We start from the raw sequence: 217,223 nt of genomic DNA, 5'->3' as shown, positions 1-217,223 counted from the left end.
TGTGTTTTTCTTTTTGGTGCTGGAGATTGACCCCAGGGCCTTGCACATGCTAGGCATGTATACTTCACTGAGCTATATCTCCAGCCCATTTTTTGACAGTTTTGAGGAGTACTGGTAAGTCATTTTGTAGACTATCCCTCTATTGGTCTTGTCTGATGTTTTTCTCTTAATTAGAATGGGGCTATGTGTTTTGGAGAGGAAGATCACAGAGGTGAATTACCCTTCACATCCATCATATCAGGCGTATGTATATACTATCAGCGTGACTTACGCTGTTGATAATTATCCTTAATCTTTGGCTGAAGTTGTGTTTGTCAGTGTGAATACTGTATAGAGTTACTCTTTTTTTTCCCATTTCATGTTATAGCTGCTCCTTGACTTATGATGGAATTATGTCCTGATAAATCTATGTATCATAAGTTGAAAATGTGCTAAGTCGGAAATGCATTGGATACACCTAATTTTCTAAACACCTTTGCTTAGCTGCATAGGTCTGGGTTGTTTCCCCCTAGATCTTGTGGTTGACTGGCACTGTGGCTTGCTTTACTGCTGGCATCATACAATTAGTCTGGCAAAAGATAAAAATTGAAAGTACAGTTTCTACTGAATGCCGCAACATTGGAAAGTTGAAAACTTGTAAGACAAACCATCAAAATTGAGGACTATTACCATATGCAGCCTCACACTCCAAGGGGTGGGAATTATGCTTCACTTCCTTGAAGGTGGAATGCTCTGTATAAACTGTTTGGAGCCTGGAGCTGGGTGCTGGTGACTCACATCTGAAATCCTACCTACTCAGGAGACGGAGATCAGGAGGATCACAGTTCAAAGCCAGCCCAGGCAAATAGTTTGAGAGCCCCTATCTCGAAAAACCTATCACATAAAAGGGCTGGTGGAGTGGCTTAAGTGGTAAGACTGCCTGCCTAGCAAGCAGGAGGTCTTGAGTTCAAACTTCATTGCTGCCCCCTACCAAAAAAAAATTGACATTTTCCTGCAAGGGAAGTAAAATTAAAAAAAAAAAATGTTTATCTACAGTTGGTTCAATCTTCTATTGTGGAACCTGAAACCAAGAAATCTTGGTTCTTCTTGTTGAAGAATGGCATTAAAAACCATGATTTGTCTTTTCACTATTTAGTTTTTGGAGTTATGTTCTCTAGATACTTGTCCTTTGTGGATATGTGGTTTGCAAACACTTTATACTCTTAGCAGGGTCTTTCACTGAGCAGAAGTATGTAATTTTGGTGAAATCCAGTTTATCATTTTTAACTTCAAGGATGGGTTTTTGGTGTTAAGTCTCTATGAATTTTATTGCTTCTCTGTAGTTCCTAAAGATTTTCTCCTACAAGATTTTGTTTTTCCATTTGTGCAATCCAGCAACCCTAGCCAAAAGGAAACCCCCAAGGCTAGAGAAAACCCTCCTTGCTGCACAGCCTAAAGTTATCAATTGCTCTCAAAACAAACTCAGTTTTCTTTGCAGACAGAGAAACCATCAAGTATAAGTTACTTTCCTCAAAGTAAAAAATATTTAAGAGTCATTATTCATGTTGGGGGCAGGAACAATAAAGGTGTGGCTATAAAATAATAAAAATGCATTTTCATGAATGGTTCATGAGTTCATAAAAATCACTAATTTTGGACTGGAAGAGAACATCACACTAGATGTCTCTAAGTTCTCTTCTAGCATTTTTATATACGAAGGTAGTAAGATGCCTTTGAAATTATAGCTTAAGTCTTCTGTTTCCTGATTGCCACACAGCTGCAGCCCATATATTATTGATTAAAATGTAGATTTGTGGACTTCCAACTAAATTATTCTAATTAATCCAAATGTCTGAATATTTGATCTGAAAATCTGCATTTTGAAGGACCTTGTTAGCAGACCCTCATTCATTAGAGTTTGAGAATCATGTCACAGCCTGAAGCCGTGGTCTTAAATTATTTTATCATCAGACTATCAGAGACAGTTGGGTATTTTCTCAGCTTTGGGTGTCTAGGTGTTAACCAGGGTTGGAGGATTTCTGTCTCCAAAAATTATGTGTCCTCATATCACCAACTGTATTAATAGGCACTCAATACATATTTAAGAATTAAATGAGATATGGCTTATTCTGGAAAGAAATGGGAATTAAAATTGATCCCTAACATTTATTCCAACTTTGGATATAAAGTCTCTTGCTTTTGCTCTTTAGGGAACTTACTGGCCACTAGTATTATCTTTTGCTCTAGACCATGGCATGGAGCCTGCAAACTAACACTAGTGACCAATTTAACCTTTCACTATTTTTTAAGTTAAGTTTTATTTGGGACACTGCCATACTCAATATTGTCTCTGGCTGCTTTAGTGCTGTAATAGGACAATTGACTAGTTGTGACAAAGACCTTGTTGGCACATAGAACCTAAAATATTTATCTGGTCTTTATAGAAAAAAGCTTGCTGTCTCCTGCACTAGTATATTCACGTTTTACCTTTTAAGTGTTTTCTGGTAAAAACTACATAATAGTCTGTAAAATTGATCTTTTAAGTTTTAAGAGCTACCATATTTTATTTGCTGGAAACTATGGACCTACTTGGCCTTTGAGGGAACTAAAATTTGCAGTGTTTTAGGCAATGTTTCTAAAAGCATAGATACCAAACTATCTGCATCTAAATCATATGGGTGCTTATTTAGAAATGTAGATTCTTCAAAACAATAAAGAAAAGAGACTCTTGGATCCTGTCAAAGACCTACTAAGAGAGAATTTCTGGAAGTGTGTCTGGATATTTGATTACTTCTCTTTCTGTAACTACCAATGTATGCAATACCTGCCTACACTGTTAATATCATTCACTAAGGTAGAGTTATTTGTTTGCCTGTTTTTCCTCCTGTTAGGACTGTGAACTCCTTCCAGGTAGGTATTGTGTTAATGACTTGTACATTGTAAGCTTAGAGTGGACACATTTAATTGCTGTAGTTCTTTATTCTTTTTCTTGGTGGTACTGGGGTTTGAACTCAAGCCTTCACATTTGCTAGGCAGGTGCTCTACCACTTGAGCCACTTCTTCAGCCCTGTTATGCATTGGGTATTTTCAAGAGAAGTTCTTATGAACTATTTGACTGGGCCAGCTTTGAACCATGATCCTCCTGATCTCAGTTGTGAGGATTATGGGCGTGAGCCACCAGCACCCAGCTGCTGTAGTTCTTAAGGGTGGTCCCCAGACACTGGAGGTCTTAAGAGACTCTTTCAGAGGTAACTGCTAGAACTGTTTTCATAATCATACTAAGATATAATTTGCCTTTTTTGCTGTGTTGACATTTACCTGTTGCTATAAAAACAAACAATAAAATTTATTTGGCTCATGGTTTTGGAGGCTGAGAAATCCAAGAACATGGCACTGGCATCTGGTGAGGGCCTGCAGGCTGCAACATAAGATGGTGTAAGGGTGAGAGTGTGCATGTGTCTGTGCATGGGAGAGGAAACTGGAGAGAGGGCCTAGTTTTGCAGTAATAGCCCTAATCCATTCATGAGGTTGCCCCATGGCCTACTCACCTCATATAGGTCCTTTCTTAATACTGTTATAATGGCAATCAAATTTCAATATGAGATTTGGAGGGCACATTCAAACCATAGCAGTGAGTGAAACTGCTGTGGCTTCAGAAAGTTATAAAAACAAACTGCTATCAGTCATTGTGTTCTTCACTGCTATGCATTCATAATACCAGTCTCAACTAAAATACCCTTCTAAATAATAACCTTTAACTCTTAATTTCACAGCTTTTTCATATCTTGGGTGAAAAAATGGTTAGTATGTATAAAACAAAACAGTTCTGCAGAAAATTCTGTTGCATCATAAATATGATGGGAGTCTTGAGGAAGAAGCACCTTAATGATTATTTGGATTGGAAGCTGAACTAGGTGTCATTTCTTTCATGCAACATAAGTTTTCATTGTAGAAATGACATTATAGTTATTTGGATTTTGGTATTTAGCAGAACTTTTTCTGAAAACGGTGAGGAGCTGGAGTGGCTCAAGTGGTAGAGTGCCTGCCTTACATGTGTGAAGCCTTAAGTTCCAATCCCAGGACTGCCAAAAAAAAAAAAAGAGCTTGTCACTTCTAGTTGTTTAACTAAGAGTATTTGTGACCAGTGATAAAATATGACCTTACAAGAAAAAGAATTTTGAGAAATTTTATCTGCTAAATAAACTTAACAGTTTCTGAATACTTAAAAGACTTTTTTGTGTGTGTGTGGTATTGGAGTTTGAATTCAGGGCCTCATGATTGTTAGGCAGGTGGTCTACCATTTGAGCCACATCCCCAAGCCCTTTTTGATTCACTTATTTTTCAGGTAGGGTTAGCATTTTTTGCACGTGGCAGTCTCAGACCAAGATCTTCTCACCAAAGCCTCCCTCCTACCTGAGATCACAGGTGTGTACCACCACACCTGGTGTATAGATTGAGATGGGGTTTCGCTAACTTTTTGCCTGGATTGGCCTCAAACCACCATCTTCCCTATCTCTTCTGCCTCCAGAACACTGGGATTACAAGTGTGAGCCACAATGCCTTCTCACAGACTTTTTAAAAAGTTATTTTGGAAATAGCTGTTTTTCATTAAAATGTTCTTTTAAAGATGCACTAATATTTAAATTTGTTAGCTTTAATTCCTAGAACAGTAAGCTGTGATAAATATAACCTACATAAACAATATTATTTAAGGTCCTCAATAACTAAAGGGTAAAGGGACCAGGTGTGGTTATGCACGTCTGTGATCCCAGCACTCAGGAGGCTGGAGCAGAGGCTTGAGAGTTTGAGGTCAGCCTGGGCTACATATCTCTGTATGTTTGAGACCTTGTTTCAAAACAAGCAAAACGGCTAGCAGAGTGGTTCAAGTGGTAGAATGCCTGCCTAGCATGCAGGAGGCCCTGTTCAAACCCCCCTACTGCAAAAGATAAACACCCCAAAAACCTTGAAAATATCAGTAAACTTGAGGATATTTTGTGTGCGGCTATTAATCTAAAGCAGATTAACGTGTTATAATAAATTCCTGTTTCAGTGTACTTTTTCCCAGTTTTTGAAGAAATAAAAATTTCCCCGGTCTAGCTAGGAAATAGTCAAGTGTTTTATTTAATAACCAAAGGAATTGAGGTCCTCCCCAAAACAGACCCTAGGGAGACCTCGGCAGGCCAAGCACTACTCGGCCTGCAGATTGGAAAATTAGTTCAAACTTTTGACCTCAGTTACATCATCTTGTTTGGAAAAACCTGCCATCTGCAGCCTCCTTTGCAGCTTTTGACACCTGTCAAGTTCACCTCTGAATCTTGTAGCGATGCCTTTTTGGCACCCTCTACATCCTAATAAACGCAGGGAAGATGAGCCAAAGCTCCTTGCAAATGCCAACGACCCAGATGCGGTGGTCTGGATCCAGGCGACCAGGCTCGCGCCCTTTGTGTCCCTCGGCTCCCCCTATCCCCGACCCATTAGTAGGGCGAGCCAGAGCACGCCGGTAAGTGAGGACGGTGGCCTGGAACATCGGGAACCTTCCTCTCCCCGGAGCAACAACGAAGTCCCCTTGACTTTCTGCTAAGCACATCCGGCCTCTGACCCTGACGCCTCCAGCGCGCTCGCAGCTGAAGACTGGCCGCCCCTCCCCCGCGAGCACCCGCGCGCCCCGGCGCCTGCCCGCAGCAGGAGCCACGTCTCGCGCGATCCCCGCACCTCTCGCGACACTTCCCGCCGGCTTCCCGGGGTCCTCCTCGTCCCACTCGCCCCACCCGCGGCTGCCGCGCCGTGCTGGCGGCCACCTCAGTTTGGCTGTGGTATCCTGGTCCGCTACTCGCCCGCTGGGAGCGCGGCGGAGCCCGGGGCGCAGGGCGAGCCCGGCGGGTCCGCAGGCTCCGCCCTGCCCTGTCCGGGCCCTGAGAAAAGGCCGACGCGGCGGGGACAGCTGAGCGTGAGCGGCGGCGGGGAGGGCAGGTGAGTCCACGTCCGCGCGCGCGGTCGCAGGGCCCGGCGGCTGTGGGCGGAGGTGCTAAGGAATGGCGGTTCCAGGGCAGAAGACGATGCGTGGCTCGAGGCTAGGACCGGCTGCCAGCTGGAGGGAGGCGGTGACCTCGGTCCCCAGGACGCGATCAGGGCCCCCTCTGGCAGCCTACACCCCAAGGCACCTGGAAATCGTCTGTTTCCACGGGTGGCTCTGCTTCTCCGTGCCGGGGCGGGAGGCAAGCCTTGGAGCTGGGCGGCGGAGGCCTGGGTCTGGGGTAAGGGGCTGGCCGAGGTGGCCCAGGCACAGAATAAAAGGAGAGCGGAAAATGGGGCCCGCAGCCGGGAGAGCACCCGGTCGCATTCTCCCCACCTGGCTGCCGGGCGAACTTCTAACGTCCGCCGGCCTCTGCCGGGCGCTGCCAGGGCTCAGCGGGGCGGCACGCATCCGTCCGTCTGTCTGACGAAGGAGGCTGTTGAGGTCGCTTGTTACTTTCCACCCGAGACCTGGACGCCGGGAGTGCGCGCGCGCGCACGGTGGCCCCAGGCAGGGTGTCGTATTTTGAGTTTGTGCCAGAGTCCCTAATTAAGCACACTTTAAGAACCGATCAAAACGATTGCTTCGTAAGGGGTATAATACTTGTATTTCCTGTGTTTTAAGATTCCAGTAGTATGGAAGTGTGTAATGATAAGGGGCCTGGAGCCTAAAGCCTCGGTTTTATTAGGGCAAGGCGTACTGACTTGTTGGAGAAAAATATTGCCTGTGGTACCTGGTTTAGATTGAAAATGGGGCTAAAATATTTTGCAATGAAATGACCACTTCTCGTAATTCTGGGTTTCTCTTATAGCTATTGCCATGTAGTTTTCTAAGAAAGAATTGGGAGCACAGTGCAAAATGGTCTATGCATGGATTTTGTTTAATATCCCCCACCCCCAAATAATTTGTTGTTTTTATTTTATATCGCCCGCTTAGATTTTTTTTTTAAGAAGTGGCTTCTTAAAATGACCAGGTAGTTTTTTTTTTTTTTCTTTTGTGTGTGTGTATGTGTACCTGCACATTTGTGAAGAATTAGTGTTAATACAGGAAAATAATTTTCCTGATAGTTTTGTCTTTTAGAGAGCGAAATGTCATCAGTGGAATCACACCAGGAGCAGTTGTCTCAGTCAGATCCATCCCCATCACCAAACTCATGTAGTTCCTTTGAGTTAATAGACATGGATGCTGGCGGTTTGTATGAACCAGTTTCTCCACACTGGTTTTATTGTAAGATAATAGATTCTAAGGAGACATGGATTCCTTTCAACTCTGAGGATTCCCAGCAACTGGAAGAGGCATATGACTCTGGTAGGATGAAAATTATGACTTGTAACAAAGACTTCCATCTCTCAAACTATAATGCAATATAGCCCTTACACTTAGTGCTTTTCTTTTCTTCTTCTTTTTTTTTTTTTTTAAATGTTTGCAGTACTGGGGGTTGAACTCAAGGCCTTGCACTTGCCAGGCAGACGCTGTACCACTCGAGCCATGCTTTCTTCATGTTTTTGCTTTTAGGGTTTTTCTTGCGGTAGTGGGGTTTGAACTCAGGGCCTCATGCTTGTGAGGCAGGAGCTCTACCACTTGAGCCACACCATGCCCTTTTCTATGTTGAGTATGTTTGAGATAGGATCTCATGAACTGTTTCCCCAGGGTGGCTTTGAACCTCTATCTTCCTGATCTCTGCCTCCTGAGTAGCTAGGATTACAGGTGTGAGTCAACAGGGTCTGGCTGCTTTTACTTATTTTTTGAATAGAGTCTCCCGTTTATGCCTGGACTGGCCTGGGACTTTCATCCTCCCAATCTCTGCTTCTCAAGTAGCTAGGATTACAGGTGTCAGCCACAGTTAAAGTAATTTTTGTAGCATTTTATATAGAAATTCTACATTGGTATTCAGCTAATTTATAATATTCGAGAGTTTAGTGTATATCTAGAAAAGTATTGTAATTTCTGCTTAGTTGTCTATATATACTTTATTATGTATATTTATTATCTATATATATAGATATATAAATTTGGTAATACTGGAGTTTGAACTCAGGGCTTCATGCTTGTTAGGCAGGTACACTCTACTGCTTGAGCCATGCCTCCAGCCCTCTGGTAATGTTTTTTATATTCTAACTTCTGTTTAACTTTTTTGTTTGTAAAGCTTATATGTAGGTTGGTGTCATATTGCAGAAGAATGAACTCATTTTACTTGCTTTTTTCTTTTATGAAACAAAAAGGGAGCTAGTAGTTAGACTGTATCATCGTAATTTTCATTAATTTATCTTTTGGTCCTTTAAACAAAAACTTCAAAAAAATCTTTCTTTTTGAAAGGGGCATGACTGTCTTTCCTTAGAAAAAGAAAAACTAGGTAGTTTTATAATTAAGTTCCTTTTTTTTTTAGTGTTTAGCCAAGTAGAAACTATTCATGTGTTTCATATTATTATTTAGAGTGTAACTTACAATTTATTGGGACATTTATTGTGAAAGATGTACTTTCCCCTTCCCCTTTGCAATTCTTGACAGGAAAAGACTGTAATGGGAGAGTTGTCCCCACGGATGGGGGAAGATATGATGTTCATTTGGGGGAGAGGATGCGGTATGCTGTATACTGGGATGAACTTGCATCGGAAGTGAGACGATGTACCTGGTTTTACAAGGGAGACAAAGACAATAAATATGTTCCCTACTCGGAGAGCTTCAGCCAAGTGTTAGAGGTATTCCTTTAGTCCTTTTTTACTCATCATTTTCTTCAGGTTTTTTTCCTCCTACTTAATAATCTCTTACTTTTCTGACATATTTTGTGAAATTTCCAGAAAAAGTTTGGTTCCATGTACATCATATTTTATAGTATTTTTATTTATTTATTTTTTGTCAGTTCTGGGATTTGAACTCAGGGCCTCACAGTTGCTAGGCTCTACCATTTGAGGCACTCCGCCAACCCAATATAAGCTTTCTTATTGTAAGTTTCCAGATAAAGTAGTCTTAATTTTAGATTTGAAAATATTATGGAAATTGTATTTGTCTTTTGAATTTAATAATTTTTCCTAATGGCAGTCACTGTTAATATACAAACTATGACCACAGGATTGATCTTCTTGATTTTCTTCTTTTTTTTCCAGCACTGGGGTTTGAAGTCAGGGCCTCATGCTTGCTAGGCAAGTGCTTTATCATTTAGCCAATTCACCAGCACCCCCTTACTCTTTTTTTTTTGGCAGTACTGGGGTTTGAATTCAAGACCTTGCACTTGCTAAACAGGCACTGTACCACTTGAGCCATGGAAAATGAGTCCTGCTGAAACTATTCCAGGAATTGGGAGAGGGGATAAAGGAGAATGAGGGAGGGGTAATTCAGCTATGATAAATTGTGACATTTATAAAAGTTCTTACCATATACCCCCAGTACAACAATAATAAAAAATAATAAAATTTTTAAAAAGGGAACTAAAAAAAATAAATTGGAATAATAGAGCATTAATATTATTGTTAGAACTATGTAAAAAGGCGAATAGCAATTATCTAGGTGGTGGAATTAGGAGTCCTCTTTTCCTTTGTCATGCTGTTACCTGTTGTAATTTTATTTTTATGTGTGTATGTATATATATATATTCCTTTTTTTTTTTTTTTTAATCTCTTAGCAGTACTCAGGACCTTAAGCTTGCTAAGTAGGCACTCTGCTACTTGAGCCATGCCTCCAGCCCTTTTTGCTTTAGCTGTTTTGGGGATAGTGTCTCAATTTTTGCCCAGGTCAGCCTAGACCATGAGCTCTCTATTTGTGCTTTCCCGTATAGGTGGAGGGCAGGCATATACCATCACATCCCAGATATTGGTTGAGACAGGGTCTCAAAAGCTTTTTGCCTGTGCTGGCCTTGAACTGTGATTTTCCCAATCTCCATCTCCTGAGTTGCTAGGATTATAGGCATGAGCCACTGGCGGCCTTATTTACTTATCTTTTGGGATAGGACTGGCTACATAGCCCAGGATGGCCTGGATCCCCCTGCCTCGGCCTCCTGAGAGCTGGGGTTACAGGTGTGTGCCATTATACCCTGCTTTTGTCATCTTAAAAGAATTTTAATGGGCTGGGGATGTAGCTCAGTGGTAGAGGACAAATAAATTTGATAAATTAGAGAATAGTAATCTTTTTTTCCTCCCGATACTGGGGTTTGAACTCAGTGCTTTGTGCTTGCTAGACAGATGCTCTACCATTTGAGTCATATTCTTATTGGAACTCAGTAATCTAGTACTCATGTATAAGTCCAGTTTTAATAGAAAAGCTGTTAGAGAGGTCTAATGAAATGTGTTTTCTTTTAAGGAAACTTATATGCTTGCTGTAACTCTGGATGAATGGAAAAAGAAACTGGAGTCTCCCAACAGAGAAATTATTATATTACACAATCCAAAGGTAAGGTCCATTGAAGCATTTCACTGATACTGAGATTAAAGGTGAATTGCTTTAACTAAGAATTTACTTGACCTCCTTTTCCTATAGGATATGTGCGATAACATTTGGCAGGTCTTGTATTGAATTTATCATTATAACTGCTACCATTATTTATTCCCCTCAGCTTATATGATTGAACTATCCTAGGGAAAATTATGACACCATAGATTAAGAAAATCATCAACACATTACAAGTAGGCGTATTGTTGAAAGATATGTTAGCCATATGTATTTTTAGGGTTCTCATTTCAAGCTTTAGGGATTGCATATCAAAATTCCACTTGAGATTTGAGCATATGTATTGAAGATATGATCCTACCCTTCAGAATATAAGGGGATGACTATAATGTAGAATGTATTCTCTGATCTTTTCCACTTAAGCTCATGGTGCATTACCAGCCAGTTGCAGGGTCTGATGAATGGGGTTCAACACCCACTGAGCAAGGTCGACCAAGAACAGTGAAGCGAGGTGCTGAGAACATCTCTGTTGACATTCATTGTGGTAATGTTAATCATTTTTCCCTTTTCTTCTGATACACTTATTTGTTTATTAAATTGTGGTCTGTTTTTTTGTGGATTTGGATTGTTTCAAGGCTTAAAAATGATCTTTAATTGTACAGGTTTATTCTGAGTTAAGATTAACATCATTTCATCTACTAAGATTTTTTTTGTTTGAAATTCCAGCTATTTGGGAAGTGGAAATAGGAGGATCACAGTTCAAGGTCAGCCCAGGAAAAAGTTAGTGAGAGTCTCTGTCTCAAAGAACAAGCCAGAGGGCTGAGTATGGTGGTCCACAACTGTAATTCCAGTTACTCAGGAGGCAGAGATCTGGAGGACTGAAATTTGAGACCAGCCCAAGCAAAAAGTTAATGAGACCCCCATTTCAGCCAATAAACTGGGCACGGTAGCATGTGACTTTTTTCTCCAGCTAAATGGGAGGCATAGGTAAGCAGGATTATAGTTCAAGGCTAGCTCCAGGCAAAAATGGGAGGACCCTATCAGAAAAATAGCTAAAGCAAAAGTTTTATTCTTCTGTTGACTAGAAATTTATTCTGGCAATCACTGTCCCTGAAGATTTTCTATTTTTCAGAAGGAACTTGATGGCTATCCATTGCTGACTAGTCTCACTTATGGTTGGTTTTAAGCATGTTTAACTGTACTGTAAAATTCCTTTCATCTTGTAGAAGAGATGATTTGTCTCTTAGACAAAGTTTGAATTACTATAATTAATTAGCTAGTTAATTTATTTATTTTCAGTTAGGGTCTCATGCTTTTACCTGACCTGTTCTCAAACCGTGACCCTCTTCTCTGCCTCTTTATTAGCTGGGATTGCAGGGGTGTACCACCCTGCCTGGTCAATTTATTGTAATTTAAAAATATGTGTTAAAGGCCAGGCATGGTGGTGCACTCCTATAATTCCATCAGGAAGGAAGATTACGAGTTCCAGGCCAGGCTGGGCTACTTAATGAGTTCAAGGTCAGTCAGTCTGGGTACATAATGAAACTGGTCTCTCAAAAAATAATAAAAAAATTAAAATTCCAGGCTTTAAAAACATGCCAGACATTATTGGTATAATTGATAGAAATGGAGCAATTAGGTGAAAATATTCTATCAATGTTAAATGCCCTGGATTTGATAACTGTATTGTGGTTGTATAAGAAGGTGTTCTTAGGAAATGCACATGCTAAAGGTTAAATTGATAGGGTGAATAAAAAAGGAGTGTGTGTGCAGCCTGACTTCCAGTGGTTCAGAAAAATAAATGTGTGTGGACACACACAGAAACAGAGAAAATACTAAAGTAAATGTAATTGTTTAAAATTGAATCTGTAAGGAGTACATGGGAGTTTTTGTACTACTTTTTCTAGTGATCTGTAAGTTTGCAGTTATTTCAAAATAAAAAGTTGTAAATTTTTTCACACACTTATTTGGAGATAAATTAGAAAGTAAAGTCAGTGTAATCTTACTAAATAGTTAATGTGGGACTACTTTGTGTCTTTCAATTATCCATTGGTATTTTAACTTATTTCTCTCTTGTTTATTGTGAGTGCTTGCTTTTAGAATACTTGAGTATATAGGATAATTTTTCTTTTTACTTCTCTTTATAGGAGAACCTTTACAAATAGATCACTTGGTTTTTGTAGTTCATGGAATTGGACCGGCTTGTGATCTCCGCTTTCGAAGCATTGTACAGTGTGGTAGGTTTGCAAAGCATGTAAGATTAGATCATTTAAGGAAAATACTGGTGAGTGCTCTTGTGAGCTGGGATGAAGCACTGTGTTTGGTCTGTTGTCATAGCTACCTAAGAAGATTTGGAGAGCTAAAGACAAGTGACAAGGCAGTAAAGCTTCCCAGCTTAGACCTAAAGTACTAGTAAATTCCTGAGGCTAATAGTTTATACTCTTAAGCAGTAATTCCTGAGTGAACAAGCTCTTAATCCCTATAAAATTGTTTTATGATGTAATGTCCTATTTCTAACTATTCTAAATCTAAAGAGAACTATAAAGATGATAAGATTCAACTGAATAACAGGAACTTCAATGATTTTTGTAGTTCATACTGTGGTAAGTCTCTTGATAGTATAATTGGAAGATGTAAGTCATTAGTATAACTTGAGTTTTAGAGACAGTATGTTTTAAACTAGATAGTTCTGGAGTTATGGAGTTTTATTCTGAGGCTAAGCATAAACTAGAATTGTAGACTGCAAGGTTAAGATCAGTGTGATATCAATTTGAACAGCAGTGTACTTTTTTTTAATTGAAAATACTGGGTAGTGCTTGCTTATAAAATACAGAAAGTTAGGATAGAAATCTGACGGCAAGATTGGTTGATACATAGTTGTGATTTTTTTAAAAAATTGAAACAGTTTCCATGACACAGAAGTTTTGAAGTTAGCTTTTCTTTTAATGAATTTTTTTATGTGGTCTTAATTTTTCCTGAATACTTACTTTACTATTTTTGACTTGTTAATTTGTGTTCTGAGCAAATTGCATGCTGGTTCTGTATATTAATTGCATCACTGTTGATACATAAGTTAATTTTCTTTTCCAGTGAATGATTTTCGAAGTGTTTCCTTAAACTTGCTACAGACACATTTTAAGAAAGCCCAAGAAAATCAACAGATTGGAAGGGTAGAATTTCTTCCAGTCAACTGGCACAGTCCTTTGCATTCTACAGGTGTAGATGTGTGAGTAATACCTTATGCCCTTGAGTTGTTATCTGTGCTTATCTTTTCTGGTCATCTGGATGCTTAAGGACATTTCTGCTATAGCTGTATATTTAAAAATTTCTGGAGATATGCTATGAAATTCTGGTCAGTCCTTTGTTTTAATATCCCTGGGTAGAATTGCATGGTGTATGTCCAGTATGCTTTACTGGTTCTCCGGAATTTCCTGTTTTGTTTTGTTTTGAGACTCAGCTTCACTGTGAAGCCTATGCTGGTTGGGAACTCACTATGTAGCCTAGGCTGGCTTTGATCCTGAGATCTTCCTGCCTAGCCTTCCAAGTTCTGGGATTGTAGGCGTGTACTATGGCTAGCTTCTAGTACTTGCTATTTCATCTTTATTTATTTAGCATTAAAGTCAAGCATTCTTTCTTCCTGTAGTATATAAACATTTCCAACTTCGGATATCAAAAGCTAACCACGCTCCAAGATGTACAAAGTATTTTGTTGCTCCTTTTGTAATTGTGTTTAAATAATATTTGTCTAAATTTAGGAAAAAGGGAAGAAATCTCCCAAGTTAAATTATTAATATTTATAATTTAGGTATAATTGGTACTGTGGAATTTGGTTTAGGCTATGTTAGCATGGTCTTTCTTAAGAGGATCACTGCTTGAGGCCAACCCAGGCAAAAAGTTCTCAAGACCCCCATCTCACCCAATTTAAGAAAAATAAAAGACAGTGTCATGTGTTTATCATCCAGCTGTGTGGGAAGCATAAGTAGGAGGATCACAGTCTAGGCCTGCCAGAGCATAAAAAAGATACCCTGTTTGAAATAATAAAATCCAAAAAGGACTGGAGGATGTGACTTAACTGTTTCAGCACCTGACTGACAAGCAGAAGGCCCTGAGTTCAAACGGCAGTACTGCCCAGAACAAAGTTCCACATTGAGGGAGGTCTTCATCATCCAGGGACAAAAAAAACCTGATGCTGGTGGGCTTTGAATATGGCTCAGTGGTAGAGTGCAAGGCCCTGGGGTTCAATCCCTAGTATTGCAAAACAAAACAAAAAGCAAAAAACACAACACCCCAGAACTCACTTAATGCTCAGAATTCTAAGAAAAGCCTCTTGCATCTTTTGCTTGGTCTTTTCTTTTTTTAATGTTTTTTTTTGTATTCCTTCAGCCCTTTTTGCTTTAGGTTGTTTTTTAGATAGGGTCTCACATTTTTGCCCAGGGCTCGCCTGGACTGTGATCCTCCTACTTACAGTCTTCTGCATTGCTGAGGCTACAGTTGTGTACCACCATGCCCTGCTTACTTGTTGAGATTTGGTCTTGCTGACTTATTGCACGGGCTGGCCTTGAACTGGATCCTTCACCTCTCCACCTCTGATGTACCTTATGTAGTCTAAACTTCCCTGAAACTAATATGTAGCCTAAACTAGCATGGAACTCACTATCTTCCTGCCTCAGCTTCCCAACTGCTGGGATTACAGGTGTGTACTACTCCACCCCACTTAAAGAAACTATTGAGAATTTTGTGGAGAAAAGTAGTATATATGAAGAATCTTGATGTACCAAGTCTTTGCCTCCAGCAGTACAAATGGGGTTTGCTCCATTTGTATCTTTATACCTCTGTCAACTCCTCTTTCTGCCATTGAATCAAATCTTAGATACCCTGTCACTTCATCCGTAAATGTTTCGGTTTGTATATCTTAAATAACTTTAAAAAATATATGACCATAATACCATTATCAGACCTAAAAATATTCTTAGTATCAGAAATACCAGTAAGTGTTCAAATTTTCATTGTTTAATAAATATGGTTTTTACATACATATACGTATATTTTACCTTGAGTCTGGCACCTTAGTCCACTTGGTCTCCTGACACTTTATATGTATATTTTAAACTAGGACCCAAATTAAATCCATACATGACAGTTAAATCATATGTCTGTCTTAATCTTTCCTCTTCATCTTTATCCATTTTTATCTTGCAGTTTATATTTGAAGAAACTGAGTTGTCTTGTGTGGTTTCTTATACTCTGAAATTTACCATTCACCTCTCTTTTTTCTTTTTTGGCAGTACTGGAGTTTGAACTCAGGCAAGGCCTTGTGCTTGCTAGGCAGGTGCTCTACCACTCAAACCGTGCCTCCAGTTTTGTCCTTTTTTCTATAACTGATGGTTGGCTTTGGTATCATTAAATGTTTGCATCTAAGCCTGGAGACTAAGCTAGATAATAACTTAGAGGTGGCTATGGAATGTATGTAGATTTCCTGCTTAAAATACCTTTTCTTTTTTCAGAGATCTGCAGCGGATAACCCTGCCCAGCATCAACCGCCTCAGACACTTCACCAACGACACTATTCTGGATGTCTTCTTCTACAACAGCCCCACCTACTGTCAGACTATTGTGGACACAGTAGCTTCTGAAATGAACAGAATATACACACTTTTTCTGCAGAGGAACCCTAATTTCAAAGGCGGTGTATCTATTGCTGGTCATAGTTTAGGTAACAAATTCTCTGTAAGCACAGAGGACTATCACATTTTAAGGACACTTATTTTTGAAGCACAGTCTCTTTTATCAATTTCAGATTCAGAGACCTAGACGTGGTCTATGGTGAAGAATTTGGAAGGGGTTGGAAGGGTGGTGGTAAATTGGAAAGATTCTCTGATCTGTGGATTTGCCTACATGGGTAATTGGCTTATGACTTTTGTTTTTTGCATAAAAGACAGCAATTTAGTGCTAATGCTTAGAAATTGTTCCTTCTTTCTTCTATTTTACTTACAGGTTCGCTTATATTGTTTGATATCCTAACAAATCAGAAAGATTCTTTGGAGGGTATTGACAATGAAAAGGTAATTTAGATGTTCAAACAGGTTCCCTTGTAGTAGTCCACAGACTTTAGACTTATTTTTTTGGCTTTAGTTGAGTTTAGTCTCATACCATAATGTTAATTTTACATTGATTTTAACAGACTCTTGTCAATCTTGAGTGACAGAAACAAGACAGTAATTTGTTTCTATAAATAATTGCTATGTTATTCCCCTCTATAAATATGCACTATTAATGTATTAATAGAATTGTAGAATCTTTGAGCTAATTGAAGCTTGCATGTAAGGAAATGAAGAATGAATTGGATAATTTATAGAAATTGTTTTTTGTCAGTACTGGGGTTGAACTCTGTTTCATGCTTACTAGTCAGGCACTGTACCACTTGAGCCACACCTCCAGCCCAGAAATTCTGTCTGAAAGCCAAGGAACCTTGGTGTTTAAACATACCTTTTTTTTTTAGGGGAGAGGGGCTTGAGGTACTGGGGTTTGAACTTGGGCTTCCGTTTGCTAGGCATGTGCTCTACTACTTGAGCCATCCAGCCTTAAGCATATCTTTAGTAAAACAAAGTCCTGTGAACATGCATTACCAATAGTATTGATTTAGTACTTACCATTTATTATCTTGTTTTTTTTTCCTTTTATGTAAGTGTCCTGTTTCTCTTTTTGTACCATGAGTTCTTTCAGGACAAGGACTTTGTCTTAGATTGTTTTATTTCTTAAGCTCAGTAAAGCTTGTTAGTAATGATGGAGTATATTTTGACAGTCATTTGCTCATTCATTTAAAAGTATATTTTCAAGGATCTGGAGGTGTGGCCCCAGTGGTAGAGTACTTACCTAGCAAGTGCAAGGTCCTGAGTTCAGTCCCTAGTAACACACACTTGTTCACACACGCACACAATAAATGAATGTATTTTCAGCTGATCTTGCAAAAATTTGGCGGTCAGTCTTCATTTGCATTTTGTGTAAGTTAAAATTGATTTAAAGTGAATATACATTACTGTAGGAATTTTATATAACATTTAAATAGCAAAATTGGAAATTAAATGAATTTTGAGAATATGAGCTTTATGATTTAATTTTTAGTGTTCACTAAATACCGTTATGGATCAAGGAGACACACCAACACTAGAGGAAGATTTGAAGAAACTTCACCTCTCTGAATACTTTAATATCTTTGAGAAGGAGAAAGTAGATAAGGAAGCTCTGGTAAAAAAACCAATCTTTTAAAACTTTAGGACAAACTGTTTTCTATATTCTTATTTATCTTCCTCATGTTTATTAATGAGCATGCCCTTTAGAAACTGGTTAATCATAAATACTTAATCATTAATAATGTTTTTTAGTCATTGTTTATTTGCTTTTTACTATATAAATTAATTTTTGCTTTGTGGAGTTCCAGCTTCAGATGAGCCACATTGATAGTCACATATCAGTGGAACAAAAACAAGCATAGCTTAGAGAACACATGAGGGAAAGAACATTCCAGTTCTTATTTTCTGTTATATTTTCAAGAGCTCTTTTGTTGCTATTTGATCATTTGATTTTTTTCCCCATTTTTCTTGCACTTTTTTCTAGTTTGTGATACATACATTCATTTAATAGATATTTAGCAAGTGTTTATTTACTGTGATCGGGCATACTATATCAAGTATTGGAAATGGAATGGTAATAAGATATGGTTCCTGACCTCAAAGTGTTTATACTTTAGTGGGGAAGATACATAATCCACACATAATTAATTACAATTATAAGAAGTAATAAGGAGAGGGACACAGTGATATAAGAATGATGAATTAACCAAATTTTGAGAGGATAAGGGAGGGCTTCCCTAGTCAGGTGAGTGGCACTTAAGTTGAAATCCTGATTGTTGACCTCTTTTGTGTTATACTTCTGTTGTTTGCTGTATGTTTTCACCACTGTGTCCATCAGTAGACTGTAATCTTTCTCAGATTGTGACATCTAAGCAAGCATGAAAATCAAGGAAGGTTTTTCTGTCATGAAGTCATTAAATACCAACTTTTCTAGTTTTTTTTTCCTTTTTAACAGTGCAGTGTTATCTATATAACTAACATTGACACTAGAATTGACACTTTCTGTTCTTCTTTAGATTGTTCTATGAACAGAACAGTCTCTTCTCAAATTTAAGGACTAGGGAGCCAGAGCAGTTATACAGCAAAAAAACGAGTGCCTCAGTCATATTCTTCTCAGGAAACAGGATATTTAATTGATTTTATTTTGCCTGCAAATAAAAGATGCTTGATTTTCTATAACTAGGCTTTATGTACAGACAGAGATCTTCAGGAAATGGGAATTCCCTTAGGACCAAGAAAGAAGTTACTAAACTATTTCGGGACCAGGAAACATTCAGTGGTATGTGCCTGATACCGGCGGTGAGACTAAGCAATTCTTTGACAGCCATGGAGTGCCCTTGAGCTTTGTGACATGTGTATTCTGGGGAGCTAACAGTTTTCTGTTTTGTTTTTTTCTTTTGAGTTGGGGGGATCTCCCCATGTTGCCCAGCCTGGCCTCAAACTCCTGGGGCTCAAGTGATCCTCCTATCTCAGCCTCCCAGGTAGCTGGAACTATAGGTGCGCGACACCACTCCTGACTAGCTAAGCAGTTTTGATCATTGATCTTTGGCTCTTTGAGAATTAAACACATTTTCTTTATCCGTATCCTTAAAAATGTGATTAGCTTCAAAAGTCTTGCATCGCCAGGACTACTACTACCCTTCAGTTTTTTTCATTTTTGTAGCAGCTTTGTTAAGATGTAAAGTATACAGTTCAGTTGTTTTGGTAGCTTTTATAAAGTTTATAATCACTTATCACTGTCTAATTTTTTTTTTTCAGTACTAGAGTTTGAACTCAGGGCCTCCACCTTGAGGCACACCATCAGCCTTTTTTGTATTGAGTTTTTTCTAGATAGGGTCTCACAAACTATTTCCCAGGGTTGGCTTCAGACTGCAATCCTCCTGATCTCTGCCTCCTGAGTAGTTAGGATTATAGGCGTGAGCCACCAGTGCCTGGCCATCACTGTCTAATTTCAGAATAGTATTGTTTTCTCTTGTGATGGGTAGCTAAAGTTTCAACTGGTACCCAAATGGCTGTGTACAACTTCTGAGCACATAGGGATTTTAACTTATAATGTAAGCCACCTAGTGTTTTTAATAGATTTATCTTGTTTTCTTAGGGACTCTTTCTAAAATTATTGGCTGTCATTTTGAAACTTTCATGAGCATCCTTTCAAACAAGTAGAAACCTGTGTAATCCTTTGACTGTTTTACTATATAGTAGCTCTATATAGTATTATTTTATTTATTATTTATAAAAAATAAAACTTTTTTATTCTTTAGGGTATTAATAGACCAACTATACCATCAGCTTCAGAGGTGAACAGTCCCAAAGAATCTGAATTCTGCAGTACTAGAAATGTTACTAAAAATGATGATTGTTTAGATGTTGGCATCGGGCAGGTAACAGTATTTTCTTTGGTCAGTTTTTCTTGCTGCCATTGGCATGGCAGGAACAGATGTAACTTTTGTTATTAGTGAAAGATGCTTTTATTTCCTTCTTCCAGGTGTCTATAAGATACCCCCGTCTCAACTATAAACCAGAAATATTCTTTGCCTTTGGATCTCCCATTGGAATGTTTCTTACAGTTCGAGGACTGAAAAGAATTGATCCTAATTACAAATTCCCAACATGCAAAGGTTTCTTCAATATTTATCATCCTGTAAGCATTGTATTGCTGCTGTGCTTTTACCTGAATATTAGGGCTTATTGGTAAAAAGCATATCATTTTGTGTTGTGCTGATTTATGATTTTCTGTATCATTTTCTAGTAATGAGACCATCTGTTGATAGTATTGGTCTAGAAGTGATGGGCAGAGTAATCATACCTTTTTGTAAATGAGCTTATAATTATTTTTGCCCAAGATATACAGTTCCTCAGACTGTCTTTCTTTAGCAAGGATAAACACAGCTATTAATATTTCTTATGTAGTTTGATCCTGTGGCCTATAGGATTGAACCAATGGTGGTTCCAGATGTAGAATTTGAGCCAATGTTGATCCCACATCATAAAGGCAGGAAGCGGATGCACTTAGGTAAGTCTGTATATAGAACTTGTTAATAATTCCAGACCTGGTGAGTACAAACTAAATAGACTTCATATTCTGTTTTGCTATGGTGTACCCTAAACTCTGTGTAAACCATTTAATATTCTTTATTCATATGTTTCAGAACTGAGAGAAGGCTTGACCAGGATGAGTATGGACCTTAAGAACAATTTACTAGGTTCACTTCGAATGGCCTGGAAATCTTTCACCAGAGGTCCATACCCTGCTTTACAAGCTTCAGAAACAGCAGAAGAAACTGAAGTAGAACCTGAGTCAAGTTCAGAGAAGTCCAGTGGTCAGTAGACACTGCACACATTGATTACTTGCATCAGGCCAAATAAGAGGGACTCCATGATAAGGAGATCCTGTTTTCCCAGGGCTTGCTTTCCTTTCCCCTTCAGTTGTGTGGGAAATAAATACTATGAGTGCTCATTGACCTTCAACTCTGCTAATCTCTTCTGTCACATTAATTGCCCCAAATTATGAAAAAACATTGTATGTGAGAGAAATGTCAAGAGAAGTCATATTAGGCTCAAAAATGTTCCACACTTTGGAACTACAGAAGTCATGTGAAGAGCCCACTCTGTGAAATACCTTGCCTTTACAGGATGAATGTCTGTATTTGTGGGTCAGCTTTATTTTCTTGGCTGGGGAGTAGCTAGGATATTCTCTAATCAGTTTCATTCTTTAATTTTAAATTTTCTAAAGATCTCTATCCCTGCTTGCATTTAGTTTGTAAACTTCAGGCAAGTGACTCAGCAATTGATTGTACAGGTAATGAGATGTGTTGAACAAAAGAAAAGAAAGAGATTGGGCAATATTAGTATGACTTAAAGAGTATAAGGAAATTGAGAGGAAGAAAATGGAACAGAGCTCTCTGAATAGAGCTGATTATAAGGTAAACTTGGAGTCTGATGGGAAGTAACAGGACAGGCCTCTTAGGCTCTTTTGATGGCTCTTCTATATGCAGATGTTAACACAGAAGAGACTCCTGTGATAATTAAAGAAGAAGTCCCTCCCATCAATGTGGGCATGCTTAATGGAGGCCAGCGCATTGACTATGTGCTACAGGAGAAACCCATTGAAAGTTTTAATGAATACTTATTTGCTTTGCAAAGCCATTTATGCTACTGGTAAGTGTTTTTTGTTTTTTATTTTTTTGCAGTTCTGGGGATTAAATCCAGGGCCTAGGGGCAAGTGGTCTACTACTGAGCCACACCAAGCCCTATTGTTTCTTCCTCTTTTTTATCCTTTTTGAGACAGGGTCTCTATATGTTGTACAGGCTGGCCTTGACCTTGTTGTCCTCTTGCCTTAGTCTCCCAAGTGCTGGGATTACAGACATATTCCACTATGTCCAGCTTGTTCTGTTTTTTGTTTGTTTGTTTATTTAGGTGTTCACCGATACTAACAGATGTAAAAAAAAGAGGATAGGGTGGGATTGGAATGATTCTCACTTAGACAATTACAAAACAGTATTGTCATGCCATTTTAAAGAAATCTGGTTTAAACCTGTTATTTTATTATGCAGTTGCATAGACCATGAGGTTAATGATGCCAGCAACCATTAGTTTATTTAGCCTGGTCTTAAAATTGTGTTTTCTGGCCATTGGAGTAATGAAGTGGCACAAATAAGTTATTATTGCTGAGTGTATTTTAGGAAATCCATTTGATACTGGGCATGGTGTTTTCACTTTTGTAATCCCAGCACTAGGGAGGGTGAAGCAGGAGGATTGTGAGTTTGAGGCTAGCCTAGGCTATGTAGGAGACCCTTGTCTCAAAAAAAAAAAAAAAAAAAGAAAGAAAAGAAAAAAATTCATCTGAAAGCACTTATAATAGCTGAATCAGAATTATTATATATAATTATCTGATGGATTATTGAACAGATTAATAGTGGATTGCAAGTTCGAGGCTAGTCTGGGCTACATAGTAAGTTCAAAGTCAGCCATAATTTGTATAACCAGTCCTTTACTGATAGATGTTTAGATTTGTATATTTTTCCTCTTTATATTCCTTATTCATGTCATTTCATCTATTGATGAATCTGTCTTGAAGTATGCATACATAGAGCCATTGGCACACCTTAGTCATACTTGGTATATGTTGCCAAGCAGAGGTTGTCACTTTTTACATTCCCAGCATGGATGTATGAGAACATTTCTTCATGACTTTTGTCTAACAGTTTCATCAACTGTAAATATAAACTACATAGATTTAAAGTGTATAAATTTGATGAATTTTGACATGTTTTAGGAAACATGTCAAATCATAACCATAATCAAATTAATGATCATATTAATTACTCAAAAGTTTCCTCATGCTCCTTTGTAATTCCCACACCAGCCCCAATCTTTAGTGATCCCCTGATCTTCTGTCACTGTGGACCAGTTTGCATTATTTGGAATCATATAATATTTACCTTCTTTTTTTTTTTGGTGTGGGGTATGATCTGATCTCTTTTACCCAGCATAGTTATCTTGAGATTCATCTATGTTGTTTACGTCAGTAGTTAATTTTTCTTAAGTAGTAGTCTGTTGGATGGATTCACCACAGTCTTTACCACAGTTGATCTCTTCATCTGTTGTTTTTTTGAGACAGTTTTGCTTTGCAGCTCAGGCTGGCTGCAAACTCATGATCCTCCTGCCTCAGCCTCTCGAGTGCTTGTGATTCCAGGTGTGCACCAGCACACTTAGCTTCAATATCCTTGATGTACTTGATGTTCAGTATCTTAGCTGTTCTAAATGGGTTGTGACACACACACACACACACACACACACACACACACACTCTCTCTCTCTCTCTCTCTCTCTCTCTCTCTGGACTGTTTGTCTGTGACCCAGAGACTTGGTCACTGTGGCTTTATAAACCTTGAACTCAGGTAGCATGAGTCTTTTACCTTTGTTGGTTTTTTTTTTTTTTCAATTATTTTGGCTTTTGCAGGTCCATGCATTTCCATGCATGATTTATTTAGTTTTTAGTGATATTGGGGTTGAACTTGGCTTTTCGTGCTTGTTAGGTAGGCACCCTACCTCTTGATCCACTCTGGCAGCCCTCTATGTATATTTTAGAATGGTAATTTCTACAAAGGACTCTCCTAGGACTTTGATTGTTATTGCTTATTAATAGGTCAGTTCTCTATAGATCTTTTTTTTAATCTAAAAGAGAACTGACATTTTTATAATACGTAGTATTGTGATCCATGAACAAACACCTTTTATTTAGAGCATCTGTAATTTCCATCAGTAATGTTCTATAGTTTTCACTCTACATGCCATGCACACTAGAATTTCTAATTGTATGAAGAAGGTTGATTCTTGACATATTTAAGAGCCATTTTAATTTCCTTTTTGGGAGTTACCTAGATCTTTTTACTTCCCATATATTGAAGCGTTGGCTTTTTTTTTTTTTTTTTTAATTGAGTAGTCTTCAATGTGAGTTGTAAATACCTTTTCCCCAGTTTGTATTTTGACATTGCCTAGATTTGCTTTTCAGTTTTTGGAATTTGTGTCATACTTAGATCATTTAAAAAAAAAATTTTATCACTGTTTGTTTTAATTTTTAGTTGTACTTCCACAGGTAAATCTTTGATTTACCTCAAATTTATCTTAATACAGATGTATATCCACTTGTTTCACCATTACCAATAGAGTCTACCGTTATTACATTACATTCCTATACATAATTGGGACTACTTCTGACCTACCTACTCATTTATCATTTTGTTGTGCAATTTTAACATCTGGTAGAGCTAATTCCTCCTTGTTGGTATAGGAGTTTCTTAAGCTAGGATTTTTGTTTGGCATTTGTGGGGAAATGAACTTAGTTTATAAATATAATAAAATTCTATTTATACTTTTGATTATGTATGTATATATGTAATCTTTCCATCCATAGAGACATCCATAGATCTTATTAGATTCTCAAAGGGATGCCTATTTCAAAAAATGCACCACGGACATAGAGAACAGTTTGAGCCTTATATCCACAGGGTGGTCTTTCATGAATGTTATATTTTGTAATCAAATTTCTTTATGAACTGTGAATACAAGTAATTGCTTATACATACATGGAATAATACCTGGATGATGCATGAAAAATTAACATTGGTTGTGAGAAGATGGGAGCTGGTGGTTGAGAAACTAGGGAGGTAGAATTCATTATTTTGTTTGTACTCTTTTATATATTTTGAATCATATGATTGTATTACCTTTTCAGAAAAGTGAATAAAATTTTAAAAATGAAGGCAATCAACTGGATGGCTCTTCAGTAGTAGTATCTGAAGAATGAACTTTGTTCATTTATTAGTTTTTTGGATTTTTTTTTTTTCTTTGTAGTGCTGGGGCTTGAACATAGGGATGCTAAGCAAGTGCTTTACTACTGAGCTACACTCCCAAACCCTAAGCTTTTCATATTTTCAGGCATAATACTAGAATTCTTTGTCATATCACCTTCCAAATCATTGCCAGTTAGGCCACCTCTGACTCATATTTTTGGAGTAGTAAAAAATGAGTGCAAGGTGTGGATTAAATGAAATAATATAGGCAAAGTGTATAGCACAAATGTTCCATCTTTTTTCAGTATATTTTTCTCTTTACAGGGAGTCTGAAGATACGGTATTGCTGGTCCTCAAAGAGATCTATCAAACCCAGGGTATTTTTCTTGATCAGCCCTTGCAATAAAAGTGCCCCATCTGTGGCTGCTTAATGTAAGTTTTAAATGTCATGTATGTAGTATAGTACTTACTACGTGTTAGCATGTTACAAGGAACTATGGGCTTCAAGCTTTTTATAAAATACACCTTTCTGTTGCCTGTCACCAGGATCTAGACTAGTCCTCGTTTTTGTAGACCGTGGTTAAAATTCATGGAGAAATGCTCAGTAGCCACTTAGAGATTGGGTTATCTCAGTTGTGGCTGGGATTTTGTTCAATGACATCCGTCATTATTTAGGATTTAAACTTAGAATCCTAATAGTTATAACCTAATTACAGACAGCACATCCTGAGATTTAAAATACTGTTTTCAGCTATGAAACTAGGAAGTCTGTACATTAGACTTTGGCATTCCCTATTGGTTGTACCTGCATGATGACCTCTTCTCCCACTCTCTCCCTTAGACGGACATTGAGGGTGCCTTCCCCCAAGAATTTTGCCGCAATTTTCTTCTCTTCAACTGCATCATTTCTGCATGTTGCCTGCCACTTACTCACCATTGGGTCTTTGGAAGATATTTCTTTTTAGGAGTGGATAAACAAAGGAAAGACCCTATTAACCTTTTACCACCAGCTTTGTATAAACCTTGCTGTTCTTTCTTTATAGCTGGGGCAGTTTGCATTTTTAATTCTTTGATGATAGTATACAGATGCCACTTTCTTTTTACATGAGGTAGAATAGTCTTACTTTCAGCTTGATTTGTTTAGAGTAGATCAGAAAAAATTTTAAGGAAATTACTGCTTATTTTTAGAAAATGTTCCAGTTTGGGAACAGATTCTTGAGCTTTAGAAGGCATTTGAGGATATACTATCTTTGTGTTCTAAAGGCTAAGTCAAATCTCAGTAGATAGGAGAGAGGCAGTTGGGTGTGTGTTTGTTTAAGCCTGTGTTTCTTATGTGTATGTATGGCGACTGGACTGTAACTTACTAATAAGAATAACGGTTTTCACTGTGTAGCGCAGACTGACCTTGAACTCTTGATCCCCTGCTTTAGCCTTCCTAGGGCTGGATTTACGAGCATGCACTACCATGAAGAGCGTTACTTACTGTACTGTAATACCACTGTGTACTTCAGTAGACAGCTCAGTTCACAGTAGGTTCGTCCTTACGAAGCAAAGATGTTATGTATTTTACACCATTCTCAAAATTGGGGAACTGAAGGTGAGGTCTGATGTAGTTATTTGATAACACTTCTATTCTTGTGTTGAAGGTGAAGTTATAGAAGCTGGTGAACCTGAAATTACATGGCCTTTACCAACGGCTAAAGTTATCAGTGAGATCTTTTTTTTAGTGGTGCTTTTGTGATGAAGCAACTTAAGTCATCAGCCACTTCCACTTGGGTGAAACTGGTAGTGTGATATCCTCTTTAAAAACATTTAGTGAACATCATTGCCTTTTAGTTGCCACAGTTGAAAAGCTTATTTAAAAGGTTCTTGGTATAGGCAGTGTTGGTTGAGCACATAGGTTTGGCTTGGGGGATATACTTGTATTCTGGAAAAAAAACAAAACAAAACAAAAAAAAACACCTGTACTTATAAGGGTCCAAGGAGCAGATACTGCAGTCATTGTCAGCTAGGTCTAGAACATACAAAGTGAGATTTACCCGAAGAACATGGGTGACTGTAGACTAGTCTTCTCCTAAGGCATCTGCTCACCACTTTGCTGTAGGTATTTTCTTCCCCATTGGCCAGCGTTTGGCATTATCTTTGCAGTTGTCTTTATGATAGTCCTTTATAGTCCTAAGGTTTCCTTAGGCCTGTTTATAAAGTGGCAGAGGCAGACAAGCCATGTTTTGTTTTCTGTAAATTTATTTTGGTAAATGTATCATGGTATCCAAAGCACTGGTATTCAATACACAATGAAGCCATCCCTTAGACAGCCATTCCTTTTCTGTAAAGGAAAAAGGAGTTTAGTTGCTATCACTCTGGTTATGGAATCAAGGGTTGGGTATAGGTCAAGCCTGGCCTTCCCTTATCTGCTTACGGACTAATGCTAAAAAGTAAGCTGCTAATAAGTTTAAGATATATTGGAATATTTTCTGTATATAAACTGAGTAAGAGTTATTGAGAAATAGCATTCATTATATACTAGAGGGTCAGCTTTTGTCAAGTTGCTGTCTTCAAGTTTATGTTTACTCTTTATATTAGCAGAATAGATACTTTTTAAGAGTAAACCAAAGGATAACCAAAGGACAACCAAGAGTGAGTCCCTGTAACCAAAGATGGACAGCTTAAGCCTGGAGAGCTAGATAAACCACTGTACTAAGAAGTGCTTCTTTCCTGGTGGTGAGGGGCAGGTAATTATAAAAGAGCTTTATATTCTCATCCATCTACTTGTGTTATTATTATGGCTGTGTGATATTATCATACAAGTTAATAAGCTTGACTCAAGTCCTTTATCTAGTCATATAATTTGCACTGCTTCAATTGTATCATGTGCAATCTCTTGACCAAGCCTATTTTTAAACACTGGTATAACATTTGTACATGCTCCTAGCTGAGAATTAGTATTGCATATCTCAGTAAAAGAGACCATTTGCATGGAAAGATTAGTAGCACTGATTAACTTTCTAATATTTTGCACTTTTGAAATGTTTGTTTTTTACGTGATTATATTTAAAACTTAATACTGAAATAAAACCGTATTGACTAGTTTCCTACTTTTACCTGGTTTCATCTATCATAAAGAAAATCAAGCTGGGAGTGGCTCAAGTGGTGGAGGCCTGCCTAGCAAGCACAAAGCCCTGAGTTCCAAACCCCAGTTCCACCAAAAACATTAATACAGTAATGATTTTCTTTTCCTCTATGTATTACTAAAGTAAGTTTAAAATACTTATGTCTAATGGGGAATTCATTGTTTACCTTCAGCCCCTGAATGGTACGTCTAAGTGCAAAAAAAAAAAAAACCCCAACACATTCATTTTATTTGAATATCAGGTTTACTTAAGGAGAAAAATGCATTATTGTGTTATAGGCAGAACTCTGTAAGACAGTCATATTTAAATTATAATCACAATAAAGAGAAAGGTAGCTGTAGGTCCACCAGTTTTCATGATATCCTATAATTGTTCCTTATGTCTCCTTGTGACAAACAGACAGTAAGATTGATTTGTCCTCCACATAATGATGTCAGTAAATTTTCTTTCCTACCGTAGTAGGAAAGAGTTGAATTCGGGCAAGAGCTCCATGAGGTGGAAACAATCATCGGTTATGAGCTGAAATCACACTCTTGGCCATTTTCTTTTTTTTATTGTGTTCTCTTAGTAATTCAACAAATTCTTTATGACCACAGTTGGACAGCAATACTAGATGGCTGAACTCAGATAAGATGTGTAACAATGGAAACTTAATCAAAATTGGACATTCTCTCATTTAAGGCTTTCTGGAATTGTCACTAGAGAAAGTAAACAATCAAAGTAATTTAGTTGGTCAGGCCCTAAATTTTAAGATTTTTGAGTTATAAGAAACAGAAGTTAAGTTTCAGTAATTAACTGTAGCTTTTAGGATAATGTGGGGCTGTGCAGTCTTTGTGAAAAGATTCTTCCAAGAGTGGCATTTAAATTAAATGTAAAAGCATAGATCTTGGGAAACCACGGAACTGTCCCTTTACCAAAATCGGTGGCATATGATAGTGGAAAATAACCCCGACTCCTCATAACACAGATCCGTGGGAAGCAGGGCAGAATACAGCTTGGCTGTGTCCTCACTTGTACCTTGGAAAGGGTAAAAAAGCAAGAAGTCCTTGTCTTGTGCATGACCCAAAGGTTGATTCACGTATTCTCTGAGATAGATTCAACTTTTAAATATCCAAACAGCAAGAATCACCTGGCTTCTTCTGTGCAGTGGGAAGTGTATGTTTGTCCTGAAATGGTTTATCGCATTCTACGTCAGTCAGAGGAGGGTAATACTGCCTGTAGCAGACATAGGCAAATGTCACTCCAATCATGGATCCAACTACTACATCTGAGGAGAGAGGACATATCTTGTTCATATTAGACTCCAAAACCATATCGAGACACTCCACAGTGTAAAGGACTTGGCCCTCCAAGTTATTCTTACTTGTAGGGGCTGGGGAAAAACAAAACCAAACCCTCAATTTCAGATTTACGGTTTCTTTAGGCTTTCTTAATTTTATCTTATAGTTATAGGCTTATCATTCAGATTGTTCTCTAAACACCAAATCAAACAAATCTTTCATTAATAAAATAAGGCACATTCAATATGGACTAAATCAGAATTTTAAAATTCAGAACAATAATAAAGGTTCAGGCCACTGTATTCATTTATCTCTTCTAACCATTTCAGGAGACCTGGCTGATGGCATAGGCTTAGAATCCCAACACTCTGGAGACAGAGGCAGTAAGGTCCTGAGTTTGAGGCCAGCCTAGGCTCCATAATGAATTCAAGGCTAGTGTAGCGAGACCCCATCACTTCCCTAGGGGAAGGAAGGAATAAACTTCAAGAGTTGCCTCTCTTTCCTATTTTTTTGGAGTTTTGGGAGGTTGGAACTGGGGTTTCAACTCAGGGCTTTGGGCCTGCTAGGCAGGCGCTGCACTGCTTGAAACACACCTCCCGCCTCTGCTTATCCTTTAACAGAGGTCCTAAGGAAAACCTCTGGGCAGTACGGCCAGTGTTTTGGGGGACTGTGTGTGGCTTTTCTTTGAAGATTCTCATTCTCATTCTCCTCTCTCTCTCTCTCTCTTTCCTTATTTCCTGAGACAGGGTCTCTATGTAGCCCAGGCAGGCTTTGAACTCACAATTCTGCCTCAGCTTCCCAAGTGCTGGGATCACAGGTTGGCACCCTTGTGCCTGCCTTAAATTAATTTTTAATTAGATTCAATTTAATTTCATCTTATGATGCTTGAAAAATTAAATGTTCCATTTGGTAATCACTTTAAGAGGTTAACTTTTGTCTTCCATACAGCTACATATGCCTAAGTACAGAACTCAGACCATCTACATACTCATTTGTTCTTTCACTCAACAAATACTTAAAAATTAGTGAATAAGCAGCCTCTTTTTGCCAGTTTCTAGGGATAAAATGAATGAAACATGGAAGCTTCCAGGGCTTACCTTGCCAGTGATGTTTGTAGTCACAGGTGCGGGATAGTGCAATTACACCTGCCAAAAGTAGAGGTGACAGAAAAGCACAGAATCTCCAAGATTTCCCACGACCTTCTGGTGTGAAGCAATGTAACTTCCCTGCCAGGTAGAAGGATGCAAAGGCCAGACCAGCAAATGCAACTAGAACAAAGAAAACCTGTAAGTAATGTGTATCTTTTACTGGAAACCACATCACTCATCTCCAAATAGGAAGCTAGGCGAATATGAGTGCGTTTTACTCCATTTCTTTTATGCCTCTGACATTGGTTATGAGAAAAAAGGAAAATAAAGGGAAAATGAAGGACTTCATTTTGTGTCCTAAATTTAATAATATTTTACCTGAAAATAGTTTTTGGAATACAAGTTACATGACTTTGGGTAGGTTACTTCTCTGCTTTTTAAAGTGGGAATCATAAAAGAACATAATATGGACCTCAATGAGCTATTGTGAGCTGTAGGTGAGGTAAGAACCTAAAGTGCTCTGGAGCACCTGACACACAGTAACTCTTCAATGAAGGCTGGTGTTTTAACAGCTAGTAGAAGGAGGAGCTAGGCAAGTAATTAATAACAATAATAAAATGTGCAGACCTCGTGAATATACTAACACTCAAGGCTCCGGCCTGTGAGCCAATTTCAAGACGTTAGAGTAATTTCTAGACATAAGAACAACTGTAGTCAGATGCTCCCACCCCTAAAAGCCTCCTAGGTTAAATGTAATGAAAAATTAAGCACAGAAATATGAAACTCATACATGAGGAATGTCCACTGGGGAAGCTCTTGCGGCCCTCATTCACCACATCCTTGTCCCCTGTGCACGTCAAGTCAGAGTGGACTAGCCCATCTGGGAAGCAGCGATAGAAGAAATCTGGGCGTGGCCTGAAAGAAAATCATGGTTTGAGCATACGTCACTCACACTAACAGAAAATTTTTCACAGTTGTATTAGATGTCAACAATCTTGTCAGCTGTTGGTCATACAGTGTCCCAGACAAGATAATGTAACTGGATTAGGATATTCGCTACACTTAAAAAGCCTTAGTTCCATAGCCCACACTTAAAAAGTAGAAACAAAAACAAGTCATTCCAGCTTATTACACTCTGAGGCAATCAGCAAACAACTTCAGCAACTTCAGAGGCCCTGGGGCCAAAGGCTGTGCTCTGGGAAATGCTGTCAGGCAGGAAAGAGCCTTGCTGTCATCTCCAGGACAGAAGCGGGACGGAGAGGAGAGGACGTGTGAGTAAGGAGAGGAGAGGCTGTGACACATGTATGACAGTGGCATTCCCCATCTGTCCTGAGGCAGGGCTGGGGCAGCTAACTGGGCACTTACCTCCCCACAATCAGTTTTATCGTGTTGGTGAAGACACCATTCAGAGCTAGGGCAAGGCTGGCAGCTGCAAACCAGAGCGAAGTGTCGGTGCCGTCCGCCCAGGAGGAGGCCGGCCGCCTGCCTGAGCCAGGCAGCGCCTAAGTGACACGAGGGCCCGCGCAGGAAGGGCCCCCGCGCAGGAAGGGCTTGCGCTTACCCAGGCAGGCTTGTCTGCTGTCGCTGGCGTCCGCCTTCTTGAGGACCTTGGCCAAGAAGATGAGAGACAGTGGAGAGAGGAATGCAATGACCTGCAGGACGGAACGCACCGCAGGTAACCGCGGAAGCCCGCGCTGTTGGGAAGGTGGGCGTGTGGGGGAGGGGCGGCGCGCCACGACCACGTGTCCACGCACAAACGTGGGCGCGGCGGGGAAGTACTCGGCCTCCACGAGTGGGTTCCGGTAGCGCCACATCTCCTCCGGCGGGATGCGCCTCTGGAAGGCGGGCAGCCGCTCCGTCACCCTGCGGAGGGAGAGAGGGAGGGGACAGGGCGGGGTCCCGGGCCCCTGCCGCCCAGGGCCCACCGCCCACGCCCCGGGAACGTGCTCACAGGAAGGTCGCAAACAGCGCCACCCGCACACCCACTTCGGCCCCGAGGGCCGCGGCCGCTCTCGCCATCCCCGTCCCCGTCCCGGTCCCGGTCCCGCTCCTGCAGCGCAGCGTCCGCGGGAGGGAGCCGCACCAGCCGCGGCCTTCGGCCTCAAGGAAGCAGGAAGTAGGACTGGCAGCTTTGCCGGTTCTCAAGGCCTCGGCAGCAAAAGCAACGACAGCGAGCGGTGCGTCCTCTGGCTCCCCCCAGTGTCCGGCCAAGCAGCAGGTCGCCTGTGGGGCTCAAACCAGTGGGCTGAAGGCGCAACCACTCTGTAAGGACTAGCCTCTATGAAAACAAAAGAGAAAACCCAGTTTTTAAAAGATCCACATTTCCAGCAGCACTGCAGCATTTTGCAGGAAGAAAAACGGGCTGAGATTGGACGTGTTGTGCCATTTTGTGCCCCTTACCCATGATGGCCTCCTGCCCAGTGAGTTGTAGCAGTAAAAGTAAAGAACAAGCCCACATATTTACTTTGGAACATACAGGACAATTTATTGAAGTCAATCTCAAGCAAAATCTAAAATTAGTGGAATGTCATTAAAAACCTTTCCAAATTAATCCTCACAGAAGCAGAAAACACATTTGAAATCCAAAGTGTTTGCAAAATAAAAAAGGAAACATCTCAGTAAATATAATGTACAAAAATTATGTCCCTACCAGCACACACATCAGAAAGCAGCTTAAATATCACAGGCAGTCCTAAGTGCACTATAACTAGTCAACAAGCTATCTATATACAGGTTATCCAAGCTTTGCACATTTCACACTTTGCAAGAAAACAGGTCAATCAACAGAATCTTCAAAATACTATATATCTGGAAGTCTATGTGGCAACATCAAATCATAATACAGTAACGCCCTAGTGAACACCCCAGGGACAATTAACAACACTAATCCTTTAGTGTCAAGAGTTAGCCAAGTCACAGAAACTAGAGACTGATTTTAATGAATATCAATGCTTTGTTATTTAAAGACTCAAGTCTCAAGTGATTTAGGCAAAATAACATTTCACAGGGTCTACAAAGTGTATTACAGATAAACAAAATACAGAAATAATCTACAAAGGCCATTATCTAAACATAAAATGGAAACGGAATCTGTAGGTATATGTGTGTGTTGTGCAGTGTCACTCCAATGGGCACAAATGATTCTGTCAGTTCCAAATACACACAAACCCTTGTGTATGAAAAAGATGGTCTTTTTAGACAGTTGTAATCATTTAGCATCTTGGTATTTATAGCCAATATGATTCTGTTAACACAGAATATGTAACAGAACAAATGAGAGAAAAATAATGACAACAAAAAGTGTAAATTTATCCAGCCCACTTCTAACTGACAAGAATACCTTATAAATACCTCCTACCTTGTATATGCCATCTGACAGACACTTTCAACTTACTTGCACACATCAGGAGTCTGTGGCAGGCACAGAAGGGGACAGGGAAGTTGAGGGTGTTTTTTCATCCATTAGATGGAGTGACATCACAGGAAAACTAAGTACTGAATAATGACTTTGGCAACGATTTTCCTTTTTTTTTTTTTTTTACCAGAAGTAAAATGACTTTTGGAGTCTACTGAAGGACTGATAATTCTCTTCTTCTCCTCCTTCATACATGTGTGCCAGAAGAGCCCAAATTTGTCACTTTTCAATGGACTGACACGAAGCCAAATAATGGAAATTTTTTTTAAACACAAACTTAATACACAGCATGTTAGGAGTGTAACATAAGAGCAATATTTTTTCCCTACACAGACATATATTGAGAGGTGCTTGGGGATGGGATTGACAAAATGACAAAATAAAGAACATACATATTCATAAAAATGCTGATACCTCATGCAGGAGTCTCTTCCTCAAAGATACACAATAAATGTGACACATCAGCTATTAACATGAGCTCCCATTTGCAGAACTTTGTCTTTAATCCAAGTTCAAGAGGGCAAGAGACTAGCTATTTATTTTTAAAATAGTATACAAAACAATGCTTTCTACTTCATAAGTTTTAAAAAGAAACTAAAAGAAGGAGAATCTGAAGAGTTTCAAGTACCTAAAAAACCTGAATTCAATGAGGCAGAGGTCTCAATGTTAAGGTGACACATCGTACCTGTGGCAATAAACATTCCCCTCCCTTACTCTATTATAACCCCTCTCTCCCAGTATCCCTGGTACCCCGCCCCAGGTAAAAGTTGGTATATACAAACTTCCAGCTTTTTAGTCTTTGTTAATTCATTACAAAGCTGTCTAATTACTGAAGGCATCTACTCTATCCGATCACTTCCTGCCTGCAGCAACTTGGACAAGTGGTGGTGGTACACGCAGCAGCCTTGTAAACAATTCAAATCTATGCCCAGCCATAGAGCGACTTTTCAATGCCATGTTACCTCATGGAGGAGCTTGCCACATACAAACTTCCCAAACTGGATGGACTCCAAGGCGACTTGTTTTTGTATCCCATTAGGACACTGTATGTGGTCAGCAGCACTTTGACTTTACGGTGAGCGCTAAAAGAGCTTTGCATTTAAAAATGAAAGGAAAGACAAGCAACAGGTCTGGGCAGTCAAGAGATTCCATTCTGAAGAGATGGGGTATCTGATTCCAAACTGTAGGTTTGGGTTTGACCCTGATTAGAACACATCATGCAAGAAACTACTCAAAAAAGCAGCTCCTTAAGAGTTATCCAATAGCCTGTCCTATCTTCAAAGGGCTTCCTGTGGTCAGGCAGATACACAGTCTCTACAGGCATGTTAACACATACTCTGTAGTAGTGCAGAAGTTTCCCTTCTCCAATTATTTTTTTAGTTTTCAGATATGTGCCTCCCTTGAGCACACAGAAATCTCCAAGTTTCCATGATTACAAAATGCAGTCTATTAGGCCAGAGATCACTTCTGAGAATTAAAATAGTGTGGGAATTTATAAAACAAAAATAAAAGCCATCTCGACTCTAATCTCTAGTCCTGACATGAAAGAAGGGAATGGCTGCCTTCTGGTGCTGCACAGCTGCTTGTTGTGGCCAGTCCTGCCTCTGCTGAGCAGTGCCGTGAAGGTTTTCCACGCTTTCATTTCTACCTCTTACTGACACAATTTCTGAAGCTTTGTGCTGATGACCAAAAATCTTATGGTCACTTCTTCCAAACAATAAACAGGAGGTTTAAAAAACACCATTATCCTATGCTGCCTTAAGTTATTTCAGTTTGGGGCAAAAATAAAAACCAACCACTTATGCTCTGACCATATGCAGATTTAAAAATGAACACACACCAACTTCAAATTATGAGTAAGCAGTGTGTCTTTTGGAATATTTCTGTGGTGTAGCACTGGCAAGCGCAGTGCATGTGTACATACACAAAACTAGCTGTCTGCTTTCATAACTTGCAACTTTAAAACATATAACTAGGTCAACATTAACACCACAGAGGTGCCAGGAGAAGCCCTTGACACTGGCATGACTGAAACACTTTTAGACCATTACAGACTGTAGAGCTATGGTTAGCTCTGTAGTTTTCTACCTTGATTTCTGATATGACAGAACAATCATATTAGGCATTTAAAACTTAAAAAAAAATTTAAAGTCTCTGCACAGCTGTTATAAAAACAAAATGTGACACAATGAAAAAGCTGCATAAAAATGCTTCAACCTAAGGAATCTGTAGTATATACGATGCACCCTTGCTCACTATATAAAAGTCATCATATATTAAGTAGCACTGAGTTGAAAACAAAAATGGAGATAAGATTTCATGTTGGATATTGTTTGAACAAGAATTGCATTTGGAATATTAATGAAAATTCTTAGTTAATAAGTTTAAAAAACCATAATTTATCATAAATCTATATAAAATAAGAATTTAGTATGATAAACGTTAGATTTTCTTAAATTATTTTTTAAAAGAACATCAAACTGTATAATTGCTCAAGAGCAAAGTCTAGTGTTTTCACGAGCCGTATTTCACATTACTTGTAGCAATTAGACTTGGTAGCATGTAGCATTTTCTATTTTGCTCTCTTTTGGGATCATATCTAATCAACAGAATTACTGGAGGACCAATAAGTCACCCCAGAATTGATTACTGTAGTCAGGCAAATGGCAGTTTAGGAGCTAAGTAGAGGGAGTGTAGTGCTGTTGCTGTTTATTTTTCTTTTACAAGAGAAAATCCAGTATAATTGCACATTTTTTATACAAAAAAGAGGCACAAAATAGCTCTTTCCAGAGAAGAGCTCTAAATTGATAAGAAAATGGAACGAACACACATAAGACAACTGAAGGAATGTGGTACAGCATCTACCTTCCCAATGTTCATAAGATTACTAGGTACTTCTTAAGGGAAAATAAATGCTACCAGGTACCAGCATCTGTAAGAAGTGAAATTCACAGAGAAAGTTAACATTCATTCACGCTAACCCTAGACTTCTATTTAGTCTTGTGTTATAATAATGTCTGACATTACTAATGATTTCATAGAACAATACACATATTCCTAAGCATTAAATGCAAGAGAGTTTTTGTGGGCAGACATCTGGTATATTTGCATCTGTAAGATTCAAACATCTCAGTCAACCATTTTTGCTAACACTGACTTTCTTGGGAGCTTTCCTCATGTGTTTCCTAAGATGAAGTGTTTGCGTGGCGCTTATATACCCTGTAAAAATAGAAATTCTTCCCCTTACTAAATGGAGGCAATTTTAAGTATTGGGTAATACTAAATAGAAACTTTATATTTGGGGATGCCCCTACTGCTTTTGCCCCCTCTTCCCAACTAGAAACTCAACCAAAAAGGTGGATTCTAACACAGTTAAAATTCACTTGTATAGCTTTACCAGGAAACATAACTGGTAAAGTGGACAAAGGAAAAATGTTAGATTAGGAGAGGGAAACAGAGACAGAAAATGAAATGCCCTAAGTTTAAGTCAGACCAATGTCTACATTAAATTGGACAAAAAAACAAGTGGTGCTTATATGATCCAACTTTTGGTTTGTGCCTTGCATCTCCCTTTAGCTGCCTTCACAAGTGTCAGGAGGACAGGAGTGACATTCTGCCTGAGTATTCATGTTTACATAAATGCACAACATCAGAAAAGTTCATTGTCAACAAACATTTCAAAATCGATGAGTGCATCCATTCCTTTTTTCCTCCTCAACAAAAATCATCATATATCTTTCAAGGTAAAGTTACCACATCACAAAGCCCACCTAGTTTAAGACCACAGAGGTAAAAACCACTGAGGTGTTTGTTTCCAAGAGGCCAGATTTAATACTTGCAGAGAGCCCTTCTCTAAAACTATGAAAGACATGTGGAAGGGAAAGAGAAGTTAGCCTACAGACTGCTCAGTAAAGAGGTATATAAAAGTGGTCACACCCTCTTTCAGAGGGCTTCCTCCAATTCCTACTGGAAATGCACGCACACACGCACACACTATTTAGACTATCTTAACTACACTTCTTGAAATCCCTAAAAGTGAAAATAAATAAAGGAATGATGGTTACTTTTGCTTTATACAACCAAGGAACATATCTTAGACTTTAACTGATCTCATTAACAAAACTTTCTTTTCTCTTTGTTCTTACTTTAAAAGCAAAGACATCTCTTTTCCCAGTTGCGAAGGGTTTGAAGCACAATAAAAGGCAAGAAAAGGTCAAGGGAATTTAACCCTTGACAAAAGAACCCCCAAACCAACAAAACAAAACAGAAAAGTCAGACACCACCAACTGCTTCTGCCTTTGTGAACTGGTTTCCTGTGAACTGGTTTCCCATTTTGCTTAAGGAAGGCAGTTCCGATGGCAAAGGCTGGATGCATTATGGAGTCTCTTCTTTTTGAATGCATTATCTACTTGCTTCTTTTCATTTTCTTAAATAAAGAGGGGAGGAAATGACCACCCATTTATTCTTTTGCTGCTTCTCCATGAACCTGTGATTCCCATTTACATTTGATCTTGCTCCAGTATTCTGATGACACAGGAGATAAGGGGTCATGTTCAGAGCAGCAGAGACGGCCTTCCAGTGCAGAGGGAACAAGAGCCCCCTTTCCATGATCTTTACAAAATGAATGTGGACAGAACTCACAGAAGGAAATGGCTGCACTGCTGCACTCGTTGCACTGATGCCACGGGCACTCCCACTTCCCTAATGCGGATGAGAGGGAGGAGGAAAGCACCCTGTTAGCACCTGTCTTGATTACCCAGACAAGACCCAAGGCCCCACTTCTCTTATGATTAGAGACTAACTCCACCTCTAAATTTTAGCCAACCATACATCTAGGAGTGATATTTACATGGATGTGAGCTCCATCCCAAAACCAATGCCCCAGGTGCCTACACCACAATTACTTCCTTGCTACCACACAAGGTATCCCAGCGGTGCACGGAGACAGATTTCTCACTAGCATAATTTTGTTTGCTGCGTTGCTCAGTCCTACTCAATGTCTCTTATTTCATGGCTCTACTAGGGAGCATAGGATGTATTCTGGTTTACACGTAGTTAGGAAAGAGCAGAGCCACAGAAGGGCTTGAAGGCTGAGCTTACCATATGGTGGCTGAGTCAGGTTAAGGCATAGGAGGTGGTATGCTTTGGGACAGTCCTTTTTGTCACACATGACCAGCTCTCCACCATCGCCACATTGAAAACAGGAATCTTCATGTGTCTGCTTTGGTTCTGTTTTGATTTTTCGTCTCTTCTGCTTTAATTTAGAATTTTTTGCCTTTTCTTCAACTGTTGAGGCACATGCCGACTGGCAGGAAAGAAGGAGCACAGTTTCAATAACCACAGCCAAGGGATGAAGCTTTACACAGAAAGGAGAACACTCATATAACTCAAATTCATCTTGCACAATTCCTAAAAACAGGAGGACTTATCCTGCAAAAGTATTATCATAAAAATAAGGCTTGATTTTCACTGACTTTCGAATAGGGTGTTTTTTATTTTCCTAATTGCAAAGATGGTGGTAAATTCAAGTAGCTTTAACCCATTAATGCTTAGACAATTTGTGAATTTTTTCAATGACTTATAACTCATATAACACGACACCCACCATTTAAAAATAATTCAGTAGTTTTAATACATTTCAGAACCTGATAGACCTTACTATAAAACAGACTTCATTAGAAAGTCCAAGTGGCTAAATTTTGGTAAACTGTTGATGACCTGCAAGCTAAAGCAGGTGCTGTTTGCCAGCCTTCTCCTGAGACAGTCTTAAGTAAACTTTAGCAGCTCAATTCCTTATCTCCTCTTGGCTTGGGTGCCCCCTGAACAACTGACCTTTGGCCGCACTCCTAGAAAACCACTGCAGTTATCTGCTCCACAGTGGCACTCCGTTCTGCCATTGCCCAGACAATCCAAGTTATAATTAAATGTTAACTCCATCCCTAAAATGTAAGAGAAAAAATTATTCATACTCAAGTCATGAGGAAGAGAAATGCTGCCACTCTCATACTGAAAGGAGAGACATAATTCTGATGCCCCCATCTACAAACAAGTACAGCAATACTAAATATAAAAAGAAGATATAGCCTTTTTACAAAAGTGGTTGAAAACAATGTCATAAGGATTGAACATTGAGCAATGAGATAACGATGAAATAAGGCCCATGATCAAGAAAAATAGCTTCTAGTTTCACTCTATTTTCTATTGTTCTAAATGAACAGTATGACCATGGAACCATGACAATGTTATTTTCAGTAATTCATGCCTTATCAATTGATCAAAGTTCAAAATGGAGGTTTACTACATACGCCAAATATCCAAGGATTCAAACTAGGGCCTCATGAACTTGTAGCTGGGCTTGACGGATCAGCCAATCCACAGAGCTCAGAAACAGTTTAAATCTTAGAGCTGCAATCCTAGCCACTCAGGAGACTGAAGCAAGAAGACTGCAGTGAGTTCCAGAGCGGCCTAGGTAACTTAATGAGACCCTGTCTCAAAAGTAAAATAGGGCTGGGGCTGTAGCTCAGTAGAGCACTTGCTCAGCATATGAAAGGCCCTGGCTTCAATCTCCAGTATCTCAGAAAAGAATAATTTGTCTTAGCTATAGTTTTTCTTCTCACCCATTTCTCTACGAATTTAACAAAGGAGAAACTAAGTTTTGCTGTTAAGGTTCTGGTGGACAGACTGGAGTGTGGCTCAAGGGGTAGAGCACATACCTAGCAAGCACAAGGCCCAGAGTTCAAACCCCAGTACTGGGGGGAAAAAAGGGATGCAGGGTAGGGAAAGAAAAATGAAAGCAACAGTTCTAGCTTCTGAGACCTTTTATGTATAATATGAAACAGATTAAAGCCAAAAATCCAAGAAACCAGTTGATGTTAACACAAAAGAGTAACTTTTAGTATGCTGTAACACGCTTAAACCAGGTAACACATCTGGTTACACTAAACAGACAGCAGTAATTTGGAGGAGTGATGCATTAGTGTCTTAGAAGTAGTGTAGCTGGGTGTATGTACACACAGAGTCCTGCCACATCCTCCTTATGTAAGGGCTCTTGCTAGGTTCTTTCTTCTTTTACCTTTCATTGGCAGATAACACTCAATTCCAAATATTAACATGTTACTTTATTTGAATAAATATTTGGATGTCAACCTTGAAGAATAATGTCCATCCTTCAAAGGATAGCTTTTCTTCCTAGGGAGGGGCTCAGGGAAGTAAGTTAAGTTTTTTACCTGCAGGTATATCACAAAGAGCAAAAAGTCCAACTCGAACATCTCCATTCACTGTCCACTTCTGTGTTTCACAGTTTGGATTGCAACTGTGGTTCATAAAACGAGAGTAATTTCCTTTTGGGCCAGCATCAATTATACGGTCCTTTGGGGAAAAAAAAAAAGGTACTTTTGACATAAAACTAAACATAAGCCCATTTTAGAAACATCTAATCAGTCAAGGGCCACAAGGCAGCAGCATTTGTTACCAGCTAGTGTGTGGTAAGTGACAACTCTAAAAACATGCCCAACACTTCCTATGAAATGTACCACAGTTTACCCTCAAGTCAAAGTAATTACAGTAAAGTGTAACTTGATTCTAGAAGCAGAGCATAGAATAATGCTGCTTGGATTAGTGAGCTATGGGTTTTGCTCCAAGTTCATGTAATCACTCTAGTGTTTTGTTGCCAGCCTTTCTTTGCTGCTCTAACCAGGAAGCAAAACTGGTATGGGGAGACAAGTTTAAAACATAAAGATGGAAGAAGGGCAATGAGAACCTTCACCTCAGTGAAGACTTGGAGATGTTTGGTGTGTGGGCTACTGTGTGGGGTGAATGTTCTAATGGTTATCCGTTTTCTCTGTTCTCACACTACAGTTCAGCATGGTTTAGAAGCTCAACACTTAGGCCCACTGGACTTGAACTCTGACAGTCCAGATAGGCCAGGGGGCAGAGCCTCCAGAGTGTTATGAAGCTGGCTGTGGGGGATCTTGGCTGTAGTAAGGACAGGATCCATGAAGGCAGATGACAGCATCATTAAAAATGGCATTTTGATTGATGTTCATGAAACACATTTAAGAAAGGTATAAAACTTTCAATGAAATCAGTTAAAATACTTTTTAAAATAATCTGACTTTAAATGATATGTAGGATATATAATGATAATGATATATATGAGATGTGTGTGTATTTTTCCCTCTGTTTTTGGTGGTACTGGGGATCACACCTAGGGTTCATGCATGTTCAGCAGTGCTTTTCTCTCCACCCCTAATGATATCCTGACTTAATTTTAGAGACAGTCTGGAACACAGGAAGCACGGGTACTAGGTGTGGCTCATAAAATATCTTGTTACCAAGATATTCAATAAATCCCTTATCATGCCTGAACCTCAGTTTTTGTCCTCTGTAAATCAGAGACTGTTGAAAAAGTGACATGAGATGATGGATGTACTGTGCAAATAATGCAGGTCTCACAACAACATGTGATATGTAACTAGGACGTGTGCTATCATTTTCCTTATGACAACACTCATTTTCCTAACTTACTAAAACAAAGTTAAATATACAGGGCAATTTAGAGTTTTGCTACATCAGAAATGTAATAGTAGTTTAGAACTTAAGAATCACAGAGCTGATTCTCTCCAGGGATAAAGAAGTTGAGGCCCAGGTCTTGCCGTGACTAAGAAGAGCTGGGACTAAGATACAGAGATTAAAGTCCAGATATGTTAACTCTGTTTGTGGTCATCTTTGCCTTTCAGTGCCGTCTCACATGACACACAGTCTTCAGTAACGACTCACTTTGTAACGGGGCTTGAAAAATAAATCAAATTAAAATAAACTGCGTTCAACCTAAAACCATGAAACAAGAATAAAAAGTCCCTTTTTCTTACCAAAAAAAAAAAGCAATTTTACCTTGGTAACAGTTAACATATAAAAATTAGTTACACTGTTCTCGTGGGCTCGCTTGATTCGCAGTCTGCATTCTTCTTCATCAATTAATTCACCAACATATTCATTTACAAATTCGCCCTGTAGAGAAGCATGTAATATATAACTGTAAAATCAGTGCACAGTGTTAGAATACATTCCTTAACAATGCCACATGTATAATCCAAGACAATTAACTAAAAAGAATCCTGAAAATGTAACTTCAATCCTAGAAATAAACGGTGTTTATTTATTCATAGGCATATGAGTGGCACTACTTTTTTATACAAGTGCCTCAGGAGGTATCATTCTGCTTGCCTTTTCTTGCCATCAGAACTATTTCTAAAGTCCAAGTGACATCATATGGCATGTCACTGGGAGTGGGGGACAGCCTTTGACTTTTACTAATTTGTAGCTGGGGAGGAAGGCAGTTAGGGAAAAGCTGGAAACTATATCTGAAGCAAATGAGCACTGCTTTTGATTTTAAACTTTTATTTTGAAGTAATTATAGAAATCCAGAGGAAGTTAGAAACAACAGAGCAGAGATCTCTGTATTCTTCATTCAGCTTCCTCTAAAGGTAACAGCTTAAAGAACTATGGAAAACTGACACTGGTACCCAGACCTTATTCACATTTCACCGGTGTCATGCACTCTTGTGTGTGTGCAGTTCTGTGAGATTTAATCAGGTGCTGCATCACACAGCCACCACCATTGAGATACAGAATTAGTCCTTTACTGCAGACACACCTCCTCCACTCGTGCCAGCCTACATCCTGGAACCACTAATTTGCTCTCCATCACTGTAATTCTGTCATTTCAAGAATGTCCTGAACTGCAATCCTCTTATTTTCTTGTGTAGCTGGGATGACGGTAGAATCATACGATATGTTTGGAGTAACCTTTTGAGATTAGCTTTAAAACAAAACAAAAAATCCACTTGGGTTAACTCCCCAGAGATCACTCAAGTGATCTGTTTAATTGCTGAGTAGTTTTCTCAGTATGGATACACTATAGTTTGTTTAACCAGCCACACACTGAAGAACAGTCTCACTCTTCCTTGTATGTGTTGCTGTAGACAAAATCACTGTGAACATTCTGGAGAAGTTTTCAAGTAGATTGGTGTCCATTGTTTCATGATAAATGGCCAAGAGTACAATATCTTGCACCATATGGTAACTGTATGTTTATTTTTAAAGAAACTGCCAAACTGGCCAGCCAAGGTGGTTCCTGCCTTCAATCTTAGCCATTCAGGAAGTGGAGATCAGTAGGGTCACAGTTTAAGGCCAGCCCTGGAAGAAGGAGCAGTTTATGCGACCTCATCTCAAACAATAAAAGCTGGGTGTGCTGGCTTGCACCTGTCATCCTAGCTGGGCATAAAGCAAGGACCTAGCTCAAAAAAAAAAACCCAATGTGAAAAGTGCTCAGGGAGTGGCTCAAGTGGTAGAGCACCTGCCTAGCAAGATGAGACCCAAACAAAACAACAAAATCTTCAACCTCCAAAGCCCGCCAAACTATTGTTCAGAGTGGCTGTGCCATACAGTCTCACCACTGGCGCAGGGGAGATCGGTTTTTCTATGTTCTTGCCAGAATTTGGTATCACCATCATTTTCACTGTTCTAACTGGTACACAGTGGTTAAGTTCACTTAGAAGAGTAAACATCGTACATTCAACGTTTAGTGGTATTACATAATCTCTACCCTTTCCACCTCAAGAGCATTACCTAAGCTAGGCACCAGTGGCTCATGCCTATAATCCTAGCTACTCAGGAGGAAGAGATCAGGACTGTGGTTTGAAGCAAGCCCAGGCAAATAGCTGGAGAGACTCTATCTTGAAAAACCCATCACACACACACACACACACACACACACACACAGAAAGGGCTGGTGGAGTGGTCATTGTATAGGCTGTGAGTTCAAACCCCAGTATCACACACACATAAAAAAAAGAGCTTTACCTATTCAAGACAACAGCATTATCCACAGAACTTACCAGTCTTACTAATGTACTTCGGAGGACAGTAAATGTCTTAGAAAACAAATAGTATTTGCTTTTATCATTTTAGCAGATTTCTGCTCCATTCTCTTGTCTCTCCACAAATTTCCACTAGCCCTTCTCATAGCTTAGTATTAAAACTGTTGATAGAAATTAATGTCAGTAGTCTACAGAGAAGTACTATATCATATTTGCTGATTTTGAGAACTCATTAAGAACAATAAGCTGAGCAGGGCATGGTGGTACACACCTGTAATCACAGCACTCAGGAGGCTGAGGCAGGAGGATCAGGAGTTTGAGGCAGCTCATCTCAAACAAACAAAATGCAAAACAAAAAAAAAAAACCCTGAAAACAGTAATTAATCCACCCAAATACAGTAAGTCCATGCTCTTAGCAATAATTACTCCTTATTGATAACACTAGATCATTTCTAAGAGGAAAGAAATTAGTGGGCTAAAGTGAAGGAGGAACCCACCCTCCCAGCAACAGTCTTTTCCATGGCATGCTGGGTAGAGGGGTGAGTGAGGAGCACCAGTCTGCTGCAGGGACTACACACCTGAGCCAGGTGGGCAGTGGTCACCACAAAAGCAGCCAGCTTTCTCCCGCTCCCATTTCTATGTATCGTACAAACTGTGACAAAGAATTTGGTTAGAAAAAATTTTCCTCTGTAAGTACAATATCATAAACAGAACAGTGAACTTTCTCTACTTTTTCCTTCTTTCTGTCCTTTTTTTTTTGGCACTGCAGTGCTGGGGATCAAACCTGGGGCTTTGCACGCATTCTACCACTGAGCTAAATCCCTAGCTCATATATTTTATTTTGTTTTTTGAGACAGCTGTTTAACTTTGCTAAGCAGCCCAGGTTGGCCTTGAACTTGTGATCCTCCTGCTTCTGCCTCGAGTGCTGTGATTGCAGGCATGCACCATCGCACCCAGCCTCCTTGCAGTCTTTTCTCACAAAAGACATAGGGCCCTTCTGCACTCTTAGCCTATATCCAGTTTGAACTCTGGTATCTGCTGATGAATAGTATTTTGCATTTTACAGTGTCGCTGCCCTGGGCAGTGTTGCAGCTTGGCTGCATTGCCACTGACTATTACTATACTCAGCAATTTTATGGCCAATTTTCTGGTTTTATTCTTTTCCTTTTTTTTTTTTGGTAGAAGGATTTGAACTAAGGGCTTCATGCTTGCTAGGTGGTCATTCTACCACATGAGCCACGCCTCCAGCCCTTTTTTGCTTTAGTTGTTTTTCACATAGGATCTCATATTTTTGCCTATGTAGCCTGGATTGCTATCTTCTTACCCATGATCTCCAGTGTAGCTGGGATCACAGGCCTCTACCACCATGCCTGGCTTGTTGGTTGTGATGGGGTTTATTAACTTTTTGCCTGGGCTGGCTTCAAACCTCAATCCTCCAGATCTCCATCTCCCAAGCAGCTGGGATGACAGGCACAAGCCACTGCACTTGACATAAATTATTTTTGATGGAACGCTATAGAGCAGAATTTCAACCAGTTCAGTTCCAGTTCACCTTTTTTACATATTGGGTTTCAATGTTAAGATTTAATTTGAAAAAATGATTTTGTGGATTCAAAAGCTTGATTACCACTCATTATGACTTACATTTATTGTTCTACGGAAATGAGTGAATATAGAAAGACTAAAGTGCTGACAGCACATATGAGAAGTGCAGTCTCATAAGCCTGATACCACTGTGAATAAAGATGGAAATATTCTGCATGTTCTGAAAGTGACAAAAATCTTCAGTCTCAAAGAATTGCTTACACACTTCATTAATTATGAGTTCAATTATGAATAATAACTAAAATGAAGAAACTTTAAACCTGCTCTCATCTGTCCTTAAAGACTGCAGCAGAGTTGGGCATGGCAGCACACACGTAAACCCAGTACTCAGTAGGATGAGGCAGGAGGATTGTGGGTTTGAGGACAGCCTGGGCTGTAAAGTGAGGCCCTGTTTCAAAAAACAAGAACAGAAACACACCCAAGCAAAAGAAAACAAAAGAGACTTAATACTTTAAAAAATTTTTCTGAAAAAGAGGCTGTGAGTATAGCTCAGTGGCAGAGTGCATGCTTCACATGTGTGAAGCTCTGGATTCAATCCCTAGTACCCCCAAATATTTCTGAAAAAAGAAACCACTTCATAAACCAAGTGTGATTGAGCATGCATGTAATCTCAGCACTGGTGAGGCTGAGGCAGGAGGATCGAGAATTCCAGGCCAGTCTGGGTTATACAAGGAGACCCTGTCTTAACATAAAAAACCAAAACCAAACAAAAAGAAACAACTTTGTAATAGACAGTTCCTTAGCCTGAGCTACATAGCAAGACCCTGTCTAAAAACTCAAGGGCTGGGAATGTAGCTCAGTGGTAGAGCACTTACCTAGCATTTACAAAACCCTGGGTTCCATCCCTAGCACCACGGGAAAAATAAGCTAAACAGCAGGGAAGGGAAGGGTGTGTGGACTGTGCACAATTCAATTTCATATCTGGCTTCTTTACTATAAATGTACCAAAAATCTTTTTCACTTTGTACAAAATCTTTTTGATTATGCTTTTTAAATGACTGAATATCTAAGTTTTTTTTTTTAAATAAAAGGCCAATTATCTTACATTAGCAATCCTTTAAGTACTAAAGGGCAAAAAAATCCAGATTGTTATTTTATTCCTCTTGACTATATTACTAATTCAATAAATTATTTTAGAATACATTTTAGAATAAATGCAACTATCATTAAAAGGTGGTAACAATATTAAGCTGGATGGATTTCAGATGGCCCAGAAACTCCCTCAAAATCATGGCAAAAATGTGTGCGAGTGATATGCATGAACACATGAGATTAGAGTAATATTAACATTTTTGCATTATATAACAGCATTTACATGTAGTCAGCCTTTAATCATGCATCCCAATCCACATATCCAATGCATCATCAGCAAAGCCTGTGTGCTCTATCTTTGACATATCAAAATCTAACCATTCCTGTCCTGTTGAGCCACAGATGTAGTTGCCATCCTCTCCTGGATGACTCCGATGTTTCCTTTAGCTACTCTTTCCCCTTCTTATAAGCCTTCCGTACTCTAGCCAAGGCTGTTCCTTTGAAACACAAGTGTAGCAGACAGGCTCTCAAGGTGGCCTTTGACTTTCATGCCATTAGTAAGACCCCTTCCTTTTGAGGGTGAGCTTCTAACCACTGTCATAAAGCAGCAGTGACGGTGTGCATGTGTTTACAGGAGCGCATTACATGAGACATCGGTGTCTTTCATATTGACTCAATCTGTCTCCCCTGCTGGCTTTAAGGAAGCAAGTGCCTACCCTGGGGACCCCAAGTTACAGCCTCTAGAGGCTGACAGCAGTTCTTGACAACAGCAAGAAAAAAATCTTCCAAACAAAATAACCTGCAGCTCTTAGACACACAGCTAGAGTTCCACAGAGCACCGTGGGCAGCGAGTGGACCCATCCTTCCCTAGCTGAGCCACGAGACGAGAAGCCAGCCCTGGCTAACACTTTGACTGCAACCCTGTGAGACCCTAAGTGGAGGACGCCTGGACCCCTGCCTCACATAAACCATGAGATGATAAAATGTGTGTGTCATGTTGTAAGTTGTTAACTTTGTGGTGATACTATGACACAGCAACAGGAAACTAGTACACTAAGCTGGATTAGGTTACCTCCTACTACAATTCTCCAGGAGTTTCTCATCCCATGGCATATAAGGCTCTGTAAGACCTAACCCCTGCCTACCCTTCTCTCCTGTGCACTCCTTGTCACTAGTTTCCAAGTGTCCTGGCCTGCTTGCTATCCGTGGAGCATGCTAAGGCCTTTGGACTTGGGTTTGAATGCTCTTCTATATATATCTGCATGGTTTTCAACTTTATACATTCAGGTTGAAAGTCACCTCCTCAGGGTACTTTTCACTAAACAATCTAAGACAGCTGTCCCTACTGTCCCTGTCACCTGTTATCCCTTTTGCAGCTTTATTTTTCTTCACAGAATTCAATGATATTCACCATTACAAAGCTGCTTGTTATATTTTTCCTTTAGTACATACATAAAGGCAAGGGCTTTGTGTCTTTTCACTATTGTTTTCTAAGAGCCTAGAATAGCACATAGATGAAGCTCAGCAAGTATGTGCTCAGTGAACAAATTTCACTTCAAAAGATCTATCCTGTAAGGCCAGGTGTGGTGCACTCAAGAGGTAAGGAGAAAAGGATTGTGGCTTAAGGTCAGCATGGGCAAAGTTAGTGGGAGACCCTATCTCAAAAACAATCTACAAAAACAAAAGGACTGGGGGATGGCTCAAGTGGTAGAACACTTGTCTAGCAAGTAAGGCCCCGATTTTAATCCACAGTTCCACCAAAACAAATAAACAACAAAAAAAACTACCCTATAAAAACAGATGCACAAAGACAGATGAACAAGAATGTTCATCACAGAATTCATGTCTACACACACACACACACACACATTTACTGGAGAATAGGTTAAATAAATTATGGTATATTTCTTTGTGGACTATAATGAGGTTGTTAAAAAGAATGAGATGAAATTTATATGTATTACCACAGAAATATACTCAGGATATTTTTTTAAATGTGAAGAAAAGAATAATCTGCATTATAATGCTTATGTTTAGAAATCTTACAAATATTGAACATATGGATAGTATTTATATATGTGTTTATGATGGCACAGAAAAAGTTCTAAAAGACTGCACAGCCAACTATTAACAGTGATTATCTCTGGTGAAGAGAACAGGAATTGTATGAATGAAGGAGGAATTTCACTCTGCTATCTTTTTTATACTGTCTGACTGTTCTTTACTGTGTTAGATGGTATGTTTAAATTATAAAGGTGATTTTTAAAAAGGCAGGCCTGGGGTGTAGCTCAAGTGGTACAGCACCTGCCTACAAGCACAAGGCCCTGGGTTTAAACCGCAGTACTGCCAAAAAAAAAAAAAAAGGAAAGATGCTGAAGGTAATTTAAAATTCTCACTAGGTCTACCATCTCTCAATGAATATACCTTTGAGTTCTGGATTGAAGGCACTAGAGGAGGGTGGGCTAGAACTGGGGGTGGAAGACTTTACTTTTAATTTTTAATTTGGCCTTTGAATTATCATATATTAATAATACGAGGGGGATATTCATTATGGGAGGACTTGTTTTAAAATGCAGGTTTTTCCAGGCCTGTGCTAGATCATCTAATTCAGCAAGTTCTGCTTTTAATAAGGACCCCAAGAGATTCTCGGGCATGCTAAAGTTTGAAACCCACTGTTTCTATAGTAGATTTATTGCTATTTGCATTTAAAATTTTTTTCTACAATGGGCATGTACTCCTTGTGTTAAACAAAGAGACTGCTTGGAAAAATTATCTCAAAGTATAAAAGTAAAATAATTTATAAATGTTAAAGATCTCTACTTTTTCCACTTGCTTTTCAATATATAACCTGAAAAATATTATGATGTGCATTTTAGAGACGAGGCTCTGGGAGGGGAAGTAACTTGGCCTCATGTTCATGACTAGGGAATTACAAAGCTGGTGCAAAGTTCCAGGTTTGCTAGTTTCTATCCCAGGACACTTTTAACTTGAATATATTGTCTTTACTGAAATATTTAAATTATTTCACTTAACAAGTAAGAAAAGTACTTCAAGTAGAAAATGATGACTGTCCCTTCTTTTTAAAGGATGATCAAAATTATGTATGTTTTATAACCAGCCTGTTCACACTGCTTCTTTGCTTCTTAATGTGGGAAGTTTCAAAATTTTGCCATAAATCCCTATATATTTTATCCCTAGATTCAAGCTTTCCTGAAGCATCCCTAAGAGGCATAGGTTCTGGCTGTTCCACCCCCACCTTACCCCATCTCCATCCCATGCTACCTTCTTAATGCTCCTTTTGGTCCTGAGGCCCCAGCCTCTTCGCTCCGTTTTGATGATTTCTGCATCTGGGTAGAGCCTCTTTGTGAAGCACTGGTTCTGACAGCGATCTCCAGCAGGACACACCTGAGGGTGACACTCATATTGCAGCATTCTGTTCAGACACTCTGATTCCAAGCCGCAAGGGTTTTCATCAGCAGGCTTGCAGTTACAGCGGGGAATCTCTGACAGGTCAGCAACCTGAATCTGAACCTTTCCTATTACTTTGTTAGCCTAGGAAAGAAAATCACAAATGACAGCAAAGCAGAACATAAGTAATCTACTAGCAATTTGAACAGGAACATTAAAAACATCCATGCTGTCATGGCCTCTGCTAATACCTGTGGCGTGACTCCGAGAAGAAGCTCTTTCCCTCAATTTCCCCAGGAGAAAGCTAAGAATAACTGTCTCTCCTTAGTTGATGAAAATACTTAAACCTGATATGAATTTAATTATTTATCCATATTTCTCCTTTCACTGGCTTAAAAGAAATTTCAGAACTGAAACAGAGAAAACAGGCTTGCCTGTGGGCTCTCTATAATAAAGTAGCTGAAGACCTATTTCTTATTTGGTTGCTGGATAACCTAGTAGGAACAAGAATGGGATTTCACATAAGCCATGCTGCTCCTAGGTAAGAGATTGTATGTGTGTCTCTTTCTCTATGTCTCTCTCTCCCCAACTTTGCTGGTACTGGGGTTTGTACTCAGGGCCTCACCTTGTGGGTGCTCTACTCTTTGAGCCATGCCCCCGGCCCTCAAAGACCCAATTCTCACAGAACCACAGGTAATTGTCCATCAGTTTTACTGAAGACTGGCTGAAATTAGCAAAAGTTTCCCCAAGTCAAAAAGATCCTTGAGCTACTGAGCAAAATGTATTTCATCTTGTCTGTCAAATAACAGTTGTTTTCATGGGTGGAGACGTACTTTGATGTGTTTGTAAGGAGGAGGTTTTCTTGAATTTTTTTCAATCTCTAGTGCTTCTTTACTTTCTTTTTGTGCTTTCAATTCCTGGAAACGTTTTGCAGCTTCTTCCAGTGCTGACAATAAGACCAAAGTACATAATTACCAAAATACAAACACACAGTTAGGATAGCAGTTGTGTACCACCTTTCTCAATGCTCTGTGTGTGGCTTGAGATTTGCTTTTTAAAAATTATTCTGGAAATTACCATTTACCACCAGCATAGGATAATGATGACCTAGGTCACAACTCACTAAACACTATGTGCTGTGCTTGCCTCAGAGATGAGGCCCTATTGCAATGACCAAGATCTTCAAAACCCTAACAAGAGCAGCTGCTGACCTTGCACTAGATTCAAATTTCATTTTGCCCTCACCCAGAGAGCCAAACTTGTTGACAACTCATTGCAAAGGTAGCAGCTGGTTTCTCTCTGGGAAGCTTTCACTATTGTTCAATGGCAAAGGAGTTTCACTTAATTGAGAGACCACTCCCAATACAAACTTCATTTCTAGAAAGGTCACTGAGGAAGCTCCTTTCACACACACAGCACAGTCTACTGCACCATGTGCATTTCCAAGCTGGTTCTGTGACTGAAGTTTACAGAGTCACAATCACATTGCTGGTGAACACTCCCTAGTAGCAGAAATGTCATGCGCAAGTGAGGAGACAGCAAGAAACCCATGATGGAGGCTCAGCTGAGTCACCGTAAACATGATCCAACTCACCTTTCTTGAAGGTTTTGTTAATACTAGTCTGTCCCTCAGCAAAACTTTTATCTCCTTCCACATAAGGGAACACTCTGCCCTGGTGCACCCAATAGTAGTCATGAGAGCCAAAGAAGAACACAGGGAAGTCCCCCACGCCATGTTTCAGGCCCTGGACATTCAGTGGCACAGACCTGGGGCTGCAGATCTCTGCTGGCCACCATCTGCAAACATAAAGCGATTTTAGACCAAGAAAATGGCAAAGTGCACTATTCTTTACAGGTTGCCAGGAGAAGAAAAAGGTTTCCACATTCTTTCTGAGTCTTAGAACACAAATTACTTCTCTTTAATTTGGCCAAAGCTAACTGTAATTTAAAACTTACTGCAATTAATAAAATAGTAAACAGACTATACAAAGTAGGCCTGAAAGGCCAAACCTACTTTTTCTTTAAAAGATTAATATTTGATATTTAAAGAATATATATCATGAAAATGTTAGTTACAGAATGTAATAATAAAATAACTCTGAACCCACTACCCCATTCAAGAATTGAATGTTACCAATCCTATTCCAAACCCAATTTTATTCTAGAAAATCATGTTTTGCCTCACAACTGATACACGTAATACCTTTCAAGGTATAAAACATTATCTTCCAAGGCATAAAGGATGAGTTCTAGCAGTGAAAGGAATCATTTTGAGAGTAACTTGCTGCCACAGTAAAGAATGACAACTCTCATGCAAACCAGAATTTTCTGAATCTCTACTCAACGTGGACAAATGCCTTTTGGTCATGTACTAGGTTTTTATCAGTTGGTATTTCAGAATCACATTCATCTTAATCAATGCAGGGTAGGGCAGAGTGCAAACACTGCGGTCTCACACTATGATAACTGAATACTACAGCAATCAATTAAACAAGACCATTGGTAAGGAGGGTCTGACAATTTCCAGCAACTGGACAAGTCAGGAATTGAGGACAAGGCTAAAGCTTAGCAAACGAGGCCACCAACTGCAGTGACCCTCACATGGGTCTTCACCAATGTGAGGAGGAAGTACACTTAGACAAATGCTCAGTCTGTACTTCTGCATATCCCCAACAATAACATCATTTATTTAACAAATAATTCTATTACTTAGGAGAAAAAAGATGACATGGTTGTAGGCCCATGAGGAAGCATCATCTGAAAGGCACCCTGCTGTCCATCTATGACTTAAAAACATGGGTAAGAACCCACACTCAATTAAAACAAGTCCCATTACTGTAAGTGATCAGAATTCCCTCTGCCCTCTAAGCAAGCTAAGAAAACCACTGCTCTACCTGCTTCTTCTCCACGTAAGGTGATTAAATACGTGTGCTAGTTAGGAAGAGGCACACTTTCTGCTAGGGCTTCTTCCAGGTCATCACGTTCCCTCCAGGCAGCAACATATCAGAGTTAGTAGTTATTGAAAATAAACAGCCTCATGTGGCCCCAATGGGCCTGATTAGAAAGAAATATATTGTGAATTAGTTCCTGGATAGGAGTCCTTCCAAAACACAAGAACAATCTGACCTAGATAAAAAAAATCTCATTGGGCTATGAACTGACCTGGAGCACTGCTCTGGACTTCCTTAAATGTAATGTGATTAAATTTAAAATGTTAAACGTAAGTTACAGGATACTTTCAAGCTGGACATGCCTCTAATCTAAGCTCTCAAGAGCAGAGAGAGAGGAGGAGGGGGAGAAGGAGAAGGAAAAGGAGAGAGAGAAAAGAAGGCTTCTTATATTATTCAGGTTGGTTTATCATTTTATTTATTTTACTTTTGTGTGTGTGTGTGTGTGGTACTGGTGTTTGAACTCAGGGCCTTGTGCTTGCTAGGCAATCATCTACCACTTGAGTCATACTGCCAACCCTTTTTGCTTTAGTTATTTTTCAAATATGATTTCACTTTTCTGCCTGGGCTGACCTGAATGGTGGTCTTCCTGATCTCTGCCTCCTAAGTAGCTAGGATTACAGGTTTGAGCTGCTGCACCAGTCTACTATTTAGGTATTCCTTATCCAGGAATGTCTTATCCATGTCAAACTGTATACCCCTCCCCACCTCAGAAAGATTTATATTTTTTAAATTATAAAAGTAGTATATGTTTTTTTTATAAAATAAAACACAGAAAGACATCGCATTGCCTCAGAAGTATGAATAGCTCTTAAGTACAATTATTTAAATAATACTTTAAAAATTAAAATAAAGTTGGTCTATTTGGGAGGTAGAGCTCAAGAGGATCACAGGCTGCCCAAGGTCAGCCTGTGATAGGGAAGGGGGAGCTAATGAGACCCTATCTCCATCTATAAGCTAGGCATGGTGGTACATGCCTAATTATCCCAGCTATGCAGGAGGAATAGGTAGGAGGATCATCATCTGAGGCCAGCTTCCAGCAAAATGCAAGACTCTACCTGAAAGATAACTAAAGCAAAAAGGGCTAGGGGCATGGTTCAAGTGGTAGAGCACCTGCCTATCAAGCATGAGGCCGTGAGTTCAAGCCCCAGTACCACAATAAACAAACAAAGAAACAGAAAAATAAAAATCTTGTTACTTGTAATCTCATCCCTGCGTCTATTAACTTTAGGTGAATTTCTTTCCAAGCATTTAAAAATGCATTGTACCCATATCTACATCTTTTCAAAGTTGCATAAGGCCAGGTGCAGTGGTGTGCAGCTGTAGTTCCAGCTACTCAAGAGGCTGAGGCAGGAGGATCCCTTGATCCAGGAGTTTGAGACCAGCCTTGTTAACATAGCATAGGAAGACCCCGTCTCAAAAAAACCCAAACCCCAAACCAAACTGTATACACTTGTGAAAACATAACTGCCGTGTTTAATATGCTTTCAAAACTCAGCCACGCATTATAGGCTTCCTCCCATGTTGTTGTACAAATTTGTATTCTTATCTTTTTATTGGCTCATGCTGTTCTACAATACAGATATGCTGGAATTTGTGATGAATCCCTACTGACTGAACACACAGGTCATTTCAGATTTTTGCAGCTGAAAATAACACTGCAGTAAATACATTTTGCTTGTTTCTTCTTTTTTTGTTTTTGTTTTTTGAGACAGGATCTACCTAGCTCAGGCTAGCCTTGAACTTGAGATCTTCCTTCCTCAGCCTCCTGAGAGCTGGGATTATAGGAGTGCACCTCCACACCCAGCTTAGTCAATTTCCCCTACACAACTCCCTGAAGTGGGAGCACTGTTTTAATACGTGATACCAGACTACCTACCACACATTCCTTTCTCTACATCCTCACTGGTCACAAAATTGCTAATCTGAAACCCTACTAATCTGTTAACTGAAAACAAAAAAAAAATCTGTTTGATGGTGTAATTATTTTTAGTGAGGCCAAGCATTTTTTTCTGTGATTATTTCCTATTCTTTTACAAACTGTCTCTCTTCTTTGCCTCTTTTTCTAATGAGGTATTTGTGTTTGGCTACTGAAGATAGAAGAGCAAATACTTTCCCTCAGTTTGACATTTTCCTTTTGTCACACAGAATAAAATTATTTATGTATTCAAACTACCATTTTTTTTCCAAGGACTTAGCTGTTTTAAAAGAACAAGGTGGGGAGTGGGGGGGGGGACCGGGTCCCTAAGGCCCCTGATCTCACCTAAACACAAAGGTTTTTTGTTTTGTTGCTGTTCTGATTTTTTTTTTTTTTTTTTTTTTTGTGGTGCTGAGGATGTAACTAGGGCCCTGCACATGATAGGCAAGCACCCTACCACTGAGCTACATCCTCAGACCTTGGGTTTTTGAGACAAGATCTCTCTCACTATGTAGTTCAGGCTGGCTTCAAACTTATGATCCTCCTGCCTCCACCTTCCAAGTGCTGGAATTACAGATGCATACCATCACACCTGGCTAAAAACAAAGTTTTTAAATTAAAATAAGCAAACAAGCAGCATATTTAAAACAGAGAAAACAACATAGCTCTTGCTAAAAAACAAAATTACAATACAGTTGAAATTCTTTAGAAAAATTGCTTAGGATTCTAATAGAACTCTTCTGTTAAACTCTAAAACTATCTGCCTCAAAATGTAGTTTTAAAAATTATCAGTATACCTATTCAGGGAAAGCCTGTTAAATAAAAGCCTTAAAAGGAGAAGTTTCATTGAAATAACAGTAATCACATATGGTTCTTATTTCATTTCCTTAAGAACTAAAGGCTTGGCTATGTGTGGTGGCTCACACCCGTAATCACAGCTACTCAGGAGGCAGAGGTTGGGAGGATCTCAGTTCAAGGCCAGCCAAAGGGATGGGTTAAGAAGTTAAAAAGACCCTCTCTTTTTAACTAGCCATGGTTCTTCATGCCTGTAATCCCAGCAACATAGGAGACGTAAGTAGGAGGACTGGTGATCCAAGGGCAGCCCTGGGCAGAAGCATAAAACCCTATCTGAAAAAATAACTAAAGCAGGCTGGGTAAAGTGGCTTATATTTGTAATCCCAGCTAATCAGGAGGTAGAGATCAGGAGGATTACAGTGGCCAGCCCAGGCAAAAAGTTAGTAAGACTCCATCTCAACAAATAAGCTGGGCGTACTAATACATAACTATAATCCTAGGTGTACAGGAGGCATAGTTAGGAGGATTAAAGTCCAAGGCCAGCCCAGGCAAAAATGTGATATCCTATGCAAAAAACTAAAGCAAAAAAGGTCTGGGCATGTGGCTCAAGTGGCAGAGCCCTTGCCTAGTAAGTAGAAGGTTCTGAGTTCAAACCCTAGTACTTCCAAAAAAGAAAAAGGATTAAATGTTCTTGGAATACTCTCTCTCTTTAAATTATAAAAAGTTCTCTCTTTATACACAGTTTAGGGCTTCTAGATTTAAAAAAGCCAGATTTAAGACCAAAGAGAGCTATTATGACCTGGTTATAAACTCGATCTTATTAGAAATCAGAAATCAATATAAGTCTAATTAATACACAAGGAAAACATCTCCACCATTTACAAAATCTAGTGGTACAGTTCAGTAGTATAAAATAACTTTCAGAACCTAAAAACAAAGGCAAACAACCAATCTCAAAGAAAAAGAAAAACTCCAACAACATAAGCTTCCCGAAGCCCTACCAACCTAGACAGGAAACCTGCTTCTTTCCTTGTCTGTTTTTAGGGAGGCAGGCCTGTGCTGCTCTGCCTGTCTCCTGGCTACTGTGCATCCACATTATCAATGTCTGAACAATGACTGACTACTTCCTTTTGTCCTTGGAAAACTTGCCTGTAATTTCCCAATTTGACCCACACAATCTGCTTGTAATGCAGTTTCTTGCCAGCTTTACAGTCATTGCAATTCCAGCAGCCTTCTGGCATGTCTATGCTCAGACATTCCGGGTGAAAGGAAGCTGGGCACGACTCACAGCAGAGCAGTCTTCCACCTTGAAACAAACAAACAGTCTTAATAACTGAGAAAAGAGGAAAGAGAAAAAGAAAGAGGAGAAAGTTATCTTTCAAGTGCATTACATTTGATTCAAATTGGGGGAAATAACAAAGGGATTGAGTCAAATCTATAGTGATGGATTAAAATAGAAAACAAATGAAAATATTTAGCTATTTTTAGGACTTCAGTGGCTAGAAAGTTTACAGAGTTTTTGAGTAGCATCAAAAGCATTACTGTATTCATTACTCCTCTAAAAATATTGGCTACCAAGGTATCCTAAGATATCACAAGACAGATGCACAAAATCTTTAGACTGAGTAGATCTGAGAGCAGGTGTTCAAAGTTATAATAAGTAGCAATTTTTCTTTTGTGCTTCAGAGCTAACAAAGAAAGCAATCGTCATCTTTGTATTTTAATCCAGGGCCACAATTAACTAAATCCCTTTACAATAAAATTAGCAAGAATGAAATAGCCAATAGGTTGATCAGTACTTTTTTCTTCTCATAAGAGGATACAAAAAAGGAACACAGATTCGCAAATTGATGATCTGAAGACAGAAAGTCAAACAGGATATACAGCAGTGGTTTAAAACTTTTCATAACCAAGGATTCCCTTTCTCCTCTACGTGAACCTACATGTTTTCAAATATTATATCAACCAAAAATAAATCGCATTTCAATAGTAACAATTTCCCCTATTTTTAATAACCAAAAATATAACTACACCAAAGAGTCAATACAAAGCAAGTATTATCACTCTGTGTTGTTAAAATCATAGCCAAATATAAAGGAACTTCATGCAGCCTTATTTTGTACAAATGTGTGATTCAGTTAGATTTTCCAAACTAGTTCAAAAATTTTGTTTCTGTAAGTCTTTTTTGATTTAATATTGAGAACCACTGCTATATAGCATTGAGGTAAGTAATTACTAGTGCAGAGTGTAGGTCCATAGGCAGGACATCCCTCTGAACTTCCTATTAAAACCCTGTCCTTTTGAATACAGAAAATGAGATCTGTATCAATATGAAAACAAATGTGGCAAATAAAATATTTTAAATGCAAAGAAACGAAATCATTTTTTATGGGATTAGTTATACCTAGTATTTCAACAAGTGTCAATTCAGTCTCAGTTACTTAAAATGAATATAATAAAGATATTTACTACAAAAAATTCACCTTTCCATTGGAAAACTACCTCTATAACTCAAGAGATTACTGAGATTTAAAGTCTCATAAGCAAAAAGGCTAAGAGCCCTTTTTACAACTTGAGAAAATTACGTGCTCCAACCTTTTGAGGGTTTGCTACCAATTTTCTAGAAAACCTTGTCTTCCTGTAGACTTTCAAATTTCTAACTGATTAACCTGAAAACAAAAAAGAAAATCTATATACAACCAGTGATGACCTAAATTACTATATTTCCTCTGTTCAAAAGCTTCTACTTCAATCATCAGGACTTTTTCCTTTAACTGTAGATCTCAATATGAACTAACTGGTTCAATTCTCTAGCCTAAAGATTAGCTGCCTGAATGCTTTAAATCTAGGCAGAGAATCCTTCTGTAAGTTTAAAGTAAAATGAGATTATTCACTTTCCCTCCCATTAGGGAGAATGGTCTTCACAAACAGCGTTAGAGGATATGAGGTCACTGGCACTGACATGGAAGTCAGTCGGGTCATCTTTAACATCAAGGAATGCTACTGAATTTTAAGTCTTGTTTCAGAGGAAATACAGAGCCAGAATCATCAATGAAAATCACCATGATACAGATGTTAAAAATACAAAGGGAAGTAGAAAAAATTAAAATATGAATGATCTACCTTGGTGCTATGCAAGAAAACTGCTTTAGGATTTGACATGGTTTAAGCTAAGCAGAGGGCTCAAAATAATTTCAATTCATGTCAAGGTTAAGAACAAGTGCTGAAAACAAAGCAACAATTGGATTAACCTAATCTTATAAAGGCGCCAGCAGGAAAATAAAGTACTTCCAAAAAAACCTCAGATAATTTTATAGCATTATGGAATAATGTCCATCTTTTTTTTGGAAGCAGGTGGTTATCACCACTAAGGTTAATAATCTGAGCTCAGTGGAAAAGAAACAAACAAGCCAATATTCTTTCCAACACTTCTAGTGGATTCTAATCAACTTGCCTAGTTACACAAGTTGCCACTTCAGATATCTGACAAGACCACAGATACATCAAAGAGGCAACACAAAGAATGGAAGAAAAAAAAAAAAAAGCCCATTTCACATATACCTAGTATACATATATGGTATACATTAGGTAGGAATGAATTTTTCTTTACAGATTCTGAACCTGGCCCAAAGATCATAATAGGAATGTATATAGGAAAAGGCCTCTACCTTCCAAGCTCACTGATTCTTCCTCTGGGTTAATAATTCCCCAAATAATATATTATTGTTAAGCCATTTTTTTCCTGGATTAAAAGTATACTATGAAAAGCTAAATACAGATAAAGCTTTTTTTCCCAGAGATGAAATTAACTGGGAGAATATAAATATACATGTAGCTCTTGGCTTTTTATGGATCAGTAATTCAGGTGGGCTGCCTTCCAACATCTAGCATTTGGTGTATCCCACACCCCTAGCTTCCCACCAATGTCTCTTAAGGGAAGGGCACTGGTTTTTCATAGCATCTTTGCAAAACATTTAAGAAACAAAATGACAGAATGCATTCTAAATCCAAACTTTTAAGTATTTGTATCTTGGTTTCCTTCTCTTATTTACCTATCTTATTATTTAATTGGCAGTTAATAACAAATTATATTAATGTTTATTCTATTCTAACATGAATGACAGTTCTACATCAGGAAAACAGAGAGTCTTTAAAATACTCTTTTATATTGAACAAAGTCCTAGTCTATTTTAGTAACTTACATATTTGGAATGTGTGAAATTAACTCTAGGAGAAAAGTAAAAATTTATAATAACAGAATTATTTTAAGCCCTTTTTAATAATTTTGCAGCCATATGAAGACATAGTCACAACCACCAAGGCAGAATTTACCAAAAGCAACAGATGGGGCTTGACAGGCATACATTTTCCCCCTTTATTTAAAAGAGAAAAAAATAGGAAATGCAAAAATAAAAGCAAGAGATAAACTATTTTGATTATTACCTTTCTCACATTTCTTTTTGGAAGCTGACGAAGAAGGAATCATAGGTAATTTCATCAACTCAGCACGATTTGATTCATTCAGTAGGTAGTGGGACTTATAGGCATATGAACTGAACATGGGGTCTGAATGGTCCTGAACTATCAGCCCTATACGAAACAAACAGAAAGAGATGAGCTGCAATGAAACTACCCATGATTCCAGGAGGAAAAAATAAACCAACATCTACTATGCAGCTGGGCCTTAAAGTTGGGGTTGGAGGGTGGATATGAAGAAAAAGAAAGATCTGACAGAAAGACTTTCTGCAGTTACTAAAGGGAATGTGAGCCAGTCAATGCTTTGTCCATCCCTATACTGAAACCTCTACATTGCAGAATAAAACCTCAAATAATTTGAATATGTACATGGCATTTGACATCACACTGAAAACACCAGAAGAATAACGAAAACTCCAAAAGGAAAACAAAGCTACGTTCCTTAACATTTAGAAGTATGGTGATGACAACCCAAAGAACAAAATGAAGCATCACTGCATCAGTGAGAAGAGGAATCATTTACATGACTGATCTATCTTCAACATATCACACAACACTTAAGGGCAGGCTTGAATCTTTCCTTTTCTCCATTCATATCTTGAGATACACTCAAATTTTATCGTTCTCTGCCAGATAATAAAACTTTCTCCACCATTAAGGTACATGATTTTAAAGGAGCTGTAATTTCCTAAGGTAATACAAACCATTTTAATTTTTTTTTTGCTGCCATGATAAATTTATCACTAATTTAAGGGTTTATAGAAGCAATCTTTTTGATCTATCAATACAGCTATCCCATGTGAAGGGAGACACAGATCTACTGTAATCCACCAGTGATCCCCTTCTCTTTTCCTCCTCTCCCTTCTCCCCGTTAAGTTTCTAATTTACCTATAAGCCTCTCCTGGACTCAGACAACTGTAAGACCAAGGAAAACTTTTCATCTTGGTTACTAGTTGACAATGGTCTAGGACTGCAATGCTCACAAAAGCAATTTCATTTGAGATCATTTTGTGGGGAAGGAAGTTATTTTTCCTGTGATGTTATCTTCTTTGATGCTGCCCTCTCTGAGATATATTCAAGAAATGCCTTTGACCCAGATGATAGGATGGAACTTGACATAGCTAATAACATAAGTATCTTCTAAGAAAAGCGATGTAATGTCCAAACAGATTTTATACACTAATAGAAGGTGGTATAGTGCATTTCAAAAAAAAAAATTAGGCTTCGAAATAGGAAATGTCAGGTACAAATGCAGCTCTTTCTACTCAACAACTTGTGTCCTCAGGTCAACTATCTCACCTGGGCTTCTGTGTGCTCATCCATGTAAAATGGGGAAATGACTACTGAGGACAATCATGGCAAGTCTTTCAAATTGTGTCTAGTAAGTTTGATTAATATATGCAAAATAGATTTCTATTATTACCATCAAAATGAAAAGAAAACCCTAACTTAACAGCTCCACTTTAAATTACTCTTAAAAAGAAAGGCACAGAATGATAAGTAACTTTTAGTTTATACTACCCTTTAGACAGACGCATATGAAAAAGTACAGTGAAAAGTACCTCAGTATTTCCTATGGCACCTCGAGTTGACTGGTGTGTGTGTGTGTGTGTGTGTGTGTGTGTGTATGAAAGAGAGAGAAAGAGAGAGAATGAGAATAATCATCGAAACCTTGAAACCTCTAGACATACTTCTAGACATTTCAGTCCTTAAAAATAGCATAATGATTATCCAATAAAGAAAAATCTTTTACAAGAAGACAATTCTGAATGAAGCAAGAAACGTGAAATAAGCTAAGTTTTCTAATATCAAAACATAAATGATAAAAGTGTCTTTCTGTTGTTCAGAAATTTTCTGTGTGTATGCTACTGGGGGTGGGGTTTGAAGTAAAGGCCTTGCACTTGCTAGGAAGGCACTCTACCACTTGAGCTACACCCCCAGATAAAATGTCATTTTTTCTTTCTTTCTTTCTTTCTTTCTTTCTTTCTTTTGGTGTGTGGTTTTATTATGGTTAGGTTTCTTTAAAAAGGTGATCTCATAACTGGGCATGGTAGCTCATACCTGTAATCTCTGCTACTCATGAGGCCTAAATGAGAAGGACAGCAGTTCCAGATCAGCCTGGGAAAAAACTTGGAAAGACCCCATCTCAACAAATAAGTCAGGAGTAGTACTTCAGGCCTATACTACTACTATTACAGAGATGCAGGTAGTAGGACTGCAGTTTGAGGATGGCCGGAGCAAAAAGCACAAGACCCCATTTGAAAAATAACTAAAGCGAAAAGGGCATGGGTGTGGCTCAAGTTGTAGACGCCTGCCTAGCAAGCCTTGAGTTCAAACCCCAGTACCACCAAAAAAAAAGAAAAGAACACATTCATAATATTTCTGAAAAACTTTTTTTTTTTTTTGAGGTCCTGGAGTTTCAATTCAGGGCCTCACAATTGTTAGCTAGGAGCTCTACCACTTGAGCCACTCCACCAGCCCTCTCAAAAAGACTTTTGACTTAAACTTCAAATCACAACATCTGATGTACTTAGAGTAAGTTTTTGTCAAATGCTGGAAAGGAAAATGAAGGTTTCTATTTATTGCAGTTTCACAGTTAAAATATTTGAGAATTAAATAAGCTCCATTAAACAGACACTTAAATATATTGTATCTTTCAGAATATTTGCCAAATTGATAGATATAAGCACAGATTCTGTTGTTAAAACATGGGATTGTCCCCCCTTTACATTATTCTCAAGCATTTTATCAATGGCTACAAGTTAAATTTAACAAAATGGCTAGGGATTCTATATATGGGCTATTTTCTACTTGTGCTAAGTTGAAAACAAAGGTCTCCCAATTAATGAATGAAATATAAGTCTGGTTTTTTTTGGCAGTACTGGGGGTTGAACTCAGGGCCTTATACTTGCTAAGCAGGTATCCTACTTCTTAAACCTCTTCAGCAGTCAACTGAATGAAATATAGCAAAAGGAAATATTGGTTAATATACTGATAGAACCAGATTTAGAGTGTATCCCAAAATAAGCCAATATGAACTTGATATTTAAAATTCTGGCCAAGTTATAAATACTTATACAATGTCAGTAAAGTGCATAGGAATGGTAGAATAGAAAGGACTTGCAAAGCAATGACTGACTTCATGTTGTTATTTTCACTCATCTGTCCAAAGCCAGGCATTCAATTGATAATTCAATAATTCCTTCCCATCATTACTCTCCTCGGAAGCTGGGAAAGGCACGGCTTTCTACGTATTATTTGCCTATATGAATCCTTTCTGCTACCTGTAATAACGTGGCATGAAGCACCTCAGCCATACGCCTCCAAGTACCAGCCAGGTTTCAGAGAAGTTTGTAGCTGGAACTGCTCTAGTAAAGAAAAACAGTGCTTCCCACTCCAATGGCATCAGCATGTGTGCTTGAGTCTCAAGCAAATGGCCATGCTTACAATGAACCCTGCTGGCTACTATACAAAGGACAACTGCTTAATTTCTTACTGTCTACCTCCTCTAAGTTAATATTTTAAAATGAGAGATACAAAAGCAAAACAATCTAAGATCTGTCATTCTACCTAAATTCTATTTTAAAAATAGTTTCATAAGTTGGGCATAGTGGTACATGCCTGTAAGTCCTAGCTACTTGGGAGAATGAAGTGGGAGAATCACTTTAGTCCATGAGTCCAAGAACAGCCTGAGTAACACACCTCATCCTTTAAAAAAAAAAAAAAAATCACAAAAAAATAATTCAATAGTATTTTCACCAAATTAGCTGTCTAGTAACAAAATAGCTTTCATCTTCAGTATAGTCTAAATATAATCTAACAGGCCTGATACACTTCAGAGTCCTTTCAAATATTTCACACGGAGGCAAACGTAGAAAACTTAGCAGTTTTATTGAAAAACAAAACAAAAACAGTATTTGTGGGAATTAGTTGATATCTATAATGCTTACTAATTACAAAAAATTTTCACTATAATATCACCAATATAAAGCTGGATACTGTCTATCATAGTCAATTAAAGAAGTTCCAGGGGCTGGGGACTGTAGCTCAGTAGTAGAGTGCTTGCTTGCATGCACATTGCCTTGGCTTCAACCCACAGCACCACACACATAAAAAAGTTCTGTTTTATGTGTACCAAATTCACTGATGCACCTGAGGGACAATATTGTTTTTGGTTGATCCAGCTCTTGGCATACTTAAGTATCAACAGCTGGCAAGTAAGAACGCCTATGTTGCTGACTCTTTAACTAAACCACCACATCTGTTGCCTTGGCTGTGTTCCACCAGGCCCTCTCAATGCCAGATCAAAACATCATAAAACGCAACACAATTGATTGAAAAACAAATGTGCTACTCCTGCCTTACAAGTAAAATCCCAATCAGTTGAAAGTTCCCAGTTAAAGAAGACATGGAAGCCGGGCACTGTTGTAATCCTAGCTACTTGGGAGGCTGAGATTGGAAGGATCACAGTTTGAGGCCAGCCTGGGCAAATAGTTTGAGAGACCCTCAAATCCAGAATAACCAGAACAAAATGGACTGGAGGTATGGCTCAAGTAGTAGAGCACCTGCTTTGTAAGTATGAAGCCTTGAGTTCAAACCCCAGTCCCACCAAAAAATAAATAAGTAAAAATAAAGAAGATGACATAGGAAGAAATTACTTTGAGTAGAAAAATTGTTGTAGAACAGACTAATGTTTTAATTAATAGAAATACTAAATAGAAGGAATGTATCTATAATTCTAAGTTATTTTTATTTATATATTGGCAGTACTGAGGATCAAACCCAAGGCCTTGTACATGCTTGGCAAGTGGTCTTCCACTGCCAAGATAAATGAGTATTTTAGCTTAGCTTATGAAAGAATTACTGTTGAAACAATGTGGTTATTTAATATTATAAAGTGGATTATTAGCCAGGTGCGGTGGCACACACCTGTAATTGCACACTTGGGGGGCTGAGGCAAGAGGATCTCAAGTTTTAGGCCAGCTTCAGCTACATTATGAGGCCCTGTCTTTAAGTAAGAAAGCAAATAAATGAATGAATTAAATTTAAAGAAGGGACTTTTGGAAATGTTCACCTCTCTCAGGGACATCACAGAATGGAAATGAATGCTGAGTAGGAGATTGTACTAGATGGCCTGAGTTCTTTCCCAATGCAGAGGCTTAAGTTAATGGGTGAAATATGCCAATGAACTGAGGAGGAAAGAAAGAGAAAGGGTTGACAACTCACCTCTGGCACAAACGAAACAAAAGCCTACATTAACAGCGGCAGAACTACTGCTCCGTTTGGAATGATTACTACAGATCAGAGCGTAGGAGGACACAGATACGCTTCCAGCAGCAATGCAAGCATCAGTAGAGTGATAGGCGGCGGGACATCTCAAGCATCTCACCATGCGTCCTGTGCAAAGACATGTCAGGAAGGGACATGAGACTTTTGGAGTTGGTCTCTTTTGGGTTCCCATGTGATATTAGAGTAACTATAAATTAGTATTTCTTCACTGGCCTGGTTCTATCATTCCTATAACATGATGAATGAATGCAAACCTAGTAATCATTTGGAGATTATTCAAGGAAAAACATAGTCTGTTCCAATGCTGGAAAGATGCTGATAATCTAAAATGGTGCCTACAGGATTTGCTTCTTTTTTTGGGGGGCGGGGAGGAGTAGGGAAAACACTAAGGGATTTTTAAGAGTAGTTTTGAATGTGTGAAATTTTTGTTCCATGTTCTGAATTTGCAACTTAATCCCTACTTAACATGTATTAGGGTTGAGGTTTTAAAACTAGAGATGGGGAGAATGCATAATACTGTTTACAATAATGTTATTATCTGTCATTGTACTTCAAACAAAAATCTTTGTTCCCTCTTTGGCTCGGTGTTACCTTTGCTTGCTTTGTGGATATCTTTCTCCATAGAGCAGGCAGAGCAGCAGTGCTGGGGACAGCGGAATCCTTTTGACTCAAAGATGGTAGTAGGGAATTTACGGACACAGGCTTCATGATAAAATTTTCCACATGTTCCAACAGAACAACGCTTCACATCTTTACCAGACACCTTACATGAAAAACATGGGTGTTGCCCTGGAAGATTGGTGAGGAACACAGGTCAAATAAAATTTAATTGAAACATATTCTACTCATTCATTCATTCACAGTGCTGGGGACTTGCACATGCTAGGTAAGCACTCCACAACTAGTCACATCCATAACGCTTGGTTTTTTGGGACAGATCTTGCTATGTAGCTCACACTGGCCTTGAACTCCCAAGCTTGCTTCAAACTCATGATCCTCCTGCCTCTGCTTCCTGAGTGCTAGGATTACAGGCATGTACCACCATGCCTGGCTGCATAATCCTTTTAGATAGAAGTAGCTATAGACATCAAAGAGTTGCTCCTGAAAGGAGGTCTACCATTACATATAAGAATTTGATATACAGCCAGTTATGGTGGCATATGCCTATAACCCCAGTTATTCAGGAGGCAGAGATGAGGGGATTGTGGTTTAAGGCCAGCCTGCCCCAGCAAAAAACAAAAAAACAAAAAAACAAAAAAATGCCACAAAAACCTACTAAGAACCTATCTCAAAAAACTCAAGTTGGACATGTTGCTATAATTCCAGCCACTAAGGAGGCAGAGGTAGAAGGTTCATGTTAGGAGGCCAGACCCAGGCACAAATGTGAGACCCCCATTTTGGAAAAAACACAAGATAACTAAAAGGGAAAAAGGGCTGAGGATATGGCTCAAGTGGTGGAGTACTTGCCTAGCAAGGTTCTGAATTCAAACCCCAGTACTGCCAACCCCTTCTGAAAAACAAAACAAAACAAAAACCAAAGGGAAAGAGGGAGAGAGGGAGGGATGGGGGGACAGAGAGAGAGAGAGAGAGAGAGAAAGATGCCTATATTGTTTGAGAAAATTAATAAAACTAGTATCACAAATATCCCTGACATGAATAATAAAAAGTCACCAATATTTATGATATTAGAAATGAAAAATGGGACATCACTACAAATCCTACAAACACTCGAAAGATATTAAAAGGATGTCACCACACTTTTGCTAATGACTTTGAATATTTACATGAATGGAAAAATTCTTAGAAAAACAACTCACTAACACTGGCACTAAAATAAATTGAAAATATGAATAGTTCTATAAACTATTAAAAGAAATTGAAACTGTAATTAAATATTTTCCAAAGAAGATTTTAGGCCCAGATGGCTCCACTGGTGAATGTGCCAAACATTTAGAGGAAAAAAAAAATGCCAATTATGATAAAAATAGAAAAAAGAAAACAGATGTGGAAAATATGCAACAAAAATGGCTAAGGATATTATGTTCTATAAAGAGTTTATATATGGAGAAAATATATACAACATATGTAAGCAAAGATAAGTTAATAAGACAAAGACTTATCAATCAGTATCGAAAGAAACAAAGCACCCTAAGTAGAAGTGGGCAGAGAGTATCAACAGGCAACTACAAAGAATGAAAAGAGAAACAACCCAAAAACATGAAAAAATACTCAACTTCACTAGGAGTCAGATAAATGCTAACTGAAACCAGTTATGAAATAGGAAGAATAGTTGGGTAATACTAACTGTTGACAAGGGTGTAGGGAAAAGGTACTTTCACACTGCTGGTAGGCAGGATTCAAATGGAAGGAACTACCTTAGGAATAACTGAATATTCATCACAATAAAAGCACAGTCACTCCCTATTGTCTAGAAATTCTAGTTCTCCATAAATACTTAATGAAGACTTTTACACAGAAATGGAGATTGACTGCAGCAAACAGGAATTAGTAACTGCAAACGACTGAAAGTCAATCAGATATCCTCCTTAAGGGAAGGATACATGCACACTATAGAATACTATGCAGCAGTTAAATAGAATGTACTGCATTTGACGTAAAAAGAGCTTCTGCAGAACAACGGTACCATACAATTTTATTGAACACATGCAAAAACGTTAGACATACAAAGCAACAGACCCATAAAGATTTGCTGGGCTACCCACCAAACTGATAACAATAGCCAACTCTGCTGAGGGCTAGAAGTAAATAGGGGCCTAAGATTAAGAACGGTGATTAAGGACTGGGTTGCAGATTAGCGGGAAAGCACGTGCTTAGCATGTACCAGGCCTAGTTCCATTACCAGCACCAAAAAAAAAAAAGGCATGAAGAGAATGAGCTAAAGTGTTTTTATAACATTATAACATTCCATTATAAAATTATTTCTGTACATAAACTTAAAATGCTGTTAAGTGATAAGAACACTGTAAAACATAAAGGAGTAAGAGACATGAATTGATAATAAGAGTGAACAAAATGCTCAGTTAGAAATGAGGAATTGCAAATTATGACAACGAACTTGTCAAATGTTCATTGGACATGTGAACATCAGCTTTTGGGATATGTTCAAGTGTTTTGTCCATTTTTCTTATAATCCCTACATAAGTCATAAAGGAAATAAGTATTAAGGAAGAGTTTGGGTTGGAGGAATTTTTTTTTTTTTTGCAGATAATTAGATCAGTTGCAAACCTGTTCTTTGATTTTGGAAGTACCTAATCTTTATAAATTGGTTGAATTATAAAAATTCTTTCAAATGAGTACTTACAACTGTGATGTTTACAATTTTTTTTAAAACTGGCTTTGTTATAGAAATAAAGTATAATAAGGTTTGTTGCTGCCCTGTTGCATATGTGTAATTTCAAATTACATTTTAACATGTACATGGTTATGAAGATAACAGAATTTTTTAAAAATAACTTTTAGGGCTAGGGGTACAGCTCAGTGGTAGAGCACTTGCACAGCATGTGCAAGGCCCAAGGTTCCATCCCCAGCACAACAAAAAGAAAAAAGAAAAGAAAAATAACTTACAAATGCAGAAAATTAAAGAACATATTTAAAGGTAGTAGGAGGTTAGACTTTACAGCTTTGCCTAATACAAAAAACACTCTATGTAAAAATAAAATAGGCTTTCATATACATAATCAAAATAAAAATTGTTCCTACTAGTGCAAGTATTAGACTAACAGAGCACTGAACCATCAAATCTCTTTCAGACTTAGGTTTGGGCCCTAATATGTGAATCCTCCCTTCTTACTTTGAATTGGTAGAGAGTACAAGTGTGAGGCCCTGAGTTTTGACCCCAGTCCCGCTTCCTACCAAAAGAGCCATTAGAGGTAATGTTATTACCTAACAGTAAATTTTGGGAGTGTATATATAATCCCATAATCCTGGTTACTTGAGAAACAGAGATTAAGGAGATTAAGGTTCAAGGCCAGCCTGGGGGACTCCCATTTCAATTAATACCTGTAATCCCAGCTATAAAGAGGATCTTAGTCTGTGGTCATCTTTAGGCAAAAATGCGAGACCCTACCCTAAAAGTAACTAAGGCAAAACAGGGTTGGAGGTGTGGCTCAAGCAGCAGAGCCCCTGCCTAGCAAATGCATGGCCCTGAGCTGAAGTCTTAGTACTGGAAAAAAAAAAAAAAAAGTAAAATTATCTGTACAGAACTCTTTTATATGTTTATTTTGTTTTGGTGGCAGTAGGGTTTGAACTCAGGGCCTCTTACCACTTGAGCTACTCTGCCAGTCCTGTACAGAATTCTTTTTGCAATTTCTTTTTTTTTTTTTTTTCAGTACTGGAGCTTGAACCCAGGGCCTATACTTTGAGCCACTCCACCAGCCCTTTTTTGTGAAGGGTTTTTTCAAGATAGGGTCTAGTGAACTATTTGCCCAGAATGGCTTCAAACCATGACCTTCCTGATCTCTGCCACCTGGTAGCTAGGATTACAGGAGTGAGCCATTGGTGCCCAACTGTAGTTTGAGGCCAGCATGGGCTACATAGTGAGTTCCAAGTGAGCCTGTCTCAAAAAACAAGTAACAAAAACAAAAACTAATTAGATTTCAATCAAAAAACCAAAATGTGTGTGCAGACGGTAGAATCTTACTGTTTTATCTTTTGTGGTGCTGGGGGTTGAACCCACATGCTAGGTAAGCACTCTACTACTGAGCTACAACCACAACCCACCCTACAATGGGAATATTATTAGGCCTTAAAAAAAATTTCTGAGCCAGGCACTGGTGGCTCATCCTAGCTACTCAGGAGATTGCAGTTCGAAGCCAGACCGGGAAAACAGTTCAAGACACCCTGTCTTGCAAAAACCCATCACAAAAATAGGGCTGGTGGAGTGGCTCAAGGTGAAGGCCCTGAGTTCAAACTGCAGTACAGCTATAAAACAAAAACAAAAACAAAAACAAAAACAAACCAGGTAAATTTTTAAAAAGAATTTATTAGGCATGCAATACTTTTTTTTTTAACATGTATTCATCTCTTGATAAACACTTGCCTAAATGTCACAAACAGTGGTTTAAAAATTTGAGTTCTAGCTCTTAATATGGTACAAATGTACCAAATTGGTACCAAACTAATTTTTATGCCATACTAAATGGTTCCAAAGCACTTGTTTTTTTATAATTGTGGTAAAATATATGTAAAAAATTTGACATTCAACTATTAGAAGTATACACTTCAATGGCATGAAAGCACATTCACATTGTTGTGTAGCCAATCCCTACTGCCCCAGAACGTTTTCATTGTCCCACACTGAGACTCCACACTCATACAGCTGCCCATTTCCTCCTATCCCAATACTGCCCCACTGTTGTACTCTCTGACTCTAGGAGTTTACTCTAGCCAGACATGGAGATTCATGCCTGTAATTCCAGCACTGTGGAGGCGGAGGCAGGAGGAGCATGAGCTTAAGGTCAGCCTGGGCAACACAGCAGGACCCTGTCTATATAAATAAATAAATAAATAAATAAATAAATAAATTAATTAATTAATTAATTAAAATAAAAATAAAGAGGGCTAGGGATGTGACCCAACTGGTAAAGTCCTGCCTAGTAAGCAGTAGGCCCTGAGTTCAAATCGTACTACTGCCAAAAATAAAATAAAAAATAAATTTTAAAAGTTTTTTAAGAAGGAAAAAATGATTAACTGTAGATGCTTCATATTAATGAAAGCATACAGTATTTGTCCTTTGGTATCTCCCTTTTTCCACTCAGCATAGTATCTTTGAAAAACTAATCCTCAAAATAATATATCCAAGGTTCATTTATATTGCAGCATGTATGAGAAATTTATTTATTTGTTTATTTATTTAGCAGGTACTACAGTTGGAACTCAGGGCCTTCACCTTGAGCGATTTCACGAGCCCTACTTTTGTGATGGGTTTTTGCAAGACAACATGTATCGAACTATTTTCCCGGTCTGGCTTCGAACTGCAATCTTCCTGATCTCTGCCTCCTGAGTAGCTAGGATGAGCCACCAGTGCCCAGCTCAGAAATTTTTTTAAGGCCTAGTAATATTCCCATTGTAGGGTGGGTTGTGGTTGTAGCTCAGTGGTAGAGTGCTTGCCTAGCATGTGGGTTCAACCCCCAGCACCACAAAAAATAAAACAGTAAGATTCTACTGTCTGCACACACATTTTGGTTACCCATTCATCCATCAATGAACATTCAGCTTGTTTCTACCTTTTGACCATTGTGAATAAATGTTGCTGTGAACATGGATCCCTGCTTTCAGCTCTTTTGAGTATATACCCAGAGTGGAACTGCTTGATCATATGGTAATTTTGTTTAATTTTTTGAAGAAATGTCATACTGTTTTTCATAGTCACTGTACCACTTTACATTCCCACTAATAGCACACAAGGGTTCTAATTTTTCCACATCCTGGCAAAACTTGTTTTCGAATGGGTGTGAAGTAGCATCTCATTGTGGTTTTGAGTTGCACTTCCCCCATTGCTAATTGTTGAGCAGATTTTCATGTGCTTATTGGCCATCTGTGTATTTTCTTTGTAGAAATGTCTGTTGTCTGTTCAAATTCTTTGCACAATTTTGAATTGTTTTTGTTGTTGAGTTGAAGGAGCTCTCTAAATATTCCGGGGATTAATCCCTCATCAGATATGTAATTTGCCAATATTTTCTCCCATTTTGTGTGTTGTCTTTCCATTTTGTTGATACCGTCAGTTGGTGTACAAAAGTTTTTGTACATTTCTGTCCATTTTTCCTTTTGTCATTGATGTTATATCCATGAAATCACTGCCAAACCCAAGATCAGGAACCTTTTCCTGTATGCTTCTTTCTAGGAGTTTTAGCTTTTACATTTTGATCTTTGATGCATTTCGAGTTAATTTTCATTTATGGTATTAGGTAAGAGTCCAACTTCATTGTCCCAGCTTCCTTTGTTGAAAAGACCATCTTTTCTCCTTTGAATGGTCTTCACATAACATCCTTGTCAAAGATCATTTAACCATATATACAAGTACTTATTTCTGGGCTTTCTATGCTATTCCATTAGTCATGTCTATCTTTACAGTAGTATCACTGTCTTGATTATTGTAGCTTTGTAGTAATCTTTTAAATCAGGAAGCATGAGTCCAACGTAGTTGTTTTTAAAGCAAATTTTCCTGTTAAATATCCAAATAGTTGTGTACCAAATTAGACTATATCTAACCTTTGTTGGCAACATTCTATTGCTTCTAGTTAGAAGAGAAGCCTATGAGTGTTTTAAGACTGAGACACATGGTCTCTTCTATCAATAGTTCAAATCAGGGATTGCATACTGTTAAAGCGACCAGGTAGATTACAAAGTGACTGAAGAAATAGGATTTATGGAAAAGGCAATGATGGGGAAGAACCAGCAAGCCATACCTGATAAATGTTCAAAAATGAAAACACATTCTAAAGGCCAAATGAAACAATTGTGGATAATCTGACCCAGAGACATCAGTTATAAAACTTGTGAGTTTTTTTTATAACTAAATGTGATGAGTTCAGTATTTTACACAGGAAAAATGCACTGTGTACACTAAACAGCTTCTATAGCTTAATCTGTAGTGTGTGTGTGTGTGTGTGTGTGTGTGTGTGTGTGTGTGTGTGTTAGGATACATGACACATGTGATGTCTATCTCACTCAGCCAAGGCAGGAGAAGGTGATGGTAAAGAACAAGGGTTCTGGAGTTGTCCAGCGGCCTGCGCTTACCAAGGAATGAAACTCTCTAGTCCCTATTTTCCCTCTTCTATAAAATGGAAATAATAATAATACCTATCTCATAATGTATCTCATCTATGATACTATCATAGTATAAAATGCTTAGTACTAACAATACGTAGCATTTAGTAAGTGTCAATAAAAAAAATTAGCTACTTTTTGTCTAAAGGATTATAGGAGGCACACATTCAAATGAAACAAGATAGAATAAATTCAAGAATCAAATAAAGGGGGGAAAGAGTAGGAAATAATGAAGAGTCAAAAGTAAAACTGAGCATTCAATATATACTTGATATCCACTTGGTTCTTAGTTCCTCAGAGCTAAAACAGAACAAGGAAAAACTAAAACAACCCCCCCTCCCACACACAAACATGTTTCCTAGAAGCAGTATCATGCCAGTTTTTACCTGCTATTTTGTTTCAGACTGAACAACTACTTACTGCTTTCCATGAGCTTAACTAGAATCATGTTTACATGGAGAAAAAACAAACTAGCCTATTTCTTTCTCTGCATGCTATTTTGATAGGTGGTAGTATGTATAGCAGGATAAGAAATAAATGGTGAGTCACAAGTCTGAAATAAAGTTTACAATATCTCCATCTTCTCAATAAAACTATAATCACCATGATTATAGTTTTATTGATACTTCTTCTAGTCTACAAAAATCAAAGGACTAAACCAATTTATTGAGCACAAAAAAAACTCAAACCCATCTGAAAAACAACATCATGTTCTTTGCATAGTTCTATAGCTAAAACACAAATTTATCCTGGTATTTTGCTAGATTTCATGGTACAGAAACTGGTAGGAGGAAGTTTGTTCCTGGGAAGTTAATCATTGGTTGTTGTTTTAATTTGTTGAAGTACCTATGGGGGAAGGGAGGAGACAACCCAGATAAAAGTGATGAGAGAATCAGAGTCACAGGAGATGCTACCACACGGCACACCTCTCCTTACCCTCTTCACAGCAGCTTACCGGTTTTACACTCCGTGCAGATGAACTTCCCATCGGGGACTGATGTCAAACCCAGGCACTCCAGGTGAAAGTTTCTGCAGCACTCCCCCTCACAAGGAGTCAGAGAGTCACCAGAGCTTTCACAGATCTGCAATATGACACAAAGCAGCAGTTCTCAAAACTTTAGCAGGCATCAGTCACCGAGAGGGCTTGTTAAAATATAGGTCGCTGGGTTCCTCTGAAGAGATTCTGTGTCAGTAGATTTTATATTTTTAAAAAGCATCATGGAGAAGTTGGCATTGCTGGCCTCAGGCTTCCCCTGGCAAACCATTAGACAGTTAGTCCAGTGCCCAGTGTGGCATAAAGTTTAAAAGTCATACTTGATCTTTTACAGTCTTTCTTTGGATTAAAACCTGTCTTCATGGAACAAAGCAGTATTTTCCAAAAAGGGCAAAAATACATTTTAAAAGTTCATATGTATTCAAACTTTAAGAAAATGTTTTTGAAACCAATTGTCTCTATTTACTTACAATCAACATCACAATGAAAACTGGCACTTGGATTTGAACAAGTATTCCAACTTAGAGAAAAAAGGTAAGAGCCAGAAAGGGCTTTCAGATTTATAACTTTAAACATAATTTAGAAAACACTGCCCTCTCCCACAGGAGGTCAGCATGTCATCAGCAGAATATGATTGCAACTGCTTTCAGCAGAAGCTCAGTCTCCTGCCTACCTGACACACAGTGTCCTTCTTACTCATTCCGATGCCTCTTCGGGACAAACTTGAATCCATAGACTGTACATCAGAAACATCTGCATCTGCGGTAGCTGAAGGGCTATCTACTTGTTTTCCAAAGCCTACCTATGTAGAAAACAGCACATTTTTAAGAAACACAAAACTTCCCTCAAAGTTAGATGCAATGAAAATCCTAGTACGTCTTGCTCAAATAGATCTTGACACACCTCTTTTTTTCTCCTTCCTAAAACCCATCCACATGCCTGCCATTTGGGGAGAAACTGTAGTTAAAATTAAAAACAATGATTCTGTTATATAAGAGATCCATATATAATCCAAAATTAAGACTATATAAAGCCAGGCGTGGTAGTACACATCTGTAATTACAACACTCAGGAGGCTGAGGCAGGAGGATCTTGAGTTTGAGGCAAGCCTGGGCTACACAGTGAGTTCAAGGTCAGCCTAGCTACATAGTGAGACCCTGTCTACAAAAAAAGACATGTATAAGTTACAAAATAACCAAAGTAATTTTTTTCCGGAGTATTTAAAAAATTCCCTAGTTTCCCCAAGTAAATCAGGTGAAAACATTATGCTACTTTGGTTTACAAAGCAAAAAAGAGCATTCGTGGGGCTGAGGGTATGGCTCAGTGGTATGGCACTCACCTACCACGTATGAGGCCCTGGGTTCTATCCTCAGCGCTGCAAAAGAAAAAATCATTCTGCCCGGACCCTTGTACGTATTTACCTGCAGGTCACTCAGTCCTCTAGAATCGGAGTCAGATGTGTCTCTGTATGCAGAACTAGCCATTTCTACATCAGTTGAGGCGCGACTCCTTTTCTTTAGAGGTTTACAGGAATCTGAAATCTCGCTGGCACCTTAATACAACATACTGAAATTAATCCTAAATAGTACTTAAAATTTGTTGTTTTAATTTTTTTTTGTGTGGGAGAATATTTTCCTTCCCCAAACTCATCTCTAATGTGGAAAAAAAAAAAAAAGCACAGTTCTCTTTGTAACAATAAGTTGCAAGTCAAAACTTCAAAACCTTCTGACCTTCCTGGTAGTGATTTAATTTACAATCACTCTATTAAAACATTTAAGTTCTCCTGCTCTAATGCTATTTTCAATCAATGAGCCTAAGTTCCAACCTAAGGATCAGTTCTATCAAAATTGCAGGATAGCTGATTGATTTGGAGCAATTCAAAGAACCATTCAATTTGGAGGGGGAAGACATAAAACCCAACACACTGTGTAGCTTACAAATATGGTTGCAGAGACATCTCCATCTTGTTTTTATTAGGGATGTGACAAATCTTTGATTTGTATTCGATTCGTACACGGATAGTGCCATTTTCCCCCAAATTTTGCAATTCAGTTGATTATTGCCCCCCAAATAAATTTTGGATGTTCATAATTGTTCATTTGAGACTTCCTTGGTGAAGTGGCATTTATTGTGACCATGAACAAGGTCTGCAGCACATCTACATATGTCATGCCATTTAGGAGGCACACTGCTGAGGGTTGTAAATGGACAATCAGTATTCAAGTGCAGCCAAATCACGAAGAGCTGGATGAGAGGCCTCAATGAGGAATTTGTGCGGGAAGGAATAAATATGAAAAAAAAGGCAGAGAATAGTGTGGACGTTTTTTTAAAACTGTGTGTAATACAAATCCAGCCAAAACAATAGTGCAAAAAGTTACAAAGCAACAATCTCTTGGGCTAATGCAGTATAGGCTATACAGAAACAGCCACGATGAAATGTGCAGATCAGGCACGGTGAATACCAAGGAACCAAGGAGACGGTTAATATTTCCACCCACAGTTTATGTTTTGGATTTTTTTTCCCCCAAAATTTCCATACAACAAACAGACATCTAGGTCAGCCCAGCAAGCTATGGTGGAAATGTGGAGTCCAGAAGAGACCATGGAGACACAGGTCTCCTGAGGCCATGAAGATCCGCAACAGGCTGGGTGGGAGCAGCACGTGGTATAGAGCCATGTTCTGTGGTGGAGGATGTGGGCCTCGGGAGACTGCTCAGGTTACTGGAACCTCGTTATCACATCCCATCCTACAGGTTTTCCTGAATGCTTCCTGACAGCTATAAATGAGGGTGCCTGCCCATGTTAACGCTGATTAAAAAACACAAGTACACAAAGCTATCTCCTTCTTTGCTGGTGTATGGACCCAGAACACCACCACAAAATATTTCCTTGGCCTAAAAGATCACTGGGTTAACAAGGAGGTTTAACAGAGGAACAGGAGTGTTGTACTGAGAGGCTTTCGAAGGGAAACACAGGTACCGCCATTTCCGATGAGTTTCTGAAAATGCTAGAAAAATGACAGACTGCTGAAGACAGCTGTCATACTGTTCTCCATAACGGCGCTAATATTAAAAAAAATAAGAGCTTTTAATGATTGCAATGTATACAGTTTGGGCTGTTTGGCAAAACCCTGAAGATGTGCATTAATGATGCTTTATTTAAAAACAAAAAAACCCAAAAACAGTCCATGTTGGAATTGATCAGTGTAAGTTAAATGGTGGTTTTAGGCTGGACCCATGATTTAAGCTGTACCCATCCAGCTCAGACCGAAAAAAAAAAAAAAATCATCTGAATGTTACAGCAATTGTTCAGTCTTGAAGAAGAAACCAGGCAGGAGAATGCCAATAATGATGATTGGCAAAATTGAAATGGAAAACAAAGAAACTGTTTATGGAGCCGCCGACAAAGAAATCTTGCATGGAGACTCCAAGTCTGGAGTTTCTGGGATGAAATTGTACAGGAATCTCAGTCCACAGTTTCCTCAATCGCTGCGGAGACGGAGCTGTCACTGAATCTGACAGAGCCCTGCACTCCCCGGTCCGCCGACCCTGTGGAATGGTGGAAACACAACGCAATCAGGCCTCCTAATCTCGCAGCGATCGCGATGTCTTTTCTTGGAGCTCCGCCAAGCAGTGTTCCCTCCGAGAGGCTGTTCAGTTCTGCTGAGGATCTCCACGGAGACCATCGCTGCAGACTTCTCCCCGAGAATGCAGAGAGGCTGGTGTTTTATTTTATTTATTTATTTTTAAATAATGCAATTTGCCCAGAGTAAACTACAGGTATTAAATACAGTTTGAGCTCATCAAAAAAGCATGAAGCATGCTATAGAGTTTGTACTGTAGTCAAATTGCACACAGAAAATACAGATATAAGTTTAAGATTTCTTAAATTTTGTTCATATCTCAAATAGACTCACATATGGTCATCTAGTGGCCATAAATATGCTATGGATCATTTTAATTTACAAAAAGGTCTTACAGCACTGTAAAAATAAGTGTGGCAACATTTTTTTCAATCAAGTTGTCTTGTATGATTTGTCCGTTTTTGACAAACATTAATAGCTACTATTCGGTATTCAGTCGAATACCAAAAAAAGTGGATTCGTCACATCCCTAGTTTATAAGCCAATGAAACCTCAGAATCTTATGGAGAAAAGTTGGAAACAGTATCAAGTCTACAAGGTGTTGTCCAATTTACCAAAACAAATAGGACTTTTCATGTGGAGGTACAGAGTAAGATCAACTCTAAAAGTCACACACACGCACACATAAACACCAGGTAATACTGCAATTTCACACTGAAGAGCAACAACAGTGATTTACAGAGACAGACAAAAATACATGAAGTATAAATAAGTAGTTCTTAAAACTTGGTTTAATCAAGAAAATGCAAAGCAACATTATAATCTTAACTCACCTTTCTGTAATCCAGTCTTCACTGCAGCCTGAGGAACTGTTTCAACCTGTTTAGACAGAAAAACACAGCATTAACAAGGAATTTTTTTCACTTTTAAGTAAGAGGGAAAAAATAAGGCTTTCATCAATCTAAGTAATGATGAGTGATCAATGTATCTGAAATCTGAACTCAGTCCCATCTTCTGGGTCAAGTTCTCTGTCTCAAAGTAAGGGAGGGTTTAAATCCTAGTTGCCTGTGCTGAATACCAAGTGACAACACATGGCCACATGCTCTACTGCAGACTTTTCCCACCATGCCCTTGGAATATGAAGAGAATAAGAATACTTTCCTCAGTGTCTGGGAGGCAGGAGAGGGGTTGTTTCTGCAACCAGCCCCAATGTTGCTATAAACCCCTCCCGCCCCAAAGACGTTAGGATAAATTTTTACTTACTATGATACTCAGGTTAATGTAACTCACGCCACTTTTAGACCCTTCCGCGCCTGCACTCACAGCTAAGTTGCTGGGAATCAGGACCCTCTCTGTAGAGAGTGCTACAGGGCTCCATACAGCTGGAAGCTCAATACTTTTGCTGCTAGTACAAACTTAAGAAAATAAGTTTGTGATATTGCAAAAGCACTTTCTTGAGTGTCTTATGAACAGTGTCTTGATCCTACATTAGGAGAGCGAGATCAGAAGTTATTCTGCCAATGTATATGTAAAACACGTGGTAATTTTTTGAGGATTGAAGCACTGGAATTAGAGAAAGGATGCTGTTTGGAGGAGTTCCTGTTTAAGCTATGAGTTGAATTTCATGTTTTTTAAGATGTGGTGAAATATGCATGTTGAAACACATTTTGTAAATATTTAAGGATTGTTCTAAGCTTTTTAAAAAATTTTTTTATTTTTTTACAACAGGTAAAAAACATACAACAGAAACGCTTTTTATAAGATACAATTAGTCATACAAATATAAAATCTTCTAAACAATCACTGGTATTATTCTACGACTAACTCTATATAACACAGTGGCATTCACAATTTGTCCCATTTTTGTACTCATTCTGCTTATTAATTTTAAACTGAATGGTCACAGACTGAATTTGGGATTCAGGTGGCAAAGTCACAATTTCACTTTGGTAACGAATACTATAGATTTGCAAGAGCTTAGAAAGATTTTTTGGAATTTCCTAAGTATGAAAGTTAGTATGATAAATGAATGACAAATCAGTGGATTACTTAATTTTAGTTAAATAGTCTGGAAAAATTGTTTTACATGCTTGTGATATCATAGAGCACCCACAAAGTTAGCTTTTAAAATTGGAAGTTTAAAATTATAAAGGCAATATTTTAAACAGGAAAGTCCATGTTCTTCCATGGTAAGTGGTTTTAAAATATAAAACTTATTGAAACTAATTCTATTCAGAATTTTTAATATCAAGTGTCTGGGCTATAAAAATGGATATTCTTTAAACTTTAAAAAAAATAAGAAAAATTCTGATTGTGAATTTAAAGAATGGTTTCTAAAATTTTCTTTGAAAAGGTAATTTAATATGTATATTACTACATTGATTACACCAGTTGAACACATTCAATCAAAATGTACCCCCCCTTTTTAATTTAAATATTGTTTATCTGACAACCTGATACCAGATGAGTGCCATTCCACTGGGAAAATAACATTCCAAAAAATCTGTGATACCAACAGAAAAACCAGATCATCTATGATTATCTGCCTCTTAAATATAAGAATATAAGTTAAATTAATTTGATTTGTTTAAAAAATAAAAACAATACATACCAGCAGCTTAAAACAAAAAATCAAAATTTAAAAAACAAAAGTGGGGGAACTCAATGATGGTTCCAAATAAAAATCATGAAGACATGAAATCATTGTGCTTATAACATAAATTTCAAAGTAAATGTGAGGGATTTTGTGAGAGTCTCGCATGGGCTTCCCATCTCCTGAAGCCTGACTGATTTCCGTGAAAATGCTTGAAGCAGAATCACAGAGGTGGTTGTAATGGAACTGGGCACTGGAACCCATCAGAACAGAAGTTAAGACAGTCCAGAAAGGAAACCCAGGGTGGGAAAGTTTCTCTTTCTTTTAGGATACCAAGATAAGCCACAACATGTACAAATACAATGCTTTAACTCTCTACATGTAGGAAGCCAACCTGCTCCTTTTTGATCTTCTTCTTTGGCACAACTTCAGTGGATTTCTCTGATTCAGATCGAGTCCTAATTGATCTTCTCTGTTGCTTCTTTTCTACTGAGCCTAAGAGATGATTTAAACATATAAACAAACAAAAACTTACTGAAGGATGGCTTGACATTCCTATAGTTAAAATCTGACCACAGTCCTTGCTTTTCTTACCCATTACTTTTAGAATTTTAATTGAAAGTTATTAAAAAGCTTTTAAATACTTAGGAGCACAAGAATTATTTAATAGTTCAAATTGTAAAGGATGATTACTCAAAACTGGAATCCACAAAGGATTCTAGCTATACAAATAAAGGGGGATTCAACTTTTTTAAAATTATACAGTCAAACCAAAACAGCAGAGGCACAGTTTGGTTTTGAAGGCAGGTAAACACATTTAGGTAAATATAATTAATGGTGCCCCAGGAGACTGAAGGGATGAGTAAAAAGGGACTTTATACCCCATTTATACAAGTGTTATTTGTTTAAAAGTCTATCAATACTACACATTTTGCATCTTAATAAGTGAGTTGAACTAATTCTTTATGTAAAATGGTTAGCAGTAGTTTGGTGCACTTACGTAAGTTTTGCTATTGTTAACAGTCAAAGTAGGAAGAACAGGAAAGGCACAAAAATGCGGCCAAAACCTAATCACTGACTTGACTATCAAGGGGCTTTGGTTATACTTTAGAAATAATTAGTCATGGGAAAGTAGCTGAAACAAGTTATCATTTTCTCATGCTAAATAGTACAACAAGCTAAGACTTTAAAACAGTACATTTCTTTAAAAATAAATGGAAGAAAACGCACATGGACTCTATGTGAAAGAATAATACTCAGAAGATTACAAAATGAAAGAACACTAAGTCAGGGATGATTTTGCTCTGTGACTCTGAGAAGCAAGGACACCTTCAGTGCAACTATTCACTAGGACTTCAGTGCTTGGACCACATACATGGTCCTTCCTAAATAAGAATCATCTTCTGCCTGCCATCAGAGCAAGATATTAAGACCTATAAAACTAGACAGAAGCTACTTGGCTAAAGCCTTCCAGTTAAGCTTTATTTCTTCTGATTTCATTGCTATAGGATATAAAATGCTTTCCTTTGCCTTAGTTCAAAACCAAAACAAAGAACAATCCATCAACTTTGCATTATGGTAAAGAGTGGGTAGTTTGAAAACAGTATGAGTTAGAGCTCTAGCAGAGATGTCACAAATAGAGGTTTGGTTCCTTTCTCTCTTCTCCTTACACTAATAAAATATTAACTAAGACAACAAATATCCCAAAGAGCCACACTTTAGTATAATCATCAGTATTCAAGTACTACCAGGAGAGACAAAAATGAAAATGGAATGGCTTAAAAGTAGACAAAAAAACTTTACTTGCTTTGAGGATGACAACATAACTGTACCATGAAGTTCACATGAGATATGATCTACTGTCTTACAGATGGTTAGGCAACATGGCTTCTTAAAATAGTTCTGAAAGCTACTCAAGGAACACATACATTTAAAGCCACTAACAAGTATTATGCTCATCTTCTAAGTCAGGAGATGAGCATTTGTGGATTTGAAAAATAGCTTAGAAACCTGGTGTGAAGGCAGAGCTGGTTCCTTAAACCACAGAAACATAGCAATGCCACACATTCTATGCACCCCCTAGATTTACCAACAAAAGCCTCAAGAATTCTCCGCCTGCATTTCACAGCAGCTGAGGTGATGATATAATTAGTTTTTGAAGGGAAACGTGCCTCTTTTTAAACTTTTCAACTGCCAAAATGGTCATCTAAAAAGACAAAGTGTGCTTATTAACCACAGGTGGTAACCAAGCTTAAACCAAAAGCAAACATTTTGAGCACCCTTCCCTAAAGTTCCAGTCATGCTTTATAACCTAATCTATGTGTGCCTGCCTAAGGAAGGAACTAGAGTGCCTTTTCGCAGGATGCAAAGAATTATAACCTTCCACTTAAATAAATAAATAAAAATTCACAGAACTTAAATCTTACAATGAAAAGACTACATGAAAATAAAACATTCCATAGCTGAGAGGAAGGGAAAAAAACAAGATCCACTAAAAATAAAAATATAATACTTATGATCAGCCCAAGATTATATGAAGAATTTGTTTTCTCTTGTTAGGAGACTACAGATGCTTAAAGAACCTCCTACTCTAGGTATCCCCTTAAATTCAGACAAATTAACACCAGTTAACAAAACCGATATGCTTAACTAAGAAAAGCTGAGACCAAAAGGTGATCCTAATATTTAAAGAGAACAAATACTTTAAATCATGACCAATTAATGTAAACCCAAGTCCACTTACTCACTTCTTCAACATTATAATTTCACTTTACTAAATGGCATTTTGAAATGATGTAAGTAGCAAGCCTGGTTCTGGATTTTGCTACTCTCTCCTTTCTTTGAGTCAGCTTCCTTTTCCAACTCCAAATTGGATAAAAACATACTGCTTAGTGTGCCCCACCAATGTATGTCCAGTGTTCTCTGATACCATCTCGCTCTGTCCTATATCCCCTCATCACTTGTTTTTAGAAAGTTAGTCCAAGTCCTTTTCTGAACAGTGACTGTTTTTATTTAGTTTTTGTGATAATTAAAATTTTGCTTAAGTTTACCTTGCAAAAATACCCTTTCATGCCCTGAATTACTATTTTTTGGAGGGGGGGGGAGTAGTATTGAGGTTTGAACTCAGGGTTTCAGACTTGCTCTACGGCTTAAGCCACACTTCTGGCCCCAAGTTACTAATGATTCAAGATACTACTTCAGGTCTTAAGATTTTGATCCTTTCAGAAGAATATTTGGTGACTGTTTTTGTGATATAATATATATCTTTGCCCCTCATTCCTAAATTTCCTGTAATTCTCTAAGTGATACGGGGGCTGGGTGCATCTTTTGTTCTAATATTTGGTCTTTGACTCAGATTCCTAACACGGAACTCCTAGGCATACAGGATTTCCTAAGTGACAGAAATGTCTTTTGTTTGAATGAGGTAACTCTTGGTGGACTCCTAGGTAGAAGCTGGTCACGAAAAAGACTAAGCCATGATAAGAAGTTTTCAATCGCACCCTCACACCCTGAGAAGGGGAGACAGAATGTAGAGTGAGGAAGCTTTGGAGAACTTCTGGGTTAGGGAACATGAGGAGGTGCTGGGAGGGCAGTGAGCCCAAAGAGGGCATGTGGAAGCTCTATGACCCTTTCCACATGTGCTGCCCTATGTACCTCCTTCATCTGGCTGTTCATCTGTATCCTTTGAATACTCTTTATAATAAATTGGTAACATAAAAAAAGTGCTTTCCTGAGTTTTGTGAACTACTTTCACAAATGACTGAATAGAGGAGGGTGTGGCAGGAACCCCAATGTATAGCTGGTCAGTCAGAAGTTATGGAGACGGGAGCTAGATGTGGTGGTACATGCCTATAATTCTAGCACTCCAGAAGCCAAAGCAGGAAGATCTCAAGTTCCCAGCAAGTCTGGGTTACAAAATAAGACCTTGTCTCAAATAAACAAAACAAAAAAGTTCTGGCGACACATGAAGTTCTTGAAGCAGTCTTGGGGACTGAGCCCTTAAACTGCAGGATGTGAAGCCGATTACAGGCACATGTCTATAATTCTAGCACTTAGGAGATGGAGGCAAGAAGATGTTGAGTTGGAGGCCAACCTGAGCTACACAGCCCCTAAACCAATCAAACAAACAAATTGTGGGATCGGACATTATCCCCAGGTAGAAAGTATGAAAACCAAATTCAGCCTAATGTCTGAGAATTGGTCAGTGTGGAAAAGAAAAAAACCCTTCCCATCTGGGTCACAGCAGTGTGTAGAGTGGCCAAAAGTTTGTCCTTATTTTTTTAAATTGTCACTTCTTAGATCCAAAAAAATTTTTAAAAAGAACAAAATGAAACAAAACTGTTTTTTCCTAAGCTAAGATTCTAAATGATAAAGCTAATTAATACCTGTCTTTTCTATTTTTTTTTTTTATTTGGTGGGATCAGGATTTGAACTTAGGGCTTCATGCTTGAGCCACACCTCCAGTCCATTTTGCTCTTGTTATTTTGGAGATGGGTGGGGTGGTCCTCACAAACTATTTGTCCAGGTTGGCCTCAAACTAAGATCCTCCTATCTCAGTCTCTGAAGTAGCCAGGATTACAAGTGTTAAGCCATTGGAGTCCAGCCCTATTAAGTCTTTTGTTGATGGCTATGTGAAGCAGTATTATAGAAATACTCTCATATAATACAGTTGTATAAACCAAACCCACCAGACAGTGAGTTAAAACTCTACCACATTTAGTAAGTCAATCCCTTAAAAAAATTACTTTGAATCTTCCAAAGGCATGTATAAATAAAAATAAGGCATTTTGCTCCCTGCTCCAGTACTGGGGATTGAACTCAGGACCTCATACTTGCTAGGCAAGCACTTTACCACTTGAGCCATCCCTCTACTCCTTTTGCTTGAGCCATGCCCTCAGTCCTTTTGCTTTCTTCCTTTTTTTTTTTTTTTTGAGGTACTGGGACTGAACTCAGGGTCTTCACCTTGAGCCACTGCACAGCCCTATTTTTGTGAAGGGTTTTTAGAGATAGGGTCTTACAAATTATTTGCCCAGGCTGGCTTTGAAACGCGATCCTCCTGATGTCTGCCTCCTTTGTAGCTAGGATTATAGGCATGAGCCCACCGGCGCCCAGCCAGTCCTTTTGCTTTTAATTTGCTTTACAGATAGGGTTTTGACCTAACTTTGTCCAGGCTGGGAATGATGATCCTTCTAACTTCTACCTCCCATGTAACTGGGACCATAGGCATGGGTAGCCATATCCAACCCAGCATTTCTCTTTTAAGCAGGAATAACATAGCTTGATTTCTCAATCTTATTACATTAGAAGGCCTAGGTCCTAGGCCTTTCAGCTACTAACACCTTGCATGCCTAGGTATAATGAAAAGAGCTCTGGCATCTGCCGGGAAACTCTTGTTTCCAGTAGACGATAAAGGAGGAAATGGTCAGAATGTGCTAATAATGCTGGGAAAGCAAAGCTGTTATTCTCATGCAAAGAGATAATCAAATGGTTTGTCTACTCAGACATGTTTAGCATTTATAGCTCATACTTTCTTTTTTTTTGAGAGGCAGGTTCTCACTGGATAGCCTCCAACTCACAATCCTCCTGCCTCAGCTTCCACAGTACAGGGATTACATATGTTTACCACCACGCCCAGCACAGAATTTATAGCTATACTCTTAATTAGAGAATAGTCCTATTATTTCAATTTCTGTAGGAAAAATAACTGCTACTATGAATAAATCTCTCTAGCCTTTAACCCATTAATTCTTACTGAAATAATTACTTTTAAATTCCAATTTTTAAAATATAATTTACTACTTTTTTGTTTTTAGATAAGGCCTATTTTGTTCAGGCTAGCCTCAAACTCCTGTAACTTAAGATATCCTTCCTCATCAGCCTCCTGAGTAGTTGTATGCCACAGTACCTGGCCCTGATTTACTTTGTGTGTGTGTGTGTGTGTGTGTGTGTGTGTGTGTGTGGTACTTGGGTTTGAACTCAGGGCCTCATGCTTGCTAGGCAGTTGCTCTGCAACTTGAGCCATGCCCCAGTCCCCTATAACTTACTTTTGACAATGAAAAGTTTCTTAGGAACATAGCTGCCTTGTTATAAACAAACATAACAATGACCTCTCAAAATGGATCCACATACTCCTCATTCAGACCCACCTGTAGGACCAGATGTTGCTTCAGAAGATGATGTATTCTGCGTTGGCTTTTCACTTCTCTGGTTTGGTGAAGAGATTATAAGCCTGTCTTGCCCCCTGACACTTATTTCTGTTTTGTTACCAATTCCCTTTAAAATAAGGCAAAGTAAAAAATAGGTGACTACCATGCAAATGGCATCATGATCGTATACAGATGGCTTAACATGATCATAATTTGCTCAAATTTGTTTGGTCTTCAATCATGGTTAATTTATCTTAGCCATTATCAAAACAATGTTATTAAATTATCAGGATGTACTCTAAAATGTACAGTAAGATCATGTGGGAGAAAAAAATAATCTATTTAAAAGTTCAAGAGATAAATATCCATAAAAAATTAACCTGTATCACCCTACTTTCCATCAAAACCAAAATATTTTCTAAACTGAAAATACATATAATAGTAAGAGAACTCTGGCCATTGTCATTTAGTAAAGCACAAATGGCAGTTTTACAGTTAAAAGGGTCAACATGTTTTAAGAGACAAAGAATATCCTTAGATACAGAAGTATATTATTCATGGTGACCAAATAAGTAATATGAAGCAGAAAGAAGCTAGGCACATTTAAGATATTTTTTTCATTCAATGGAATAAAAGTAAAGGAATTATGAATATAAATGTATTTTTAGAGATCATTTTTAGCTCAAATTTCCTTTAAATAGTATTTTTGGAGGACTGGTTTAAAAGTCTGTTTTGTGCATGCAGAAGCAGATAAAACTAACTTCAATAATAATGTCAATTTGCATTTAAACACCTTGCAAAAATATTTATTTGCCACTGAAAGAATCAAGTGGAGCTTTTCCAGGTAGCTCAGCTCTACTGAAATCAGTTGTACCTATGGACAGAAACAGATTAATAGAGGACCCTCAAACACTTTTCTCTAAGGAAATGTATTACTAATGAGGCATCCCTATATTTAATTATTTTGGGCAGTATTGGGGTAGGAGTCATTAATATTTTTAATGTGTATATGACTATTAAGAAAAAGTAAGAACAGAATGTTCTTTAACATACACAGTAATGAGATACAGCTAAATTAAAATCACAAACCCAAAATTGTGGCGTTAGTAGGGTGGTGGTGAGTTCATGTTTTGAACTTAAAGTATAACTGCTTTAAATGGAGGCCCAGAGCAATCTGATAGAGGCATTCAGTTTATACAGGCTGGTCTATACTATTACCACTTTATCAACACACTTAACTGTTATGGGACAAATATAGTACTGTGATATCTCTAAAAGGCAGTTAGCTATCCTAAGCCAACAGGAGTCTGGTACAACCAAACAGGTCAGCAGGTACAATTATTACAGTAGTTTTTTTAACAATGGTTACTTCAGATAACTGAAAAAAAAAAAAAAAAGGATTTTAATGAGAAGCACACTTTGCAACAAAGAATAACTATGCAAACTAGAAACAGGCAAACTGCCCAGTTTTTATTTTTTTCCATGACTTTCAGGAGCTATGCTCAATTTTGGCTACATAGCTCAAGATTAATCTACTACAGATGGGAATATTACAAAAGAGGGAGGAAAACAGAAGAAAAACAGGGCTTTTTGCCTATGTCTTTTTTGCCCACAGAGCAAACGTGACTGTATATTTCAAATGCAGTGGATACAAAAGGTATCTAAAGTGTGTCCTTATGTTATTTTTTTAATGCCCAAGTTGATTATTTTAAAAAATAACCACCCCCCAAAAAAAAGCCCAAAAGAAAAGAGATACCTTTGTCGAATAAACAAATTGATCAATAAATTTCCCATCTCCTGTTGCATTCTGAAGAGCAAACACTTGTTCAATTTTCACAACTGGAGACATATTACATTTCTGCAAATCCAGGCTCCCTTTGTGCATTGTAATGGAAGCTGGTAAGGATTTCCTCGCGGCTGCTGTTTTCCAGGCTATTTTAACAGGAGGTGGTTCTTCCTCTTCCGTGCTTGTGTGTCGCCTCTGGCTCTGTCTCCGAATTTCAGTACTTGATTGTGAGGAGGCCACCTCCCCTGTATTGGTCTGTTCTGGTTGAGTATTCAGCACAGATCTTGGTCTTCGGGTTTTTTTAACTTCAGTCTTAGAGGCAACATTCTTTTTTGCTTGGGATAAAGCCTCTTCAGGCTGCTTGTCAATATAAATGAAAGTGTACTGTTCTATTCTTTCTTCTCGAGTCATTTTCAATGCTTTCTCTGCATGAGCAATGCCAATATCCCACTGGGCACGTTCTCTCTGAGGGCGGGGCTTCCGGATCTTTAAAAAAAGACATAGGCATTATGGGACACATTTTAATCTAATCAATACATTAAAACCAACATTTATTTCTCATGCATCCTGTTATCTTTTCAGGAACACATAAATATCTTTAGGTTCTTCAGTCAAATAAGTTGAAATGTTCTAATTTCATACCTTTAATAAATTATTATTATTCTATTAGATGGCTCTTACTTATCCTTCCTCTGTTGACTAATGTACTGGACAAGACTCCCAGTGAGGGAGCGGTCCTTCTCACACCATATTTACTCTAGCAATAATAAGGGAAAAAGAGAAGAAAGGCTACTGAAATGATTACTTTCAGTGGCCAATTACCACTGACATTAAATGTGGTACCCCAAAGCTCCCGTTTTTCTTCCATATCTAGAGGATGTAGGTAAGTCAGCAGTGTTTGTGGACGTGACAACAAAGCTAAGTGACAGAGAGCTAACATTTGAAAATGTACTGCTAATCTGAACCATAATGCAAACAGAGAAAGAATAAAATCTGTTAAAACAAAGGAGAGCAGGTATGAGAGAAAAAATAAATGTGAATCCTTTTCCGCAGGTCCTATGTTCAGGGTTGAAAAGAGTCTGGATTGGCAAAACAGATTAAGGAAGCCTCGAACAGAGGTGTGTAAAATGACCAAAGTATTTGGCTCAAAGTGTATGAGATGACCCAAGAAATTAGGAATTGTTCAGGTAGCTAAACTAAGGTAGGCAGAAATTAGTTAATGAATCTATGAGATGGTATAGTATATGTCAAATACTGATGTATAAATCCATACAAGGTAAGCCTAATAAAATTAATCAAAATTTGGTGATAAAATTTAGTTTTTAAAGTGTAAAAATCACATTTCTGAATCACAAGATTCAGAAACCAGTCATACTATAATTAGTTGAGTTTAAAATCTCAACCAGACAAATTATAGAGAATTCATCTCAAAATTCTAGTATCTACCACCACATCAAACATACTTCCCAGTTCCATCATTTGTGTATAGTCTGGGCTTAACTAGTTCCTTGAGCTTCCTATGCCTCAGTTACTTAATCTGTAGAGAAAGGAGTAAGAATCTGTATCTTATATGGGTAGCTATAAAGATTAAATGTGTGTGTATATGCATTCATTTTCAATGAGCATTAAATATATATGATGCTTAATACTTGCCTTACAGTAGGTACTCACTGAATATTTTTGAAACTACCACATTTTCTTAATCCATGCATCAGCAGTGAGGCATCTTGGCTGCTTTCATAGCTTAGCTATTGTGAATAGTGGTGCAATAAACATGGGTGTGCAGGTGCCTTTATTATAAGCTGATACACATTCCTTCAGGTATATCGTTAGTAGTGGAATTACTGGATCATGTGGCAGTTCTATTTTTAGTTTTTTGAGGAGCCTCTACACTGTTTTCCATAGTGGTTTTACTAATTTATATTCCTACCAACAGTGTAAGAGAGTTCCTTTTTCCCTACATCCTCATTCTTGATGATAGCCATTCTAATGGAAATGAGGTAGAGAAGAATGAAATTTTGTTGCTTGCAGGTAAATGGATGGAACTGGAGAACATCATCTTAAGTGAAGTCAGCCAGGTTCAAAAAAGCCAAAGGCCACATACTTTTTTTTTTTCTCATGTGGAATATAGACCTAATACAAATATAAGCAATATTATGCAACAGGTCATACTAATGGGAGGTCACATACGAGAGAGAAAGAGAGAGAGAGAGAGAGAGAGAGAGAGAGAGAGAGAGAGAGAGAGAGAGAGAGAGAGAGGATAAAAGAAGGAAGTTAAGAAGGTGAATATGGTTGATGTACTCTCTATAGAAGAATGAATATAGAATTTTTAAACCTGTTGAAATCACCATAAGAAGGGGACTAAGGCAGAAAGGAGAAAAATACAGGAGATGAACCAGTTCAGGTTATAATACATATATACATGGAAATATCACAAGGAAAACTCCCTTTATAGCTATCTTAACCAAAAATGTCATTTTTCCCCCCAAAATCGGAGGAGGGCAGAACGGCAGAACAGGTCCTGTCTGGAGGGCTGGTACCACTGGGGAAAGGGTATGGGAGGGTGAATGTGGTGCAAATACCGTGCACACATGCTATGTAAATGGAAAAATGAGACCTATTAAAACTATTCCAGGAATGGGGGAAGGAGGAGATAAAGGAGTATTATGGAGGAGATGAACTCAACTATGTAAGAACTGCTGTAAATGTCATAATGTACCCCCAGCACAGTAATAATAAAAAAATAATAAAAATATTTTTTAAACTATACTTTTGCCGGACGCCAGTGGTTCACACCTGTAATCCTAGATACTCAGGAGGCACAGATCAGGAGGATCACAGTTCAAAGCCAGTCCAGGCAAATAGTTTGTGAGACCTTATCTTGAAAACCCATCACAAGAAGGGGCTAGTGGAGTGGCTTAAGTAGTACAGAGACTGCCGAGCAAGTATGAAGCCCTGAGTTCAAACCCTAGTGCTGCCAAAACAAAACAAAAAAAGCCACAACTATACTTTCGTAAAATAATCTTGCTAAACAGAATAAAGAGGAATTATGGGAAGATGCTACAGTAGGAAGATTTAAAATTCCTGACAAAATTCACATCTCATTAATATCTAATGGACTTATAAACATTAACCCAAATTCACAATGGAATCCAACATTGTATTAAGTAAATTTTCAATAGTACTATAATTTTCATGTGGTATATAAACTTATTAACAGGTACTGGGGATGTAACTCAGTGGTAGAGTGCTTGCCTAGCATAGGCAATGCCCTGGGTTTGATCACCAGCACTGTCAAAAAAAGGAAATCCAATTTTGAGCCAGGCCTGGTGGTGCATCCCTATAATCTCAGCACTTGGGAGGCTGAAGCAGAAGGATCATGAGTTTGAGGCTAGGGTGGGCTATAAAGTGGGGACCTGTCTCAAAACAAAACAAATCAAACAAGCAGACTTATTAATGTCCTTACAAACTTCCTGATCTTACAAACTTCCTGCACTTAGGAGGAGGACTGAATGCACTCCAGGCAGTGTAGTACAAAGAAGAAGTGGGGAAGCAGGGAAGAGCTAGAGACTTTTACTGCAGAGTAGGGAACCAAGGATGAAGACATTTGCAGGGTCAGAAGGCATAGGGTCCCTTCATAGAAGCAGAAGTCTGGGAGACTCTGTATGCCCAGGATGCATACTACCAAACCAGTCCTTCAAACCTTTTGTCACAGAGCCCTGACTAACAAGCCCATGATAAACTAGCACTCTCAGAGGGACCAAACCCTCCAGGAGTTTAATGTCTATTGTGGGGCATCCTATGGCAGCACTGTGGGGTAGCAGAGGGTGGGCTAGCAGAGGCCTTTTACTTTTAATTTTTTGGAGACAGGGTCTTACTATGTCACTCAGGTTAGCCTTAAACTCACAATCTTCCTACCTCAGCCTCCCCAGTGCTGGGATTACAGACATATGCCACCACACCATACCTCAAAGCAGAGGCCTTTCTGAATCAGGATGCGTCTTGGGCAGGTGGCTCTAGGTAAACAGGGCTTGTGATGCTTCTTTCAGTATTTGTTTAGTATGTAAGGAGAGTACTGGGGTTTGAACTCAGGACCTCATGCTTGCTAGGCAAGCACTCTACCACTTCAGCCATGCCTCAGCCCCTTTTTCTCAGTTATTTTTCAGGTAGGGTCTCCTATTTTTGCCTGGGGCTGGCCTCAGACTGTGATCCTCCTACTTACAACCTCTTGTGTAGTTGGGATCGTAGATGTAGAATACCACATCTGGCTTGTCAATTGAGATGGGGGGGTCTTGTGAACTTTTTGCCAAGGCTGGCCTCAAACTATGATCCTCCCGATATCCACCTCCTGAGTAGCTGGGATTACAGGCACGGTCACTATGGCCAGCCTTCTGTAGGAGTCTTTTATACCATAGAGTACATGAGAGGGGGTCTTAGATAACCTCTCAAGTCCCTTTGAACAAGAAGATTCATGACTTGGAGAACCATGTGTGCTCCACCCCAGTTAACAATCCTGCCATATGAGTCTGCTGTGCTGGGTCAGGGCTTAGTAGGGGTGGGGACCTGTGACTCCCGGAACAAGAAGGCCTCCATGGTACTCCTCCTCCCAACCCATCTCTAGATATCTCCTCTCAGGGTTAGGCATGGAATACCTGGAGACTGAGGCAGCTCCAGCCCTCAACCAAGCACTTCCAGGAAATTTACCTTGACCACTAGTACCTAACACAGATCCCAGCAAGGGTAGACAACGCTGTGACCTGGATACACGCGACACACGCTGCAGCTTCCCCCACCTCCCTCTCACTCACTGATGCCCCTACTTGGGTCTAAAAAGTGTTGGCAGCAGAGTATGAGAAGCCTATGAGGGCATAAGCACAGTTGAACACAATATCTGCAGGCTGAGCTCGGCACAGCCCCAGCCACGGAAGAGGGCTAGAGTAGGATGCAGAGCAGCTGCTTTTCCTAAGGTGTTTATGTTAAATAATCTGTATACTGAGATTTGGCATAGCCCCAGCTGCAGAAGAGAGCAAGAGAAGGCAAGATGCAGCTCTTTCCTAAGTTGCAAATTTTCCTAAGTTGTTTCCATTCAGAGAAGCAGGAATGCAAGTTTCTCCTGTTACAATGCCATGCCCTTCCCTGAGAACTGTTGCTCCACCTCCTTGTTTACCACTGGATATAAAAGACTTGCTGGAGGAGGACAAGAGCCTTTTTGATGGGGGTTTTTGGCTGAAGAGAAATTGCTGGAGGGAGGAATGCTAAAAAGAAAAGAATTGTTGAAGGAGAACTGCTAAAGAGGAGTTGACAGAATTGGTTGGCAGCTTGCGAGGGGACTGCCACTGAAGGACGTGGCTGCTGTTGTTTGTCTGTAAGTTTGAGGGCCGTGACTTTTAAGAAAGCTAAAGAGAGAACATGGGACAGTGCAAGTCTGCACAGAGAACTTTATACATAGGCTTTAGAAAAGCTAAGCTAAAGAAAAGCTAAGAGAAAACATGGGATAGAGTGAGTCTAAGGAAAGAGACTTTAAAGAACAGAAAAGAAGACTTTAGAGGTTTTAAAGAATAGAAAGAAGAAAGACTTTAGAAGCAAGGTTTTAAGGAATTGTAAAGGTGTAAGGTCTTAAAGAATAAAGATAGAGAAACGAAGCAGAGTAAATGAAGCGAATTATAAAGAAAAGAAGCAATGAGTCTGTTGTGAGTCTCAACCTGAGCACTCAACCTGACCCCAACTTTCTGCATGTCTGTCTGTCTATTGTTTGTCCTTTCTGCGTCTCCCATGGCCCCAGTTAGGTTCAGTTGTAACCAGGAGCAAGAGAAAGCTCTCTCCACGAGAGGAGCTTCCACTAGGAAGTGGGGACTGCTATTTGGGCTGATCAGAGTTAAGAGGAAAGAGGAGGGTTAGTGGCAAATTAAAAACAAAAAGCTAAATTTAAACTAGCTAAAATAACAAATCATTCTAACAATAGTCTGAATTCAAGTATGAAAATTCTTCTAAACTATTAAGTCATTAAAAATCATATTACAGGACTGGGGGTACAGCTCAGTGGTACAGTGCTTGCCTCACAATGTGCAAGGCACTGGGTTTAATCCTTAGCACTTCAAAAAACAAACAAAACAAAACATATTGAATTAATAAAAGCATTAACAAATTATCAGTTACCTTTTGCTTTTCAGAGTGATTGCAGGCCTGTTTGGTTGCTTCAGCCAGTAATTCTTCATATTGTTTATGGCCTTTGTACTCCCGTACCCGCTTTTCATGAACCCATGCCCTCTCTGGCTGGTTGCTAAAAAACTGGACATGATATTCCCGGGCACCTGTAAGTAAAAACTCTTATTAACCATTATAGAACATCCACATCCACATATGTACTATTCTAAAAAGGCCTCTAACCCAAATTCCTCATCATTTATCCCACTAAAACTTGGGTATTTTGGTAGCATCTGAATTGTCCAGACCAGTTATGGGTTTGGTTTTTTTTTTTAACTACTGGTTACACATTTTTATCAGGACTGCTTGATTGGGTCCAGATTGTGGATGTCTTTTAAATAAAGGTATGAAGAATCAGTTTGACAACAATAGACAGAGCAAGTTTTGAGGAAAGGGTTAAGAATTCAAGATTAAAGGTAACTGTGGTAGAGTGCACCTGCAGTCCCATCTACTTGGGATGAGGAACATGAGTTCAAATCCAGCCTGGACTACATAGAATTCACAGCTGGAAAAATGCAGATAGACACACTGTATCCTGAAAACTGCAAGGGCTTGTGTGGCAGCAGCAAGCCTGCAGCTTACCCTTTGAAGGACATCTGGAAGGACACTCTGGGATAGAAGATTAAACCAACAATTTTAATAAATGTAAACCATCAAAAAAAAACTTGGACATTTTGAATTATCTAAAGATATGTCTCAGTACTTACCAATTATACAATTAACAGTAGCTACAAAAATCACTTCATGTGATTAAAATCAGCACAGAAACTTTTAAGAAAAAGAAATGCAGAAAATCTGCTAATTGCTGGATTTATTACTTTGGTTGCACAATTTATTTTTACCTGCCTCCAATCTTTCAAAAAAAACGTTTCTTTAGAAAAATGTACAACATGTTTCTTGGACTTTTAAAAGTCAAGTACTAAGGCTGACAGAATGGCTCAAGTGGTAGAGCGCTTGCTTAGCCAGCATGAGGCTCTGAGTTCAAACCTTAGTACCATCAAAAAAAAAGTCAAGTACTGATGAAATTGCTTTTAGCCATAAAACATGAGATTCTTTCAGGGGTCCTGTGATGGCAAACACAATACTATCAAAATATTATTTTTCTCATTATGTTGACATTTGCATTCAACAATGCAAAGGCAACAGCAGATAAAATTGCTGGCATCTTAGTCCAGTAGAGACAAACTGAGTGCACCCAAGTGTACCAGTGCCACTGTGTTCTTAAATCATATGTAGGCACTTAAAAAAAAAAAAAAAACCCCAGGCAAGTGGCTCATGCCTGCAATCCCAGCTACTCAGGAGGTAGAGTTTGGTGGGATTGAGGCTCAAGGACAGCCTGGGCAAACATTTTGAGAGATGCCACCTCAACCAATAAAAAGCTGGGTATGGTGACATGTGCCTGTCATCCTAGCTATGTGGGAAGTATAAACAGGAGGATCACAGCTCAGGCCAGCATGGGCATAAATGTGAGATCCTATTTGAACTATAACTAAAGCAAAAAGGGCTGGCAACATGGCTCAGATGGTAGAGTGCAATCACAAGACCTTAAGTTCAAATCCCAGCACTGCCATAAAAAAGCTAGTTTTACTTACGGTCCTTGATGAGGCAGTTAAAATTAATAATTTTACTAAATTTCAGTTCTTGAATACAAGTCTCTAACACTCTGTGATGATACCAGAAGAATGAATAAAACACCTTTGCATCCCAGAGGATGACAGTTATCTAGAGGAAAAGCCTTTGTGTGATCCTTTGAGTGGAAGGGTGAACAGGTTACTTTTTCATGGAACTCTATTTTTTTGGTGGGACTGGGATTTGAACTCAAATTCTCACACATGCTAGACAGGTGTTCTGTCACTTGAGCCATCCCACCAGACATTTTTTGTGTTGAGTATTTTCAAGATAGGGTCTCATGAACTATTTGCCTGGGGCTAGCTTCAAACTGTGATCCTCTTGATCTCTGCCTCTTGAGTAGCTAGGATTACAGGTGTGAGCCACTGGCACCCAGTTTAGAACTCCATTTTTACTAGATAGTATGACAGAAAGAAGAACTATAGCTATTCAAACTTGAGAAGCTGGCAGATAACTCCTCAAGGAACTTCTTACTTCAAGAAAAACAACAACATTATTTGCTGCCAATAATTAAATTTGATCTTTCAAGAAAATTGTAATTATAGAAAATTTGTAATTGCTTCTCTAAGTTTGCCAGCTTCCCAACAATAATCAAAGAATATTCTGAGAAAGTGGTGATATTAAGTAATGCTATTTAAAAGTATATCCATAAAAGAATGAAAATTTGAAAAATGTACTTGACTCCATAAACCAAGAATATTTTGGGGGGGGGGCGGAGCTGGGATTTGAACTCAGGGCTTCGCATTTGAAAAGTAAGCGCTGTACTGCTTGAGCCATACCTCCAGTCCATTTTGGTCTAACCAGACCAAATGGGAGGTGGGTCTCATGAACAGTTTGCTCAGGCTGGCCTTGAACTGTGATCTCAGCCTCCCAAACAGCTAGTATTATAGGCATGAGTCACCAACTCCTGGCTTTAAACCAGGAATTTTTAAGTGGGCAAGCATGTAAGATATTAAGAAAAATTGTGAAAGGTAAAAGATCCATTCAAAATGCAAGACATTCTGCAGATCTTAATGTAACAAAGTACAAGAAAGTTCACTAATACGATTTCAAATCCCACATTGTAGTTCACCTGTCACCTATTCAGGTTTGATATAATGTCAAAGAAAAATACTAACAATGACCTGAGAGTCTATTAAAAAAATTCTCCCCTTTTCCTACTTCCTATTTGTGTGAGGCAGGACAATCTTCACATACTTCAACCAAGACAACACATCATAATAGACTGAATGTAGAAGCAGGTATGAGAATCCAGTATCTTTTTTTAAGCCAGACATTAGAGATCTGTAAATATGTAAAGCAATGCCATTCTTCTCATTAATTTTTGAGAAAATGTTTTTCACAAAATATAATAATTATTTTTAAAATAAATAAATGAACATTTCTAAGTTTTCTCAGTTTTTTTTTTCAGTACTGACACTTGAACTCGGGGCTTGTAAAGTGAAACTCCTTACATAATCTCAAAAAAATGCTTTCCTGAGAACTAAAGAGCCACAAGTCTCACACAATGCCATTTTTAGAGAGTTCTGAAGGTCCAGATGTCCATGGACAGGGATTATTTTATTTAAGAAGACTTGACTCTCCTTCTTGGAGAATCCTGTCCTATTCTTTCCCTCTCACAGAACCATTGATTATTAGAGTTGCAAGGTATTCAGATACTCTAGCCAAACATCCTTATATAAATGCAGAAACCAGAACTACCTTCTCCAACTTCTATGAATGATGACAGGGTGAGTTTGACTGCCTTCCCTCTAACATCTACTCCTGTTTAAGAGCAGGAGTTGTGAAATCAGGTTTGAGACACTAATTTTTTGAAACACAGGAGTCTGTGTGTGTATAAATGTGTGTGTGTATGTGTCTCTGTGTGTGTGTGTGTGTGTGTGTGTATTACCTACTTCGTAATGTTGCTGCTTGTGAAGATCACATAAGAAAACACATAACACAACTATTTACAAAGTACTTTGCACAGAAGGAGACATTCCACAAAGAGGACTTTTCACTTTTGTCCCCCAGATGCTTCTATTCAGCACATAATAAGGTGGAAGATGCTCAAGCCACACTGCCTGCTGCACCCCGGCAGATTACCGACTATATAGTAAAAGTGTTATTGACAGAGTTAATTCTGTAACAAATCTGACTGACCAGACTTAAGTAGACACTTTTTTCCCTTTATAATAGTCAACAAGGACCAACACTAAAAGTTTAAAGTGATAGAAAAAGAATAAATGAAAAGTTGTCACAAACAATGAAAACACTCAACACGTGACAAAAATGAGTTCACAAAGCAAATATTCAGAAATAATTTGAAGCTCAAACTTTCTTTGGGCTACTAATAAAGTTCCTTCTAAATGGTAGAATCTCAGGAGTCTAATTCATGTCATGTTTTGGTCAACTACCCTAAAAAGAAATAAAGTTAAAATACATCTTTTCTTAATTTTTAACATTCCTAAGTAACTAGATTCTATGTTACTCTAGCTAAATGCAAATTATACTTCTATGCCACATCAAATATGTAAGGATGCTCCAGTAAGCTTACAGTTTCAAAAATAGAATGGAGGAGAAAAATAAGCATCCTGGATGAAAAGTACTTGTTAGGGTAAAAAATACTACCCATAGGAGTGAATGATGAAATAAAAATGTTCAAAGAAGCTGGGAAGGTTGGCCTTCACCTATAATTCTAGCACTCAAGAGGCAGAGACCGGAGGATCTTGAGTTTGAGGCCAGCCTGGCTACGTTTAGCAAGACCGTGTGTCAAAAAAAACAAAATAAAGCCAGGTGCCAGTGGCTAACACCTGTAATCCTAGCTACTCAGGAGGCAGAGATCAAGAGGATCGAAGTTCGAAGCTAGCCCAGGCAAATAGTTCACAAGACCGTACCTTGAAAAAGCCATCACAAAAAAGGGCTGGTGGAGTGGCTCACGGTGGAGGCCCTGAGTTTAAGTCCTAGTACTGTTAAAAAAAAAAAAGGGGGGGGGGTTGCTGGTGGAATGACTCAAGTGATAGAGTGCCTGTTGGGAAGCATAAAGTCCAGAGTTCAAACCCCCTTACCACCAAATAAATAAAACAGAAAACAAATTTTAAAAAGTTCTAAGAAGGCTTGTCCTGTACATTTAGTTCATATAAGACATTTTATAACTTATTCACATGCTTTCTTCAGAATATAGGAAAGTCAGATTAAGTTCTTTTTCTAAAAAAAAAAAAAAAAAAGGAAGCATGAAAGGAACAATTAACAAGGTAGATGTGGTAAAGGAGAATAAGGACTCTATCAGTTATAGGGGTTCTCTGCCAGTTACCATGATCATAATTACTTCAACGGTTATTAAAAACTCAGAGATACATATATGCTTGTGTCAGGTCATATATTATGCATGTATTTTTATGTTCACGTACACACTGAATGCTCACTTTTCTTTGCTGCTAACATGTCACTTAATCTCTCTTTTTGCCTTTCCTTACCTCTTGTGTTAATTTTGGTATGGACATCAAGCTGGGGATCACTTGAAACCATACAAGGCCACCACGGATAGGTTCCCACCTTGGACCAAACAAGATCACCAACCTGGAACTTGACACCAGTGGACACTTCTGTTGTTGGAACAGAAGTTAGTATTGGCTGAACCTATAAGAAAAGGTCACAAAACTTCATCAATAGAGACATTAAAAAAAAAAAAAAGCCATGTACTACATACAAAGTACTTTAAAAACGCTTAAGATGTAAAGTTTATCTTCATTTATACTTCTCTCTCATACCTGTTATCTATAATAACAAAAGGGAAAAAAGATAGGAGGAAAAAAATTAATAAGCTCCATCGCCGATATTGAAAATAGGATTGATAGCTTCTGTTGCCAAATTATTGATAAGATACTGAGAATTCGCATGATCAACAACAACAACAAAAAAGATGGTCATACTTTTTAAAAGGAAAATAATTCACTGAAAATATCTACCTCTTAAACCAGCTCCAAGTTTGTCTCAGTATAATTTCTGAAATAAAAAAGCATGCAGCACACTGCTGCAATTTCATCACTTTGTGCTGACTGCCCTCTCACAGTACATCTAGTCAGACAGTACTCAACAAAGCAACTCACCAGGGTGGCCTCTTTGAGTGCTGGCTCTTCTCTTGGTTTTTCTGGTGCAATATCCACCCTCTCATTTGGTGTCTAGGTAAAAAGGTATAGGGAAATAGAATAAAGCGGCAGTAAACTAAGGACAGAAAAGAATCAAAGAAAACTAAGCAGCAGAGAGAATGAAGGACACTTACTACTGAGCAAGGTAAGGAGTAAGAATACAATTTATTGAGTACATGATGCTACATATTAGTGTTCATTTTCCATTCCATACAATTGTTGTATCTTTTTACCTATTTTATTACTTAAAAAACTTCATTTTTACTCAAACGTTTTTTAGTCTGTTAGAGTGCAGAAAAATAGGTACTATGAAATTACTCATATTATGTAACCTGGAATTATTCTGGAGAATAACTTGACAATAAGTATGAAAAAAACCTCAAGTTTTCACTCTCACCCAACGAATCTACTTCTAAAAATGTACACTAAAAAAGCACTGAGTGGTATACAAATAACACTGGAAGTATGGCTTAAGCACCTGCCCACCAAGCACAAATCCCCAGTACTTCGGAAAAAAAAGCATGGAGAGGTGTGAAAATAAATATACAGGTATAAACATATACAAACCAGTGCCAATTATAACAGCAAAGTAATAAAAACAATGAAGATGTTTAAAAAAGGTAAAAAATTATTATATAAATTAAATTATGGTATAAATAACAGCATATAAATAATTTAAAAATAACATTAATTATATTGTTATTTAAGAACAGCAAATTAGGGCTAGCAGAGTGGGTCAAGTGGTAGTGTGCCTGTCTAGTAAGCATGAGGCCCTAAATTCAAACCCTAGTACTGCCAAAAAACAAACCAAAACAACAAACTGCAAAGCAGTTTGAATGGTATTATTCCAATCTTGGAAAAATAAATTCTACATGCACAAAAAAAAGACAAGAAGATGTAAAAGGTTACCATTAGGTGAGGGAATGTATGATTTTTTGGGGTGCTTTTCTAATTTGTTAAATTTCCTATAATAATCATGACATTACTTTCTAATCGTAAGCTCAGAAGCATGTTATTTTAAAAATGAATTTCTAAGCCGGACACAAGTGGTGTGCATTTGCCTAGCATGTGTGAAGCCTTGGTTCAAGCCCCAGTACTGGGGAAAAAAAAAAAAAAAGTCTATATGGCAAACTGGAAGTAGCTATCAAAACTCAAAATATAAACACTTCAATTTAGCAAAATAGGAAACAACACAAAATAAGAAAATATAACCAGGTCTGGTGGAGTGGCTCAAGCAGTAGAATGCCTACCTAGCAAGCGTGAACCCCTAAGTTCAAGCCCCAGTACTGCCAAAAAAAAAAAAACAACCAGAGCAATGTTAACTGCAGTATTATTTCACATCAGTAAACTACACATTAATCGGTGTTTTTGAACTTTTTATTTTAAAATAATCTATCTATGCCCTGTAAATATTTGGTACAAAGGAAACCAAACTGGTAACAGTAATTATTTTGAGAATAAAGAAAGCTCTTCTATACTTTTGTATTACCTATAATTTTTTTTTTTTGGGGTGGTGGTAGTGGAGTTTGAACTCAGCGTCCATGCTTGCTAGGCAGACATTCTACCATTCCACCAGCTCTTACCTATATTTTCTGTATCAAACAAATGATTTCTACAACTTAAAAGATTTTTAAAGTTTTTCACCTGTCAGAGAACAGAATTCAGATGGCTTGAAAAGAGGGCATAGCCATTAAAATAGGTTTTAATTCCACTAAAAAATATAGTTAATTCTAAAAGCTACTTAAAATTCTCATTCAATTATTTCAAGACATTTGGTAAAAGCAAAGTTTTATAAAGTCAAGGAAAGTATAAAAAAGGTTTTTAACTGTTAAGAAAATGGAATTTTATGTAAACTAGACTGAAATTCCAAGTTTCAGTATTCACTCAGCAATGCCTATGTCATATATTCTAGAAGCCAGGTTTGTAACAGTGAAACTCAAGGAGCCTATAGATTCATAGGAAAGACTAATATTAAACACCCAGAAACACAAACATCCATTTACAAAGTAAAAGCTTGAGGAGAGAGAATGGTGCACCTGTGTTTTTAGATACGAAGGTCAGGAAAGGCTACTCTAATAAAGGAAGTTAAAATCTGAGACTCAAGAGAGGTACTGGCTTAGTAAAAAATAAGAGGTGGCGGGGGAGGGGCACTCCAGGAAGAAGGAGTAACACATGTGAGGGAACAGACACTTTCAGATAGCCACTTTCAGAAAGTCAGAACTATAGGAGGAAAGAGGTTACAAGACAGAGAGGAAGGCTACATTGTGAGGGTCTTATAAACCATGATAAAGTGTTTGAATTTTATCTTAAGAGCAAGGAAGAGGTTTAGGTAGATAAGTAATAAGTAATTTATGTTTAACTAAGATTCTGTTGGCTGTTAGGTTGGAATATTTTGGAAGGAAGCAAGAGGGAATACAGAATGTTTAATTAGGAGGTCCAGGTGATGAAAAGAGGGCATAGCCAAGTAATGACAGCTTGTTGACAGGCACAGAATTAGCTGTGTGATGCTTTCGTAGTGGTACCATAGACATCTAGTAGGGCACACTCATTGAGTAAAGAAAGAAAAATCTATGTTCAAGATAAATTTTTTTTCTGATTATTCGTGTAATAAAGCAGTTTAGAACTACTGCTCATGTTTGTGTAGGGTCATTTGACAGCTTGCCTTGATATGTAGATACAACTTAAGTGTTCCCCTTAGCTTCTCACTCTAATCAAGCTACAGCAGGAAGACAGGGCAACACAAGGAAAAATATGGTACCATGAAAGTGAGTCATCCTCAATCTTCATGACATCTCCATGGAAGGGATCTCTAGATCTTTTATTTTCTCTCCCACTATTTATTTACTTATTCATTCATTCCTTTCCTTTCCCTCGCTCCTTCCTTCCTTCCCTTCCTTCCTTCCTTTCTTTTTTGAGACAGGATCCTCCTGCCTCCGCCTGCCAAGTGCTAGGATGAGAGGCATACCCTCTAGATAGATACAGAGTGACTCAATCTTTACCATTCAACAGAAGCCTACTATTGTAAGAATTGATTTGAAACCCATCCACATTTTTTCCTTTCTGGATTAAAAGCAAGATTTCCTTCCAAACCTTCTTATTGAATTTCTTACTTTTTTTTTTTTTTTTTTTTTTGGTTTGTTCCAAGTTGTTGGCCTTTCTTTCAGGTAGATTTGATATACTGTCAAAATTACTTTCAAAGAACTGAAATTTTTACACAGTCATTTTCAAAGGAAAAAACCAACAATGGAAAGAAAGCCCAAGAAGATTTATTCTAAGCTTTCTTATACAATAGAGGGGGAAAGGAAGTCAAACGGTGATGCTGCAAGGATAGATTTGTGCTAAGCTATAAGCAACACAGAGATATCCAGTCGGCACGTGGAGGTCTTTGGGGCTCACAAGAAGGTTAAGAGGGTAAAGCCAGAGACACACAACATCACAGACATAATTCAGAAAAAAAGCTTTTTGGAGCTGGAGGAAAAAAAAAGGGAGAGAGAGAGAAAAACTTTTATTGGAGAAACAACCAATGGAAGTCAAATGTTTCGAGTCAAGAAAAATAAGGACTCAGAAAATGCTAACAGATAAAATAGTTGAGTATAAAATTCACTTTTCTTCAGCTGTTCAAAGAATGTAAGCAAGTATAAAACATTAAAATTAAATAGGGACAGAAGACACCTCTTTTGGTACTAATACTGTTAACTTTGTTGGGAAGAGAAAACATCAGAGAAAAAGATGACTGTGAGCTACCTCGCCTTTATAATCAATTCACCTTAATTTTAAACTTATGAGCTTATAGGTTTATAACACTTTTTAAAGTTTTAGCTGATTCCACGTGAAAAGACATATTTTACAGGAAAGTATTACAGTAAAGTTTCTTAAATAGGAAAAAGTTATGTAAAGACAGCAGGTAATACATTTTCCAAAATATTCCTTAAATTTTTTTATTTAGTACTGTTATTAAACCCCAAGAGATTAAGATTAATAATATGAATCAAAGCCCTTAATAACATTACCCAAAAAAATCTCAGAAACATTAAGCAAAATCGTATTTCCTAAAAGAACAAAAAATTAATGTCAATGTTAAGTTGTAAAAATATTTACAGGCAATAAATTATTCATTTTTCTTTTACTTCTGAATAACAAAGTTTGTAATGTTAAAAATAAAAAAATGTGTACCAAAAATGCATGCAAACATTGTCTAAGAACTTTAACTCCTAATACTCTGAAGCTAGAGAATTGAACCTGTGACTCAATGTGAATGGGACTCAGCCAGCCACTGGCTTTTTATATGGAAGTAGCATAATACAAGTGGAAATAGCAAGTTAAGAGTTAATGAGACTGGCCTTGGTGGAAAAGCCCACTGAAGTGCTAATGTTTGAATAGGGCCTACTCTCACATGCCTGAGGCATTACACCTGCCAAGGAGGAAGACATCCAGAAACATTTTCACATGTTTCTAATTTGGTGGGAAGAAAAACAGCGAACACAGATTTAAAAAATACACAATTTCAGTCATGATCTCAAGTCTCCTGCTGCCTACATGTTTGGACACATTTTTATTGTTGAGAAGATATACTTGGGTTGTTCCAAAAACAGCCACTCTTCAGAAGGCTAAGCAGCTTCAAAACTAGTAGGAAATACATGCAGATCAAGGACTGAGAAGAAAGCTGTGGGTAAAATCTTAAAGTGTATTATTTTAGATGAGATTCTGTTTGCTGGAAAAAGAACTTTGGACTTTTAAGGAAAGAGGAGAAAAGAAAAGAAAAAAATTAAAAGCAAATCTAGCTGGAGGACACCCACTTCAAACTTGTTCTCCAGGCACACAGTCTCACCAGACTTCCCGAGTCACCTGAAAGAGGGGAGCTGTCCAGGGGAGTCTGCTTCTCTGGGCGTCCCTTCACTTCTCAGCCCTTTACAATAGTAAACCCAAGGGCTGGGAACGCCTAGAGACAACTAGGAGGTAAAAGGGTTTCAAAAACACTTGTCCCACAGAAGCAGTCATGGATGTTATTCAAGAAAATGAAGCCTAATTTTAAAACATCCGATGTTACAAAGCACAGCTCTTGTCACTTGCTTAAATTAGCAAAAACTAACACAGAATGAGCTAGAGTTTGGGTTTCACAGTTCTGGTGTTAGATGGGGAATAACTTTTATGGCAGCTACTTCTTATGCTCACAACTGTCCTACACATGGTAAAATTTCAATTAATCAAAATTCAACTAACCAGAACTTAGCTCTTCACTTTACTTCTTTGAAGGAGGGGAGGAGTGAGGGAGAGGAGAAAAATCGGGGAAGGAGATGGGAATAGGAAATAAAGATGAAAATGGGAATGGGAGAGAGGGAAATTAAAAAAAAAAAAAAATCCCTAGATATTCCCCCAAAGTCAACTTTTTGTTTGCTCCAAAAAGAACTTATGAGTGAAGGGAGGGTAGAGGAGACAGGAGGGGAAGAGATCCTATCTTCAAAATAACCAGAGCAAAATGGACTAGAGGCTTGGCTCAAGCAATACAGTGCCTGCTTTGTAAGTATGAAGCCCTAAGTTGAAACCTGCCCAACAAAACAAAACAAAAAACCCCTGATTTTCCTTTACTCCAAGATTATTTTAAGTTCCTAAATAATCGAATATTAAATTATACTTGGCATGATTCACTAAAAAAAGAAAATGAACTAAAACTCTTAAATTATATCTACACTTTTTTTTTTTTTTTGGGCCATCTTGGGGGATGAACTCAGGGCCTCACGCTTGATAGGTAGGCGCTCTACCACTTGAGTACTACCTCCAGCCCTTTTTGCTATCGTTGTTTTTTGAATAGGGTCTTATGTTTATGTCTCAGCTGTCCTGGACCAAGGTCCTGCTATTTATGCTTCCCTGTGTATCTGGGATGGCAAACATGTACCACCACACCCAGATTTTATTGATTGAGATGGGGGGTCTCATGAATTTTTTGCCCAGGCTGGCCTCCAGTGGCAATTCTCCCAATCCACCTCCCAAATAGCTAAGACTATAGGCTTGAGCCACTGCACCTGGCTTATATCTATACATTCTAATCCTCTGACAGAAGAAGAGGCAAGAGTAGCAGGTACTTAACAAAGGCAGAATTGGTTTTAGATCCTAAATACAAAGTGACTACTAGAGACATCACTGCACTGAAATTTTCTTAGGCTCCTTCCTTTTTTTTCAAGGTAAGACATATGGTTTTGCTATGTAGCCTAGACTGCCTTGAACTTGCAATTTTTCTTCCTAGCTTCCTGAGTGCTGGAATTACAGATGTGCATCACCATACCTGATTCTTACATTCTAATAAAGCTGAAAGTAAATATAAAAAACAAACTGTTTTATCTTGTCTTTAATAGTGTCCACTCCTTTTTCTATTTTTGAGATACACTTTTAACTAACTTTACCAATAAAGGCAGAAAATCTAGACTAGTAAGTAAATTTGGGTATTCTCCTACATGCCAGAGTCTCTATAGCAAAAGCAAGATAGGCCAGACAGAAGACAGTTCTCAGACACTAATGATGACTTTAAACACTAATTTGGCTTTAGCCAGATTCAGATTTTATGCATTATTATGATTCCCCAAAGCCACAGTGCATCACATGTCTTTCACAACAGGTCTAGGTAAGAAATGCTACAGTGGTACTGCGGGGGTAGCTCAGTACAGAGTGCCTGGTTAGCATGCACAAGACACATCCCAGCACCATAAAAAGAAAAGAAATGCCATAGTACATTGCTTCTCAGCCTTTTGGCCAAGATCAAGTGTAGAAATGCTACAGTGAATGTGTCTGGAGTGCACACAGTTAACTTCTCTCCTTCTGTGTGTCAATATAAGACACTGTGTGAATGTAGGTTTGTGGGGGATATTTGATAAATTATGTAAGAACCCAAAAGGTTCTTACCTTCATCTTATAATGCAGAACTAAGACATCAGAATAAATGAAGTATCCCTGATTACTCTTTATTTCACTATCCAATTTTATTTTCTTCACAGCAGTTGACTCCCTGAACTTAGGTGCCTATGTAAATATGCTAGATGCACTTTCTGCCTCCTCTCATAGAAATATAAGCACTCTAGAGCAGGCATCTTTGTTTTTCACTCACTGCCATACCTTCAATTCTTAAAAGCAGTATCTAGCATGTAGTAGATAGTCAATCAATATGTATTAAATGAATAAGTAAACAAACGATAGAAAAATAAGAAAAGTTTGAAATACCACACTTAGACTGGTGACAGGCTATAGACTCACTGTGACTTTTCCTCCAAAAAAAGATCACAATGGAGTTGTATGAAGTAACAGAATCTAGCTACCAAGGGAAAGATGGGATAGTAAGAAGTTAACTTTCTTTAAACAGAGGATAACTTAGTCTGGTACACCAGATACAAAACCAGACAATTGTGACAAAAATAAACATGTATTAGCTTCTTTCCAAATCAATGTCTAGGAGACATCTGTAATTCATATCATGAACTCTTCATTCAAGTTAGAGTTGATTTGTATATTACAATTATTATATTACTGCTATGCAACTTCACACTGAAACCTCAGATATTAAAAAAAAATTCAGCAGCATACATCTTAAGTTATCTATGAAGGATGACTTTTATAAAAACTTCACCTGAAATTTCTAGTCAACATATATGAAAGCTAACTCTTATCTTAAAACAAGAGTTTCATTACCTCAGCATATTTTATAGCACACATATTAGCAGAGCCCTAAATTTAAGCTCTACAGCAAAAGTTTAGTCTAAAAGAAATGAAAAACCTCCTCAGCTTCAAAAACCAGTAGTTTGTCATAAGCAAGTAAAAATAATTGAGGCTCTTAAGACAAAGAAATATAAATAAGATTCTTGGTGTCACATGGTTTTAAAATATTTCTTCATGTTAATTATGTCCGTTCATTTATTTAAAAAATATTTATTCATCACCTATATTATAATAATACTCCAAGCACCTTTCTAGTGATAAGAATGAAGTCACCAGAAATACTCATATTTGAAGAGATAAAAACCAAAAACTATCTCTTTGACTTCCAGTAAACATGAAAGATTACAAAAATTTTCAAGAAGATGTTTCAACTTACATTTTGTTCCTCTGGTTCTAATTTGGGGATTTTGTGAGACTTGCGCTCTTCAGATCTAGATGAGTCATGCCTGTTGCTTTTTTTCCTCTTTTCTTTCCTGCTTTCATGTTTTGACTTTGTGTGCTCACTTGCCTGTACTTCATTTAAAAGGTCTCCACAAAGGGAAGACTCAAACAATTCCCTGCCATTCTGGATAGTTTTGGTTATTTTTAGTTTAATTTCAGGTGAGCCAGTCTTCTTTGGAATCACAGTTTGTGGTACTGAAGGAGGAGGTGGTGGCTGTGGAGGGGAAGGTTTTTCCAGAATTTCATGTGGTCTTGTGTTTGGAATCTCTGAATGATAATAGTCAGTGGGGCTAAAGTTTCTAACTGCACCAAAGCCATTGGCTGACCCATTGGGATACTGATTATATGACTGGTATTTGGTTTGAGTTTCATACATGCTGATTGATGGTGGGTAGCCATTTGTGAGTGGAGGAAGGTCTTCTGTTGTAGGTGGGTACTGAAAGCCCTGCTGCAAGGTAGCTTCATATGGTGTCTGGCCACCATCTTCAACAATGTCACTGTTGTTATCAAAGGCATCCTCCTGGCGGATGTTGGCGGAGTCAATGAGTTGAGGTGGTTGCTGAATTGTGTTTCCCATGATCCCTTGCATGAAAGAGAAAGAGAAATCCATTGTTCTGCTCCAGCATCCTCAACTTTCCCTTTCTCTCATCGGGCCTAAAATTAGAAAAATGGGAATTAAAAGGTATTAATAACCTTATAGGCTAGAGGCTAATCAACTGATATGCATAGACATTAAATATTTCTAAAAACAACTACATAATTTTCTAACAAAGGGAAAATATGTTTTATCTTTTTGTTTGTTTTGTTTTGTTTGAGTAATGGTCTCACTATGTAGCCCAGGCTGGCCCTGAACTCGAGATCCTCCTGCCTCAGCCTCCTTCTTGCTGGTATTATAGTTGTATTCCACCATGCCTGGCAAAAGTTCCTGATTACTGTCACAACTTTAGCAACTAAATTTTATCCTCTTCATAAATGGGCAAAATATTCTGGGCATTCCTTTCTATTTACCAAGATAGATTGTCAAGCCTATTTTAATATTTGCAAAATAAATAGTGTCCTGACATACATAAATTAGTCACCACATATGCTTCCTTTAAAGTTACTCATGTTTTGTCCAGTTCTTTTTGTTATCACAAAAATAAAATACTATTCCAAATATCTTGTATACAAAAGTAAAAAGTCCTATTCACCACCCCCCTCATTCCTACTTTTCTATGGCAGAGACAACACTTTGGTGGGTATTCATTCACATCTTTTTCTATATATTTATATATAAAATTTCAAAAACAGAGTTTATTCTGTGACTTGCTTATTTAATAATATATCCTAGATATATTTCTATACCAGCATATTTAAACAATTTTCACGCATACTTCATTCATCAGGATTTTTTTTTTTTTTTGGTGGCTCTAGGGTTTGAACTCAGGCCCTCATGCTTGCTAAGGAGGCATTCTGCCACTTGAGCCACTCTGCCAGCCCTCATACTTCATTCTTTAAATGATGGCATTATAAGTGACTGCTATCACCATAATGCACTTAGCCATTTGTATACTGATAATTAGTTGTGTAAAACATTATGATATTTTAAATAGGTCTACAGAAAACATCTTTGTCTTGAGACAGTCTCAGTAATTTAAAAAGTTCTAATAGTTAAAAAATAATTTAAAATTCTTTTAAAAGTTTAAAATTGCAAACAAATGAATAAGAAGGCATATAAGAAAACTCAAACTCCAAGAACTAGTATACATTGGAGGAGGTGAGGGTGAGGAGTAGACAGCACTCTCATTTTCTTAGCATCTCTGCTGGGTGAGGCATTTTATGTATTATTTCCCTTAATCCTCGTAACTACCTATGAGAAAGGCACTGATTCCTGGTTAATAGGTAAAAGTCTGCAAAGCAGAGGGGCATAACTAGACTTCAAATACAAGCAGGTGTGACTGTAAAGCCCATGATTTTTAGCACTATAGAATTTCTGCTCTTCCAGCTATCAGCTTCTAGAGAAGGATTCATTTCTTTCTTTCACATGTTTCATTCTTTGTTAACTGCCAAAATAACAACTATCTTAATGCCCAGCATTAACATTTACATAGTATTTTGCAGGTGCTATGCACCATTGTAACTGCTTTACATACAGTGGGGGGTTCCACGTGCAGTTCTCCCAACAAACTTCAAGTAGATAGTATCTCTTTTTATAGATGGGGAAATAGAGGCATAGAGAGGTCAGGTAAGTAAATGTAGCTCAGCAGCCTGTTTCCAGAGTCTGTGCTTCTAGGCAGCATGCCACACTTACTGACAACACTGCTAAGTGTTAGGAAATAATTTCTTGTAATACAACTTACAAATTGAAACTTTACCATAATTTGACCCTTGGCAAAAATGTATAGCTCACAACAGCAGACATAAAAAGGGAATGTTTTAAAATTTTGTTAACACACAGAGAGAAATACAAGTGGAATTCAAACTTTTCATTCATATTTCTAACTTGAAGGCACATTAAATACTGATATCTAACAAGATGCAACCTGTATTTTTGGTTCTCCTAACTGTTATATACCAGGATCACCTTCCAGATTAGTTTTCCAAGTTATAATCTATAGGGTTTTTCAGACATATCTATTCAGACACTCAAGTTTCTGATTTTTTTTTTTCCCCCAGCACTGGGGCTTGAACTCAGGGCTTTCGCCTTGAGCCACTCCACCAGCCCTATTTTTATGAAGGTTTTTCAAGAGAGGGTCTCATGAACTATTTGCCCGGGCTGGCTTTGAACTGTGATCTTCCTGATCTCTGCCTCCTGAGTAGCTAGTATTAAAGGCGTGAGCCACCAGCACTGGCTAGAGTTTCTGATGTTTTTGATTTACTTCCAAACACAAGCCTTTGAGAAGTTTGATATTTTCCCATTTTCTTTTCTCTAGGCATGACCTCAAATATTTCACTTTGAAGAAAAGAAATAACATGACCATCGTACATTTATATGGAGGTGTGTAGTCAGAGTATTTTTACATTTTGGGGGTGCTGGATCAAACCCAGGACCTTGTGCCTGCTAAGCACATGCTCTACCCCTGAACTACACTCCCAATACTATATGCATTCTTATTTGATCCACAAAACAACTCTGGAAGGCTGACAGGGAAGGTGTATATCAGCTTCCCTTGTTAGATAACCATACTGAACTCCTAAGATGCTGACTTTCCTGGGACTACGAAGCTAATTAGAGATTAGGTTTGAAGAAGAATCAGTCTCCTGATTTCTTTTTAAATTTTATTTTATCGTTTTTATATTTATTTACATGTGTATACATTATTTGAGCTACCTCCCCCTTCCCTCCCCAATCTCCTGATCTCTAATTCTTTGGTCTTTTGTACAATCTTACTGCCAGAAAGTAACCAATGACCTAAGGACAGCCATACTATCACCTTAAGAGACAGACATTCAAAACTGAATGCAGACTTCCTGGTGCTTCCACAGGCTGTGTTCTTATACTGATGCATAGAAAGAGGATGCAAAGTAAACCTACCCCATATACACCTGTACCTGGTCAATATTATGAATGAGGAGACATGAGGTACAAGGAAAAAAAAAAAAACTGAATGCAACCTTTTCCCTAACTCAACTTCCCGTTTAGACTATTTCAGATTTATCATTGCTTCTCCCATTTTTATAGCTTCCCAGATTAGAAATCTCAGGTTCATGGGTGACTGATTCTTCCCCCTCTACTGAGCCATAAAACTAGTCTGAAAAAATCCTGCAGTTTCTTCTTTGAAATCTGCTTTCTTCTTTTATCTCTATGTCCATGTGAAGACCCAAACCAGGCTCACAGCACATTATTTCAAACTATGCCAACTGATTATCCAGCTATTTCTGGTCTTTAACTTTTTTTGCACAGCACTTAGATGGTATTTCTTGAAACCAAACTTCTTTAAGTGTATCTCCAAATTAATAAATGCAAAAGCTTCATAACATGTCAAATCCCCTCCATTCCCTTCAAAGTTTCCATAACCTGATTTTTTCCTATCCACCCAAACTCTATGTGCATAGATCGTCTCCAGCCATCCCACCCTGAACACGCCCAATCTCGTCTATGTGCACAGACCAACTTTTCTGGAAATCAAGTGGATCAAATATCTATAAACCGTGGACTCGCGCATATATTACACATATTTAATCCCATGAAACAAATTATCATTCACGTTTCACAGATGAGAAAGATTGGAGTTCAAAAAGACGAAGATTTGCCCTTAGTCACATAGCCAACAGAAGTTGAATAAAATGGTAAAACTCAGATCTTCTGATTCCAGTACAGTGACCTTTACATGACAGCTGCCTTACAATGCTCCTACTATGAAAACCTCCCACTTTTTTGGTAATATACACCATACCCAGAATCCAAATGCCTGGATTTGGCTCCCTTCATATCTTAAAACTATCCATAATGAACTTAGTTTTTATTTATCAAAATGTATCCTTCCCCCAGTTCTTTTCATTCATATATATACATATATGAAACCTGGGAATCACAATTTACCGTGTCCCCTCACCCCTACTCTTACTCTTACACATCCATCAGCAAATTGCCAGTTTTATTTCTCAAGTATATAACTTACTTTTTTGTGGTACTGGGATTTGAACTCAGGGTACCATGGTTGTTTAGCAGGCACTGTACTACTTGAGCCACAACCCCAAGTCCTTTTTGCTCTGGCTATTTTGAAGATAGGGGTCTCCCAAACTATTTGCCCAGGTTAGCCTAGAACTTTGATCCTACTGATGTTAGCATTCCAAGTAGCTAGGATTACAGGTGTGAGCCACCAGTGGCTGGTTCACAATCACGATTTTTTAAGTGTGCTGCCTTATCTACCTGAACTACACCTCATCCCTCAGAGGGGCCTTATGAGGTCTACTGCTCACTCTCCTCACTAATCCTGCTTTTCTTTCCTTCACAACATAGTATACATTACACAAGACTGTGATTGCTTTCTTACTGTCTGTTTCCCTGCCTTGACAGCAAGTTCTATAAGGCCATTCAATGCTGGACACTCAACACTGTTCAATTAATAAATGAATGAAAGAGTCCCCGTCCTCAAAGGGCTTATAACTATTATTCCCTCCTGCCAAGTTGAAGGCATATTAGCCCTCAACATAACTTTATGCACCCACAAGCTACTTGTTTGGTAGAAATGTTACATTCATTGTCAAAGACAAAAATTAAAACACTGACACCTGTGGTTATGTGGTCAACTGCTCTTATACAAAGGTGCCAAACTAATTCAGAGACAAAAGACATTTATTGCAATAAATGGAATTGGAACAACTCACTGGATGTTTGTATGCAAATAAGTGAACCTCAATGCTCACTTTACATTATATACAAAAGTAACTAAAATTAATTCACAAACCTAAGTACCAAAGTCAAAACTGTAAAACTTCTAGAATAAAACACAGGAAGTAATGTTGTATTAGGCAAAGGATACAAACAGGACATAAATATCGTAACTATGAAAACAAAGACTGATAAAATGGACATCAAAATAGTTAAGAAAACAAAAAGGTAAATTATAGGCAGGAAGAATATATTTGCAAAATATATCTAACAAAGGGCTTATTCAGGATCTGGTTGTTTTGGTGAGACAGGTCTCTCAATTATCACAAACTCCTGGGCTCAAGTGAGCGATCTTCCAATCTCAGCCTCTTGAGGGCTAGGATTACAGGAATATGGTACCATGCCTAGCTAGGGCAAGATATAACTTTATATGCTTACATTGTAGGACACAGGACCCACCAAGGATTCTGAACAAAAACAAAGTAAAATGATGGTTGAAATATCTGCAAATCCACAGATTACAAATAGAAATAAGTATAACAGAGATATCTGTCAATCAGTCACCACTTTAAACATGTGACCAATAGTGGCGTAACCAATTCTGAGACACATGACATTACATGCCTCAGGCTGTAATGTACTATCGCCATCTCTGAAGTATTCTTCCCAATGCTTGAGTGGAATCTAAAATGAAATAATAAGACAAATCCAACAAGTGGGCATTCTCTCACATAACTGGCTCAGGCTCTTCTAAAAAAGCTCATGTCATAAACAGTAAGTGAACAAACAAAGGTGGTAAGACTAGTCTACACTGAAAGAGATAAGACTGAACAACCCAATGTGTAGGGGATGGGACTACTTCAGTGGTAGAGTGCTTGCCTAGCATGCACAAGACTCTGGGTGCAATCCTCAGCACCACAGGGAAAAAAGAAAGAAAAAAACAACCCAATGTAATGCATGAACTTTAATCAAATCCTGAATTTTAAAACACACACATATTGGTCCCCAGCATGGCAAAAAAAAAAAAAAACACCCCATATATACACATATAGACTTCAAAAGACATATTGGAGACAACTGGAGAATTTAAAATATGAACCTATTACTAAACAATGGAACTATTGTTACTATTACTATATTATTATTAATAATAATAATATTATTATTATTGTGTTGGAGACCCAAAACAGGGCTTCATGCATGGTAGGTAAGTGTTCTACCACTGAGCTACATCATTAGCCAGAATTATTAATTTTCAAGAGCATGATAATGATACCTGTTTATAAAAGTAAGTCCTTACTATAAGGAGAGGCATACTGAAACATTTAGAGGTAAGGTATCATGGTATCTTCTACTTTCAAATGGTTCAAGATAAAAAAAAGTATATATACCTAGAGTAAAACAAATAAGCCAAATCATTAACAACTGACTCATCTAGGTGTTGAATGGAATAGCTTACTTTTTCTAAAAGCTTAAAAATTTTAAAGTAAAATTTGATAAAAGCAATAATTTGACTAGAGTTTGGAAGCTATAGATTCCTAAAGTGGGAAGAGCTTCTATTAAATCCTGACACCAATTAAATCAAAGGTCCACATCATTAGGTTTTCCAGAAAGACTAAGCACGAATAAGGTCATGCTTTTCCCTATTGTTCATGGAATACAAATAGCACAGTAATGCAATCAAGAAGCCAAATTTTTTGATAATTCTTTTTCTGAAGGCATTTTAGGACTATCCATGTCTTTACACAATGATTTCATGTGAGAGTCTGTCAGCAACCTTCAATGAGCAGTCACACTAAAAGGGGTGTAAGTATTAAGATCTTACAAATGAAAAGGCTCTTGGGTTGGGGGTGTGGTTCAGGTGGTACATCTTCTTATCAAGCCTGAGGCAATCTGAGTTCAAACCCTAGTACCACCAAAACCAAAAAACAAAGCAAATAAAGCATCTCTCTATTGCACAGGTATCAAGGAGCTAATGTATGAATAGCACTTAGGCAGGGCCTGGCATAGAGTAACAGCTCAGCACCTCTCGGCTATTACTATTATTTGATGCAATGGTGGGCACCTAAAACTGGTTTTTAAAAAAAAATGCACATGATCTTACCTAAAGGTATTTATAATCTCTTTGGCAAGAAAAGATTTTAAAAATAAGACTTGTACAAGAGTATGAAATAGGTGACAAAGAATTAAATTGTGTTATCACTGCAGGTATAACAGACATTTGAAGAGGAAAAACAATGCTAGGGAAAGCGGCAGCCTTAAGGCCATGAAAGAGAGGCTGTGGAAGTTAGACGTTTTCACCCATTACATTAAAAGCACTCTGCACAGGCCACCCAAAATTCTCATACCTTTGTCCTCAATAGATCCGTGAGACAATATGCCTAGTTTGCCTACTGAACATAATAATGGTAGTATTATAATAATACTAATAGTGCTAACAATAATGACTAACATTCAAAGGCTTGCTATCTATCAATACTATCGGAAACATAATACATTTGTTGTATTATTTAACTCCTCTGAATACCCCTTTGTAGAAATATTACTACTATTATCGTTATCCCCATTGTACAAATAAGAAATCAAGGCCTCAGTCCCACATCCAGTAGGAGAATTCAAACTATACTCTCCTCAACAGCATGTTTTTGTTGTTGTTGTTGTTTTAGTGGTACTGGGGCTTGAACTCAGGGACTCATGCTTGCCAGGAAGGCAATCTAGCATGTGAGTCATTCCACTAGCCCTAACAGCATCAGCATCAGCTCTTAAGAAGAGTTTACTTCCCACAATCTCTAAATATGTTATTGTTAACAGCAAGAAAAAAAAAAAACAAAATAAAAAAACCTCTCACTTCATACTTCCCCACTCCTCTCAGAGTTAACAATTTGGTAAGAGACTAATTGTACTGTCCTCTACTCATGTGAAATCACTGCAAAAACAATTCCTAATAAAATCTTCTTCTGACCAATGTTTCAAGGTTAATAAAAAGAAAAAGATAAAATTATCAGTGAATACTTTTAAATTTCATTGGAGCCATCCATAAATAGTTTTAAAGCAAAAAACAAACAAATAAACAAAAAAAACCCCACAAAGTTGAGAATTACCACTTGAAGTTTTAAGGCCTGTATCTATTTATCTCCCAACTTATTAATGAGAAGAATGATCTTGGAAAAAGTTTACAGAATCCTTCAGTCAAATCATATAGAGAAAAAAGAATAAAGAAGCTATGTTATGTGTTCCAGATGAACAGCTTGAAGACATAAATATCAATTAAGAATTAACAACATGTTAAATGTATAGTTCAAGTCACTGTAATGAATTCATAAAATGAACAATTCTCTTTGGTAGAATGTACACTTGCTGGATTCTACTTCAGAGAATTACATGCTATGTCATATATATTCATTTTTCTGTATTTTAAATGCCAGCCTCTTCTCAATGAGAAAAGTTTATTTTATTATATTTCAAAATTCCTCATATTGACATCATTACTTAGACCTTTTGGAATCAGAAGTGGTTCTAAGATGTCATATAAATGGCCTATTTCTGTCTTCAGATCCACCTATCCCTTAATTCACTCCTTGATAAATCTGTACATCTAACCCCATTGCACTCCTAGTGAATCTCCTTCAATGGCTTCCCATCGCCTAGAAAAAGCCAAGGCTGGAGGTATGGCTCAAACAGAGCACCTGCTTTGGAAGTACAAAGCCCTGAGATCAAACCCCAGTCCCACCAAACTAAAAGCAAAAACAACTGAAGCCTAAATACCTTGACTGACAGAGCACATAAAGCCCTCTAAGCAAGGTCTCTACCCACCTGTCCACTCTCAAGTCTCTTAGTGTTTTAGTAATGCTACATTCCTAGAGATTGCTGCTCACATAAGATTTCATACATCTGCCTTTACTGATGCTATCTCCTATGTATAATATGACCTTTAACACTTTTTTTTTTTGTTTAACTCTAACCACTGTTTGAGCTCCAAGAGTCATTTCGAGGAAGTAGTCACTGAAGCTCTAAGGTAGTCTGGATAACTTCCCTCTCTGTTCTTTCCCTTTTTTTGTGTGTGTGGGGGGGAGGTGCAGTACTGGGGTTGAACTCAGGACCTCTCATTTATTAGGCATGTGCTCTACCAGTTGAGCCACTCCCCAACCCTTCTTGCTATACTTATTTTTCAGATAAGGTCTCTCATTTCTGCCCAGGGCCAACTGGGACCACAAACTTCCTACCTGCACCTACTACTGTTACATAGCTGGGATCTCAGGTGTGGGCCACCAAGCATGGCTTATTTGTTGAGATGGGGGTTTCACAAACTTTTTGCTGGGGCTGGCCTCAAATCACAATCCTCCCAAGTAGCTGGGATTATAGTTGTGAGCCACCAGGACCAGCTTCCTCTGTGTTCTTAAGATATCCTATGCATATCTCTTAGAATTAATCTGAAATTATCCATTAATGTGAGTTCCTAAAAGCAGGAAGTAATTTCACTCCCATACTGTATAAGTGCTCTTATAATCCAAGAGGAAGGCTCAGAGGAGGAACTTCAACCAATGTCTTAAACTGAACTGTGCCAACTTAAGATGGTTATCACACATAAATGAAATACTTTAAAGAGATGTGGATGGTCTTTCCATGGAGAATAGAAGAGAATATAAAAGCAGTTACAATCTTTTCAGGTAATATCCTTGTCAACATTTTATTTGCTTGTGACACTGGGGTTTGAACTCACGGCCTCACACTTGCTAGGCAGGCGCTTTTACTCTCTTGAGCCACTTGGCCAGTCTGATGTTTTCTTTTAAAGAAATGTAAATGGAAATTTTTTTACGTGGTCCTAGGAATTAAACTTGGCCTCCTATTTGCTAAGCAAACACTCTACCACTTGAGCCACACAACTCTTTGACAACAGTTGACTGACAACTGCTTACCTTGCCACTACCAAGACTCTCCTTAGTTCTGGGCCAAATTTCCCTGGAAAATTTAAAGTCTCCAGAGAATAGCATCAAGACAGAAACTTCCAAGGGAGTGTGTTAACCCAGCCCAAAGACCAAATATGTTTTAAAAACTATTACACAAATACATCTGTTAAAAACTCATTGTTATTAATACCATAGGTTGGAAATTCAGAAACTCTCAAAATAGTTACCATAGTCATGCGTGGAATCAGCATGAGTGTCAGTGTTTGTTTCCCACAGCTATTCCAATAAATATAATCAATCATACTAAAAAACAGAATATACTTGAGCTGGGCGCTGGTGGCTCACGCCTGTAATCCTAGCTACTCAGGAAGCAGCGATCAGGAGGATCGCTGGCAGTTCAAAGCCAGCCTGGGCAAATAGTTGGTGAGACCCTAGCTCTAAAAACCCCTCAGCAAAAAGGGCTGGTGGAATGGCTCAAGGTGTAGGCTCTGAGTTCAAACCCCAGTACCACAAAAAAAAAAAAAAAGAAAGTATCCTCCCTCCTTTTTTTTCTTTCTTTTTAGGTACTAGGGACTGAATCCAGGGTGTTGTGCATGCTAGGCAAGCACCTAGATTAAAATTTTTACAGCTAGAGAAAAGTAGTAGACTATAACATGTCTTCCAAAATAGCAAGGAAAAGGATGTCTTCCTTTATTTTACCAGGACTAACAAGGGATCCAGATGTTTCTCTATGTGAACTATTGCAAGGAACATTTTCTCTGATAAATCCAGTCTGAATGTGTTTCCATAGTAACAGGATTGGAGTGCATGCAGACAGGATATGGTAATAAACTGGCTATACTGGTCCTCGAAAGCCTGGCATTTTAATGGCTGTTTCTGTGACAAAAATATTATTTAAAAAAATTTAAGACACATAATATTGAGAAATTAGAGGATCATTTTGTTTTAAAGCCAAAAAAATTGAAATGCAGTACAAAAGGCAAGCTTAAGTATGAATTCTTTGAGGCATAGAAAGTTTATCAAATATATTCTAATACTGATTTCTAATTGAATGATACTGTTGAAAATTAGATTCTGCATTTGAAATAAATACATACACACATGCCCCCCCAAAAGCCCACAGAAATTGCACACTTAATGACAGAATATTAAACTCTCTAGCATGTAGTTTTGTTTTGTTGTTTGTTTGTTTGTTTTCCCCCTTTGGTGGTGCTGGGATGGAACTAAGCATCTTGTACATGCCAGGCAAACACTCTTCCATGAACTACATCCTTCGCCCTTGGTTTTTTGAGAGAGGGTCTTGCTAGGTAGCTCAGGCCAGCCTCAAACTTGCTATGTAGCCCAGGCTGGTTTCGAACTTGAGAGACAGGTATGCATCACCACGCCCAGCAAGAAAGATTTTACTATTTTTTTTTCCCTGAATCTAAACCAAGAAGAAAATGGGAAGAGGGAAAGAGTTAAGTTAATTTTTAAAATATACGGTCCCTTATTTTCAGTACATGAGGTTATTAGAGTGAAACTGGAGCGACAATAAAGCAAAACTTGAGAAAACATGCTAACCTATATAAAGAATGTTAAAACACCTTAATGGCAGGACTTGAAGACAGACTCCATTCTTTTTGGTTCAGTGTTCTGTTCTCTAATCAATACTTTAAATATATGATTAGAGCAATCCTTGACCTCTTGGCTATAAACCCTGTGTTGTCTATTTTGACTTTCATAATTTAAAAATTAAATTTTAATAAAACAAATGTGTATTATTTTAAAATAATAAGTCTGTTACTTTGTTTTATGATATCTATTTTAAAACTGTAAGCCACTTATTCTTTTTTAGAAGTAGGAAATGAATCTGCTTTTTAAAATTTTTTTTCTGTTTGTTCATTTGTTTTTATAGGTGCTGTGGACTAAACCCAGCGCCTTGGGAATCCTATCCCTTGAGCCACACCCCAATTCCTTTTGATTTTGAGATAGTGTTTCCCTAACTTTTGCTCAGGCTGACCTCAAATCCTTCTGCCTCCACTTCCCATGTAGCTGGGATTATTATACTTGCAGGAGATTAGTATTTTTAAAGAGTCTAAACACACACCTTTAAAAATCAGTAAAAGCCAACAATTATTAAATAAAAACAGAAGCAAAAATCAATTTCTACTTTATAGGAAGGACACGATTTACACTAAAAATCAATATTCTTCCTTTACAAGTCATAGGTCCTTTTTAATTACATTTTAAACACACACACACACACACACACACACACACACACACACACAGTGGTGGAGGGGCTTATGGAAAAACAAAACAACCAACCACAGGGTTCTAAGAACCTGACTTTGTCTCTATAGCACCAAAAAGGAAATGAACAATAATGTTTACCTTTTATTCACTAACAGTAGCTAGAATTGATAGCATCTAATCTAGTTCTCATTGGAGATAAAAAGCAGTAACTGAATTTAGTACAATGATGCAATGTCAAACTGAATCCTGCTTGAAAATTTTTGTCAAAGAAATATAACAAATTTACAAACACAAGTGTTCTTCCATTTGTCTTTAGATTATCTTATCCATTCCAGATTACAAGATTTATTATTTTGCCCACAAACAAAATACAATGCTTTTAATGGCATCCAAGTATTATACACTGGTAGTTATGGCCATCAAAAAAAGTTTTATCCATGATAGTTTGGACATGTAATTTCTGATTGAAATTTAGTATTTTCTCAAATTCTTAAATTCCCATGGTAATACAAATACTTGGACTTCTCAGACTTTATTATATATGGCATTACCTCTATGGGCACTTAACAAATTTTTAGCTTTCTTATGGCTATTTCAATGAAAAACTGAGGATGTCAAGATTATGAGATTTGAAGAAACAGCTGATCAAACATCAAATTAGTTAAAGAGATTTACCACCATTCTGGTTGAGGCTTACAGCTATGATTTTCCTACATGACTTTTTAGCAATGATACTAATAAAACATCACTTTTACAAAGGGCTCACAGCATTTTACTATATAAATAAATGTCTGTTAGTAAACCTTATCTGGGTATCTTGACTCAAAGGTACTTTCCAAGGCAACTTTTTACAAAGAATTCTAAACGCTGACTAATTTCTAGGTTGAAGTGGAAAAATGTGCTTACTTAAAAGACAAACAACTCAGGAGAAAATATATTCCCTTTTCATGTGATTTTACTCACTTTCCACCAAGATACGAAGTAACCACATTTTTTATTTGTTTTTAAATTTAAGAGTCAGGGTCTTGCTATATTGTCCAGGCTGGTCTCCAACTCCTGCTTCAAGTAGCTCTAGAGTAGCTGTGGCCCAGGCCTCAGGTGATTTTTATACAATTACTGGCAATGTGTGCCTGAAACAAAGTAGTCTTGCTCCATTTATATATAATAAACTTGAGATGTATCAACAGAAGTTACCCTGCTGGGACAGGATTCCCTAGGTGACATATATACATTAAGCAACTAAGCAAAAGCATACCACTGGCCACTCTTCAATAAATGAGGAAGAAATAAAATGTAAATTTGAAGCTTGAGCAAAAAAAGCAAAACAAAAATAACACTGTTGATTTTTCTCTTCTTCTCCACTAAGGTAAAGCATTTTTGTTCTACTTTCTTATTCATTTGTTCATTCATTCATTCATTTATTCACATTTTATAACTTTTATTTGTTCACCAGTGGGTAGTTCTCATCCACATTGTCTAAATTTCTAGAAGTGATAATGGGGATGAAAAGAACTTTCTTCATGAATCTTCATCCTCCTCACGTTTTCCCGTAATGTCCAGGAATTGTCTATTCCTTTGGCCTGGACAGTTGGTTGAAACTGGTATCAATGCACTCATCTGAAGTCCCCATCCTCATGGCAAATATCCTTGCATGCCTGGGTCCTCCTACAGAATAGCTCCCTCAAAGAAGGGTGGTAAGATTAAGGAAATGCAAATCAAAACCACACTAAGATTCCACCTCACCCGTTAGAATAGACATCATTAGAAACACCACCACCAACAGGTGTTGGCAAGGATGTGGGGAAAAGGGAACCCTCATACACTGCTGGTGGGAATGCAAACTAGTACAACCACTCTGGAAAAAAATTTGGAGGCTTCTCAAAAATCTAAACATAGATCTGCCATATGATTCAGCAATACCACTCTTGGGGAAATACCCAAAGGAATGCGACTCAGGTTACTCCAAAGGCACTTGCATACCCATGTTTATTGCAGCACTATTCATAATAGCCAAGTTATGGAAACAGCCAAGATGGCCCACTACTGACGAATGGATTAAGAAAATGTGGTATTTATACACAATGGAATTTTATGCAGCCATGAAGAAGAATGAAATGTTATCATTTGCAAGTAAATGGATGGAACTGTAGAACATCATTCTGAGTGAGGTTAGCCTGGCCCAAAAGACCAAAAATCGTATGTTCTCCCTCATATGTGGACATTAGATCAAGGGCAAACACAACAAGAGGATTGGACTTTGATCACATGATAAAGCAAGAGCACATTTGGGAGGTATGAGGATAGGTAAGACACCCAAAAAACTAGATAGCATTTGTTGCCCTCAACGCAGAGAAACTAATGCAGGTTCTTTAAGGCAACTGAGGCCAATAGGAGAAGGGGACCAGCAACTAGAGAAAAGGTTAGATCAAGAAGAATTAATTTAGAAGGTAACACACATGCACAGGAAAGCAATGCAAGTCAACTCCCTATATAGCTATCCTTATTTCAACTAGCAAAACCCTTGGTCCTTCCTATTATTGTTTATACTCTCTCTTCAACAAAATTAGAGATAAGGGCAAAATAGTTTCTGCCTGGTAGCGAGGGGGTGGGGAGGAAAGGGAGGGAGCAGTGGAAAGGGGGGAGAAATGACCCATATGTGCATATGAATAAAAAAATAATATAAATAAATAAATTAATAAATAAAGGGTGACAAGAAGGGCCATTCTTTAATCAACACTGACAAGTGTGTCCATGGAGGGGACTTCTAGAAGCACACCCTTGAGTGAATTTTATGGACTATTAATTCTATCAATAAAAAAAGAATGCTCTAAAAAAGAAATCAAGAAAGCATTCACATAATATTTTTCAATCATAAAATCTACAACACCGAAAGAATTACTTATTTGTATGTATGTGTTAAATATACTTAAATTTTTTAAAAAAGCTTTACATTTATTATTAAGCTACAATAATTAAAAGGTGAGGTATCGGAAAGGGATAGACAATGAAATGAGACAAGACCCAAACCTACATGAGAAGTAGCACCTAACAGAAGCAGCACTGTAGAGTAGTGAGCAAACGACAGATGATTCAAAGAATGGCACTGGAACAACTGCTTATCCACAGGAAAAAAGTTACATCCTTATCATATAATATACTAACCCCAGGCAAATTAAAGATGTATTATAAAAAGTAAAACTAAAAATTTTTAAGAAAATACAGCAGGCGATCTTCATCAACTTGGGCAAGAAGAGATTATTTTTCTTTACTTTTTTTTTTTTGTCCTGAGACAGGGTCTTGGTATGTAGTCTAGGCTGGACTCGTTCTCAAAACCCTCCTGCTGGGATTACAAGTGTGCCACTGTGCCCTGCAGGATTTCTTAAATAATCCATAAAGAGCACAAAACATAGGGAGCCAGGTATAGTGACTCACTCATGTAATCCCAGCTACTCAAGAGGCAGAGATCAGGAAGATCAAGGTTCAAGACCAGCCCAGAAAGTTAGGTGTGGTGGCTCGAGCCTATCATTCCAACTTTGGTGGAAGACATAAATAGGAGGATCATGGTCCAGGCAGGCCTAGGCAAAAATGTGAGATCCTATTTGAAAAATACCTAAAGCAGAAAAGGGTTGGGGCATGGCTCAAGTGGTAGAATACCTTCCTAGGAGCATAAGGCCCTGTGTCAAACCCCCATATCACCCCCATCCCCCAAAATAGTATAAAATATAAAGGAGATAACTGATTAAATCAACAACACTGAAAAGATATATGACGGAGCTTGTCTTCCACCCCTGCACTTCTAGCAGGTAGGTGTCTTTTCTCCCTTCTCTTTAAATTTCTCCCTACTTTATCCTGTTATAGTAAAATAAATACTTGCTAAAACTTCAAAAAGAAAGAAAAAAAAGCTATTGTGCTGACAATAATCAACACAAACACAGGAAAAGCCAAGCTCTCATTAGTCAAAGCTGAGTTCTACCCTCCAACTTTCTTCCAAACCTGCCCACTTCCTTATTTCTCATCTTGAGTAAAGCAACAGCTCCTAACTAGTGTTCCTCCTTCCAAAGTTGTTCACCTCTAATCTATCCTCTACAGCATCAGCAGAACTTAAAAACAACAAAATATTCAAATTTAGTAATGTCCTATGGTGTTCCATACCTCAGAACAAATCCCGAAAGTTGAAGGCCCTTCATGTTTTGGCCCCAACCTGTTTGTCTAGCCACCTCTCCTCATGCTTCAGTTCTCCCACCTTGCCCTCCACTACTGCAACCATTTCTTCCACTCAGTCCTTACAATTCTATTTGGAGGCATTAACACACTCCAAGAAGCATTTCCATCCAGACCACCCTTCACACATCACATACCTTCTAAAGCTAGGTCAAGTACCCCTGCTGACATAGTATCCTACACTCCACCACAGCTCTGTATACCTATGAATGGGGCCATCCTGTCATAAAGAGTGTGTGTGCAAGTGAACGTGATCTCAAAACATCTGAGTGAAAAATAATAGTAAATTACTTTACTACATCAATTCTGGACACCAGCTGCTGTTAACTGTCCTCTGTAAACTGAGACAACGTTGTGCAAGGTTCCTGCCAGCTCCTGCTTCTTTTCCATTTGCTGCTGCTAGAATGGGAAGGAGACCAAAAGTTATAGCCAGGTTGTCTCCCCACCCTCAACCTATTCAGTCTTCTATAATAAAACAAATATTTATCGAGCAGGCAGACACTGCGCTAAGCACTAAAGTTATATATAAAGCTGGAAATTGAGACAAGGCCCCTGCAATCACACACCTTAGGATATTACTGGAGAGAAAGGCAATAAAGGGCAACTGCTGGAGACGAGGCGCAGAAGTCACTCCTGGTAAGATTCATGTATTCATTTCATACTGAGTGCCTATATAATGTCAAGTCCTGAGCACCAGAAAGAAAAGATAAACAAGACAGAGTCCCTGCTGACAGAAAGGATAAGTACCTTGGATTATGGGAAAATATTCAGTTTTGAGAGGCTGGGGGTTGAGGGGACAGAGAGAGGATGAGGGGACCTCAAGCATTTCCAGACCTAGGAAACAAATCCTAACTTGAGGTCCAAAGACTGTCAGTAAACCAACACTTCAAAGCGTCAGTTAAGAACTCTCTTGGCTTCTTAATATCATAAGTTCCAAGCAAGTTGGATTTTTCTAAGGACTTTTCTTGGTATGTGTGAAACGAGATTACAAGCAGCTAATGAAAGCACACTACACAACTCTGGGGAGTTAAAACAACTTAGATATCAGAGGCTATGAGGAGAATGAAATTTATATTGAGGACAGGAACTAAATCATCTCTGGACCCCAACTACAGTGCCAATCACAGTGTCTGGCATATTATCAATAAACAAACCAATCCCAGCAGATGGGAGTATTATGGTGAAAGACTGCAGGCCTGGGTTAATAATCTAAGCATTTTAATACAAAGTAATACCACTAAGTAACTAGTTTTACTGAAATGCCACAGGCTATTTGATAACAAAATGAATCTAGAACTGATTCTATAGATTTGGTTTTTCTCCTAAGGAAGGACTCATAAATAAAACTTAGGAAAGTATATACAGTATGACTGTCTATATGCACAACACAAAACCAAACTGTCAGAGGGCAATGAGATCACTAAAAGAAAAGCATAATCAAACAAAATTTGCCCCAATTACCTTTAAACTTTTCAAAAATTTCAATATGGAATTTTTAATTTTAGCAAGTAGTACTTCAATTAAAAAGTTAGAAAATATTTTATTAAGTGCTGGAAATATAAAGTATAAACCCAAAAGAGTCACAAACTACAAAAAATCTTTTTTCCAAAAGACTTTAAAATTTGTATAATTACACTTATGATGTTCTCTACCATGAATCTAATAATTATAAAATATCTATAAACTATTGACAATATAATTCATATTTTGCCCAAAATTGAGTGTTATGACATGAAGCTCTGTTTTTTGTTATCAGAGTATAAAAATCAAGAGTCAGTATTAATGGGATTAAGAGAAACTGTCACAATGTTATCACTGTTGAATATAACACCTAAGAATCTAAAGCTCTAGTAAAAATGACTTCCCCTTATCTTGTCTCTTCTAGAATACAAAACCTATCTTATACACAGATCAACTTATATTAGAATGACATACTATATTTGAGGTGTTTTTGAGTAACTTCACTGCTCACAGAATTGCTGAATGTTCAGATAACCTAAAATTCATATTTACCTTTAATTTTCAAAGCAAAGAAGCTGTGCTTTCTTCAGTTATGGAAAGAAAAAACAAAACAATTTCAGTTCTAACAAAGACATGTATATTCTTACTTCTTGCTCACTGCTGCATCCACATCCCTACTACAGTACGTGAATGAAGAAAGCTGCCAAGTGAATGCAGAAAACACAGTTCTGCAACAAAGATATTACCCTGTATTATCTGGGTGGGCTCACGGTAATCAACACAATCCTTGCAAGTGAAAAAGGAAAGGAAGAGAGTCAGAGCCAGAGAGTTGAAGACACTATGCTGCTGGCTCAGAAAATGGAGATGAACGCAGGCAACCTCTAGAAGAAAAAAAATTCTCCCCTGCAGCATCCAAAAGGAAGGCAGCTAAGCAAATTAAGTTGATTTTAGCCCAGCAAGACCCATGTTAGACTTCGACATCCAGAAACGTAAGATAATAAATTTGTGTTGTTTTCAGTCAGTTAATTTGCTGTAATTCATTACAGCGGCAATAGGGGCTTTTCTGAAAGCTTTTCCACCCACTTTGCTTTCTTTAGTTTCACTAACATCCCTGTAAAGCATGTAGCAGGGGAATTCTCAATTCAGTAACATGAGATTTGGGTACCTAAAATAGAAATACCACTTAAAAAAGAAGTCTTAACCCGTTATGACATTATATAGTCCCACACAGAGATATATACATGCTAATATAATATACAATTTGGCCCTGGAGAGCCAGGAAGAACCATTAGATTTTAATTATTGGTAGGATGCTGCTGTTACCCTTCACAGGTTTGGATGAATGGAAATGATTTCTTCCCACTTCATTGGTGTAGCCACTGCTGCTTTTTATGCCCTAGAGTTTACTTCCATTCTAGGCACAGAACAGATACAAATAACAAAATGGCAGTAAAGCTGTTACTATGCATAACATAATAAGGTAGTAAGTCTTTTTATTACTAAAACACTTACCTACTTACAATGTTCAGTTTCTGACACCCAAAATCACTGGGCCACATTGGATTCTGTGACTGATTCACAAATATAGGTAGGGAGGAAAAAAAATCTGTAGTAGTAAAGACAGCACTATAGCAAGAATCATCTTTTAAAGTCTGTTAATTTAAACATATAATAGCCCTAATTAAGGAAGAAAAAACATGCCAAAGAACTACATTAAGCCAACATATTTTCTAATGGATAACCTCCAAGTGGAAATTTACATTGTAAACATAAATAATAGACAACTAAATAAAAAGATTTTCATTCATATCTCAGATCACTATTTAATTATTCAAGAATATGTATAGGAGTGGATGAGCAAAAACAAAAGCCCTTCCACATCTTCCACATTTATCATGTTGGCATTTAAAAATGGGAAATTAGGACTGGGGGAGTAGCTCATGTGGCAGAGCACTCCCCTAACAAGTGTGAGGCTGAGTTCAATTCCCAGTACTACAAAAAAACAAACAATAAAACAAAACAAAAATGGGAAATTAAATTACCTAATTTACTATAAAAAAAATCTCCAGCTACTAACACATAGTACAAACCACCATCAGCCAAACATTACTGACATCAAAGTACATAGGTTTTGCTACCCAGTGATATTCACTTGTGGATGGTAAGTCAAAGCACACACTAGAAGATTAGGACCTGGCCCTTCTCTCCATTCCACCAACAGCATTCAAATGACTCTGTTAATCCTCATAATCTCTGTCCTCACTAAGCAACAAGACTGGCTGGTCAAAAACTGACCATGGACCTATTTTCTCACTTTTGTTTCTATTTGCCAATTCTATGATACAGATGGAGTTTATTTAGTACATATTGCCTTGTCTAGACAAAAGTTCATTTGATTTTAAAGAGTTCCCACAGAAACTTTTCTATGCAAAAATCACTCTAGCTTAAACAACCTGAATTACCCATACCAGCACCACTGTTATAATTAGTAGATGAGTCTCACTTTGCCTGTTTTCAGCCTCAAGTGCCATGTCATGTATCTTATTCCTCACAGTCATTTTTTGTTTGTGACATGGCCCACTACTGGATACCAACCATGACCAGACATTCTTCTAGATCCTGTGAAATCAAAAGAAATAAGATTCTGGCCTCATGGAGGTGAAATAAATAAGAAAGTTTCAGATAGTGATAAGCTACTATAAAACAGGGAAATAAGATACACTGACTAGGGACTAAAAGGACAAATGGAACCAAAACCAGTAATCAGTCATATAGAAAGGTTGGAAGAAAACAAGCAAAGGTGATCATTAGACAATACCTTTTACTTCCTTTTGAGTTTGCATTCATAGGTTTCTAAGTATAGCTACAGTAAAAAGATTTATAGTTTGGTAAAGTATTCCATGTGATATAAATTTTAAGTTTTAAATACTATTTAACCATAACTTGTCCAAAATATGCTGAAATGAAGATAATACATTCTGTATTTTTTTTTTTTGAAGTGCTAGGGTTTGAACTCAGGGCCTACACCTTGAACCACTCCTCCTGCCTTTTTGTGGAGGGATTTTTTTGAGATAGGGTCTTGAGAACTATTTGCCTGGGGTTGGCTCTGAACCACAATCCTCCTGATCTCTGCCTCCTGAGTAGCAAGGATTATAGGTGTGAGCCACCAGCACCTGGCTGCATTTTGCATTTAAGTCCTTTTGTTGATCAGCAGTACATAGTCTGTTAATAACTACAATGATTAAAAGAATTTTAGGAAATGGATGCAGCTCAGTAGTGGAGCACTTACCTCCCATTTGTAAGGCCCTGGGTTAAAAACCCAGCATGGCAAATAAATAAATAAAAATACTCTAGCTTTCAAACAACTATTACTGATAAATTGTTTCCTATGAATGAATTTATTCACTTGTAAGATAGCATTTTGGAAAAATGAGAATTTAAAAATCCAATCCCACAAAAATACACAGATAAGAGTACAACAGCAAAGAATGTGAAAATGTGTCTACTTCTACTTTTTTCTTTCCTTTCATTAAGAATATCTAAATCTGTGCTGGCCATATATAGCTACTTAACTTTAGAAAATGAAATTAAAAAGTCAGTTCCTCAGTTATGCTAGCTGTATTTCAGGAATTCAATGTCAACATGTGGCTATGATTGCAGTTATTGGTCAGCACACAGAGTATTTCCGTCATCACAAAAAAATTTACTGGACAGCACTGATCTACATTATTTTTCAAATTTGAATTAACAAAAACACCCCAAAATAAGCTATGAAACTAAGGCTAATTATAAAACTTTTTGAAAAAATTGACTAGTACTAGGATGTGTTTAGTGGTCAGATCAAACTCAGGTAAATCTAGCAAAATGTCCAGAGTAAAGGCATGTACTCTTTACATTGGTCCTACAGTCATGAGACTGGCACTTTAATTCTTTTTTATTTCTAATTTATCTGTATCATCTTGGAGGAAATACAACATCGTTGGCTCTACATGGCAGTTAAACCAAGTGATCCGATATCTGAAATGACTTCAAACAATGGGAAAGTGGACTGTGATTCCTCCTAGTACCCATCATAAATATATGGCTTGGATTTTTTGTTGACAAGAATATATGTGGCTTAAAAAATTAACTTTAAGTCTTACCTACACTATCAACATTATTTAATGATGACCTGTATTTGTGATGTCACAATAATAAAATGAAATTCATAACCAATGATTGTCTACTAAGTAGTATTTGGAGGTGGTGGGGGGGGTGGATAAAATCAGCATAATGACCACAATTGTCTTAAATTTTCTAAGAAACCAAGGTATGTTAAAGAAGTTGCATGTTTTCGTCTAAATTTTTTTCCATTTTTGAGTTTAAATTACTAACAGAACAAAACGACTTTTAAAAGTATAACTATACTACTCCACTTAACTTTCATGTTACTGTTCCAAATCTTTCTTGAAATTTTCCACTTAAAATGTGCTAAGAGAAAGATGATGGTCAAAGACATTAAAATATCCTGAATCAGGAAGTGACATGCAGTAAGTAAAACAATTAGTTAATGAAATTTTTTTTAAAAACCCTACATTTTACTTTATTTTACCATTAATCCCTTCCACTAAATTAAATCATACAGTTTTCACTTAACTATGATTCCATTAAGTTAAGCAACATTTTAGGTTGCTTTGTAGTTCTCCTTTTTTTCTAAGTAAACCACATTACTCCTGCACTACCTTACACCAACACAAAACTTGCTAGTGAAACACCAAGTTTCCCTATCTATTTGGGTTAGCTCAGTGTTTATTAAGTTACTCTCCAATCTTTTACAGCAAGAATACTGGATCACACTGAAAATTACTACAAACTTAGTAACTTCTACGACTCTTCTTGTTCTATATATTATGACATCGAGTAAACTAACAAGTCCATTCACATATTTTCCTCAATAAATGCTTAACTTATCATTAACTAGTTTCTAAAACTGATTCTTGAATTTTACAAATGCTCAAATTTTGCTGTCTTTTACCTTGGATTGTCCATTCCCCACAACAAGGCAAAAGAAATTATGGCAAAAATGATACATATTTTAAAGTACTAAGCAACTTACCATAATTAAAATTATAACTTATCAAGTTTTTATTTCTTATAAAGACCAATTTGGGCATTTTTGTTTATTTGTTTTAGGTTCATCAGTTTCATCAGTTTAGTATTTTAGGTTCAATTTATTTAGTTTTTTTCCCAGTACTGGGGATGGTAAACCTAGGGTTTTGTGCATGCTACTCAAGCACTCTACCACTGAGCTGTATCCTCAACCCTTAAGTTCAATTATATTCGAAAACTAATAATAAAAGTTAGAAGATTAGGACTTTGCATTATACATTCCAACTTTATATCAACTGTTTGATGAGAACAGTAAGTTTTGGTGCAACTACAACTGCCATGAAGTTGTAATATCAACAGTGGAAATAAACTTGGACTGGAAAGTTAACTTCATGTTCCTACTTGTACCAGCATGAATTCTCTTACCAACTGAGAAACAATCAGAAATGCTGCTCAGGCATTAGTTAATGTTCACCTTTTAACTTCTGTGAAAGTGACTTTAGGCAACTGAGTTCACTTCTTCATCCACTAAACATGTGACTAAAGACAAGTTCATTTCCCATACAGTATTTTGGGTTTTTTTTTCCCCCTACTGATGCTGGGGACTGAACCCAGGGCCTCCTTGTGCATGCTAGACAAGTGCTTTACAACTGAGCTAAAACCTCAGCCCCCAATACATTATTTCTGGTTTGTTTTTTTTTAAAGGTATGTATTATCAACTACATGCCTGTTGTATTTCTAGGCACTCTCTAGCACTTCCATTTTGAATATCTGTAACTCCAAAAAGGAGTAATTTCCATCTCTATATCTCTATTTAAAGGTAAGAACACTGATCCTCAATGGTAAGATGAAAGTGGGGATGGAACTCAGACTTCCTCAACTCATCCTTACAGTTTAAAAAAAAAAAAAGTTCTGCTAATTAACTTCAAGCAAACAGAACCACCGAACAAATTTCAGGGGTGAAGATCAGTTAGAGCAAAGAAACCTTTCTTGCTAAAAAGAGCCATACTTTCATAAGACAGCAAGTATGCTACAGTGAAGTATACAGGTATACACTTTCCATGGACATTTTCTAAAATAAAGTGCTTATAAATCAAATTTTAATTAAACATTCAGTCATATACAAGTTCTCTTAATAAAGGCAACTTGATTGGACTAGAAAATAAATCTATCTTATACCGTTTACACATCAGATTTTCTTAACATGACGTATGAGCATCTTCTTTTCATGGAGGATTTTCTAAACTCCCATTCATAAAGTATGTATCACACAAATTGTTGCGATCTTGCATGCTACACTACATTTTACCCTTGTTTTGTTTGTTTGTTTGTTGAGATAATTGCCCTAACTGGTCTCAAACCCCTGGGCTCAGGGATTCTCTTGACTTGGCCTCTGGAATAGCTGGGAGTGTATGTAGGTGCCACCACACCTGGCCTGTACTATACTTTAAGTCACAAATAAATGCAATTCTTTACAACAAAGCCTTTATAATATTGCTAAGAGTTTTAATAGTTTCCAACTTTTCTAGAAATGTTCTAAAACTGTGATGACTGTTACCTTCTTTGTAACTATACTGAAAACCACTGAAATGTATAATTTAGAATGGGTGAATTGCATACTTTAGAATGGGTGAATTGCATGGTATGTAGCGATCTCATTAAAAGTTATTACAGTTTGAACATCCCTAATCGAAAAGTTGAAATATAAATCCAAATCTGAATCTTTATGAGCCCCATTAAAAAAATTCCATACCAGACCTCATATGACAAATGACAGTAAAAACTCAGGCACACTAGGTAAATGGATGGAACTGGAGAACATCATTCTGAGCAAGGTTAGCCTGGCCCAAAAGACCAAAAATCATATGTTCTCCCTCATATGCGGACATTAGATCAAGGGCAAACACAACAAGGGGATTGGACTTTGATCACATGATAAAGCGAGAGCACACAAGGGAGGGGTGAGGATAGGTAAGACACCTAAAAAACTAGATAGAATTTGTTGCCCTCAACACAGAGAAACTAAAGCAGATACTTTAAAGCGTCAGAGGCCAATAGGAGAAAGGGGACCACGAATTAGAGAAAAGGTTAGTCTGAGAAGAATTAACTTAGAAGGTAACACACATGCACAGGAAAGCAATGCGCGTAAACTCCCTGTATAGCTATCCTTACCTCAACTAGCAAAAACCCTTGGTCCTTCCTATTATTGCTTATACTCTCTCTTCAACAAAATTAGAGATAAGGGCAAAATAGCTTGTGCCAGGTAGTGAGGGGTAAAGGGGTGATGGAGGGGTAAGGAAGGGAGAGGGGATAAGGGGGGAGTATGCAAATATGAATTAAAAAAAAAAGAAAAAAGAAAAAAAAAAACTCAGGCACACTAAAGAGATTGTGTAAAGTTACCTTTAGAACTGGGGGTATAGCTTGATGGTACAACACGTACTTAGCACAAGGCCCTGGGTTCAATTCCCAGCCCAGCAAAAAATTTCAATTATCTCCAGGCTATGTGTACAAGGTATATATGAAACATAAATGAATTTTAGGTTTAGATTAGGGTCCCACCAAAATATCTCATATGTCTACACTAATATTCCCAAATCCAAAAAAAAAAAAAAATCTGAAATCAAAATACTTCTGGTTCCAAGCATTCTGCCTAAGGGAAATTCAATCTGTATTTCAGAAAACCTTTCTGGAAAGCTGGAGGTATGGCTCAGGAAGTAGAACGGTTGCCTAACAAGAGCAAGGCCCTGAGTTCAAACACCAGTACTGCAAAAAAAAAAAAAATTCATGTATCTTTTAAGTAATTCTAGGAATTTATTACAGTAAAATAATCAGAACCATACAAATTTTTTTATGTGTAAGGATGTTCACTGAATTACAATATGCAATATTTTAAAGTGCCTAAAAGACCATCAATAAAGGAATGGTAAACAGATTATAGAACACTATAATTATTTTTTTAAATCATTTAAATTATGTTTTTAAAATCACAATCTCAAAAAATTTATTTCACAATATATTAAATAAAGTCAGTTATAAAATAGTATGAATGTACAAGTTCAATTTTATTAAAAAAGTACAGACATACATAAGAAAAATACTGGAAGGATATAGAACAAAATATTAATAGTAGTTACTTCCAGCTGGTAAGTTTCAGGTGATTTTAATTTTCTTTATATTTTACTGGTTTTTAATTTCTATATAATAAACAATCCTTTTATAATGCAAATATAACAAATGTTATTTAAAAACCTTAATAGCCACTTTGGAAAAGTTCAAGTTTCCTACTGAAAGAGAAAACAGGGCCATCAGCATTTCTTAGGAGTATTATATGTACATGTATATATGTATCCATAGACATGCACCTCAACCCTAACTAGTTCTCTCCCCCAATAAAAGAAATTCTAATGGTCAAAGCTTAATTGTACAGGTAGTGACAACACAGAAACCACGAGGTGATTAAAAGTATATTAATTCTTCATACACAAAACCAAACTTAAGGATTTTTAAAGACAATTATGTCAAAGTATGCTTACATACACATTTAAGAAAACTCAGTATTTGTTCTTTCAAAATTTAAAATAATTGTCATCCCTTCAGGAGGGAAAAACTAGTAAGGAATATATTTAATCTCCAGTGGTGTACAGAAGAAAAAAAACCCCAAACACCAACATTCTATTGCATTACAGAAAGGAAGTCAGATACAGTAGTGCAAAGAGAGAACTTTCTTCTCACAATCTAATGTGAAACACTATATTATCACTATATTATAATGCATTTGGATCCTGCAGAGATAGCTTAAGGTGACAAAATTATAATGACCAAGTAAATCTTTGATTTATACATGTAGCTGTATTTTTTAAAATGTTGGTCCCAGAGTTCAAATTGCATAGTTTTATGGAATACTGTATTCAGCAAGTGGTCAAAAGGGGGAAAAGGCATTCAACTTTTTCTGCTATCATAATCCTTGCAAGTCAACATTTAATCTTTCCAAACATGTAAGAGAATAGTCCAGAAGACCAGGGAAGCACAATCAGTAAATTTCTGGGATTTGAAGAAATTTGGTTCACCCAGCTAAATTACAGGAAAGATAAGACTCAAGAGGCACCAAGGATAAAGGGTCAAACTAGATTGCCACTACTGATTACTTCTCAAGCTAATACTTTTTGAAGGATTCCACTGTCTTGAAAGCAAGAGAGTCAAGCTACATTTTGTGAAATAAGATACTTAGACTAGGAAATTATAACATGCAAATTGACATTTTCTAAGCAAAATCACTTTTAAAATGCATATTAATCGAAAACTAAAAGTCACTGAATCTTACCAAAATGTGCAACAGAGATGAATTAGAGAACAAACAACATTTTGTATAGATTGGAACTTCCTTGTAGGATTCAGTATTTTTTGTTCCACACTTGTAAATAAGGCATTAAGATTTCAAACTACTAAATGCCTAAGGAGGAAGTGACTTTTTTTTTTAATATAAATTGCCCAGATATCCCTTTTTCACAATGACAATTAAAAACCGGTGGGCTGGTGGAGTGGTTGAAGTGGTAGAGCACCTGCCTAGCAAGTGTGAAGCTGTGAGTTCAAGCCTCAGTGTGACAAAAACAAACAAAACTGGTTATTCCATTTATGGGATTGGGAGTATAGCTCAGGTGTAGAGTACACACATGCTTAGCATGTACAAGATCCTAGGTTCAATCTCCAGCTTTCAAACAAGACAAATTTTAAAAACCCTGATTATTACATTTTATATTTCCTAACTCCTTATGGTTATGAATTTTTCAGGCTCTGAGGACGAGTTCAAACCCCAGTGCCACAAAAAAAAAAAGGAAAGAAAGAAAAAGTGAGAACATACTTTATTTTTTTTGGTGGTACTGGGGTTTTGAACTCACAGCTTCACACTTGCTAGGCAGGTGCTCTTACTGCTTGAGCCACAACCCCCACCCTTTTTTACACTGGATATTTTCAAGATAGGGTCTCAAGAACTATTTGCTGGGGCTGGCTTTGAACCTTAATCCTCCTGATCTCTGCCTCCCATGTAGCTAGGATTACAGACGCAAGCCACTGGTGCCCAGCAGGACACACATATTCTTTAAAAATTTTTTTTAAGTAGTCAGAATAAAATATGAAAACTTATTCTATGATAGTCCATTTGGTTTGAGGAGTCCCTGAAATCTTCAATTTCATCCATTATTGAATTATGTAATTCTTGTTCTTTCCCACTTCGTTTTTAAAAAATCAAATTATAATGTGGGAATTTTATCAAGCATCTCAGAAGGTGTCATGTATTATTACTGTTTTCTGCATTACATATCGTTAAAATGGAAACCTTATGTATATGAAAAATTTCGTTTTCCTATTCACTTTCTTCTCAATATAGTCTTAATGTTGATTAAGATGTACATCTGTTTTTTGGGGTTTTTTTTTTTGGTGTACTAGGGTTTGAACTTAGGGCCTACACCTTGAGCCACTCTGCTAGGCCATTTTTGTGAAGAGTTTTTCAACATAGGGTCTCAAGAACTAATTGCCTGGGCTGGCTCTGAACCACGATCCTCCTGATCTCTGCCTCCTAAGTAGCTAGGATTACAGGTGTGAGCCACCGGCGCCCAGCAAGATCCACATCTTAAACTTAAAAATAAGTTAAGAATCATTCTTCAAAGAGTTTTTTCAAATTAAAATCTTGTTAATAAGCAGATATAGTTTAGGAATAACAAAACATTCATTTAGTAAAAACTGAACATTCTCTAAATTCGAAAGATTTTAAATTGCTTTTTACCTTCTTTTCATGCCATACTGTGCAAGTACGACATACTACAGAAGTGCTTAAAGAACTTATTAAGTATTTATTAAGGTCAATAGCAAAAATGAAAATAAAACTACAGGCTTTTAAAAAATTGTTAGTATAATCTACTGCTTAAATTTATCCTCATTAATATTTACAAATAGATTGGTCTGCAGAAATAAAGTTCATTTATTTAGAAACTCAAATGCTGGACATGTTGTTTATTAACAAAGAAATAAATCATCTTAGTTGCTACATAAAAAATAATAGAATGCCCTTCTAGAGTAAAACTAAAAACAGCATTGCGGATTTTATGAATACCAAATTCTAAATCTTTTAAAGCCTTAGTAATTTAAATTCTTCAGTGTCTAAATAGACAAGACTATCTTTTTGTTTTAAAACAACCCAATAAATATCCATGATAACCTATTTCATGATAAGCAAAAGTAATTTAAAAATAAACAAAGTAATCAACAATGGTCTACTCATTTTAAAAAACTTACCAGTGTCTCAATTCACTTTCCAGGATCATGACTAGCCCCCCCAACCCCCCAACCCCCCCAACCCCCACCACTTTGATTTTTTTCATTTCACTGCTATCTTATTTCACAGACAATTTTATTAAAACAGGAAAAATTCTGCCAGAAACCACTTCATTACACAAAACACAAACTTCACTTATGCATGTAAAACACAATTCATTTATGCATGCAAAAATACTTTGTGTATATGCTGTATGTGTGAAATGTTGAGCAAAGTATGAAAAAAATATAAGCAAGATTCTTTTGCGCGCTGCAACTCACTCCCTTTGAACTCATACTAAATGTACCTAAACTTGAGTATCCCCTCATCTTCAGCTTTCATAGACAGCTCAAATACTTTCATAGTAAGGAAGTAATTGATGTGGTACAAAGAGCCAAGTAACAGGTTTGCCACCAAAGCCTTGGACTTAATTTCTATAGGTCTCAATTTTTTCTCTTGTAAAATAAGGTAGGTTGAACTCTCTCTCTTTCATTTAAACAGAATAGGAATCTAATTCAGGGTAGACTGTATTATTTATAATAGCAAAAGCCTGTTAACCTAAATGTTAATATTCCAAATAATAGAATACTATATGATCCTTAAAAAATTGTAAGTCTATGTGTGCTAATTTAAAAAGATGTCCCTCACAGACAGCCTATTAAAACAAGAAACAAGGGCCAGACCCAGACCCAGCTACTTGACAGACAGAGATCTCAGTTTGAGGCCAGACAGGGCAAAAAGTTAGCGAGCCTCCATCTTAATGCCCAGCTTATTAGCTGGGCATGGTGGTACACTTCTATGGTCCCATCTACTCAGGAGGCCAGCAGCAGGAGGCCATTCCTAGTAAAAACACAAGACCCTATCTGTAAAATAACAAAAAAGCGCTGAGGGCTTGATTCAAATGGTAGAAAGTCTGTCCAGCAAAAGCAAGGCCCTAAATTCAAACTGGAGTACCAAAAAAAAAAACCAAAAAAACAGCTGGTGCATGCCTGTAATCCCAGCTAGCCAGCTAGTAGGGAGGCTAAACATGAGGATCACAGAGTTTGAGGCCAGCCTCAGCAACTTGGTAAGCTCCTGTCTCAGGATAAAAATTTAAAAGGCTGGGGGCATAGCTCAGTAGTGCTCTCAACTTGCCTAGCACACGTCAGGCCCCAGGGTCAATCTTTAGTATCACTCCCTCTCCAAATGCAGAATGCAGGAAGTATGGCCTCATTGCATGTATTTTAAGAGACACATACATGTAAGTACAAGAACTTTCCCAGAAGGCCAAGCAAGAAACTTCAAAGTAGTACAGTGGTAATTGAGGGTGCTATTTTTTAACTACTTATCCTTCTATAATATTGAAAAATTCTAAAATAACAATCCTGCATTATTTTTATAATTTTTAAAAAGAAACTAAAAGAAAAAGCTTGCTAATCCAGGTTTTATAATTAGAAAAGACCTGGACTCAAATACTGGCTTAGCTGTTTAAATTCGTAATAACATTTGCGATGTTACTGTACCTCAGTTTCTCCATTTGTAAAAAGGTCTTAGAAGTACCAACATCATAAAACTGTTGGGAGGATAAAAGGAAATCATACAAGCAAGACACTCAGCACAGCGCCTGTTAGAGGACAACTGTTGGCAGCTATTACCATGACTACTATGACCACTATCTACTGTCATTAGAATGAGATTAGACAGTTAATTCAAGATCAGCAATCCTAAACTCCTTCAATCTGATCAGTATAAGAAAAAGCATTTGTTAATTTATGGTTAGAAAAGAACAAAAGCTATCACAGGTAGCAAGTAAGCTGATGAGAATGGTAGTCAGAGCAAAGTTTGGGTTTGGGGTACTCTCTAACTAGAGCAGCCTTCTTTAGGAAATGCATACTTGCCCAAGAAAACAGAATACTGAAAATAGTTCATTCAACCTTCTGACGTGATTTTTTTTCTATTTTAATATACAAGGACTGCTCATTTTCCTAAAAATTGTGGCACTGTAAGTTCATCCACATAATTTACCAACTAATTACAAATAACATGTCAGTAACATGTCAATTGACTGGGAAATATAAATGAGAAATCTACATAAAAAATAAGCTTCAAAAAAGCATGCTGAATGAATTCTGTCATTCACATTTACCTCACAGAATTTCAAAATTTCAGATGGAATATTATCAAATCAAAATACTCCAAGTTATCAATCTAGTCTTTATGCCAAGACCAATTACAGAGGACACAACTCTGACAATATTCAACTTAATTTTTCCACTAAACGTAAGATTCTCTATAACTGATAGGACATTAATATTAAGGTTGATTAAGTCAATATGTAATACAACTGGGCTGAGTCCATCATATTACAAATTTAACAGGGCTTTCTGGTATTAGAGAACAGTTTCAATACTGATGTAATGTGTTAAAGTATGGATTACCCCAATTGCAATTATTTTAAAAAAAAAAAAAGGTCAGGCACATTTTTTAATCCTTTTCAATAAGGAAATAAAAAAGGCTCCACCTAATACCAACTGATCTTCTGTAAATTTGTCAATATTTAAACTTTTAGCATAGTAACATTCAAATCACACAAGGTTTTTCCCTTGAATAGATTGAAGAATTACTGTAGCTTTTCCAAGAGTGACCTGACTTCCCACCAAAAAAAAAAAAGAAAACAGAAGAAAAAAACCTGGCAACTCAATGAGGCTCTAAGAACTACATGCCTACTTCAGAGATCATTGCTCTGTGCTCAATTGGCATTTGGAGGCTGTATTGAGCAAGCTACATGCAAGCAAAAGAAAGAGTATATTAAAAACAAAACAAAACAAAACTAAACTAAGCACTATTCTTAACACAGCCATTACCTACCTATAAGGAAAAGCTATCGAAATACCATTTTAAGATACACACATTTCTAATTTTCCAATATTCAAAACACATCAAGCAGATAAAGGGTAGTAAGCACATCTTACTACCCTTTCTCACCCCCCACACAGTGCTTTGCCAAGAGCACAGCCCCAAGTAAAATAACCGATGCAATTTCCTTGTTTACTTAAAGAATTGCAGAGAACATGTTGACTGCTTCTGAAACCAATCAATATTTAAAAGACTTTTCACAATCATGTTTGAAATATGAGAGTGACAATGATTCCTTCGGCTAGTAAAAATCTAGTTTAAATTTATAAAAAGGGTTTAATTTTACACCGCAGTTCATCAGCATGCCTTGTTTGCAACAAGGAAGAGGGAAGAGAGGGGAGCAGCAAAACACACAAGATGGAAAACATCACTACCTCCTTTGGTGGTTATGAATAACTGTAAATGACCCAAGAGGTAAGGGAAGAGTTCATGAATATAAAGAAAGGGGGTTAGCAACATGAGCTGGCCCCTTCCAGATTCACACTGATGTCGGAGAGGAAAAGGAATTTATTTACACTGCAGTGCCTGGCAGCAAACATGGCTGCCCCTGCCCCCTTTAAATCTGAATAGTCTTCCCTCCTCACCAAAACCATCAAATTATGACCATGTCTCTCTCTGTGTCCCTACCATAACACAAACACATCTCCTCTTCCCTCAAACAGTAACACCCACACCTCCCCCCGTTTCACAACAATCACAACCCCATAACCACTAGCTTCTCTATTCTCTAGCCTTGAAATAAAAGACACAGAAAGACATAAATACAGGAACAAAAGGCCTTCCCTTCTAAACACTTTAACTACCCCATCCCCTCCTTATCCTCCCGCTCTGTGACGCTTGGTCGATGGTTCTCATCCCTTCCAGCATTCAGTTAATTTCCTTCCCTAACCCAATCCTCTGTCTTCCAGTTTCCTGCGTCTATTTCCTATGCTTCTATTGCATCCATCCTGCCTCAATCATTTCGCATCCCTTTTTCTACTCTATCTTTTCCTTCACTTTCATTCCCTCGTTTCTCCCTAGATTACCGTGAGATGTCCCGCTTCTCGTCAAATTCTACCCCTTTCCCCAGACTCTTCTAGTTCCCACACTCAACCTCAGACCTCCTTATCTCGCAGTCCACCCAGGTCTCTAATCTCCAAATCTAACTCTTCTCCTCTTTCCCTACCCCTCCCCCCGTTCCCACCTCTACTCGCAATTCCCAGCTCAGCGCCACTACATTTTACCCCAACCCTACATCCCGGCCCCACCCCCCAATCTCCTCCACACCCCCTACCTTGCCATCTGCTCTTCCTTCTAGACTCCCCACGTACCCTTCCTTTCAGGCCACCCCCTTCACCTGCCATTCGCGGGTCTTGCTCCCATCCCGGTGCCCCATTCCTAGGTCGCCCCCAACCCATCGATCCCTCCTCAGCCCTTCCTTGCAACACACACAAACACACACACACACGCACGCACACACACACATACACACGCACTTTACCTTCAGTCTGTTCCATTCTAACCCCCCGGCCGTGTCAGTGCGATCACAGGAGAGACACGGAGGCCCGAAGTAGGGCTGGGGTGCGGGCAGCTGCCGGAGCCGCGGGGGGAGGAGACGGAACCAAGCTAGGCCGCATGAAATCCCCGAACTAGATTTTCCCCGCGCCTGGCGCCTCTGCCATGGCGGCCGGCACCGAGGAGGGCCACGGCCGGGCCGGGCCGGGCCGGGCGCGCTGCGGGGAGGAGGAAGGCTGCGGGCGGTGGGGTGAGAAGGAAAGGCGGCTGGACGGGGGTCGCCGCGCAGTCGCTGGTGCCGGAGAGAAGCTTGTGGCTGGCGGCCCGGCGGCCCGGCGGGGTAGCAGGGTCCTCGGGGCTCCGCTTGGAATTCGCACGCCTCTCCGCGGCTCCCAGCGCACAGTCCCCTCAGCCTACGCCTCCGTGCCGCCGCCCGCTCCCGCCGCCGCTGCCGCCGCTCCCGCCGCCGCGCACAAAGCCCCCCCACCCGGGGCTCACTGGGCGCCGCCGCCGCCAAATCCTCAGCTCCTCATTGGCTGTGGGCCGCGGCGCCTGCCGGGAAATGCAGTCCCGGGTCTGGGGTGCAGGGGGCGAAAGGAGGAAGAGGCTAGTCAGCCGCTGAGAGAGGAGGGCGGGAGCCAGAACCAGAAATGCAAGTGGCGCGCGAGCGTCTAGACCTGACGCGACACCGCAGGCTATGAGGCAAAGGGACGGGAAGGGACGGTGCGGGGGGATGAATGCAAAACAAAACTAGAGGACAGGCGACGGCTGGGCCTGCGAGGTAAAACCGTGCTTGTGCGTGTTCTCAGATGCTCATTAAATAGCAGCACACATTAAACGCCATATGGTACTCCTCGCAGTGGCGCCGCTCTACAATTCCAAGATATTAGGAAGAAGCTACAAATGGGTGCGCGGTTACAAGGGCCAGGAGAGAGCGATCCTTGGCTGTCCGTGCGACAGCTGTCAGCGAAGAGCGCCCTACCCCCGAGGGTCGGCGCCCCGAGATCGGGTAGCAATTTAGGACTTGAGTCCGGGAGGGGCAGGCTCCCTTTCGGCCGTGGGTGAGTGTCGGTGGTCCCCAGGTTGCAAGCATTAGAAGGACGGACGGACGGCTGGGTCTGAGTCCTGCTTAGGAAGCGCCCGCCGTCCTGGGCAGGCACCCGGCCCCGCCACCTCTTCCTGCCCGCACCGCGGCCCGGAGGCTTGTGGGTAAGCAAGCAGGAGGACGTCAGCGCAACTGCATCCCGGACCACGGCGGACAGAGAGGGCTCCGCGACGTCACGTGCCGGGGCCTCGGCTGCTCCAGCCAGACCTTCGCACCGAGTGATGTGAGGCCCAGGCCGCTCGCGCAAGAACAAGAGCAGGGAGGGGGACGGTGCTCTGCAAGCCTCCAGCCTCCCCATTCTAAGGAAATGGGTGTGAAACAATGGCTGGTCTTAAATGTGGGACACCGTAAGCGAGTCTTGCAGGGGCGTGCAGAGGCAGTGGTATTTCCTGGGCCCTGCTGGCAATGACTTAGAACGTTGCAGCACAGACTTGAATGTACAAAGGAAACGCCGGCAGCAATCAGATAAGGAAACCAATGCGTAGTCTGCCCTCTGTTCTGAGAATTACACAGCTCTGTCACTACTACACGTCATGCTCCCCACAGATATGGTAATGCTCTATCTATGTGCTACCATTACAAGAAGTTCCTGGTATCTTTATCTTTAATAGCACTCGAGAAATGAAAAAACTCCTACAGTTCAATTATTTTATTGGACACTAAATATGTATTCGTTTGTTAACATAACTTTGTTAATAGTACTAAGGATGATACTGAGAATTAAGAGTTCCTACTACTATCAATCTCTAATTTATTATTTTATTTTATTAATTTATTTTGAGATGGGATTCACTATGTTACTGAGGTTGGTCTCCAGCCCCTGTGCTCAGCCTCCCCAGTAGCTGGGACTATAGACAGTACCACTGACCTACGCTTTGTGCAGTACCAAAAGTTAAAGGAATCAATAAAATCACCATTTTTTAAATAAATATGTATTTTTAAAACAGATGGCCAAGAGGGCCACGTGAGCCTAGTTTGATTCTACCTCCTGGGAAGAGGGGGTCTTTTTTTCCCTCCCCTCATGGTCCTTTCTACTTCCATTTTTCTTTTTCCTATAGCCTTTTTGCTTCTTTGATAAACTGTTGCCTTGCCTGGCACCTGGATTTTCCCATTGAGGAGAAGCTGCTATTTTGTCCCTGGGGAATGTATTTTAGCCTACTTCTGATAGCTATGCTGACAACAAAAATTTAAAATTGAAATTATGTGTATTTTTCTGCAAGCATTGGAAAATAGTTAATCTCTGATCTGGAGTCATGCTTAGGGAAATGGGCACTAGTAGTAATAATTCACATTTTCAGCCTCTAATGTCTTCTGAATTTCAGAACATGCTTACTATTCTCCATAGGAGAAGAGCAAACAGCTCATCAAGACAAAGCTAACACAATTCTCAGAGCCAGAGTTATGGAGAAAAAATTTTTTTCGTTTCTCTTCTGAATATTATGTACAAAAGCTCCTTATGAATTAAATCCCCTATCCTGAAAGTCAAATAAATTGCCAAGCTTGATAACAGGCAAAGGTAGACATTGCTTTGAACAATTGGATTTCAGAAAGAAGGGTTCTTAACCCTTCCCTTTTTAGAATAGGATTGCTGACATATGGTATATAGAAAACCTAGCTCATCTTTCAAATACTGCTCATGGAGTCGTTCATCTGGTTTATGAATACTTAATGATTTTCACTGTGCCTGGTTGTAAGTGAATACAATGCATGAATAAGAATATTTCCCGGTATAAAATGTCTCCCAGTGAACTGAGAGGAATAATTTTGCATCCTTTATAATCTTTTCCAGAAAAGTACATTCATATGGTAATGAATTCATCCATTTATGAAATCAATATGAAAATTATACCTATCTTTTAAGGCTCAAAATTTTACCACGGAGAATTTTCAGGCAGCGAAAAATAGAGGAAAGCTTTGTAGATTTAATTCTAGTAAACATAGAACGTGAAGTGGAGCCCTTATGTGGAAAGTTAGGTATCAGACATGCACAAAGGGACCTCTAGAGGCCAAACTGAAAAGGTTTTCCTATTTTCCATAGTGATCCATTTAGTTATTAGCTGAAAAATGCTTCGTGGATTAAAAGCGGTCTGCATTTCTTACTGAAATTTAATACCCGCCATCTTTCATTCTTACAAATGTGTTGCCCAGATGAGTAAAGTCTGTAGTAGGCTCACATATGAAGTATTCACCGTGAGAAAGCGACTCCTTGCTGTCGGTGTTAGAGCCACTAACATTTTCGTCTTTAAAAGAACCAGATAATGAATAGGTAGAGACAAATGGGGAAATAAGGATATATCTAGATCTTTCCCTTTGCCAAGATGGCTCAGATGCCCATCCTAGGAACTGAAGTGTTCTAAAACCTGCCACGCCTCCGCTATTTCACAGATACTCTAATATTTATATTATATGATGAGATTTCTATACAAACTACTGATCATAGCAACGCCTGTTAAGAGACCATTTATAAGTAAATTTCTATAGCGAATTCACAGTTCCATATGAGGATTTCACAGCATTCCGGCGCTGGGCGGAGAAAGGAGGATGCTTTCCTTCCCATTCCCCTTCTTTCTGCTACCATCCCCACCTGCTCTCCACTGGGGTCTCCCGAGGCAGTTTCGGAGTTGGACGGGGCGGAGGGAGACTACATCAAAGTGATGTCATTCGTTACTCTGGGATGGTTACCATGGCAACTATCAGACATTACGCCAGCGTAAGAGCCTCTTTAATCTAGTTCTCATTCAAGGGTTTCCCTGTGGTTTAGCCCCAGACTACAATGTGGATAGGCGGAGAAACATCAGTCTTGGGTATTCCAGCACCGAGGCTCCCCGGACTAAACTAAGCCTAGAAGTCACTTCGCGCGTGGGAAGCTCTTGCTGCTGCCTCTGCCGAAGGACGCCCGCCTTTCCCAGACTTAGAGATGATTGGATGGTGGTGTCGTCACTCAGGTGACGTCACGAGGAAAGGGGCAAGAGGTGGAGCCATAGAGATTGTCTCCGCCCTTCTAGCCTGGGGGCCAAGGAGGAATCGGGAAGGGACTGGGAGGACTGAGGCGGCGGTTCCGGGGAGCGGGTAGAGGAGGTAGGGGTGGGCTGGCCGGGTCCCGGGACTGTTACTTGGTGGACCCGCCCTCGCCTGACCTCCGCTGCCCTGCACCCTCTTCCTCCGGTCTGAACCGGGTTCTCCCCACGGCTTCCACTTCCCACCGAGCCCGCGACTTCTCCCGTCCGGCCCTCCAATCTTTGGGGAGCAGCCTCCATTCCTCGCGAGTCTCTTCCCAGTTTCGCTTCCGTGCTCCGCACCCTGCTTCTCGTCTTCTCCCCCACCCCCCACTACCGGGATCATCAGCAAGAGTCGGCGTTCCTGTGCCTCCCTCAGCCTGCACACCCCCCAAAACAAAGCACATCCCAGAGACCCCACCACCACAGCAGTGCCCCCCAGCCTGCACCGGTGCGGACGCACTGGTAACCAGGCGCCCGGCGCGGGCTGCGCGGCCCCGCCACCCGGCCGGCCGGGGAGAGGCTCCAGCCCCGGCGGAGCAGATAACCGCCGCCCGGGGCTGCTTCCCAGCTTAGGGCCCTGTTGGCAGTGTGGCTCTGACAACGAGGTCGCCACCCTGGGAGCCCAGATGGCAGGAGGATGTGAGGTCTACCTGACCGCCCCTAGCTGAAAAGCGGCTCAGGGTGGAGAAAGGTTTGACTGAAGCAGATAGAGGTCCAGGGCTCCGTTTGGGCTCTGGGGAAGCTCCAGCACGGGAAGAAGCCTGTTTCACTTTTTTTTTTTTACTTGCACCGTGCATGTCTTCACGGCTACGGAAGGGAGATGAGTGATTACGTTCAGGCTCTGGGGTTTGAGGTAGCTTGGCCAAATATAGAAAAAGCTAATTGAAAACAAATCCAGGATATTTACTCTACCCGTAACTTTAGAGTACGAAGAAGATTGCCTTTCGCCTCTTAACCTCCGCGGCAGGTTGCTAGATACTATCGATCAGAAATAATCAGTCTTTGAAGGTCATGCCATCTTCATGAGCATCAGCATCTTGGAGATCATTCCTATGTGTTGGGATCTCCAAGTACCATTTTCAAATCCAGAGCTAAGCAAGTTTTATTTGTGATTGTTGTGATGAACTAGAAAGAGATTTTACACTTTGAATATGCAAATTTTCTGCCCTTGCAATAGTTGAGAATTCTGAAATCCTGATATCTTTTAAATGATGTCTTTCTAAAATACTAAATTGTTTGCTTCTTTTGCTAGGTCTCTATGTTGATTAGTTGAGACAAATAAATATGGCCTTCTACAGTTATAATGCAGTCCTAGCTATTGTCCGGATAAGGTGAGTTTGGGAACCTTCCCTCAATGTGTACAGGAACTTCATTCATCTAAATGGAAAGGATACATGTAAAAGGATCGGCTTAGTATATAATTAAAACTTTGATTTTTAACTATGTTCTTAGCAATATGACATTTTGGACTTTTTTGCAGCCTTGGGATTTGAACACTCTTGCTTGGAAGGCATTCTGTAGCTCAAGCCGCACTTCCAGCCCAGGAAGCTAACATTTTAATGTCCAGTATTTAAACTTAGGTAAAATCTCCTATATGCTTTTAGAACTCAGGCTGAGTAATTTTGTAGATGTGTGGTTACAGAAGATGTAATGGTTTTAGAGTGACACATCTGTAATTGATTAATATTATACCAGGTTCTCAGATGTGAAAAGGAGTAAAATGGCTAATGGACAAACTAGTCCTAGGGAATATGCCTGTCCCTTGAAGGTCTGTTATCATTTGCTTATGTATTCAGAAGAATATTCACTTAGAATTTACTATGTGCCAGACACATTGTACATTTTCCCTTTTGGCCATTCAGAGAACATTTTTAGCTTGGCATGCTTCAAATATAGGATGAAAGAATGGAAAAAAAACCATTTCTTTGCCAAAAGAAGTCTCTTTTCCAGTAACTGTCTTTCCCTGAATCTGTCTTATTTTTATTTTCAAACAGTCTGATGGACTAATTTAACTGAAGATTGTGGGCTGACCCTTGGGTCAGGGTACTCAGTTTTAACTGTTGTTGTTTGGCTATATTAGGGCTTGAACTCAGGGCCTCACGCTTCCAAGGTAGGTACTATACCACTTGAGCCACTCCAGTTTTTTTTTTTTTAATGTGTTGGGTATTTTTGAGATAGGGTCTCACTTATTGCTCTGACTGGCCTTGAACCATGATCCTCCTGATCGCTGCCTCCTGAGTAACTAGAATTACAGGTGTGAGCCACCAGCACCCAGCACAGTTTTTTGTTTTTTTTTTTGGTGTTGTTGTTTTTTGTTTTTTTTGTATGTGGACTGCGGTTCAAACGCAGGACCTCATGCTTATGTGGCAGGTGCTCTACCACTTGAGCCACTCTACCAGCCCACAGTTCTAATTCTTATTTCTAATGTTCTTGAGGAATTTTAGGGAAAGGGATTTCTGCTGTCAGTGCCTCTCATTTGAGCAAGTCCATGGATAAAGCAGTATTACATGATTGGCTAATCCCCACAGGCACCATGAAGTGTTTCCTTAAAACATTCCTGTTATCAATAGAGTAGCTAAAGACATGAATCTGTCACTTATTTTAGATAGAAACACTATCAAACATAATCCCTATCGAAAGATGTTTGCTAGTAGGTGTTTAAATTAATAGTTGTAGAACTTCTAACTTCCAAAATTGCAAATTATTCTTAGGCTTTAATTTACCAATTTATGGAACATATTCAGGGTTTCAGCATACTATTTATCAACAGGTATAAAAAGTGGGGGTATAGCTTAGTGGCAGAACACTGCCTAGCATGTGGGAGGCCCTGGGTTCTATTCCTGGCACTGCTGGAAAAAAAAGAAAAAGTTGCCCGTTTAACTGGGGCTGTAGCTCAGTGGTAGAGCATATTAGCATATATAAGGCTCTGGGTTCTGTCCCTAGCAACACACACAAATGTGTTTCTTTAATTTATACCTTTGTAATCCTACATGCTTGATTCCAAGAATGCTGTTCTCTATTGCAGATTTACTAGCCATTTCGTCCATCCTCCCTGCTCTTCTTACTCCCCATCACTTGCCTTTCTTCACTTGCCAGAGTACTATTTAAGTAAGACCTATATGAAGAACTGTGGAAGCAGGAAGTACTCCTATCCCAGTCAGTTAGGCCATAAAAGACTTCATTTACGAACTACACTAATACAAAAGCCACACACATCAATTTGTTGGCTACACCAAGCCCCTGATAAACCTCAGCTGGAGCAAACCTCAGAGAAGCCCGCAAAAGAAACAAAAGCAGAGATTAAAGAAGAAAAGCAATCTTACAGGCAAAAAATCATTAATGAACTTAAATATTATTACAAAGGCTTTCACTTACTTTGGATTGACACCAAAGTTGCTGCCAGAATGGTTTGGAGGCTGCTGCACGGGCAGGTGCTGACCAGGCGAGAGAGGCGAAGGGTAGGCAAGAAAATGGGAAGTTAAAATGAACTATTTGGGAACCAAAATTTTTTGTTGTTGTTTCGACAGTACTGGAGTTTGAACTCGGGCCTCAGGCTTTCTACCACATGAGCCACGCCCTCAGCCCTTTTTTGGTTTAGTTGTTTTTCAGATAGGATCTTGTGTTTTTGCCCACAGCCAGTCTTGAACTTCGATCCTCCTACCTACAGCCACCCAAATTGCTGGGATTTTAGGAGTGTGTTGCCTTCCCAGCTTGTTTGTTGAGATGGGGCTGGCCCCCAACCTCGATCTGCCTGATCTCCTCCTCCCAAGTAGCTGAGATTACAGCCTTAGCAAGAACTAAGTTTTAAACTCAACTTAAACTTCATCTTAAAAATCCCAAAGTAGCTTGCCTACTATGCTTAATGCCTAGGTTTGGTCCCCAGCATCCCTCATCCTCCTCCCTCCCCCAAAAAACCTAAAGTGAGAATCATAACTACTGATAAGAAGCAGAATTTCTTTTCATGCAGTCCTGAGGGTGAAACCCTGGGCCTTGCACATACCAGGCAAGCACCCTAGCACTGAGTTACACCTGCAGCCCATCCTTCACAACCCTCCCAGACAACCAGAGTGTCTTTCTGAGTTTGTCTGAACTGACTTGCATTTAAATTCTTAAACTTTGCTGGGTGCCAGTAGCTCACACCTGTAATCCTAGCTACTTGGGAAGCTGAGATTGGGAGGATAGTGGTTCAATCCTCCTGGCAAATAGTTCACAAGACCCCCCATCTCCAAAATAACCAGAGCAAAATGGACTGGAGGTGTGGTTCAAGCAGTAGAGCACCTACTTTGTGAGCACAAAGCCCTGAGTTCAAATTCCAGTCTCACAAAAAAAACCTTAAAATTTGTATATATTTGCTTATAAAATAGTTATAAGTGTTTTTTAATCTCTTCAAGGAGTCAAAAGGCTTCAGGTTTAATGTGCATTAGAAATTAAAAAAAAGTTACTATTTTAAGCATGTGCATTTTGAAAACAAATTGTAAAACCAAGTGCAGTGGTACATGCCTATTATCCCAGGTACTGGGGAGGCTGAGGTGGGAGGATGAGTTGAGCCCAGGAGGTCATCCTGGGCAACACAGTGAGACCCCCCTCTCAAAAAGTAGAGACAATGGATTTTAACTACTATGTGATTAAAGTACAGACCCCTAAGAGATGTTTTCATCATCATTCATTTCCTTGACAATATCCCATAAATACTACGACTGCAGAGCTATGGGAAAGAGAAAAACTTCACCTATTTCACAAACAGCTGCTGAAAATCTGTCTTGGATTTTTAATGCTTTAAGAACCAAGGCAGCCTTTTTTGTTTTGAGTTTGTTGCTTTGCTTGTCATTTTTGGTTTTGTCCTAAACGCTGAGATATGGCTCATGCCTTCGTTTCTTTAGCTGTTGAGAACTTGTGCTGATTTGTTCCGCTTGGTTCCATTTCTGGTGTTCATAATTGTACCCTTCATGGAATTCTTGATCCCAGTGTTTCTGAAACTCTTCCCAGACATGTTGCCATCAACTTTTGAAAGTGAATCCAAAAAGGTATGTAGGGTTTTCTTTTTTAACTTGCTAAAAAATTAATAGACTTTACTTTTTAGAACAGATTAGGTTTACAGGAAAATTGGGCAGAAAGTACAGAATTCCCTTATACCACTCATACCTCCCACCCAAGTTTCCTCTATTATTAACGTCTTGCATCAGTGTGGTCCTTTTGTTACAACTAAAGAACCAATATTGATACATTATTATTCATTAAGGCTCATACTTGACATTTGGGTTCACTCTGTGGTGTGCGGTTGTGTGAGTTTTGCAATAATGTCATGTATGTATCATCACAGTATCACAGAGAATAGCTTCACTGCTCTAAAAATCCCCTATGCTTGCCTGATTTTTCCTTCTCTGTTCCTTCTTCAATCCATGGGAACCACTGATCTTTTCAGACTCTATGGTGTTGCCTTTCCCAGAAGGTGGTGTAGTTGGAATCATATGGTGCGTAGCCTTTTCAGACTGGCTTCTTTCACTTAGTAATATGCATTTAAAGTACTCCCTGGTCTTTTAATGGCTTTTTAAAAAGTCACTAAATAGTAGTCCTGTGTGGATATACCCATTCTGAATCCATTCACCTTTTGAAAACTGGTTGTTTCCAACTTTTGGCAGTTATGAATAAAACTATAAATATTTGTGTTCAGGCTTTTGTGTGGATATAAGCTTTCAATTTACTTGGGCAAAATACCTAGCAGAGTGATTGCTAGATCACATAGTAAGACTATGTTTAACTTTGTAAAAGGTTGTAAACTGTCTTCCAAAGTAGCTGTGTCTTTCTGCAGCCTCCCCAGCAATGAGTGACATTTCCCATTCTTCCCCATCTCCACCCATGTTCAATATGGCCCGTGTTTTGAATTTTGCTGATTGTAATAGGTGCGTAGTCATACCTCACTGTTGTTTGAATTTGCAACTTCCTGATGCTTATCTGCCATTGGTAGATCTTCTTTGTGGAGGTCTCTGTGCAACTGTTTGCCCAGTTTTTAATTGGGTGGTTTGTTTTCTTATTGTTGTTTTGAGTTCTTTGTGTATTTTGGATAAAAAGTCCTTTATCAAATATATATTTTGCAGTGCAAACCCCAGTACCACCAAAAAGAAAAAAGAGTTCAAGGCAAACCTCAGATACATAAAAAGACCCTGTCTGAATAAAACAAGGGCTGGGGATGTGCTGTGGTAGAATGCTCGCTTAGCATGTGCAAGGCTCTGGGTTCAATCCCCAGCATGCTCCCCTCAAAAGATAAATTAAGATAAACCAGACCAGAAGAAAATATTTGCAAAATGTATATTTGGAAAGCCTTTCCCTCCAACACAAGTGCAGGGGATTGAACCCAGGGCCTTGTGAATGCTAGGTAAGTGCTCTATCAGTTAGCCACACCCCCAGCCCTGTGGCTTACCTTTTCAATCCCTGAACAATGCCTTTCACTGATCAAACACTTGTAATGAAATCCAGCTTATCAATGTTTTCTTTTCTGGACCATGCTTTTGCGGTTGCAGCTAAAAACTCGTTGCCAAACCCAAAGTCACCTAGGTTTTCTCCTGTTTTCTTCTAGAAGTTTCATAGTTTTTCATTTTATGTTTAGATGTATGATTCATTTAGAGTTAATTTTCATGAAAGGTCCAGAAATATCAATGTCCAGAAATACTTTTCTTTACATATGAATATCCAGTTTTCCTAGTACCATTTATTGAAAAGACTATCCCTTCTCTACTGAATTTTGACTGCTAAAAAAATAAACAAGCATTCACTATTACTGTGGTGAACAGCTGAGAAGGAGGTATGATTTATTCAAAGAGACCTTCAGTATTCACAAGTGGTGCCTGAGAAGAGGGTACCTTGATTGCGAGTGTGAAGAGGATGGTTTTGGTGGCTCCTTCACATTCTCCATTCTGTTACACTCTGCTAGACACAGGTATGAAGACAGGAGCAAAACACATCCCAGGACAAAGAGGGCAACTTGGAAATCAGTGAGACTGGGAAATGTTTCCCTTTGGAATGGAGACTTTTTAAATAGAGGATGGAATTTTACCAGTCTATATATATTGTGGAAAGAAAGAACAGCACTAAACATTGCACGATGGTGTAAGACAGTGTGACATAACCAAGGCCACAGACTTGCTCTTTGGGGTTGGAGGAGGGGGTGCATTAATGGCAGGAGCAATGTGATGTGTTAGGGTTCAGGTTGGCAGGCATCTACCACCCTAAAGAATTTGGACATTACCTTAAACCCTAGTGAATAATGGAAGGTAAAATTTTAAGCAGCAGTTGGTGATAAGATTAGATTGATAGTTTAGAAAAATAATTTTGCTTACAGAAGGACTGAAGAGGGCAGAGCCAAGTAGGAAATCAGCTAGAAGCTACTGCGGTTGCCCAAGGGATATGTCAGAACCTAAGTAGGAAATGAACCTTTTTTTTTCTGAGGTACTGGGGTTTGAACTCAGGGCCTTGTGCTTGTTAGGCAGGCACTCTCCCACTTGAGCTATACCCACAGACATTATTGCTTTAATTATTTTTCAGATAGGGTCTCGCTTTTGCCCAGGCTGGCCTCAGACTGCCATCCTCCTACCCAGGCCTCCCACATAGCTGGGCTCATAGGTATGTACCACTATGCCCAGTTTGTTTGTTGAGATGAGACCCTGCTAACTTTTTGCCTGGGTTGGCCTCAAATGGCAATCCTCCTGACATCTGCCTCCTGATGGCTGGGATTACAGGTGTGAGCCACCCACTGTGCATGGCCCATATTTTATTTCTCTTTGTGGTACTTCATGCATGCTGGGCAAGCGCTCTATTATTAAGCTACACTCACAGCCCCTAATTTAATGGGAAAAATCAAATTGCAATATTTAACTCCCTGGCAATTTAATTTATTTATATTGAAAATAATCGGGATCTAGAATTAATGCTATAGCATTCCAAGGAATGTGTTACCAAACACAGGATGAAGGGGGTCTGGAGAAGTGGTTTATCTAAGTACTGCTTCTTCCTTAAGCACCAGTCATTCCCCCAAACACACTAGTATAGCATCATGGCAATTGTCTTAGAAAGTACTTTCTTGTTGGCTTTGTTCCACATGGATCATGGCACATGCATTTTTCTTTCATAGTTGATTATCTTATTAATCAACTTTTAATTTCTGGAATTGCTGGATCATCAGTCACTAATGTTTGTCTTTCCCCCCAGACTAGATCCGAAGTTCCACTAGACTAGAAGTTTTGTGAAGACAGGAACTCATCAGTTTTTGCCAATTTATCCTCAGCACCTAGTAGGGTAGATACCCAATAGATAAATGGATGGGTGAAAGGACCTAGACAAATGAAATGGATGACTAAGTGGGTTCTAACCATGGCATTGCCATTGTGTAATGTTTTTGGCTGAGTCTTTTAAGATCTTTCTAAAAATCAATGATCATGATTGGCTAATCATTAGACTCTCCTGGGCAACTTATAAAATACATGCAGATTACTGTTCCTTTGTATTATCTCTCCCAGCATCCTGGCCATGGTTACTTTGCACTGCATTTCTGATAATGAACAAGGATTAACAAATACTGGTCAACACAATGTCTTGAGAACTTAAAGTTAATTCTTTAATGTGTAGTCCTTTTTTTTCCCTCAAATCTATTACCTTAAGCATTTAACTTACTGCACTATAATGAATTATGTCTGTTTTCTATTTGAACTTTAGCTGTTTTAGTTGTTTGTAAAATAAAATCTGAGTTTACTCAATCCAGAGGTTGACTCAAGTAGCAGCCTAGATGGTTTCTATAAGGTTAAGAGATAATATATCTCATTCTAAATAATGACAAAGCCTCCCATCAAGTGGACATGCTGAATCTATCAAATGCTTATGATCATTGTATTAATGAGAAATAAATGTAAGATAAAGGAGACAAGTTTCAATAGAAGCTACTTTATATTTGCTGTGGTTCTCACAAAACCCATTTGTTAGGCCTACACATATTATTAATACATTATACATTACAGGGAGTAGCAATAACAAGGTGACAGTTATTTTTCCCAAGCTGCAGTCGTGAAGGATTAACTTTTTACTCTTTTATGATTAAGGAAGAAAAACAAAGAAAGAAAATGGCTGCAAAGTTGGAACTAGCAAAATTCCTTCAAGAAACAGTTACAGAAATGGCAAAGAGGAATACAGCCAAGTTGGGAGATGCCTCTACACAGTTCTCCTCCTATGTAAAACAGGTGTCAGTCTTTTATATCATATCCACAACTTCTGGGCTGGAGTTACATGAAACAAACATGTCATCATGGATCTTCCAAATTGTTCAAATCTTTGAAATTGCAAATATCTTAAAAATATACAACACTGTAAACATTTATAGTAGTTCACAGAAAAGTCTATGTTATGGTAATCATTGTGTTGAAAACAATGATAACTTCTTGGAAAGATCAGTAGAATTAGTCAAACTTTTGAAATACTCCTGATTTTTCAGATGATTTAGTTTGATTTCAGACAGATTTCTTTACTCCTCTGTGAACCACAGGATCCATTTCCAGACAGTAAGTAGAGCCCATAACTGCTTTGATGTCTCTTTCATATAATCTATTGAGAAGTTTTCATTAAGTAGGAAACACATTTTAATTAGCGTCTTTATCCCATTGCCCAGGTCCAGACAGGCCACAAGCCCAGCACAAAGGAGATAGTTTGCTTTTCTAAACTCTTTGAGGATCAGCTAACCCTGGAGCATTTAGATCGACCTCAGCTGGTTGCCCTTTGCAAACTGCTAGAATTGCAGACATTTGGAACCAACAACTTGCTCCGCTTTCAGCTCCTTATGACTCTGAAGTCTATAAAAGCAGATGATGAAGTAAGAGCTTATCCACTGTGACGTAGGGAGGCATCTTGTCTTAAAGAACCTTTGGATGAAGTGCAGTATTTCCTCCTGGGTCTGGTCATGGACTGATTCTGGCAAAATGAGTAGTTTGAACCCATTATGGTCTGGCAGCATGGCTCAAATGCTATGCTAGAGTGTTTGCTGTAGAACATTTGCCTAGCAAGGGCAGACCCTGTGTTCAATCCCCAATGCACAGAAAAAATGAAAAAGCAACCATTACCATGACAACTTGAACCTTGATTACTCATTTTAGGAATTGTTTGTTGTGTGGGGATCTATTTTCCTGATGACATTGTAAGCAGTCAGTAATTTGGACATTTTAGCTGGGACTAATCTAAAGCAGTTAGGACCTGCTGGGAAGGAAATAGCTCAGTGGATTCCCGCAAGGCAAGGCAAGGCTGCACCCCCACACCTCTGCTCCCCTACTAAGGAGCTGGTGCCAAAGTAAATATTCTGCTGGGTGAGTTGGCCTGGTAAGGAGGTGGCAAAGCATAAATGCTGGTTGGGGGCGGGGTGGAGGGGAAGCAAGGCCTAGACATCTTACAGAAAGCACCATCTGGACTGTAACTATTAATTAGACTCCTTTAAAAACTGTTTCTTGACTCTAACTCAGCTTGCTATAAATCATTCTACCTGGGGGAGCATTTCCCAGAACTGAGAAAGCATGATCCCCTGGCCTCATTTAGATTTTAGACGTTGCTTTGAGAACTTTGGAATAAACAATACTGGTCCCAGAAGTACAATGGTGTTCCATCATACAAAGCAGAAACTAATCTGTTTTATTGAGGGAGTTTTGTGGACCTCACAGTTAGGGCCATTCCTGGGGTGGTGGTAGGAGGAAAAATAGCAGTGGGACATGCAACAAATGGTATCTTGAAAGCTTTTAAAGTGACTTTTTTATGTAATGGACCCTAAAAAAATGCCATAAAAGTGCAAAGGAGATGTCACACCAGGCAAAATACAAATCAAGCAGGGAAATACTTTGTTAATACAATGTTGGGAAGAGTCATGTCAATAGTTATGTGAATACCTGTTAGTAGTAGTTCCTTCATCTCAACTGCCACCTTTCTAAGTCACCTTGGATTTTTAGAGTTCTGGCCTTTGCAGCAATCAGTGCTAGGGACAAAGGGTCAATACATCAGATTATGTATCAGATTTTGCTGGAATGTAGGGATTAGGTAAAATTAGTCATAAGATCCAACACTATTCCTTACATTTTTTGCAGATAATTGCGAAAGAAGGGGTGAAGGCTTTGAGTGTGTCAGAACTACAAGCTGCCTGTAGAGCCCGAGGGATGAGATCACTGGGTCTTACTGAAGCACAACTACGACAACAGCTCACAGAGGCAAGGACTCTGGCCCTCTTCACTGGGACTATCTCCCCTACAATTTGAAGACTCATTTTGTGATTGCTACCTTGCAAGTTGTGTTAGTCAGCTTTCTGTTGCTGTGACAAAATACCTGAGAGGAAAGATTTATTTTGGCTCAGTTTCAGAACATTCTGTCCATAGATGCCCCCTTACTGTGGCAGCACAGTACATCATACAGAAACATGTGGCAGAGGAAGTCTGATAGTAAACAAGAGAAAGGGACCCAGGTGCAGGTATCCCCTTTATGAACATGCCCAAAGGCCTACCTTCCTCCCACTTGGCCCTGCCTCCTAATGGTTCTACCACCTCCCAATAGCACCACAGTCTGGGGACCAAGCTTTTAACACATGGGCATTGGGAGGACATTCAAGATCCAAACAAGTGAGCCATCTTACCTAATCTGCCTTATTTCATTGAGCAATGGGACAGTAAAGAAGCTATTTATTTTGCACTTTAACCAGGACAGGGTACTATGTTAGTTTCCTATAGCAGCATTACAAATTACTACAATTTAGTGGCTTAAAAGAATACTCATCTATTAGTTTCTGGTTCCATAGGTCAGAAGTACAAGCTCTGTTCCTTTCTAGAGGCCATGAGGGAGGATCTACTTCTAAACTCATTTGGTTTACTGGCTGAACCTTGTTCCTTGCAGCTATAGGAACAAAGATAAAATCCTTCCTTTCCCACTGGCTGCTAGCCCTCAGCTACTCTCAGCTCCAAGAGGCTGCCTGTATTCCTTCCTTCTTGGCCTCACTTCCATCTGAAAACCAGCATGGACTTCTCACATGCTAGATCCCCCTTGTGCTTCAAATCTTGGACTTCCCATTTTTTACCTCTAGGTAGCCCCAAATTTAAATGTCTCATGTGATTAGGAGAGGCCTACCTGGATAATCTCCTGTTTCAAGGTCAGCTGATGTGGGACCTTAATTATATGTGCAAAACCCCTTCAAACAGCACCTAAAATAAGTGTTTGAATAACAGGGAAGTGTGTGTATACAGAGATGAGAAGTCTTGGGGCCAGTGCAGTATTTGTCTACTCCAAGTGTAGTAGGGTCTTGGCAGAAATTCTGATTGGAGGCCTGTCATCAATGTTAGCTGGTACAGACCTTGCCTGGTGGACTACCTGGAGCTGATTTCCCACTTGAGCCTCAAGCCAATTCCAAGTGTTTCTTTGGTAATGGATGTTTAATATTGCTTCTCAGATAGTATTTTGTGTTTAGGGGAGGGGCAGGAAGTTTGAACTGAGGGCCTTGCACCTGCTAAGCAGGCCCTCTACCACTTAAGCTATGTCCTGTGCTGTATTTTAACTAAAAGCATCAGAGCTTTAAAACAAAGGAATAACTCCTATTAAATATTTTTTTTGGCAGTACTGGGTATTGAACCCAGCGCTTGAGCATTGTAGGCAAGCATTCTTCCACTTGAGTCATGCCCCCACATCAGCTCTTAATTCTCAAAATGCTGTAAGTTGTACAAAGATTATTTTAGGATAGGAACCATTGTTGTGACTTTAAAATCATGTTAGATAGCTATTTTCTCTTACACATGGACCAACTATACTTGGAAAATGAACATTTGTACAAAGATGTTTAAAATGGTAAACTTATATATTTCTCCTAAGATAAATTAAAACAATGACATGCCACATTCACCTATCATACTGGCAAAAAGCAGAGTTTAACACATTGAGTTTGTAAGAACTTGGGTAGAGGCATACTCATGAATGGCTAGTGAAGTCCTCTATGAAGAGATATGTTATTATCTTCAAATTTTAAAAATGTATACACTTTGACTTAAAATTTTCACACCTAGGAATTTATGCTATATTGCACATGTGCAAAATGACATGTTAGAGAGCATCATTACAGCACCATTTATAGTATAGCAAAAGACTAGACAGTCATTAATAGAATCATTAAATAAATGCATGGCATGTCTTTTATACAGTGGAATCCTGTATGGATGACAGATGTTTTAAAAGGGGGCAGCACTACATCTACTGATGTGAATCAATCTCCAAGTTATTTCAGTGGGAAAAAAAAACCACACAAAGGACAAAACACTGCATGTATGTCACCCTTTGGGTAAAGATTTTAAAAAACCCAAACATTTGTGGGTATGGTGGAGCATGCCTGTAATTCCAGCTACTCAAGAGGCTGAGGCAGGAAAACTGAGAGTTTGAAGTCAGACTGACTACAATAACAAAATGCTGTGCCCACCCCCAAATTTTTATATATGCATATGTCTGGAAAATTATACAAGGAACTGGTATCAATGATTGCCTCTAGGGAAGAGGTGACTAGGGATAGAAGGCAGATTCTTTTATTGAAAACATTTTATTTATGTTTTAAATTCTTTTGTGCATATATGATTGAAACAAAAATTTTTTTGGTAGTACTGGGGGGTTGAACTAGGCAGGGGCTCTACCACTCAAGCCACTCTACCAGCCTCAAGATTTTTTAAAAAGCTTGGCCAGGACAGGCATGGTGGTACACACCTGTAATTCCAGCATTTGAGAGGCTGAGGCAGGAAGATTACAAATTTGAGGCCAACCTGGGCTACATCGCAGGTCCTGTCTCAAAACAAACAAAAAAAACCTGGCCAATTTGATTCTTAAAAACATTTCATTCTCATTCTAAATACCATTTTTTTTTTTTCAGTACTGGGGCTTGAACTCAGGGCCTTCACCTTGAGCCATTCTGTCAGCTCTTTGTGTGCTGGGTATTTTTTGAGATACAGTCTCGTGAACTATTTGCCCTGGCTGGATTTGAACTGCCATCCTCCTGAGTAGCTAGGATTGATTACAGGTGTGGGCCACCAGCACCCGCTGATACCCAGATTCTGATTTATTCTCTCATGCCATCCACTTTTTAGCTAAGAGTTTAATTGAACTCTCCCCCTCTGAGTCTGTAAGTGGCTCCACTTATAGTGAGGATGACTATCAGAGAGTAGCACTGAGGGGGAACCAGGAGTCTGGTGCTCTTATCCGTATTCTGCCAGGTGTTATCAGCATGCGTTGAGGGAAGCTGCAACTAAGAGAAGCAGTAGAGGACCATGGGTCACTTCAGCTCTAACGTTGGAGCTCTAACACTCCAACGTGTTTTATTCCTTCTCATTCTCCAGTGGCAGGACCTCCACCTGAAGGAAAATGTCCCTCCTTCTCTTTTGCTCCTGTCACGGACCTTCTATCTGATAGATGTAAAGCCAAAGCCAATTGAGATAACACCAGATATAGAGGTGAGTAACTGGGTTCTCTCTGATGCCTTGTCTGCTCTTGCACTCAAGAGCAGGCATTTCTTTTGGGCTTGGACCTAACTGGGTTTAACATAGTTTAAAATTCCTAAAACACTTTAAAACCAGACTGGGCTGGTTTTTAAATTTCTAAAACACTTTAAAACCAGACTGAGTGTAGCTTAAGTGGTGTTTTGCTTGCCTAGCGTGAGGCCCTGGGTTCCATCCCCAGCACCACCATCTCCAAAAGCCACTCAGAAGACTATCTCTAACCATAGGGGTACTACTGTCTTTAATTCCAGCTTGTTATAAGAAAGTTATTCTTTCTCCTTAACTAACTAGTCTTCATTAGGAGAACTCCCCCTACTCCCCACTTTCTCCTTTTAAATGACATGGTTCCTTTTCTTTCACATCTATTTCATTTGTCCAGACTCCTATTAATTTTAAATCAAAGAATGGCTAACCTAGAATGTAAACTTCCTTTAACTCATTTCCTTAATCATTTTTTGCCTGGCATTTCACTGAAGAACCAGTCCAGGATGGGCCCAGACACTGGAGTTTCTTGCTCTGGGCCCATCAGAAGTGGCCTTTCACTTGGGTGTTTTACTTGGTGGCATCAAGTCTGACTCACAGTATCCATGGGTGAGAAAGGAAGGACCAGTATAGAAGGTGCTGCATTGTGGTCTATTAGGTTAGTCTAAGTAATAAAAGTGAGTGAGGACTGGAATTTTTAATCTGAGATACACTGCTGACACCCTCCAGCACAAGTCAAGATGATTATTTGAAGTCCAGCATGAAAAACCTACTTTCAGGAAACCCCATGTTACTTTCTCCTTGCATATTTCTAGAGTAACCTGGTTTGGGGCTTTGTTCAGGACAGGTTCTAGGAGACCAGAAGCAACTTTGTAGTGCATACCATGAAGACAAGGCTAGTGAGTTTTTACTTGATCAAACCCCTGGATCAAAGTTATTCATCCTTTTTAGCCTGCTCTCAGGAGCAAGGAAGTCTTAGAGGATCACGATGTCTCAGAGCTAAATCTGTGCTCAGAATTATTCTAGATGGCCATAAACTCTTTACTCAGATACTGCTTTCTGGAATAAGTAAGAAAGAAAATAAGGAGGAAGAGAAGAGCTCCTACTGGTTGCTCTTTTCATCACTGTTTTTAAGCCTCTCCATATGTAGAAAATGAGAACAAGCAGCATGCTAGGCTGTGTGAAGTCAAGAAATTGAATATACTATAATTTTGGATTTATGTAGCCTCTTTCCCTTCAGTGCTTAAAAAAATTATTTCCAAAGAGCAGTGATAAATTATTTTCAAATCAAATATGATTCTTAAAAGGTAGGTTAACTATTCTACCATCACTCCTAATCTCCTATCTATTCTAATACCTGCCTCCGTCTTCCAGGGCCTCACACATGCTAAGCACTCACCGTACCACTGACATAAGCCCCCAGCCATTCAGGAGCTTCTTTTAAGCAATACCTACCATTTTAGTCAGGCAAACTTAACACTTACTGTATCAAAAAAAAAAAAAAAACCTCCCATAAATGTTAATTTTGACTAAGTGACATCAATGCTATTAGAAACAGTAACTGAGAAATGCAACTTTTTTTTTGAGACTGAAACAGGACCAGAACTGGAAAGTCTTGTTAATGACTAAGGATTTTAATTAGAGTGCAATTTTTGTATACAAAGTGCTTAAAACTCAGAAAAATAATACTAAGTTGCTAATTCAGGGACATTTTTCATATGTTACTCATAAAGGGTGTAGTGAGAGGAGGAAGTTGGGGATTTAGTGGAAGGCAAATTGTGCTAAAAGGCACTGACTATGGTAAAAGAACTAAGTTTCAGGAAGTGCAGTAGAAAGCTTACATTTGTGTAAACTATTCCTCTCCCTAGGCTCCCCAGACAGACATTCCTATGAAATCACCTACTTCTTTGGACTCTAAAGAGAACATGATGAACTCTGCACCTCAAGTGAGGGGAACTAAGGTTAGACTTTCTAGTTCTTTATGTTAAAAATGACATGACTAGCCAGGTGCTGGCGGCTCACGCCTGTAATCCTAGCTACTCGGGAAGCAGAGACCAGGAGGATAGCAGTTCAAATCCAGTCAGGGCAAAGAGTTCCAAGACCCTATCTTGAAAAAGCCCACCACAAAAAAAACCAAAACAAAAACAAAAAACAACAACAAAAAAGGCTGGTGGAGTGGCTCAAGTGGTAGGAGCACCTGCCTAACAAGCATGAGGCCCTGAGTTCAAACTCCAGCACCATGAAAAAAAGAAAAAAAAAAAAAGGTTTTGTTTTTGCAATTCTCTTAGTGAAATGGAGCTGGGCATGAAGTGCAGTGGTAGAGCAGTTGCCGTGCATGTTCAAGACCCGGGGTTCCATCCCTTGCACCAGAGGGGATATTTATACAAATGTCTCCAGTATCACCAGTAACACTATCAGTACCTATTTCATTACCCAATGGATCCATCACTTCTAAAGAAGCTGGAAGTATCCAAAGAGAAACTCCTTTCCCCCTACTTATCTGTAAAGGCAGTGAGACTCTAGAATTCTAAGTATTGCAAAACACTGCAGTTTTTCCTGTCATCCAAACAGGAAGCTGTAGAGTGAACTTTAGTCATCATATAACCACTACATTTTTACCTCAATTATCCAAAAGAAAAAAAAAAATCCAACCAATGCAATGCTGGACCAGACCTAAACATGTTAAGTCTAGAAGCTAATTACAACATAGGCAGATCTTTATTTTCTTATGTACCAGATGGAAATAGTTTCCATATATTGTATATTTTGTACAGCTTTCTGATGTCAGGAAATACTAACAGGAAAGCAATTAAAATTTTAGGAGAAATGCATGTAAACTGGAAATTACTTATGTGTCCACTTTTCCCATTTGGGTGAAGGAATTAGGGACAAAGGCAGAAGGCATGACACAAGTAAACAGTAGGGAGGTCACAGGAGAGTTGAATTGTGATATAGCTCTGGAGGACCAAAGCTGCTGTGTAAGCAGTTTAAGCATCTAGGAAGTAATCCAAAGGTACAAGGAAGTCTTGTTCACATGTCTCCTTCATTTTTAATCCCAAGGTAGGTTATAAACAGATTTGACTTTGTGATCATTATTTTGATTAAGAAAACAAAGAAGGGACTCCCAAAGAACTTACACATCTGGTTGTGACCAATGCCCAAAGTCCTGTGTTTTATACCTAGACCCTCCAGGCCAAATCACAGAAGACCTCCCAGAACAGCAAGACTAGTTCGAAAGCAGCCTAAGGACCACTTGAGGATGGAATTTGCTCTCTCCAGCCACTAGCCCTCAGCAGTGGAACCCATGAAGGACCTCTAGCAAGACTCTCTGGGTCTGGTCTAAGGGTCGGCCATTTAGTTCTTGGAGGCCTTGTAACCATTCTGGATGATATCTGCAGTGACACAACGTTCAGGCCATTAAGAGAAATGTAATTGCAAAGTCCATTTCCTCTGCCATTGTCATCCCACTAAACTTTGTGTAAAGCCCATTTTCACCATGTTGTTTCTGAACAGCTTCCTGTTTGTGTATCTTTTTAAGAAAGGAAATTTTTTTGCATAAATGGAAGCAACTTGGCACCTTGGATATCTCTGCCTCCTATGGCTTAAAATCCCAAATCAGAACCTGGAGACTCCAAAAGCCATTTTAAGAGCACCGTACCAATCTTTTCAGAATGGTCCATCAGTAGAACAGTGCCCTGGAAAAAAGGTACTCTATGAGACAGGATGGATATGCATCCCAGTAATTTCCTTCTGGATATAAAGAAGGGAAAGCTTTTTAGAAGAGAAAACAGACTGGCAATCAAAAACACTTGGCTGTGCTTAGCTGTTAGGATAGACAATTCCCTCCTGGGCCCAGAGGCTGCAGGAATCTGAGAGGTGCCCACTATTCTAGCACATATGGCTTTCATTAGCCACCATTTTGCTAGGAAATAATTAAGGGTTTTAAGCTTAATCATTTGTTTGTGCTGGGTGTGTTTTTCTGATCAGTTTGTCTTTCACAAATGAGGCTTTGTTAGTCATAGGGGTTGGTGAAGTCGGATATAATCTTTGTGCTACTCAGTGACGAGCATTACATTCAGCTATTTATGTTCAGTGTTTTCCATATTGTTAATACTGGGAAAAACTGAACAGACTGCCATGCAGATGACCAAGATGAGAAGGGAAAAGATATTTCAGCCTCTACATGATGAAATTAGATTTCTTTACTTACTATGAACTTAAAAGCAGTTAGATGAGAGTCATACCAATTAATACCAAGATCCTCCCTGTCTGGGATCACTTAAATGAGAAATGTCACCAGCACTTTATAACAAAAACATGCACTTTAAAATGCTTTCTCAAGATCCTGGGCACCGTAGTGGCATGCCTGTAATCCCAGCACTTGGGAGGTGGAGGCAGGAAGGTCATAAGTTTGAGGCCAGCCTGAACTACATAGTGAGATGCCGTCTCAAAAAAATCAGAAACCGTGCTTAGAGGTATGGTTCTAGTGGTAGAATGCCTGTCTAGCAAGCTCAAAGCCCTGATTTCAAACCCCAATACTACCAAAACAACAGAAGAAACTAAAAACACTTCCTCAACTTTTCCACCAGAGGAAAAACTCTGCCCTGTCCTGCTAAAAACTCCAGCTCTTTAAGGATGACGGATCCCTATATGCAAATACAGCATCCCATGGACCTTAACACAGGCCTAGCCAGGTGACTGACAATAAAAACTTGCCATTTTTAAGATGATGGATGTTTATTTTACTTAGTGCACATTTTAGGTATTAAATGTGGGAAAGGGATTATTAGCCAGTTAACTTGCTTGATCCTGTTTCAGGTGCATGATTCTTTTGTGCCATGGGACTCTCTGGCTTTCCCTGTGAGCAGAATGGGAATGGTTAGGTTGAAGGGCCCTCGTCACTTGTGGCTCCAGTTGGTTTCCACCTGTTTTAACATCTAGGTATAAGACACTTGATACCACTTTTCATTCTTATGATAATAGCTTACCCTAGCAAAAATCAGAGGTTTCTTTGTTCTCATCATTTAGGTGCTTGGTTGTATTTGTTAGACCTAGCCCTATGCAGAAACTTAATGGTGGTGCTATGGTAAATGATAAGGAACCAACTCTGAGGGAGAAATTGTCCCAGCATTTGCAGATGCCCAGCTATTAACATGAGATCACTAAACAGTGTGGATTTGGGAAGTGATGTGCACAGTGGGCTCTAGCCATAGCCCTTCTGGAGTGACGAGACAACTAACACTCTACAACTGGCAGCACACCATTACATGCATCAATTCCGTGTCAGGGCCTGCATCTAGGAGGCAGTACTGTACTGTTCTGAATGCTGTTAAGGGCCAACCAAGTGCCCCAGACTGAGTTCTCCTTAACATCTCCATTCTTGCAGATCTTGCCCCTTTCTGGGTCCCATCAGCTGACAGAATGGAAGGGCGGTCAGGTTACTGTAAAAGCTCCTTCCTTTCTCACTGCTTGCTACTCTTCCCTGCAGATGCAGATACCTTGTTTCAAACCAGCTGCTAATAATCTTACTGGGTATGATTTCAGTTCCTAACATCCACCTGCAATGATGTTAGATGTGTCCTGCTTCTCACACACACAGAATTCTGCTACAGTAATTGCTGGTGGCACCTGACATTTATGGCCTGGTACTTGTGTATGTCTAATTCTGTACTTTAATCATTACAACTCATATCAGTGACGTCCAGCCAATGCTCTGGATGCTAGACCCAGGTCAAAGACTCCCACTCAGCACCAGGGAAGGTCAGAAGAATGTTACTTCAGAGAGACTGGCGCATTTCCTAATGCTGCTGGGGATTTTAGCTTGCTGGCTCCACCCAGTGGTGGCTGATAAACAGTGACTCCATCCATTACCATTAAGATAGACTTCTTGCTTCATCTATGTTCAATCTTATTTACCTGCGATCAATACATTACATTAGCTGTGCCACGGGACTGATGATCTCTAGCCTCCGGCAATGAGGAAAGATAGAAGGGCAGTATTGATCAGTGCTATGGGATCCGAGGCCCTAATCCTTTAGCCCTCAGGAAACCAGACAGATTCAGCACTTTGACAGCACAACATCTTCATTAGATAACTGGACTCCTTTTCTCAAGAGACCCAATCCGGTCATCTAAGTAAAATAGCCATTTCATTTTCTCTCAGGTCAATTTCACTATCTTTTATTTGTCAGCCAGCTCAGACTCTCTGGGGAAATTCGTGGGTGATTTGAATAGCAACAGCAAGGACATCACTGTTGTGCCTTACACTTCTCTAGCACCTCTTCTGGAGGCATACAAAACCCTTTATAGATTCTTCATCCATTCATACAACATCGTGGGAAGTAGGGCTGAGGTAGAAGTTATCATTAGTCTTTTACAAGGAAAGACACTACCATATTATCTCAAAGCAAATGATTTTAAGAGCTAAAATTCATTTCCTGGCTCTGCTCACCAAATTATGTCCTCATTTAAACATAAACACAATTTGTAGTATGTTGCATGTATACAGAGAGAAACAAAGACTTTTACAATGGTGACCAACACTGCAGCTGCCAAAAAATACCCATCTTAAAAACAAAACTTAAAGCAGCAATCTCATTTTCCCTATAGAATGAAAGCATACTGAACTCTTTACATTTAGCAGTAACCAAACCAAAAGTAAGCTTTAAAGAGTACTTGGCTGAAAAAAGGTGCCAGGAGCCAGAATCTACTTGGTGAGGACAGTAACAACCAGTAGGTGGCAGAAGTTTCCAAGCAGCCAAAACCCCAAAACAAACAGACTTCTTTTCCCTTTCCTGAGGCATGGGTGGAGTTTGCAAAAGAAGATCTATAGCAAGCCAAGACCTGGTCACATAGAGACAGGAAGGACCATCTGGGGGAGGATAATGAACACAATAGGTTGAAGAAGACAGCTGGGGACCTGAATGTAGAATTAACCTTAGGTGACAAATTTTCCCTCATAGGCCAAAGCATGCCCACACAGAGCAGAAGGCTGAATGAAAATCTATCTGGGTTTCAGGTTCTACAGATCCTCATTGCATAATCCTTAGCTTTCCCCTTAATCACTTTAGCTCTACCCCTTGGCTATTCCAGGACCCCCTTCCTCCCAGTTTCCTCCGAGGAAGCAATCTGTGGTTGCAGGCTGCTGTGGCCTTGGCTCTCTGCCCAGCAACTCCGAGGCAAGGGCAGAAAGCTTCTGCCCACAATGCCAATGTGCGCGACCTAGGAGGAGGAGGTCACAAGGAAAGGCAGGAAGCATGCACTACCCACTGGACACAGCCCCTTGGTCTCCCTCCTTTCCATGGACATCTGTTCCCTTTTCACACAGCCCATATAAAAATGAAGCAGCAGCAATTTTTATTGAGGGACCTAAACTGAAAATAGGTTTAGAACATAATTTAAAAAAATAAAACAGCAAAAGTAGCAAAAAATATATGACCTTTTTAAAAACATTTTCCTTTTTTTTTTTTTTCCTTTTTTCTTTGTTTTTAATATATAGCAACTGATGCCTCCCAGCCACTAGAGGCACCATACCCAATGGGTAAATCTCTGGTAACGACCCTTTTAAAAAGACATGTAAATATATACTCAGATTTATACACTTTGTGTTTTCTTCATAGCTATGTACAAAGCCCCCAACTCAGGGCTGGGCCCCAAGGTTCCATCACTGCTCCCAGTCTTTGCCTCAACATCCTCTGGTACCAGGTATTTGGTCAGCAAAGCAAATTAGTATTGGAATTAATAAGCCACTGGTACCATCCATCTGGAGCAGAAGTCACCTTCAATCGAGGCCCGAAGCAGTGACCTCCCTGCTGCTGTAGCCCCAAGGACAAGGCACCTGCCACCAGAACACAAGGGGCTGACAAGTCAGGATGAAACAGACAAAGCAACACAAGAATGCCAGGGAAGCTCTCGCTGCCAGCCTGTTCATCCCACTCCCTGGCTCTCCAGACAGCGCCAGCGGCAGGGAGGGGTCTTGGTCCAAAAAAGGACGTGGCCACCGGCAAGTACCTGCCTCTTTGCTCCTATCTCTCACAAGCAGGTTGAGAGGAAGAGGAGGAAGGCCACACAAGGCGGCTGGCCCCTGCCAACAGGAAAGGAGAAGGGGAAAGGCAGTTCAGTCCAGAAGGGAGCTGTGGGTGAGGGACACAGCTGATGATGGAGCTTGGGCAGGAAACGGGAGGCTGGTAGTCAGCGTCGTTTGAGTCCGCCATTGGCAAGCGGAGTTGGGTGTCGGGGCAGACAGGGCTCCTCAGGCAACGGCTCATGAGAGAAGACGGAATCCTCCCCCGAGGAGCAGGTAGAACTTCGGGTGTCAGGGAAGCTGGGAGAGTACTGGTCCAGGGGCATTGACAGGTCCAGATACTCCTGCAACAGGAGAGAATGACTGGTGTGAGGAAGTATTCACCAGATGCACCACATGATGATAGCCTGAGGTCTAGCTCAGGGCAGCCGTACCTGATTGGAGGTCAGGGCCACAATGCGATCCAGGTCTTCTACCAGCTGTTTGAAGGTAGGCCTCTGAGAGGGCACCGCATGCCAGCAGTCCCGCATCATCATGTACCTGTGGCAGTGTGGTGAGGTCAGGGAGGACAGAAGCAGAGAGACGGGCCGGAGAACCTGGGGAAGGGGTGGCCAGGAAAGGCCATTTCCCTCTAGATGAACACCCTCTCCTTCTCCCAATCAAGCCCTATCCCCCCCCCCCCAGGCCTGGCTTACAGCTCATTGGTGCAGTTACTGGGCTTGTCCATCCGATGGCCCTCCTTCAACAGCTTGAAAAGCTCCTCCACAGGCACACCAGGGTATGGGGAGCCACCCAGAGTGAAGATTTCCCACAGGAGCACCCCAAAAGACCACCTGCAGAGGAACACAGAGCACTGCACCTTAGGGCACAAAGCTAGGTTCACCACAGGCGTTCCTGCATGCCCCCCACCCCCCCACCCCCACCACCAGAAACCAGCATGACAAGTGCCCATCCTGAATCTGTCCTACCCCAAGCAGCCCTGAACTCCAAAGGGAGCCCCAGTGAACAGTGCAGAGAAGACTGGCCTCCCAGTGAGTGGGAACAAAGTAGGGGGCTAAGATGGTGGTTGTTTTTTCTCCCTAATGGAAGGAGACTCATCAGTTCAGGGGGAATACGGGATGCTTCTATACTAGAGTTCCTCCCATGAATCCCTGGCAATTGCTTATTTCAAACTCACACATCACTCTGGTGGGTGTAGATCCGGTCAAACAATGCCTCAGGCGCCATCCACTTCACAGGCAGCCGGCCCTGTGAGCAGCACGGGGAGATTTTGGGGAGACTGAGGATGGCTCAGAGCAGAGAGGGGACAGGCATGGGACCCAGGGTGGGATGTGGTGTGCACACTTCAGCCTGTCCTTCTGCCCATTTCTCAGGGAGAGCAACCTGGCTAGGCTACAACAGGGCTACCCCAGCAGCTATCCCGTGGAGCAGTGCCAGCACTTACATTGGTAGTCTTTTTATAGTAGTCGATATGGTGAATGTCCCGAGCTAGGCCGAAGTCTGCGATCTTCATCACATTGTCCTCTGTTACCAGGACATTCCTGGCAGCTAGATCTCGGTGTATGCACTACAGAGAGGAGCGTGGGAGGCAGGTAAGGGGCGACGACCTGGAGACATGCCCTACTGTCCAAGAATCTTAGTCCCCTCCGCTCCAGCGCTCATTCTGCAGACAGCAGCAGAGCCTCTTCTCCTGCCCCAGCACCACAGCCTCTGGACATTCTCCTTTCCCCGATCTACTCGAAACACCCGTAGCTGTAGGCTTCTCAATCAACCCAGCAAACCCTCCTTTCAGGCCTCCGTTCCTGATCCGCCTAAGTCTGAGCTTTTGGATTTGCACCCTGAAAGACAGAACCTTTAGTCTGTTCACATGCTCCCAGTTATCAACCCAGGTACAACACACCTCCACTGGGTTGAGGTTGCAACAAAGCCACCGGTGTCCTGAGCACCCAAAACTGTGCTTAACACTCTCATATCCAATCTCCATAACAACTACAACACAGGGATGATTATTCTTATTTTGCACTTGACGAAACATGCAATCCCAGCACTTGGGAGGCGGAGGCAGGAGGATCATGAGTTCAAGGCCAGCCTGGGCTCAAGAAAACAAAACCAACAAACCTCACCCCCACCCCTCAATCCCTGCCAAAATGTAAGATGGCCTGAGGCTATGCAGAAAAGTATAGCGCACAGACTTGAACTTAACTCAGGCTGATCCCAAGACAGCTCGATCACAATGACTCTCCCAACTCAGGCTGCATGGGAGCCAAAGGCAGCACTTGGGTCAGGCGAGCTGGAGTACTAAGTGCTTGCATCCCAGCCCGCCTCCCCTCACCCCAGGGGAGCCTTTAGGTTGCACACCTTCTTGGAGGCAAGATATTCCATGCCTCGGGCCACTTGATAGGCACAGGATACCAGGTCCTTGGAAGAGAGCTGCTCCTCCGGGTTATGGCTGGGATTGTAACAGTACTCTAGCCCCGGAGGCCTCCGGGCCTGCAGGTACTCCCGCAGGTTGCCCTTGGAGGCATATTCCACGATGACATACAGAGGACCTGGGAGCAAGAGGAAGGGGAAGCCACAGGTGGAGTCAGCAGGTGTAACTTCAGCTGGAAGAAGACCCTCCTCCAATGGCATACCATGCCATGCGTTCCGTCCCCAGATGGTAACTTCCTTTTCCTGTCTCACCGAGGGAAGTAAGGGAAGTCATTCTGCTACCCAAAGAACACCAGCAAGATAATTCTTCCCAGGACAGTCCAGAAAGTTTTCAAGTGAAGTGGAGGGGAACAGCCCGAATTTAGATCACAGTTACGTTCCTGCTCCTCTCCACACACTGTGTGAACCTAGGTACCTGTATTCTTGGATGAACAGTAATGGGCACCAGCCCAGATCCCAAGAAATACATTCTAACCTTTGCCAAACTGACCTCTCTACTCAATTCCCCTAAGAGGCTGAGAGGACTTGTCACTAACACCTACCATCCTGTGTGCAGGCCCCCAGCAGGTTGATGATGTTTTTGTGCTTCCCAATCATCTTCATCATCTCCATCTCTGAGATGAGATCTGACAGGTCCTTCTCTGTTGCGTCCGCTTCACACACAAACCAGAGATAGGGTGAGACTCATACTTTGGGGAGAGGGTGGCAGAGGAACAGCCATGGGTCCAGGGAAGGGTGTATACCCAAGAAGACCCTTGTCTCCAGGATTCCCTTCTCTCTTCCCCATTTCCCACTCAAATTGATATTCCTCTCCCTCTTAAAGAGTTGTTGTAATATGTGGTAGTAAGTGTGGTCAGGGATGTGGTGAGAAAATTCACCTAGATACAGGATCCAGAACAGGTACTTGAGCATGGCCAAAGTTGATGCCAAGGAACAGGTGAGAGGATAGCAATCTTAGGGTGTGCAATGCCTCCTTCACTTCCAGGTAATGTAGCAGGTATGGACAAGGAAAGTACCAGAGAGGATGTATACCACTTGGCCGAGGCCCAGTGTGCTTACAAAGGGAAGGGATTCTTTCTACAAGGGTAGAAACATTACTTACACTTCAGCATTTTCACAGCCACTTTGGTTATACGGTTGGGTTTGTCCTTGTCCAGTCCAATGGCCTCTGCTAACACCACCTGCCCAAAGCAGCCTTCTCCCAGGGGCTTGCCTAAGACCAGTCTTTTGGGGAGAAACAGAGAACAGTGAAAGTTGGGACTGGAAAAAGGTCAAACCTCTCCTGCACACCCCACCTCTTACTTTCATATTTCACCCAACTGAAAACTGAAAACAATGGGGTTATTTCTGGAGGCACCTCATACAAATTTACTCCCTAGAAGGCTTTAGTGTGCACAACTTCAATCACTAGAGCAAGCAAGGGTGTCTTCAGAAAGTTGGGGGCTAGACAGAGAGTACCTGTCCCGGGGTAGCTCCCAGCGGGGATCTTCAGGAAGCTCATATTCAGAGACCCCAGCTAGCATGGGAGTCCCACTGGAGGAGAGACGTGAGGGCCGGACCAGAAGAACCCCAGAGTTCATGGACGCGCTAGAATCAGCTGACACCTACAGGGAAGAGTGGGGTCACTCTTCTAGCAAGGAGGGGGGAAGCAGTGGCAGATTCCTTCCAAATCCTCAGAGTGTTCCACCCCAGCACAGCTGCATTTTTCCCCAGCCAGGACTTTAGAAAGACCAGGGAGGTAGGAAGACCAGGTTCTACGACTGATTGATTTCCATCATCAACTAGCCTTTCTGGGTTTCAGTTTACTCACCTTTCAAAAGAGCAGACCAAATGTACTTCATCCAGCTTGACTTTCTGTAACAATTCTATTCCTGTCCCGAGCCTTTGCAAAGACTCTTTCCCTCAGGCAGGGGTCCCTAACCCTAAGCCACTTTCCAGAGTCAGCAGAGTGACCAGTCCCCTCTTCCACAGACAGAACCTTCTGAGTGTTTCATTCCTAAGGGTGGAGGGCACATAGATGGGAGGGGGCATCTGTGGATTGACTTGGGTCCTCTTCTCTACCCTACATCTTTACACCTCTCACTGGACCTGGGGACACCAAATGCATAATATCACTGCATATTTTCTTTAGCTCCACATGCCGGGTGAAAGAAAGGGGATAAAGCTGGGGGGTGGGGAATAGGAATTCATGAGCCAAACCGGCATGGGGCCAACTGTGGAGCACCTAGTCTAGGACATTCTACTGTGCCTGTCCCAGAAGTCAGAAAGCAAAACCTGAAGCGATAGATTAGAGACAGTGGAAGGGTCCCTGGTGGCCCAGGGAAAGAAGGTGGCGGAGAGCATGCAAATCCCCCATCTACTTTCTGTTACCTGTCTGCGCAGAGGGATGCTCTTGGCCAGCTTGTGCACGGCCATCTGGCTGTGGAAGTCACTCTTCTTGGTGCCGCTCTTCATCTTGTAGATGACCACAGAGCCCACCATGCAGGAGATGAGGAAGGCCCCCGTGCAGTAGATGATGATCTCCAGGTACAGGGGTGATGTCATCACAGCTGGTCTTTCTTCCAGGGCTGAGTCAGTGTGAAAAGGGAGTTAGCAGGTTCTGGGGGCCCCACCCATGAGGGGCCCTGCTCCATAAGAAACTCACACTGTCTCCCTTCCCCTGGGAACTTTTAGGGAGAGAAAACCCAAGCCAGGTCCTAGCTAGGGCTGGATTCAGGCAGAGAGGACCAGATGACCTATGACCGCTGAGGTTTCCTTTAAACTGTGTTGAAATCCACAGACAGTTGAACTAGACCACTTTGCCATACAAGTCTCATGCTCAGTCCTTCTGGAGCCGCCTGTCCAGCTAGACTGCTGGGCTACATGGGTAATAGGGGGCAGCTGAGAAGCCCCTCTGCATGTCTGTCTCAGTCTCCTTGTGGACACTGTGCCCTTCTCTATACTGTGCTCACATTCTTCACACGTGTTTGAGTCCTTGTTCCCGAGGGGCCAGGAGGACCTCAAGGGCAGGGCTGATACCTTGTTCTGTATGCCACACAGCACCTGGCATATGGTGGCACTCAGAATTAGGACAAATGAAGGAAGGCCAGGAACCAGATTCTGTCCTGACTAAATGTCCTACCCTGTATCTGGGACCAGATTCTGTCCTGACTAAATGTCCTACCTGTATCTGGGTCAGAATAGGCAGGTAAATATTTATACCTGGCCCAAACCTCAGGCAAAACTGATTTAATTCCCAAACTTTTTTTTTTTTTTTTTTTTTGCAATTCTTAAGAATTTTACTCATAGGCCCTCTAGGACTCTTTAGATTTAAGGAAACAAATGCCAGGGGACAATATTTGATGTTCTTCCTCTATCTCCCATTTAGAGTGCATACCCAACTCCCACAGAAGCCAAACCAGTCAGTCCATCTTTCCCTCAACACAAGACACATGGTGTGGGCTTCACAGGACTTCCTTGCCCCAACATGTGGACAGACCTCCTCCTTCAGTCCTCCCCTTTAAAACAAGCCAGCCACGGGGGAGATGGCATCCTGAGAACCCTTCAGGAAGGGCATAAGGCATAGCCTCTAAGTAGCCTTGAGGCCTGACAAGGAGACAGCAGAGCCCATGACAGGGAGAAGTGTTCTGTTTTTTCCTTTCCCTGATGTTGAGAAACAAAGACAACTCATTGGGAATACAGACAGGACAGAGACTGGGACAATAATAAAAACAGAACTCTTCTCTGCCACAAGCAGGCATGAGACCCTGCCGGGCAAGCAAGGCAGAAAGGAGCAAGAAAGAACAGAAAGGAGGGCAGGGTCAGCAGCCACAGAACAGAGCAATGCACAGGCCATATGCAGGACCTCAGAGACACAGACACAACCACATGGCTACAGTCACCAACCACCACCCAGTGCAGGCCTTGGACTCCTTCCTTCCTGGCTCAACACAGACCTTCCTTCTTGAGACAGGAGAGATAGCAATAAACCAAGAGGACAAATGGGACAACCAGGCCTCCTGTGGCTGCCTAAGACAGGCCTTACTACAGACAACTGTCCTGGCAGCTGGAAGGGCAGGTCAGCTTGGGTCCGTGCAAGCAGTAAGCCCTCTTGGCCAAGTGCCTCTGGTTAGAGAAAGGAGGAGCTGAGCCCTTTCTAAGACTCTTGGCCAAAGAGGATGAGATAATTCAGACACTTGGTACCAAGTGGATGAGCTGCTGGGCCCAAGAATGGAAGGAGCCTGCTCTGAAAGAGCCCAGCTGTGAGGCAAACCCAGCTCCTGTGCATGCATTGCACTGGCCAAGGGGAGAGCCAGATGCAGGTGTACAGGGGGAGGCTTCTGAGTTTCTGCAAAACCATGAAGCCCCTGAGTGATCTGAGAGGCTTCAGTCATCAAAGCTGGAGCAAAAAAGGACAGGCAGGCAGGAGCCAGCCCTCTATCTTCCTCTCTCAGCTGTATCCCCCCAGCCCTGCAATGCATGCATGCCCCAGTGCTGTGGCAAGGGCAGGACATGGAGAAGTGCAGTGTATACCTTCCAAAACGGTCAACCATGCAGAGTGATGGGAGAGTCCGATAGAGTTACCCGCCAAGCACGTATACTCCCCTGCGTCCTCAAAGGAGACATTTCGCAAGTGAAGCACCTCCATCTCTTTGTCGGTGGTGTTAACTCCGGCAGTCTAGAAGAGACAACGGAAGCAATATGGACAAGCACAGGACATGAGACCCTGGAGAGACACAGAGAAATGGAGGGAGAGAGGAAGGGACACAAAACCAGAGGCAGAAATGCTCCCCAGCATCTCCTTTGCGACAAGGAAAAAACAAAAACCACCAGGCAGCGAGACCTGTTAGAGGAAAAGCGTGAGACCCTAAGGGAGGAGCTCTGGCAGACCTGAGATGATGATGGCTGGTTACGACCCTTCACCAGACGCTGGCAGCCACTGGCCCAGCCAAGCATGCGGCTGGCGGTGGGCAGCATGGAGAAATGCAGCCTGGCAGGTGGGGGCTGTTTGGTTTTGGGTAAAGAGAGTCAGAGGGTACACACGGTAGGGAAGAAGGGCGGTCTCTCTCTCTCACTCACTGGTGCTGGTCTGCAAGGGAATGTCTGATTCCTTCTCTTACCCACCATGCAAATCTTCAGTCTAAAGTACTATTCTGAACACAGAAACCTGTTCTCCACGAGCCCACACAACATGTGCATCCACACACATACACACATACAATCAAGGAACACACATAAGGCACAGAGGGAGCCAGCAGACACCAACACAGTACCAAACCAAACCAGCCTCCCAAGCCGGGTATTTTTCCATGGCTCTGGGCACTAGGAACATAGGAGGATGACAGGAGAGTCGGTGCTGGCTTCCCCACCTGCCCCAGCAGCGTGGGGCCTAAGTCAAGTTCCCAGCACAGGGTCCCATCCATCTCCCCATTACCTTTTGCCACAGGTCTGGTGACAGTGAGCCACGCAGACTGGTTAGCTTCACCAATATAATTGGAAACCTTACACACATACTCCCCGCTCTGGGCCTCTGTCACATTGAACAGGGTCAGCACCTCCGCATCTGAGCTATTAATCCCCGAATGCTGGAACAAACCAACGACACACAGTCAGTTGGGCAAACACTGAGATGCGGCCATACTTGCTCCTGGGAACTTTCAGGAAGCCAAGTCAAGGGAGACACTGAGACTTATAATCTTTCCTTCTGAGTAGGACAAAACAAGTTGGCTTCAAAACATTTGACTGAATTTAAAAAAAAAAAAAAAAGAATGAGAAAGAAGAATAAAAATAAAGAAGTCACTGTCCAAAAGCAAATGCTCTGCTTGTGTTGAACCCACCCCTCCAGGACTGGGCAGGGATTGTGAATGAACACAAGGACCACAGCCCTTTTTATCCTCCAGAAAAGCTTCAGCACCAGTGGTGAAGAGAAGGAACAACCAGTAAATCTTTGGGACAGGGGAAGAGAGGTCTAATTCTGGGACAAGGAGGTCAACCATTTTCCCAGGTTCTGATTACTTCCTGTTGCAAGATCCATGGAGATTTAGCCAATTACCTTCCCTGGATTAATGGAGCATTCAGGGACAATGACAGTCTGGGAGTGAGAGGAAAAAGGAAGAAAATGCTATTACTCCTTGTACTGCTTAGAATTTATATGTGGCATTTGCTTTTCCAACTACTTAAGCAGTGCCCTTATCATTCATTCTCTTTGCCAGAGAGGTCATAATGGGAAGCAAGCAGGGCTGAGACTGGGAAAACACTCACTAGAAGTCCTAGTAGATTTCCTCTTAATGATCTTTAGAAACTGGCTTCAGCATTGCCCTCTGCCAAGCCCTGTTCCCACCTCCCCTCCACTTTGTGATCTGTCACTAGTCTGTGACTAGATCCCTACTAAGATGGAATGTGTGCCTGAAGGTTAAGATGGAGCCCTAATCCTGGCACTGAACCTGACCGCAGGCTCTTGATCCCCTAGGGGGCATTGGTCACCTTCCCAGCAAATTGGCCCACAAAGACTAGGGCCAAGATTACCTTCAAGATCTGAACATAAGGCAGGTTGTCCGGACCAATCTTACTCCCATTCACCTCGATGTGCTTTAGCCACTGGATGTGGGGCTGTGGGTCACTGTACACCTTACACATGAACTCCACATTGCTGCCCAGGGCCACTGTCTTGTTGGCAGGCAACCCTGCCTGCAGGATGGGCCGGTGAGGGGACCGCTCTGTGGAAGAAAGGAGAAGACAGGCTCATCACACCCTGCTGTGTCCTGGTCTGGCTGGGATGCTGACAAATGGCTTCATCCTAAAGAGAGTTACACTCACATCAGTGTCCTCTTGGCTTTGCTAGTGCTTTTGCAGATCCCCAGCCCCTTGACCCTGAGCTGTGGAGAAGGGATACCATCTCTTCCAGTCCCCAGCCATCAGGAACCTCTTCTCCAAGGCAACACATTCATATTGACAGGCATAGTAAATCTCTCTTATCTAAACGGAGAACTCCATAACTTTAGTCATGTCCCCAGACTCCAGCACAGTCCAATTCTCAAATTAAATCGGAGTCCCTTAGACTCCTGCTGTTCCTAGTGAAGCCCAGGAAAGCAAGAACTCCAGCATTACCAGGCAGCTTATTGGAAATACAAGAATGTCAGACCCCACACCACACTTTCAGGACACAATCTCTTTCTTAGACTACAGCATCAAAGCTGAGGGAAGAGGCTGGCCATGAGATTCTGTAGCTTGCGATGTCTGCATGTGATCCGAAACCTCTAGAAGGATCAGGCTATAGTAACAGCCCTAAGAGAGCTGCTCCTCCTGGCGTCTCTTGTGATCCTCAACATCCCTGGTGGGGAGGGGTCCAAGCATGGATTGGGTATTCACAGGGCATCTGGCCTCCCTGAGCCTCAAGAGCGTGTGTGCGTGCATGCATGAGCTCATGTCTATGGCTACTCTGATTTCTGCCCTGCAGGGATGCCATAAAGATGTGCAGGGAGTGGGTTGAAAGAGACGGACATATTGGTGGCATTCATTTAAGCAGTAGCTGTTATTATGCTACATTTAACATCGCTGCACCAAGTGCATCATTCAGGATAGACTAGCAACAACAGCACCTTCTGCTTTACAGTGAGATGTAGCTTTGGACATATTCCTGTCTGGCCCTCTTCACTCTGTATTACAGATAAGGAAAGTAAAGCCAGGAATCTGGGACTCCATGGCTGTTTTCGTCTTCCCTGCCCTTTCCTCCATGCTCCTCCTGCCACCCTGGCCTTCTTACCCACAACATCGAGCTGGTAGGTGTGGTTAATGCTGCCATACTCGTTCTCCACGATGCAGGTGTAGTTGCCCTTATCAGAGGGCACTACGGAATCCATTATGATGCTCCAGGTGGCATAACGGACCTGTGAAAATACATGCCAATACACTCCACTGAGAGTCTGGGGAGAACACAGGCAAAGGCACAGGGCAGCACAGGCACCTGTGGCACAGCCCCTCCAAGCCAGAGCCAGCAACACATGGCCCCATGCTGGAGGCTAACCAGAATAAGGCATGAAGGGCCCCACTCTCAGCCCATTTATACTTGGAAGGAAAACACCAAGAGCTCTGAACGCCTGATATATGCAAGATCAGCATGACCTGGACAAATGTCCCTTCTGCAAATTCTCCCAAACTCACAACGAACCTTCTATCTCTGAGTCTATACCTAAAATAACTCTCTTGCTAAACCTGTCCCTGGCCGCCCTGGACACCTCCTTCTGCTGAATCTCTGGCTAGATATGTTCTCGTCCTATCCTGTGTAACTCCTCCAAAGCACTGATCATGGTCTGCTGTTTACCACTGCTGCTCCTAGACACCTGTCCTCTTATGAGTCTAGAAAACCTAGTAACTTGCAGATGGTAAGTTCTTGCACATTAACTAAAAGCTTTTCCCTATTCTTTCTGATTCTCTTTGCTTTTCTCATACAAGAGAAGCAAGGGGAGGCCAGAGATAGACTATGAGAATGCTCAAAAACTCTAGAGAAGGGATTATGATCAAGATGTTCTTCCTACAAGTAAATGGGCCAAGGACATAACAGACAATTTACAAGAGAGGAAAGGAAAAGCCAGGTACTGGTGGCTCATGTCTGTATTCCTAGCTATTTGGGAGGCTAAGATCGAGAGGACTGCAGTTTGAGGTCAGCCTGAGGGAAATAGTTCTTGAGAGCCCCATCTGCATAAATAACCAGAGCAAAATGAACTGGAAGCTTGGCTCAAGCAGTACAGTGCCAGCTTTGCAAGTGTGAATGAAGCCTTGTGTTTAAACCCCAGTCCCATCAAAAAAAAAAAAAAAAAAAAAAAAAGGCTTATTAACAAAACTTATAACATTAATTAAAAGAAACAACAAAACAAGAAAATAATGAAGTGCTTTGGGTATGCTGAATTTGTTGGCAAATGTCTACTGAACTTGTCATTCTCATACTCTGAGAAAGTGATTCATTTTTTCCCTTTTGTGGGGAAGGAGTGCAGTACTGGGGTTTGAACTCAGGGCCTTGAGCTTGCTAGGTAGGCGCTCTACCACTTGAGCCACTCTCCTTTTTCCTTTTAAAGTGGTTAATAGGGGGCTGAGGACGTAGTTCAGTGATAGTGTGTGCTTAGCGCGAAGGGGAGAGGTAAGCAGGAGAAGGAAGGGGAGAGGAGAAGGAAAAAAGGAAAGAAAGGAATGAAAAAGAAAAAGGAAGGAGAGAAAGGGAGAGAGGGAGCAAGGAAAAGAGCGAGTGTGTGCTGCATGCAAAGAATTGGGTAATGTGCACCACAGCTTAAAACATTCTTATACTCTTTGACCTGGTAATGTCATTTCTAGCAGTCTATCTTAAGAAAGCACATTTTAAAATGCTGATGAAGCCATCTGCTACAACATTACTTACAGTGAAAAACCAGGAAATACCTAATATCATTAAATAGTTCGTTAAATTATGGGATACTTTTATAATGGAATCTTAGGCAGCCATGAAAAACTATATTTCAGTTACGCTTGAGTAACGCAAAGCCAGGAGCTGGTGGCTCATGCCTGTAATCCTGTCTACTTGGAAAGCTGGCATCAGGACTGAGGTTAGAGGCCAGCCCAGACAAATAGTTCTTGAGACCCCCATCTCCAAAAGAACCAGAATGGACTGGAAGTGTGGCTCAAGCAGCAGAGCATGTGCTTTGTAAGCATGAAGCCCTGAGTTTGAACCCCAATACCACCAACCCCCCAAAAAAACCTCATACACACAAAGACTCATGACATTATGTTAACAAATGATAAGAAATCATATATACAATATGATCGATCATGTAAAAACCATACACAGAAAAAGACTAAAAAGATCTTTCAATTTTACTTACTTTGTGTGAAAAATTTAAGAACACATTATCATTATAGGTAAAAAGTATTATTTAAGGGCTAATGGAGTAGCTTCAAGAGGTAGAGCATCTGTCTAGCAAGTGAGAAGTTCAAACCCCAGTCCCACCAAAACCAAACAACCTCCCAAAAAAAAATCCTAAAAATGTTACTTAAAACAATTAAAGTGAGTGGTACAGCATGTGTTTAGCATGCTCCAGGTTCAGTTCCCAGCACCATCATCCTCAGAAACAGTATCAACAAAAGGTATATAATAAGGACTGTCTATCTCAGCATCTTCCATTCCTCTTACTCTAACTTTTCTAATGTTCATACACACATACCTTGTAGCCCCCAATCCTGTGGTCAGGTTTGAACTCTTTGCCATTTTTCAGCCAGCGCAGTGTGGGGTTGGGCGTCCCACTGGAAGGGCATTTGAACTTCACTGTCTTGGCAGCTGGCACTGCATGCAATTTCTTTTCCATTTTTTCTGGGGATGTCCAATATGGAGCTACGGCTGCCAGTGAAAACCAAGAGAGACAAGAAGGGGTTTGGGTAATGGACAGGCTCTGGAGCAAGGGCCTAGACAGAACCAGCTGGCACCTTGCCCATCTGCCCCGCACCTGTGAGCAATGACCGGCACTCATCAGGACATTTAGAGGGATAGCAGCCAGACACCATGACCCCATATGCCCTCTGCTTCCCTCCTGCTTCTGCCAGGCCCCCTCTCTCTTAGACCCAACTCCAGGCCCCAAAGGCAGCAAGGTAGGAAACAGTGTCTCACGCATACGGTTTGGTTTGGTGTTATCTGTCTCTTTCTCCTCTGAGGAGGAGTCGTCATCATCGTCATCATCCTCTGAAGAGGGGAGAGCATCTGTGGGAAGAAGGGGGACATGAAGTCCCTCCAAGCACTTCTGGATTTCCACCCACAATATCACTCACACACCCCCTCTCCCGCCAAGGCCAATATAGTTAGAGATGTACACATTCGCCTCTCCTCATAGACAGAAACTTAAGTATTGTGTGCTCCAGTGCTCTTCTCCTTCCTTCCCCAACCTAACGCACTGCCCCTCTGCCCTTTATACTGGATGGCTCCAGCAGGGTCCACTGTTCATTTTAAGTTTAATTTTAGCCTGTACCCTGAGACTGTCTCTCTTAGCTTATGATACCCCCTGACTGCCCAAGGTCTCAGAATAGCAGCCACGAACCTGCATCCTTTATGGACACCGACCACTGGAAAACCTAGGATGGTCTAAGGACTCTGGCTAGAAGGTACTCCCAAAGCCATGGGCCAAACACCCTGCAGTCAGAATCTTCTATGCGTGGATCTGCTGAGGCCTAGGAGCTGATCTTTTTAACCAGGCCACATTCCCCTAGTATGCACCCCAGGTGAGAATGGGCTCCACTCATGTGGTCAGCAACAAGGTGCACACCAGAGCTTTTCCCCATCCTTCCTGGCATTCCTGAGGATCTGGGGGGCAATGAAGAAAGCAGTCCTTCGATCAGGGGTAGGTTCTTAATGATGCTTGGGAGGAGGTGCCAAGCCCACATCCTCAGGTGCACAAATAGCCTGAAGATTTCAGCTCTACTTCCTTGAATCCTAGTTTTATTAGAGTCATATTTGGAAAGAGGCAGATTCCCAAAGTCACAGAGCTCTAGGGCTCTTTGGCTGCCCTTGAACAGTTCCAGGAGCCAGTGAACAGGTGTTTCTACCCAGCCTGTGGGCAAGGCATTGCACCTGAGTCCTCACCACAGTGGGGACCTCACCACATGCTCTGGTGTTCTAACCACTAAGCTTAGCACCAAGTCCAATGGCAAGGCTGTAACAGGATGGAAGCTGACTGAGCCCCACTACATATCCAGAGACCTGGGAAAGTTGTGGAAAAATTGTAGGGTCTTAACACGCCAAGAGCATCCACAAACACCCAAGGTAGGTCCTGAAAGCCCCAGATCTCTGGCCTGGAGCCCACCCTGCCTAATCATCCCTTTGAGAGCTAAGCCACGCAGCGGGCAGGGAGCAGTGTTAGTGGGCAGCAGTGTCTGAAGCAGAATGGGGAAGATCATGGAAGGGAAGGAGTTTCACCTCCCCCTGAGACTAGCAGAGAGAGGCAAAGGGTTGGATCCAGGGGGAGGAGGAGGGGAAGACATTGCTACCAACCTGAGACATTGACGGAGAAGTAGGTGGTGTCACTGCCAGAGGGGCTGCTGGTCACGCAAGTGTAGAGGCCGGAGTCGGCCGGCACAGAGTCCCGCACCTCCACCTCCTCCCCTGTGATGCGGGTACGGTTGCTCTCCACCAGCTGCACCCCGTCTCGCAGCCAGTTGATACTCTGCACATCATCCCGCAGCCGACAGCGAAGCTGCAGCAGGTCACCAGGGTGGACCAGGAGGGACTCCACTTCCACGGGGGCTCCCCAGGGCTGAGCTGCAGCCACCCACGGGGGCCAGGAAGAGGAGCCAAGGAAGGAAAGGAGGAGGGGAGAGAAAAGGGAGTTACGCCAGCCATGGCAAGCTGCATGTACCACGCCTCACTTACTCAAGGCCACAGAGCTAGGGAGGTAGGAGTGGAACACAAGTCAGTCAGAAATAGCTGGCTACCTGGAACTCCCATCTCTTCTCCCCACTCTCTCCTCCAGAAGTCAAAGGAAGAAAGAAGCAAAGTTAGGAAGCAGCTGCGGCAGCATTAAGCAGATCACATATCGTTTCCCTTCATCCTAGGGGGAGAGATCAGCCCTCCCTAGGATTTCCTTGTGTCCGGACTGCCTCCTCTCCACACACTGCTCAATTCTTTGCCAAGAATGGCCACTTCCCAGAAGAACACCCCATTCCTTTTGGCTGGTTCAGTTTCAGTCCTTTCCCTAATGAACAAACCTCGCCTCTCACAAACTGAGCAGTCTCCACCCAAGTTGAGAGCAGGCACTTTTCGTCAACTGGGGGCTCTGGGTTCGCATGACTCAGACAAGGTGGGGCCAGGCCCCCAATAAGCCAGATGCATATGTGAGAGGGCCAGTCCAAGGAGAGGTCAACTTAGGGGAGCCTCCAAGTGAACAGGTGCCAGGCCTGAGGATTTGGAGCCTTTGCCTGTATTAGGAATGGAGGCCTGCAGCTGCCACAACACCACACTTGCCCTGGCAGCAGAAGCTGCTGCACACAAAGCCCCTTTCTGCTCACCCTCTCTTGCACCCCGCTGTCATCTACACAATATCTTCCCTACACACACATGCTTCTCCAGCAGAAGTGCTGGAATTGCCAGGGTGTACAGAGCTCCCAAGATAAATGCTACCAGGAGCTCTCACCCCTCTTCTGGGTGAACTGCTACCAAGAAGGCCGGTAAATCACAATGCACCGAGGCTTCAACCATCACAACTAAGTATCCCCATCTTTGCTAGCAAAGGGAGAAATGAAGTTTCTCTTTTTCTTTTTGGGATGCTCAAACATAACTCTTCTTTCACCAAAAGAATGCACTGAGTGCCTCTCACACCTGCTGCCTGACTTTGGTCTCCACTGCCTTAGAGATACCCACCTGTTCACTGTTAAGAGGCAACTCGTCACAGGTCCTTGAGGCTGTGAAACACAGCATACTCTTCCTTTTTCCCTACTCTGACTCATAGTTGTTCATGGTCCACAGGGCCCTCATCCTTTGCCTGGCTCCCTCCAGTGCTCAGCCTGCAGGTCCTCCAACTGGAAATTGCTCTCACTCCCAGTCTGGTAAGAAGGTGGGCTGTGTCATATTAACCTTCAAATCTCTGACAGCCAGAGAGCTGCTTTCAATAAATACTCGCTGAATAAATGACACAGGTATAGTCTGCTCACTGTCTTCCTTTCTGAATTCCCTCACCTGAATTCTCATTTTTATGAACCTCTTTCTGAAATGCTCTGAAGTCAGGCCCAGTTTCTCTGAAATCACTTGGGCCTTAAAGTTCAAAGTCAGCAGAAGCAACACAGTGAGACCTTGTCTTATTTAAAAAAGAAGAAAAAGAGAAGAAAAAACGTAGCTGAGCATGGTGGCACGTGCCCCGGGGGGAGGGCGGAGCATGTGTAGGAGCTGGCCCCAGACCCAAAAAAAAAAAAAAAACCAAGACCAGATTTGAAAAATAACTAAAGCAAAAAGGGCTCAAGTGATAGAGCACCTGGCTAGCAAGTACTAGGCCCTGAGTTCAAATCCCAAGACCTTCAACAAAACAAGAAAGAAAATGGATGTTCACATTGGAAGGCACCAGGGACTGGCAGCAGCTTTCCTCCGAGGGGCCTTGCACCCTGGCCTACATCAACCAAGGGTTCCATATTGGGTCATCAGAAATGGGTGCTGCTCTAAAAGGGTTCAGAAACTACTAGGCCAGCACACACTGATCTTTGAGAATCCAGTCAAGTGGAATACCACAAAGGTGAGCAAAACACATGGGTGACTATCAAACTTTTGTGGGTCTTAGAAGAAGTTATTCTTTCCATTTTCAATTGTTTGTGGTTTTGCAAAATGACTTGACCCTTAAGGAAAAGAGCAGACACTCCTATTGATCAAATCTGATTTTCCTCAAGTGATTTTACTGATTAAATATTTTGCAGTGTGTGATCTGCACCAGCCGGTGGTCAATAATGAACTGTAATTCTTAGACTGGCACCACATGGCCTATTTTCACAGGTCCCAGAAATGAAAAGCAGTTCTGGGACCACAAAAAGCACAGCAAGAACACATGAACACTTGCTACAAAGAGAAAGAAGCCCAAGAACCTGGGCCTGCTGAGACCTGCTCTGGGGGAGTCTCACTTTGGATCTATAACTTCCAACCAGCCCCAACCTGAATGTACAAACAAAACTCTCCTACAGCTGGGCACTGGTGGACACGCCTATAATCCTAGGTACTTGGGAGGCTGAGATTAGGAGGATTGCAGTTCAAGGCCAGTCCGAGCAAATAGTTTGTGAGACCCTCCCCCATTCCAAAATAACTAGAGCAAACTGGATTCGAGGTGTGGCTCAGCAGTAAAGAACCTGCTTTGTAAGGGTGAAGCCCTTGCAAAAAATAAATAAATAAAAATAATAATAATTAAAAACCCTCTTCTACATGATCTATAAAAAGCCTCTAGAATCAGCTTTCTTTTCTCCTAATGCAATTGCTTTGATCTGGTTCTCTTCCAGATGTGACTCTGGCTTGCCTCATTCTCTCCCATTCTGGTGCCATTTTGGGATAACCTTGTACATGTCTTTCTTATGGTAAGAGTTCAGACTCACCCCGATTTCCCATGTTGTTCTCCTGATCAAGATCCTATACCACATACAAGGTAGTACCTGCTTGGCCTATATCCTGGCAATCTGTTCCTACCCACCATCCAACCAAGAACCCTCCATTCCAAGTTGGGCTGTTCTCTGCCCCAGCTGCATCCTTCCCTTCTGACTACCTTACTTCTGTTGACAATTGTCAGCATCTCTCCTGCCACAGATTATTCAAAGTCCACCATAAAAAACATCCAGGTGGGCAGCTGGAGTGGCTCAAGTGGTCCAGTACCTGCCTACCAAGTGTGAGGCTGAGTTCAAACTTCAATACCACCAATATAAATAAATAAATAAATAAAACAAAAAGTCCAGACAGCCGTTAGTTTTCATTTTGAACCAGAGAGAGAATTCACAGAGTATAAAATCCACCCATTTAAAACATACAATTAAATGTTTTTTAAGTACAGTTGTCCTTTGGTATCTGTGGGGGATTGGTTCCAGGTCATGCTGAGGTTACAAAGTCCACAAATGCTCAAATCCTCCTCATACTTTATACCATTTCTACACTGCTCGTAACACTTAATACCATGTAAATAGTTGTTACATTGTATTTCAAGAAAAAAATCTGTACAATTTTTCTCCAAATATTTTCCATCCATGGTTGATTGAACCCACAAATGCAGAACAAAGAGGACTGACTGTATAGTCACAAATGTAAAATCACCACAGCTTAACTTTAAAATATTTTTACCACCTTCAAAAGAAACTCTGTACCCAGAAGTCACTTCTTGGCAACCACTGATTTGTTTCCTCTCTTTATAGATTTGCCCATTCTGTGTATTGCCTATGAATGGAATAGAATCATACAATATACTGTCTTTTGTGCCTGGCTTCTTTCTTTCACTTTGTGTTGTGTGGTTGAGGTTTGTACATGGTGTAGCATATCTCAGTACTCTATTTCTTTTAATGGCTTAATAATGTTCCACTGTGTGGATATACCACATTCCGTTTGCAGTTGATGGTCATGAGAGTATTAATTAATAAATGCCTATTATAATTTTCTCATAGCACCTAACAATGTCAGAAACATAGAAACTATTCAATAGTTTCTGAATTTAACATCTGACAAAAGCTAATTTTCAGAGGAACCAAAAATCGGCCAAGGGCTCTGAGAGTATTTAGTGGCTGTTGTCATTGCTAGTCGTATCCTTGGATATGTATCAGGCGCTCCACTTACAAAGCAGGGATTATGCCATGTTTTTCTGGAAGGGATAGAAAGGTAATCAACAACTTGTTTGCTTACTAGACTCTGCCATCTTAAGTCACCACCCTGTGGAGTAGCTCTGACCTTGACCCTGTCCTATGGGGTCAAGCTAGCTAATTTGAGGCATCACTGCTCACTAGCAACCCACACCTAGTAAGTCACTACTGCCCATTCTCTTAGGTCCTTCCAGAGTCCCTCACATATGTCCTCTTTGGAGAAGAGGTGTTTTTCATCCCCACTCCAGCTCCTCTGAGCTGGTCTTTTTCAGTCCCCCAGTGAGCCGTGGCTATGTACATTAAAGGTGCCCGTTAGCAAGATATGAGAGAACTGACACCTTTATACTTAGCTAGTCATGAAAGATGAAGAAAAGAAAGCCATTTTATTGCTCGGCCACTTGAAACCAACATTTCAACACTTGGAGAATCTTGCTCATTAGAATCAGGCATGAAGAGAGAGAGAGAGAGAGAGAGAGAGAGAGAGAGAAACAGGCATGAGCTTGCTTCCTGGGACAATGCAGATGCTAGTTAAACCATGGAAAGTCATGCAGGCCCAGACCAGGGCTCCCAAATGAAAGAAGTCTCATACACTGACCCACTCTGCTTCTCTCTTAGATGGACTCACACTTCTCAATAATTCTCAAGCAGGCAGCTCTAATAGGATATGTGAGCGTGGGCTTGTGCACGTGCGTTTAAAGGGACTTTTTCTTAGTGCTTTTATGTCCCTCTCCCTCCCTACTAACCCTCCAAGTACTGTGACTGTAACTCCCAACAAGGCAATAGGTGTGGCATTTGCTTATGGCAGGACTGGCTAGAAATCTCCCAGTCATTTAGCAAGTGGTTCTGCCCTGGGTACATCAGATCAGATCTAAGCCCTTGATTCTAAGAGTGCCATGTTTTCTCCAGGCACAGGAACTATGCAGGCAGGGGAATAGAGCCTCGAGGAAGCCCAAATCCACACAGCCTTGTTATTCTTATGACACCATGAGATCCCAGATCCTGAAAATTCAAGAGGACAGGGTACTCTCTTCAGAACACCTTGATAGATATGAAGCATTTCATACTGCAGTGTGAGACAACTAGAGAAAGTAAGAACTAGGTGCAGGCAGTCAGGCCCAGGCTCTCAGGTGTAAAACTCAGTGGTCAGAACAGACCAAATTCAGAGCAGAGAAAATACAGGTTTTAAAACAGCAGTAAAAACTGGGTAGTGGGTTCAGGAAAATATGACATGCTTCTGCACAAGGCTGTGTCTCGGATAAGGGGTACCAGGTGAGGCCTAATTATATGGCCTGCTTGGAAGAGAAGATTCATGGTAGAAAACAGATAAAAAAAAAAAAAAAAAAGAAAGAAAAGAATTCAACATATAAGGTGGCAAATAAGAAAGCCACTAAAGAAAACCCAAGTAATATGTCACTGTGTGGAGACTATCAATGCAGCCATTCATGCCACCTGGACAAAAACATGCCTGAAAATGTATTCTGAAATACTACTTCACCAGCCCTAGTCCCGTAGCAGCCAATTTGGCCTGGGGGTTAACCCATGCCCAAATTCTCAACTTAACATGATCCCAGCAAAGAGTAACAACATATTTGCAAAGTGCTTCGCCTTCCAGTGCAAGGGTCTAGGGATCCTTAAACAACTGTGTAAACAGGAACACCAATCCTAGCTGATATTAACAGCCTGCGAGCTACACCCCATACACAGTGTACAGCTTTTCTAGAGACCACGTCACTGCGCCCCATAGTGTTCATTCCATTCTTGTTTCTACTCTATGCAGATGGGAGCTTACTACATGCCCAACACAATTCTCAGCATATACTAACTCCTCAAATCCCCACAACCCTGAGAAGTAGGTACTATGATTATCCTTTGTTCACAGGCACAGCCTACCTACTTAGTAAATGGCAGAGCTGGGATCAGATCTGACCAGGTGGCCTGGTTCTCCAGAATCCACGCACATCCAGGGTCCAGCTCTACCTCTTTGAAAGGTAGCCCATACCTTCCCTGTGTCTTTACAGTCTTTGATCTCCAGAGAGTGAAGAAGAAGCCCTTTTTGTTTAGCCATTGATCCTGTCTAACCATACACCTACCTCCTTGCACACACTTCGCAAACTGGTTGCTTTGGCCTTTCCTACCTTACCCCCTTTTCATTCCCTCCTATAGCTTCTGTCATAATCACTATCTTATAGCTGAGAGCTTTTCACTTGTAAGTGCACTTTTCTGCCTGTGTTCACTAACCCCTCCAAGTTCCTCCAAGTTGAATGGGTATGGCTGTCCACACTGGAAGGTGAGGCACTAGGGAGTGGAGTATACTTTCATTGTGGCATTGCACTTAATACTTTACAAGCCATGTTTATTCGTGATGTTATTCATGTTTGTTCCCATTTAAACATGATACACATGCAGGTTGCAAGGTAACACAGGGATCAGCATTGGTTCTAGACAACAGGTCCGCTGAACCCCTCACTCTGACTTATTGGGCAGTCAGAGGTGACTCACAGGAAGCACATAGCAGCTCTGGCCACAGGTAGACAGCACAGCCCTCCCTCCAGAACTCCAGGGCTGACAGGTGTCACCTGACACCTGTCTTCCCACTCCCCTCACCCTAGACTACAGTTTACAGCTGATGACCTCTGATGACCTCCACTGAGAAGATTAAGAACATTAAGAGCTGGAGGCAGGGCTCAAGTGTTAGAATGCGAAGTCCTAAGTTCAAACCCCAGTACAGCCCACTCCCCTGGGGGAAAGAAAAAAAAAAAAACATATTTGGCAAGGGAGTGATCAACCCTCCCTTGGGCCACCTCTCCAGACTGACCCCTCCAGCTCCACACTCCTCCAGTCCCCTCACACTCCACAAATCCCAGGTCTCTAGGCTACCTCCCCTCCCCTATCCCATCACCCAGTCTTCCAGTTCCTCTTTCCACCTTTTATTTTGCTTTTCTCCACCCAAGAGACCTTGCTTCTAAAATGCCTTTCTGTCCTTTTTCCTCTCTCTCCAGATCCTTAGACCTTCCTTAGACTCACTCTTCTGAGGTCTGTAGCTGAAGAACTACATTCTTTATTCTTAGTATGCATTCCCTTGGACTTGAAAATATTCATGACTTCATCTCGCACTTGGCCATGTTGCCTGGCTGTTGCCTTGGGCGAGCCCATATATGTCTTGTCTTTGCTCTGATGTCAAGAATGGTCTATATTCTATGCACCAAGAGGCTTGAAATCCACCCCCAAAGTAAAATTCAGATAGTAGCAATTTCTGTTACATCTTTTCCTGATAAATATTTTTTGACTCGAGATTTGTGGGTTAAGAAAATTAGGGTAGGAGAAGCTCATCCTCTTCAGTAACATGGGGGAACTGGTGCTCTAGGAATGTTTATGTTCTTGGCACAAGCTCCCCAGAGATAAATGAGGGGGCAATTGTGGGTGGGGAAGGAACTTGGGGTGGCTTTGAAAGCAACTTAAAAGGAACACAGAACAGCACAGCAGGGCTCTGGGGCCTTCTGCAGAGGTTTTTTTATTACGTTATTTTGGCTTTGAAATGGAACTGAAAACTTATTTTAGTCTGGCAAGACCAGGCCAGAGCAGGAAATCTCACCTAAACAACTATCATTCTATAAGAGTTGGGGTATATAAAGGGAGCCCTAAAGATACAACTTCCTAGAGTTCCCAAGATACAGGGAAGCTGTGAAAACAGGCAGCACAGGTGTGTGGCAGGGGGGACAGGAACACCAATCAATTAGCAGGGTCTCCCCAGATCAGCAGCGATCACCAGTGCCTCCACCCAGGGGATTTAGATAGGGCGCTTTTTTTTTTTTTTTTAATAGAAAAAGGGAAAGGAGTAAGAAGGAACATTTTGCATGCAAATGGGCCACTGCCAGAAGAGCCCATTAAAATGTAAAAACTCCACATTCAGCCTGACAAAACGGTGCAAACTGCTGTGTTTGCCAGAGGGGCAGCAATAAAGCTCACAACAAAGGGGCCGGGGAACAATAGTGGGCTGAATGGCCTCTGTCAGCAGGTCCCCTTTCGTGTTGCCATGGGGACCCTACCAGGGCTTACTAAAGGTATTTCCTGAGGAGAAAGGCAGTGCACACATGCCCAGGCAGCCCAGCTAATCCTGACAGGAAGCCATCGCCATTCAGCAGCCCAGGGGCTTGGAGCCGGAGTTTTGTTTTGTTTTTATTAAAAAAAGATTTCAGTCTTTGTGTGTCCCACCTCATCACTGTAATTTAGTGCAGAGCCGCCCGGGCTGGCCAAAGCCACAGCTAGGTCCGTACGCCTGCTTCACAATCCCCCAAAGTCAGTTCCCTAGGAACTGGGCAAGAGGAGAAAGCTTGCAGAACCCCCTCTCAGCCCAGAGCCCCAGAGTTTTGTGTCAATTTTAAAACAGACGGAGCTTGGGCAGAGTAAAGAGTAACAAATGTAGCATCAGAACTGAATTTGGGACTCAAACTTCTGTGCCCAGTTTACCTGACGATCCTTCAGAGCTGCACTTCCCCCCCAAGGATTTGTACCCCTTCCCCCAGAATGCACTAGCATCCCTGACCTCTCACTGCCTCCCAGCAAGGAGAGAGCCCTCTCCATCTGGAAGAAGGGCTGTAATTAAGTGATTAACAAAGGAATGCACCCAAGAGTTGTCTTAAAAGAAATCTCCCTCTTCCGTCCCCAGCAAAAGCTCGGACCCCAATTGTTTACTGATAACACCAGGACCAAGTTGAAAATAAAACTTTTACTCAACCCATTTCCCAAACTGATTCCCAATACAGGTGGCTTCCCTCCCTCCTATCTTAGCAGCCATAAAGAACGCAAGAACGGGGAAGGTAGGTGTTCTGTAGCTATGGGGAAGGGCTGTCTGAGCTCACAGCTCCTACAAGCTGTGTCACCATTTCTCAATTGGCACCAGAAGAATCTGGCCGTGGCAGATTCAGGGAAGAAAGCCAACAACACAGCTGGCGGTGGAGACAGAAACTTCTGTGTGACAACTGCCCCCTAGGATACAGTTTGGGGTAAATTAACATTTCCTGAGCAACTTACAAGTGGAAGAGTGCTACCCATTGGTGACTGAGATTTGAACCCACGTGTGTGCTTGCCAAGCCCTTGTTCTTGCAGCTAGATCCCCCCCCAAAAAAACATGTTGTGAGTCTGGTATTTTGATCGACTCACAGAAAGGACAGTATAGTATTTGGGGGGCATTAAGAAAACGATGTCCAGTAACTCTCCCTGACTTTGGGAAGCTTCTAAGGCCTTACTAGGTGGGTTCAATTTTAAGTAAGGGAGCCAGAGTCTCTGCTCAGTGATGGGGAGCTCCCAAAGGTAGTAAGGTCAATTTGTGTAAGACTGACTATAAGCTGAGGGCCCCAATCAGGTGTGTGTGTGGGGGTCCTCCTTAAAGTCAAGTCTTAAAGCAAAAGTACAACTCAACTGATACAGTGGATAAGTCAGAACATCTTCTACCAAGTTGTTAGCTGAAGGTGTGTGGGGGGGGAGAGTGTTTTTGTATGTGTGTGTGTGTGTCTCAGGGTCCTGCTGCTAGGAGGGGAGCTTGGACCCTCCCACCCCTGGCCCCGGGCCCAGGCCTCCCAGCCATGTGTCTGCAGCTGCGACCTGTCATGCACTTCCTGGTCTGGGTTCTGTAATGGAAAGATCATTAAGTGTGGGGGAGGGAGGAGAAGGATCAACAGAGAAGAGGTAACCCTGCAGCTCCCACTCTCTGTGGTGCTCTGACCTTAAAGTCTGGTCAGGTTCCTTAAAGAAAAGAATGTATTGCCCTGCCCCCACCTCTCCCATCCAGAGCCTCCATGGGCCTCTCGCAAGGCTGCCCCTCCCCCAGGCTTAGCTGCACAGGTTTGGGAACGGAAACGCCAGCAGCTGGGCAGGAAAAAGCTGCAGATCCCTAACTCTAATGATGCATCAAGGGGGGGCCTCAACTGTTTCAAAATATGCCCCCCAAATCACAATGGGTGCTGGAGTGTGCCCTCCCATGTGCTGCCTTCTTCTCCCATCAGTTGTGTGGTCTCATTACTAACATGCAGGGTGCAGGGTGGGGCCTGGGTCACAGAGCCCCTGGGTATGGTCCACTCTAGCCAGGGAAAAGAAATGGCCTCATCATAAAAGTGACATTTTTCTCAATGTAAAGATATGCCCAGGACTGCGCTAGCCTTTGCCTAGCATGACAGGGGCTTTGGATTCCATCCAAAATACTGCAACCACCCCCCCACCCCCACCTTATTACATTATGAGAAAAACATAATAAAATACCCTTTTAAATCAAATGATGTATTACAGTAGCTCAAGGGGCTGAGGGAGTTGGTTAGTAGGTAAAGTGTTAAGGAAAAGTGAAAAAGCTCTAGAGATGGATGGTGGTGATGGCTGAGGGCTTATACAGTGTGAATGAACTTAGTATCACAAAACTATACATTTAAAAGGGTTAAAGTGGTAAACTTTATATTATGCATATTTCAACCTAATAAAAAATTAGATGGGGGACTGGTGGAGTGGCTTAAGTGGTAGAGTGCCTGCATAAGCAAGTGTGGGACCCTGAGTTCAAATCCCAGTACCACCCTCCTGCCCCCAAATTAGATGGTGATGGTAGCAGACAGTGTTAGGTTTATTAAAAATGTGCCTACTTGGCAAAGTAAGCTGATGATCCTATGTAGATTCCAAAAATTTGGGGGGAGAAATTTTACTGGTTCAAGAAATCTAAAAATCTGGACTCACAGGTTGGTTCCATGGGGACCATGAAGACCCAGAAATTACTTCATTTATATCCCACCCACACACCATGAATTCGTTCTTTAGCCTGTCTCTTTCGCACACAGCACGAAAGATGAGCATATGACACTGCTTCCAAAAATTAAAAGAGCATGGTGGATAGATATGCTGAGACGGACAGCTTTCAGGTAAAGCGGGTGGAGCAGAGTTGAAGGGTAGGATCTACATGCCTTTGCTCTCATCTGGGGATCCAGAACCATCAGACTCTTGGGGCAGAGATTCCTACTCTCAGCAATGTCAACCCTTCTTTCCACAAACCATTCAACTGTGGTTGTCACTGGTTGGGTACAGCAGAAACAGCATCCAAGTAGAAATCACTCAGCTGGCTGACCCTACCACGCAAGTCACGCCCCCTCCTACACACACACACACACACACACACACACACACACACACACACACACACAGGCCTCAGTCCCCTGTGAAACTGTTACCAGATGAGGTGTGAAGGGGTTTCCTTCAGCTTCCCAGAGTCCACACAAAATCACAAGTATTTGAGATCTACATGTAAAAAGCCTGTCAAGGTGTCTCACAACAAGGAGTCTCATAAGATGAAGTTTTAGCAAGGATTTATTTTAGTATGACAGGATAAAGTAGGGAGAAGCTTTCCCTAAATGGGAGTAAAGACTAAGAATGGTGATAGTCTGTATTTTCTGAGCTGAGGGAATACATGTGGTTTTGTCATCTTGTCATCTAGCAACCCATCATCATTAGACAATGGTTCTGGGTGGCCAAGATGGGTGCTAAACATAGAGATGGAGTCTGGACCTACCCAAAATGCAGGGGCAATAAGGTAAGTGTAGGACTTCCCTTTGCTAGACATGCCTTTCATTTTGTCTCTCTACCCCTTGAAGGAGTCCTGCAGCTTCTTGATATCTCAAAAGGGAAGGCAAAAGTGCTTTCCCTTCAGGTCTCCCTGTTCTTGTAACTTAAAATCTAAAAGGGGGTGGGAGGGGCACAGGCTGTTCTGATGTTTCAGTTCTTATTTCCTCCATCCAATGTCTGAGTCTGGCCCTTTTAATTTTTATTAAAAATAATGTAATTTCTTTGTCCCCTCATCTGTCTACCCTGGCTCAAAATAAGAAGGCCAGCTGATTCAACAAGTTCTACATCCATTCCAGCTCTAACCAATGTCCAACATTTCAACTTGGTGTCACTCGATCAAAGGGCAATGACATCCTGCCTGCTTTCCTCCTCCCTCAGGAGCACAGAGCTCCTTCTGGTGCGACGGAGGGAGGAAAATCCTGTGTGGTATAACTGTCCTTGGTCACAGAGCTCCAGTCACCTGCACCTTCAATGAAGGCTTCTCATCTTCATCACTTTTTCTGAGTCTACAGTGCTCTCCTGAGAGGCAGAATGGCAGAAGTCCCAGATATTCTTCAAGCATTCCTTTCACTGTTTTTTTTTTTTTATGTTTACGATCCCTTGAGAAGAAGTAGACAAATACATCTTTCAAATGCATTGGGAGTTTGAGAGTAATAATAAAACAAATGCCATTTCCAAAGTACCCTTCAGGCATTAATAACAAGAAGAAAGTTTTGGATGCCAGAGGGGAAACTTCATTCAGTAGCTAGTAAAGAAACCTGACTCTTAAGGTTCAAAAACTAATCCCTAAAATCTAAGGAAAATAAACCTTAATTCCAAAAATAAACCCTACGCTGGGCACGGTTGCTCGAGCCTGTAATCCTAGCTATTCATGAGGCAGAGATAGGGAAGAGTGTGATTCAAAGCCAGTGGGAGCAAAAAAGGTTCTTGAGAGCCCCATCTTAACCATTAGCTGGAGGGTGTGATGGTGTGTATCTCTGTGTTTTGTTTTGTGGGTGGTTTTTTTTTTTTTTTTTTTTTTTTGATGGGATTGAGGTTAGAAGCAGGGTTCACACTTGCAAAGCAGGTACTCTACTGCAGGAGCCATGCCTCCAGCCCACTTTTGTCTGGTTATTTTGGAGATGGAATGAGAACTCACCATTCACTTCAAATCTCCATCCTCCCAATCAGACAGGATAATAGGTGTGAGCCACCAGCGCCTGGCTGTGTGTGTCTTTAAAGGAAAAAGAAGTAAGCCCTGAAGTTTAAAAAACACAGGAGCAGAGACTTCTGAATGCAGAAGGGCTCTTCTAAATAAGTGGAGAGCTCATCAGCATTCTGAAGGCTGCAGTAATGGATGTATTAGAGCAGGAGGGTATTTCAGTGAGAGGAAAGCTTTTAGATCACTTCCCTATTCCTGTCTTCTGGTCTACACACTCCTGGCAAATGGACTCAGTCCTCTCCCACCTTCTCACCTCCCTTCCTGTTTTGTCTTTCTCCTCCTAAGCCCTCCTGGCATAGGGGTTAAAGCTGTAGGCATTACTGTTGGATAGACATGAGTCTGAACAGCTCCACCATTTATTAGCTGTTTAACCTCAGAGGTAAATTTGACCTCTGAGCTAGTTTCCTAAGCAGTTAAATGAAAATAATACTTAGCAGATACACTTTCAGGGATGGGAACTGAGTTTAGAGATTCTGCAAGTATTGTCCCAGGACCACAGCGTGGCATCTCCTGGGAACTTCTTTGAATCACTAGGACTGGGCTGTGCTTCAGACTCAAAGGCTCTGGGAGCCAACGCAGCAATGTTTTTAATACCGCCTTCAGGAGAAATGGAGGACCACTGTGTGAGATGACAAAAGAGCTCAATACATGGTAGCAGGAGCTATTCTCATTTATTTTCCTTTCCAAGCTTCTCTTATTCCTCGCTTTTGCTTTCTTTTTTGAGACAGAATCTTGTTATATAGTCTAAACTGGACCTTAGAACTGGAAACCCTTCTATCTCAACCTCCTTGAGTAATGGGATTATAGGCATGCACCACCAAACCTGGCCAAGTTTTCTTCTTTAATAGTTACCTTTTGTTAAAAATGAAAATGGACTGCTACATACCTATGCATTCATTTCTTCATAAAGTATTATTGTGCACACACTCAGGATGGTTCAACTTAGAAAAATCTTTCAACTTTACTATGGTAGGAAAGTGGTACTCCATAGAAATCATATTTTGAATTTTAATTTTTTTCCAGATTACCAATATCCCATGTTGGGCATCAGCAGCTCCCAGGCAGCCCTGGGGTCACAAAGGTAAACAGTCAATGCTACACGGTGTACTGTGTTGCCAGTGTTGTTTGGATACACATATTAAATAAACCACAGGAGATATTTGACATTTGACACTTTTTCCTAAGATGGGTTTTTTTTTTTTTTTCTTTCCCCTTGGTGGTACTGGGTTGAACCCAGGATCTCATGCATGCTACTAGGCAAGTGTTCTACCACTGAACTACATCTTTGGCCCTTTTAAAAACTTTTATTTATTTTTTTTTTATTTTTTTTATTATTCATATGTGCATACAAGGCTTAGGTCATTTCTCCCCCCTGCCCCCACGCCCTCCCTTACCACCCACTCCACCCCCTTCCTTTCCCCCCTACCTCCTCAATACCCAGCAGAAACTATTTTGCCCTTATCTCTAATTTTGTTGTAGAGAGAGTATAAGCCATAATAGGAAGGAACAAGGGTTTTTGCTGGTTGAGATAAGGATAGCTATACAGGGAGTTGACTCGCATTGATTTCCTGTGCGTGTGTGTTACCTTCTAGGTTAATTCTTCTTGATCTAACCTTTTCTCTAGTTCCTGGTCCCCTTCTCCTATTGGCCTCAGTTGCTTTTAAGGTATCTGCTTTAGTTTCTCTGTGTTGAGGGCAACAAATGCTAACTAGTTTTTTAGGTGTCTTACCTATCTTCACACCTCCCTTGTGTGCTAAAGCTTTTATCATGTGCTCAAAGTCCAATCCCATTGTTGTGTTTACCCTTGATCTAATGTCCACATATGAGGGAGAACATACGATTTTTGCTCTTTTGGGCCAGGCTAACCTCACTCAGAATGACGTTCTCCAATTCTATCCATTTACCAGTGAATGATAACATTTCGTTCTTCTTCATGGCTGCATAAAATTCCATTGTGTATAGATACCACATTTTCTTAATCCATTCGTCAGTGGTGGGGCATCTTGGCTGTTTCCATAACTTGGCTATTGTGAATAGTGCTGCAATAAACATGGGTGTGCAGGTGCCTCTGGAGTAACCTGTGTCACAGTCTTTTGGGTATATCCCCAAGAGTGGTATTGCTGGATCAAATGGTAGATCAATGTCTAGCTTTTTAAGTAGCCTCCAATTTTTTTCCAGAGTGGTTGTACTAGTTTACATTCCCACCAACAGTGTAAGAGGGTTCCTTTTTCCCCGAATCCTCGCCAACACCTGTTGTTCGTAGTGTTGCTGATGATGGCTATTCTAACAGGGGTGAGGTGGAATCTTAGTGTGGTTTTAATTTGCATTTCCTTTATTGCTAGAGATGGTGAGCATTTTTTCATGTGTTTTTTGGCCATCTGAATTTCTTCTTTTGAGGAAGTTCTATTTAGTTCACTTGCCCATTTCTCTACTGGTTCATTAGTTTTGGGAGATTTTAGTTTTTTAAGTTCCCTATATATTCTGGTTATCAGTCCTTTGTCTGATGTATAGCTGGCAAATATTTTCTCCACTCTGTGGGTGTTCTCTTCAGTTTAGAGACCATTTCTTTTGATGAACAGAAGCTTTTTAGCTTTATGAGGTCCCATTTATCTATGCTATCTCTTAGTTGCTGTGCTGCTGGGGTTTAAAAACTTTTATTTTGATACGGGGTCTTACTAAGTTACCCAGGCTGGCCTAGAACTTGTGAGTAACCTGCCTTACCCTCACAAGTAGCTGGGATTAAGGACATATGCTACTATGCCAGGTTAATATAGGCTTTATGTTAAGATGATTTTGCCTGACTGAAAGGTATTATGTCAGTTAAACTGTGATGTTTGGTAGGTTAGATGAACTAAATACATTTTTGACTTATATTTTCAACTTACAAGGGGTTCATCAGGACATAACCCCATTGTAAATTGAGAGACAGAAAGGGAGGGAGCGAGAAAGGAGAGAGACAGAAAGTCGTGCGTTACATAAAGTTTCAGTCAACAATTTTCCATACGTATGGCAGTGGTCCTGTAAGTTACAAACTGAAAAACTGGTACCACCAATGACACTGTAGCCGTAAAAGCACAGTACATTCATGACTCACATGTCTGTGGTGATGCTGATGTATCACATACACTTGTTATTGGTCTCTGTATTACTATACCATATTTTCTATCATCAGAGTATACTCCTTCTAGTCACATAAAACCCTTACTCTAAAACAGTACACCATATTACACCAGCAGCAGGATCATACATCTTGACCATGTGTTTTGAATGCATCACTTTCTCCTGTGCTTATTTAATGTCTTGTTGTTTTGCTCATCATGGCCCTCACAGTAATAGGATATACTGTACATAGATATATACAACATATAGCCTAGATGAGAAGTAAGCTATACTATGTAAGTCTGCGTAAACACAGCACAAACCTGATGTCTGCACGAGACCTCCTAATGATATATTTCTTAGGACAACAAACACATCCCCAGCACCATGCAACACCTGACTGTATACATTAGTACATACCACAGGTATATATATATATCCCAGTTGTAGCTAATACATCATAGTCATATCCCTTCACTTTGGGGAAGAGGCAGATCCTCGTATGACCTGCATGTAATATCTATTTGAATCGCTTCTTCTCCGCACCCCCTCTCCACCGGGTCAGGTGAAACAGTGGGAGTGGACAGAAACAAAGATACCTGTAACTGGTTCTGATCAGTTAGTTGTGAACACCACTGCACTTGAACCATCCTGAGTATCACTTCTTAAATGAGTCATTGGATTGTATTTGCAAGTCTATTAAGAGTTACCACTGGCCAGAACTGGGCCTAAACTGGTGATAAGAGTGGAGGTAGGATGGCCCAATCAATCATTCAGGAGGTGTCTTCAAGGCTTTTGATGTTTCCTCCCAAAAGGTTACACAGACAGTTCAACTGAAAGAACTGGAAGAAAATATTTACCAACTTTCAATAGGTCTGTCTTCTACTCTGGGGGTACTACAAGTTAATATTTACCTTTAAAATTATTCTGTGGTTAGCCCAACTACATTGGAATATGTGTTTTTGTTTCAAACATTAATTTATTAAATATAAACACTACCTGTTTTTGTACTCAAAAAATATTATCTACAGTAGCTAGTAAACCTTCGGACATGTTTATTTCAATCCCTCTCATTGTGGAACCATTTTAGAAGGATAGGTAGCTTATTTGTATAGGTAACATTGCTACACTGTAGACCCACAGTCCAGGGACCTCTGACACTAGCCCTTTTTCCAAGTTGGAGGTCTCTCACTGGTGTGGAAAGGGTGGGTTTTGTTCTACTGATTATTCAAGCTAGGGAACAGCCCTCCCTAGGGCACCCACACCTGTGACTGATGCATAAGCTCCCAGAGAATAGGACTTCATAGGAGAAATGGCACGATGTCTGAAAGAAGGCAAAGCCAGATTTATGTGACATAAAGGGGCTGTGACAGTAATGTTTAAATTCAAAAGTTGCCCTGCCTGACTTCGTGGGGGACCCAGTTTGATATGGGGCTGTAGTGTAATACACTATAAAAAGTACTGTAGTGGCTGGAGGCATTGGCTCAGGGGTTGAGGGCCTGTCTAGCAAGCACAAGTCTGTGTTTTCAAACCCCAAAACCACCAAAAAAAAAAAAAAGTACTATAGTAAGATCTGAATCCCAATTCCGCCTCTCATCAACTACATAACCTTAGACAAATTATTTAACTCTCAGAAACTCAATTTAGTCATCTAATTTTGGGAATAAAACCTATGTCCATGAGATCATTGTAAAGATATAAAAATGTAAAGCATGTGGAGTATGAAGATACAATAAATAGTATTTGTTATTATTTTAAAGACCTTTACTGGCACCACCTTTCTAGGAAGCAATTTGGTAGTGATACAGTCAAAACTCTAAAAAATGTAACCACTCTTAGGTACATGGAAAAATTTTATTTGTAAAAATGTTTGCTGCAAACTATTAGAAATAACCTAAATTACTGCCCAGCAGTAGAAGACTGGGTACATTTTTTACACCCACCCAGTGGAAAACTATGTAGCTACTAAGATGATAAAGAAGAGAGTCACCGTTGACAGTGATTATTTTTAGATGATGGCAATGTAAGAAGTTTTTCTTTTCTTCTCTACAGATCTGTATTTTCTAAATTTTCTATGATTAATCAGACTACATATCAAAACAGTTTCTTTCTGATTACACAGAATTTGCTCTAGTGGAACAAACACACATACATATTAAAAACTCCTGAACAGTCACACACCTGTGGCTCATGCCTGTAATCCTAGCTACTGGGGAGGCAAAGATTAGGAGGATCCTGGTCCAAAGCAAGCCAGGACAAATAGTTTGAGAGACCCTATATTGAAAAAATCTACCACAAAAAAAGGGCTAGTAGAGGATGGCCTGCCTAACTAGTTCAAACCCCAGTACCTCCAAAAGAAAAAGAAAAAAAACAAAAACAAAACATCTGCTGAACAAACAGACATATTAAAAATTCCTCCAGCTAAGTAGTAGATCATTTGCCTAGCAGGCCTGAAGTCTTGGGCTCAATCCCCAAAATTGGGGAAGGGGGGTTAAAAAGACACAAACAGAAAACCTCTATTAAGTACCTTGAGGCAAAGTAAAGCAAAAGGTTGAAAGATAAAAAAGAAAAAAACAAGCAGAAAGTAATTAACTTGGAGACAAAAGAAGACTTCAAGAAGGAATGGTCCTGAAACTAAAACTTAAGCTAAGAACTGAGTAGGAATCATAGAGTGAAAAGGAGAAATGGATAGAGATGGGAATTTCTGGCTATCAGACCTGGATATACAGTGGATGTGTATACAGTGTACATTGTACTCAAGAAAAAAATGAATGAATGAATGAGCGAATCAAAGAAATTCAGTGAAGGAATGGACTACTAGTCAGAAGCTAGTTTTCAATCTGGAGAAACCAGGAAAGGGAATAAGCTCTGAAGCCAATGTTCTTTTGGATTAACCATTTGAAATTCCAGTGTTGATGATTTCTGCCCCCTTTCTCTGCCTAAGCTCATTAAGTCCAGGCTTTGCTGAACTCCTTGAACCTCTCACACACTTTGGGCTCAATACACCTACATACCCAGGGCCTGGGAAACACATCCGAATTCACACCAATGGCAGGGCCCATGGCCCCACAGTCAACTCCCTTTCACAAGTCATCCCAAGAGACCCTGCTGTGCTGCAACATGCAGGATGAGGACAGGGCAGTTTCAAGCAATACTGGCGCAGATCTTTCTCAGTGCTAGGAACTAAGTGGACAGACCCCGCTCCCCAGCCTTACTCAGCGTGCAGGGCACAGAAACTTGAATGAAGGGCCGTGGGCACCAATTAAAATGTGGAAAGGTGAGAGTTGATATAAGCTAAGGACCAGGAGTGAGAACAGGAGGGCAGGCACTCAAGGCTCAAATGGTATGTTGCTGCTCAAGATCAGAGCCAATCTCCAAGGTCAGGCTCAGCCCAGACTCCAGAAGGCTTCTCTTAAAGGAAAGGGTTTGGGATTTGCTTAAGACCCTTAAGAGCCCAGGTCAGGCAGTTAACCTGAGGCAAAATCATTTAGGGCCCAGAAAAAGTGGGGTGGCAGGCAGAGGGAAGACAGCCTTGGTGATAAGTCGTCTCCAGAATGAGCAGAAAGCTCAGGCAGCTGAACTCAGGAGCCCAGGAGAAAGCAGCTGTACTTCTCTGGGTCAGCAGGGAAACAGCTGTCTCATTTCCAGGTTTCAGGGAAGGAAGAGGGAGGCAAAGGTGCTGCCTACAGAGGGAGCAGGAGCCCCCAGTGGCCACAGAGGAAGGAGGCATTATAAAAACAGGGTGCAGCTGCTGGTCAGGCTCTCTGACCCCAGCCCTCACCCTCCTGGATGACTCCCCAGAACTCACTTCTTCAAAGCCATCCATCACTGTTAAGACACAAAGTCACTGCTTCTGCCTGACCAGGGGCAAACAACCTGGCCAGCTGGCTGAGCCCTGATAACCCTCCACAGACTCCAGAAGAATCCATCTTCCTAGTTTCTGCACTCTAGGTAGTCATAGAAGTCAGGTGACAGAATCATAGACTGACTGCTTGGGTCCCCTCCCTGCCCCTTCTGGACAGCCATTTGTTCTTTTCTCCCTGAGAAATTCCTCCTCCCTGACTTAGGGGAGTGGGCTGGCAAAACCAGAGTGGAAAATCAGTGAAGCTAATGGTGTAGCTATGCAGAAGCCAAAGCCAAGAACACAGCTTTGGAGTGGCTCAGCTGCATTTGCCTACCATGGTCAAGCAGACACGTGAGCACAAGGAGGGCTCACATTCTCTCTCATGCTGAGGTCTGGGTCCTCCCACTCCCCTCCCACCTCACCTCCCCCCAACACTTGCAAACACCTTTCCAAGGCACTGGGGAGAAGGTGAGAAGGTAGATCCTGGGGAAAAACTGCCAGCATAGAGTACCCTGCAGATTTCTACAGACCCTAGTCTTCTACCCTTGTTCTCAACCGCATTCATCATCACCTTTTGCTCCACGGAATTCCACTAGCCTTCTGGAATTTCTCTTACCATCCAGCGTGAATTAAAAGCAAACAGGTAGGTTCTTTTCCCTAGAAGATATTTTGACAGGGACAGGGTAGAGTAGGGGAGCACTGTGTCCCAGTGCAGCTGTGGGACACTGGTCTTCAGGCAGCACCAATGGTTGCAGTCAGCAGGGATCACAGCATGTCTGCTAATGGGATACCCCCTTGGTATCCATTCAGGCTCCCCCTACAGCAGGCTGAAAGCACACTCCTTTGGGCCAAAGGCAGGATCCCCAGAGGGATGCGGAGCTGCCAGAGACCTACAACTTGAGGCCAGGGCTCTGGCCCCACCTGCAACCTCTTCCCATGGTTGCAGGTTTCTGCAGAACAGAGACAAAGCCCTGCTTTGTAGTGCATGGCCAGCATGTAGGGAGCTTGCAGCCAGCAATGGAAACGTGCAGTTTTTCCATTAAACATAACTTCTCCCCCTTCAACCAGCCACCAGACTCCCTTAAATCTTTGTGGGTGGGAGGAGCTGTGAAACCCCAGCCCATTAAATCACTTATAAGTTGCAGGTTTCTGCAGATAGAGGCAAGTATTTCAATACTGCAAGTCTCACACTGTGCCTGTACCGCGGGGTCTGGGGTCTGGGGTCTGCAGTGCTCAACTTACATGACTGCTGCAAAGGGGGCAGGACACCTACTTCCAAGTGTCAGAAGTGGCCCAGCCCCTACTTGCTTTTCCTCGAGTCCTATTCTCAGAGAAAAATATATGGAAACAGGAATGTCTCTGAAGGTGGTACTTAACTTTTTAAAGAGGTATTGTACCTCTTGGCCTGTGACCCACAAACCTCATTGCCAGACCCTAAACAAGCTTAAGACTTGGTAAGATGGCAAACCCAGGCAGGAAAGGAGGGAAGAAGAGGAGGGAGGCTGGCTTTCCTGGAACCCTTATTAAATCAACTTTCTGAGGACAGCCAGAACCGCCAGGCTCTCTGGGGTCCCTCAGGAGCATTTGCTGAGACCGCTAGGATTGCATTTAACAGGGGGAGGGGCTGCCGACACACAACTGCAGCAAAGCCTTACCAAAGTTCTCACTGCAAGCAGGGTGTTTGGTACTTTGCTTTCAACTTTTGGACGAATCCTTTATACATAGATTATAATGTTTCTGAAGACAATAGCAGCATTATTTAAAAATCATTAGGCTAAGACTATACAATATACTTCATGTCTGTAAGGTTACTTAGAGTTTACAAAGCATGAAGTTAAGGCTTTCTCTTACAACGAACGTTCCAGTCACAGACATTCCCTGAAGATGGCAGGGCACATGCTCTATCACAAAGTTCATGAGGGATCCTCTAGGTGAAAGAGCCACACTAAGACAAGGACTTCCTCCACCAAACTTGTCCCAAGTCAAGTGACTTTCCACTGCTGTGTCCTGAGGCATTCAAGTCCCTTAGCATATGGGGTGCCTCTGGGGTCCCAAGAAAGTGGACCAAGAGCAGCCATTTGTTGCTCACTTGCTGTGTGCAGGCACAGTTTAGAGTTTCACAGACATTCTCATTTGATCTTTCAAAGATCTTATGAACACATATTCATTACTGATAGAGTTTATAGAAAGGCACAGAGAGGAACTTTCCAAAAGCCAACATTCAGTAAGAAGTGGAGCCAAAATCAAAACAAAGGTAGTTAAAGGAAAATGGAAGGTTGGTCCCCGGAGTCTTTAAGAGTTGGGGCTTAGTGAAGGTCACTTGGTGGCGGGGGGTGGGGGTGGGGGGGGTGTCACTGTCTACAGAAGGGGTTAATGTTAGTTCCCTTCCTGTGAAAGAGAGTTGTTTTAAAGAAAGCAAGATTGGCTCCTTCCTGGTCTCTGGCTTCCTGTCTTGCCAAGGGATCTCTCTCTTACACACTCCCACTGTGATGCCATCTGCCATTTTGTAATGTAGCCTTTAGAGTCCTCACCAGAGGCTGAACAGATGAGGCTGCCTGCTCTTGGACTTAAAGTCTCCAAAACTGAGAGCTAAATAAACTTATTTTCTTTACAAGTAGACAGCTTTGGGTATTTTGTTACAGCAATAGAAAATGGACTAATAGAGTGAGCCACTGGCCATCAACAGGTTAGTAGATACACACTCATATAATCCCATTACATGAAATTCTAGAACAGACAAAACTAACCTACACATCAGAGGTTGGCCATGGACTGCAAAGGCACATGAGAGAAATTTTTAGTGATGAAAATATTCTGTATTTTGATTCAAGTGGTAGTTACATGGGGGTAGACATTCATTAAAACACATCCTTACTATACACTTAAAATTGGTACATTCTATGGTATGTAAATTATACCCTCACCAATCAGTCATCATTCAAACAGGTCCCTGACAGTCCCATAAACACAGTCACCACTTTGTGTGCACCTGAGCCTTTTACCCACTGCCTGCCAGCATTCCCTGACTCCAGCCACACTGCCCTTTGGCAGCAGAAATGCTCCAACATTAATTCTCCAAGTTCCTCAAAAGCCACTAGGTGTGCTGTACCTATAATCTCCACAAGGCACTCTCACAACTCAAGCAAATCCCATGGGCAGGGGGCAAGTCCGCTGGTTACCAGTAATCTGTGAATTTCCAACGTGCTACAGGCCTCCACACACCATCACACTCCCCCACCCCACATGCCCCCTAGTTCTCAGTCTCTCAGATCCCTAAAACAGAATGGTTCCAAAACAAACTATTTAGCAAGCCCTCACACAGGGCCTAGGAGACAAGGTCAATGAAGGTGAAAAGCAGGCATGCGGTCATGACTACTAGCCCCAGTAGAAGATGTGTATTTGGAACAAGTCTCTGGAAGCCAGAAGCCACTATCAATATCTTGTATGTTCTCTGAAGATTGACCCAAATTCACAGTTCACTTACTCAATTGGTAAGCCCATTTTATGTACCATTTGAGTTATGTGTCAGCCTCTGTGGTTCCAATCATGGTCTTCCCTCAGGAAGAGAAAAGCATAAACCCACCTGGAGCACATGACCTCTAACACCAGCTTTCATGACCCCAGCTTCTGACGAAGTTCATTAGGTTTATAACTAGGCCCAAATCAGCCCAGCTGTCTTGCGCAGCTTTCCCACAGAAAGGAACCCTCTGCTGCTTTACCAGGGACTGTGCCTTCCCAGTTGACCACATCACCTCCATGCCAGCCCACCCTGTTTCCAAGGCTCAGGCGTCCAGGCTGACCCTTGGCTTGTTGCCTTACCTTGTTCAGGCAAGGTCGGGGCCGGCCTGGCAGTGCAGAGTGTGGCTGTGACCAGCACAGCCCAGAAGAGGAGGCACTTCCAGCTCCACATCCCAGTTCTGCAGTTAGAGGTTGGTGTCAAGGCTCCACACCTCCATGGATCGATCTTGAGCTCGATCGTCCTTCTCAGGTTGACTCTAAGGAAAGAAAAGAACCAAAGGGTTAGGAGGGTCTGCAAGGGGAGGAGGCAAAGAGAAAGAAGGAGGTAGAGCATGCCACTGGGTCACCCTGCCTAAAGGGTATATGACGCAATCAAGTGTTCCTTAAGGTACAAAGAAGAGAACTGTGAGCCTATCCCAACACTGACTCAGAGGTTACTGGTTTTAACTAGGCTGAGGGGGTGCTTTAGTTCAATGCTATGGGTTGAATCTGGAATGTTTCCTCAAAGGCCCATGTGTTAAAGGCTTGTTCCCTAGCTATGCATTCTTGGAGGTGGTAGACTCTTTAAGAGGTGCGGCCTAGTAGGAGGTTGTAGGTCATTGAGAGGGGTCCATGAAGGGAAATGTGGAAATGCAGTCTCCTCATCTTCCCATCTTTTTTGTTCTTGGCCATGAGGCAAATGGGCTTCCCCTATTACATGCTCCTCCCACAATGTGCTGCTTTGCCACACACTCAAAAGCAATGAAGCCAATTAACCATGTCTGAAATCTCTCCACTACATCTCTCCTTTGTGTGCGTGTGTGGTGAGGTTTGAACTCAGGATCTTGTGCTTCTAGGTAGGCACTCCATCACATGAGCCCCGCCCCCATCCCCTTTTCTACTTTATTTCTTGAATAGGGTCTCATGTCTATATCCAGGCTGGCCCACAATCGTCCTATTTATGCTTTCCATCAGCTGAGATGACAGGTGTGTAGCAACCACACCCAGCTTTTTATTGGTTGAGATGAGGTCTCACGAACATTTTGCCTGGGCTGGCCTCCCAAGTAGCTAGGATTATAGGCATGAGCCACTGTGCCCAGCTAAATCTCTCCTATTTTTAAACTGATTGTCTCAGGTATTTTGTTATAGTGATGGAAGGCTGACTAACACCATTCAATTCTACAACTATGTTTTAAGTACTACATGCCAGCCTGGCTGGGAATACTGCCATGAGGTTTTCCAAAGTATAAGCCTGTTTACATAGGAAGTGAATGACCTCATGAGTCCCAAATTGCTCTGCTACTTTTTAGGTGAGGGCTTCACAAAAGGTAGGTTAATTAAGGATGCGAGAGACTTAAGGAGGCTGATGACTCTCCCAGCACAAGACTTCACTCCATCTAGGGCAAACCAATTCCTTCAGTGAAGAGAGAGATGAAAAATTGTAGAACAAGCCAAGGACTAAGAAATGGGAGCCAAGTACACAGGTAACTAGTTAGTAGCAACTAACTTAGTAAGAGGACTCCAGGAAGATGACAAACCTCCCTGCACCTAGGAAGAAGCTGACAGACAAGATCGCTGTTTTTTGGTTTTGTTTTGTTGTTTTTCTTCAGTGCAGGGGATGGAACCCAGGGCCTGCCTTGCCACATGCTAGACAAACACTACCACTGAGCTCTAACCCCAGTCTTCCAGTGTTCTTTCTGTTTGGCTCTAAAACTGTACAACTCATAGGCATCTCCAATTCTACCAGTCTCCCTCTCCAGCTATTTACAAAGAGCCTCAGAAAATGAAATTGTGAGGCAGACAATCAGTTATCCCTGATGCTGGAAGACAACAGTTGGTATCCGATGGAAATGAGTCTAGAAGTCAGGGTGGGGATGGAAGGGAAGGTCCTACTGCACTGTAAAGGGCTCTTCCAAGGGCTGACTCAAAGATGGCTCATGCCCGCTGGAGTTAAAAGTGTAGATTCTGCAGCCATGACCCTTCTCAGGTCTGTGATGGTAAATTTTCAAACAGTTCCCTAGAGTCTCAAGGAGCAGATCAATGGCTGTGAAACATTTACCAAGTGACAAGACTTTCTGGGCACTGTTTGGGCTATGTGGGGGTGACCATTTCTGTCTTCCAGGTGGCTTTTGTCCTAAATGCTCCAGGGAACCATCCAAGTTATTCGGAGAATCCACTTCCCCGGAACATGTCCTAATGTGGTGCTTCAGCCTGACCTCCCCCTGAGCCAGGCAGGGCCCCTTTTGAGTGAGTCAGTCCCAGCTGGCAGAAAACCCCCGGATTCTTGGCTTCATTTGCATGTGCTTAGCCAGTGGAAATACATATGCACTGCCACTAGCTACCCCCCCCAGGCTTTCTAAAATTTAATGATTTCAAAGAAGTAAACATTTCTCTTTAATTTTTCTGAATTTAGGAGAGGGCTACTTACTGAATACTCACTCTAAAAAGCTTGTACTAGGTACTAGATACAATTCATTTGTAATTATAAAATGTACTCCTTATGAATTTCTGGAGAATAAGAAGTATAGTTCTCTTCTAAGCAATGAGGAAACGGAGACTCAAAGAACTGAAATACTTTGCCCAGGGACATATAGCTGGTAAGCGATAGCATGAGCCCTAGCCTACCCAAGTTTCTTTAGATGCTAGAGGACAAGATAGAAGGATACAAGTAAGGTATTAATCAAACCTGGCTCTGGGAATGGCGCTATAGTTCAGTGGTGGAATGCTTGAGAGGCCCTGGGTTCCATCCCCAGCACAGAAAAAAAAAAAACCAAATGAATAAACAAAACAAAAAAAAAACCCTGGGTCCACTGGATGCAGGTTCAAAGGGATTCCCATACCATAAAGAAACCCAAGTGTGAGGAGACTGAGATAGGAGGATCAAGAGTTCAAGGCCAGCCTGAGCTATATGGCTATCTCAAAAAAAAAAAAAAAGAAAGAAAGAAAAAACCAAACCAAGTGGATAAGGACAAATTCAAATTAACTCTGGGAGTTAAAGAGTCTTCATTCTCTATTTCTTTGGTGAACAGAAAGACCCTGGAAGTAGATCACAGATGGGCTGTCAAGACACAGGATGGGGCACAATCTCAGATTTGGTAGAGAAGCAAAGCTCCCTGGAAGACATTCCTAAACCCACACATCCCTATATCTTAAAGATACACCTCACCAACAAAGGCCTGTCACCCAGAAAGATGAGCCCAACTAAGAAAACCTAAGTCTCACAGTAACCACCACAGCACTGAATGGATTTTTAGTATCCAAATAGGGTGGCTGGAAGGTGTTATCATTTTGAAATGATTAAATTTGGTTTTGACTGTAGCAGACAGGCAGCTTCCAGTGCCACTCAGCCAGCCTGTCCTCTAAGAAGCCTGCCTACCTCCTGTAGCTGTGGGCTACATGTAGACTGTTCTTTTTTAGCCTCATGATCTGTGCACTTCAAACTAATCTGGCACTTTCCCTCCAACTGATTGCCCAAAAAGGTACAAAAGCCGCCCCCTTCCTCTCTCTTCTACCCTTCTAGGCCTCAAGTTTCCCATATGTAAAACAAGGATGCTAAGAAAACCCATCCTCCTGGCATTAACTCCTGAAGTGGAAAGGCTAAGTGAGCACATACTCCCCATTCCACACACCTGCAGAAAAATCCAGTGACACAAACCACTAGTCTACATGCTGTCTGGGATCCTAGGGACTGCCACCTCACCTTCTTCTCATTCTAATTAATGAATTCTTAAAAGCCCTTAGGAACAGTCTCTTTCCTTCACTGTTTGACAGATGTGACCTGTAGCCTCACAGGTGTACGGCAGCTTCCCCAGAGACCCTGCAGCTGGCTCCCATCAGTCTCTTAAGTATCAGTCAGGGCTCTGGGGTTCCCAGCCCAACTTGCCTGGGTGTAGAGGTCTCCATGGGGAATGAAAGGGGACATGGTATCTCAGTTTTCACCCTGGCAGGAGGGTGAAAATATTTGCCCCGCCTATGTTCTAGGTGGTTATGTGGACTGAGAGGACAGTGTGCATGAAAGTGCCACTGTCTCCTTTTTCAGTACCCATCTGACAGAAGATGGAGAGAGGGTCTGGTAGAGAGCCTGGACCACGTGACCTCGAGTCCTTTCCCTGATTCTAACAGTAAAGATTTTATGAACATCAACTCTCCTTGTCTAACAATGATGCAAAGAAAACCAGCTGATGAGATCAGGGCCAAGATTTGTCTTCCTGTTCTCTGGACAAAGTAACAAAAACTTTTGCCTTTCCATTTCTGACCCTGCCACCCTGAGACAGTCACCTCACCTGAGGTTTCCCTGAGCTTCAGTTTCCCCTTCTTAGCCAACCACTCTATTCCAAAGAAAACCAAGTGAGAAATTTTCTAAACATATTATTGCCCAGAACTGTATAAGTAACACTGAAATATGAATCCCTTTAGACAGGAATAAAATTTACTAACTACTTAACAGAAGTTGTGGCTTTTCCCAAAAGTGAGCAATCTCTACTGAGAGGGCAGGACAGGTACTTGAATAAGCAATTGAGAAGAGTTAGGCAGCTCTGCTTATAAAATTTTAGTCGATCCAAAGGAAATGCCAACTGTTTGAGTCTGGAATAATAATAAAAAAGGATCCAAATATCTATGCAAATGAGAAGTATATAAAAAATTAACAACAGCTAAGCAGGATGGTTCAGGCCTATGATCCCACTACTTAGGCGGTTAAGCAGGAGGATCTCAAGTTAGTTCAAGGCCAGCCTGGATGGTAGAGTGCTTGCCTAGCAAGTACGGGGTCCTGAGTTCGAATTCCAGTACCACCACCATGAGGAAAAAAAAGCCAGCCTGGGATACATCATGATACCCAGTCTCAAATTAAAAAAAAAAGAGAGAGAGAGAGTGAGAGAGCAATAAGTGAAACACTAATTGTGCCACATGATTCTGGGAATGAGCAGTGCTCCTTTCTTGGGGGCTTAGGAGGAAAACCAAACATGGCTTCTTAATGCAAGGGGTGGTGATGAGGAGATAACTCCTGTTTGAGGCAATGCAACCCTGGGAGAAAAAACAAATACCCTAACCCATGTCTGGTATTGAATCCCCTCTGGAAACACCAGAACCTTCTCCACAGCTCTACATCTGGACTCCCATCATCCCTAGAGCATTCAGACCTTTCACAGAGCCCTGGGGAAGACAAATGTTAGTCAAATTTCCCAAGAGGAAATGAAACTCATCTCAAGTGATGTGAGTGAGGTCCTTTCAGAACAAGACATTAGAATCAATTCTAATTCATTTTCCTCCAGCAGCAACAGGCTCAAACTTCCTAGGAAGCTTTTTAAACTAACAGCCATTTTGATGAAAGAGATTACAAAAAATGGAGGCAAGAAAAAAGCCTTCAGAGAAGCTTGCTAAAACCCCAAGCTCACATGAGCAAGTCTCCTATTTTAGGAGTCTTGTTTTAGTTCAATACCCCAAATAAACAAAAAACACATCATTAAAAACAAAACCCATGGATTTTCCTTGGTCTCCAAGGCTGGAGTCTCTCTGTCCAATGCTCAATTCAATTTTCTTACCCTCAAGTCCACCAGGAATAAAGCCAGCCCAGGCTTAGGGCTGCCTGCATATATTCTAATCCTCTTCCCCAAGGAGGGAGGAATAACATCTGGGATGCTCCTTCTCCATTTCTTCTTGTCCCTGTGCTCCCCTTGCCATTCAAAGGATGCAGAATGGAACTTTCTAACATGCTCCATGGCCAGAGGCCAAGGAAAAGAAGCATCCTGACTGTCTACTTTGGAGCTGTACCCTTCGAAATGGGCATGTCTGCCTGTATGGTAAAAGCTGGCAGTGAAAGTGCACGTGCCTAAGTGGCTCTCAATCCAGATACCCCACACTAAAAAGCTGATACTCAGCTATGACTAGGAATAAATGCAACAGATACTTCAAGAGGCTTTCCACTGGTGCAGCACATAACCATCCAAGCTGGAACCAGGCAGTAGGGCTCCCTGTCCCCAAATATAACACAGACAGCAGCAGCAGCCCTGGAGCATCTCCCAACCTACTGAGGGGAAATATGTAAACAAGTCATTAGGGAGGAGGCAGGCCATCAGGGCAGACGGCTTGCTGGCCCTCAGTCACCGAAAGGAAGAGATGACCCAGGCGTGGGGGTAATTAGCTAGGCCGTGGCATGTCCCAGGGGCCCTGCTACTTAGCTTTTAAACAAGCCTCAGAGAGGAAACCGGGAGCCTGGGCCAAGGGAGGAAAATGGCCACTTTCAGCTCAACAGTCTCAAGGCAAAGGTTCTACAATTTAGATGGCATTCCAAAAAAAGCACTGGTCCGGAGGCGCAAAAGGCAGGGCACATCTGCGGAGGAAACAGTCACCTTAATTACCATGTCTAGAGAAAGTGAGATTTCATTACAGCCTCCCCAACTACCGCCCAAAGAAGGAAACCAGAGAAGTGTTTTCAAGTTGAAAGAGACTGGAAAGCAGAGGGTGAGAGGGACCAACTCTCCCCACACTACTGCAAAATTTGGATTTTAAGATGCTTTCCTGTCTCAAAGACTATTCAACAACAACTCGATATTCCACCTCCGGCTTCACTTTCAAACCTGTAACCGTTATTCACACGGTGAAAACACCCGCTTTTATTTCTGAGGGCTGCAACCCGGAAAACTCCCGATAAACACCCAGGGAGGTCTCTGGCAGCGGCAGCCCCCTCCCTCCGCGACTGCGTGCGGGGCTCGCAGCAGGGAGGGACCAGCCCGCGGGCTCCGCACCCGGACAGACGCTCTCTCAATTCCAGATATAATTAAAGGGAAGAGAAAGCAGTGCTTTGGTTCCAGAAACATCTGTCAAGTCCACTTTTGGGCCAGACCCACTGCCAAAGAGGCCACCTCTAGCAGATGAACCATTCACCAGTGCCACTCTCGAAAACCTTGGCCTCATTTCCCAAAACAACTCTCTTGGGCACAATCTCGAAAGCACCCCTCCCGCCATTCACCAGCAGGTAGAGTAACTAGTTTGATGGGATCCGAAATAACTTGCCATCCACGATAACTATTCTTTTCTCCCCCAATCCCGGAGCCTCATCTCCAAGTTTCAAGAAATTTTAAGGAGGGAGGTGGCAAGTTGAAGAATCCCAAGTTTTAATTTAGGAGAGGGGAGGGGAGGAAGAGGGATGTTAATGTGGCTGCGGTGTACCCGTATGGGATGAAACGGAACCAGATGCGGCCGCTACATCTGGGAAATGGGGGTAGGGCACCGTAGAAATGCTTTACAAATGGGTTATTAGCTCCTAGGCTCAGAACAGAGAAGCAGGTCCCCTCCCTCTAAAAAAAAGGTGTCTGGCTGCCTGATTTGGGGGTGGGGGCTGGCGGGGACGACGGGTACGTGTCTTACTCAAACCCTATCTGCTACGTCAATAAATTCCTCTGCAAATGTGGGCTCTAGCCTCTCTCTTATCCCCGCCCCGAACATAGTGGGAGGGGGGAGCAGGGAGCAGCAGGCCGAAGAGAGGGGTTAGGGCCAGAGAAGCAACAAGCATCGCTGCCGGGAGAGCCGCACCGGACAAAACTCTCATCCCTTCCCCCACCTCCTAGAGCCAGATTGGAACTGAACGGCCCCCGCCCCCCACCGGGATTTAACATCACCCGCGGGTCACCCTCCCCTTCTCCAAACTTCCGACCCGGTCCGAAATCGTCTAAATAAAACATCACCCCCGCCGTTAGAAAGGGGAATCTTTCCTCGCTCTCCGCTAAAGCAGATTCAGCCATTCAGTGACGACACCTCCTTAAAACCTATTCCAACACAAGCTAACCTTCCCCTCCATTTCCTTCCCTCTTCAAGCCCCCACTCACTCGCCCCCAACCCTGACCCCAGACTTTCCCGGAGGTGGAAAGAGACGTAGAAAGAACCCAGATTTTTAGACTTGCGCCCAAAGCTACCTGCTGCATTGGGAGTGAATCCTCACAAGGGGACCAAAAGGGCACACAACACACACACATACGCACGCACACACACACACACACACACACCCATCTCGCTGCCCACTCCCGCTCTCCTCCCCCGTCCGAGGAACCGAGGGCCTGCGCCGCCTTTTCTCCAGCCCTGTCCCTCCCCGAACTCACGGCGGGGCCGCCGCAGCCTCGCCAGTCACCGGAGAGCGAGTTGGCGGAAAAGTTGGGCAGCAGGAGGAGCGGTGGGACGAGCGCGGGGAAGGGGCGCAGAAGGCGACGCCGGCGGAGGGAGGGAAGGAAGGAGGGGAGCGCAAAGGGGGGCGCCAGGGAGGGAGCCGGGAGGTGGAGGGGCGGGTGAGGAGTGGAGGGAGGCGCCGGCTGCGGCTGGGCTGCGGCGGGCGAAGCGCGCTGCCAGGAGGCTCCAGCACCGGGGGCCGCTCGGGACGCCCAGCCCACCCCGGATCTGGAGGCGCCGCGGCTCTTACCTCACTTGGCGCTTGGGTTCCGCCTCTGGAGAGCTCGCCGTGGCTTGGGCAGGCAGGCGGGTGCCCGCGTGCCGCGCTCCGGCCCGTCGCCCCCCGGACTCCGTTCGGGTCCTTGCGGTGTCGCGAAAGCCCGGCGGCCGGCGCTCGATTCCCGGCGGCGCTCGGTGCTCGGCGCCTCCAACCCGGGCGGGAACAATGGAGCCGGAGCTGGTGCCCCGGAGGCGGGGCGCGGGGGGAGGGCTCCCGTCCGCCGCCCGGGGTCTCCAGACCTCGCGCCCCCCCTCTCCAGAACCCAGCGACGGCGCCTCACGCTTCTGGTAGCCCCCGCTCCATCGCCCTTCGGGGACCCCTGCGCCGCTGCTTGTCCGACTGCAGCACCGGTACGCTGCGCCCTGCAGGGTGCCCCTCGGACCGGAGAAAAGTCCACGGGCTCCGCTGCTTCTCCAGCTGCGGCGCGCACTCGCGGCCGGGAAGGCGAGGTCGCCGCAATGCGCTAAGCACAGTCTCGGGGCTGTTCGGACGTTGCCGCCCAGCTCCGGGCACAGCCCGGGTTCCTCGGCGCGCTGCGGCTGGACCGGCGTTCCGGCTCCCGCTCGCCGTCGCCTGCTCCGAGGCCGCCGCACCAGTGGCCGCAGAAGCGCTCCGAGCGCTGTGCGCCGGCGAGGCGCGAGGGCTCGCGCTCTCACTCCCACCCGCGCTAGTCCCACCCCCTCCCCTCCCCTTGCAGCTGCCTGCTGGGCCTTGTAGTTCCCAAGCCTTGGCCGCCAGAAGTCAGTGGCCCGCTGAGCTGCCCAGTGCTTTGCCGGTCCTTCTCTTGCAGTCTGGTCACCTTTGGCTCCTCCATCTGAGCACCGCCCGGATTTCAGGCCGTGGACAGATCAGCAGTTTGGAAGGCGAGGTGGGGAGACCCTGGAACCCTGACCATGAACAAGGCAGCTTGCCTTTGGAGTCTGTGCTTGGAAAATGTTTTCTAAATCTCAGTTTTCCCGTTTGTTAAAGGGGGGATATAGTACTTTGTATATAAAGTGGAG

At 40.6% G+C, this 217,223-nt stretch overlaps 5 protein-coding genes and 1 pseudogene across 22 annotated transcripts; 3 read left to right on the top strand and 3 right to left on the bottom strand.

Moving 5' to 3' along the window:
• The first annotated feature begins 5,799 nt into the window (after nucleotides 1-5,799).
• On the top strand, nucleotides 5,800-27,893 carry Ddhd2 (DDHD domain containing 2). Of its 3 annotated transcripts, none has more exons than XM_020167551.2 (18): nucleotides 5,800-5,949; nucleotides 7,060-7,300; nucleotides 8,501-8,691; nucleotides 10,286-10,375; nucleotides 10,796-10,916; nucleotides 12,520-12,609; nucleotides 13,463-13,598; nucleotides 15,877-16,085; nucleotides 16,367-16,434; nucleotides 17,495-17,617; nucleotides 18,686-18,781; nucleotides 19,764-19,883; nucleotides 19,988-20,143; nucleotides 20,413-20,515; nucleotides 20,652-20,822; nucleotides 21,498-21,660; nucleotides 25,123-25,230; nucleotides 25,640-27,893. In XM_020167551.2, the coding sequence occupies exons 2-17, from the start codon at nucleotides 7,081-7,083 to the stop codon at nucleotides 25,202-25,204; spliced, it is 2,139 nt and encodes a 712-aa protein (XP_020023140.1). In that variant the 5' UTR covers nucleotides 5,800-5,949; nucleotides 7,060-7,080; the 3' UTR covers nucleotides 25,205-25,230; nucleotides 25,640-27,893. The 3 variants fall into 3 exon arrangements, with proteins under 3 accessions (XP_020023140.1, XP_020023141.1, XP_073910734.1); XM_020167552.2 differs by having other exon boundaries at nucleotides 5,803-5,949; nucleotides 7,073-7,300; XM_074054633.1 differs by lacking the exon at nucleotides 5,800-5,949 and adding an exon at nucleotides 5,982-6,233.
• Nucleotides 27,894-28,153: 260 nt separating this feature from the next.
• Plpp5 (phospholipid phosphatase 5) lies at nucleotides 28,154-32,626 on the bottom strand. Of its 4 annotated transcripts, none has more exons than XM_074054638.1 (8): nucleotides 32,249-32,626; nucleotides 32,052-32,160; nucleotides 31,859-31,949; nucleotides 31,663-31,726; nucleotides 31,088-31,212; nucleotides 30,307-30,477; nucleotides 29,059-29,301; nucleotides 28,154-28,946 (listed from the first exon to the last, which is right to left on the bottom strand). In XM_074054638.1, exons 1-8 carry the CDS (start codon nucleotides 32,314-32,316, stop codon nucleotides 28,840-28,842), a joined length of 978 nt encoding a protein of 325 aa, XP_073910739.1. In that variant the 5' UTR covers nucleotides 32,317-32,626; the 3' UTR covers nucleotides 28,154-28,839. The 4 variants fall into 4 exon arrangements, with proteins under 4 accessions (XP_073910739.1, XP_073910741.1, XP_073910738.1 ...); XM_074054640.1 differs by having other exon boundaries at nucleotides 29,059-29,196; XM_074054637.1 differs by having other exon boundaries at nucleotides 31,859-32,160.
• Nucleotides 32,627-32,756: 130 nt separating this feature from the next.
• On the bottom strand, nucleotides 32,757-143,468 carry Nsd3 (nuclear receptor binding SET domain protein 3). Of its 4 annotated transcripts, none has more exons than XM_020167547.2 (24): nucleotides 142,964-143,468; nucleotides 108,991-109,709; nucleotides 100,875-100,946; nucleotides 100,242-100,404; nucleotides 95,110-95,264; nucleotides 88,924-89,439; nucleotides 87,168-87,294; nucleotides 81,416-81,516; nucleotides 79,262-79,307; nucleotides 76,267-76,397; nucleotides 75,519-75,647; nucleotides 74,807-74,933; nucleotides 66,655-66,852; nucleotides 66,001-66,171; nucleotides 60,742-60,888; nucleotides 57,448-57,604; nucleotides 52,232-52,434; nucleotides 51,471-51,583; nucleotides 50,512-50,781; nucleotides 42,605-42,721; nucleotides 40,939-41,080; nucleotides 39,545-39,651; nucleotides 38,813-39,017; nucleotides 32,757-38,413 (listed from the first exon to the last, which is right to left on the bottom strand). In XM_020167547.2, exons 2-24 carry the CDS (start codon nucleotides 109,663-109,665, stop codon nucleotides 38,172-38,174), a joined length of 4,314 nt encoding a protein of 1,437 aa, XP_020023136.1. In that variant the 5' UTR covers nucleotides 109,666-109,709; nucleotides 142,964-143,468; the 3' UTR covers nucleotides 32,757-38,171. The 4 variants fall into 4 exon arrangements, with proteins under 4 accessions (XP_020023136.1, XP_020023137.1, XP_020023138.1 ...); XM_020167548.2 differs by having other exon boundaries at nucleotides 42,638-42,721; XM_020167549.2 differs by lacking the exon at nucleotides 60,742-60,888.
• On the top strand, nucleotides 112,500-112,616 carry LOC141417119 (small nucleolar RNA SNORA51; annotated as a pseudogene).
• A 3,087-nt stretch (nucleotides 143,469-146,555) lies between the features above and the next one.
• Nucleotides 146,556-166,318, top strand: Letm2 (leucine zipper and EF-hand containing transmembrane protein 2). 3 transcript variants are annotated; one of them, XM_020167543.2, is made up of 9 exons: nucleotides 146,556-148,412; nucleotides 150,107-150,539; nucleotides 151,962-152,105; nucleotides 156,168-156,305; nucleotides 156,731-156,931; nucleotides 158,184-158,303; nucleotides 161,448-161,561; nucleotides 163,457-163,549; nucleotides 163,961-166,318. In XM_020167543.2, the coding sequence occupies exons 1-9, from the start codon at nucleotides 148,366-148,368 to the stop codon at nucleotides 164,117-164,119; spliced, it is 1,449 nt and encodes a 482-aa protein (XP_020023132.1). In that variant the 5' UTR covers nucleotides 146,556-148,365; the 3' UTR covers nucleotides 164,120-166,318. The 3 variants fall into 3 exon arrangements, with proteins under 3 accessions (XP_020023132.1, XP_020023133.1, XP_073910743.1); XM_020167544.2 differs by having other exon boundaries at nucleotides 146,564-148,412; nucleotides 164,772-166,318; XM_074054642.1 differs by lacking the exons at nucleotides 151,962-152,105; nucleotides 156,168-156,305; nucleotides 156,731-156,931; ... (2 more) ...; nucleotides 163,457-163,549; nucleotides 163,961-166,318 and having other exon boundaries at nucleotides 147,114-147,160; nucleotides 148,334-148,412; nucleotides 150,107-151,674.
• Nucleotides 166,319-168,921: 2,603 nt separating this feature from the next.
• On the bottom strand, nucleotides 168,922-216,849 carry Fgfr1 (fibroblast growth factor receptor 1). Of its 8 annotated transcripts, none has more exons than XM_020167536.2 (18): nucleotides 216,193-216,849; nucleotides 207,888-208,063; nucleotides 184,022-184,288; nucleotides 182,648-182,737; nucleotides 182,208-182,380; nucleotides 179,783-179,906; nucleotides 178,546-178,736; nucleotides 176,554-176,698; nucleotides 174,406-174,608; nucleotides 173,500-173,645; nucleotides 173,144-173,265; nucleotides 172,584-172,694; nucleotides 171,970-172,160; nucleotides 171,056-171,178; nucleotides 170,789-170,859; nucleotides 170,307-170,444; nucleotides 170,046-170,151; nucleotides 168,922-169,955 (listed from the first exon to the last, which is right to left on the bottom strand). In XM_020167536.2, the coding sequence occupies exons 2-18, from the start codon at nucleotides 207,976-207,978 to the stop codon at nucleotides 169,779-169,781; spliced, it is 2,469 nt and encodes an 822-aa protein (XP_020023125.1). In that variant the 5' UTR covers nucleotides 207,979-208,063; nucleotides 216,193-216,849; the 3' UTR covers nucleotides 168,922-169,778. The 8 variants fall into 8 exon arrangements, with proteins under 8 accessions (XP_020023125.1, XP_073910730.1, XP_020023127.1 ...); XM_074054629.1 differs by having other exon boundaries at nucleotides 174,412-174,608; XM_020167538.2 differs by having other exon boundaries at nucleotides 182,654-182,737.
• Nucleotides 216,850-217,223: the final 374 nt, after the last annotated feature.

This window comes from Castor canadensis, chromosome 14 (assembly GCF_047511655.1).
Source record: "Castor canadensis chromosome 14, mCasCan1.hap1v2, whole genome shotgun sequence".
NCBI classification, from domain to species: Eukaryota; Metazoa; Chordata; class Mammalia; order Rodentia; family Castoridae; genus Castor; species Castor canadensis.
This window is presented reverse-complemented; position numbering and strand designations above follow the sequence as displayed.

Coding starts and splice junctions, on each gene's coding strand:
- Nsd3 (XM_020167547.2), bottom strand. CDS start 109,665: ATGGATTTCTCTTTCTCTTTCATGCAAGGGATCATGGGAAACACAATT. Junction 89,440..95,109: donor ATCACTCTGAAAAGCAAAAG/GTAACTGATAAT, acceptor CTTTTTTTAAAG/ATCCGGAAGCCCCGCCCTCA. Junction 39,652..40,938: donor TCTTTGTGATATACCTGCAG/GTAAAAAACTTA, acceptor CTTACATTTTAG/GGATGGAGTTAACATTTAAT.
- Letm2 (XM_020167543.2), top strand. CDS start 148,366: ATGGCCTTCTACAGTTATAATGCAGTCCTAGCTATTGTCCGGATAAG. Junction 150,540..151,961: donor CCAGGCGAGAGAGGCGAAGG/GTAGGCAAGAAA, acceptor TCGTTTCTTTAG/CTGTTGAGAACTTGTGCTGA. Junction 158,304..161,447: donor TACGACAACAGCTCACAGAG/GCAAGGACTCTG, acceptor CTCATTCTCCAG/TGGCAGGACCTCCACCTGAA.
- Fgfr1 (XM_020167536.2), bottom strand. CDS start 207,978: ATGTGGAGCTGGAAGTGCCTCCTCTTCTGGGCTGTGCTGGTCACAGCC. Junction 182,738..184,021: donor CTTCTCCGTCAATGTCTCAG/GTTGGTAGCAAT, acceptor TTCTTCCCACAG/ATGCTCTCCCCTCTTCAGAG. Junction 178,737..179,782: donor CTACCAGCTCGATGTTGTGG/GTAAGAAGGCCA, acceptor TTTCTTCCACAG/AGCGGTCCCCTCACCGGCCC.
- Ddhd2 (XM_074054633.1), top strand. CDS start 6,012: ATGGCGGTTCCAGGGCAGAAGACGATGCGTGGCTCGAGGCTAGGACCG. Junction 16,435..17,494: donor AGGGTATTGACAATGAAAAG/GTAATTTAGATG, acceptor TTTAATTTTTAG/TGTTCACTAAATACCGTTAT. Junction 20,144..20,412: donor TCTTCAATATTTATCATCCT/GTAAGCATTGTA, acceptor TTTCTTATGTAG/TTTGATCCTGTGGCCTATAG.
- Plpp5 (XM_074054637.1), bottom strand. CDS start 32,316: ATGGCGAGAGCGGCCGCGGCCCTCGGGGCCGAAGTGGGTGTGCGGGTG. Junction 32,161..32,248: donor GCGCTGTTTGCGACCTTCCT/GTGAGCACGTTC, acceptor CTCCCTCCGCAG/GGTGACGGAGCGGCTGCCCG. Junction 29,302..30,306: donor CTACAAACATCACTGGCAAG/GTAAGCCCTGGA, acceptor GTTTTTCCCCAG/CCCCTACAAGTAAGAATAAC.